Source organism: Triturus cristatus, chromosome 3_2 (genome assembly GCF_964204655.1).
Source record: "Triturus cristatus chromosome 3_2, aTriCri1.1, whole genome shotgun sequence".
In the NCBI taxonomy this organism is placed as follows: Eukaryota; Metazoa; Chordata; class Amphibia; order Caudata; family Salamandridae; genus Triturus; species Triturus cristatus.
This window is the reverse complement of record NC_140584.1, coordinates 876,621,083-876,909,440: the sequence shown is the minus strand read 5'-3', so window position 1 is coordinate 876,909,440 and position 288,358 is coordinate 876,621,083. Positions and strand designations below refer to the sequence as shown.

Below are 288,358 nucleotides of genomic sequence, written 5' to 3'. Positions count from 1 at the left end.
TTCAATCTTAGCAAAGAAAGATAGGCCCTATGTATGGTGAAGAGATGGTTTCTCTTTAACCAGGCAGGTTTTACTATACCAAAGAGAGTCTTAAATGAATCCTACCATAATTTCTCACACTGTTCATTTGGTATAAGTTCGCCCCACTGTTCATCTGCGAGCTTGAATTCACAATCCACGGCCTCCTCCATAGACCAATACCAAAAAGAGACCTCCCTTCTCCCCGGTGGCCTGGCTACTAACTGATGTTCCAGGGTGTTACCCCAGCCAATGGGATTCTTCAAGCTATGTTGTGTTTGGACACAGCTCTGTAGCTGAATGTACTTAAACTCTGAAAGGCCCTCACCCACTCTTTCCCTAAGTTGTTCCCATGGGATAAGTGTACCCTTGTATACCAGGTCTCCCCAAACCATCAGACCAGCTTCTCTAAGAGGTAAAGCGAGTTTGTCCCTCGAGCATTCCAGTGAATCCCAGAGTGGGGCTAGACTTGAGAAATAGTTAAGACCTACAAGGCGTTTTAATCTGGACCATGTTCTGACCATTGCCTGGAGGACTCTGAGTCTGACCTTCATAAAAAGTTTAGGTACGCCGAATTTAAACAGAAAGCCCTCCTCAGGTAGGCCTGCTCCCCTTAACATAGCCAAGAACATACCTCCATTCCCAGTATTTTCTGGCCTTTTTAACGGCATCCGAGAGTGTGATAACTGGAAGGCCCAGGCATAATATTGTAGGTCAGGGAAAGCAACACCACCTTTCTCTCTCCTACGCCTCAGCATCTTCCAGGCTATTCTGGTAGTTCTATATACCCAGACAAAAGAGTTTATGGCCTGCTGAAATTTATCAATAGCTGATTTCTCAAAATGTAGGTGGATTGGATTAAAGAGAAAGGTTATCTTAGGGAGAACCACCATTTTGACCAAATTCAGCCTCTCGAGAATAGTTAAAGGAAGATGTGACCAGGATTTCATCCGTCTCTGACATTCCCTTGACACTTGTGCTAAATTAACTTCTGAGATTTTACCTATGTCCTGGACAATTCTAATACCCAAATATCGCATACTGGGGCTAATCTGTAGCTGACTCCCCTCAAGATTCCACGTCATGACCTCAGTCTTGCTGGCGTTTACCTCATACACCGACACATGCCCAAATTACTCTGCCAGTCTGATCACCGCCGGGAAGGTGACAGCCAAGTTTGCGGAGAGAACCAAGATGTCATCTGCATACAGGGCCACCTTCCTCTCCCACTCTCCATATTTAAAGGGTGTAATATTAGGATCTTCTCTGAGCCTCTGAGCAAACGGCTGAATATAAAGATCGAAAAGGAGAGGCGAAAGGGGGCAGCCCAGCCTAGTTCCCCTAGTGATCTTGAAGGGTTTGGTCAGATTGCCATTGACCAACAGCCTGGCTGATGGATTTTGATATATGAGCCGAATGGTCTGACAAAACGTCTTGCTCAAGTTAAATTTCCCCAAGGCCTCCGACAGGTATACCCAATTGATCCTGTCGAAAGCCTCGGTAGCATCAAGTGTCAATACCACGAGAGGGAGTGAATAAGTGGTGGCAATATCTATCGCCCCGATAAAATCGTAGGTAAGATCTGATAAATGTCTGCCTTTAACAAACCCCTTCTGGTCGGTGTGAAGGACATCCCCATCCACTGACCCCAACCTAGTCGCAAGAATTATAGTGAAGATTTTATCATCTGTATTCAACAACGAAATTGGCCGATCTGACCCACTATTCGCTGGATTTTTACCCGGCTTCAAAATCAAAATGACTGTAGCATCATTCAAAGACTCTGGGGGCTTGAGGCCGTCTGATAAGATCTTATTGAATATTTGAGTCAGGACCGGAATTATTACCTCGCCCAAGGACCTATACAATTCAGATGGAAGCCCATCGGGCCCTGCGGCCTTTCCTCTCTGACAGTCAGTTATAGCCTTCCTTACTTTTTCCTGTGTGATGACCTGTTCTAGTTCTTCCTGCTGTTTAGGGCTCAAAGATGTCACTGTGGTCCTATCCAGCCAATCTTTAGCCTTGTGCCTGTCCACACCACAATCTTCTTGATATAGATCTTGAAAGAAGTTAAAGAAGGCCTCGACGATTTCTTCATAAAAGGAAAAGGTCGGTCCCCCGCTATCTACAGTAATTTCCCTGATCTGATTTCGAAGCCTGTCCGTTTTTGTCTTCCATGCCAGAAGTTTTCCTGCCCCTTCCCCGTACTCAAAATGTGCGATCTTATTTGCCTTCCAACTCCCACCTTGTTTGAAGAATACTCTCCAACTGCTCCTTTAATTTACAATGTTTACCCAGAGCTTCTTGCTGCCTTTCCAGCTCAACCTGACCATTAAGTCCCAACTCTACTACCTTCATTTCTGACTCTAGAGATGCAATCTCCCCTCTATACCTTTTGTTCCTGAAGCTCACTCGACTGGTAATCAGGCCCCTTAGAAATTCTTTGAGGGAGTCCCATATCACAGTGATCTTGGCTGAGCCTAAATTAACCATCAGAAAGTGTTCAATCTCCTGAGTTAAAAAGCCCATCTCTACGAAGACTAGAGGGAGGCGCTGGCGTCTCCCAGGGAGGTGCCGATTCCTATGCGACTATGCTTAAGGTGTTCCACAGGTTCTATTTTGATGCCAAGTAGTTGTTTAAGTTGGGTAGGAGGCCGGACCCACTCTGTCTACGACGCTGCAACCAGACTGGTACATTCATGCACATAATTTGGGACTGCCCCCACATCCAAAAATACTGGACGGATGTCACCCGGCAATTAACCAGGGCTTGTGGCAAACCTATTTAGCCTTCCCCCAAACTATGCCTCCTCAATATTTGGGAGGCAACTGATCTTACACAATCATGGGCGACCATGTGGTGGACCATAGCCAAATGCAATATTGCCCAGAAGTGGGGGGCTGATGTGCTTCCACGGGTAAGGGGCTGGGCAACAGACATGAACCATGCTATGGTGGCCGAAAAAACGGTATTTAAGGGACGAGGCTGCCCCAAAACGTGGGACCACAAATGGGGAAGGTGGAATAAGTATAGGGGAGATCTTTGCATTTCTCCCACGGTGGAACTGAGGAGGGAGAGGCGAATATTGTTGAATGCGCTGGATGGGACGGTGGGGTCCCCTTCATAGGGCAGTCAACACTAGTGCGATTCAGGACTTGTACCGAGAAACGGCTTTTGAGTGTTTGAGGACCAGGTAGAGATGTACTCACTGTAAGAACTATCATGGTGTCCGGTGATTGAAGTTTTATGTATCCATGACCCTGCATAGGTTGCGAAGCAATGTATTGATTTTGTCTTGCCTTGCCACTGATTTTTGTACAATGCCTTAACCGATGCTTTTTGTTATTAATAAAAATTGTTTACCAAAAAAAAAGCCCTTCTCTTTCTCCTCAAGAAGTAACGTTCAGTCAAACTACCAAACTCTAGGCTGCTCAGACTGTCCCCCATCAAGATGTAATAATATACCTGAATGGTTTCAAAGTTGTGACGTCAAATATTTTATATCATTGACCTTGCTCCTTAAAAGATGGCTAACCAGAATATAATCAATTATTGATTTGTGTAGATATTTGTTGTTACAGTATGAGACACCCAGCTGCTGACCTAATTTCTCTCTCTCCAAATGTCGCAGAGGACAGTCAGCGCCATTATGTACTGTAAATATATCCTAGATTTAGAAGGTACGGCTGCTCTACAACTTACAGATTAGAGTTGGATTTAGAAATCTATTATAATCCCTAGCCATAACAACCGGATCTGGAAAATCTAGAAGATGTGAAAAAATGGTCTTAAGAAAGGAGGGGTCATCTTGGTTTGGGCCATAATAGCCAATCAAAGTGAGCAAAGAGCCCAGTAAGATGACCTTCAGTATTACCCATCTACCACATGGGTCTTCTAAATGATGTAAGATATGGACATTTACTTGTTTTTTAAAGAGGATAAGAACCCCTCTGATGTTAGCAGTCTGGTTTGTGCAGATGAAGGAATTCACCCATTTATTATTTTTAACAATTTCATTGGTCTCTTCTTTAAAGAGATGTGTTTCCTGGAGGACAATTACCTGCGTGGGTGAGTCTTTTAAATATTGCAAGATCCTAGCTCTAGATCTCACACGCAGGGCATTGACATTCCAGGACAGTATATGAATTATTGTCAAGGTGGTCTAAATCTGAGATCCTTATACCACTCAGACCTAAGAAGCGACCAACACCAAGTCCATCGAAATCTGGAAACAACTATCTGGGCTAAATTTGAATCGAATGAGGAGTTTTTTCATATTTTTAACCCCCGTGCCCCCACACATCCTCCCCCCCCCCAAGAACTCTTCCCCCATTAATCTGTACAGATCTAGGCCAGGTGTTGCACCCCGGAACTACCTGTCTCTATCCTGTCCTGGTATACATAAATAAAGAGGGGAAAAAAAATGAAATTTGAACCTCCCTAAAGCAAAAATTAGTCTTATAAAAATAATGATAAAGATATAGGGCCCGATTCACAGAACTAACTTAAGACAAAATCCTAAACTTACTACCATTTTGGTATTCACAGAAGGCACTTACTCATTTTGGTATTCACAGAAGGCACTTACTCATTTCGGTATTCACAGAAGTTAGGAGTCCTAAGTTTAGGACTCCTAAATGCCTTCTGTGAATACCGAAAGTCTTAAAATTAGGATTTTTCTCAGTTTAGTAGTAGTATAGTTAGGACTCCTAACTTTAGGATTCCTAAATGCCTTCTGTGAATACCGAAAGTCTTAAAATTAGGATTTTTCTCAATTTAGTAGTCCTAAGTTTAGGACTCCTAACTTTAGGACTTCTAAATGCCTTCTGTGAATACCGAAAGTCTTAAAATTAGCATTTTTCTCAGTTTAGTAGTAGTATAGTTAGGACTCCTAACTTTAGGACTCCTAAATGCATTCTGTGAATACCGAAAGTCTTAAAATTAGGATTTTCCTCAATTTAGTAGTCCTAAATCTAAACTTAGGACTACTAAATTGAGAAAAATCCAAATTTTAAGACTTTCTGTATTCACAGAAGGCATTTAGGAGTCCTAAAGTTAGGAGTCCTAACTATACTACTACTAAACTGAGAAAAATCCTAATTTTAAGACTTTCGGTATTCACAGAAGGCATTTAGGAGTCCTAAAGTTAGGACTCCTAACTTCTGTGAATACCGAAATGAGTAAGTGCCTTCTGTGAATACCAAAATGAGTAAGTGCCTTCTGTGAATACCAAAATGGTAGTAAGTTTAGGATTTTGTCTTAAGTTAGTTCTGTGAATCGGGCCCATAGTGCTTTGGTCCTGCTCTATACTGCTATACTACTAATACTAATTTTATTTTAGGAACAAAGAAGAGGAAGATACAAAGATTCAATTATATAGGCCAGGCTTACCCTCTCCCATTCCCCAAGGAAGTGGCAAAGGATGTTGCTTTCTGACATTATCAAGCAACTCGTCTGCCTCCTGAGTTGTCCTTATGTTATGCATTTTATTATTATGCATAACTTTCAGGAAGGCAGGAAATTTCAGCTGAACAACAGCGCCGAGTTTCTTAAAGTCAACCATCATCCTGCCTAATTCCCACTGCCTTTCAAGGGTAACTCTAGAGCAGGGGTACTCACAAACTTTCTCTTGGGGGCCAAATTTACAGTGCGGTTTGTGGCCGAGGGCCGCACCTTGGGGGCGGGGTCATTGGGGGAGGGGGCGGGGCTAGAGCAACAAAAAAAAACTGCGACCATGAGGTGGAACATAGGTCCCTGCAGCGGACGCCTTCGTCCACTGAGCCACCGGACCCGGCATACACATATCTCTCCATCTCCCTCCCTCCCTCCTCCGTCTCCCTCCCTCCTCCGTCTCCCTCCCTCTTCTGTCTCCCTCCCTCCTCCGTCTCCCTCCCTCCTCCGTCTCCCTCCCTCTTCCGTCTCCCTCCCTCCTCCGTCTCCCCCCTCTCCCTCCATCTCCCTCCCTCTCCTTCCGTCTCCCTCTATCTCCCTCCCTCTCCGTCTCCCTCTGTCTCCCCCCTCTCTGTCTCCCCCCTCTCTGTCTCCCCCCTCTCTGTCTCCCCCCTCTCTGTCTCCCTCCCTCCCCGTCTCCCTCCCTCTCTCTCTCCCTCTCTCCCCTCTCTCTCTCTCCCTCTCCGTCTCCCTTCCTCTCCGTCTCCCTCCCTTCCTCCCCCTCTCCCCCTCTTCCCCTCTCTCCCTCCCTCTCCGTCTCCCTCCCTCTCCCCGTCTCCCTCCCTCTCAGTCTCCCTCCCTCTCAGTCTCCCTCCCTCTCAGTCTCCCTCCCTCTCTGTCTCCCTCCCTCTCTGTCTCCCTCCCTCTCTGTCTCCCTCCCTCTCCTTCCCTCTCTCTCTCCCTGTCTCCCTCCCTCTCTATCTCTCTCCCTCTCTCTCAATCAGTTTGTCTCCCTTTCTCTCTGTCTCCGTCCCTCTCTGTCTCCCTCCCTCTCCATCTGTTCTCCCTCATTCCCCCTCCCTCCCTCTATCTCCCTCCCTCTCCGTCTCCCTCTGTCTCCCCCTCTCTGTCTCCCCCCTCTCTGTCTCCCCCCTCTCTGTCTCCCCCCTCTCTGTCTCCCTCCCTCCCTGTCTCCCTCCCTCTCTCTCTCCCTCTCTCCCCTCTCTCTCTCTCCCTCTCCGTCTCCCTTCCTCTCCGTCTCCCTCCCTTCCTTCCCCTCTCCCCCTCTTCCCCTCTCTCCCTCCCTCTCCGTCTCCCTCCCTCTCCCCGTCTCCCTCCCTCTCAGTCTCCCTCCCTCTCAGTCTCCCTCCCTCTCAGTCTCCCTCCCTCTCTGTCTCCCTCCCTCTCTGTCTCCCTCCCTCTCTCCCTGTCTCCCTCCCTCTCTCTATCTCTCTCCCTCTCTCTCAATCAGTTTGTCTCCCTTTCTCTCTGTCTCCGTCCCTCTCTGTCTCCCTCCCTCTCCATCTGTTCTTCCTCATTCCCCCTCCCTCCCTCTGTCTCCCTCCCTCTCCCAACTTGTCTGTCTCTCTCACGCTGTCTCTCCCTCCCTGTCTCCTGCTCTGTCTTCCCTCTCTTCCTCCCGCTTTAAACTCATCTGCCGCTCTCACTAGCTGCTGCCCCCCCCCTGCCCGTCACCTCACCCGGCGCTTCCCTGGAACACAAACAGCCGCCGCACCCAAGTACTTCACAGCTCTTTTAAAGGCCAAGTCACTTGTTAATGAGGCTTTGTTGTATTTCACCTCTTCTTAGCGCCCCTGCATCTCCCCTCATTCAGAGTGGAGATGCAGGGGCGCTAAGAAGAGGTGAAATACAAAAAAGCCTCATTAACAAGTGACTTGGCTTTTAAAAGAATCGCCCGGCCCCCATAGCTCCGCGCTGCTGCAACCGGCGGTGCACAGGTATGCACAGGTACGATGTCTGCAAGGTCCGCGGGCCGCCAGGGAAGGCTTGCCGGGCCGCTGGCGGCCCGCGGGCCGTACTATGAGTACCCCTGCTCTAGAGAGATCAGACCGAATTTCAAAGAAGTCTCTGGCCCTCAATGACTTTGTCTTTAACGCCAAATTAAGGATCTTCTCCTTAAGTGAATAGGTAAGAAAATTGACAAGGATTTTTCTTGGTTTGGTTCTGTTAGGATTTTTGCGAAATGGGTCCCTATGAACTCTCTGAATGTCGTTTCTTAGGATAGCCCCTGACTCTTCGAGCTACAAAGATTCTTTAAGCAGTGTGACTAAAATTTAAGGTCAACCCCTTTGCTCCCTTCTGGAATATTTAAAAGGCGAAGATTATTCCTGCGAGAGTTATTCTCCAAAATCTCCATCCTGTCACGGAGGGCCAATTCCTCCCTTTTTAACAACTTAATATCAGCTTTGGCAGCCCCAAGGTTCTTTGTTAGATCTCCAACCATGCTCTCTAGATTCTCAGTCCTGGTGTTTAAAAGGTCCACCTTCCTCTCGAGTGACTCGCAAAAGTTTCTTATCTCCCCCTGATTAGCCGCAGACACCGTGAAGCCTTTCTTAATATCCTCTGACAATGTAGAGCATAGAGCTTCCATTGAGGCTATTTAGGACCCACTAGGTTCCTGACCCCATAGAGCTTTTTTCCACTTCCCTGCCATGTGGCCCACCAACTGCCTCGTAACTCTGAACGGCAGGGTCCGACACCTTGTCCAACACCACTACAGGCGCACTCTCGCCGGCGATACTCGACTGACCTGCCTGGGGAGGCAAACCATTTATGATTGCTTTATCCAATGCCACCTCACGCAAACTCTCACTAATAGTGCTTAACAGGCCTGCCTGGAGGGTACACCACTTACAGGCTCCATACTAGTAGTGGCCAAATTTATAACAGGTTGCCCCGAAGAACGGGTACTCTGCCCCTCACTTTTCCTTGTAATGTCTAAAACCTCAGGTAATACCCTAAAGTATGAGTGTAAGGAAGGGGTGACCCTGATTTTTGTGTCCAAGGGGTTGCTTATGGCCCTCCCAGGCTTAATAGTTCTGCTTTTAATCTGGTACGTTTGAAAAGCGGAGTTATTGGTGATTATGGCTGCATTTGGTGAGCTCCCCGGAGTTTGGTTGTTAGAATGCTCCTCAGCGAGCTGTTTATTAACATTTGCGCTCACCTTTACTTTTCCAAGTCTTGGGGTAGCCCCCCTCGCTTCTTACTCTTCTTGTTGGAACACCTTATCACATCAGCTGAAGCTCCTCTCACCTGTGTTGGCGGGCAAACCTGAGCCTCCTGCTCTCCTTGGGTGACTCCCAAGATCCCTGATTTACTTCCCTGGGATTGTCCAGAGGGGCTCTCCAGCAACGGCCTCCCCAGCACGAAGGCAGCGGTGGTGGAAGGAATGGCAGATCCGACAGTCAGCTCCTGCTCACCCCCGTCCCGCCTCGAAGGATCCAGGGAGCCGCAGGTACTGACGCTGCCACCCCTGACCCGGAGGAGCCCGCAAGCCGCTGCTCTATGGTCCCTCCTGAGCTCCAGGGTGACCTCGAAGCAACGCGGTGGGCAAGGCGAAAGAGAAGTCCCATGTGCGCCCGCACACATCCCCGAATAACGCTCCAGAAGACTATCTCCAGAGAAATTCAGCCAGCGAAGTATTTGGCGATATGTCAGCGACACCCCAGCGGTAAGGCGGGGAAAGTTATAAAAAGTAAAAGGACGGGAGACACGCCTTCCGGATGCAAACAGCTGCTCAACTGGCAGTCGCCATGTTCTCCCTTGTAATATTGTTTTTTAGTAGTGTGATGTGTGATGTGTTTGTAAGGAGAAAGGCTAGGGAGCATTTAAATATATATATTTTCTTTATTTAATACGTATTTTTAAATGTAAAATTATATTTTTTTAAATTTATATTTGTATTTTATAGGTGTTAACATTTTATTTTTTATGTTATACTTTACAGTTTTAATAACTTTTTAAAATAGATTTCTTAAGATTTATTATTTTCTGAACATCTTTTATAGTTTAATTTTTCATTGCAAAATGTACATGGATTATTAATAAAAAGCATTTTTTTATTTAACATTATGGTGCCGATTCCGATCCTGTAAAACCCGGGTGCGAATGGTCGTACGGAGCGTATTCTCCGTCCGACTCGTACCCGGGAAAACCACCTTACAAACCCGCAAGTACGATTCGTACAGAAATGCCATTTCCGTACGAGTCGTACAAAACACTGACCGGCTAAAAAATACCCACAATTCCGATCCGGGACATCGCGTACGTGACGTCCGGACGGAGTCAGGCAGCGTTTTACGAACCAGCAAGTACGATTCGTGCCTACGTCACTCCGCACGTAGCATTTTTTACGGGAGCCAAAAACTGCCGGGAAATTGAGGACGACGCGAAGGAGCACCTGTACGCGACGGACAGCCATGGACCCCATCCTACGTGTCATCCCGGCCCTCATAGCCTACGACCTGGTGCACAGGAACCGACGCAGACGCCGCAGAAGGTCAGAACAACACACAGGGGCAAAGGTGGGGGGCAGGGGCAGGAAACATAACCCCCACCGAAGTTAACAAGTAAACATGCCCTGTACATACCTTACCTCCAGCGTCTGGTCATTTCGGGGGGGTGGGGGCGTGTCCACCAAGGGCTGCGTCCCGCCACAACGGAAGTAGATGTGGACGCGTCCCATCACCACAACAATTGTGGTACGCACCGTACCCGTGCCTTAAGAGCGTGGGTACGGGTCGTACCACGCCTACCCCTACATCACCCCAACAATGGCGGTACGGCCCGTACCCACATTCTAAAGGCCTGGGTACGGGCCGTACCACCATTCTTGGGGTGACGTAGGGGTACGCGTGGTGTGACACGTACCCATGCTCTGAAGGCCTGGGTACGGGCCGTACCCCTACGGCACACCAATATTGGGGGTACGGCCCGTACCCAGGCCTTCAGAGCATGGGTACGGGTCGCACCAAGAATGGTGGTACGGCCCGTACCCAGGCCTTTAGAACGTGGGTACGGGCCGTACCGCCATTGTTGGGGTGAAGTAGGAGTACGCGTGGTACGGCCCGTACCCACGTTCTAAAGGCCTGGGTACGGGCCATACCACCATTCTTGGGGTGACGTAGGGGTACATGTGGTGCGACCCGTACCCATGCTCTGAAGGCCTGGGTACGGGCCATACCCCTACGGCACCCCAACATTGGGGGTACGGCCCGTACCCAGGCCTTTAGAACGTGGGTATGGGCCATACCACCATTGTTGGGGTGACGTAGGGGTACGCGTGGTATGGGCCGTACCTACGCTCTTAAGGCCTGGGTACAGGCCGTACCACCATTCTTGGGGTGACGTAGGGGTACACGTGGTACGACCCATACACACGTTCTCAGAGCATGGGTACGGAGCGCATCACGCGTACCCCTAGGGCACCAGCACATCATTGATACAAGGCGTACACACGCCACGAATGATGGGATAGGGCCTGGTGCAGCATCTGACCAGTATATTGGGGGGGTGTATGCCCAGGTGAGCAGTGTACTGCACCAAGGGTGCAGGCGGGTGGGTGGGTGTTGTGCTACGATCCACATCAGTGGACAGAGACATAGGGGCGGGTGCCTATCACTCCCAGCAGTGCTCAGACATATGAGGGGTGGGTGCAGAGGGCTCCCAGCAGTGCCCAGACATATGAGAAGTGGGTACCTATCATTCCCTGCAGTGCCCAGACATATGAGGGGTGGGTGCATATCACTCCCAGCAGTGCCCAGACATATGAGGGGTGGGTGCAGAGGACTCCCAGCAGTGCCCAGACATATGAGGGGTGGGTGCCTATCACTCCCAGCAGTGCCCAGACATATGAGGGGTGGGTGCCTATCACTCCCAGCAGTGCCCAGACATATGAGGGGTGGGTGCAAAGGACTCCCAGCAGTGCCCAGACATATGAGGGGTGGGTGCCTATTACTCCCAGCAGTGCCCAGACATATGAGGGGTGGGTGCCTATCACTCCCAGCAGTGCCCAGACATATGAGGGGTGGGTGCCTATCACTCCCAGCACTGCCCAGACATATGAGGGGTGGGTGCAGAGGACTCCCACAATTGCCCAGACATATGAGGGGTGGGTGCAGAGGACTCCCAGCAGTGGACAGAGACATGGGGGTGTGTACATCATCCTCCGATGACCAAAACTCCATGGGTGCATGAAGGCATCCACAATGTACGACTATGTTGAGAGTGCCATGACAACACATCACTGACAGCAGTGTCCCACTCCCATGAGGATGGATGTCCTTCTCCCACTGCATGACACACCACATGTGGGTGTGATGACAAATTACACATGCATACCCACCCCTGGCGGTGGCAGCACAATACACACACTGAGATCATGCAACAAGACTGTATACTCATGTTAAACCCTACTAAACTAAGAGAGCCTAAGGGAACACACACTGTCACGCACATTCCAGGACTGATAGGAATGTACAGGTGCTGTGGCAGCCAACAAGTTGTTGCCTCCCATGGAAGGAAAAGGGTGGAGTACCCACAGAGACAATGCCCACATTTGTCAGTCAGGTGCCCAAATACCCTGCAGAACAAGTAACACATGTGTGCTAGGCTGGGAGTACACACATGCATAGTGCGGAAAAGGGACCATGTCCACATGAAGCCATGGCAACATACTCCATACACAAGTACAGTGACTACCAAGGATGGCACAGACGATGCAGGCGGAGACATTGCTGAGCAGTCATGGCCAAAGTTAAAGGTATCCGTCACACACCAAGGAAATGTAGACACAGGTCAGCACAACAATTGGGAAACACCCTGCAGGGAAGATGTCAGGTGCCACAGAGGAAGGAACACTCCTTGGGACAATGTCACCATACAGTAAGAGCTTACATGACCAAAGATCATTTGCAGAGTCCTTGTGATGGCACGCAGATACCAGGGTCCACCCCATGAGCAGCACACTACAACATTTCCCAGACACCTAACACATTATCACCCCCCCAACTCATGGAGCAGCAGCACCAACAGCAATACCAGAAAAGCATTAGTGTGCAAATGAAAAACAAAATGCTTTATTCAGTATTAAAATAAAATTTGAATTGAAATGTACACTATATACAAGGCCCAGAGGCCAGTCCATATGCAAACTCCTGGGGGGGACACATTGGGACGCGTCTCCCCTAGCTTGCCAGCACAGTTCAGAGTTCCTTTTCATCCACGGGGGGCATCATGTGGGGGGGAAGGACCAGGCACCGCAGGGACAGGAGGGGCAAGGGTAGGTGTTGTGGGTGCACGGACGGACGACTCCACCACAGGGGGTGGGGCAGCGCCAAAGGTGGTGGTTAGGATGGTGCTGCACACGGTTGCAAGGTCTTCCAGCGTCTCCCCTGCACCCGAAGGAACCACAGGCCCCAAGGAGGGGTCAGAGGGATGGGTTGCAGCGCTACAGGGGGAGGGTGTGGACAGGGGGGGACTCAACTCCCCTGCCCGGGGACTTCCTCGACCGCTTGCGGGGTGGTGTCACACTGGGGCTGAGGGACAGACTGGCCATGAAGGACTCTTTGTCTGACTGTTGGGCAGGGGAGCTAAGGGGAGTGGTTTTGGAGGAAGTGGGTCATGAGGACTGCGGACTCCCACTGTGGCTGCGTGGCTGCCGTCTCGCCCCCGACCCAGTGGGTGTGCCTACTTGCCCCTGTGTGTGCGTGACAGGAGGTGTGCACTTGGCCTTCCCTGTTGGTGTGCTGCCTGTGTCTGGTGGGGTGCGTGCATGGGGATGTCTGGGTGTGCTTGGGACAGGCATGGGAGTGGGAAGTGTGGATGGTGCAGGGGTAGGGGGGGACAGAGCGCTGCAGGAGACCCACTGATGCCGTCAGTGACGAGTCCATGGACCTCAGCAACATCCGTTGGTCAGACATCGCTGCTGACATGCCCTCCATGTACGACACCATCTGTGTCAGCAGTCTGGTGTGGCCATGGAGGACATTAAACAGTGATGTCTGACCAACCTGCAACTGCCGCAGGATGTCCACAGACGCTGCATTGATGGCAGCAGGGGAGACAGGGGCAGGGGGTGCGGTGCCTGGCACGAAGGAGACATGTTGTCGCCTAGCACGGACAGAGGGGACCCGAGCAAGTGGGAGGGCGGTGATGGGAATGGAGGGGGCGGCGAGAGATGGAGTGCTGCTTTCAGCTGTGGGAGCAGCCTCCGCCCCCTCTGGGAGCTCAGCCTCAGACCCGTCAGCGTCATAGTCGGTGTTGGGACTGGACAGGTCCTCCGCCTGACTCCCCTCGCCCTCCGTGCCACTTGCTGCGCCAGACTCCCCAGCACTGGTGGCACCGGTGCTGGATCCCTCCTCGACGTCCATGCCGGTGTCTCCCTCGGTGTCCCCCGACGATGCTGTGGGCAAGGTGAAGAGACAGGAAATAATCAGACACCTGTATACATATGACACATGAGTCCAAACTACAAAGGTCACAGTGCATAGCATGAAAAGCATCATGAGTAACATCTACAATACTACGCACATATGTAGGCCCTGCACTACACAGTTGGTTGACCCACCATGCCACTTGGAAACAATGGAGAGCATTACACAACAGCAAATAACTTGATATCGAATTATACAGAGAAGCAAGTGTCTGTGGACAGTCGAGCACAGCATCTGGACCACACACCGTTGCCAAAAAAGGATGAGCATGAGCCATGTCTTTAAACTTAATACTCATGCTGCAAAGCACAAACATTAAACCCTGCACAACATGACTGGGTCAATACTTGTTGAGTGTCTGTTCAGACTGTCATCACACACAGGCCAGACCTGGAAAGACATAAGGTTTGGACATGTAGGCCTTGGCCGCACAAACCCCCCCCTACCGGAGACTATGTGATTGAGACAGAGGAAGGACTTACACCTCTTCATCTGGGATCACAAAAATGGGCTTCATGAAATCCAAAGTGCACTCTAACTACCCCTCGTGGGGCTGACCACACATATTATTGACAAACAACCATCATCAGATATTTGTACCGAGACACACAGGCACTGGCCACAGTGAGTATGCACAAGCCACATTGGGTCACCCTGCACAGTGGACACATGTAGCACACTTTACGTAAATACAAATGAGGCCAGGGTAAAATGCCACAGAGAATGTCCACAGTGTTGGATGACACACATGATTCCTAGGAAAAGGTGTCTCAGGGGTCTGTAGTGGCCACACTGCTCTATGGTCCTGGATAGATCTGACTGCAACAGGAACATCCCTCCCCGCACTATGCATATCTCCCCCTCATGCACATCATGTCTGAGGCCACAACATCGGTCATGCATGCTGCAAGTATGTTCATTTCAAGCCTCACACTCCTATGTTGAGACTCAGCATCAGTGCCAACAATCATGGACCCCAAAATGACTGAACTGGACAGGGCAGAGGCAAGGTCCCAACACATGTCACAGACCACCCCCACACATGATGCTGCAAGCTTTGGGCACTTGGATTAACTGGCAGCCTAGATTACCTTGTGCAAGAGTGACTACACACAGACCAGGGAAAACATGTCAAGGAGGGGAAGGGAGGAAGAAGAGCACCGGGTGACTTGGGGAACAGGATATGCACTGCACATATAAACCCTGGCAGTGTATCCAGGCGACTTCCAAAAGCTGGTGACACACAACAAACGCACATATACCTACCCCCTTGCTGCTGCTGCTTCTCCTGTAGCCGCCTATCTATGTCAGGGAAGACCACCGCCAGGACACGCTTCATTTGGTGGGTCAGGCGCCGGCACCCGCCGTGTTTGCGTGCAGGTGAGTCCCCCAGCAGGACCCGGGCGATCCTCCTGGTCCAGCACCGGATGTCCTGCCAGCGTTTCCTCACCTGGGCCAGGCGCCGACTGCGACCCTCCACCAACCTCACGGCCTTGACGGCCCGCTTTCATATCTCCCCCTTGGCGTAGGCGGCTACCTGTGAGGATGACAAAGTGAGACAACATCAATACACCTGCTCCATGTCACAGAGACACACATTAGAACAATTTGGCTTGTTTGAACAGGGCATAGTATGCAGCCAACTCATTGCACCTTTGTCATAGGGACATTATCCTCTGGGGAAGGCCAAAAGCACTACGTGGCATTGAAAGTACACAGGTGGCATGAGGGGTGCGACACAATCACTGATCATGGCTCATACTGTGCATCACAAGCAACACCAGGATTATGGACAGCACCTCAAAGCAGTCACATGCCTCAGGCCACTCACGCAACCTCAGCGGAGTACACAGACACACACAGGCCAATCATCTGCCATTGGCAACTGCGGGTAAAAACCTCACTCTGCACATGTGCCACTTGACTGGGGGGTGTCACAGGTGTGGGGCTAGCTCGCACGTCAGACACACAGCACGGCTCCCTGCTCACATCAGATGGGTAGGGCATATGCATCCTCCATGCAGCTGGGGTGCAACACTCCACATAGACACTCACCCACATGACAGGGGACTTACACACACACCAATGTCCAGGGCCGTACACATCATTTGGACACTCTCACCACAGGTACACTCAACTCACACACATCTGTGGGTACAGTCACCTGTCACACCGGGGGGACCACAGAATCACATCAGGACTATAGAAACAACATTCCCAAGAGGATTAGCCAGGCTGAATGTGGCATGCACCATGCAGTGATAATCACAGTAAGCACAATGCAAGTGAGGAGTGCAGATATGAACCACATCATGATCTGCATGGGAGACATAAGGCATTCCCCCCCCCGGGACCCACCATGAACAACATTGCATGTCTGTCACACTTGGACACAATGCCAGAAGTGACAGACACAAAAAAGGGGCACAGTTAAAGCTAGTGGAGTCAGCACTCACCTGCTCCCCTGGTCTCCCATACAGGCAGGGGTACTGTGGGAGGATGACGTCCAGCAACGCCTCATTCTCCTCTTGGGTGAAAGGCTGGGCCCTCTCCACAGACCTGGACATGGTGCCAGAGGAATCACAAGCAGCAGCAGTGGTGTGGAATGAAAGGTTGTGCAGGCAAGTGCTCTCTCATGGGTCCTGGCTGCCTTATATATGCCTTGCTGGGCTGTTTCATTTACAGGAGTACAGAGTGATTGGTCAATCTCATTTGCATCCTACGTTTCCTCCAATCCCTTTAAACCTACCCCAGTGAGGGCCTTTGCATGGTTCAAAATTTGAGCATGATGTCAAGTCAACAACCACTTTGCAACATAGTATATTGTCTCCAACCGACTTTTGCTGGCCACCTGATGAAAAATTTGGAACTGGAAACTCGGTCTCCATGACAACCAGCATGCATTTAGGCCCTTATACTTGTCCCTCATGTGTCCCCTATGTAATTTCACTATCCACACACAGGTACGGTGCGTTCCACACGTACCCCTAGGGCACCACTACTCCAGTGATACGGTCCGTACACGTGTGTGTAGGGTCTGTATCACTATGGTAGTGTTGCTGTAGGCGTACGCCATAGTGATACGGTCCATACACGCGTGTGTAGGGTCTGTAGCACTATGGTAGTGTTGCCGTAGGCGTATGCCATAGTGATACGGTCCGTACACGCGTGTGTAGGGCTCGTAGCACTATGGTAGTGTTGCCGTAGGCGTACGCCATAGTGATACAGTCCGTACACGCGTGTGTAGGGCTCGTAGCACTATGGCAGTGTTGCCGTAGGCGTACGCCATAGTGATACGGTCCGTACACACGTGTGTAGGGTCCGTATCACTATGGTAGTGTTGCCGTAGGCGTACGCCATAGTGATACGGTCTGTGCACGCGTGTGTAGAGTCCGTATCACTATGGTAGTGTCGCCGTAGGCGTACGCCATAGTGATACGGTCCGTACACGTGTGTGTAGGGCTCGTAGCACTATGGTAGTGTTGCCGTAGGCATACGCCATAGTGGTATGGTCCGTACATGCGTGTGTAGGGCTCAAAGCACTATGGCAGTGTTGCCGTAGGCGTACGCCATAGTGATACGGTCCGTAAACGCATGTGTAGGGTCCGTATCACTATGGTAGTGTTGCCGTAGGCGTACGCCATAGTGATACAGTCCGTACACACGTGTGTAGGGTCCGTAGCACTATGGTAGTGTTGCCGTAGGCGTACGCCATAGTGATACAGTCCGTACACGTGTGTGTAGGGCTCGTAGCACTATGGCAGTGTTGCCGTAGGCGTACGCCATAGTGATACGGTCCGTACACGCGTGTGTAGGGTCCGTATCACTTTGGTAGTGTTGCCGTAGGCGTACGCCATCGTGCTACGGGCCGTACACACGCGGGTACGGCCCGTAGCACTATGGCGTACGCCTACGGCAACACTGCCATAGTGCTACGGGCCCTACACACGCGGGTACGAGCCGTATCTCTATGGCGTACGCTTACGGCGACACTCCCATAGGGATAGGACCAGTGTGTACACGTACGTGTGTACGGTCCGTACACACACGCGTACTCCTACCCAAAACCCATATAGTGATACGACCGTACACACGCCCTCAGAGCGTGTGTACTGTGCGTTTCACAGCTCACACAAGGATGGACATCAAGTCATTGTCAGTGCAGTGCTTCATGTGTAGGGCCTAGGTATGTCAGGCAGTGAGCTGGCACGTGTCTCCTCATGTTTTAACCCAATAGTTGTGTGATTACCTGTGTACACATGTCATGTGTGATGGGGCACTATGTGGCGCACTTCCCCTTCACACCTTTTACATGTGTGCATGTAGTTCAAACTTGTCAAGCACTGCATCACTGGCATGGCACAGTCACCAACAACCGCAACTGTCCCCTGATGCCAGGTACACGGATGATGACACCTGACATCTCACTACCAGCGTGCCCCGATGTGACTATGTCATGTGTGTGTCATGTGTTTCCATGATCTTGCTGTTGGTGTTCCGTCAACGGCATCTGCTGTAGCTGCATCCAACATGTGTCTGTGTGTAGATGCCCATGTCACACTATTACGCACACCAGGACACATGTGGAATAACACGTAACGTGTGTCTGTATGCATCGAACAGGGACTTGCGAGCTTAGAACATATCAGCGTAGTCTCAATGTCTGTGTGATCATTTTTGACATGTACCCCTTCATGGCAAGGTGTGTGGTCTGTCCTTTTTCCATGACATGTGACCTGTGCATCTAGCTTGCCGGCAGCTGTCTGTTTGAGATAACATCCTTCAAATGCACATATGTGGATGTATGTCACTCCTGTAATGTGTCTGGCTGTTCACTCACACTGGCCCACAGCTACTTTCATGGCATGTCATGTAGACCTTGACAATCCACGTTTGTAGCTGGCTCTTGGTAGGAGTATCACCTGGCTGGCATACGTGTGCAGGATGTATTGCACAGACCAGACTCTGTATGTAGCATATGTGTATTAGCTGTTGAACATGTGCTCAGTTCATTGACATTGGTGTAGTAATGTACTCAATCTTCGTTATTCCTTCCAAATTTCTTCCAAATTTCTGCAGGGCACCGCCTCTCCCCCGACCAATGCCAGACTTGGCTGCCATGAGGGAACGTGACTGCATACGCCGCTACAGATTCAACCAACAGTTAATTGTGGACCTGACAAACAGGCGGGCCCCACACCTCCAACCGCGACACAGTTATCCGACTGTGCTGACCCCCAAGATGAAGGTGATGTCAGCCCTACATTTCTTTGCCACCGGTACGTTTCAATTGACCATAGCTGATGTGGGTGGCATGTCCCAGACCATGTTCAGCCGTGTCCTGCATGATGTTTTAGAAGCCATGTTGGACCACCTAGATGAATTCATCCATTTTCCAACTCCTGAGCAGTTGACAGGTATCAAGGGTGAGTTCTATGCCCTGGGAGGGATGCCCCATGTAATTGGGTCCATTGATGGGACACATGTGGCTTTGGTACCACCACAGGCACAGGAGGTAGCCTTTCGTAACCGTAAACATTACCACTCCATTAATGCCCTTGTGGTGTGTCTTGCTAACATGGTGATTTCCCATGCCTGTGCACGTTTTCCAGGGTCAGCACACGATGCCTACATCATGAGGCGTAGCAGGGTGCCAGAAATGATGCTGCAGCTGCACAACGAACGAGCATGTCTTGTTGGTGGGTAGACTCTGTTTGTCCAGTATTCAGCGGTATCTTAGTATGTGATGGCATCTCCTGATCCACTTCTTTACATGATGTTTCCATGTAGGGGACTCTGGCTATCCCAACATGCCATGGCTGGTGACGCCTCTCCGCAACCCAAGAACAGCTGCAGATCACAGTTACAACAATGCCCATGGGCAGACCAGGCGAGTGATTGAGAGGACGTTTGGCCTCCTGAAGAGCCGATTCCGTTGCCTCCGCAAGACCGGCGGGTCCCTCCCATATGCACCGGTGAAGGTCTGCAAAATCTTCCTCGTGTGCTGCATGCTGCACAACATGGCAGTGGAGAAAGCTGTGCCACTCATCCTGGATCCCGATGAGCAGGAACATCCACCCGTGGAGGATGAGGGCCTTGGTCACGAGGCAAGTGAGGAGGAGGAGGAGGAGGAGGAGGAGGAGGACATCCGGAGTCAGCTCATACGCAACTTCTTCTCATAATGGTGAGTCCCTGGGTCTGAGTGTGCACGCTTGGAGCCTTGTGTGGCATGTGTTGCAATGTGTGTGTCCAGCTGACTGTATGCAAAGTGACTTTGAGGTGTGTGCTGATGTGTCACTCGAGTGCTGATGTCATTCCACACATTTTAGCTGACACACTCAATTGACAACTAGCATGGTGTCAACCATATTCATGTAGAGTACTTTACCATGCATGCGAATGACTATGTGTTTCCTGACTTCTTGTGTGTCTCTCATCCCCAGGTATTTGCGCATGCTGTCTGCTCGTGGCATCGTTGTGCTCCTGCTATTCCTCATGAGTAATGCAACGTGTGCTGAATCAGCGTTACATGCACGGACATGGTGAGAAGTTTCCTTTGGGTAAGGATGGCAGCAAGGCTTTTTGGGTGTGGTAGTTGTTTGTAATGTGTGGGCACTGCTCCTGTGCAGGTATTGTTACTGGGGCACATAACATGTAGCATGACTCACATGAATTGATAGTCACACTTCGTGACAGTCATCTATTATGGGATTGTGGATTTTGATGAAGGCATCTATGTGTGTGCAACTTCCCTCGGAAACATACGGGAGGCTACGGGTGACATATTGCGGGACATCCCCATGAGAGGCTCAATGGGGGATTGCAGCCTCTCCGTGTGCAGCAGGGGATGTTTGGCTCACACCCTTCACTTGTGTGCCACTCCCATGGATTGACAGCATCTGTGGTGCGAAGGGGGTGTCCAGTGTAGGTCCCACATGTTAATCCAAAAGACCATGTGAGTCTGTTAATATTGATGCATTTCCATGGGTGTGAGCCTGAGTAATAAAGGTGTTCCTCAGCCTCCAAGGTGCCTCATCTCTGTCAATGCAGGTCTCTTGCCACTGTGCATGCGCCATCTCTGGCATGGTTGTCAAGGATTGTGCATATGAGTCTATGTGTAGATTAGCAACCTGCATGCTGTTCTACATGTATTTGATTCTCTATTCTGCATGACGTCCATGGCTGTGTATGTGTTTTGGTATGTTGGTCCCCACAACGGGCCGTCAACACCTTCTGGGGTGTGTTTCCTGTGCGCAGCTTGGCCTTCAGTTTCATGATCCGGTGTCAGTCATCTTTGGGATTGCGCATCCTTTGTCTCTGGGTGTGCCATTGAAAACCGGTCACTCCTTCCTTGACATACACCTGTTGCAGTAGTCCTTTCTGACATGCTAGTCTTTGTGTGGAAATTGTGGCATAGTTCCCAGGACATGCCGCCTGCTGTTGCAGCCACTGCAGCAAGGGCACACAAAGTTTCCTGATTTGGCAACACACACCCTTCCTCCATCAACCCATTCATTTGGCTGTCATCAGCTTGTCTGTGCCACAGTTGCGGCCACGCCGTCCCTAAGGCTGGACCGTCTGCACATGCAACGTGCACATTGCACGAGCCTCATGTCCTTGCATGACCCACATCACACTACAGTCTGATGTTGCAGCCACCCTCCAAGCAATGTCCATCGACACATCTGCCGCCAGCTCTCAGGCATACACTAAGCACACACACACCTTTGCATGATGAGTGTGCAACTCCGACTGCCTACACAGCGCTGCCACGCCTTCCAGGCCCTGTCACACTGACCAAGTCATGTCCCTCCTACTCCCCACCGGCTCTGTACCCTGGCAAGGACATGGGAGTGGGACTCAAGGCTTCTGCATGTAGTATGCTGTAGTTGTGAGGCACATGGCACAGGTATCATCTGTCAGCGTGTCAAACTACAATGTGTCCAGGACCCCCCTCTCCACCATCACATGCGCACACAACCTCATCATCAACTAGTATGCCATTGACAGCCAGGTGCTCCTCACCCTCACCTAGGGCGCAGACATTGCCAGTTCCAATATTCTAGATTGCATGAGATCCATTGATGAATGGCAGAACAGCAGCCACCTGAGGCTGGACTTGTACAGGACTGAGGTCAACATCTGAGGATTGTCCCCTTACAGCTGGGTCAACTGCTTGTGTCCCACCCGCAGAAGCCCCGCACAAGCACCCAGTGTCCATGCACACAAGATGGTGTGCATCATGGATTGCTTGCTCACATTTGCCATGGTAATCACCAGCCTCTGTGCCTCAGACTGCAACACCCTCTGCATTATGCACATGATCTCCAGATAGATCCACTCCAAGGAAAGACGGACCATCCCCCAGGTCCACGAAAACATCTGTGTCAAATACTGCCCTGTCCTCTACGGGGCAGCCACATCCAAACTCCCAGGACACTTGTCCACATCCAGGCTGCATCTGCACACCTCAGCTGCAGCATCTCGCGCCACAGCCACATTACCGTCCAGCAGAGATATCTGCAATGGATCACTGTGTGCTGCAGGATGACCTTCGGACTCCCCACCCACACTCAGGAGGCAGGCCACAACCCGACCCAACACCAACCTTGTACCACTGTCATCCGAGACCCCGTAGTGCCATCTCCGTGCATCCAACCTTGACCTGGCCACCATTCTTCCGATCCACCGTACTCCAGCATGCAGGACATAGTTCTCCCACCTGGGAACACATACCTGGGACTCCCTCCCCGGGAACCTCCGAATGAGGCATGACCTCTACGCCTTAATGGTACTCTTTCAAATAGGTCTGTCGGCACAGTATTGCGTGCACCCCCTCAGCAGCTTGAGGCCATCACAGGTGAGTATTGTGCTCCATGTCTGCATTGAATGATACCTTGTGACCCATGTGTGTCTTGTACCAGACTCCGATCCCAGGGTATGGATGTGTGGAGTTAGTTCAACACTCAGGCATAGTTTGACATTTACACACACATATGTTGGTGAATAATGCCAAATGACAGCAACATCTCATGACTAAATAAAGTATTTATTTTTGGTGGGGTAAGTCTTTTGGTGGATGAAGTAAGGTGCTCTACTGGGTGCATTGAATCCAAAGTTCACAGGGGGAGATGGCATCCTTGTCAGTTGGAGTCATCAGAGTCCAGACCACATTGTTGCTCATCATTGGTCAGACTTTGACCAGCAAGTCCATGTGGCAGAGAATGTCATTGGGTGAGGTGGTGCTGTTGCTCCAGAGGGCCAGGTGCCAGGCCAGGTGACCTGGGAGATGTGGATGGTCCGCTGACTCTCACGGTCTTTTCCGTGGATGACCCACCTTCCTCCGGGGACCCTCAGATGCAGGCCTTGACGATGTCTGTGATGCTCCGTCGGACAAATCCTCCTCCTCCTCCTCCCTCCCTGTGGCTGGTGCTGGTCTTCGCCTGGTGTCACAGGGAGGGTTGCTCATATTGTCGGCAATCCGACGGAGTGAATGGCTCATGTCCGTTTGCACCGCCAGGAGCTCAGCCAGTCTTGCCTCCATCCGTCCTTGGTGTTGTTGTTGACTGGCATGTTGCTCAGCCTGCAGGTTCTTCATCTCGTCGAGGGTCCCCTTCATCTCTGTGAGGCTCGACACTACCTGGCTGATGCCCCTGGTGTCACGCCGGTATGTGTCCAGGATGTGGCGTATGTGTGACATACCGGTTCCCTCAGCTGGCTGGTCAGGTTCGCGCATCCGCCTGCCTCCACTCCCACCACCCCTGCCCACACGAGCCTGGCCTGCCGTTGTGGGCACATCGGGTCTACGGGACCCCTGAGCGATGGCATTATCGGGGTTGTCTGCCTCCTCCTGGGTGCCCGGAGAACCTTGTCCCTCCTGGTCAGACTGGCTGTATTGTTCAGTGCGAGCAGGGCTCCTGGGTGTCTCCTGGGATGTGGCAGGAATGAGGGTGGTGGTTGGCACAGATGTACCTGACGCAGGTGCTGCAGGGGCTTGGGCACCAGAGGGGCCAGGTTGGTCGGGGTCATCCACGGAGTGGTGAGAGTTGTCGCTGCCGGTGGGATCATCTTCACGCTGAGCCTGGGACTGTGATTGTTCCCCCCCATTGTTGGGGGGAGGTCGATGACGTTGCCCTGTGTGTGAGAGAGAGACAATGCTAATGCTGTTTCATGCCACATCCATGTTTCATACATATTCAAGTTGTCACAGATCCTCCAGGTAGTTGGATGTGCCTAGCATTCCTCTCAATGTCCACTTGGGGATGGGTATGTTGCGGGGGACAGTTTGGTATGTTCTCCTGAGTGTTTGACCAGTAGAATTTTGTCTCGGATGCTTATTTGGCGATGGATTGGTCTTGTGTCACATGTCCATTGTGAGAGTGGGTAAATCCGTTGCCTGCCACGGGGGGTGTGCTTGTGTGAGGGGGGGGGTGACCGGGCCTGCTGTTGGGTGTAGTGTGATTTGTCATTGGGTCTCCCAGGTGATGTGTCTGTCCCCTCATGGTGCATACTGGCATGATAGTGAGTTTGAGTGCCTGTGCTAGATATCTGAGCTTGTGTAGTTGGTGTTTGAGTGTACAGTGGTCACAGAAGGGCCTTGTGTTGCATACAGCAGGGCCAAGTGTCAGCTACCTTGTCAGTACTTTGCCAGTCCCTGTGCATTGGGCATGGTGCATGGGTATGTACCTAGGTCATATGGGCTGAGGGCATTGGTGTCTGCTTCGGAGTTGCACAATGTGTTGTGTGAGCCCCACCCTCCCAGCATCTCGGACATCCAGTCTTGGGTTTGTGGTTGGTGTGGCCTGGGACATGGCACTGCCTGTATTTGTGAATGGGGCATGGAGACGTTAGTGGCATGAGCGTGATTTTAGAGTGTGGTTGTTGGCGGTGAGGGCTTGGGGGAAGTTGCGTGCATTTGGTGTATTTGTGGTGTGGATGACATTCCCCCCATGTTACGTGAGTTGTTTGTGTACTCACCAGGCTCTGCGACTCCTTCGACTCTGTGTACTCCCACCAGCAGTAGCATGGCCATCACCTTCTCCTCCCAGGGATGGTAATGTACGGGTCTGCGTAGCCCGCCTCCAGTGATGTTACTCTGGGCGTATTACTCGTTCATCTTCCTCTTGACTGCCCTGCGCAGATCTTACCACCTGGCTTGGCATTCATGCCTGGTCCTTCGGATGGGCGCAACAGCATTCACCTTGTCGACGATCCTCTGCCACAGGCTTGTTTTTTGGGCTATGTTGGTCTGTCTGACCAATGTTCCAAACAGCTGTGGCTCGACTCTGATGACTTTGTTGATGAGGAGGTCCAGCTCCGCCCTTGTGAACTTTGGATTCTTGTCTGTGGGCATGGTGTGGGGTGTGGGTGTGGATGGTTGTGGGTGTGTGGGTGTGAAGGTGTAGGTGTGTGTGTGAATGTGAAGAGGGGGTGTTTGTGAATGAGGTTGTGTGAAGGTGTGTAAGTGAAGGTGTAGTTAAGGTGTAAGTAAGGTGCAGTTGTTTGTTTGTGGGGTCTGGCAGCAGTGAGTCTGTTGCAAAGGCTCATGGGTTGTGTGTGTGGGCCCTTTTTATTGGTCCATTTGTGGGTGTGGCTGGGTTTGAATTTGTGGTGGGTGTGTTATAAGAGGTGGTTGGGATTTAGGGCCTCTGTTTGCCTGTTTGGATGTGCCAGGTCAGTCATAGAGATGTATTTTGTCATGTTGACGTGTTTTGTGGTGTTGTGCAAGTCGAATTGACCCTCCTTGTGCTGTTTTACAGTGTCCTGGTTCTGTACGAGTCTTTTTCGCGTAGGTAAGGTCAGTACATACGCGATGCTGGGTGAGGGTGCTGGGGTACGGTGTTGGGTTACGGTGCGTACAGGTACGGGGCTGGGGTACGAGCCTGGGGTGCGTCGCGTACAGGTGGGGGTTGTGCTACGGTGTTGGGGTATGGTGCATACAGGTGCGGGGCTGTGCTACGGTGTTGGGGTACGGTGCGTACAGGTACGGGGTTGGGCTATGGTGTTGGGGTACGGTGCATACAGGTACGGTGCTGGGCTGCGGTGTTGGGGTATGGTGCGTACAGGTACGGGGCTGGAGTACGAGCCTGGGGTGCGTCGCGTACAGGTGGGGGCTATGCTAAGTTATGAACAAATCCTGTGCACACGTGACAATTCGGTTAATTGGATCACGGAAAGAACAACAAAATTCAACAGAATGAAGAAATGTTGTTTTAATTCAAAAGATGAGTTTTCATCAGTACAAAAGGCGCCAGCCGACACGTGTTTCGTCAACAGTTAAAACACTGTGACTCTTCAGGGCTGTAAATATCGATGCGACGATGTGGTTTGAAATAAGTTGTTGCCGAAGTGCGGGAGCCTGTATGTGGCGCTGTTAACTGGAAAGGAATCGCTGCCGAAGTGCTAAGTTGTTGGGGTACGGTGTGTACAGGTGCGGGGCTGTGCTAGGGTGTTGGGGTATGGTGCGTACCGGTGCGGGGATGTGCTAGGGTGTTGGGGTACGCTGCGTACAGGTGCGGGGCTGGGCTACGGTGTTGGGGTACGGTGCGCACAGGTACGGGGCTGGGAGATGGGCCTGGGGTGCAGCACGTACAGGTGCGGGGCTGTGCTATGGCATTGGGGTACGGTGCGGAGGGGGGGTACGGTGCTGACATACGGGGGTACGGTGCTGACATGTGCGGGGTGTGGGGGGCTGTACGACTCGTATCCGGGCACAAGTTTACCCGTGTACATGTAGGCTACAGCGTTCGCTCCGTACGGGGCATTTTACATGCGGTTGTGTATTCGGACGGGTGGTACGTATCGTACTTGCGCGCTCGGACTTCTGTTTTACGATTTGCACGTAAAAATGTCCGGCTCCCTGTCGGACACTTTTCCCGACGCTATTCGGACGTAAAAATTTACGGCTCCCTCTCGGACCATTTTCCCGACGCAATTCGTATGTATTTTTCACATACGATTCGTACTTCACAGTTTGTACGGTACTTGTACGATTCGTACGTAAAAATATACGGATACGAGTCGTACGCAAATTTTTTTGCCCGGATCGGAATCGGCACCTATATATGAACATAACATTTTCACATTAATTTTATATATTATTTATTATTTTATAAAATTATTTTTTAACAAAATATTCTATATTAAAATTTTAGTTCTACAAATAAATTAAAATAGGGTGTATGTAATTAAAAAAGAATATTTCATAATTAGGGGCTCATTCCAATGTCGGGTGGACCACCACTGACAGGCTGTCAGTGGCAGTCTGCCCGACATCCAGTATATCGGTCTGACCGCTGGATTAAAATTCCGGCAGTCGGAGCGAGTTGGCAGGGGGGAAAGACCGTAGCCTCCGACATGATCAATGAGCCCGTCGGGTGGCGGTCAGATCCTAATCCCTACAATGGGGGTGGTGTCTGCAGAGGCACCACCGTAGGGATTAAGCTGTCCCTTTCCATCAGCTTTAACATGGACGTCCCAAGGCCATGGAAAGGCAGATGATAGGGGACTTTGGGGGCCCCAAGCAGGCCCCCGTGGGCCACTAGACTGTGGCCAGGAGGGCACATGTGGTGCCCCAAAACATCCATGCACCATGTTCCAAGAATTACATGGTGCCTGGCACACAGTGCATGGATGTTTAAAAACATGGCTTTTCCAAATGCAGCTTGTTCTGCGCCCCATTTCCTGGCTGCAGCACAAGCCCCAATTGGAAAAGGCATGTTTCTGACCGCCTTCACAGTGGTCGGATCAAAATTTGGCGGGTGAAGCCGCCAACTACATGTCGGTTGGTCTCCATCCCGCAACGATCCGACCGCCATCATAATGGGAGCCTAAGTTCTGAATGTAGATGATTAAGTGGTACCTTTACTTTACTATGGGTTGATTCCAGAGTTTAGTATCTATTGTAATGATTTTGTAGAGGTATGTTTTGTGTAAAACTCCCCAGGATAGTTTACATTGGGAGTGGGAATAGTAAATCTGACTCTTTTATTGTCCAACACCTTCTCCAAGATGGTTTTGTTTGGAGTGTGAATAATACATTTGACCCTTTTACTGTCTAACGCCTTACCCAAGATGCTTTATTTTGAAGTGGGAATAGTAAAATTCATTCCTTTATGGTCTAACACTTTCCCCAAAATAGTTTAGTTTGGAGTGGGAATAGTAAATCTGGCCCCTTAAGTGGCCAATGCATTCCCCAAGATGATGTAAGTTGGAGTGGGAATAGTAAATCTGACCCTTTTAGTGCTCAACACCTTCTTCAAGTTGGTTTCAATTGGAGTGGGAACTGAAACTTTTCCCATTCAAAGTCAAAGTCAAAGTCAAAGATAGCTTTATTCGATTTTAGAGTTAAAATCATAAAAGCACAATAAGAATAAATACAGTTAAAAATACAAGAATAAAAATCGAAATACCTACAACTTGAGTACATCATAAAGGGGATGACTAACATGAAAACAGGCACATTTCCCATTCAGAGTCTAACATTTTCCCCAGGATGGTTTAAGTTGGATTGGCAAACACTTTCCCCAAGATGGTTTCATTTGAAGTGGAAATAGTAAATCTGACCCCTCTAGTGACCATTACCTTCCCCAAGATGGTTTCATTTGGAGTGGAAATAGTAAATCTGGCCTCTTTAGCTGTAGCGGTTGGTGTCACAACAGAGTGGTGTGGCAGGCGGGGTGGGGGAATCAAAGACAACGACGAAAATACATTAAAAAAATAAACAAAAATAACTTTCCTGCAACCCACTGCATTGGCACTCTTCTGCTCCTCTCTGGCTCCACACAGGTTCTTAGACTCCCCTATGGCCAATCCTGATGCAGATCTGCATGAGAACAGCATCAGGATTGGCCTGAGCGGCCTTGATGTACGCTCCCAGAGAGACTGGGAGCCTGTGCCTCCTATCTCCAACCCAGCAAGGCAGCTTGCATTGGAGACAGCTCAGTTTGCTTGTCGGTTTGGCCGTCCTAAGATGGCCGAACAAACCCACATGTGCACTGACAACAGTGCAACAACTCCGTGACTGTCATCTCCATGGCCCCACCCACAAGACTCAGCCCTAAGAATTTGAAAGCTAAAGCAATAATAAACCTGTTTTATTATTGTTTTTTTTCTTCAAATTTTGAGGCTGCTGGCTGGGCGGTGACAATCTCCTCCACCACAGCGGAGGAAGTGCTGCTGGCTTTTAGCGTGCAAAACATTTCCCCCCGATGGTTTAAGTTATAGTGGGAGTAGTGAATCTCACCCTTTTAGGGCCTGCAAACTACCATGCAACCACTCTGCCGAAGGTCAACGCCGCCCGTCTGCCAGATTACAACTTTTTAGTAGTCTGGAAGGCAGGTGGTGTGGCGGTTCCAGGGCAGTGCCTCATTCAAAGGCGGTGGTGCCTTTGAAAAATGCCCTGCAATGGGAACTCTTCACAAGGTTCCTGCACGGCATGGACTTGAAAGTCCATGCCGTGCAGGAACTATTGTGCATGCACACGGGGGATATGTTATGCCCTCTAGGGCCCCCTTTGTTTCCTCATCGTCCAAGGTTTACATGAAGGAGGAACCTCCATGTAAACCCTGGAGGAGAGGAAACTTGTAATATGCTTGCAGGACCCCAGCGGTCCTGCCAAGCATATTGCGGCCTCCTGACTGCCACGCCACTTCTAGGGAACGGCGGCTCCCTGGCAGCTGCAGCGGTCCCAAGGCAGTCCAACCGCCCAACTTGTATGGGGTGGTCAGACCGCCAGTGTGGCTGTGGCTGGACTGCCACCACCGCACCACCACAAGTATGGCAGTCCTCGGACTACCAGACTTGTATTCAGGCCCTTAGTGTCCAACACCTTCCCCAAAATGGTTTAGTATGGATTGAAAATAGTAAATTTGACCCCTTTACTGTACAACACCTTTCACAAGATGGTTTAGTTTGGAATGGAACAGTAAATCTGACCCCGTTAGTGTCCAACAACTTCCCCAAGATAGAATAGTTTGGTGTGGGAATAGTAAATATAATTTCTTTTAGTATCCAGCACATTTACCATGATAGTTTAGTTTGGATTTGGTACAATAAATCTAACTACTTTAGTCTCAAATGCTTTTTATGCCAAATTTTAAGGATTTGTTTTTGTGGACTCCTGGTGGATCATGGACCTCAGTTACAAAACCGTAGGTGTAATTCTTCAATATATTTTTGGGGTGAGTAATGTTATTGTTGCATTACTTATTTATTTGAATTGGAGTTTTTAATGTATTGTGGTTGAATATGAGTTTGTTATAATATGTTTTGAGATATATTTTTAATGAGTTTTTATGTTACAGTATTCTATTTATCTGTCTTGTTCTATATTATTGTATTTACGTTTTTGCCATTAACCAATGAAGAAAGATATTATTTATAACATTTATGTAAAAGCAATAGTATTTTCTGGTAGGTGGTTAGTGTTGGGTTTCTATTGTTACTGAGATATAGAGTTTGGTTAAAGTATTGGTTTAGCTATAATTTCAAGGTAGGTAGAGTTGTATTTTGAATTGTAACATTTTATCGATTATTTTGGCCTGTTTAAATATTTACAATTTGATTTGGCTAAATGACTGTTCTTAGTTTGTGTTGTTGGTAGCTTTGTTGATTTTGCAAGATTTCTAGGTATTTGTTTTGGCAACAGTGGCTTTGACCTAATGTGGCTTGGAAGGCATTGTGCAATCCTTCCACTGCGTTGTTTGTTTTGGATTGTTGCGCCACGGCACTGTCGTATACGTTCCACCAAGGTATTTGAAACCTGGGTTGGCATCTGTGGCCAGAACGGTACAGTCTGCTAACCCATGTTTCTTCAAAGCAGTTCATAAGGGCACTTAGTTTGCGTTCAATTCTTTGGTAGCATGGGCATCCTATTAGTATGTTGTAATGGTAAGCTACTTCTGGTATGTAGGCTAGAGCTATTAATTTTTTTGATTTCAAAGGCAAACTTGCTGTTTGTTACATATTTTACACATAGTGCAGATTTTGGAGGTGTGTCAAATACATTGACTAAAATGATAATAGCAGGCTTGTATGGTTGCGTGTGTGTAGATTTTGAGAATTGTTTGTCTCAATGTCTGCTCAAAATCTAGAATTATTTTTTTAGGACAGTAGTTGTTAGTTTAAATTTTCATTTTGTTTAGTAGTTCTTAATATTTTGCCCTTTGCTTGTTAGGCAGTAGAGCTTACATTAGGGATATGTTACTATTATGATATTCTCCATATATGGAGTAAATCTGGATGGATAGCAGAGGGCACAATTTGAAGTTGCCATTGATCATCCACCATATATATTGAATAGCTTTTTTTTGTGTTGCATATATGGTCATTCTCCCGTCGTTATTTGTATTGTCATGCAGGAGAAAGGGTTCTTCACTGTATGTAATATTTAGGTGTTCTTGAATGCTTATGTCTTGGTATCTTCAAGGACAAGCAGGCGTTTCAGTTGTGGTTTTCTTGTGCATGTTAATCTTTTTAGATTAGGAATTGCTGGTAGGCGACCTGTAATGTGCTCAGATTGTTTTCTCCTTATGTCTGGAGTTGGTCCTTCAGTTTTGGGAGGATAAACTAATTCAGTACCCAGGCTGTCAGAGTTCTTTTGCATTACTGTTTTATCCTTCTTCTTGTATTGTACAACAAAATCTTCAACAAAGTCCTATATGCAAAAAAAAGTGGTAGAAAAGATGCATAGAAATGTTATACATTGCTTTGTCAACATTATAATGTTACTTTAGTAGCCAAGGTTTTTGGTGTTGGAAACCACCTCTGACCAAATGTAATTTTAGACTATTTGGACTGTGGTAGTTTTAGTTAGGTCCTCTTAGGAGAGGTTGTGTGTTGTTTTGCCAACTTTAATGTTGTAGATATTATACATTTTATGAGACTACGCCTCATAATTGCCTTATGAGAAAGTTTATGCTTTAAATAGACTATCTGAGCTGGAGGGTGCAAGCTAACGGTAAAAGCTGTAGGCCTAATTGATTCAAATTTCTCTCAGATGCAACTGGTTGGAATTGTTTATTATGAAAGGTTACTTAAGAGTTATTAACTTATTGTGCTTGACTGCCAGGGCTGGTGAGCCAATTCCTTAGTTTTCCATTTTCTCCTTTTAAAAGTCCCCTTTCACTTCTTTCCTCCCATTTTTGTTATTTTTTCTTAGAGCATCTGGCACCTTCCCAGACACTGCGACTAGGCTGATCTGCTATGTGCCACACCCCGTGTGGCCATTGCATCTAAACTGAGCATCCATCATGGAATAGTATTGTAAATGGCAAATAATCATTCAATCAGGATTTATATAGACCGGCTAGTCATCCGTGAGGGTATCCAGGTGCTGAGGTTCTGCTGCTTTAGGTGGTATCAGTTGAGTAGCTAGGTCTTGAGTGCCTTCCGTAATTCTAGGAGAGATGTGGAGTGTCCTCCACTGTTGCTTCAGCGGATGTGGGGTGTGTCCACGAGGGAGAGGGAGGCGGAGCTCTGGTATCTGAAGGGTTGGTGGAAGATCAGGGTGTGATTGATGTAGGCAGGTCCTTGGTTGTGCGGGGCTTTGTAGGTTTAATCAGCATCTTGAATTTACATCTTTTATGTATGGGGAGCCAGTGGAGTTTATTGAGGTGATGTTGGTCTGTTTGGAAAGATTAAGGATATTCTGGCCACTGAGCTCAGTATGATTTGCAGTCTCTTGAAGAGGTGAGTGGTGATTCCTATGTAAAGTGCGCTGCTGTAGTCCAGGCGGCTGGTGACTGGGGCTTGGGGGATGGTTCATCTGGTGTTAATGAGGAGCCTTTTAAAGATTTTTCTGAGCATGCAAAGAGTGAGGAAGCAAGCAGATAACACTGTGTTGATCTGGGTTTTCATGGTGAGTTTGCAGATCAAGGATAATGGCAAGGTTGCGGGCAGGGTCTGTCGGTGTAGGTGGGGGTAAAAGTTCTGAGGGCCACCAGGAGTCGTTCCACAGGGAGGTGTTGTTTCCTAAAACCAGTACTTCCGTTTTGTCTGTGTTGAGTATCAGGCAGTTGTTTTTCATCCAGTCAGTGATGCTCATCATGGACCTGCAGAAAATGGCACGTGTAGTGGTGGGGTCTTCTGACAGTGAGAGGATGAACTGGTGTCATCTGCGTAGGATATGATGTTTAATTCATGGGCTCTGACAATATTGGCCAAGGGGGTCATGTAGGCATTGAACAGCCTGGGGCTGAGGAAGAGGAACGAGCCTTGAGGAATGCCGCAGATTATGTTCTTGGATTCCGAGGTGAACAGTGGGAGGCAGACCCTGTGGGTTGTTCCAGTGAGGAAGGATACGGTCCACTTGAGGGCGTCTCCTTGGATTCTGATGCAATTAAGTCTTTTGATCAGGGTGTGGTGGGATAATAATAATAATAATCCACATTTGTAAAGTGCGAACAATCACCCATAAGGGTCTCTAGGCTCTAGGGGGCCGTCGGGAAGACTAAGCAAGCTATTGCCCAGAGTCACAGGGTGCTGGGCTGATCTGCTGCCGGGGATCGAACTGTGATCCCCAGATTCTGGCGTCAGTCGCCCTGGCCGCGGCACCACACCTCTTCCCGATACGGTGGTGAACACTGTCAAGAGGTCAAGGAGGATGAAAGCTGCCATTTTTATTCCCGGTTGAGAAGTGTTCTGATTTTGTTGGTGACAGTGATCATGGCGGTTTCGGTGCTGTGGTTGGTGCAGAATCCGGGTTGGGAGATGTTGAGGAGATGGTAGTTCTCAATGTGTTCTGTGAGTTGTCAGTTGATGGCTTTTTCAAGGACTTTAGTGGGGAAGAGGAGCAAAGAGATAGTAAGGTAGTTTTTGAGTTCGCTGGCGTTGGCAGATGGTTTCTTGACTTCTGCATGTTTTCATTCTTCGGGGAAAGTGGTCATGGTGATAGAGGCATTAAAGAGGGTAGTGAGCTTGATGCTGATCTTCTTGCTCCCAAGGTTGAAGATGTGGTGCAGCAGGAGTCCGTGGGGGCTCCTAAGTGGATGGAGTTATGATAGCTGTGGTTTTCTGTGTGGTAAGAAGGTTCCAGGTGGTTAGTAGGTGGTCGGGGCTTGCTTCTGTGGGAGCGCGGTGGCCAAAAATGGCAGAGGGGGTATGCTGTGGTTCGACGTTCTTGTAGATGGTGGAAATCTTGTTGTGAAAGAAGTTTGTCAGGGTGTCACAGAGTTTCTGGGAAGGGGTGATGATGTTTTTAATGGCTGAGGGGCAGGAGAACTCTCTGAAGATGCTGAAGAGTTGTTTGCTGTGGTTGAAGCTGGCTGAGATGTGGTCCTCCAGGGCGTTCTCTTTTGTCTCCTGTGGTGTTTGAGGACTGTCTTAAAGGTGGCTCTTCTGTGGAATCTTTGCTGGTGCACCATATTCTTTCTAGTCGCTTGCAGTGGCATTTCACAGTTCTCTGCTCCATGGTTTACCATCTGTCCTGTTTGGTTGGTCTGGCTGAGTGGAGGTGACACTGTCGGTGCAGTCAGTGATCCAGGTGGTGACGTTCTTGGCAGCCTATTTCAGGTTGGGTGCAGTGTCAAGGTGGAAAGGGTTAGGGGTGTCAGTTCACTGGCTCTCTGACTCTTTGCTCCAGCTGCAGTGGGGGGCTGGGTGGTCAGGCAGTGCCGGGGTGGTCTGGTGATGATGAAGTAGATGATGGCATGGTCTGCCAAGGTGTGCTCATTGAAATGATTGTACTTGACTCTTTCGCTGGCTGTGAAGATGGGGTCAACCATGTTTTCTGCTTTGTGAGTGGGGCTGGTGACTAGTTGGGTGACGCTGATGTTGTTCATGCTTTCTAGGAGGTTGTGGTTTTGTTTTAATTGAGGCGTCGAGATGGGAATTGAGATCTCCAAGAAAGATGTAGTCCTTGAAGTCTATGGCGAGCGGGGTGATAGATTCGGGGATGGCGTTGCAGAAGCTGAGCCGTGGTCCAGAGGGTCTGTAGGGGAGGGTGCCCCTGATGGCGAATTTGCCATCTTTGGAGTTTAAAGCTGTTAAAGTTATTGTTTTAACTCTCCAAAATAGCCAACACATTGCTTCTAAACATGGCAGTCAAGCTGGGTCTTTAATACAATGATTCATTATGTAAAATACCAATGCAAAATGGCCACCCACTGCTATGTGTGATTTTAGTATTGATTGCAAAAATATACCTACTGTAACAAATGAGCGCTAACAGTAATTCTGTAGGAGCGAGATGAGTTTTACTACACCTCCCACAAACTACCACAATTCAAATGCAATTCTGCACTTCAGACAGAGCCAGTTCCCCAGGTAAAGGGAATTGGATGTTGAAAAAAGAAAGAGAGAAGTCCTCTTGTCTTTCCGGCCATTTTCCACATAGGTGTCCCTTTTATGTCTACTGTTTTGTGTCCTAAATTATGGTGGGATGTTCATGTGTGTTCAACTAAAAAGAAAAGGTAAAAGGATATATAAGCTTCTTGGAACTAAATTGTGTTATCAATTCCCTGATTCGCTGGTTTTTCCATCACTCCCGCAGATCTAACCTGAAGATTTCTTCTTTCCCACTAGGTAGGTACAATCCTCAACTTCAGAACTCTCTTTATTTTCCAAATAGTGTATCTAAAACACAGAGGAAATGTTAAGCAACTATTTTTGGGATATTTAGACATTTCTGTCAATTTGTGACCTTATCAAACAAATGCCCCCTTTCAATTACCTGATTTCTGCTACACAAAAACTGTACCAGTGTTTTATATCCAGGAATTAATATTAATTCCTTAAATCTTCTTTAGACTCACTCTTCAATTGCTTGAGAGTCGAAATAAGGTCTGATGCCCGAGTATCGTAAAAATCAAAATCATTCTTATTTATAGTCTTTTAAGAAGCCCCATAACATAAATCTGCAAATGGAAAGAAAATCTGTAAAAAAACAATTTCTTCCCTCTGATTCAGTCATATTTTGTCATTTTAGGGAACCACAATGTCCAATTTCAAAATGGTTCTTCAAAGAACCCCAGGACGGTGACTACTAAAAGTCAGCTCTGGTTCACAATACCATTCATTTTAGTCAGACAACTGTTGGTGATTAATATTGTGTTTTCTCTTACAGGTCTCATGAATCAGGACTTCTGCATGCAGCAGTCGGGAGTTAGAATTTTCCCCCGAAGCAGGAATGGCGGGTTGCTGTTGTCCAGAAGTGGAAGAAAGGGTAGATAGACCATTGCACAACTAGGAACCAACGCATGGGTAAGAACGTTGGAGGTTCAGGTAAGGAAAGAAAAATAGCATGAGTCTTGATTTTGGAGTGAAGCAACTTTTAATTCTGTTGCGTCCCAAAAGATGGCTGCAGTTCTCGCAAGAGTCTGACATCAGAATGCCCCAGATACAGCCCAACGTATCATCGGGGTTTGGTCGTCCTAAGTCGTTGGGGCAAACCCTGACACCTACCTTGAGTAGAAGGCAGCATGTTTTCTTTATATTTATTTTGCATGTTTTCTGAGTTGGTGAGTGTGTTTTATTGTGGATGGGTAATTGGCCGAATTCAAGAATGAGTTAAGTGGTGAGTGAATGGATGCATGAGTTAAAAAACGAGTCACAAATTGCATGGGTGATCCTTTATCAAATGCCTAAAAAGTGACTGAAAAGGCGCTTTCAGTTATATTCCAGACCAGGCACTGCCAATACTTGATTTTTAGGTCGAGCCTGGGCAGCTCATGCACTGCTCTGTGAGGCATGCTGTATTCAGTTATGGACTTGCAGGTCTGCCCACTCTCCACCCATCTTTTCAATTGGCTGCTGTCACTGTCCTTTGTAAACGATGGCTTTGATTTGTTCATAGCCTTATTAGGCCCTCCTTAGTACCTTCCTGTCTTCTGTTGTAACCTCCCATCAGGACTTGACCTTTTATGTGTGTCCTTACTGTATAGTTTGCTTAATTAATTGAAACAGCACTGGTGGGACACCAGCTTCAGCAATGGCGGGCACATTTTTTTGTATTTGGTGATTCCTAGTGGACAGGTGTATAGGGAGCATGCATTGAAACCATAATTTAGCTTTAAAGCACATAAAAGGAAAATATGATTCTTGCTGATGCACAGAAAAAGACCTATTGGCTTTTAACCTTTCTGAAAATATATGTTTTGACACACAAGACTAAAAAATAAAAAACGATAAAAAATGGAGGTAGGGCTTTAAGTGGGCCGGGTCCTGCTGGTGCTTGGCACCAGCCATTCTAAAAAGCAGGTGCCGAAACGAGTTCCTAACATGCTCTCATTTTTACCCTCACCTTCGGTGGAAAAAGAAATAACACCCTTCACTGCCTTTAATGTAACTTTAACTTCAAAGAGACTGGTTATAGTTCTTTCACAGTCTCATCATTTTAGAACTGAAGCATTTGCAATATTATATACAACAAAGCCATAGTTATTGCTTTTTTTTTATCTTATGCAACTAACAGCCATTTACAAAGGCAATAGTCCTGGCTTGTTATAGATGTAATCTTTTTTTTTTTTTTTTTTTGTTTTTTTTGAAACCGTTTATTGCAGTTCGTAAAAGTTACAGGTATGGGCCTACAACCATCCGGCCGGCCGCTAGAATGACAAAAACATATTGCACACATACAGTAAAAGTCTCTAGGCAGTGCAGAGCAGTGAAACAGGAGTAATCAATGGTGCAGGCCACACAGCTCCAAGCCCACAGTACGGTTCCCTTTTCTTGAAACAAAACAACACCAAAAAACCACACCCGCAAGGCAACCCGCGATCCAAAATAACAGCACGTGCTCCATAAGTGGGGGATCCAAACCAGCAGCAGAACTCCGGAGAGGGGAATGGGAATAGATCAGGGACTGGGGGACCGCGCGCCCGCGGCTGAGGGAGGGGGGCCGTCTAGGGAGACGGAGCAGGCGAGGCAGCCGGTAGCAGTGGTGGCTCACAAATACCCCCGCGGTAGGCGTTCCAGGGGCCCCAGAGTTTCACCCACGCCCCAGGCTTACCTCTCGCCACATACACCACCTTTTCACGAAACATACACCAATCCATATGCTCTTTCCAGGCCGACACCGCAGGGGGCCTCTGGGATCCCCACAATTGAGCAATGTCGCGCTTGGCTATCATGTATCCCAGAGTCACCCACCGCGTCTGCGGGACCGAATAGTCATTCGGTTCCCATACATTCAGCAAGCATCTCCTCGCTTCAGGCAGCAGCGCAACACGCGTCACCACACGCAGGACCTCATGCACACCACGCCAGAATCGCTCCACCTTCGGGCACTCCCACAGTATATGCATGAAAGTCGCCAACGCACCACAGCCACGCTTACACATTCCGTCACCAGCAAAACCCATACGCAGAAGCCTTGGCCCCGTCACGTAAACCCGGTGAAGGATCTTGAGCTGGACGAAACGAAGGCGAGCCGGGATGGCCACCTCTTTCGGAGAGGCCACCGCGGAAATCCAATCCTCATCGTCCAGCTCCAGCCCGTCGGCAACCCAAGCCTCGCGGAGACTAGTCAGCAGGCACGATCTATCGTTGATCAGTTTTTTGTATATGAGGGAGATCGTGCTGTCCGGGACATGGCCATCTAGGACTCTGTCCTCCAGGGGGGAAGACTCCGGAATGGATGCGACATCCGGGAAGACGGAGCCCAGCGCATGGCGGACCTGTAGGTACCGAAAGTACTCACTGCCCTGCAGCTGGAACTCCGCCTGCAGCGTCTCAAAAGTTTTGAATCCCCCCCTCGTCCAGAGATCTCCCACCGTGCTGATTCCGATCGTGTCCCACTTCTCGAAGCCCTTCGACGTCCACAGGGAGCCCAACCTCTCAGACGCATACAGCGGTGACGCCCGGGTCAAACGGTCCTTCCACCCCATAGCTGCATTAGCCGCGTGCCAGACACGCACCATGACACGCGTCGGTCCCGTCAAACGGGAGTCGGGCGCGCCAGCGTAGAGCGCTCGATTGTAATCGCCACCGGGCAGGAGCATCTTATCCATCTCAAATGCCGGGTTCAAGGCGGGCCCGTAAAGGCCATGATTAATTGCAGCTAGTTGGGAGGCCCAGTAATACCGTTTAATGTCAGGGAGGGCGACCCCCCCATCGTACCACGGGAGCGTCAATTTAGCCAGAGCAATGCGCGGCCTCCCGTCCCAGAACAGGCGCCGCTGGAGGCCCTCCACCTCACGGAAATAGCGTGCCGGGACCAAGTCCATAGTATTCTGGAGGGCGTAGAGGAAGCGTGGCAGGGACATCATTTTAAACAAGGCCGCTCGGCCGAGCGGCGAGAGCGGCAGACGCCGCCAGCGCACCACGTCCTCCCTCAAACGCCGGAGGGGGGGGTAACAAATTCCGCTCATAGCGGGCCTCCGGGTCAAGAGTGATATAGATACCCAGGTACCGAAAACCTTGGGAGGCAATCTGGATCGGACAGTCCCGTGGTAGGGCCGGAGCCTCCCCGGAAAGCACATATACACAGGATTTCGCCCAGTTGATGACCAGGCCTGAGTTGCGACCGAATGAACGCAAAACATCAACCAGGACGATCAGTGATTTACGCGGGGAGGCGAGATACAGAAGGATATCGTCAGCATAGAGGGACACACGGTCCTCATGCTCGGGGGTCCAGCGGAGACCACGGATAGAAGGGTGCCACCGCAGCCACTCCGCCAGGGGCTCCAGGGCCAGGGCAAACAGGAGAGGCGACAGGGGGCAGCCCTGTCGCGTACCCCTCCCCAGCGCGAATGGGGCCGAGACTCGCCCATTCACTACCACCTGCGCCAATAGGCCCGAATATAGCAATTTGACCCAGCTAATGAAACCCGGGCCAAACCCGAATTTTGCCAGCATCGCCCAGATGTATGGCCATTCAAGCGTATCAAACGCCATGGTGGCGTCCAAGGACGCCAAGATGGCCGGCTCCCGCACAAATGGGACACGCGCGAGCACCCCGTGCAAGCGCCGCAGATTGAGCGCCGTGTTGCGGTGCGGTATAAAGCCAGATTGGTCTTGGTGGACCAAATCGCCCACCACGCCAACCAACCTGTTGGCCAACACCTTGGCGAGGATTTTGGGCTCCGCGTTCAAAAGCGAAATCGGCCTATAGGATGTGACCCGTTCACGGGGCCTCCCCTCCTTGTGGATCACCACAATTGTGGCTAGACGCTGGTCCGGCGGGAGGGAACCCCGCGAGTGGGCCGCCAGGAACATCGCGCGCAGGTGGGGCGCCAACACATCCGGGCGTAGCTTGTAGAGCTCGATGGGAATACCATTGGGGCCCATGGCCTTGCCGGATGCAACCGAGCGAATAGCCAAGGCAATTTCGTCCGAGGTGGGAGGGGCGTCCAGCGAATCCCTGTCCTCCACCGTTAGGGAGGGCAGTGCGATGTCCCGAAGCAGGGCATGGGAGTCTGCCTCCGAGCAGGGGGAAACCGGGGAGTAGACTTCGTGGAAATAATCCGCGAAGCAGGAGACAATGGCTTCCGGCTCAGTGACACACGCACCATCAACACTCTCAATCAAAGGCACCACACGGCTCGCTCTCTCCCTCTTATCCAACCACGCAATCAATTTGCCAGCCTTATCACCCACATCATACAATCGCCCCTGCTGCTCTCTACTGAGGCCCCTGGCCGCCTCCGTGACGAGGGCCCGATAGGCCGCCTGCTTTAGGTGTAGAACATGCAACTTGTCGTCCGTTACCCCGCTTCCCAGGTCACCCTCCAGTTCTGCAATCTCGGCCTCTACCCGGGTCACCTCCTCCCGCTCGCGCCGCCGGGCATGGGAGATAAAGGAGAGGGCCTCCCCTCTAAGGACTACCTTGAAAGCCTCCCACAGGGAGATGGCCGAAGAGACCGACCCCACATTCTCATCGAAATATCGCTGTAGGGATTTGATCAAATCAGCACGAATGGTGGGGTCGCGCAAATACCATGCATTGATTGGGGCCACCCTGCCATCCCCCCTCGGGAAGACATCGAGATGCAACAACAATGGGGAGTGGTCTGAGATACCCCGCGCCAGATGGCGCACCTCCCCCACCCTCCCTGCGTGGGCCGCCGGGACAAGGATGTAATCAAGCCGCGAGAGGCTACCATGGGCACCCGAGTGGAAGGTGTACTGTCGCAATGCAGGATGCTTTAATCGCCAGCAATCCACCAGGCCCAGCGTGTCCAGAAGGCCGGGCAGCCACGCCTGTGCCCGGGGGAGGTCCCTAGGGGGATGGCGATCCATAGACCCAGAGGCTACCGCATTAAAATCCCCTCCAACCACCAGCAGGCCACTCGGAAGGTCCAGAAGGAGGCGCCCCAGGTCCGCAAATGTGGTGGCTTGTAACCCAGGCGGGACGTACACTGATATAAAGATAAACACTCTACCCTCCATTCTTCCCACCAGAACCGTGTAGCGTCCCCTCTCATCATGGCGCACCTCATCAATCTCCAACGGGAGCGAGTTCTTGATCATAATACCCACCCCCCGCGAGCCCGAGGTGAAGCCAGAATGGGCCGCCAAACGATATCCCCGCCGGTTCATTGCATGAAAGGAGTTACCTATAAGGTGCGTCTCCTGCAGGAAGACAACATCTGGTGAAATACGTTTTAAGTACTGCAGGACCACACCACGCTTAATCCTATCCCCCAGGCCGTTAACATTCCATGACAACACAGCCAAATCCCTACCCCCCATCATACGTCGAAACAATCGGTCGTCCCCCATCGAGCATCCTAAAAACAACAACATAGTAGCGGGTTTGCCCTGCGGTGCTAACAAACAACACACCCCCCCCACCCCCCGGTCCCAACAAAACTCCCCCCTCCCTGCACCCCTGCATGAGCCCAGACAGCCCCCCCAAAGTGCAGTGTGCCTGTCGCCCCATAGCTGAAATACTAACTAGTCCCCCAGAGGAGGAGGGAAGCCCCCAACAGACCCCGCACAACCTCCATAGGAGGGGAAAATACGCAATCAATAAATGGTGAAGGAACAACGTCCAGAGCAAGGCCTATGCAGTCACCCCTCAACTCTGCTCCGGCGGGCCCTCCTCGCCAGCCGCGCCCCCCCCGCCCCCCCGGCCCCGATCTCCAGGCAGAGTGTCCAGCCAGTCCCCAGCCGCCTCGGGCCGGTCGAAGAAGTGCGTGCGACCATCCACCTCTACCCTCAGCTTAGCTGGAAAGAGCATTGAGTACTTGAGGTTCAGGTCCCTTAGGCGACGTTTAACACCAAGAAAGCTCTGCCGCTGCTTCTGGACCGCCGGGGTAAAGTCTGGGTAGAAATGTACCTCCATGTTGTCAAGCTTGACCGGTCCCTGTTGTCTGGAGGTCTGGAGGATAGCATCTCTGTCCCGGAAATTAAAAATCCGGGCAATGAGAGGCCGCGGCGGGGCACCAGTCTTAGGTCTGCCCCCGGGGACCCGGTGAGCACGCTCCACCGCAAAAAGCTTACTCAGCCCCCGGGGCTGGAGGTGGGTCAGGATCAACTCTTCCACGAAAAGATCCGCCGCCTCCGCCTCTCGTCCCTCCGGCACCCCCACAATACGGACATTATTCCTCCGGGCCCGACCCTCGGAGTCCTCCAGTCGCCGGTCCATCAGGGCGCTCGCCTGGCCAAGCCGGCGCACCTCCTTCTGGAGGGCCACCACGTCTGTCGTGAGGCTCGTTGTGGTGTGGGCCAGGGAGTCGACTCGGTCGTTTGTTTTGGACAAGTCTGCCCTCACAAGGCTCACATCCACCAGGACCGAGTCTATTTTTTGCGCTAAGGTGTCGAAACGCTGGTCCACCGAGGCCTTCATCTCTGCGATGGCGCCCATGACGTCCCGGAGGGTCAGATCCACCGGATGAGCGGATGCCTCCGTCGGGCCCACCGGGGATGCACGCGATGTCTCCGGAGAACCCTTCTGGAGCGTGTAGCGGTCCATACTGTTGGCCTGGTGCGCCGTGCCACGGCGGGTCGTCTTCACCTTCGCCCGGTCGCCATCTTGTTTGGTGGACATGCTGGCTCTTCCACCGTCGTGCCAAGCACCCCAAACGGGCCGCTATACCAAGTCACGGGTGCCAGGGGGGGGGCAGGGGCGACCACCGAACCGCGGGTCAACCCACCGCCGGCGGGTCAGCCGGGCTCCTGGACAAGGCCACACCACCACACCCCGCTCCGCAGTCCGACCCCGCTTGAGAGCTAGGAGGGCGCAAAAGCGAAAGTGAAAGTGCGGGGTACGCCAGTCGCCCAGCCCCGTTCGCCGCTGTTATTCACTTTGTCCCCGGATCGCCCCACTACTCCAATCCGGGGGGGCCGGCGAGGAGAAGGCCACAACCTTCGATCGATGCTCCCACCGGCGTCCGGGGTCCGATTCGAGCCCAAAAAACGGGTGGCGCTTCAGCTCCGGTTCCCCAACACAGTCCCCTCAACAAGGACAGGATATCGCCAGGATTAATTCAGGAGGTCGCGGAGGTCCCCGGGAGCCTCGCACCTACGCGGCCATCTTGGTTGCGCGCTAGGCTCCTCCCCTATAGATGTAATCTTACTGGTATTATATATCTTGATGCAATGACAGAAGCAGCAAAATACCAGTCGGGCGGCACACTATGCTAAGCGCAGATTTTTAGCGGAAGTGTTTTTAAACCACACTCATAATTACATCGGCCAAGCCTCTTTGAGTGACCCCCTAGTTTTTTCACCCTACTTAAAGCCCTGAATGGAGGGAAGCAGTTGCAAAGTAATTTATTGGCCCACTTACCCTGGCCCTAAAGTGCACGTCTTTTTAGGCAGATGCGCACATGTTGAGGCAAAATGCATCGCGCATTGTGCAAGAGAGCCAAGGACTTGAGTGAGCTGACCATGAGTTACCCCGTGCTGCCTGCTGAGGTGCTAGAAGCAAAATTTGATTTGACAGTTGAATAGATCAATGAAAAATAGGGCTGGTCCAAAGTCACTCTATATGCATGCACGTGTTTGTTAATGTATTCATTTTTTTTTAATTATACGAAGCTGGCTAGCTCTAGACTAGGCCGAAAAAGGTTAGGTATGAATCACCACACCTAAGAAATACAGCAAGGAACATCCTGGTTAAATTCCTTGAAGAGAAGCAGCACTGTACAACACACACGTCCATCAAAACGAAGGGCGTATAGCTCTGTTTCTTTAAAACTGCACGTTATTCAGAAGCTGTCAAGCACCAGTTGTCCCCAGAATGTGCCGCTTCAGCAGCCTTAGAATCTCCCCATCCCCCTCCAACCTCAACAGCGCCCCCTCCCACCCCAGTCTTTACTGGACCACGTGACGGAAGCGATTGGGCTGTATGTCTTTCAATAATACTTGTCCCAAATGCGCAATACAATCTCCCGTTCTGTGAAAGGAAAGTTGACGGGCCAGCTTGAAAATATATTTATGCCATCGATCTGGCTTCCTTCACCACCTTTCAATTCCAGGAAAAGCGCATTTGGAAAAAAATACGAATACAAATAATGTGTGTGTAGTGTAGGGGTCTTCCTGTTCTACATTTCCGCCCCATGCACACTTCACCGGGTAAAGGCTGAGATTCTGCTTCATAAAAAAATTATCCCGGGGATTCCTAGAAACGCTGCCATCCATCCTGGAGATGAGGAGGGCCCCTCTCTGGGGTTGACCAGGCGCTCCCGTGCTCTCGTGCTGCTCTGGGAGGGCTGGCCTGCAGAATAGAGAAGGGCGCGTGGGCAGTCTGCAGAGGTGCCGGCTCTCTCAGCGTCACAGCCCTTATTCGGAGGGGAGGGTTGGGGGGGGGGGGGGGGGGGGGGGAGGGGGGCTGGAGGGGGGAGACACTAGAACAGAAGAGAAAAGCACTTTGCGCCTCGCCTCGACAGGGTAATAAGGGGCATATCAACAAGGGCTTTATCTCTGCTTTTTTGGCTTTAAAAGCCAAAAAAGGAGATATAAAACTAGCGCCCTATCAACAACAGGGTGCTAACATGCAAATTTGCATGTTAGCACCCTTTTACTCTACGCTTCCCCTTGCATCTCTAATGAGATGCAAAGGGGGCGTTCCAGAGTAAAATAATAGGAGAAATGTCGCTAAGCGACATTTCTCCTATTATCAAGAATGTCGCTAACCCTGTTAGAGACAAAAAAAGCAGCGCTAACCGCGGTTAACGCTGCTTTTTTACGTCTGGTATTTTTCTGACTTAGCCATGATATCCTATGGAAGGAGGATATCATGACTAAGTTTGCCTGTCCCTATCAACAAGGTAACGTGAGATTATCGCTGGGTTTCCAGCGATAATCTCACGTTAGCCTGTTAGCGTGAGAATTTTTATCGCTATTGAGATAAGCGTTGCTAATAGCACGCTATCTCAGCGATAAAAATTCATGCTAGCCGGCGATAATTATCCTCACGCTAAGAGCGCTGAGCGATAATTATCGCCGGTTGTTGTTGATATGCCCCTAAGTGCGTTGTAAAAGCTCATACTATACCTTGTCATGAGACACGAGTGTCTCACACGTAGTTAGAAGGGGATGGGTCTCAGACATGTAATATGGACCCGGGTGAGCACACACAGTAAGTGAAACAAGGATTGGCAAAAACTAATAGGTCTCGCCTAGACAAGGACTGTTGGCTTTGACAATATGTTTTAGGCATGTTGTACACTAGCGTGGCTGCTGTTTAGCATGGCTAAAAGTTAGTGGGGTAGAGGAGGGTGGCATGGAGTGCAGTGTCGTAAAGTGGAGTAGACTAGAGTGGAGTGCTGAAGAGTAAGGTAGAGTAGAGTTGAGTGGCATGGTGTGGACTGGAGTGGCCTGGAGGCAGCAGAGTGTCGTAGAGTGGAAGGGCGTAGAGGTGGGTTGAATGTCAGAGTGGAGTAGATTGTTGTAGAGCAGAGCGGAGTAGATTGCCATAGAGTGGAGTGGCAGAGTGAAGTAGTGTAGGACACTGGAATTGCATAGAGTGGAGTAGAATGTTGCAGAGTGAAGTGGCATATAGTGGAGTGGCACAGAGGTGAGTAGGTGAGGGGAGTAGAGTGAGTAGTGTGTTGTAGAATAGAATGGGATAAAGTGGCATGGAGTAGCATAGAGGGAGTTGCGTAGAGCGTTGTTGTCATGACGCTACTGGTGGGATCGCGGATAAGGCAATGTTCCCCCCATTTCCGCTATGCTTTGCGTGAGGGGTATCCCAGAGAACACGGAAGCTCCCCGCATGAAAGACTACATTACCCAGAAGGCCCTCCAAGAGCCTCAAACGCATCCAGAGCAAGAGCACCACCCAATTGGACGGCTATAAAAGCCCAGCTCCTTCCGCGACACGGGGCTTGACAATCTACCACGTACATCCTGATCGTAACGAGCGCCGGGCGGATGATGTTTCCCTGCCGGAGGTCGGGCGTCTCGCTACTCATCGCTTTTCAACAAGCCTTTCAAACCTTTCCAGAGCGGTGTTCGCGTTTGCCGGAGAAGCGCCAGGCGGATGGTGTTTTCCACGCCGGAGGTCGGGCGTCTTCCTGCTACGGATCTCTCCTGCTGTTTTCAACATCGCGCCCTTATGGGACAGGATCCGGTACAGGTAGCGTTCCGTGCCTAAGCGGCACACTTTGACCTGCATTTTATTTGGGAACCTTTTTTTCAGGATTGGTAGCACTAGCGCTACATTCCCTTTCTGTTTCGCGATACGCCCACAAGTTCTCTCCTGCAGATAAAGGGAGGCGCGCCAAGACTAAAACTTCCGCACCTTCGTTGTGACTTTAACAACGAGTAGGAACGACAGGCAAGACCGTACTCCTGTCTGACAAGGACCCCGTCCCCAAGAGACACTGAGAGACAGTGTCACATGGCCTAGTCTACTTTAGTTTTTGCATCACTATTATTCTACTCACAGCATTGGAGACTATCACTGTCAATTCAACCATAAGTGGGGAAACACAAGGAAAGAGGGATACTGGGAAACACCGCTGGGAAACCCTGGGGGCTCCTTCCTTTATGTAATTCTTGTTGCTTTCTCTCACTACAGTGTCCCCGATGAGTGAGACCTAGATCAAGTGAACCTCCATTGCTATCCTTTTGCCACATACCAGAGGGGTCACCCTGTTGGGCCGTCTTCGTTTTCTCCCCCTTCCCTTTTTCCCCGGGGTGCCTTCGTACGGAGTGGTATGTATTTCCCTCTGTGAGAGGCGCGCTTCCGGGACGAAGGGAACGCTCTACGAACCATCGCCCTTGCTACCGTTCCTAACAGGTTAGTGGTTTCTTCCTAGTTGTACCGCTAAGTGGTGCCCTGACAGTTGTAGAGTGGAGAAGTGTCGTAGAGTGGCATAAAGTGGGGTGACATGGAGAGGAGTAGTGTTTAATGAATGGAGTAGAGTGTCAAAGAGCAGAGTACTATAGAGTGGAGTGATTTATCATGAAGTAGAGTGGCCTACAGTGAAGTGGCGTAAAGAACAGTTGTGCAGAGTAAAGTGGTGTAGAGTGCAATGGCATACAGTGCAGTGACACAGCCTAGGATGCAGTGAAGTGGTGCAGGGTAGAGTGAAGTGGTACAGGGTAGAGTGCAGAGGTATAGCATAGAGTGGTGTAGAGTGCAGTGGCATTGAGTAGAGTGGTGTAAAGTGCAGTGGCGTGGAGTGCGGTGGTGAAGGATAGATTTGAGTGGCATGGAGTGATGCAGAGTGTAGTGGCATAGAGTGTAATGGTGTAGAGTGCAGTAGAGTGGCATAGAGTTGAGTGCTGCAGAGAAGAGTTCAGGGGCGTAGAGTGTAGTGGCATAGAATGCAGTGGCATAGAGTGTCGCAGAGTAGAATGGTGTAGAGTGCAGTGGCGTTGAGTAGACTGTTTTACAGTATTGTGAAGTGGCGTAGAGTGTAATAGTGCAGAGTAGACTGGAGTGGTACAGAGAAGAGTGGAGTGGCATAGAGGAATGGCACTGAGTGCATTGACATACAGTACAGAGGCATAGAGTGCAGTGTTGCAGTGTAGAGTGGCATAGAGTGAAGTGGTGTAGAGTGGAGTGGTGCAGAGTAGAGTAGCATGGCCTAGACTGGAGTGGTGTAGAATGCAGTGGCGTAGAGTGCAGTTGCACAGAGTGGAGTGGCGGAGAGTTCAGTGGAGGAGAGAGCAGTGTTGCAGTGTAGAATGTTGTAGATTGCAGTGATATAGAGTAGAGTGCATTGGAGTAGAGTGGTGCAGAGTAAAGTCACATAGAATGCAATGCTGTAGAGAAGAATGGCATAGAGTGCATTGGCATGGAGTAGATTGTTGAAGAGTAGAGTATAGTGGAGTACAGTGCAGTGGTGCAAAGTAAATTGGCGTAGAGTGTATTGGTTTTGAAAAAAGTGGCATAGAAGGCAGCAGCATAGAGAGGAATGGCACAGAGTAGAATAGAGTGGCGTGGAGTACAGTGGCATAGAGCAGGCTGTTTCAGAGTAGAGTGCAGTGGCATAGACTGCAGTGGCCTAGAGTGAAGTGTTGTAGAGTGCGATGGTGCAGAGTAGATTAGGGTGACTTAGAGTGCATTGGTGTAGATTGTTACAGAGCAAAGTGCCATAGAGTAGAGTGCAATGGCATAGACTGCATTGATATAGAGTGGATTAGCATAGATTGCAGTGGCATAGAGTGGACCGATGCAGAGTAGAGTTCAGTGGCATAGAATGCAGTGGCGCAGAGAAGAGCGGAATGGAGTTATGTGGCGGAGAATACAGTGTTGCAGAGTAGAGTGGTGGAGAGTTCAGTAGCGGAGAGCTCAGTAGGGTGTAGTGGTGTAGAGTAGAGTGATAGAGGGCGTTGGTTTAGAGTGGTACAGAGTGAAGTGACATAGAATGTAATGGTGTAGAGTCAAGTGGCGTAGAGTGTAGTGGCATGGAGTAGAGTATAGTAGTGTACAGTGCAGTGGTGCAAAGTAGACTAGCATAGAGTGTACTGATTTTGAGAAAAGTTGCGTATACTGCTGCGGCATAGAGAGGAATGGTACAGAGTGGAATAGAGTGGTGTGGGGTGCAGTGGCATAGAGTAGATTGTTTTTGAGTAGAGTGGCGTAGAGTAGAGTGTAGTGGCATGGACTGCAGTGGCGTAGAGTGAAGTGTCGTAGAGTGCGGTGGTGCAGAGTAGATTAGATTGTCTTAGAGTGCAGTGGCATAGAGTAGATTGTTTCAGAGTAGAGTGCCGCAGAGTACAGTGAAGTGGCATAAACAAACAAGTTACTTACCTTCGGTAATGCTTTTTCTGGTGGATACAGTATCTTCCTCTGGATTCCTCACTTTTTGAATTGCCTCAATATGCAACATTCCACGGAAACTGAATTGCCTCAATATGCAACATTCCACAGAAACTTTTCTCCTCAGCTTTCCCATGTCACCGAGGACGTCACAATGGAACAGTTCCGCACGCGACTCTGCATGATGTCATCGAAGCCATAAGAAGACCTCGTTATCGTGCTAATGTAAGTTTCACCCATTTTGTTTTCTGTGCCTTTGAGGCAAAACGGGTGAACCAACAACCTTCTCACAAGTATACAAACCACAACCAAATCAGGAAACACCAAATCATAGATATTTCCCAAATTGAAGCAACCTCATGATTGAAACCAGAAATCACAACATTAATTCATTCATTTTCGGTATAAGCAGACAGGCAACGGGAAGGTGGGTGGGTCAGTGAAGAACCCACAGGCAGATACTGTATCCACAAGAAAAAGCATTACTGAAGGTAAATAACTTTTTCTTCGGATGGATACATCTGCCTGTGGATTCCCCACCTTTAGAAATGACTCCCCAAGCAGTCCTGCTCTCGGAGGAGGGTGTCTGCCTGCCTATACCAAAACAATCCTGCAACACAGAAGGAGCAAAATGGCCATCCCGCCTCACTTCCGAATCCAACCAATAGTTTTTTGCAAAAGTGTGGAGGGAGGCCCAAGTTACAGCTTTGCAGATGTCTACCACAGGGACACCTCTAGCCAAAGCAGACAAAGAAGACTTAGCTCTCGTAGAATGAGCATGAATACCTTCAGGAGGCTCCTCTTTGGCCAAGGCATTGCAGATCTTAATGCACAGGATTATCCACATGGACAGCATTCTTTTGTGGACAGCCTTGCCCTTCATCTTGCCCACATATCCTACGGAGAGTTGATCATCCAGCCTGAAGTCCCTGGTTCTGTCCAAGTAGAAGCTCACCGCCCTCTTGGAATCCAGGCAATGAAGTCTCTCCTCCTCATTAGAAGGGTGAGAGGGAGAGCAGAAAGTAGGTAGGGTGATGGACTGCCCCAGGTGGAAAGGGGTGACCACCTTAGGCAGGAAAGCAGCTCTGGTCCTAAGAACCATCTTATCTGCAAGGAAAGATGTAAAAGGAGGCTTGGAACTCAGAGCCTGCAATTCACTCACCCTCCTAGCGGATGTGATCGCGATTAAAAATATAGTTTTAAATGCTAGACACCTTAAAGGATAACTATGCAAAAGTTCAAAGGGCAAACCAAATTCAAATCCCACTGAGGCATAATAAAAGGAGAGGGAGGAAACCTATCAATGAGACCCTTAATGAACCTTATAGCTATAGGAGATTTAAACAACAAGGGTTGATCCGGCAAACAAATAAAAGCCAGCAAGGAAGATAAGTAACATTTAACAGTTGCCACTGTGCAACCCTGTTTCGCCAGGGCAAGAGAAAAACTCAGAACATCAGATAAATTGGCTTTTAAGGGATCAATTGATTTCTTTCCATAACATTTCACAAATTTAGCCCACCTACCAGCACAGACAGATTTGGTGGAGTGTCTTCTGGCCAATAAAATAATGTCCACCCATTCCAGTGGGAGAGAGAAAGAACTCGGGTTGCCCTGTTCAATCTCCAGGCATGAAGGTGCAGGCTCTGGAGGTGGGGGTGTAGAACCTACCCCTGCAATTGCGAGAGGAGGTTTGCCCTGAGAGAGAGACGGAGTGGAGGGTGCAAGGAGTGATGAAGAGGTCTGTGTACCACACCCTTCGCGACCAATCCGGGGCAATCAATATGACTTTGGCCCTGTCTTGGCGAATCTTCCTCAGAACTCGCGGAATCAAGGGTATGGCAGAAATGCGTAAAGAAGCTGTGATCCCCAATCCAACTGAAACACATCCCCAAACGCTCCCTGGGTCAGATACTGGAGACTGCAGAATGGCAGACAGTGCACGTTCTCGTGAGTGGCAAACAGGTCCAACTTAGGAAACCCCCACATCCTGAAAATGTGAAGAACCACCTCCGGATGAAGATTGCACTTGTGATTGGCTGTCTGCATGCACATTCAGCACTCCGGCCAAGTGTTTCTTTATCGCTCAAATCTGACAGTCCTGATCGCAAGACCAGAGTCACAGAGCCTCTTTGCAGAGAAGATCCGACCTACTCCTCCCTGTTTGTTACTGTACCAAATCGCTGTAGTGTTGTCTGTCCCGACTAAACGCGGAGGGAATGAAGGAAGGCCTTGAGCCAGACGTATCACCCGCAATTCCAAAAGATTGATGTGAAACAGTCTTTCCTCTGGAGACCAAAGGCCTTTGACCTCCAGATCCCCCAGATAAGCTCCCCACCCTAGAGTGAAGGCATATGGTATCACTGTGGTCACTGGAGAATGAGGGCTAAATGGCTTTCCTTGAGGCAGGTTGCCTGAAACACTCCACCATTGCAGATTCGCTGTAGTGTCTCTGGAGATTCTGACCACCTCCCTGAGATCTCCATTGTGTTGAAACCACTGCCTGCAGGGACACCACTGGAAGGGCCCCATATGCCAGCGTGCATGGTTGACCAACAGAATGCAGGAAGCAAACAGACCAAGCAGGCGCAAGACCTTCAGTACTGGAACAAACACTCCATTCTGAAAAAGTGGAATTGTTGCCTGGATGTCTTGAATCCTCTGTGGAGGCGGGAAGGCACGACTCACAGTACTGTCCAATGCTGCCCCTATGAACAGGTTGCGCTGAGAGGGCACCAGGTGAGAGTTGGGTACAATTATCGAAAAACCTAAGCTGAACAATAGCTGTGTATTTACCTGCAAATGATGGAGCACTATCTCTGGCAACTTCTCTATGAGCAGCCAGTCATCCAGATAGGGAACCACAGGAATCCCAGACCTTCTGAGATGTGCTGCCACCATCACCTTTGTGAAGCCCCAAGGTGTAGAAGAAAGGCCGTACAGAAGGACCGCAAACTGGTAATGTTGAGACCCCCACAGTAAACCAGAGATACTTCGGCAGGAACACGGTTCAACGTCGGCTGAGGTCGAACCGGCACTGCTTCGGATCCAGACGGAGCCGGAGAAGAACCATCCAATGGATCACGACCCCTGGAAACTGCAATGGTGTTAGCAACCTCGGCGCTGGTGGACACCAACTTTCTGGTGCCACAGGCATAAAGTGCATGAATGGCGTATGGAGCAAATGAAGGGGAAACCCTCCCAGAGAGTAAGCTAATGGACCCGTGGGGCTAGCAGGTGCACCAGTAGGTTTGCAGCCCATGCGAAAATACTAAACATAGTATTTAAAAAATACAACGGATCTGATCCTGGAGTCGGGAATGTAGGATATGCTGAATCCGGAAACAAAAGACTCTGAAGACATACATGGAGGCAACAAATTCGGCTACGGCTACGGAGTAGGTGTTCTCGGCGCTGGAGGTGGAGTAGCAGACCTCGGCTCTGGAGGCGGAGTACCATGCCTCAGAGTTGGAGGAGTAACAACCCTTGTTGCCAGAGACAGTGCCAGAGACACACCTGGTGAAGGAGTTGAAGAGATCTCATCCTTGCGATGATGCCTAGAACTTGGAGACACTGACTTCGGAGTTGCGTCCTTTGAAGAATGACACCGAGAACTATGGCACCGCTTCTTCTTGTTCTTCTTGGAGGACCTCGAAGTATGAGGCATCAGCGACTTTGATCAGGTTCAAGATCTCCTGTGACCCCTCTTCTGCCTTTTGGCTTCGGCCATGAACAACTTGACATCCCTTTCCTGCTGGGCTTTCGGATCCATCCACTTACATGAAGTGCATGTCCCAACATCATGATCCAAGGGCAGACACCACAAACAATCTTCCTCCGGGTCAGTGATGGACATCTGGTCTCCCTATTCCCTGCACAGCTTGAATCTCAACTTTCTAGGAGCACTAATCTTTAATGGCTACAAAGTTGCAGCAACAGTACCAATGAAAACTCCCAGAAATGGAGAGCCTGGGAACAAAACTGTTACACACCAACGGCGTGGAAAAAAGGGAACTGACATCAGCACGCCAATGAGGTCTTCTTATGGCTCCGATGACGTCAGGTGGAGTCGCGTTCAGAGCCGTTCCATTGTGATGTCCTCGTCGATGTGGGAGAGCTGAGCAGAAAAGTTTCAGTGGAACGCTACGCATTGGGGTCATTCAAAAAGCAAGGAATTTACAGGCAGATGTATTCATCAGAATGCTGTGGTATAGAGTGGATTGGCATAGAGTGCTGTGGTTAGAGTGCAGTGATGAAGAGTAGATTGCAGTAGCATGGAGTACAGTGGTGCAGAGAAGATCTCAAGATATGAAATTGATATTAGATATCGATCAATCTGCATCTTCTGTCCTCAACTTTCAATCAACCATGTGATTTATCAGTGAATGCATGAATTGTAATCATCTAAAATTGAACCCCGATAAAACAGAGCTGAGTCTAATGGGTGGGCCAGCCAACCCATGGAAACCAACTTCTGGCCACCCCAATTAGGAAACCCCCCACTCCCAGCATGCTCTATCAAAAGTCTGGGTATTATTATCAGCAGTGATCTGCTCCGTGCTCAGGGGCTCCCCCAGACGTTGTTCTTCCTCCATGCCACTATCACTCATTATATTAAGCTTCACTGGGCCCCTGACGGGACAGAACCCCCCACACATCAGTTAATCCATGCTATACACCTTATGGGAGAGAGCCACCATCTTACTCGCTGGCTGTATAAGGGCATTAGCGCACATTCTGGCACGTCATTAACCCCACTTAGAGCAAAATGGTCATTAGAACTGCTTGGAGAACTTACCGACAAAGAGTGGGGCTCGTCTCTGGAATTTTCCGAAGAAGGTCTCCCGCAATGCCAAATCTAAATATATTCAATACATGATATTACATAGAGCATACCTCACACCGCACCGCCTCAACAGTATATACCTCAATGCACAGCTCGCTTACCCCAGATGTCAGGAGATGGACGTGGATCTACTCCATATGTTATGGATGTGCCCGCACCTGCAAATATTCTGACACACAATCAGTTACACTATACAGAAGGTGACTGGCACGACTGGGTGGTCTTTACCGGAAAGGTGCATATTGGGATTACACAAACGTCCTAAGACTCAGATGACCCAATATAGATTCGCTGATTTGGCCATGCTCATAGCTAAACGAATAATTACAATGCGGTGGAAAACCGCTTCCCGTCCTACACCAATTATCTGGCAGACAGAAGTGATCCGATGGGGCACTGCCGAGAGTACAATAATTAGGCAAGAAGAATTCCAGGGTGTGCATAGGATCCCTATTTCTCTGGACTGGGATCAGATGTTAGAGGCATTTAAAGCTATAGAGTCATTAACTCCCCCGATGTCGCAGGCTGGACCTGTCTCCCTCCACTACTCCAGCTCCTCCTGCGTCTCCATAGGTAATCACCCAATGGTCATCATATACTCTTACATTTCTGCCTACATAGAAGTATGAATAGCTATCTTCTAATGCACAGGTAGCAAAATACAAACATATGTGACAAAGAATGATCGTACCAGATTTTCTTTAACTGTGAGATCACAAGCTACTAAAACGTTATTGTGTACATTAAACGACCAGTGAACCAGGGGGGAGGGGGGCTGTTTTGTTCTGATCCTTATTTTGTAATAGTTTAGTAGTTAAAAGATAAAGAGACAATTATGAGATCATCAATGATTACATTTATAGTTTGTATGCTTGTGCAGGATATGTACAACCTTTTTCTTTAGTATTTTAGTATTGGCTACTCACATTACAGACAACTTATCTATTTTATTATCTTATACATAAGCATTTATTTGCCCATCGGTACCAGTGAATTGTTATTCTGCCTAGAACATGACTCTGTCCACTTATGATTTACTGCTGATACACACACTGTTCTATGTACAATATTGATGGAAAAATCTTAATAAAATTAAGTTTTAAAGAAAACAAAAAATCAGCAGTGATCTGTCTGTGAAAGCCCAGATTGGGACAGTGGACTCCTCCTGTTTCTTCCAGCTGCGAAGAATCAGGAAGATTAATAGATTTCTGGCTACAGAAGCCCTAACCCAAGTCATCCTGGCGCTGGTAATCTCCTGCATTGACTATGCCAACTCACTTTATGCAGGTATTCCAGCATATCAACTAAAACGCCTGCAGTTGGTGCAAAACCAAGCTGCCAGATTAATCCACCACCAGCCTGAATGGCATCATGTCAAGCCACTATTGGAAAGTCTACACTGACTCCCACTTGACAAACACTGCGCATTTAAGGTGGGGTGTATCAACTTTAAAGCTCTATACGGCAACAGCCCAGCATTTGTACCCTCTCGGATTCAGCGCTTTGCTCCCTCTCGGGACCTTAGGTCCTCTCATCTGAACTTTCTGGTAACCTCGTCCTTTAAACGTGAGAAACACAGAGGACTAAGGTTTGCGGTCTTGGCTCCTCAATCCTGGAATTCTTTCCCTGTAGAGATGAGATCACTGACCTCTTACGCGCAGTTTAGGACACAGCTAAAGACCTGGCTGTTCCACAAGGCATACGACTAAACCCCTCTCAGCTGCTGCATTCTCTGGACTCTAGCCCCATGAAACCGCTTAGTGTACGGGTGCTTTACAATCGCATTTAGCATAACATAATAGAAGAGAGGGATATAGTTTGGTGGTGGAGAATACAGTGTTACAGAGTAGAGTGGTGTAGAGTGAAGTAAAGTTGCATTGAGTGCAGTGGTGCAGAGTAGAGTGGTTCATGGTAGAGTGCAGTGATCCAGTGTGGAATGGAGTGACGTGATGTGGAGTCCTGCACAGTAGACTGCATTGGTGTGGAGTGGAGCAGAGTAGACTGGAGTGTGGTAAAGTGAAGTAAGCATGGTGTGGTAGCATACTGCCATTGCAGACAACACATGTTCGATTGAAATGAACATTACTTTGGCACAGACATACAGGTTTACTGATAAAAGGATACAGTGCACAAACAAAAATGTGTGGAAATGTCATCACCTAGGGCCTGATGTCTGACCGTTTTTTGCGGTCGAAAAGGGGTTTTAGGCCAGTTTACGCAAGAAACGTGCGGCCAATGTACCAACTCGCAAAATAGGGTTAGCGACTTGCTATTAGGAAGGGGCATGCCCAGGGTGTCCCTTCCTAATAGAGAGTCCAGAACCCATGTATGAATGTTTTGCGACCGCAGAAGGGTGGTAAGGCACTCGCAAACTGGAAGGGGTCCCCAGGGGACCCCTTCCCTTTTGGAAATGAATGCGCAAATATTTTTTAAGAGAGGCAGTTGCCCTTAAAAAATGAAACTGAAAAGTTTAATTTTTATTTTTTAAATGCATCCCGTTTTCCTTTAAGGAAAACGGGCTACATTTTTTTCAAAAATTGCTTTATTGACAAAGCAGTCCCATACATGGTGGTCTGCTGACCCCAGCAGGCCACCATCCCTGGGAGTGCTAACCATTCCCAATGGGGTCACAAATTGCAACAGCCTCATTAATATTCATGAGGCATGCAATTTGCAACCCCATTGGGAATAGCAAACAGTGTCTTAGACACTGTTGTACATCGCATTTTGTGACTCGCAAATTGCGACCCGCAATTTGTCGCAATTTGTGAGTCGCAAAATGCTATGGTCGTAGATCTGTCCCCTAGTGTATTGATTAGCACACTCTTCAGAATTGCCAAAAAGTATGGTTCACTTGTGCTTTTCTAATTCTGATATATTCTGAAATATCTGCAGAGTTCATTTACAGACATGTAAATGTTGTGTGCTATGAAAAAAAGCATCCAGCGCCCATCATGATTGTCACATAAATTCTCTCACTTTGAAGTCAGAGAGAGAAAAGAAAACACAGAGCTCCCTGGAAGACAGAGCCTGACATTTGCCCTCTATCTTTGAATGCACAGCAAATGTGATACGATAAGAACAAGATTTAAAGGTCTTTTTACAGAAATGGAGCACTGGTGGAAGAATACAATAAATAGGATTTGAGCAACTGATGGGACAAACCTAAGCTGGACAGCCTAAAACAAATAGAGCCAGCAAATAGAAAGCCAGCAAACGTGAGTTACAAACCACAAAGTCAATGGTAAACAATGGGTGGAGTGCATTCCCAGGGAAGCTTTTCGAATGTCCCCAAGATGTCGTTAGCAAACCTGAAAGGAGTGAACGAAAAGTAGTGAGAAAGAAATGGGGTACATATGTAATAACAAGGTGAACTGCTAAATGCATGTAGTGGGATGGGGTAGGAGATTTAGTGAGAAGATGGTAGGGGACACACAGTAAGAAAGGGGTGGCTGACGTGGTATGAAAGGCTGAGGAAATGAGAAGGGTAGGGAACACGTGGTGAAAAGGTGGTGGAGGCATGCATAGGAAAAAGTGACTGAACACAAGTCTAGTGAAGGTGTAACAGACAGAAGTAGTAAGAGGTGGGAAAACATAGTGAGAACGAGGCGGGGAGCACATAATGAGGAAGGGGATACTGACATGGTGAGTGGGGCCAGAAGGAGAGGAGGATACTGGGTGCAGTGAAAAGCATGTGGTGAGAAGAGGGGAAACATTATGAAAAGGGATGATGACAAAGGTAGTGAAATGTGACAAGATAAGAACAAGATTTAAAGGTCTTTTTACAGAAATGGAGCACTGGTGGAAGAATACAATAAATAGGATTTGAGCAACTGATGGGACAAACCTAAGCTGGACAGCCTAAAACAAATAGAGCCAGCAAATAGAAAGCCAGCAAACGTGAGTTACAAACCACAAAGTCAATGGTAAACAATGGGTGGAGTGCATTCCCAGGGAAGCTTTTCGAATGTCCCCAAGATGTCGTTAGCAAACCTGAAAGGAGTGAACGAAAAGTAGTGAGAAAGAAATGGGGTACATATGTAATAACAAGGTGAACTGCTAAATGCATGTAGTGGGATGGGGTAGGAGATTTAGTGAGAAGATGGTAGGGGACACACAGTAAGAAAGGGGTGGCTGACGTGGTATGAAAGGCTGAGGAAATGAGAAGGGTAGGGAACACGTGGTGAAAAGGTGGTGGAGGCATGCATAGGAAAAAGTGACTGAACACAAGTCTAGTGAAGGTGTAACAGACAGAAGTAGTAAGAGGTGGGAAAACATAGTGAGAACGAGGCGGGGAGCACATAATGAGGAAGGGGATACTGACATGGTGAGTGGGGCCAGAAGGAGAGGAGGATACTGGGTGCAGTGAAAAGCATGTGGTGAGAAGAGGGGAAACATTATGAAAAGGGATGATGACAAAGGTAGTGAAATGTGACAAGATAAGAACAAGATTTAAAGGTCTTTTGACAGAAATGGAGCACTGGTGGAAGAATACAATAAATAGGATTTGGGCAACTGAAGGGACAAACCTAAGCTGGACAGCCTAAAACAAATAGAGCCAGCAAATAGAAAGCCAGCAAATTTGAGTTACAAACCACAAAGTCAATGGTAAACAATGGGTGGAGTGCATTCCCAGGTAAGCTTTTCGAATGTCCCCAAGATGTCGTTAGCAAACCTGAAAGGAGTGAACGAAAACTAGTGAGACAGAGATGGGGTACATATGTAATAACAAGGGGAACTGCTAAATGCATGTAGTGAGATGGGGTAGGAGATTTAGTGAGAAGATGGTAGGGGACACACAGTAAGAAAGGGGTGGCTGACGTGGTATGAAAGGGTGAGGAAATGAGAAGGGTAGGGAACACGTGGTGAAAAGGTGGTGGAGGCATGCATAGGAAAAAGTGACTGAACACAAGTCTAGTGAAGGTGTAACAGACAGAAGTAGTAAGAGGTGGGAAAACATAGTGAGAACGAGGCGGGGAGCACATAATGAGAAAGGGGATACTGACATGGTGAGAAGGAGTGGGGCCAGAAGGAGAGGATGATACGTGGGTGCAGTGAAAAGCATGTGGTGAGAAGGGGGGAAACATTATGAAAAGGGATGATGACAAAGGTAGTGAAAAAGTTCCGTGTGCACGTAGCAAAAAAGGACGATGACTTATGTTGTGGAAAACGTTAGTAAATTGTTAACAAACCAACAACATCCTCTTTGCTTCCTGATCACTGACTCAGCGGTTTCTTGGATGGATCACTTTGTGGCCTAAATTCTACATTCATAGCAAACTCAATAAAGCTCCAAGCATCTCCTGGAAATTAGACTCCTCACCGCAAGGAAAAACCTTAACAAAATTCAACAAAGAATCTTCATACAAGTACTTATTGGCATGTCTAACTGGTTTTAGGGATTTCTTGGGCATTAATGGGTTCCTTGTCTCTGAAAGTGTCAATTGGGGGCATATTAGCTTTCGTGTCCTGGGGCTTCTTACCATAGGTCACTTTGCACCAAATAACTTTTCAGGTCATAAGGCTGAGCAGTTCAAGGCTTACTCAGGGAGGTGCTTTGGGCTGAACACTCCGAACTCAGTAGAGATAATAACATTCAATAACATAAACACTCCATCCAATGCTTATACTTTAAAAAGAAAAAGTAATTTAATCTACATAGGGCTAAATACTACACTTGGAAATATAAATGAATATGGGGAAACAAAAAGCTATGTAATGGTGGCTCTAGCCAATAAACAGATCCCTCACTACTGGCTTTTACAAAGGATTCTATAATCAATAATCCCCTCCCCTAAAGGCTTTGACAACAGGCTGTCACAATCAATAAACAATTGCCTCAGGCGTTTAAAAAAAAGTTTTATCAATAAACCATTTCTTACCTGCAAACTGTGAGAGTTTTTCACAAGCAATAAGTGACTGATTAAATCAGTCACACACTACCTATGGGCTTTGACAACAGGGCTTACATGTAACAGCAGGAAAGTTATGAGTCTTGGCTTAGTTTCCAGATCTGATTTGATTTGACGGGAGCTGTAGAAACTTCCTACACTAGCTATCCTCTTGGCCACCAAAACCACAGTTCTCCTGTTCAGTTTAGACTCGGGGAACTGTAGGGTTACCTTCAGTGGAGCCTCAGTTGGCTCTGCTAACAGTAATCTCTTACCTAGCGGTCCATCCAGCACAGAACTGCTGGGTCATAGTGACGGTTATCTTATTTATTCATTTATAGAGCGTAGGATTCATCCCGAAGGATATCACGGCGCTATGTAGCGAGAACTCGTGGTAGGGCCACCAAGGGGTGTAGTGGAACTGTCAGGTATTAGGCCTTGGGGAACAAATGAGATTTAAGTTTCCTTCTAAATGCTGTATAGTCAGCCGTGAGGCTCACACTATTGAGGATCAGACTACCAGCACTCATTTTTTTGGCCTTCGTCTGCCATTCAAGAGCATTGAAAATTTAAAATAGCCCCCAGGTGGCTGGGTCTGAACTGGGGTGGCGAAATGAGCTATAAAACGATGATGGATTCAACTCAGATCTGTGACTCGGGTGTGTGTCTGAAAAGTTTCAGCGCTCTGTCCATCATCTTCTTGTGTTTGCTTTATTTGCTCTAAGCTGGCAGGGTATGCCAAGATGTGGGTCCCTTGCTCACTTTGCCACTGGATACAAGCTAGCCTGGCTGATGAGGGGTGTTACCCTGAAACCGGTCCCAGGATGCTTGTTTCCGGTCCAGGGAAGACCTGCTTTGGCAGTTGGGGCTGGACTGTTCCCATGAGGACCAGAGTCAAGACTGATTTGCATATGGCTGGGTCTGAACTGGGGTGGTGAAGTGAGCAAAAGAACAATGATGGATTAAACTCAGATCTGTGACTGGGTATGAGTGTCCTAAAAGTTTCAATGCTCCGTCCATCATCTCCTTGTGTTTGCTTTGTTCACCCTAAGTTGGCAGGGTATGCCCAGACGTGGGTCCCTTGCTCACTTTGCCACTGGATACAAGCTAGCCTGGCTGATGAGTGGATTCAACCCAGATCTGTGACTGGGGGTGAGTGTCTGAAAAGTTTCAGCGCTTCATCCATCATTTCCTTGTGTTTGCAGGGAAACAGCTCCCTGTTCATTGGGACCATTTAAAATTTGTTCAAATAAAATCAATTCTTGATTTGGAAGTTTTGTTTTCTCTGGATAAAAATGTTTGCCAAGTGGGGGCTTTAAACATGGCGCCCTCTCGACAAACCTTCAATAGTATGATCGGAGCAGCCGTGGTGGGAAGAGGGGCAGGGCACGTTGTGAAAGAGAGTGGAAGATACCTGGTGAGAAGGGGGGAGACAAACAGTGAGAAGGTGTGGAAGACACTCTGGGCCTGTTTCACAGAGGGCCTCATGGCAGAAGCCTTGCAGTCATGGGGGACACTCAGGGCAGAATCTCTGCAATTAGAATTCTCATTGCGGAGATTCCCCCCCGAGTGTGAGATTCCTGCACGACTGCGGGGCCTTCCCCATGAGTGCAGAGGCCCTTTTTGAGTCAGGCCCAGAGTGAGAAGTGCTGGGAAACACAAGGTGAGAAGGGGTGAGGATACTTAGTGAGGAAGGGTGGGAGACAAACAGTGAGAACGTGTGGAGAAATATATGGTAAGAGGTCGTGGGGTACACAGCAAAACTTTAAGTGGGGTGAGACCTGTCAGTCCTCAGCACCACTAGTTAACAAAAAACTGGCACTAAATTAAATCTCTGTTAGGCCTCTAACTTACTTTTAAGCACATTCAAAACACTGATATCTTTCTCGACAACGAGTGTAAGACGTGAGAATAATTAAAGTCAGTGATGAAGCTTTCATATATTTTGATTCATATTTAATTGTGTGTGTGCCTCTATTTCGTGAACAAAAATCTATTTCTTAGCTGTAGTTCTGTGTTCTTGTTTGAATACAACATGAGTCTTGTGTTCAACACAGGTACGATTGAGAGCCCTGGAGTTAGGACTGCCTGTTACAAAAATGACTGTGAACAAAATTGTGTTCTAGCTACATGGTCATTGAGTCTTTGACCTCTCTGCAGAACACCCAGAATGACGGTCAAAAATACTTGAATTAATTCTGTAGAGAAGTTTATGAAGGACGTGTGCGTCTGTTGACATACTGACATTTCAAGGAAAAGATAACGCAGTGTTGACAAGTGTGCATGTGAGATAGGAAGCTGGAGACAGACCAAAGGAAGTACATGCAGAAAGAGACAGTAGAAAGACAGTGCTGGAGAGGAAATACATGAAGTGAAATATAAAGATGGGGACTTCGGAAAGAGTGATGTGGTTAGAAAAAGGGTGTTCGTAACGTTGAGGAAGAGATTGCAGAGGAAAGTGATGTGAAGAGAGAAATAGAGTGACTGAATCACTCAAAACACTTCATCTTCCACAAAGTGTTATAATGTTTAATTTACAATTGTGTTGTATTGCACTGCAACATTTACATAGTGCTTACTACCTCTATAAATGGCGCTGAGGCGCTTGCCTATATGGGTAGCATGCTGCACTGTGTAGGGTGTATGGTTGGAAGGACGTTCTCTTTGTTTTGATCCTATGTGGGAATGTTTACATGTTGTGCGTGATGACAACTGAAGTACGGTTATCGTGTTATGAGGCGCAACGCTTAGCAGTATGAAGGATGAAGAAGTGTGAACAATAGGTGCAAAATGTATAGTTTTCAGTAAGCTGGCAGGATAGCGCTGCTCTGCAGGTCCCTTTATGGTAGTTTATATTTTCATAGTCCACTTAGCTGGTTACTGCACTGGGTTGTCCATTCTGAGATATCTTGTTTAAAATGTATGGCCTTGAGCAGAGGTAGATTGAAGGAAGACAGGGATCAGAGAGCTACTGGTATGGACTTTACTATCATCCCATATCTTATTGCCATTATAAGATGCCAAAATGGGTCATAGTCAGGAGTTAGTTGGTACCCGCAGGGGTGGACTAAATTATAATCCTCTGTTGGCAAGCGGTACATGGCAGATCGCTTCAGTTATTCATGCCTGCTCAGTTAGTGATGGGTGGTTTACTGCTGTGCACTGGGACAGTATTGGTGGTTATTGCTGTGGACTGGTACAGTACTGGGTGATTGACATGACTCACATCAGTTTTGTCTAATGTGAGTGTCAAACCCTCAAAGGAAATTGTTATTCAGTCTGTATGAACTACAATTGATCACTCAACCACCGAATGTTATAGAATTAGTACTAGTATGAGGCAGGAAGGTCATATATTGTATTGTATTCTAATTGCATTTATATAGTACTTACAACCGCTGAAGAGGTATTGTAGCACTTTACGCCGAGCAGCACGCTGCTCCAGAACACAGGATTAGTTTTATTAATATTTTTTTCAATCAAAACACCAAAGGTAAAAGGGACTTTACAGTTAGGTGAAAAGGCTGTTAAACATACAATTGTTACGTTTTTTTAAGTTTAAAAGCTTTATTTCAAATAAAGGCAGTACAGAGAACAAGAAACCAATGATACAAATTATTTCATTATAAGAGAAAAAACATATCAAATGAGGGGTTTATGTACAGAAAAAAAGAAAGCTATTTTACATTTTTAAGGGCATAAGGGAGAGGAAAGAAAGGGGGGAAAAGAGGGAAGGAAGGAAGGTATACATTCTAAAACTAATAAATTAAGAAATTGCATCTTACATCGGAATAAGAAAGATAAAAACTAATCAAGCTAATATATATAGTAATCAAAAAGAAACAGTAAAAGGCAAGGAATGAGGAAAATAAACGTTCAAGGAGGTTTGAAATTTTCAGCATTTAAATGAGCGTTATCAGTTAATACTAAATGATCTAAATAAGTGGTAAGGGGTAACCAAAAGAGATCTCTATTAAGCAAAGGTTTACAAGAGGAGGCAAAAGCAATATCAAGTCGATGCATATGACAGAGGCTATTCCACCAGTGTTGAATGGAGAGTTTTGTTAGTGTTTTCCAATTTAGAGTGATATGTTGGAAAGCCAACGCGAGCAGGAGGTCAAAAAGACCCTTTTTATCAGGGAGAAGGTCTATGGAATCAGAGAGACTTCCAGAGAAAAGTAGGGGGATACAATAGGGAATAGAAATATTAAATAGGCGAGACACATAGGACCAAACTTTCTCCCAAAAAGAGGAGACTGAAGGGCAGAGGAAAAGAAGGTGAAGAAGACCGGTATTAGGGGAACCCCAGGTCCAACAGTTTGTTGTAGTAGAGTGAGAGAATTTAGCAATAGAGGTGGGAGTGAGATAAAGCCTATGGTATAGAAAGAACATAGATTGAGTAAGAGAAGCAGAACGAGAGATTTTTAGAGAACAGGACCACAGTTTGTCCCAAATGGTAATAGACCATTCACATCCCAGGTCAGATTCCCATGCGAGTTCCAACTTGGTTTTCATACGCTCTGGATTAGGAGCTGAGAAATATTTATAAATAAGAGATGCTTTAGGAACTAAGAGAAGAAGTTTAAGAAGAGAATGAGAGGCAGGGGGAAGAGATGAGGATGGAAGAGAATAGAAAATATCAAGAATGACCGTCATTAGAACAGTAAATTTCTGTATGAAGGAGCGGGGACATTGAAAAGCGGTCTGAAACTGGGGAAATAAACACGGAGTTAGACCATCAAAAACGTCTTTGCCCAGGTTATACCTCTTGATCTCCAAGAGTTCCAAAAAATAGTTCTACCATTGATAGTAATGAGAGAGTTCTGCCAAACAGGGGTATCTAAAAAGGATTCTTTAGAGATAGGATTGGGATGTAGCAAAGGTTTCAGTAGAGAACAAGTGTGTTTAAACAAAGGGAGAGAAGTAAGAGGCGTTTTGGCAGAAAAGGCCAGGACTTCCTTAAAAGAGAACGTTAATGATAAGGCTCGCTCAATGGAGAGCCACAAGGGAGTGAAAGCAGAGAAGTCAGAAAGGAGCCATTTGGAGGCTTGTCGAAGACAAAAAGATTTATGATATAAGCGAAAATTAGGGAAATTTACACCACCATTATATTTGGTCCTACGAAGAGAAGAAAGAGAGATCCTTGATTTTTTATTTTGCCAAAGAAATTTAGATAGACGGGAATCAATTTGTTTAAAATAGCAGGCAGGAATGTGAACAGGGAGCATGGAAAGAGTATAAATCAAAATAGGAGTAATCATCATCTTGATTGAATCCAACCGACCCCACCATGAAAGAAAGAGAGGATTCCAAGAAGAAAGTAATTTGTCAATCCGAGACAGGATCACAGACATATTTAATTTAATAGAAGAGGCGATAGAATTGGAGAACCATATACCTAGATATTTGATTTTGGAACTATTCCATGCAAACCCAGTGGAAGAAAAGGAATGAGGAAGACAAAATTTAGTGAGGGGAAGAATTTCAGTTTTGTCAGAATTAATTCTATAACCAGAAACAAGGGAAAAAGAAGCAAATTCTTGTAATAAGGGAGGAATGGATTTGTCAGGATCGGAAATAAAGAGTAGGATGTCATCTGCGTAAGCAGAGAGTTTTAAATGTTGCTCACCGTACGAAAAACCAGAGATGGAAGCATTGTTGCGGATTGAGGAAAGGAAAGGTTCAAGAGCAAGAACAAAAAGAAGAGGGGATAGAGGACCTCCCTGACGGACCCCACGCTGGAGGTGAAAGTAAGACGAGATACGACCGTTAACTAATACTGAAGCTCAGGGGGCTGAGTATAACAAAGATATAAGAGAAATAAATTTGGGACCAAAGCCATGCCATTTCAAGGATGCAAAAAAAAATGACCAATCCACTCTATCAAATGCTTTTTCAGCATCAACAGATATGGCCGCTAAAGATGTGGAGAGAGAAGGGACTTTGTTTAAAACAGTAAGAAAAAGACGAGAATTATCAGAGGTCCACCTGCTTTTGACAAAACCACATTGCTCTTTACCAACTAAATGAGGTAAAAGAGGATCTAAACGTAAAGCAAGGGTCTTGGCAAAAAGTTTGTAATCAACATTAACCAGAGAAATCGGCCTATAATTTTTGCAAAACATAGGATCTCGTCCTTCTTTATGAATCAGGCAAATTGTGGCTTCTTGAAAAGTACCTTCTGTTTTACCAGAGAGAAAAAAGGAATGAAAAAGGTTTAAAAGCTTAGGAAGGAGTAAGTTAGAAAAATGTAGGTAAAATTCAACTGAAAAGCCATCAGGGCCAGATGTTTTCCCTTTCTTTAGAACAGACATAGCAGAGGAGAGTTCATTAAGGGTGAGGTCAACCTCAAGACCAGAAAGATTAAGATGAGACTTGGATAAGGATGGTAATTTATCAAGATAAGATTGAATGAGAGAACTAGAGGGAGGGGACTCCGGGGTGTAGAAATCTTCATAGAACAGTTTAAATTCATTAAGGATGTCTTGATCCTTATGAAGAAGAGTGCCATCCGCAGAATAATCAGAGTCAATCCTTGTACGATCTTTACGGGATTTAAGGTAATTTGCTAGAAGTTTTCCAACTTTATTACGACCACCATAATAGCGAGCGCTACTACGGAGAAGTATGGAAGACGCATTGTCAGTCGAAGTTTTGTTGAATGCCAATTTAGCTCGAATCAGGGCTGGAAGAACTGCGTTATCCGATGAGGAATAACATTTATGCTCTAAAGCTTTGATGTGGGCCAGGGTAGCTTTATGTTGCTGGAGAAAACGTTTCTTCTTTCTTGAGACAAAGTCTATAATGAAACCTCTTGCAGTAGCTTTAAAGGAGTTCCAAACTATGTAAGGGGTGGAAGTAGAAACGTTATTAATGTCAAAAAATTCATCAGCAAAGGTGGTGAAAGAAGAGGAGAAAAGAGGGTCAAGAAGAAGAGAGTTGTTGAAACGCCAACGGGAGGACCTGGGATGTGGTGGAAGTAGATCAAGGGCAGTTATGATTGGGGAATGGTCAGAAATAACGATAGGTTCAATAGAAGAGGATAATACGTTTTGAGATAAAGATTGAGAAAGAAAGATATAGTCTAAACGAGAGAGAGAATTGTGAGGGGGAGAGAAGAATGAGAAGTCAAGGGAATCAGGGTGAGTGAGCCTCCAAGAGTCAACAAGATGTGTTTGGGAGATAGTATCCAAAAATTGTGTTGTAATCTCTCTCCTTTTCCCCTGGTACTCTCCTCTGTGGTGTTCTTCTCTTTTCTTTCCCCAGTGGTAGCTTCCTCCCTCTCCTCCGCCCCTCCTCCCCCTTGGAACGTTCCGCCAGAGTTCACCATGGAATGTTGACAGGCTGTCAGTTGTGGAGAGTGGATGACAGAATAAAGACGCTTAAAACTACGTGCCTCAGCTTTGGTCTTTATTATAACACTGGCGACGATTTGGCGAAGGGGGCCATTCCTGTCATCTCCCCTTTCAGTGCTCTCTCCCTTCTGCATTTCGGCTGGATTAGTCCTCGGTTCAGTGCCTGTGAGGACGTTCTTCTGGACCATCTTGGATCCACGAGTTCTGCTGTGAGGTGCTACACATATGATACTCTCCTCCGTCCCAATTCTCCTTCATAGAACCATTGCCGAGTGTTTCTGTTGTCGGACCACCATGGGGTGAGTGGACTTCACGAGTGGAAACTGCAGATTGCCAGAATTCAGCGACCGTTCCTCGGTGAAGCCCGTGTGGAAATTGTGGGCCCCTTTCCTGTGAGGTGCGCTGCTGTGTCTCTTCCTCACGAGTCCGCGGGAAGTAGTGGCGCTTCTGCGCACATGGGTAGTGGTGCTCTGTAGTGGCTGTGGACGGTGTGCGTTCTTTGAGCCTGCGCAGTTACCTGGTTCCTGCTGCTCTTACCTTCTTCAGCGAGGCTCTTCATCGGCTGTCTTCTCTGCTGTTTCCGCCTTGAAGCTTCCTGGTTCTCCGGACGTAGACGTTGTCGACCCCGCCTCACGCCCACCAGCGGGCGGAGTTTCTTGGCAACCGTCCTGCCGGGTCCCTGTGCACCGTGGTATGAGGCAGCATTTGGCGGGTTTAAGGCAATCCGTACGAGGACGGTAGTGGACGCCGCTTGATGCCATCAGCGGGCGGAGCACTTCGTTGATTCCTCCGTCGGATACCTGTGCTCCTTCCTTGGCCAAGTAAAATTTTAATTAATCTGCTGAGTCAGGCACTACATCGAGCAAAGACTTTCACTGCCTGCATTTGGATGTTCGTGCAACTTTTACATTCACATTATTCGCGCCTCCTGTTGGGGGTAAGGTTTTGTGCTGCACTTTGTTCGCTTACACCAAAGCCAGCATTATCTTCTAGTGTTTTCGTGCTTCATGTGATAGCACCACGATAGTACCTGTTACCTGATCTATTGATGACCTTTTCTAGCTTAAATTGTGTTGTTACTTCACATACTTCACTTTGCCTGCATTGAACCCCTTAGTGGTTGTACATTCCCCTCAAACAACTTTGCCCTGTATTCTCTGTCCACCTCTGTCTATTACTGTGTGTGCACCTCTAATCGGTGACACGCACACCTTCACCTTTGGACCTTTGGTCACCTATTAGTTTATGTATAACCTCCACTCATCCCTGTCTCTCTTAATTCCCCGTTGCATTTCCTAACCTCTCCTTACTCTAGCTTATATTCACCTCCCAGAGGTGGTGCATATTTCTGTTCGCACTGCTTCTCAAGCTACATTTTCTTACATGCTTCTTTCATTTAGAGTGACCAACAGTGGAATATTACCATCACGTGATGAGCCTCTGAGGGCGTATTATGCTTACGGGGTACTCGTAAATAGCTAAGTTCCTACATGTTTCAATTGTCTAGTATAGACAAAGTCTTGGTCTTACTGAGTATCGCCTACAAGATATGCCTTCCTGCATGCTTCAGGTTAGAGTGTAATTAGAATATAGTAGGGTAACCTCTACAGTCCTTTCTGTGAATTGCTCTGATTGCACTTATCTTATTTGTTTTGTTACGCAGTGAGATTAGCTAATTTTACTTGTCCGCTCCCAGTCCTGTGTATGTTCCCTGATCTTCCAACCCTGGTATATCTAAGTATTGGTGCCACCTTCCGCCCAGTGGAAATTCCGGTTCAGCCTGCCTGGATAGCTTACTCCTCCCACTATGGCGGGACAAGCAATGAGCCAACCTCCTTCGTTCCTCAATGAAATCGGGGAGCCGGAAATTCACTGGAAGGAATGGATAAATTTATTCGCCTCATACCTCATTGCCATAGGTGGCGAAAGGTATTCACCAGTTCGCAAACAACATATATTGTTGCATAACCTAGGCGTACAAGGTAGGAAGATTTTTGACACGTTACCTGAACCAGAACTAGAGGAGAATGAGGATGACACGGATGAGTTTAAAGTCACACTGCTAAAGTTAGAATCACCTTTTGGTGACCGAGTAAACGTAGTTCTGGAGCGACACAAGTTCTTTAGCCGCATCCAAGGTAAGCAGGAATCAGTCATCAATTATATAGCAGCACTTAGAGGCCTGACACAACTATGTGACTTTGGTGAACTCACTGATTCACTCATCAGGGACCAACTTGTCAGGTGCACAAACAATAGTCGTATCCAAGAAAAGCTCCTGGCAAAAAACCCCACCTTAAAAGAAGCGATTAGTATAGCAGTCTCGGTGGAACACACTGCTAAGTGTATCAAAGAGATGAAGACTCCCAATGAATTGGTTGCCAATGTTCGCAATAGCAGTGATGCACAGACCAATTCCTTTGATAATGAGGTATGCAAAGTTAGACCTGGAGATGTCAAAGATAACCATTCTGTCAGTGAAAAGGGTAGGTTGAAATGCTATAGATGTGGCAGCAGCAATCACCTTGCAAATGATGTACGTTGTACTGCCCGTAATGTCACGTGTGTAAAATGTAACAAGAAGGGGCACCTGGGTAGAGTGTGCAACAACAGTGAAAACTATCGGGTAAAATTAGTACACAGTGAAGGGGACTTGGCCCCCAAGTATGTTTTCCAAGTAATAGCTAGTGACTGTCAAGCTTCCCCAAGTTCTCAAGAGCAATTCAGTGACCATAAGCCTATTGAACATCCTAAATGTACCATCTTTGTGAATAATAAGCCCATAGATGTGTTGGCCGACTCGTGTGCCCCGGTTACCTTATTCAATATTGATGTCATAAATGACATTTTTGATACCTCCTGTCTCAAAGTTCTGGAACCTGACATTTCAGCAGTAGGGTATGCCAATGAGAACATTCCTTTAGTAGGGATGATGAGTGTGTGTATTAAATTCAAAGGAAGATCCACATGGGGCAAAGTATACATGGTAAGCAAAGGGTCTAACCTGTTGGGTTGGCATCATCAAAGAGAGCTGGGAATTGTACTCGACCCGAACAGTAAAGATCAAGTTCTCGTAGCTGAGGAGGTGGATGAAACCTGAAAGGATGTATACAATTCTTCTGAGTTTTTCACTGGAATAGGCCAAAGAGTAAATAGCATTGCCTGCGACATATCTCCCACGGGAGTGTATATCATTTCTAAACAAAGTGCCAAAACCCCTGTAGAAGGGGGGGGGGGGGGTCAGAGTTGGTTCATGTTGTATCTGGAACGGATGGTGTTAAAAGTTTGCATGCAGAGAATTTTTGTAATCTGTCTGACAATTCCTCAGCAGTTCCAAAGACTCCATGGACTAAGTTGGCATTGGAAATAATCTGTCCCATGGGACAATCAGGAGTCCTAAAGAGATTTTTGATTGTTCTCATGGATTTCACATCTCACTGGATTAAATACAAGTGGGTCTCACGGGTATCGACAAAAGTCCTTATCGACTTTTTAAGAGACTCTTTTGCTTGCGAAGGTGTGCCAGCGTTCATAGTCACCAACAATGATATCAAATTCTCATCTGTTGAAATGATGACATTCCTTTGTGAGCTTGGCATCAAGCATGAGGAATCTACTGAAGATGGCCAAGGAGACAATGACCCCATTCGGATGTCAATGCTTTGGATCAAAAATATCACTCATCTTGCTTGTACCAACAATATGGATGTAGATAAGGTGTTAAGAGAAAGCATTTGGGCATATCACACCTCTTCTGATTTGAGAACGGGAGTTACCCCTTTTGCTTCCATCAGGGGAAGAGATCCGATTGCCAACTGTATAACCACCTGATTTGTCCTTCAAGTTATTTGTTTCTTAATATGTAACTGGGTGTTTTTCCTCTTCCTTGTACTTCTGGGCGCTCCCCGCCCCCCCCAGGCCTAGGGGTTTCCACTTCACTGTTATGTTTAGAATTGTTCTTCACAGGTTCCTCGTACCTTCTCTCCTCTTCCTTTCCCTTTCAGCTTTTCCCTTGTTTTTCCTTTCCCTCCGTAGGGAGATGTGTTGTAATCTCTCTCCTTTTCCCCTGGTACTCTCCTCTGTGGTGTTCTTCTCTTTTCTTTCCCCAGTGGTAGCTTCCTCCCTCTCCCACGCCCCTCCTCCCCCTTGGAACGTTCCGCCAGAGTTCACCATGGAATGTTGACAGGCTGTCAGTTGCGGAGAGTGGATGACAGAATAATGACGCTTAAAACTACGTGCCTCAGCTTTGGTCTTTATTATAACACAATTGTTTCTGAGATCTATGGGGTGTAAAGCGTGTTTGTGATTGGCGATCAAGAAAGGGGTCAACAACTTGGTTACAGTCACCTCCTAAAATGAAATTTTCATCTCTAAATTGAAAACATTTTTGTGTGATCATAGGCCAAAAGGAGCAATCAGGATGAGTGGGACCATAAACATTAAAAACAGTCAAAGAGATATTATTAATTAACAGCTTAGCTAACAGCCATCTACCTTCTGTATCATTTTCTTGCAATATAATTTTACAATTTAGTTTCTTATGACATAGAATTATTACACCATTTTTCTTATTAGAAGTGGGAGAGACTAAAACTGATCCGACCCAGCTTCTCTTCAATTTCAAAGCCTCAGTTTCTGTTAGATAGGTCTCTTGCAGAAAAACCAGGTCAGGGTTATAAGAGGCAAGATGTGATAGAATTCTTTGTCTCTTAATAGGGTTAATGAAACCTTTCACATTCCAAGAAATAACTCTGAATGTAAAACCATCAAAAATACATAAAAAAACACCAACAACAAAAACAAAACTTACAATATTAACAGAGATGCAATAAATACTGTAATCAAACTTACAATCCAAATACAAGTACACCATTAGAGAAAAGGAGGGAAGGGGAAGGAAAAAGGAAGAAGGGAAAGAAAGACCAAAAAAGGAGAGGATTGAAAAAAGAGACAATAAGAGAAGACAGTACATGACAATCACAAATGCAATGAAGGAATGTAGATTGAGAAAAATAGAGAGGATGATGACTGTGATACATACCTTTTTGGGGAAGACAAAAAAAAAACGTGCGGGGAGTGGCGACACGAGGAAGACGGCACAACTAACCGGAGAGGGAGCGTCACAGCGGGGAACATATTCGATAGACAGGAAACAGAGAGAAATGTGTTAGAGGATATGAACTTTTTTTTTTTTTATTTAAGTACCTATAGCAAATAGAAAAATATAAAAGAAGTACGGAAAACAATATAAGACAAATATAGTGCTACGATACAATTATTAACAATAACCTGAAAAGATAAAAAACAATAAGTAAAACCAAGCAAGAGTAAATTCAAAATAGAGGAGAAAAAAAAAGTCAAGGTCTGGCAGTTGAAGAAGAGAGAGGGCCAGAGACATCCATCAACGATGTGGAATGCGACTGGATGAATTTTCTCAGCTCTGCCGGATCCTCAAAAGTGGAGGTTTTATTTTGGTAAGTAACATTGAATAAACATGGGTGAAAAAGTCCATAACAAGCTCCAAGTGTGCGTAAGGGAGGTCAAAGATCCAAAAATTCTTTCCGCCTTTTAGCAGTCGCAGAGGAAACATCCTGAGATAAAAATAACTTAGCACCTGACCAGACAAGCTGTTTTTTGGGTTTAGCTGCATTTAAAACCAGTAGCAAGTCTGTAAATTTCAAAAACAGAAAAATAACACCTCGTGGCTTGGAAGGAGCAGCTGAAGAAGACAAACGAGGACCCAACCTGTGTGCTCTTTGTATATTCAGATTTGTAGATGCAGGTAGGTCCAGAAGCTTCATGAGAAAATTGTTGAAGAAGGGAACTTGATCATCACCGTCTAAATTTTCTGGAAGACCATATAAGCGTAGATTGTTGCACCTATTTCTGTTTTCCAAGTCCTCTGCAGATTTCTTTAGCCAAAGGACCTCCTTCTCAAGGACAATTAATTTTGTAGAAACAGTTTGAAGTTCATCAGCTTGCTGTTCCACTGTGGAAATATGAGAGTCCATAGAAGCCCACTTAGTGTCCATAGCTTGTAAGCGTGAATTAGTCTCCTCGATAAAGGGGCGCAAAGCGCGAATTTCCTCAAAGATAGTGTCAAGCGAAATCGGAGAAGCAGGCTTTGGTGGAGAAGGAGGGTCCTGTTTGAGGCGTTTATTAGCGGCAGATGAAATTTGCGTTTTAATTGGTGCTGGTGACGAAGTTGACTTTGAAGGATTGGATTGCGCCATAGTGATAGTTTTTCTAAATACAGGAGCAAAGGGAAAATATACTGACACTGGAGACTGAGGTGTGGATCTCTTCTGTGTAAGTAATAGTTTCTTGCTCCTGCCCATAGGGTAGAGAAGGAAAAACTATGTGCGAGAAAAAAAAAATAACACCAGTGAAGAAGTAGAATGACTCACAGTGCGTGAGGTAAGCTTCACAAGTGGATGCACAAACAGTTCAAAAATACATCTGTATTGTTATTAAAGTTAAAAATATGACTGGTCAGGCATAGAATTGCAGAAAAAATAAGAAATATCATAAAAAAATCAGGAAAGCAGCATAGTAATTGAGGTGTAATGCCAGGAAATCCTCACAGGGAAAAACAAAATGGCGGCCGCAGAGGAGATAGAACAATAAAGAGAGGTTTTACCTCAAAATACAAAGAAGTCACCCATGTCAGGCATATGAGGGTGATCAGGAGCAGTTCCGATGCCTAAAACTCTCAGTTTCGATGTGTAGAGAGAGTTTTTTGCCGCGAATTTTACTGCGACATTTCCACCGCGACACGGAGCTCCGGAGCTAGGCGGCCATCTTGTTTGGCGCCACGCGCGCTCTCCTAAACATACCATTTTAAACTAACAAAACCACTTAAATTCACCAGTTATAGTAATCTCAAGTAACAATTACTCGTGCTCTAAAGTAACTATAACTCATGCCGCTGCTACTCACAGTGTTGTCATCAATGAAGTCGTATCAGATGCTGCAATAATTTTATCAATTATGTCATAGAAGATGTCATAAGTGATGCAATATGTGAGGTAATTAACAGATCATTGGGAGGGCGCATGGTATATTTACCTAAGCATACAAATTGTAGTTACTTGAGATAACTATTAATGGTGGACTTCAGTGGATTTTTTTAGTTTAAAACGATATGTTTTGACTGATATTTTCACCTTGTTATAACACCCCTTCAACCTTTAGGTTTTTTCAGTGAATTTCCATGTGGTTTTTAACGAATAGTAAAATATTATCCTACTTAACTGTAACATCACTTTAACGTTTGTGTTTTTATCAATGATTTGTAGTTTTTTTTGTAACCGAAAGTAATATTTTATTACCATATGTAAAGACAACCTCCCTGCCGCGAACGGCCTTTGGATGTGCGTAGCAGGAGGTTGGCTGTAGGGTTTGGCCTGTGGCCAGGCCCTGTATCCAACCACCCGTGGGCAGCCACCCCATTCCCTGCATGACCCCTGTGCTGCAGGGGGTTGGCCGCCGGGGACTTGCCTATGGTCAGGCCCTGCATCCAACCCCAAGCTAGCAGACACCCCTCCCCATGCACAGCCTTTGGCCCTGTGGCAAAATCCTACCTTCCGTGGCGCACAACCCCTGATCCCCTGCAGGAAGTGAAATCCACTCAACCAACCATCCCCCTAGACATAAAGCTAAACTTTCTCCAAAAATCACCATTAATTTTAATCAAATGTATACTTCAATCATACAAACAAATCAATGTGTATTATTATTGATTACTTAAAAACATGTTTAATAAAGTTTTATTAAAACACGTGTCTGTGGCTCTTTCTTTTAAAAATACAGACATTTTTTTTTTTTTAATGTGTCTAAATGTTCTTTTTACCATTGTTTAGCCCCAAAAATGCAATCAGAAAAGTAAGCACGAGAGGCAGGGCCAGACTGGGCACCGAAACCGGCCCTGGTAAACTGCTCGGCCGGCCCCCCCTGGGGAAGAGGGAGATGTGTAGCTGAGCTGTTTGCTAGGGCCGGTTTTTGCCGATTTTGTTACGTGGGGGCGATATTGCCTGCCCCGGTAACAAATACTGCCCCCCCGGGGGTCAAAACCGGCCCCCACCCTGGCAGCACACCGGGGAAACGCCCATTGTCCGCTACGGCCAGTCCGGCCCTGACGAGAGGTCCTAATATCTTTTATATACATCTTTAGGCCACATAAAAATGCAGCTATAGAACATGCCCCTAGAGGGTGCTGCATTCCTAGCTATAGAGAAAAACCTCCAGTCTGGGAAATCCTTTAAACATATAGAAAGTTCTCCAGAGGTCATGGTTTAAATGATCCAGGAGACTTGCGGTTTATTTTTCTTATGTTGCTAGGGGCTGCAGAACTCCCTTCAGCCCTTCACAACATTAAAAACAAGCATTGGCATAGCCAATAGGTCTCACCTTTGGGACCTTATAAGTGCTTAGCCATGCAACAGTTGCATAATTAAATACTTATAAGGTCCCAAAAGTGAGACCTTTTGGCTATGCCAAGTGGCCGTGCGGCCGCGAAAGTTAAAGTGATCGCGATCACGATCAAACATCAAAGCGGAAAGTGAAAGTAATCAAGGTAAAGCGCGACGCGTGCGCCCGCGCACATGCGCTGTAGCTCTAGGCTGGCCTGGTAGCACTTTTTGGAGCCCTCTCAATAAGTCTCGCCAGACCAGCGCATACGCTGGGTCAGGCGAGACCTAACAATGTTGGCAGTGCCCCTTGAAGGGACATCATCAAAAATGTTAAATAGGTAAATTGCCCTCCAGGGGCATCATGGGGCACTCCTTGAAGGAGCAATGAATAATAATTGAGCAGCTGTGACCGCTCATTTATTATTCACTTTTTTCTTATTTTTTTTTCTTTTTGTGAGTGTTCCATCCCACCCAGGACACCCATTGCTTTTGTTTCCTATAAGGGGCTGCGCCGGCACTGTGCAAGTGGCCCTATTTCTCAGGCCCACACAGGAGCCAGCATTTTTCAGGCTTCCCCAGTGCCCACAACCGGCACCCCAGATAATTACTTTTGTTGGGAGCTGTAATGGGAGTCCTGGGCCCCCATCGGCTCCTGCTCCACCCAGGACACGCCTCAGCTGCTCCCTCAATGGCGACTGCAGGGTAAGGCCCACGTCCCAGCAGCCCCGCTGGCTCCCCACTTGCACCCATCATGGGTACAGCGAAAGCCGGCGTTGCTACCGGACCATGGGAGCAGTTTTTTTCCTTTGATCCCTTGGGCTGGGAGCAATTTAATGTATTTCCCCTGCCCGAGAGCAAGGGCAGGGAAAAGATATAGATCTTCAACCGGGTGGAAGCATCTTTGTTCTCCCAACCGGTGGGAGTACATTGCACTTTTCCTTCCTACGCTCTTGGGCAGCGGGCAGCTGAGAACACTGTGTCCTGGGGATTTGGTTGGGGACCCAGGGCCACCCTACCTAAGCTAACCCAGGGGTTGGGGTCTGTAGGGCCATTGAATGGCTCTGGGAGGAGGGATGCACAACCCTTTCCCCATCAAATTATTTATGGCCTTAGAGGATGGATACCGCGCCTCTTAGAGGCTTGGGGAGGTGGGATGCATGGCCCGCCTCGACATCTCATTATTTCCAGCCTTGGGGGATGGGGCCCCCTGGGCCTTTTTAGGCTCAGGCAGGGGGTCCATGCACCCCCCTCGCCTTTATGTTTTTTATGTGACCCTGGCAATGGGATCCCCGGGCCTTTTTAGGGTCAGGAGGAGTGACCCTCCCCTTTAATAAGATGTGGGCCCAGGGAGATGGGAACCTCGGGCTATGGAGGCTTGGTGCAGGGGCCACAGGCCCCCCTAATCCTTATTTTAACCCCAAGAGGATGGGGTCCCCCGGGCCACTTGGAGGCCTGGGGAGGGGGCTACGTGCACCCTTACCCTTATTTGTCAATGTGCTGCCCCCAGGACCTGGGTCACCGCGGGGATAATTTTTAAAACCCATGGGAGTCCGTGCTTTTTTTATTTTATTTTTATTTTACCATGGATTTGTGTATCCTCTGTGTGTTCAAGTCCAAAATGTATTTTTAAAACGTGTTTTGGCAAGAGGCCTTGGGGGTCAGTGTATCCCTGCCCTGCCCCTTATGTCTTTTTTTAACTTTTTGCTTCCCGAGTCCTAAGATGGCTGCCACCACATTGTTGTTGATATAATGGCAACCAATAAAATCTCTCCTAGAGATCTGTCGGCCCCGAGGATGATCTGCCATGTGAAATATACAAAAGAATTGAGCATTAACTGCTAAAAAACGACACCACAGATTTACACCAAATCACAAAAAGGACTCTTTCTGGACGAAGCTCTAGCCTTCTACCACATTTGGAGTAAATCTGTTCAGCTGTTTGGGCTCTAATTGTGTCTAAAGTTCCTACAGAAAAATGAATAGGGAAAACATGGATGGGACCCCCACTTTTTCTCAGCCCCACTTGATGGATCACCTTGCCCCACTTGATGGATCACCTCGATACTTTTCATGGGCAAGCTAACCAAAAAGTCACACTTTTTTTAAAGGTTTTTGTGGATATTAGTGAAATGGTGCTATAGTTATTAGCAACACAAAGAAGGCGTTGCCTGTGAAAAGACAATTCTAACTATAATTACCCAGTGGCAAAAGCAAATGGGCTGGATAGATAGGATAGATAGATAGATAGATAGATAGATAGATAGATAGATAGATAGATAGATAGATAGATAGATAGATAGATAGATAGATAGATAGATAGACAGACAGACAGACAGACAGACAGACAGACAGACAGACAGACAGACAAACAGACAAACAGACAAACAGATAGATAGATAGATAGATAGATAGATAGATAGATAGATAGATAGATAGATAGATAGATAGATAGATAGATAGATAGATAGATAGATAGATAGATAGATAGATAGATAGATAGATAGATAGATAGATAGATAGATAGATAGATAGATAGATAGATAGATAGATAGATAGATAGATAGATAGATAGATATTGTTTTGGTTGGTTATTGGGATTAGTCTTGCACTCCTAAGAAACAATTCCATGCATTTACTCCAGCTTCTATGTGGTGGATTTAATTAATAGGAGTTAGGTGTGATCTTTAATAGGAGAGAGAATATGTGACTGCTTGCATTGGTTGATGCATAAATATATGATCTGCAGGTGATTAGGTATTGTTAGGTTGCAGGGGTATGACTTTAAAAGGAGAAGTTGCGGTATTTGAAATGAGGTGTGGGCAAATTGCAGAGATACAATATGGATTAAGGCAAACATGCATGTGATTTAGAGCAGGCGTTCCTCGAGAGAGAGAGAGGGGGCATGCAGTAGATGGAATGGAATTAGTGAGTCAATCGAAAGAAAAAGGAGAGACAAGAATTGGAAGCTTTACATCAAATTCGGTTTTCATGCTGGGACTTTAGGAATATTGTGGAGCTTTTATGATACAGCATGCAAACCTGTAGAAAGAAATAACATTATTTCCATGTGTTGCACTATCATTGTAGGCCATGACAACACAACTGTGCATTCACCCACACCACCATCTCCCGTTGGTAAAAAGAATTAAAATAAATATATTTTCATTTTGCCAAATCCCAAGTAGAAGAAAACATGAAACAGGAATGTTGGATTTCAAATGTTTGTGCTAGAGATGCGCCTCCACTTTACCCCTGATGATCAGGACAGAATGAAGGAGGACAGAGTCTGTTTTAGTGAATTTGTGTAAAATAATGATTATGAGGGCTGGTAACACTAGAGCTGTGTCTAGTCTGGACCACCCACAACATAGGCACAAACAAGTGCGAGAGTTTGCATTTGGTTGTCACTCAGTCTTCCTGTAGCACTAATCAAGACATGTTCATTGACTCTTTAGAATAAGCAACAACTCTCTGGTGGCCATGGTATGAAACAGTTGCAGCTTCTTAAAAGTAACCTCCACCTGTCCTCGATACACCACACACACACATACATACATGCATGCATGCATGCATACATACATACATACATACATACATACATACATACGGCTGCCTACCTCACCTAGGGCCAGATGCCCAAAAGAATTCGAACAAAGAATGGTAGTTGCAGAGAGACTCACAAGTGTGACTACTCATCAGACTCAGAAAGCGCTTAGGTGCCATTCAAACAGCAGGAGAGCACTATACGAATGCTGAGAGCACAACACTGTTGCTGCAGAGTGTTGCGAAAACACCTCCGAAATAATTGCAAAAACGCACCAACCAAACAATCAAATATTTCTAGAATCTCATATTTTCAGAATTTTCTATTCTAATTATTTGCAATAATGTGGCTGTTGCTTATTTCTGATATTGACTAAGTATCCGTTCTAATAAACACAAGCAAAGCCAACAGCTCTGGCTTGTTTTAAAATAACATAATGTTGCGGCATATCAGTTGTTCCCAACAATGCGTTTTTGGCTCATGCTCATGTTCTTGGCTAAAAAACAATCATCATTGGCAAAGGCAATGGGTGTGACTTGTTTGTGATGTGTGTATTTGTAGTTATGTGACATGTTTGGATGCACTAACAGAAAACACACAGCGACACCCAATAATGGTCAGCTGGCAGGCTCTGCTAAGCAGAGGATTCTAATTTGCATGTTTAGACCGCGCCCTCAATCCCATTGGCCACACCTCTTGTGGAAGATTGCGAGTTATACTTAATTGACCACACGCCTTTTAGGGACCCCCACGCCCACCTTATTCACCCCACTTAAAGCACACATAGAGAGTAGTGGGGGCCGGTGGTGAGAACGCTTCGAGAGGCACGTGTGAAAAGAAGAGGTGAGTAGGGGTGGCCAAGTTCACCCAGCCTATGACACAAGCAGAGCAGTGCGAACCTAGCATTTGGAGTTGATTTCGCCCCGCTACGCCTCTTTCACTCACGCGCCGAACAAACAGTGGTGGCCAGTGTGTTTGCAGCTCTCGGGCACGTGGTGGTGAGGAGACTTCGGCTCCTGTGAGTGTATTGCTAGCGGAACTCTCCGCGTCGCTCGTGGTCTTTTAACTCTTGAGGGAGCTCGGATTCACCCGGGCTTCCCCCGGTTGCGCACGGCGCCTCCACCTCGCCTCCCTCCCTGTGCGTCCTGAAGGCTCAGCGTCGGCGCTCAGCTCTTTCTCTTTTTTCTCCCACCCTTGCCCGGCCCGGGATGGAAGTCTAACAGCTCCTTACTAACGCGCTGCTCTCACTCAGGGACCCCGACCCACTCCATCGCAGACCCGGCCATGGCCATCAACACAGATGCACAGTTCGACAAGACCCTGGGCGAGTGCGCCAACGCGCAGCCAGCGGACTCGCAGGAGACGGAGAAACTGCTGACCAGCTCGGCGGGCAAGGAGGAGAACGGCATGAAGAAGTCCTTCTCGGTCACCATGTCCAGCGAGAGGTCCATGGACATGGAGCAGAACGGCAACGGCGTGCCCTACAAGTCGGTCTCCGCCGGGCAGCTGGAGTCTGCGCCCCTGTCGCCCTCGCGGGTCAGCCTGGCCAGGGCGTCCTCCACGGCCACCACCAACGCCCAGGAGCAGGGCCGGCCCACGGATTACCTCATACTCGCCATATTCTCCTGCTTCTGCCCAGTGTGGCCGGTCAATATTGTGGCGCTGGTCTTTTCCATTATGGTGAGTACTGAGCACAAAACCTTTGAGTTCCTTTTAAGAATGTAATTCACGCATTAATTTAACTCCCATTTTTCAGAATGGTGCTCTTTTTTCCGGGAAACTTTTAATTAAAGATGTGAGCCGTTTATTCTGAACACGGCACAGTTACGTATTGTATCTCACACTGAAACTCTCGTGATGGTGCGGGTACGGTTTTCCAAAGAGAAACAGAGTCACTGCACCGTCATTTCATCTAGATGTAAATATGAAGTTTTGGGGGTGGCGGTGTCTTTTGGAAACGCATCTTGTGCTGGCCTCAGAATGGAGCGAAGCTGAGAGTAATGGGTGGAGGGAGAGAGAACGAGGTAGGGGAGAGAGAGCGAAAAGAATGTGGGCGGGGAATAGGAAGAAGGGGGAAGGGAGAGAGCAGGAAGGGATAGATCGGTAAATGAGCGAGCGTGGAGAGAGAGAGAAATAAATAAACAGAATGAGTGAGTTCAAGAGAGAGGGAAGGGATGAGAAGGGATGAGAAGGGAGGAAGAGAAAGGAAGTTGAAAGAGACAGGAGCAAGAAACAAAGGAAAGGGGGAAGGAGAGAGAAAAAGAGGGAGTCATAAGAAAAGAGAAAGTGAGATATATTAGAGAAAAAGAGAAGCGCGCAATGAAGAGGGAAGGTGACAGACGAGAGTGAAAGGGAGTAGGGGATGGGGAGAAAGGGAAGGGGGCAGAGAGGGAGAGTCACGAAGCTATTCGCCTTGCTGGCTACCCAATTAGCCATCTTTTCGCGCGCTGCTGCTGCATTGCCAATTTGCCTGTTAAATGTTCTTAATTTAGAATGTCCGATGTTCTACAGCGCTGCCGCTGTGGGGGCCGTTAGCCAGAGCACTTACTACAAGGCGCTCTGTGCGCCCAGTTCTATGTCTTTGTACTCTCACTATTGTGAGGAGTGCGCTTTTCAGTCCTTCGTACAGAAATTCAGGGTAAGTACCCCAGTTCTGGGTTGGGCTGGGCCACTGTGCAGCGGAGGCTTTGGTACCAAACTGTACTGAATGCACAGTCAGCCCTTTTTCGGCGGAATGATGCAGGTGTCTGCTTCCGGACGCTCTACTCGCTGGACCTCCATGGGTACTTCGTGCTTTTAACAGACCCTGAGGGACTGCGGGACGTGCTTGGGATCCCTGATGCGAAGTGCAAGCCTTCCCACGAGAAGGCGTGTCGTCCATGGCAGGAGCCCTCTCAGTGTGGTACCTCCTGGAAGAGGGAAGCCCACAGGACCTGTTTTCAGGCCCCACCCACAGCCCCTCCACCTCTGAAGCTGTCCAGACCGAACAGCACACACATGATTTACTGCTGCGGATAAATCCTACTCCCAATACCTTTCCAGACCGTGACATTTTGGAATATTTTACGAGTTTGTCTTCAGAACAGCTTGTAGACGCGATGGCATTTTACCCCGCATGTTAGAAAACTTGTTATGTAAAATGAACATTAGGGCGGTGGTAGGGTTTACAAGTCTCTCGGGAGAGGGTCTGAGTCGCTAGCTGACCTCTGCGCCATTTCCTATATTGAAACATTCCACAGTCGCCTATAGCAGGTTCCAGGCACATTCAGCCATGCCTGCAGTAGAGCAGCCTCGAGGAAGCTGTCCACGGTGCTGAACCCAGGACCGCTCCTCTGCAGGTGAGGCGCGGGACTCTCCTTAGTAAATACAGATCTCTGACACTGGTTTAAGCCTGAATTTTCAACAGTACTGCACACTGACAGAAACAAAAGCTTCGTGAATTGTCCCTGGGTGAATCAAAAGCAGGAGAGAGCCGTAGAAACAAAACAGACAGGGATTCAAGGAAAGAGAGTTGGTTATAAAACCAACAATTTATTATAGTAATAATAGTTTATTTTTCTATAGCGCACCATACCGTTTCTAAGAGCTGCATATAAAATATGCTAATATAAAAATACCTCTTAAAACTGCACGCGAAATCTCAATTGTCCGTGGGGCTGGGAATCGGCCCACGATATAGTAAACGAGCCGCCGACATAAGGGGGCGCTGTGTTTCCTATTTGCCCTCTCTTGTTATGCGTATATTAATCCAGGAGTGCCCTCCAATGCCCTGACAAACAGGATAGAATGATTTTCTGCGTTTCTACAGCGTTCTATAACCCTGGGTCTCGCGGCACACTAGACAAGCTATCCTTAGCTCACAGCTCTGCTTACACCCATGAGACACAAATCTCAATGTTTCCTGCTACTCTATATATGTTCTGAATATACGTTTTTTTCTCCATTGGGGTGCGTTTCTCTACGTTTACTGTTACTGAAATGTCACAGAAGTAGCTGAATTGTAACTTTAAGGCTTTCCATCAAACTATCGAGCAATTGAAAGATAAAACGTCGGCGGCCCTTGTACCATAGTGACTCCCTGGCGTGTCTCTGGAGAGGTCAAGGTACACATCGTTGATAGTGTTACAGACTCAATGTAGGAATATTGCCCAGGAAATCAGAACATTTCCTGAAAATTCGCCGAGAGCAGCCAACTCACTTTAGCGCAAGGAGTGAACTTGCCTTCAAGCCATGTTTGTCATGGTGACCCACGCTTGTGGGTGAGGGTCTTGCATCTTTATAACAAATAATCTCAGGGGTGAGCAGTCGACTGTTGCTGAGGCAGCTGAACACCGCCTCTCGATGATTCACCATGTGACTTGTCACACCTTTCGTATCTCTAGGTGCTAGTTGGGAGGCTGCTCGACGAGCCTTTTACTCTCGTCCCCTCATAGTTCATATGAGCGAAGGTGGGACCACCTGGACAGGTTGTCACTAAGTAAACGGCCACTGCCTCTTCCTGGTGGGTTGGATGTAGATGTGTAAGGTACACGAGGACGGAGAAGGGTGGGGAGGAACCTTGCCCTCCCCCTGAGCACAGGGCGGCCGGCTCAGACCGCATGGGCGGGAGATCGATCGGTGTCTGCAGTTATTCGCAGAGTGGAGCGGTGGCATAGATGAATGGACCCATTAAATGCTTGCTGCAGCTTTTCGGAAGTCTCTGCACTGAGTAATTATGGTAAAATCTAGACCAGGGGTGTTGTCCTGGACCTGGCCAGCACCGCAGAGGAAGAGAGCTGTGTGTAGGAGTTGATTTTCCCTCTGTCCTTCGTTGCCACCAGGGTGGTGGTGTGGAAGAGATCACAAGAAAAAACAAAGTGGGTGGACGAAGGCACAAAGCTGGTAAGGCGTCTCATGGTTTGAGTGCCTGGTTTAAGGATCTATATGGAGGCCACACGTTTGGACCGTCTAAGGGGGATTCGGCCTTCTAAACTTCTGAAATTTATGCAATACATACCAGTCAGATGGGTAATTATGGCTATTAGTTAGGTCACCGTAATCCATCCAGTCTGAGGTAGGCCAATGTTACACTGAATAGCGCCTTGTAAGGCAGAAGCTATGATGAAGAAGTCCATGATAAAGCATTTGTGGCACGGGGTGAATCCACGATTAGGCATTTGTGGCACAGGGGGTGTGTTTTTGTAAGAGGGTTGCATAGATATAGCGATGATAATAGAAGATGGTCAGCAGTGCACTCCTTGGGGCCATAGCTTGTCCTACTGTACTACCCACCTCAGAGCTTGGCTATGAACTGAATGTTGATTTGTAGGGTGCACTAATCATCTGGGAGGGTATCCAGGCACTTGAGCCGGTGAGTGGGCGTGAGTTATTTGAAGAGCCAGGTCTTCAGCCTCTTGAAGGAACGCAAGAAGTGAGGAGGAGGCCATGTTGTGTTGAGGGAGGTTGCTCCATGTTTTGGTTGCACTGCAGGAGAACGATCGACCTCTTGCTCTACTTTTGTGAATGGGAGGGTGCGAGGGAGCGTGATGCAGAGCATAGGTGTCTGGCAGGCTAGTTGGGAAGCTTGCAAACATAAAAAAAATAAGGGACAGCAGTGGTGGTCCTTCAAGGTGACATTAAACCATTCCAGCTGCTGCTCATGGCTACTCAAGGCAGCAAGTGGATTGCCATTGCTCTGCATCAGTCTCCTGACCCCTGACAGAGCCCCGTCACCCACTAACCCTCAGTCTGTACTGTCTCCTGCCCTAACATCTCCTCACTCCCCAACAAAGTCCCTTGGCTGAGCTGCTGCCATGATCCGCAGCAAATGCTTAACAAGCCTCCTGCAGGGTCCCATGCCCAGCTCACTGGTACATCAGCACCTTCTACATGGTACAGAGCAGATGGGTTTCCTCAGTCCAGTCACAGCATGTCCCATCCTTCATAGGGGCATTCTTGAAATGATCTCTGCTGGGAGCCAACGGCCAGGTTAACATCACCGAAGGAGAGGTCTCTTAAAATCTCCTTTACACACTTAAGATGATTTATAAGCAAAAAGAGCATTGTACATGTTAACCATAGATGCATGTGCTGTAACAAAAGAGTTCTGCAATACGGAGTGGAGCACACTTTCTTTGTTCGATTTGGTGTGGCAAATGCAGAAAAATTTTGCAAAATGTATATGCACTAGTCATTCACAATGGTCGTCGGTTATCTGGAAATGTGCATGTATGAACATTGGGAGGAAGGGTGTTTGGACAAAATATTGATTTAGAAGTATTGGGAACTCATAAATGTTGGGGAAAAATATTGTGTTGCAAAAATATTTTGGTTTAGAATATCCATGTCAAGAATATCTTTTTTTGGTAAGTATAGTCCTTTTAAAGAATATCATTGCTTTTAGCATCGCTTTCAATAATACAGTTGTAAAAAATATAATGTAAACATTATTTTGATGGGTTTTTGTTGATATATTCATTCTGCTTGTAAGTATTGTTAGTATGAATATTGTTAATTTTTTTAAAATGTAGTTTGCAATTTTAAGTGATTTAGTTTTTTTTCTTTAATGTTATCAGTGATTTTTAGTGTTGTAGCGGGGTTTTGGGTTTGTAGGGGAACAGGGTGGGAAGTTATTTAAATTAGAAATATGTTTAATTTATTGTTAATTTATTTTCTATTGTTAATACATTTGAATTGATAATTAATTATGCATTTTAAGTGTTATATTTTGAATGAACATTTTTAATTTAGTTTTATTAAATACATTTTAGTAGCCAAAACTAATGGAAGGTAGTGGTGGAAATAGGGGTCGCACATCAATAGTAGGAACAATTATAAGTGGGCAATAAACTACTTATATAATCAAATAACATGAAAGAGTAGTGTTGGTGCCACTTAGGGTAACAGAAACACCCCACTTCCTTGGGTGTGGAGACATATGTGACAAAGAGTTACTTGTGCTTTAACTTGCAAAACCTGGATATACCCCGGCACTCATAACATTTTATACTTAATTATTGATATTGTTGAATCAAAAATAGAAAAATTAAGGATACTCTAAACACAGGAAACTCAGGAAATTTGTTTTGTAAGGATATTCACTGATTTATTTCATTAATTTACCCTGGTTGGTATCAAAGTTCCACAGGTATGTAACAAAGTATACAAGTATACAAGGACTGAATACTTCAATCAAAGTGATACATTCAAAGTTTAAACAGTACAGTGACGGAATAGTATTCCAGTCCTTGATGAAGAAAACACGAAACAGCCAACAGGTGTTTCATCACATCCGTGACTTTTTCAAGGCTCAAAAAAAGTAAGAGTCTCAAGAGTAAGTATTAAATATCGGGAGGACATGATGACACGTTTGCACCGTGAGGAAGAGGTCATTAAAAAAAGAAAGGCTTTTAAGTTCCAACGCGACAAGTTGGACTATGAACACGGTCAAGTCTTCACCTTTTCTAAAAAATATGATAAAGTTAAAGTATCAAAAAAGGTGGATCGCCTTCCCCAAATATCCTCCGATGCTAACAATAGTGTACCAGAAGCCATGTCAGCCTCAGATCTTAGCTCGGCAATTGACAGCGAATCAGATAATGAACAACTGAGGGTTCAGCACTTGGGGTTTCAAAAATTCTCCCTGGCCCAGGAAGTCCAGTGCCTGTGCCAGGACAGAAGGCAAACACTGCGTCCCCGTGCTCCAGGTGCAAACACCAGCAACAACGCAACAAGAAGCGATGGGAGAGACGACAATGTGGCAATAAACGCAAAGCAAACTAACAGAAAACCAAAGAAACAATGGAAATGCAAATAACTTTGTCAGGTTACAACAGTGACTCACAAACTGTTATTAATTTGACTAATGTGTCTTTAACAGAAAGTGAACTACACATACTTTATCTTGGATTATCCTTCTGTCCTAAAAGTGATTTTAATTATGCACAAACTCGTATCGACATGTACAAATTCGTGCGCAAACTTAAATTGTGAAAGTTTCATCTGCTGCAAGGGCCACCAAAGGTCAGACAAATAGAAGCACCAATTGATGAGAATACCAGTCCATCAATACTAACAGCTGGCGATGTGGGATTACTGCGAGATCTCCAACAATTGCAGCATGAAGATGACAGTGCTGAGCCATCTGTTAGTCAAGATCTATCCTTATATGGTGGTGCAACAGTGACCCATTTCAAGCCCAAATCAACGTTTAGTCCGGTCATGTTACTAGACAATATTACGTTTTCAATGATAAAATAACTCAAGAATTGAAATCGTTATATAGAAAATAAGTGAGTATCAAAAAACAATATACACAAGATAACGTATATTATCAGTTGATCAAAAAGTTGCAAGCAGATGACAGTATAATCATCCGCCAATCAGATAAAGGTGGAAACGTGGTGTTGTGGCCACGGGACATGTACATGGATGAGGCAATGAAACAATTGAACGACAGAGACCGTTACAGGCGCAGCACAATGCAAGCTGTTAAGGCATCTTGGAATACCTTCTACACCAGTCTCCTGGCTTGGAAAAGCGCAGGGTTGCTAACAACTGAAGAATTTAGGTTTCTTAAAAATGACCACCCTGTGATGCCAGTGGTGTATTTTATCCCAAAAATACACAAGGACAAGGGTAAACCACAGGGAAGGCCAATTATATCAGCCTGTAACGGTTTAATGGAGAATGCATGCAAATATGTTGATTTCTATTTACAGGAACATGTGAAGGGACTTCCTTCCTTCATTCAGGATTCAGGAGACCTATTGAGAAAACTATCTGACATTGATTGGAATCCTGATTATTTGCTTATCTCATTAGATGTCTCGTCTCTCTATACGAGTATTTATCACAGGGACGGTTTGAAGGCAATAGAGCATTTTTTAAACACAAGACCTATTTGCTTTTTCCAACACAACAACATGCTACTGGCTATGATTACTATGTGCCTTGAAAATATTTTTTGCCTTTTCCAGAACCAGGTGTTCCAGCAGGTCAGGGGCGTGGCGATGGGGGCTTGTTTCTCCCCCAGTTACGCCTGTCTGCACATGGGAGTGTGGGAGGAACAAGTCCTCATGTCTACCTTTTGTGAAATAATGTCTACACATGTAATAAGGTGGTACAGGTACATCGATGATTTGCTGATAATTTGGAGAGAAACAGAGGAATGTGCGCTCCATTTTATTCAGCAAATCAATGAAAACTATTTAAATTTGAATTTTACAGGTCAGGTTAGCAATGAGTCCATTTGCTTTTTCGATGTTGAAATCACAGTCAAAGACAACCAGTTGCATACTAGGTTGTACAGAAAACCTACGGCTGGAAATACTCTGCTACATGCTGCCGGTCACCATCCTGCGCACCTGATCCGTAGCATCCCTTATGGAGAGATGCTGCGGATTAGGAAGATTCGCAGTTCTGACCTTGACTGTTCGATTGCACAAAATGAGTGCCGTGAAAGGTTTCTGAGTAGGGGTTATTCTCCAGAAGTAATCACTAAAGCCATTGTCAAAGCAAATCAGAAGGGTAGATTGCAGGCTTTGGCAACTAAATCCAATGCTGATCAGAATCTGCTATCTGAGTCAACACAACCGTCTAGACTGATTCTTACTTACAGTAATCAGCACAAAACAATACACAGGATTGTTAATAAGAATTGGGCATTGGTAAAAAATGATCCGGTTCTGGGCACTAACTTGACCAAATCACCCAACATTACGTTTAGGAAAGCACGCTCTATAAGCAATTCTTTAGTAAAAAGCAGTCCTGAAGTGAGAACTTGTGTTTCTTGGCTAGACACCAGCAAAGGGTTTATAAAATGTGCCACGTGCAAAGCCTGCAAACATGGAGTTAGTAAATCAGAGTACTCCACACCTTCTAAGACTAAGCTCACTCGTGTTGACAAAAAACAGACATGTAAAATTGAATATGCAGTTTATGTGCTGGAGTGTCCCTGTGGCCTACGGTATGTGGGTAGTACCAAGCTGCAGGTTCACAAGAGTATACACCAGCACATTAGGGCAATCAATAATGGTGACATTTCGTACCCTGTCGCTAGACATTTTGAGGGGTTTCACGCGAAGAAATCACAACAGCTTAAGTACTTTGTTGTGTTTTCGGTCCCCCCTCTGAGAAGAGGTGGTGACCGTGAAGCACTCTTAAGAAGGCTTGAGACCAAATATATATTGGAGATGGACTGTAAATCGCCACAGGGTCTGAATTCTAGTGAGGATTTTTACCTGCGTAATATATATATTATATATATGTTACAAAATTGATATTTCTTTTGTATGTTTTGGACGATATTACAGTCCAGGATATTTTTTACTCAATATTTTTGTACTTACAATTATAAGCATACAAACACAATATTGTGGTAAACGATAGTTTTGACACAATAGTTTTGTCAACGATATTGTTTACCACGATATTGTGTCATTCATTGATTCGTGGAAATAAAGGTTTAGATTTAAGACATCCTCTTCGGCTCCGGTCCATTTTCGAGAGGGGATAGGCGGCTGTACAAAAACCCTCTACCTCTATTCAATAGAATAATATCTCCCAATGCGAATTCACTAATATTTTGCAGCTGAGTATCTGCATGGAGGGGCATGGCGCCCAGTAAAACTCTGATATATGTATGTTTTTGTATGTTTACGTGCGTGTTGTACACAGTGGCAACTTGCAATGGACTGAATGAGGTGTTGCAGCACACTGTTGTGTGAGTTGATGCTTTCTATTCAAGGGCCTAGACTTTTACAAACAGTCTGAAACATGAGTGAAAATGTGTCTGGGTTTGAAGACGTTAGTCGCGGATAGAGTCAAGCCACTGTAACACTTTACAAGAAATACCTTTCTTTTTTGAGTGCTTAAAATGCTCTCCCGCTGACAGGCAGCACTTGCTTTCTCGGTGCATGTTTAGTTCAGTGGCAAAGTCTGGAAAGGACTCCAGGACAAGATGTCAGATGATGCCCAACAAATAGCTGTGGAATGACATTGTGAAAAACCTCACCGGACACAGCTGTGAGCTGGGACTATGAGTAGAGGTGAAGGATTGAGTGAGGGGCCTGGAAGGGTGTGCCCTGCTGACATTTTTACAGCACACCAAGGATCGTGTTTGAGAACAGCTGAGTCGCTTTACAATATTCTCACCCACACCCTGAGCTCACCAAGAAGCTTTCCATTGTTCGGGGTTTCCCTCTATGCATTGTGGAACCCACATACATTTATGATGGCGAACAGTACCACAGTGCTCAAACTGCAGTAATGAGTCTGTGCAGTCCGCATGTATGAGGGGAGGCCCCAGGCATACAACCCCACCCCAATGTCACTGTTTCTACTTATACATATACAATGATATTTCGTGGGGGTATGGATTCTTAGGAAGCCCCTATCGCGACACTTCCAAGACACTGACTCTGAACAACCCACTGATTGTGCTAATGGAAGCATCCACAAAGTGCAATTTGTCGTGTTGTACACTCAGCGTCCTTGGACATTTTTCAAATAATGAATTATAATACAGCCATTTAGTTTATGAATAATACTTCCTAAAGTATCATTAAAAAACACCACCCATAGAAGCATTTTAATTTTATTGAATATGTATTACATAGCTTTAATAGTTATGGGTAGAATTCAAATAACTTTTCATTGCTTAACAAAAGTTTCAAAATGAAATGTAATTTTATTTTTATTTAACTTGAGCTTTCATTCTATTTTAAAATAATTATATATGCTTTTTCAACATTAAACTACACACACACACACACACACTCCCCCCCTCTCATAGTGGCGGTTGCCACTAGGTAGTTATAGTTGGGGCAGCTGTCCCATAGGAAAATAGGTTTTTGCCTTGGTAATAACTTTGGCCTCGTTTGACGAATCTCCACGAAACTTTCAAAAAAGTTGCTTCTTTTTGACTAGTTTGTGCATGGACAATTTCGGGATGATCGTCAAGCGGGGACTGAGAAAAAAAGGGAGATTCCAAAATGCAAAATCCCCTGGCATTTCCATTAGACTTCTTTTTAGGGCTAGAGCAAAAACTGCTGATTTGAATTACACTACATTTGGAGGAAAGCTAGATCTTGGTTCGCAGATTGTGCTTTTTGTGATTTGGTGTAAATTTGTCAAGCAGTTTTTTTAGAAATGAAGGGTAAAAAGTATTTGTACATCTGGATGATAGGGTCTGCAAGACTTTAGAGACTCTTGCGGGAGCACCAATTTAAAAATGGAGTGTTCTGATTCCCTCAAAAAATATAAGGGGGCTAGGTAGGGATACTCTGCCCCCCCCAAGCCCCATGAGGGACCCCCTGGGGCCAGCCCCTTCCCCCTAAAAATAATTCAGCAAATTTTGCCACAATACCGTGGGAATGGAAATGAAAATGGTGGCCGGGCCGCATTGTTCAATTGAAACGCCCTGGGGGGCACATCCATGGAGCCATATTCAATAAAGGGAGGGAGGCTGTGCAGCCCCTCCCCTCGAGAAATTAAAGGTAAGGCTGCAGTTTTTACTAATTTTTACAGATAAAAACAGACAGTAAACAATCTGTTTCCTGTCTGATTTTATTCTTTAAGGTGGAAAAATACAGAAAATTGTGCTTTTTGTGAGAGACACTCCATACTGCCTTTCATGAATTCCAGGCAAAGCTGAGTAGATAGACAGCATGGGGAGCTAAAAACAGAAAGAGATTGCCTTAAATACAGGTATATGTTAACATATATTTGTAGCATAATGCTAATATGCACTTGAGGGTGTAGTGTTTTGTTATAAGTGGTTGTTTAACTTTCTATAAAACGACAGACGCACACGCAGGCGTGCACATCTAAGAATTAAATAGATGTGAAAATATACCATTTTACGACTCCATTTATCCTCAAAACACAAAATTAACATGGATAAATACCAATAAGATGGCCAAAAAAGAAATATGGATAAATACAGACAGAAATGTTAAAGAACTAAATACCATGAAACCAGGAGCCCTAATTATTGGCCCCGGGGAGCTCACCCTCGGGACTGAAATCATGAAAATAGGGGAGAGGGGCCACATTGCCCCCCTCCCTGAGCCATTAAAGGCCCATAAAGCCCACCCACAGGGACAAAATGTGCATAAATGGGAAGGAGGGCCATGCAGCCCCCTCCCTTGCCTCCAGAGGCCCTGGGGACCCCATCCCGCAGGGCTGATTTCAATAATAGAAGGGAAGGGGGACCGCATCCCCCATCCAAGCCAGCATAGGCTACGGGAAACCCACCCCCTGGGGCCAAAACGCTCCAAAAAAGTGAGGAGGCTGAGCGGCCCCCCTCCCAGAACCTTCAAAAGGCCCTAGGCACCCCACCCCCAGGGCTACTAAGTGCATTCAAGAGGAGGGGAGCCAAGTGGTCCCCTCCCTGAGCCATCTTTGGTCCCTGGAACCTGAACACCCCCTAGGGCTAGCTCACTAGCTGGGTCCGGGGAGTCCACCCCGGGACACAGCAGTTTTCCTGCCTGGACCGGCGTGGGCATGAATACCTGTGTTTATTAATCTGCCGTCACGCTGGAGCGCACACAAAGTCTGCTCCCAGTGGGCTGGAGCTTTAAAAATGCACCCACCAGCTGGGAGCAGACTTTTGATTTGTTTCTCTGACTGCAGTGATGTGGGCAGGGAAACAGATCAAGAGATTTCTCCCACCTTGAGTGAGCAGCAGAAATTGCTGCTCCCTGTGGGTCGGAGCAATGCGGCGCCTGCAACATGCGGGGAGCCGGCTGGAGCCACGGGGACCTGGGGCTCCCTTTGCGGTCCCAAGCAAGGTTCATTATGGGTGCCCTGGCTCGGCACCATGGCACCCACCTTTAAAAATGCAGGACTCAGGGGATGGGGTCCCAAAGTCTGAAAACAGCGAGGAGGGGGGCAGAGTGGGCCCTCTTCCCTTAAAAATACCAGCCTTGAGGGATGGAGTCACCTGGGCCTTTTAAAGGCTTAGGGAGGGGGGTGGCTATACATATAGTAGTAAAATATTACTTTCCATTAAAAAAACCTAGAAATTTACGGGGAAAAAACTAATGTTTCATTAACGTTATAGTTAGGTGTGAGAAAAAGATTTTTTTTTTTTTAAATCTTAGAAATTCACTGAAAAAAACAAATGTTAAAGAAACCTTTATGTTAGGTGACTATTTCAGTGACAACATTAATGATTTCAACTTAAAAAACACAGAAATTCACCAGTTATAGGTAGCAGAGATGACTATAACTTTGCACCGCCATGCACTGCTTAGGACCGCACATATTACATCACTCATGACATGCTTTGCTAACTTTAACTGGTGAATTGTTATGATATATATATATATATATATATATATATATATATCAACGGAAAGCAGGCTGTCTTGGTACTTCCTCTCGGCGAACACAAGACAACACGAGTCCCAAATCCTTTTAGACACGATTACTTTATTCCTCGAGCTGCAAAATCTGACGCGATTCGGGCAGGTGCCCTTGCTCACAGATTGCTGGTTTATATATATATATCCACCACCACGCTTACTAAGGTCTAGTAAGCACGAGCCACACCGATCCAAGGTAGCACAATTCAATTTTTTTTCCCGGTAAAAAACAGACGCGTTTCAAGCACACAAGCTCTTGATCACATGACCACAGTTTGGAGTAAACATTTTTATATAGAATAAAGCGTCGCACATGACGCTCAACATAAAGAAAAGACTATGTATTTTAACCATCGGTTGTCAACAAAACTATACATTTTACATATTATACTTTGTCCCAAGTAATCGTCAGGCAAGTAAAAAAATATATAATCACAATAAATTACCTTTTGTGCATGTTTGAATGTCGATAGCAAGAAAAAAGGAAATTAACTCATGATGACAATTTTCAAGTATCGCCCCGAGGATTATTAAGTATATAATGGGCAAGTGGTCACAAATACCATTCACAAATACCATTCATCAGACGGATAAACAACTATGTTCCAAAATTATATATTTAAACAGTGTCCGTTTTTCTATAACAGGCTATGGTGGCAATTTAATGATAATGCGGTGTATGTTCGTGGTGGGTCTTAGATCAATGTGAGTGACGGTATGGTATTCCTATAGTAGCGTACCTTTGATAAATCAGAGAGCAATATATTATTATTGTCCCCTCTCCATTCACACAATTATCTATTCCAAAGAATTAAGAGTGAAGTACCCATGTAAAGTGTTGATGGAATCAAAGTAAAAAACTGAAAGTATTTCCTACTGAGGAGACTGTAGTAAATGAGGAAATTAGGAAACTTCATAACAAATAAGTCTCCCAAGATGGCCACCAGAGACAAAAGAGCCCAAATGTAGCACAAATATCACCCAGATGTAGCCCAATTATAGCCCAATTACAGAATGTCCCAGAGTGTTCTAAAGAACAACTAGAGCGCTACCAGTCTTACTTATGAAAAAAGTATGGCACACCTGAAGCCATCTTGATTGGAATAAAGTGGTAAGACTTAAAACATTTAATATGCAAAGGAACAAAATGAGGGTGTTCATTTTGCCATAGAATTTATGATTAGTGCTGCAGAAAGAAAAATTAGGGCACATTTTGACTTCTCAAATCCTCTTCTATTTCATTAAAAAATTCTGACATGCAGACTGAAACATGCACTTTTAATACCAGCAGCAGACTTCCGTGGTGAGCAGTAGCTTTACTACAGTGATCTAATGAGCAACTAGAGTGCTAACATTCAGAATTTATGGCAAATGTGTGACATATCTGAATACCTTCTTGATGGAATCAAAGTAAAAAACTGAAAGCATTTCCTACTGAGGAGACTGCAGTAAATGAGGAAATTAGGAAACTTCATAACAAATAAATCTCCCAAGATGGCCACCAGAGACAAAAGAGCCCAAATGCAGCACAAATATCACCCAGATGTAGCCTACATGTAACCCGATGACAGAAGTGTGCAAAACGGTCCCCAAATTTGTATATAGGCCCCAGGGGATGGGGTCCCCGGGGAGAATAGAAATTGGTGATAGGTGCTAATTTTTTGTTTACGGGCAAATTAGGAGTCGCGCACCCAGCGTGGTGGTCAGCGCGGCCCTCTGGTGTGCACGCACTGGGTGCGCGACTCCTAACGCGTCGAACATGTACATAACGTCACACGCAAGCGTCACGTAAAGTAATACGTATGTGTCGCGTATGCGCCTAGAGTCGCGTACCGGTCGCATAGCAATCACGCAGGAAAATACGCACCCATCGCACATCCTACGCGGATCCTACACAACAATCCTAAAATAGTGGCTAGGTTCCGCGCATCGATCGAGATATTTTTTTTGAAAAAACAATAAAGAAAATAATATAAATATATTTAAAAAAATATATAAAACTAAAAAAAATTAGAGTTTCAATATTTGAAAAAAAACATTTTTTTCCATTTATATAAAAAATATATAGGTGCCGATTCCGATCCGTTAAAAATAATTTGTATACGACCTGTATCCGTATTTTTTTACGTACGAGTCGTACAAGTACCGTACAAACTGCCAAGTACGATTCGTACGTGAAAAATATCTACGAATAGCATCGGGAAAAGTCTACGAGAGTGCGTCAGAAAGTTTTTACGTCCAAATCTCGTCGGGAAAAGTGTACAACACGTCCCCGGACAGTTTTACGTATGATTCGTAAAACTGAAGTCCGAGCGCACAAGTACGATCCGTACCGTCCGTCCGAATATACAACCGCATGTCAAACGTCCCGTACGGAGCGAACTGTGTACCACCCCTACCCCGGCCACACCTGGGCGAGGGGTACGAGTCGCACGCCCCCCCCAGCTCCCCACCCCTCCCACGTACATCCGCACCGTACCCGCAGCCCCCCATGTACGCACCGTGCCCCAGCACCCATACGTGTACGCGCCATACCCCACCTCCGTACCACAGCCTCGTACCTGTACATACTTTACCCCCACCCCCCCAGTCTGTATGGTGCGTACCCCCACCCCCGTATGTATGGTGCGTACCCCCACCCTGCATGTACGGTGCGTACCCCCACCCCCGTATGTACGGTGCGTACCCCCACCCCCGCATGTATGGTGCGTACCCCCACCCCCGTATGTATGGTGCGTACCCCCGTATGTACGGTGCGTACCCCCCGCATGTACGGTGCGTACACCCACCCCCGCATGTACGGTGCGTACCCCAACCCCTGTATGTACGGTGCGTACCCCCACCCCCGCATGTACGGTGCGTACCCCCACCCCCGTATGTACGGTGCATAGCCCCCGTATGTACGGTGCGTACCCCCCACATGTACGGTGCGTACCCCCACCCCCGTATGTACGGTGCGTAACCCCCTGGGCGTAGGGCTGTGGGTACGCACCGTACATACGGGGGTGGGGGTACGCACTGTACATACGGGGGTGGGGGTATGCACCGTACATGCGGGGGTGGGGGTACGCACCGTACATACAGGGGTGGGGGTACGCACTGTACATACGGGTGTGGGGGTATGCACCGTACATACTGGGTGGGGGTACGCACCGTACATGCGGGGGTGGGGGTACGCACCGTACATACGGGGGTGGGGGTACCCACCGTACATGCAGGGGTGGGGGTACGCACCGTACATACAGGGGTGGGGGTATGCACCTTACATACGGGGGTGGGGGTACGCACCGTCCATACGGGGGTTACGCACCGTACATGCGGGGCTGGGGTGGGGGTACGGTGCGGACGTGTAGGGATGGGGGCACGGTGCGTACCGGGCCCCCTTTTCGTCGTGCATCGCAGCGTACTTAGCTGTTCCGGCACTTTTTGGGTCCCGTAAAAATATTGCTGTGCGAAGTGCTGTGGGTACGAATCGTACTTGCTGATCCGTAAAACGCTGCCTGACTCCGTGCGAATGTCGCGTACGCGGTGTCCTGGATCGGAATTGTGGGTATATTTTAGCCAGTTGGTGTTTTTTACGATTCGTACGGGTTTTACAGGATCGGAATCAGCACCATAATGTAATTTAAAAAATAAAATATGTAAAAATTAATAGTTAAAAAAATGTAGAAAATCAGTATAAAAAAAATAAATATAACTATTACATTTAAAAATTGTAATTTAAGAAATCTTTGAAATTCACTGAAAAACCATAGGTTTCAGACATATTATAGTTAGCAAGTAGCATTTAAAAACCTTTGAAATTCACTGAAAAGAACATAGGTTTCTGACATGTTATAGTTAGGAATTAGCATTTCAAAAACCTTTGAAATTCACTGAAAAAACCATAGGTTTCAGACATGTTATAGTTAGGAATTAGCATTTAAAAAACCTTAGAAATTCCATTGAAATTCCTCCGTTATAAAACTATAACTTGCGCGCCTGCAATCCACTGCTGATGATGTCACATATTAAATCATTCATGACATGCTCAGTGACATCACTGATAACATCTCAAATGACATCACTGATGACATAATCTAGTAGATGTAATATGTGATGTCATCAGCAGTGGATTGCGGGCGCGCGAGTTATAGTTAGTAGAACTAACTATAACAGAGGAATTTCAATGGTTTTGTACGAGTGAAATGTCCAGCTAACTATAACACCCCTGAAACCTATGTTTTTTTCAGTGAATTTCTAAGGTTTTTTAAATGCTAATTCCTAACTATAACGTGTCTGAAACCTATGATTTTTTCAGTGAATATATATATATATATATATATATAATATGTTTTTTTTAGTGAATATGTATATATATATATATATATATATATTCACTAAAAAAACATATTACATCACTCATGACATGGTCAGTGACATCACTCATGACATCACTCATGACATCTCAAATGACATCACTGATGACATCACTGATGACATCATCCAGTGAATGTGTGTTTTTCAGAAAATGAAATATGTTTTATATATGCATATCTCAATCTCAATGGAAGAATAAATGGGCAAATAAGTGTGTAAATGGATGATTTTTTTTGTAAAATTGATTGTATAACGGACTGTCTGAGTGTCTGTATGGTTCGGTGAGGGGTATTACTTAACGCATTGATGCATGAATGAGTGACTCACTGTTTGTATGTGTTTTGAAGAGAGCATGTGTGCAGGACTGTATGGGTAGATGAGTGTGTGTATAGGTGTGTTGGTAAGTGAATGGCTGTCTCAATAGTGTCTTTATGAGTAACTACATATGTTTTAAACTAGTATATGTGAGTATTGGTGTATATAAGTGAGTATATGTGAGAGTGAGAGATTGGAAGAGTTCCTGTATAAATAAGTATGTGTTTCTATAAGTGATTGTTTAAGAGAGTAAGTATGTGTATGTTTCTGTAGAAGTAAGTGTAGTGGTGTGTGTATAACGGTATATGCAAGTAAATGGATGTTTGATTCTTTATTAGCATGAGTGACTATGTGTGTGAGTAACTCTATGAATGAGTGGTGGTGTGTAACAGGATGTATAGGTGTATGAGTACATATGATGAGTGAGTACATGTGTGAGTGACTATATAAGACTGTTGGTGAATGAGTGAATGTGTATGTAGATCTTGGAATTACTGCATAGGTTGTTGTAACTGGTATTGGTATGTCAATTTTTTTGAAAATTTGTGTTTCTATTTTTGAATGTGTGTATCAAATGTTATATTAGGGTGAGAGGAGGTCTGATACTCTATCACAAGAATGATGTCATCAGTGATATCATCAGTGATGTCATTTGAGATGTCATCAGTGATGTCATGAGTGATGTCACTGACCATGTCATGAGTGATGTAATATGTGACATCATCAGCAGGCACGCGAGTTATAGTTAGCTGAACTAACTATAACGGGGGAATTTCACGGGTTTTGTAAGAGTGAAAAGTCCAGCTAACTATAACACCCCTGAAACCTATGGGTTTTTCAGTGAATTTCTAAGGTTTTTTAAATGCTAGTTTCTAACTATGCCTACAGAGGTAGGAAATGTGAAGAAAGAAGAAAAAAAACACAGAAAGAAGAAAAAAAATTGCAGAAAGAAGCAACAGAAGTCCTCAAAGACGAAGAAAAGTGCAGGAAGACGTGCAGAAAGAACAAACAGAGGAGCAGAAAGAGGCCTTTGTTGCAAAATAATCCTGTACCCTCAACTTTTTCAGATGGGTACTGGTGGTAACTGACTCTGACTAACCAGTCCTAGAGCCAGTGCTAAGCTAAAAGACACTTAGAATACAGTTAAAACACCTACATACACTAGGGAACACTATGCGTTGGGGTACCCCTGTTATTAGCATGACCTCCTCTGTAAGCCCCTAGTATATAATAGGGCAGAGGGATTAAAACTACCGCTTAAAACGCGCCACAGGTCGCGTTTGCACACTGGTGAAGGGAGGGGGGGAGCTGAGCTGACATGTGCAAACACGCCCTGTGGCCGTTTTAATTTGGAGGATAAAGTCCACTTGAATCCTGAGTGTCCCTTGGGTACAACTAGCCCATCAGGTATCTCTAGTTAGCACCACAGAGCTGTGTAGCAGAAAAAATGGGCACGGCCTGGACCACCTCTCTGCAACGCAGAGCAGTAGCGCTTACTGGAAGCACCTGGTGGACGAGTTGGCTCCCATGGGCCCTCAGTATTGAATGAGAAATATTTCCCCAACTTAAAACGTGTCATAGGGCGTGTTTGCACACGTCACCTCAGGCCCCTCCCTTCGCCACTGTGGAAACGCGCACTGTGGCGTGTTTTAAGTTGGGAAATTAACTCCACTTGAATACTGAGGGTCCCTGGGGTGCAACTAGCCCACCAGCTACCTCCAGTAAGCGCCACAGAGCTGCATTGCAGAGAGGTGTAAAAAAGGGCGTGGCCTCAGAACACCTCTCTGCAACGTAGCCCCCTGGCGCATACTAGAGGTTCCTGGTGGGCTAGTTGGCTCCCAGGGACCCCCAGTATTCAAGCGGAATTCTTTCCCCATCTGCAAACGTGCCAGGGGGCGCGTTTGCAGAGTGCTCAAAGGAGGGGCGTGGCCTCCGGGGCGATGCCGGTCCTTTTTAAAAAAAAAAATTTATGAAGGGGGCTGTGTGGCCCCCCTTCTTTCCCCAATATTCTTGGCCCTGGGGACCCCATCCCCCAGGGCCTGCCCCCAAATGTATTTCTTTTTTTTAAAAATTTGGGAAGGGGGGCATGTGGCCCCACTCCCGAGGCCTTAATCGGCCCCGGGGACCCCATCCCCCGGGGCATGGCCTTTTTCAAACAAAAATATTGTTTTGGAGGGGGGCTGCATTGCCCCCCTCCTCAGGCCACTTAAGGCCCCGGGGACCCTATCCCCCGGGGCCGGCGTTTTTTTTATTTTTTTATTTATTTATTTATTTATTTATATTTTGGGGAGGGGGGCCGCGTGGCCCCCCTCCCGGGCCACTTGTAGCCCCGGGGACCCCATGCCCCGGGGCTGGCCCTCTCGGTTGGGGACCGTGGGGGGGTCACCAATGCCCCCACGGCCCCTGCAGGCTCCCCGCGTCCCTCGGGAGCCGGCATTGCTTTTCCACATGGGGAGCTGCTAAGATGTACCTCCCCGTGTGGAAAAGCAACTTGGTTTGAATTTTGAAAGAGAGAGGTTTCCCTGCTCTCTCTTTCAAAATTCAAACCAAGTTTGCTATGGCAGGGTGGGAGCCGCGGGGCTCCCGCCCTGCCATAGCAAACTACAGTGTCCCCCGGGACACTGCAGGAGCCAGCCCTGAGGGGTGGCGGTCCCCAGGGCCACGGCAAGGCTCCTGGGGCGTGTGGGGGGGCTTGACCCCCCCACACAGGGTATTTTAAAAAAAAATAAAGCCCCGGGTGGTGGCGGTCCCCAGGGCTGCGGGGAGGGCTGTGAGCCCCCGCCATGCATTTCTTAAAGCCCCGGGGGTGGCGGTCCCTGGGGCTGGGGGTCTGAGAGCCCCCCCACCTAATTTAAAGAAGCCCCGGGGTGGCGATCCCCAGGGCTGGGGGAGCTTGAGAGCCCCCCACACATAATTAAAAAAAGCCCCGGGTTGGCGGTCCCCGGGGCTGGGGGGCCCCTCTGGGCCCCCCTTTACATAATATATATTGCTCCCGGGATTTACCTCCCCCCCCCGGGGCTAATTACCAAAGATGCGCGTTTTTTTTGTCAGCATGATCAGCGCACCCTGAGCGCATCCTGCCGTTTAAAAAAAAAGATTTTTTTTTTTTGGGCCTTGGGGGTCCTTGTGGGACACCCTGAGCAGGTCTAGGGGGTCAGGGTGTTTCTACTCTGCCCCCTTTTTGCGTTTTGCGCGTTTTTCCTTCTGTTTTCTTGTGCCTCGGTTCACAAGATGGCTGCCAACACTTCCTGGTTTGGAGTGTTGACCGCCAAGGAGCATGCAGCTCGGCAGGGTCCGTGGATCCAGCGCGGCCATAGATATATATGTGATTTTGATTTTGATTTTCTCAGGAACTACTGAACGGATTTACAACATTTAAGCAAAGGGCACGACTCTGAACCAAGGTCTACCTTTCTGATAAATTTGGTGTAATTCCGTTCAGCATTTCGGGCTGTAGCTGCGACTAAAGGTCCCTATGGAAAATTGCATGGGGAAAACATGTTTTGGGACCCCCTTTTTTTCTCATCCCCTGCTTGACGAATCACCCCGAGACTTTCAGGATAGGAGCGGACGGGAGCGGGCCACGAGTTTTGAAAATTTCGCGAAGATTCGTCAACCGGCGCCAAAGTTATTCCAAATAGGATGTATGACGTTACAACGCACACTTTTACAACGCATGCACTTACAACGCATTTTTTACAACGCATAATCCATTACAACGCATGACATTACAACGCATGACACTACAACGCATTTTTAAAAAATACCTTTACAACGCATTACCATTACAACGCATACTACCTTTACAACGCATACCATTACAACGCATAATATTAAATTACATTTAAGGTAAGTATTAGATAGTATAGGGGTAAAAATTACTATTCTAACTCCAGGGGGTGCAACAGTAGGGTAAGTGTTGGATAGTATAGGGGTAAAAATTACTATTCTAACTCCAGGGGGTGCATCAGTAGGGTAAGTGTTGGATAGTATAGGGGTAAAAATTACTATTCTAACTCCAGGGGGTGCATCAGTAGGGTAAGTGTTGGATAGTATAGGGGTAAAAATTACTATTCTAACTCCAGGGGGTGCAACAGTAGGGTAAGTGTTGGATGGTATAGGGGTAAAAATTACTATTCTAACTCCAGGGGGTGCATCAGTAGGGTAAGTGTTGGATAGTATAGGGGTAAAAATTACTATTCTAACTCCAGGGGGTGCATCAGTAGGGTAAGTGTTGGATAGTATAGGGGTAAAAATTACTATTCTAACTCCAGGGGGTGCATCAGTAGGGTAAGTGTTGGATAGTATAGGGGTAAAAATTACTATTCTAACTCCAGGGGGTGCATCAGTAGGGTAAGTGTTGGATAGTATAGGGGTAAAAATTACTATTCTAACTCCAGGGGGTGCATCAGTAGGGTAAGTGTTGGATAGTATAGGGGTAAAAATTACTATTCTAACTCCAGGGGGTGCATCAGTAGGGTAAGTGTTGGATAGTATAGGGGTAAAAATTACTATTCTAACTCCAGGGGGTGCAACAGTAGGGTAAGTGTTGGATGGTATAGGGGTAAAAATTACTATTCTAACTCCAGGGGGTGCATCAGTAGGGTAAGTGTTGGATAGTATAGGGGTAAAAATTACTATTCTAACTCCAGGGGGTGCATCAGTAGGGTAAGTGTTGGATAGTATAGGGGTAAAAATTACTATTCTAACTCCAGGGGGTGCATCAGTAGGGTAAGTGTTGGATAGTATAGGGGTAAAAATTACTATTCTAACTCCAGGGGGTGCATCAGTAGGGTAAGTGTTGGATAGTATAGGGGTAAAAATTACTATTCTAACTCCAGGGGGTGCATCAGTAGGGTAAGTGTTGGATAGTATAGTGTAATATTATGCGTTGTAATGGTATGCGTTGTAATGGTAGTATGCGTTGTAATGGAATGCGTTGTAAAGGTAGTTTTTAAAAATGCGTTGTAGTGTCATGCGTTGTAATGTCATGCGTTGTAATGGATTATGCGTTGTAAAAAATGCGTTGTAATGGTAGTGCGTTGTAAAAGTTGCGTTGTAAAGGTTGTTCCCCTTCCAAATAGAATGTTGCGGATTTCCTATGGATAATAGGTCCTAACTATAACTACCTACTGGCGACCGCCAGTAGGTAATATATAAATATATATATTACCTACTGGCGGTCGCCAGTAGGTAGTTATAGTTAGGACCTCGTTTCTTTTCAAAAAGCGTTTTTTCTTTTGCCAGTATCCTTGGCGCCAGTTGACGAATGTTTGCGAAATTTTCAAAACGAATGGGGCACTTTGGTCAGCTCCTGTCTTGAAAGTTTAAGGGTGATTCGTCAAGCGGGGGCCAAGAATAAAGGGGGTCCCAAAACGCGTTGTCCCCATGTTAATTTCCATAGGAACTTTAGACAAAGCTACAGCCCGAACTGCTGAACGGAATTATACCAAATTTGGCAAAAAGGTAGGTCTTGGTTCAGAAAGAGCCCTTTATTTTAAATGGTGTAAATCAATTTAGTAGTACCTGAGAAATTAGAAAAAGAAAGGTTTCGATATCTGAGCACCAAGGAGGGTTCGCGCAACCTCCCGGGCACGAGCTTCACTGATTGGCTGCCAACGCTCCAAACCAGGAAGTGTTGGCAGCCATCTTGTGACTCGGTAACCGAGTGACAAGAAAAGAGGAAATAAAAAGGTGAAAAACAAGAAAAGGGGGCAGAGTACAAACACCCTGACCCCCTAGGCCTGCTCAGGGGGTCCCACAAGGACCCCCAGGGCCAAAAAAAGATTTTTTTTAATTAAAAAGAAATTGTCCGAATTTGCGCTGGAGTCGCAAATCCAGCCGAGAAAATTTTTAAAAACGAAGCTCGGGCTATCGCGCTTCGTTGTATTTATTTAAGCCCCTGGGTGGGCCAGGTCCCGGGCGCATGACTAATTAGCCCCGGGGACCGCCACTGCCCTGTGGCATTAAGCAATAAGGGTGGGGGGCCTCGTGGCCCCCCCATGCACCTGGGACCACCACGTCCCTGGGGCTTTCTTCAAATTAGAGAGGGGGGCCTCATGGGCCCCCCAAGCCCCGGGGGGCTTTGAAATTAATTAGTGTGGGGGGGCTCAAGCCCCCCCCACACTGCCACAGGGACCACTACCTCCCCGGGCCATTGATTAGAATAATATGGGGGTCCGTTACGGACCCCCAGCCCCAGGGAACACCACCTCCCCGCGCTATGTAAATGAAGGGAGTTGGGCCGTGCGGCCCGCCTCCTGGAGCCCTTGATGCAATGTCCCGTGGTGCCCACCCCAGGACAGTGCTGTTTGCTATGGCAGGGCGGGAGCACACCTCCCACGCTGCCATAGCAAACTCTGCTTTGGTTTTTGGAAGCGAGAGCAGGTAGCCTGCTCTCGCTTCCAACAACCAAAGCAGATTGCTTTTGCACAAAGGGAGCTGCATGTCAGCACCTCCCCTTGTGCAAAAGCAATGTCGGCTCCCGCAGGAGGGGGGGAGCCGGCAGGACCATGGGGGAATTGGGGGCTCCCCCCATGGTCCACATCACAGAGGCCAGGCCCCGGGGGATGGGGTCCCCGGGGCTAGAAGTGGCCCCCCTCCCCCGCAATAAAATAAATACAAAAAAAAAGGAAAGGCAATATTTGGCCAGAGGAGGGGGGCCACGCGGCCCCTCTCCCAAGTATTAAATACATTTTTTTTAAAAGACTGGCCATGCCCCAGGGGATGGGGTCCCCGGGGCCAAAGTTGGCCTCGGGAGGGGCGCCACGCGACCCCATCCCAATTTGAAATTATTTTTTTTAGAAAAAAGGGTCAGGCCACGCCCCCTTTCTCCACCACTCTGCAAACACGCCTCCTGGCGCGTTGTTAGTTGGGGAATCAATTCCCTTTGAATACTGATGGTCCCTGGGGGCCAACTAGCCCACCAGGTACCTGCAGTATGCGCCACAGAGCTGCGTTGCCGAGAGGTGGTGCGAGGCCACGCCCCTTTTCACACCACTCTGCAAACGCGCCTCTTGGCGCACTGCTGGTGGGGCGATGAGGTCCTCTTGTATCCTGAGGACCTCAGGACACACGTGGATTTCATCCCCCGAGCAGCAGTGTGCCAAGTGGCACGTTTGCAGAGTGGTATAAAAAAGGGGGTGTGGCCTCGGACCACCTCTCTGCAATCCAGCTGTGTGGCACTTACTGGAGGTACCTGGTGGGCTAGATGGCCCCCCAGGGACCCTCAGTATTCAAGGGGATATAATTCCCCAACTAACAACGCGCCAGGGGGTGTGTTTGCAGAGTGGTGGAAAAAGCGGGCATGGTCTTTGTCTACCTCTCAGCCATCACACTGTGTGGGGCTTACTGGAGGTAAGAGGTAGGATAGTTGGCCCCTAAAGGACCCCCAGCAGCAAAGGTGACTTGAGTCCCCATCCAAGAGCGCGCTAGGGAGCTCGTTTGGAGAGTGGTGGGCAAAGAGGGTGTGGCCTGCTCTTCAAACTTAGCAATGCTGCTGTGTGGGACTTACTGGCGTTAATAGGAGGGGTAGTTGGCCCCCAAGGATGTCCTTGGGGGCAAGGATGTCCTTGGGGGCCAACTACCCCTCTTGTTACTTCCAGTATGTCCCGCATAGTGGGATTGCTAAGACGTCTTCGGAGGCCATGCCCCCCTTTCTCCACCATTCTGCAAATGCGCCTCCTGCCAGACTACAGGATGGGGGACGAAGTCCAATTTACTCCTGAGGGACTTTGGGGGCCAAGAAGCCCTACTGGTACCTGCTGTAAGCCCTACTCACCGGAATTCCTGAGCGCTGGTCGAAGACCCAGCACCCTTTCTCCACCACTCTGCAAATGCGACTACTAGTTAAAGAAGTGTTTGCAATGTAATCGGTTTCGCATTTGAGAGAATTAGAGCTATTAACGTTGTAACTTCAAACCTTTTTTACTCATGTTTTTTGGAGTGGAGTGGATGTACGTTGTGTGTTGTGAAATTATGTGGTCTGTTGTGCAGTGAAATTATGTGGATAGAAAGTATGTGGTATTTAAAGTATAGGAATTATGTAGAGTGGGATTATGTATCATGGAGAGTAATTATGTGGTATGGTAGTTTGTGTTGTGGAGTGGTAACCCCAGGTTTAGTCTTCCTCATTTCCATAGAAGCTCAACTATGAATTCAGTGAGACAAAAAAAGATGGAATCACTGAGGACCACTTGTGGACCCAGTCAGAGGTATGAGCAGGGCCACTGGAATTATGTGACTGTTTGGCTGCACCGACTTTCGCACAGTTATACATTTTCTGTATTAGCCACATAATTAATCATCTGCACCTAATCTGCAGATTTGAACAAAAAAAGCCTGTTTCTAGCTGAAACGGGTCAAAAATGCAGCAACAAGTGTTACAGCCTGGTGGCAAGTCTTTTGCAAACCTAGAATGGTCACCTGTTACTTATTGCTAAATGTGGGTGTTAAATTGGTACTAATGGTGTGCAAGCCACTCTTGCTTCCCTCTGCACCTCTCTTGCCTCTTTCTGCATTCTGTTGCTTCTTTATGCATGTGTATTTCTTTTTCAGCACTTCTCTTGACCTCATTCTGAAAATTTCTTGGACTTTCTGCACCCCTCTTCCCTCTTTCTGCACGTCTGTTGCCTCTTTCAGCAACTCATTTGCTTCTTTCTGCATCCATGTTGTCTCTTTCTGCACTCGTCTTCCATCTTTCTGTACCTTTCCTGCCTGATTTTGCATCTCACTTGCCTCTTTGTGCACTTTTCTTGCTTCTTTCTACACCTCTGTTGCTTCTTTCAGCAATTCTCTTGCCTCTTTATGCACTTCTCTTGCCTGTTTCTGCACCTCTCTTGCCTCTTTCTGCACCTCACGTTCTCCTTTCTACACATCTCTTGCCTCTTTGTGCACCCCTGTTGCTTCATTCTGCACTTTCCATGCTTCTTTCTGCACCTATCCTGCTTCTTTCTGCACCCATGTTGTCTCTTTATGTACCTCTTTTGCCTCTTTCTGCACTTATCTTGCCTTTTTCTGCAGTTCTCTTGCCTCTTTCTGCACCTCTGTTGCTTCTTTCTGCACTTCTCTTGCCTCTTTCTGCACCCCTGTTGCTTCATTCCGCACTTTGTATGCTTCTTTCTGCATCTGCCTTGCTTCTTTCTGCAACCCTGTTGTCTCTTTCTGCACTCATCTTCCCTCTTTCTGTACCTTTCTTGCCTGTTTCTGCATCTCATTTGACTCTTTCTGCACTTTTCTTGCTTCTTTCTACACCTCTGTTGCTTGTTTCTGCACCTGTCTTCCCTCTTTGTGCAACTCTCTAGCCCCTTTCTACATCTCTCTTCCCTCTTTCTGCACCACTCATGCCTCTTTTTGTACCTCTGTTGCTTCTTTCTTCACTTCTCTTGACTCTTTCTGCACCCTTCGTGCCTCTTTCAGCACCTCTGTTGCTTCTTTTGGCATTTCTCTTCCTTCTTTCTGCACTCTTCGTCCCTCCTGCTGCACCTCTGTTGCTTTTTTCTACAGATCTCTTGCCTCTTTCTGCGCCCCACTTGCCTCTTTCAGCACCTCTGTTGCTTTTTTCTGCAGATCTCTTGCCTCTTTCTACACCCCTCTTTTCTCTTTCTGTACCTCTCTTGCTTCTTTCTGCACCCGCTTCCTCTTTCTGCACCTTTCATGCTTGTTTCTGCATCTCTCTTGCCTCTTTCTGTACATCTCTTGCCTCTTTCTGCACTTTTCTTGCCTCTTCCTGCAACCCTTTTGCCTCTTTCTGCTCCTCTGTTGCCTTTTTCTGCTCTTCCATTGCCTCTTTCTGCACTTCTCTTGCTTCTTTCTGCACCTCAATTGTCTCTTTCAGCACGTCTGTTGCTTTTATTTGCAGATCTCTTGCCCCTTCCTGCACCTCACTTGCCTCTTTCAGCACCTCTGTTGCCTCTTTCCGCACCCCTCTTTTCGCTTTCTGCAACTCTCTTGCCTCTATCTGCACCCCTGTTCCCTCTTCTCTTTCTGCACCTTTCCTGCCTGTGTCTGTACCTCTCTTGCCTTTCTGTACCTTTTGTGCCTCTTTCTGTACTTCTCTTGCTCTTTCTGCACCCTTTGCACCTCTTTCAGCACCTCTGTTACTTCTTTCTGCACATCTCTTCCTAGTTTCTGCACCCCTCCTGCCTCTTTCTGTACCTCTGTTGCCTCTTTGTGCACCCCTCCTACCTTTTTCTGTACCCTTCTTGCCTCTTTCTCCACCCCTCTTCCCTCTTTCTGCACCTCTGGTGTTTCTTTCTGCACTGCTCTTGCTTCTTTCTGCACCTTACCTGCCACTTTCTGCACTTCTCTTGCTTCTTTCTACTTTGCAACAAGGCCTCTTTCTGCTCTGTTGGTTCTTTATGCACATCCTTTGCTTCTTTCTGCACCTTTCTTCTTCTTTCTGGACTTCTGTTGCCTCTTTCCGGATTTCTCTTGCTTCTTTCTTAACCTTTCTTCCTCTTTCTGCACATGTCCTACCTCTGTAGGAATAGTTAGAAACTAGCATTTAAAAAACCTTTGAAACTCACTGAAAAAATCACAGGTTTCAGGGACGTTATAGCTAGAAATTAGCATTTAAAAAACCTTTGAAATTCACTGAAAAAAACCATAGGATTCAGGGATGTTATAGTTAGAAATTAGAATTTAAAAAACCTTAGAAATTCACTGAAAAAAACACAGGTTTTAGGGACGTTATAGTTAGTTGCACATTTCACTCGTACAAAACTAGAGAAATTTGTCTGTTATAGTTACTTCAGCTAACTATAACTCGCGCCCCCGCAAGTTTTTACAAATTTACCACCCTGTCATCCCTGTAATCTACTTCATCCCTAAGGTACACAAGGATTCTCAAAAGCCCCCTGGTAGGCCTATCATTTCTGCACGAAAAAACCTAATGGAAAATACATTCAGGTATGTGGACTCTTCCCTCTTTTATCCACGACAATGGTGATTTTCTAAGGAAAATCGAGGAGGTTGTATGGCAAAATGACTTTAGGTTAATGACGTTGGATGTCACATCCCTTTATACTTGCATACACCATCAGGACGGCATAAAGGCGATCGACCATTACCTTGGTAGTAGGCCCATACAATTCCACAATCACAATAAGATGTTGATATCAATGATCTCTACTTGTCTTAATAACAACTTTTCTTGTTCATGAATCAAGTGATCCAACAGGTCAGAGGTGTTGCGATGGGGGCCTGCTTTTCCCCAAAGCTATGCCTGTTTGCATATGGGGCTGTGGGAGGAGCAGGTTCTACGTGGCCAACTTGCTATGGGCTTTGCTGATCACGTGGTTCATTGGTATAGATATATCAATGATGTATTTCTGATCTGGGAGGGCTCTGAGCAGCAGGCTCTTGATTTTATAATCATGATCAATACCAACACCCTCAACCTACATTTTACAGGCCACATTAGCAATGACAAAATTTGTTATCTAGATGTGGAGGTTTTCATCTGCAATAACAAACTTGAGACCAGACTTTTTAGGAAGCCCACTGCAGGTAACACTGTGCTGCATGCTGCTAGCCATCATCCGGGACATCTAATACGCAGCATTCCCTTTGGTGAAATGCTGCGTATCCGGCGCATCTGCAGCACTCAAGATGAATGCAAGTCAGCCCAGAGTGCAAGCAGAGACAGGTTTTTGGTCAGTGGTTATACTGCTGGTATGGTTGACAAAGCCATCAGTAAGGCCAATAGGATCTCTAGAATTTGAGGTAACTCTCTAGAATTTGAGGTAACTGATTCAGTTGGTCAGGACAGTACACCTATAAGATTAATAGTGACATACAACAGGCAGTACCAAGCCCTGCGTAAGATTTTTAAAAACAATTGGAGCTTGGTGCGCAATGACCCAGTCATTGGCGATTTGATGTCAGTTACTCCCGACATCACGTTTAGAAAAGCCAGGTCCATGAGCGACATCTTAGTTAAAAGCAGACCTGAAATGGTGGTTGCTAAGTCTTGGCTCGATTCCAGAAGGGGATTCATCAAGTGTGCCGTCTGCAAGGATTGCAGACAAGGTATAATGTAAAACATCTTATAGAGTCCCTTTCCATGATGCCCCAGTCTCTATTTCCAAGCTGCTCACATGCAAGACCGAGTTTGCGGTCTATGTGCTAGAGTGCCCTTGTGGCCTGCAATATGTTGGTAGCACCAAGTTGCAGGTCCACAAGAGGATACTTTAGCACATTAGAGTGATACGTGGCAGTGACGCTTCCTATCCTGTGGTGCGCCACTTCAAGGAGTCTCATGATAACAATCCTGATCTATTGAGATCCTGTGTAATTGACTCTGTCCTGCCACTCAGAAGAGGGGGCAATCGTGAAGCTCTTCTTCGTGCACTGGAAACAAGATATATTTTAGAACTAGACACCAAGACACCTTATGGTCCAAATGCTAATGAAGATTTCTTAACATGCCTATAATGAAGCCAGTTTGCAATTTTTTCACACAAGTTACATGGATTTCTCATTGGTTCAGCCTCCGCTTGTATATATAATATATTTTTATCTGTTTTCTATATTGTTTCTTAGGGTACACTTTTTTAGCACTTTATTGCACTAGTACTTTAGTATTTTAACATAGAGGTCCAGTATGGTGCCCACTTGGGCATGATTGCTGCTGTTCGTTTTCTCCACCAGCACTTTTGTCTTCTTTAGGCTATTTATTCGTTTCTTGACAATTTTTTAAATAGAAACTTTTTTTTTTAAATGTAAAGTATTTATGTATATTTTAAATTGCCATATGTTTATTATACATGTTTTAATCAATTGATGCAATATTCATCATATTTTCAATATTAACTAGATTGGTTTTATTGAGAATTTTTTAGCTTAGCCATGTGCAATAACCATTGATTTTTTTTCCTTGCTTTTTATGATGAGACATCACCCACTTTGGTTTTATTGTATTTCAATCATGTTTTAAGCAAGTTTCGATTTTCAGGTATTTTTACGAATTTTAAAATTCCCTGAATTTATTGTTTGTAAACGCACTTAATATTCATGATGCAATGTTTATAATTTATAGCGTTTAATTTATGTCAACAGTGCTGATATTTTCTAAATCAGGCATTTGCCTATTACATACAAATGTTTCCTCTATGTTTACTGTTATGTTCTTTATGCAAATTACTTTTTTACGCATGCAGCACTTTAAATTTTGCCCACTCCTCCACAAGCGTCTTGTGATCAAGGCCTCCAGAAGGCCGAAACGCGTAATGGCGGACACGAAGGACATTAAAATAATAAATTAAAACTTCGCACCGAGTACAGGGTCTGTTTTCATCTGTTTTGCTGAGGATTTCAGTGGCGAAGGCTATTGCATATATAAATATATATATATATATATATAATTCCACAACGATTACCACCTTTTCCAGGTCAGTCCAGCCACACTTTCCCACTTATTTTGAAAAAACAACAGCATGCCCACCTGTCTAGTGCTAGGAGACTTTTATTGTTTTTCTTGCATCTTAGCACCATCTCCCAATGAAAAGCCTATGCGATTCGGCTTGCGCCTTCTACCGGGCTATCCCCTCTAACCCATAACCAATGTTTAAAAAGTAACAACGGACTCATGTGTCCACATCCCATACTTCCTGTTGGCAACATCTAGAGTGTTAAAAGAGAGATTTTCGTCAATGGGTGTCAGCCACATTGGAATAGTCGTTTCAAAGGGCTGTCTTAAAGCATTCTCATGGGTTCACAGCGCAAAATCAATTAAAATTTACAATTTGTACCCCAAATTAAGAAAAATAGTGTGTGGAGGGGCAGGAAAAATTAAAAATATGGAAAATATACACCAATAAATGGATTACCATGACTGGAAACATAAATATTCCTACATATAATTCAACCAATTGGCATTATGAATTCTAGAATAATAATGTTGTAAATAAACATGATTCAATGGGTTCCATGTAAACATATTAATCTGCAGGTCATAAATATAACAACATAATTCCTATATAAATATCATAGAAAACAATAAATCTTGATCCTGCAGGAGTCAAAGTCCAAAATGTAAAGTGGTAATGCTTCTATCATATTTCACAAAACCCATAAGTGCACTAATATAGCCAACCTATATATAAAGTGCTCATGCTGCATATTGCACAAATCTCTAAGCGGCATATTATCAAGGACGGCATTAAAATTCTCGCCGGTTTAGCGGCAGAAAACTGATAATATCCCCTGGAGAATTCCAATAAAAGCCCATGTTCACACACGAACATGGACTTCTATTGGAATTCTCAAGGGCATATTATCAAGCCCATTATCGCCGCTTTAGCAGCAGTTTTCTGCCGCTAAACCGGCAATAATTATTAACGCCATCCTTGATAATATGCCCCTAAAGTGCACTAACATACATCAAATATCTCCATAGGTCAAATAGCTCACATCGTACAACATCCTCCTCTTCCTGCTAGAACGAATGTAAAGTATGAGTGCATCTGTAAACAACCAACGTATCATAATAAGCCGCCCCAAGGAAGATCTAAATAAATAATCTGTAGAGATTAAATGTTAAATGATTAAATGTTAAATTAAAATATTACTTTCCATTAAAAAAAAACTATAAATTTACGAGTAAAAACAAAGGTTTAATTAACATTATAGTTAAGTGTGATAAAAAGTTCTGTTTTCGTTTTAAAAACAAAAAAACCTAAGAAATTCACTGAAAAAAACAAAGGCTAAAGAAACTTTATAGTTATGTGACTATTTCAGTGACAACATTAATGTTTTCAACTTAAATAAAACACAGAAATTCACCAGTTATGGCTAGCAGAGATAACTATAACTTCGCCACGCCATGCACTGCTTATGACCTCACATATTACATCACTCATGAAATGCTCTGCTAACTCTAACTGGTGAATTTTTGTGTTTTTATATATATATATATATATATACACATATACATATATATATTACCTACTGGCGGTCGCCAGTAGGTAGTTATAGTTAGGACCCTCTTACCATAGGAAAACCGCAACATTCTATTTTGAATAACTTTGGCGCCGGTCGACGAATCCTCGCGAAATTTTCAAAATAGGTGGGGCGCTGCGCTCCGCTCCTACCCTGAAAGTCTCGGGGGGATTCGTAAAGCGGGGGCTGAGATAAAAGGGGGGTCCCAAAACGCGTTTTTCCCATGCATTTTTCCATAGGACCTTTAGACACAGCTACAGCCCGAACGGCTGAACAGAGTTCCTTGAAATTTGGCAGAGAGGTAGTCTACAGGTCAAGGAAGTGCCTTTTGTAGGTTTGGTGTAAATCTGTTCAGTAGATTCTGAGAAAATAGCCTTTAAATCAATATATATATCTGAGCCAGCTTACGGTGCGCTTACGGTGCGCTTACCGTACGCGTACGGTGACGTGCGCGAGCGCGATTCTGATTGGCTGTTAGATCTAAGTAAACATTCGAATCGGTCGAAACCAGGAAGCGGCGGACGCCATTTTCTCTCTCGCACTCTGAGTGGGGCAGCAAAAATAAAGCCAAAAAATGTCTAAAGGGGCAGTATATTGAGATCATAACCACCCAGCATTGATATAGGCGTCCCCCAACACCCCCCAAGCGCAAATTTTTTTTTTTTTTTTTTTCGAAAAATCGCCGATTACGCTTACCGTACGCGTACGGTAAAAATTTTAAAAAAAACCAAATTATCCACACTCTCCCCACCCCATGTGCAAATGGTGCCCGAAGGGCACCATTTGTGCATGGCATATGTCACCTGTGAAATTAATAAAGAATACATTTCACAACGATGCGCATAATATGTCCCCCATGTGCGCACGGTGCGCGAAGCGCATCGTGCGTACATGGCCCATCCCGCATAACGTGGGCACGCGGTGCGCGCAGCGCACCGCGTGACCACCGTGCGTGCACGGCACTAACTGCGTAAAGTGGGCGCGCGGTGCGTGAAGTGCACCGTGCGCGCACGGAACGAACTGCGTTAACTGGGCGCGCACGCCACGAATGGCGTAAAGTAACTTAGCATTTAAAAAAACGTACAAATTCACTGAAAAAACCATAGGTTTCACACACGTTATAGTTAGGAATTAGCATTTAAAAAACCTTGCAAATTCACTGAAAAAAACATAGTTTTCACACAAGTTATAGTTAGCTGTACATTTCACTCGTAAAAAACCAATGAAATTCCCCCGTTATAGTTAGTGCAGGCAACTATAACTCACGCGACCGCAATCCTCTGCTGATGACATATGTGTCTTTATGAAAAAAAAATATTTGTAATATATGTATAGCTCAAATTTAATGGAAGAAGACATGGGCAAATAAGTGTCTAAATACAGTATTAGCATCAGCAGAGGATTGCGGTCGCGTGAGTTATAGTTGCCTGCACTAACTATAACGGGGGAATTTCATTGGTTTTTTACGAGTGAAATGTACAGCTAACTATAACTTGTGTGAAACCTATGGTTTTTTCAGTGAATATATATATGCATATATATATCAAGCTCAGGGTACAATGAAAACACCAGCACTCTCGGGTCTGTTGTCCTCAATCTTTACTGGGACAAAAACACGACAAAACGTGTTTCGGCTACAGCCTTTCTCAATTGTGGTCGGCACGGGCATGAGGCAAATGTAAATACCATAAAGACAACATCAACATAGGACTTACTCCAGTCCCACAAAGGCAGCCATTACTAAACATGCATTTTCATAGTTTTAGTTATATATATTTTGTTGTATTCCGTTTGTCTCCCTGAATGGGAATTCCTCAAAATAATATTAACAATATTTGCGCTACATGTTAACATCACGCCCTGAATGGGCAGTCCTCCCACAGAAATAACACCCTACCAAGGTTTCTGTTTCCCAATGTCTGGACTTTCAAAGTTACATCATTAGCGCTGTTAATAAATATAATACCCTAAATGGGTAACAGTTACACAGAATTACTTACATCGTGACTGAATTTCCACCTTCCAGTTACTGTGCTACAAAACAACCAATGTGTCTTTTTTAATCGATGTTGTTCTTAAAATGCAGATTCCCTGAGCCTATTCTTATTGTCTCGAATCATTAATACATCTACAGGTGAACAGTCATTTCTTGCCCGCTGTTCAAGCCAAATGGCATCCTCGTTTGATTGTCAATAATGTGGCTCAACTCTAATCTTTGGAGTTGCAGCTCTGTCCCCCCTCTCACATTTGATGGTACATGGTCCATACAGAAAAATGTCAACAGATCCCTGTTACTCTGATGGAATGCCTCAAAGTGCTGTGCCACCGGATAGGTTACATCTCTGTTATTGATGGCTCTCTGATGTTCTAAAATACGCACTTTGGTAGGGTGTATGGTACTTCCTATGTAGCGCAAAACACATGGGCAAATCAAGCAATACACCGTATAGCATGTGTTACAATTCATTAGTTTGTTTATTTTTCTTGGTTGGTCTAAACCAGGCACAGTATAGTTAAAAACCGTCTTGCTATTCTTACATGCCCTACATTTAAGACATGGAAAGAAACCAGCAACTCTGCCAAAAGCTAGCGGTCTGTTTTGTAAACTGTCACGCAGTGTTCTCGCTCTCCTAATAAGCGGGGCTCTTGGTAGATCTTTCCCTATTATAGGGTCTGATTTTAAAATGTGCCAGTTCTTCCTGAATACATTTCTGATGTCCGAAGCTGCGCTGGAATATATGTACTACTGTTATGTTAGTGAGGGCTGTAGTAACTTTTGAAGTGTAGTTTTTGAATAAGAATGAGCTAACTCCTTTGTAGGTATGCGATTGTAGTAGCCCGACCCTCCTGAAACCCCTCCTTAGTTTTCCATAAACCCTTCCCATTTTGTTATTAGTATTTCCCATTTTCTAGCAACCTTCCCCTGCCCTTTAGGCAGTTACTACTAAAATGTAGGTTTACAAGTGGAGAGATCTCTGACACCATGGTGGAGATCTCCGCACAGTTAAGGAAGAGAGAAGAAGCCAGAGTCTCCGCCCGTACGTTAATGGATAGCATTTTGAAGTGCGTGTGTAGTACTACTGTATACTACTTTTTTAAATTATTTTTTATTTATTGGTTCCGATAAATTGCATAGTAAATACACCAACAAGCATCCCACTTGCAATAGTCGGTAACACAGTATACACATGACTACAGAAATTATCCTTCTTATTCCAGGAAATATTTTCCAAACCCACCCATCCATGTCCCACAAATTAGTAAAGAGAAAACAGAACCATACAACCCAACTCAGGCAGGCATGTAAGAATTGCATTACATTTTAGGCGTAATTCAAAGACAGCGCAGCAGTTGAGTGTCTCTGTTAGTGCACTCGTCGGAGTATTGTAAGCTGGTTTATATCAAGTCCAGGTTTTACAGGAGGTAAGCAGTTAACAGGGCCCAAAATTCTTTAGGTCTAGACGCTTCTGGAAGCTCTTCAGCATATACCTCAAGTTGCTCTCTGCAGTATACAAGGTCCTGAAGCCATTTCCCCAGCGAAGGTACTGTTTGTGCACACCAGTGCATTGCAACTGCCCGTTTAGCAAATAATGTTGACAGAGCAACAAATCATCTATTACATGGTTTGATTGACTTCAGTAGTCCTAACAAACAGAGTTCTGGTTTACATGCAATCCTATCTTGTACAATATCAGCAAGTGTTTTTTACCACATTCTGCCAAAATTTAAAGATACCATCACATCCCCATGCCAGGTGAATAAAATCCGCATTGTCCTTCTCACATCTAGGACACATTGCATCCCCCTCCAATCCAAACTTGAACAATTGGGCTGGCGTATAGTACACTTGATGCAGAAATTTGAAATGTATAATGCGGAGGTTACAGTTGGCTGTAAGCCGCCCAGTCAATGAACAGCAAGACTCCCAGTTTTCACGTGTCATAGGTACCTCTAGCACATTGTTCCTTTTGTCAAATTTGTCAGCCAATAATTTTCCCGTTGGGAGGCCCTGTACACCCTGCTTTCCTTCCCAGTTAGAATCACCTGTAGCGCCCCCAATGCACGAGGCTCCTGTGGGAAATCAGAGTTCAAGGAGCGCACTGCAAGACAAAGTCTAGTGTAGGTGAAACCATGCATTGCCTTATATGTTTGCTCCACCTGGAATTCCAGTAGAGAGAGGAAAACCCCATTCTTGTACATGTCTCCCAGAGTGGTAATGCCAGCATCTCGCAAAATACCCAATGTCCCACTCTCCTGCGCCACAGATCTGTCATGGTGCGCAGCACTAGGCATAATTTTTGCATACATACATTCCTCTCCTGCACGGGCAGCAGGTGTGCGCCACCCCCAGGCGGTGCAGTTAACTGGAGTAGCCTTCACCTTTGTAGAGTATCCTAGCCGTCAGCGGCACAGGGTGCGCAGCATCTGTCTCTACCGCTTGGTGTGGCAAAACTTTCTGAGAAAAAGACCAATGATACCCAAATTGCACCTGTGCACAGAGGTAATATAACAATATATCAGTTGCCTCGAAACCACCACGCTCAAACAGCAGTGTTAGAGTGTGCCAACTGAATCTAGGCTGTTTGCCAGCCCACAGGAAGGATAACAAGCAAGACTGCAGCGTCTTGAATAGAGTGGCATTCAATTGTATTGGGATATTCCCAAATAAATATAACAATTTAGGTAAAATACTCCTTTTGCCCACCGCCACTCTATCTGCCAAAGATAGCGGTAGCCGGGTCCAGCATGCTATTTGATCCATGATTTTGTTGATAGCATGGCCATAGTTCATGCTCTCCAAGTCCCTATGAATCCATATCCCAAGATATTTCACAGGATCAGCTGACCAAGCAAGTGGATATCCAAGATCCATCTCCTGTGTGCAGTCCGTCAAAGGGAACACCGTGGATTTTTCCCAGTTTATCCCTAGCCCCGAATACCGTACAAACTGCACATATTCCCGCAATATGGACTCCAGATATCTGTCCGGTTCACACACATACAACATCATGCCGTCCGCATAAAGCAAGACCACCAGCGTCCTTTATTGGAACCTCAAGGCCCTCCCCGCAGCTTACAGGCCAGAGGCTCTAGTGCCAGAGAAAATAACATAGGAGAAAGCGGGCAGCCCTGACGGGTTCCCCTGCATATCGTAAAAGCATCCGAGACCCATCCATTTACCCGCAGCCTAGCGACCGGGTTTATATACAGCAGACGCATCCATTTGAGGAAAATGGTGGCATACCCATCCTTTGCAGAACTACAAACATGTACCTCCAGTGTAGGGAATCAAAGGCCTTCGCCGCCTGTAACAGCACAGCTACTGCTGGCAGCGTGGGCTCCAGATAATGTAACACAGCGAAAATAGTGGGCAGATTATGTGTGGTTGATCTGTTAGGGACAAATCCTGACTGGTCAGGTAAAATCAGATTGGGAATCAGAGGCTGAAGTCGGGTGGCAATAACTTTCACTACATTTTTTATGTCAATATTTATAAGGGAAAGTGGTCTATAAAATTCACATTTATTTGCAGCTTTGTCAGGCTTTAAATGTGTGACGATCAGGGCTTCCCTGAGAGAGGGGGGCAAAACGCCTGTTTCATAGGCTTCAGCAAATATCTTAAGTAGTTGTGGAGCTAAAGCGTCATATTATGTCTTAAAGAACTCGCTAGGCAGGCCGTCAAGCCCAACCACCTTGCATGTCGAGAGTGCCATGATAGCTTCCTTGACATCCTCAATATCGAAAGGCTGAGTCAAGTATTCGCGCTGGCCTTGCAAAAGCCTGCCCAGAGCAATATTCTCCAAATACCCATTGATCTCATCGTCACTGGCACCTTGCTTAGCTCCATAAAGTTTGGTATAGAAGCCTTCAAACACACCACTTATATCTGCAGTGGAGTGACATGCACTGGACTCTTCATCCAGCAGCTCATCTATATACTCCTGCCCCTTAGGCAATGACAACTTGTGGGCTAGTGAACGTCCCGGCCTTCCCCCTTCTATGTAGTATCGCGCTTTGCATCTCCTAGACTTATGCAGATTCTCCTGATCAGCTGTACTGTTATACTCAGATACCAGATCTCTGATTCATGCCAGAGTTGCAGCAAAGGTTTTTTTTCATATTGACGCTCTAATAAGCTGATCTTGGGAGCTAGATCACTTAACCTGTTCCTGATATCCCTTAATGCCCCAGCCTGAGCCCCAATGCATTCCCCCCATATCGTTACTTTAAAAGGCTCCCAGAACGTGCTTGCACTTTCAACTGAACCCTCATTCTCTAGGAAGAAGTTTGTAATAGCCACACCTATTTTAATGCAAAATACTTTATCAGTGAGGGATGACTGCTGTAGCCGCCGTTGAAAAGGGGGGCGTGCACAGGTCGGCACCTCAAGCTCCAGCAGAACTGGAGAGTGATCAGATAGTGTCTTAGCGAGGTGCCGAACAGACACCGCCCACAAGCCCACCTCCCTGGATACCAGCCAGTAGTCCAACCTGGACCACAAACTGTGTACCGTGGACACAAATGTACCCTCTTTACCTGTCGGATTCCTGACTCTCCACACATCAATAATATCTTCACCTTTCATCAGCTCTGATATCCCTTGCCCAGCATGTTTTCCATGCCCCACCACCTCAGTTGAACGCTCTAGACTAGGGTCCAGGCATACATTAAAATCTCCACCCCAGATTACTATAGATGGAGGGAAAAGGGAAATGTGCCTCCAAACATAATTGAAAAAGCCTGGGTCATCAACATTTGGCCCGTACGTGTTCACAAACAGAACCATATGTTCACATAGTTTTCCCTGCACAAGCAGCTCTCTAACCTGCTCATCTATGTCAGACTTAATCAGCGAGAATGGCACCACGCTTAACCAAAAGCATAACCCCACGAGAATAGAAGGAAAACGATGCTGTCACACGAACACCAGCCCATTTAGCTCCCACTCTGACTTCTGTTTGTTTAGTGAGATGTGTCTCCTGGAGCAACACGATTTGCTCATCCTGCCTATCAGGAAGGTCAACACACTCCTGATCTTCCTGGGGTTGTTTAACCCTCTAACATTCCAGGTGATTAATTTTATTGTACCACCCGTACCCATAGGACACTATGCACATGCAAGTTTACATTACTCAGGCTGCCAACCTCAAAACAGACCTTCAGACAGTGCACTGCAATGGCGTTCAACCACACCTGCTGGTTTCCTAGCCCCCATCCCAGCCCCCCACCCACTTCAGCACCCCCAAGTCACTAAAGACAACCCAATAGAACAACTCCCCCCACCCCAACCCACCACTTTCCCAGAGAAGTCGACGGCGTATACCCATTGGGGGCACAAGAGTGCAGAACAGCCTCCCATCTAGGCAGGGAAGTGGCCAACTCGTATATAGTCAGACGTGATCTGTCTATCATTGCGCATCATGTCCATATCACATCCAATTCAACCTTACCAAGGCCAACTATTCAGCACATTTTCTGGGGATCGATACTGACGCCCCACTTAAAGTCGCCCCAATCAGGGCCCTCGTGGCACATCCATGGATGCCCCCCCCCCAATCACATGAACTATACAAACATATTGTACCAATTAACCACTGGCTCGAAACTTACAGTGTTCAAAGATAAATGCATCATTACTGTTCATCATCATCCGGGTCCACAGCGGAGTCACAACGATGCTTTTTCAACAGTTTCACATGCTCCATAGCTGCTTTTGGAGTGGTAAAGATCTTGGTCGCACCCTCCGCGCCGATCCTCAGACGTACAGGGTATGACATAGCATAGGGTATGCCCTCTGCCTGAAGTGCCTTCTTTGTCGGTGTGAATTTTCTAGCCACCTGGACAGCCACAGTGAAGGCCGGAAAAAACTCAAGCGTATTCCCTTGATGGAGCCACGCTCCCGGGCCAGGTGCAGAACCGTGTCCTGGTCTCTGTAGTTCAGCACCTTTGCAATTATAGGGCGTGGCAGAGCTCCAGGAACGGGGTGCGCTGCCAGCGAGCGGTGCGCTCTTTCAACTATGAGCATCAGGGAGAGGTTATCCACACCAAAGATTTCTCGCAGCATCCCTTCTATGTAGACCCCCAGTTTCCCTACATTGGTCAACTCAGGCAGCCCAGTAATCCTCAGGTTACTTCTTCTTGACCTCGCCTCCAGGTCCTTGTTTTTTGCTTGGATAACTGCGAGAACTTTCTCCATGTTTAGTGCTTTGTCTGCCACATTTTGAAAGCTGTCCTCCACTGTGGACACTCGATGCTCCCCCTCTCCCAGCCTGGCGCCCTGCCTGTCGAGTTTCGCCACCATGGTGTCCATGCAGATATTAAGCACATCTATTTTTCTGTCAATCGATTGCAGGCTGTGTTGCATCACCACTAAAGTCTGTGTAAGTGTTGGGGTGGTTTCTGACAGGGTCACTGCCTCAGAATCCAAGGCTTGTTTTTGTTTTGTTTTGCCTGTCTTCTGCATTCCAAGACTGAGGGGAGACTGTGTCCTTCTCCGGCTTCCCCATTGTACACAGTTCTCCAATGCACTGGCACACGTACCTGCTCTTCAACTGTGCCACTTTTCCAGAGCACCGTACTTTGCTGTACACTATGCGTGTGTTGCGCGATTCCTGACACTAGTGCACCACTACTCTGAAAGCACTGTCCCTTGGCGTGAGTTTACTGCTGTGTTATGCCACCCCACACAGTCCAGTTATATCCAGCTCACAGCAACCAGCTGCACGTTTCAGGTGCAAAATTCCTGTGTGCTTTCCTTTTTGTACACCACTTTTGTAAGGCTGCCTTTCTTATTATTGTATCAGAGTTCAGGATCTCATTCAGGGCCTTAGCAGCAACCCCGTGCAGGCCCCAGTGATCCAATTAGGTCCTAATCACGTTGCTCTTTAGCGACACTTTATGCCCCCCACTGAATCACCACTGGTCACAGGAATACGATGCCTCAGAATTTACTCACCGAGGGGGAATCTCCGACACACCCCGCCACCACGGGGGAGCAGCGGAGGACAAGCGCGGTCTGCCATGCAGGGTCCCGCCACACTACAGCCGCACCCTTGGGTTATGCAGCGTGCGATCCAGTCCACAGCGCTAACAGGCCTAGCCACGGGGACTCGTGGCTTGCGATCCCCACAACGCCGCCAGCGGAGGCACCGGCAGCCCAGTAAGTGCAGCTCCGCCGGAGCCCGGTGCAGCGGGCAAGGCCCTCCAGCAGTCTTTAGCATTCCGGCTGGTGCAATCCCGACCCCGCCGGTTAGCCCTCCACAACCCAGGCTAAAGCGGGCTTGGCATGCGTTAACACCATCACTCCTCCGTCGGTGCAGAGATCCTCCGGTAACCAATTTTCGCCGCACAGTAGGAGCGCTACAACCAAATCGAACAGCGGGCGCCAGTGCAGCCCTCAGCAGTAAGCCCGGCCCGCCATGTTTCTTACAAAGCCGCTCTTTCCATGCTCACTTCACTTGCCTGCGTTGCCAGTTGGCGATCCCAAGACCCATACGGGTGTTCCCCAGGGTGCTACAGTGCCGGTGCCTTTCAGATGCTTATTTCTGACACGTCAGATTTCAGGATATTAGTCAGATAGTGGAGTGGCCGGCGGAGCTGCACTAAAATGCAACCATCTTGCTGTGCACCCTCTAGCATATTATGTGTTTGATTCTAGTCAGTAAGTTATCTCCCTTCTCCACTGCGGCTAATAGACTAGCAACTAAAATGGAATTCCCATATCACGTTTTGGTGAGTTTCAGTACTAAGGTCGTGTTTGGTGACGTCTGCTTGGATTTTGAGACCTATTGTGACATCATTCACTAGATCGCCCCGTGAAGGTCTATGCGGGAAAAGGTGAGCTCTGTAAGCATCTGTCTGGGTATATCTGACTTTCTATCAGGCGCAGGCATCAGGATCTTTGTGTAGATTTGACACATGAAGAAGCTGATGGGTGCATAAGTGTGCTGCAAACAGAAGCATAACAATAGAGCTGGGGCCACATTACAAAAACATTCCACTGGTGCCAAACCAAAAGGGCAAATCCGTTTGAACCTCTTTTGTTACTTTTGTAATATGGATTGAAGCGGGTGTCAAAATATGGAGTAAACTGATTTCAAATGATGTTTATTGATTACATAATGAAAACGTGCACAAACACATTCTTTCTATATGTCTTAAAATATGGGCTTTGACAAGATAATTTTTTCTATATATTTATTATATTTTTTAGATAATAGAAGTAGCAAGATAGCAGGGATAAAGGTTTTTTTGTTACAATCTCCGCAAGCTCCAGACGATACAGAACACCGCCGCCAGTCATGTCCTCTGTATCCCTCGACACAAGCACATCAGTCAACACCTACGCAAGCTCCACCGGCTCCGTGTCGAGAAAAGGATCATCTTCAAGAAACTCACCCACGCCCACATATGCCTACACAACACCGGACCCCACACCGGACCCCAATATCTCAATGACAGAGTCACCCTCCACGTACCCAAAGAAACCTCCGCTCCTCAAACCTCATCCGCGCCGAAACCCCACGCATCCAAAGAGCCAGAGCAGGTGGAAGATCCTTCTCCAACATCGCGGCCAAGTCCTGGAACAAGCTCCCCACCAACATCAGATGCGCCCCATCCCTGAACTCCTTCAGGAAGGCTCTGAAGATCTGGCTTTTAGACTGAACGGAACTGCTCTCACCCACCCACCCCCCCTTAAGCACCTTGAGACCCTTATGGGTGAATAGCGTGCTTACAATTCCCCTGATTGATTGATTGATTGTAATATGCATTTTGGCATGTACCAACCCTATTTTGCAAGTCAGTAAACTATTTCCGACTCACAAGAGAGGGTTTGCGAGTCGCTATTTGGAAGGGGAGGGTTAAGGGCGTCCCTTCCTAATAGCGAGTCGCACTGGTATGTTAAAATATTTTGCGACCGGGAATGTGGTCAGATACATTTGCAGTTACCACCAACTTCAAGTTGGTGATAACTCACTCGCTAATGGGAAGGGGTCCCCTAGGGACACCTTCCCCTTTGTGAATGTGTGCAAAAACTTTTTTTAAGAGCAGGCAGTGGTCCCACGGACCACTGCCTGCTCTTAAAAATTTGAAGAAAACTTTTCATTTTTCTTTTGTAACGCATCCCGTTTTCCTTTAAGAAAAACTGGCTGCTTTATGACAAAAAAAGATTGCTTTATTTAAATGCAATCACAGATATGGTGGTACGCTGACCTCAGCAGGCCACCATCCGTGTGATTTTAGTGATTCCTAATGGATCGCAAATTGCGACCTACCTCATTAATATTCATGAGGTAGGGCATTTGCAACCTACTGGGAATCGTAGAAGGTGTTCAACACACTTTCGTACATACCGTTTTGTGATTTACTGATTGCGAATTGCAACGATTCACAGTTTGGGAATTGCAAAACGGTTTCTTAGTACATCTGGCCCATAGAGATGTATTCCAGAAACTTTGCACTGGTGGAAACAAATGGAAATATGTTCACTATTTTGCTGCTTGTGCAAACAGTTTTTGCCCTAATCCAAACCACAGAAAGAACTATGTGTGCACTAGGGCAAAAATGAGAACATAGCTGGTGGAATCATTGCTAAACACAGAACACACCTGTTTTCTTATAAATAATTGTGCATTGTGGAGAACTCGGCAATGAAACGTTAGGCCTTGATCAAATCTTGAAGACAAACTAATTTCACAAAGTTTATACTACTTTTGTAATAAGAAATGGAGCGAGCAAAAAAAAATTGCCTTAAATATTGTTCCATTTTTAGATTTTGAAAAGTAGAAATAATTTTCCCTACTTGCGTAAAAGTAACTAAGATGACGTGAAACATGTTGCACCATGTTTGCCCTGGTGCAAATACCGTTTTCTCCATTTCATATTACGCAAGCAGTACCAACGGTGCCACCAGGTTTTCCCTATTTTATTTGCATCAGTGCAAATGTTTCTGTTAAACGGCCTAGAAGCTCAAACTCTCCACGGGTGGTGGACATTTAGTGCCTTCCTGGGTGGCCTGTTAGGGCCCTCTGTAATAGCATTTTTATTTTTTTATCTTTGAAGTCTTAGCACGGACCACGTTATTGACGAGAACAGAGAGCCCTTTACATCGAAAGCTGCATTTATACATAGACATATATGTAGTCAACAGTGATGCGGGTAACAGTTAAAACCGTAATCAGAGAAGAGTAGAAATAAATGCAGAACTAATAAATATATACGTTGACAGCTTAACTACCAATATCGTGTTCTCGATATTTTCTAACGTTTTGCCTGAAGTGGGGAGCACCATCACAGGCCCGAAGGTGCTTAGTGGATCTCTGTCAACTGAGGTTTCTTTTAACAAGGGCTTGACCTGAGCTTTTTCCATCGTGGGGGCAAAGGGTACCTCTTCATTTCCATGGGGCACGCTCCATGCACATTAGTGAACACCTCCTTTAAAATGTGCTGGCAGCCCGGCACTGGAACATCACTGTGTTTAGGAATAAAGCACTCGAGTTTGGTACTAGCACACTCATGTTCCGTACTATAGAACTCATGTTTGGTGCTATAGTACTCATGTTTGGTATTATAGCACTCATGCTTGGTACAATAGAACTCCAGTTTGGTTCTATAGAACTCATGTTGGTACTGAAGAACTCATGTTTGGTACTATAGCACTTATGTTTGATACTATAGAACTCATGGTTGATACTATAGAACTCATGTTTGGTACTATAGCACTCATGTTTGGTACTATGGAACTCAAGTTTGGTACTATAGGACTCATGTTTGGTACCATAGAACTCATGTTTGGTCCTATAGCACTCATGTTTGGTACTATAGCACTCATGTTTGCTACCATAGAACTCATGTTTGGTAGTATAGAACTCATGTTTGGCAATATAGCACTCTTGCTTTCTACTACAGCTGGCGTGTTCAGAATTATAGCATGCATGTTTGGTAATATAGTACTCATGTTTGGTAATACAACAGTCATGTTTGCTAATACAGCACTCATGCACTTTAAGAGAGACTTGTCAGACATCAGTCGGTGAAGTGTCTTAGAATACCAGGGTAATCATCTGATGGCCATCTTAATGTTAAACATAAAAGGAGGGGAGGGGCAGCATTTTTGCTGCAAGGCACCAAGATCGCAGGAGCCCCCAAGCCTAATGAACGACAAAGACAGCAGCTCCATGTTTCTCCACAGAGCCCTAGTCCTGCAGGAAAAACGTGCACCAACCGAGAGTTCCTTGCAGTATCTTTCGAAGGGATGTTCTCTCAGATCCTCACACTCTGAGACTGATGGCAGTAATTGTTAATATCCGATGATACAGAGAGGGTACAGAGAGCTCTACTGACCTCCTCATGTAAAGTTCAACAACACCCTATCAGGGAAACTCTTTCCTCCTCAGCCAAAGTGTGTAAGAGCTCTGTCTAGACATGCCCGACGTCCCTGTAAATAAGGACTGCATTTGTGTCATGACGGATGGATACCTGCCAGCAGTTCAGCCGGCTCAGCTCCATCGACCACTCCAAGTTTCTCCTTGCTCGGCGGGGAAATCCACACATCTTCCCACCCAGGCAGATTCCCTGAAAAGGGCCACATGAAACCTAAAAGGAGCATGGACAGATTTCTCTCCGAGGAGCATCCTGGGAGGAGTGTAACCCTTATTCTTCTTAAAAGAGATACCCACACTCAGGATGGCTGGACTTTGGCTCTGGGATACACAAATGGCCTGACTAGAGCAGGAGAAAGCCCATGAAGATAGTGAGAATAATTGACTGGTGCCACGTGTAATGGACTTATGGTCCATCTGCCATGAAACGAGAATGTAAGCCGGAGTTCCATTCCAGTAATTCACAGGGCCACACCAGACTCCATTTGTGTGGACTGTTGGAGCCTTCTGAACCAGAGCTATGTGTTGCTTGCCTCATTCCCACTGGGACCAATCCTGAAGCTCTGCCTGTGGCCCCTGTGCTTCCTTCTAACTAGCAGTACTCATCACAAGGACCCTCAAACAGCCCATGGAGTCCACTGGAGCTGTGCCAGAACATCTTAAAGCCCCCTGAGAGCGACTTCAACAAAAAGAGCAGGCGAGCAGACCCAGGCGCTGTGATTCTGCATTGAGAATAGGCTAAAAGGCACTATTGACTGCATGTTTCCTTCATAAGTAAGGTTCGAGCGTGTTCAGATCAAGGGACGGATTTGCTAATATATCATGCAGTGTAACAACCAGTGTTGACGCACACTTGATGCAAATTAATGCAAAGCAGTGCATAGTGCTACTTCATGTTAATTCTGGGCAACTTTCCAGACCAATTAGCATTCGGAGGCGGAAAGTAAATAACAAATCAACATTTTGCAGCAGATAGTGATAGAGATCAGGGTGTGTATAATATTCCCACTACCACAGATAGAGTAATCTCACAGTTACACGCACATACATTCATCATACGCTAGGGCCCATTTCACTAATCATACGCTCAAATACTCTACCAGCAATAAACCTGTGGAAAGAAAACTCCTAGTCACCCTGCATCAATATCGAGGTCGATAAGATCTGGTTATTGAGACTGTCCATAAACATAATCTACACAACCTATACGGCAATAATCAGAATATAATACACAATAATTGACAAGAAATAATATCCAACACCATGTTCAAATTATATTGCTTTATCTAAAATTAGTCAAATGAAAATCAAGCAGAATAAATCATTTTTTCTCATAGTTACCTATTCTAGCTAAATGTCAGAACGGGTCAGGACAAGTCTCTCGGTAAAGTCTCTCAAGACGAAGTCCCTTCAGCATCAATCCTCAGCAACGCAGATTCGATACGCGGCAAAGGCAAATGGCAAGTGGCAAGACCCTCTCTAGGCTAACAATTCTTATACTGAATCAAACAAAAGAAAGATACATAGAAAAGTTGTAATGTCCGCTGGACCGCTGAGCAGAGCGAGAAGGAAAGGATGTAACATTGCTACATTCGAAAAATCTCCGCTCAGGAAAAATCACAAAATAAAGACTACGGAACAGGAACCAAGAATCACAAATGTATCTTGTTAGTTCTACTTCTCCTCGGCAATGAGACCAATGCTCAGAGTCTTTCTCTAAGGCTCCTTTGCTTTCCCAAGGCTGCCAAGGACGTTCCATTTCAATCGAAGATTACCCAGGCTGCTGATGTCCTCACGGAAAATTTCACAAGGCAAGCAAGGACTGTGGTCAGCTGACTTCAGGACCATATTCAGCAGGGCTCTCTCCCATCACAGTTTTCTACTTTCAAATCGAGGCCAGGCTTACAAAATCGGCCATCTTTGACTAGGCCACCATAGGCCACAATAGACCATCTTAATTAAAGGAAACAAAAACAACGTTACCACAGCATAGTGATTAAACAGTGTTAACCCCACTAATACCCTTATGTGTATGCATCTATCTAGCACTTGCAACATAGAAAAGCATTAATTCGGAAAGCGTTTTGTGCTAAAAAATAAACAGCACATAGCAACGTTTAAACATGAAAACACGCACGTTATTGTTAAACAGCACATTTATGCGCACCCACGTGTAACTCTCTCTTATTAGGACAAACGGATTGATTAATATAAACACACTCGCACAAGACAAATAATTAATTATTAGTAATTAGAAAATTAATATGACAAATAGACATGCCAGAGCTTCAAAAACCAACGAATTTTCAAACAGAAAACTCTGCTCCAGCAATCCCCCCTTTGGTGATTTTATCACCAAATAAACCCAAAAAAAAAATTAGTGAAAATTTAGTCCCATTTTAGGAGAAATTGGAAATGTCTTTTTCCCCTTACACAACATTACACACCAGTCACTCTTTCATCATCCCTTTTTGTCTCTAAGTAAACACTCTCCCTCAATTCTTCTAATTCAATTTCTTGAGGTTCTCTTTTCAACCTCTTGTTTTTCTTCTCTTTATTCAATTTCTTCCTCCCTCCCCTGTTTTTACAACACACACACACTAATCTTATTATCAATAAAGCAACAATTATACAAGTTAAAGGAAACAATATTCTACCTATAATAGTACTACCTATTTTTGCAATAAAATCCTTAACAGCTATCATTTTATTAGCTATTTTAGTCCATAAATTCTCAGCTTCAAGTGGTACTAATTCTTCATGCAATTCAGTAATATTTTTGATATAGACCTTCAGGTCTTTGCTTTCGTCTGGAATGTAAGTGCAACAATGTTGAACTTTCAGCATTCCACAGACTCCACCCTCCTTGGCCAATAGAATATCAAGGGCAAGTCGATTTTGCATAGACATGGCACGTACGGCACTTAATTCCATATTCACCAAAAGAAACCCTCCAGCGGTATTTGTCGATAAGTGATCAACCACTGTGGACAGTTTCCGAATTCCATAAGCATTCAAAGAAATTCCCACTGCTGGAATCAAAACTCCAAAAATGTCACCCACTATTTCAGACCAAGTTTCTCTTTTAAAACGCATTAGTAAATTAATATGTTCTACATCTGTTATTTTATCTATATGAAAAATCTTTGGAAAAACCAGGCCCACATAACACGTGCCATACCAATGGTCAGGCAACTTGTAATAAGCCTTGTTCCCACAAACATAATATACTCCTGGAAAAATTGTATCTTCTCCACCTCTGAAGCCCCAACCTGTTGCAATGAAGTATGTATCATGGCACTCACTAGTCCCAACAAAATATGTATCATATTGGGATTTCCTTCTTATAATGCAAAGTTTACCCTTCTGTGGTGCATCTAAAGCTAAAGTTGGACCAGCCCCATTTTTCAACTCTTTTCCCATCTCAATGTCCCAAATTGTCTCACTCATTTTATATTTTCCTGCTTTCTCCTGCATGTTCAATCTCCTTTCCTCTACCATATCCAGGAAAGCTTTCTCCTCTCCTTTCAGACTGCAAGTTAAATTATTCTTAAAAATGTAATCAAATGTTAATCCTTTTTCTTCAATAAAAATTTCACCAAAAGTGTTAGCTTCTTTAGCTGGATTCAGCTCTTTGTTCATTGGCAAGTGCCCAAAAATACTATCTCTGTTAGACATCTTATAATCTACTTTCCCTAACAAATAAAAAACACTACTTAAAATACTACAAGAAATACCATATGTAGCTGGTAAATGATGATAAGTAACACCCTCTGAAACGGATGCAGGTAATTGCATACAAACGTAGCAATCCCTCACTTCCATTGTTTTCACATATTCATATAACAATTTTGAAAAAACATTACTAGAAAAGTTATTAATTGACCTATCTTTGTGTATGTAAGTATTACTAATTCTAATTGGAACTACTTTTTGCGAATTCTTCTCTACATTAGTCACATTCTCTGTATGCATCTCAAACTCTACTTTAAAAGTAACTAATAAAACTAAAACACCCCATAGAAGCATTAATAATCCAGTACAGCAGCAGCACATTCTACACCACCTTTTAAAGAAGGCACATCTATTTCGATTATCCTCTATGTTAGCCATTTTACTACTTTAGTTTAGCCTCTACTACTCCACTACTGTTGGAACTCTTAAATTTTTCAGCAATTCTTCAGCTTTCAGTTTTTCCAAATAATCCTTTCGTTCACTTAATCCAAGTGAATTCTTCCTTTATTCAGTTTGGATACTTGTCATTCTTCACTTCAATTTCTTCAACATCAAATTGTATTAGATCTCCAACATCAAAATCCTCAGTATCTGACTCTTCTCCAATGTCAGTCAAGAGTACTTTCAGAATTTCACCAGTATCTTCCTCAACCACTTCTCTCAAGATCTCTTCCGGATTATCTCGAGTCACTGTTTCTTCTTTTCCTCCTTCAGACAGTGCCACATAAGACCATTCCGGTGATCTGTACTTTTGGTTGGGTCTTCTTACTCTTTTTATTTCTACTGGTTCCTTTTGACTCCTTTGATTCTTCTCCTTCGGCTTTTGAACTTTGACTCGATACTTCATTCACTTGTTCAGCTTTTGATGTACTTGCTCTTATTATTCTGTATCTCAGCCTCTTAACTCTGTTGTTAGGCCAACGATCTCCTTTTATCACCTTTTTCGGCTTTATTTCTTTATTACTTCTTTCTCCAATCCAAGTTCTCTTTCTCAGAACTCGACCCTCTGTTTGTTCATTCTCATCATCCAATTCTGCTTCAAGTGCCTCTTGTTTCCGTTTTCTTGCAGCTTTCTTCTTTTCCACAGATTTTTTCACCACTGTTTGAGATTTCCCTACTTCTGTCCCTCCTCGAGTCTCCGACACGCAATCTTCTTGCTGTCTACTTGTCTCTTCACCTAGCTCATCAAGAATGTTCCCTACACCTCCTCGGGGGTCTTCCGCAATCTGTCCCTCTCTATCTTCTTCTGACCCTACTTCTTCAAGTATAATCTCAAGTGGTTCTTCAATCTCCTCCTCTTCTGATTCAGGAGTAGTCTCTGTGAAATTTCTCTTTTCTTTTCTTTTTCCTTCACTGCTTTTTGAAACTTCAGGCTCTCTTACAGAATCTGATCTCTTCTCTGATACTCGCAGTGGTTCATTCGAAGCTTTTCCTACTTCTTTCCCCACTGATTCTGTATCTTCATCATCACTGGAATCTGACTCTTCAAAATACTCTTTACCAGTCCCTTCTTTTGGGTTTGGAACTCTCAGAGTATGACTTGCATGTACCCAGTGTCTCACTCCAGCACACTTTACTGCAGTCGTCGTAGTCAGAATAACTTGTCTCGGCCTTCCCCACCTTGGAACCAAGCAATTTCTTCTTCTGTGTACTTTAATCCTCACCCAGTCTCCTGGACTCAGATCATGGGCTTGCTTCTTCTCAAGTGTGGTAGCTTCTTCTCCAACCTGGTGAAACACAGAATGAACTGCGTCAGCCAGGCCTTTACAGTAATCCAAAATCATGTCATCAGTTATTGTCACCAACTTATTGACAGGCACGAATGCATGGCGCATTGCACGTCCCATGATTATTTCATGAGGACTCAAGCCAGTAGTTCTATCTGGAGTAGATCTAATAGTCATCAGCACTAGAGGTAAAACATCTGGCCATTTCATGCCAGTGGCTAAGCACATTTTTCCAATCCTGTTCTTGATTGTGCCATTAATCTGCTCAACCACACCAGAAGCCTCTGGTCGGTATGCACAATGTAGCTTCTGCTGTATTTTCAATGCTTCACAAATCAAACCCATGAGTTCATTTTGAAAGTGTCCACCTCTATCAGACTCAACTGTTACTGGAAACCCGTACCTAGGAATCAACTCCCTTAACAGTAACTTTGCCACTGTTATTCCATCATTTCTTCTAGTCGGGTAAGCTTGCACCCACCTTGAAAACAAACAGACTACCACTAGAACATACCTCAGTCTGTTTACTTGGGGCATTTCAATAAAATCAATCTGCATTCTTGTAAAAGGACCTCCTTCTCTGCCTATTGTTCCCAGACTCACCACTGTCTTTTTCCCAGTGTTAAATTGCTGACAAACCAAACACCTTTGACAGATGCTGTCTGCAATTGTCCTGAACTTTGCATTATACCAGGTCTGTTTAAATGACCTAACCATCGCATCCCTCCCCAAATGTCCCTGGCCATGATACATTCTTGCCATTGACGACAAAATGGAGTTATGCATTACTGGTCTGCCATCTCTGTAAACCCAAACATGGTCTGTTTCTCTTGGAGCACATCCTGCCTTAATCCAATCTTTTTTCTCTTCCTCTCCTGCCTCATCTTGCAACTGTTTCACTTCATCCCAGGTCTCTAGGACATTAGTAAACATCACAGAGAGAAAAGACATTTCCCCCTCTCGGTCCCGATTAATGGACTGATTTGTCTTAGCACAGTATTGCGCAACATCATTGGCGTAACGGTTTCCAACCGTGATAAAATCTTCTCCCGGTCCATGGGCAGCACATTTTACAACTGCTAACTCTTTAGGCAGCTGTATCGCCTCAAGCAATTTACCAATCATTTCAGCATTCTTTATTGGAGTTCCACTCAATGTCAAGAAACCTCTTTGTAGCCAAAGCTGGCCAAAGTCATGCACCACTCCAAATCCATACTGACTATCAGTCAACACAGTTGTCCTCAAATCTTTCCCAATTTCGCAAGCTTTTGTCAATGCTATCAATTCAGTAACTTGCGCAGACTTCACTCCTTTCAATGGTGATGCTTCCATGACCTCTGAAACTTTGCACACCGCATATGCTGCACATAGCACACCATCATCATTTCTCAGGCATGATCCATCCACAAACAACACATGATCACTCTCATGCAAGGGAAGATCCCTTATGTCTGGTCTCGGTTTTGTACAGTACTCAAGCACATCCAAACAATCATGATCATCTTCCATTTTTACACCCACGTTTTCAATATCCGGCAAGAGTGTCGCTGGATTCACATTCACACATCTCTCAAGAGTCACATTTGATGCTCCCAGAATCACTTTTTCATATTTAGTCAACCGACTATGTGACATGTACTGGGTTCTGCTTCTTGTCAAAAGAATTGCCACATTGTGAGGTACGAATACCCTTACAGGATATCCCATTATGATTCCCTCACTTTGTTCCAGACTCCTGCATGTTGCAGCCACGGATTTCAGACAACCTGGTAAACCCACAGCTACAGGGTCAAGTGTCGATGAGAAGTACGCAATAGGCCTTCTCAGTAACCCATGTTTCTGAATTAACACTGAAAGTGCACATCCATTTCTCTCACTGCAGTACAGCTCAAACTCCTTTTCGTAGTCAGGCATACCCAAAGCTGGAGCCTCACACATTTTATTTTTGAGCTCTTCAAATGCTGCCATTTGTTCTGCATCTAGATCCAATGGATCTGTCATCTCACTTTTTGTCAGTTTAATCAGTGGCTTTGCTATCAAGGAAAAATTAATTATCCACTGACGACAATAACCCACCATACCCAGGAACATTCTTACTTCTCTCTGGGTTTTTGGAGCTTTCATTTCTCTGATTATTCTGATCCTGTCATCCGTCACTTTTCTCAGACCCTTTTCAATATTGTGTCCAAGATAATGCACCTCTTTCTTGCAAAATTGCAATTTGGCTGGAGATACCTTTAACCCTCCATCTGCCAGATGATTCAGTAAAGCTATGGTATCTACTTCACAAGCTTCACGTGTCTTTGATGCCACAAGTAGGTCATCAATGTATTGCACTAGTACTGAGCTCTCAGGCATGATCAAACTCTCTAACGATTTCTTCAATAACTGATTGAATATCGAAGGACTCTCCGTATACCCCTGTGGGATTCGACACCATGCTAAGATACGCTGGCCAAACCTAAATGCAAACATTGGCTGGCTATCATGATGTAATGGAATTGAAAAGAACGCATGACACAAATCAATTACTGTATACCACTCAGCATCATGTGGAATTTAAAACAGGATCACTGATGGATTTGGCACAATAGGACAACATGCCACCACAATTTGATTAACTTTTCTCAAATCCTGTACGATCCTAAATTTCCCATTAGGCTTTTTTAGTCCCATTATCGGTGAATTACACGGACTACTCAGTAGTTCTCTCAGGACTCCCTGCTGAATCATTTTCTCAATTATAGGAGTTATCCCTTCAATTATTTCTGGTGTCATTTTGTATTGAGGAATGTTAGGATATGTAATTCCCTCTTTTATTGCAATTTTCACTGGATCTACATTATTCATCAATCCCACATCCTCTCCAGTAAAATCCCAAACTGCCCTTTTCACTGTGTCTCTCAGCTCTCGAGGCAAATCCTCCGGATTAAACACAGCAAATGCACCAATTAACTCACTCTCTCTATTCTCTAGAGTCACTCGGTACAAAACATCCTCATCTGGTGTCTCAAAGGCTATCCCATCCGGTGTACAAAAAATTGTGCAGTTCATCTTGCACAACAAGTCCCTACCTAACAGGTTCACTGGACTCGTGTCACAGACAATGAATCTGTGCATGTCTGAAAATTTCCCTATCTGTACTCTTACTGGTTCAGTAAGACGTGTTCTGATTTGCGTATTGGCTACACCAACTACTTGGATTGCTTCATCCGAGAGAGGAAGATTTCTAACATCTGTTGACCTGACAGTTGATCTTGTCGCACCTGTGTCTACCAAAAAAGTAACACTCTCCTCATTTATTTTCCCATCCACAAATGGTCCTGCCTGGTCTATTTCTAGAGTTGCACCAAGTATGCACTCTTCTTCCTCTCCTCGGCACCGTCAATAATCACCCTCAGATTCACTCCCTTCACTCTTTAACAAGTACTGTTGTACCTTGTTTGAACGTCTTGGTTTGTTTACCTGTTCATCATTGTAGAATCCTGAATCCTGATTATACTTTTGTAACCCTTTATTCTGCGGCAAGGGCGGTTTTGGCTCTTGACTCTGCTGTCTCACAACTTTCTGTTGTTGCTGCTGTTGATTATTTCCTTCATTCTGCACCTGTTGATTTAAGGATTTATTCTCATTACTCACTAATGGTGGATTAGGACACTCCGATCTCCAATGCCCCAATTGGCCACAGTTGTGACAAGGAAACTTTTTTTTCGCTTCCTCAAGACTTCCTTTTCCTTTCCCTGCATATCTGGGTCTATTCCCTGCATTATTTCCTGGATTATTCGCCTGTTCCACTAACTGTGCTTCCTGTCTTTCTGCAACTTTCACTTGTGCCCACATTGCTTTCTCTTTCAGCTTTATTTGTTTCGCTTCAATTTCATCACTGAAGTATTTCGCATGTCTCAGAATCTCATCTACTTTCTTACTCTGCCAATCCACTGTATGCTCACGAATTCTCTCACCAATTTCAGGTCTAAGGCCATATACAAATCTGTATACAAAATGACTCAAATCCTTGTCACCCAGGTGTTCATCTCCACTGAATTGTTTAAAAGCCAGTATCAGCCTCTCGTAAAAAGCATGAACTGATTCTTTCGCTTCCTGTTGTGTTTGATCTATCTTTACCCAGTCTGTCTCTTTTGCAGGAACTTTACTCTTCAGGTATACCATCACCTGATCATACTTTCTCATTACCTCTGGATCTGGTGCCCCTGTTCTTGGGTCTCTTGGATATTCCTCAGTAGGCCAACTCACAACTATTTTACACTCAGTCCACAAGTCTGCTGGAACAATTATATCAAACAGACTATTCAGGTCAACCCACAGCACTTTTGACAATTTCACAAACCTATCTACCTGCCTATACCACTCGACGGGCTTTTCTCTCAATCGAGGGAAATCATTCGTGAATGATAAAATATCCTGTCTGGTCCATGGAACATGTACATATCCTCCTCCAGGTATTTCTCTCATAGGATAATTATCCACTGGTTTCTCCTTTTCTCTCACTGGAAATGCTGAATAAGTTGTTCTATCTTCAGCCTCATCTCTTTTCTTATACCACCTATCTTTCCACTTTTCTACATCACCCCATCTTCGCAATAATGCTACCATTTCCTTAATCTGTCCTGTTCTACCAGTAGCATTCAAATTCTCAATATCTTTCTCTGTAAAATCCATCCTGTAGGTTTTTTGTAAAGCTTTCACTTTATCAATGTCAACTCCCTGCTCATTCGCTATTGCTCTTAGCCTGTCATGTGTATTTCTTGCTCTCCAGGTAATGTTCTTGCACATGAACATTAGTTCACCATCATGATGACTCTTCAGAATTTCTGTTGGAACTGTTCCTGTAACAAGCTCTTCTAATTCTACACGTAACCTAGCCACATCAATTACTTGTGAATCTTTATCCTTTTTCTGTAGAACTTTCATCCAATCATTCAAATCTTCAACTGTTATTTCAGCAGTTTTTCTCACTGGAACCACTCTCTTTTGCGGTTCTAAAATTGGCATCCCTGAACAACTAGCTTCACTAGCATCTAATATTTCACTACATGTGTCATGTCTTGATTGTCTCAGGTCATTTCTTTCTGCTCTTTTGCCTGAATCTCCTGAAGGACCAACTAAATTTGTCAAATTATTCCCAACATATGGAATCACCAGTCCATTTTCACCTGTCCTCTGTTTGTCAAACACAGGCATAACCGGACCTATAGTTACAGGCACCGTAACAGCTTCTAGATTCTTCGTTAACTCCCTAATCTTCTCAGTCAACTCTGTTGTAGTTCTGGCTAATTGTCTGGCATTCTCATCAAGGTAGTGATCACTTCTTACCTCAGGTGTCTCATTTTCTGTCTCACTGACACAAACTGTATCTCTTATCGGAGAAACAACTGGTGTACTCTTATCCGGTTCTGGTCTATATGGAGGTGGTCTCTTGTAAATCATGTCATTCAAGACCTCATCCTCATACTCATTAACTCCATATTTTCTCATTTCTGACTCAGGAACCCTTTCTGCTCCTCCTTCAACTGTTCTCATCGGATATAATCCCTCTGACATACTAACATCTCGCTACCTTTTCATTCGATCATGATGAGTCTCACGATCATGTCTCCTCCCAAACATGTACCTGTAGTACCCTCCAGATCTCTGTTTTTCTCGCTCATGTACTTCCTCTTCCCATTCCACTAAAGCCTCGAACTGTGTAGGTCTTGGTTTCGGGTCTAGACATAACATCTTTTCCCGTAAATTTCTCAACACGGCCAGATTAAATGAACCATGTTCTGGAAATGCTAGAACACCATCTTCTTTAGTATACCTAACCCAATTCTCCAACCATATACAGGTATGAAACCCATGTCTTGCAGCCATGAAGGATGCAGGTGTTTTCGGTGGAGGTAACAACTCACCCTCTCTCGTTTTAACATCTTTATCCTTGTTAAACCACTTCTTAATTTTACCAAAAAATGTTTTCTTCTTTTTCTCTTCTTGGTAATACATTTTAGCGTTTACCAAAAACTCTCTACTCTTTCCGTATTATAAATATACAATATGAATTTTCAACCAATAGCAGCGCGACTCACACTAACGCACCAATCCTGGAGCGTCTACGTCACTAAATAGCTCTTCCAATCCTTGCGCGGCTCACACTAACGCACCAATCCTAGCGCGAACACTATTCTGATCCACTATCCAATCAGAGCGCGGTCTTTCTGACGTCAACAGTCGCTGCAGTCGCTTGTCTCCTGTCTTCTGTCACTCGTCTACCCCTCCTTTACAAAATCTTTTCAGTAGACTTCGTGTCAAAATTTCTACAAAATCTATTAGTTACAACATAAAAACATCTCCATTGTCTGTTTCGCTAACCACAGAATAGTAAAAGAGAATCTATTTCACAAGAAATCTCTCATTGACACAGTAGCACTTCCCTCTACTCTGCCCTTCTAACATACATTCATTAACTGTTTCCTCTAGGACTTGTCCAAAGAGTCTTACAATCAACTAAATATACGAACATTCACGCACATTCATACAAGAAAATATAGTACATACATACAGAATCCTGCTTCCCGAGAACAGACAATCTGCTCCACTACAGAATTATAACATACATCAACTAAACAGCTTTCCTCTGTTCAGTTTCTCAAATAAGCTCAGAGAATACATATTACTTCTCCCGCGATAAGCTTTAACGGTAATCCTTACGGATCCCTGGGACTTAAGACCAGAGTTTCACAGATAACCTTCACTATCATACACACTCCTTATATACCAGAAATATCTAATAGTAACATACGACGATGTCACTGATTCCGAACCCAGACAATGTGACGCGCAACTTCAATTGTCACACGTTATTCCTTACAATTCCGTCTTTCCCGAGAGCAGCATATACTTCCCTCTGCCCTACTACGGAACTGCTACCAGCTCCCAAGTTCCAGAAGCACTACATATAACTCAACATTACGACTCCAACATATAGTATTAGTACATATACCAACATCAACCAATAATCAATAATCGATAAGCTAATGTACATGCAATCTTATCAGATCAAGACAATCATCAATAACCATCCTCTGCTACCAGGAAATTGATAGAGATCAGGGTGTGTATAATATTCCCACTACCACAGATAGAGTAATCTCACAGTTACAAGCACATACATTCATCATACGCTAGGGCACATTTCACTAATCATACGCTCAAATACTCTACCAGCAATAAACCTGTGGAAAGAAAACTCCTAGTCACCCTGCATCAATATCGGGGTCGATAAGATCTGGTTATTGAGACTGTCCATAAACATAATCTACACAACCTATACGGCAATATTCAGAATATAATACACAATAATTGACAAGAAATAATATCCAACACCATGTTCAAATTATATTGCTTTATCTAAAATTAGTCAAATGAAAATCAAGCAGAATAAATTATTTTTTCTCATAGTTACCTATTCTAGCTAAATGTCAGAACGGGTCAGGACAAGTCTCTCGGTAAAGTCTCTCAAGACGAAGTCCCTTCAGCATCAATCCTCAGCAACGCAGATTCGATACGCGGCAAAGGCAAATGGCAAGTGGCAAGACCCTCTCTAGGCTAACAATTCTTATACTGAATCAAACAAAAGAAAGATACATAGAAAAGTTGTAATGTCCGCTGGACCGCTGAGCAGAGCGAGAAGGAAAGGATGTAACATTGCTACATTCGAAAAATCTCCGCTCAGGAAAAATCACAAAATAAAGACTACGGAACAGGAACCAAGAATCACAAATGTATCTTGTTAGTTCTACTTCTCCTCGGCAATGAGACCAATGCTCTGAGTCTTTCTCTAAGGCTCCTTTGTTTTCCCAAGGCTGCCAAGGACGTTCCATTTCACTCGAAGATTACCCAGGCTGCTGATGTCCTCACGGAAAATTTCACAAGGCAAGCAAGGACTGTGGTCAGCTGACTTCAGGACCATATTCAGCAGGGCTCTCTCCCATCACAGTTTTCTACTTTCAAATCGAGGCCAGGCTTACAAAATCGGCCAAAATCTTTGACTAGGCCACCATAGGCCACAATAGACCATCTTAATTAAAGGAAACAAAAACAACGTTACCACAGCATAGTGATTAAACAGTGTTAACCCCACTAATACCCTTATGTGCATGCATCTATCTAGCACTTGCAACATAGAAAAGCATTAATTCGGAAAGCGTTTTGTGCTCAAAAATAAACAGCACATAGCAACGTTTAAACATGAAAACACGCACGTTATTGTTAAACAGCACATTTATGCGCACCCACGTGTAACTCTCTCTTATTAGGACAAACGGATTGATTAATATAAACACACTCGCACAAGACAAATAATTAATTATTAGTAATTAGAAAATTAATATGACAAATAGACATGCCAGAGCTTCAAAAACCAACGAATTTTCAAACAGAAAACTCTGCTCCAGCAATAGCTCTTCCTTTCACACTTCCCATCACCCAGTCACTTTAATTTATCTTGAGCTCCACTTCCCTTCTTGTCTTAGCACCAGAAGAGGATAATCAAGTGACACGAAAGGACATCCCCTTTGGGCCTCAGCACCAGAAGATGATACTTAATCCACACTAGAGGTCCACTTTGAGCCTGAGCACGCACCAGAAGAGGGACTGAAGACACATGAGACCTTGTCACTGCCGAGTTGGGCAGATATATAAGCGCATGAGCACATACTGCAAGGGCTATTATGTTTACTTTAGCCCAATGCGACTGGGACTTTTTGTCAACAGATTGTTTCTAATACCAACAAATTCGGATATATCTGTTCACAAAGTTCAGAAAAACCCTACCCCAGGCAGTTAGAGAACAGTGTCTTTCTGCAAATTAACTCATTGACTCTAGACCATCTCTTCCAAAAATACAGTGTTTCGAAATATTGGTGCCAAGTATCCCTTTTGGTAGGCTGACCCGTCATCTCAGTTGCAGAAGGGGCCTACAGTTATTAAATTGTGACTGGTAGATCTCAAGCTATCTGTCCAAGTAACTGTTAGCAACCATGACACTACATGGGAGGCACCAGGAGATCAGGGGTTACCCTTACAATTCAGACTGCCATCCACCAGGAACTAGGATAACTGCACCATTATCCATATTTTATTAACTTGATTTGCCTTGATTCAGTCTTTGGCTTATTTATCAAAATTTCCAGAGAAAAAATTAAGAAATTGTAAAGAGGTTCAGTAGGAGTTCCCAGGAAGATCTTTTGACTATTTAACCTGTGCCTTGTACCACAGTCCCATTAGTACACCTCAGTAGAACTCAATGATCTGGAGAGCTACAGAGGTATCCATGGTACTCAAATTGCAAAACAATACCTTGAAACGGACAATGATTCGCAGATAAGGAACCCTTCCTAAAACGTATGTTTTGCAATATCTATCGGCACTTTAGGGTACGAGAATTCATTGTGATTCTTTTTTCGCGTTCTAAAATTTTTGTTTACTGAAGTGTTATTTCTTTCCGAGAAATAACAGTCACTAAACATTGTATCATTGCGTGTGTAATAGTCGTGTTATGATGTATCTGAGTCCGCCTTCACCCCATTTTCCATGAGATCCTTGACTAGCATACCCCCTACAGTTAAAGTGGGCCTGAAGGCCCAACTTCCATCTCAGGCCCAGTACACAGCTACTCATCAGTAGTGAGTAGTGCAGGGTGGCCTCTATAACTTCAGATCTGGATGTCATGCACTGGGTGCTCATTGAACAGAAAGTAGCTTACACAGGGCAGTTTCGTTCTCAAAAGCGTCCAGTGCCTTAGTCCAAGGTATCTTTAAGCATTGAGCACCACAAGCCTAACTAGGGGAGCACTTCGACCAGGAGACAAAGGACTTCTTGCACAGCCCAAAGGAAACCCTTGAAGCAGAAGACAAATACCACAAGCCAGAGAAGCCTCCAGTAGACACCTTGCCCCCTGAACTGGGCTACAGAACAACTGTCTTGTTTAGAAAATCATTAATAATTCAATGCTCTGTAACAGGCCTCCTCAGTGTAAGTGAATATAAAATCACAGGTCAACACTAATTGAATGTAAGATCATGCCTTCCACCAGGTCATGTCCATACCCTCTTACGGCTAACTCAAGCCCTCTAGAAATACTCCTGTCAATGTGCTGACTCGAGTAGTGCAAGTCCAACAATACATGCATGTTAATTTGTTTGTCCAAGTGCAGCCTCTTTGATATTCCTGCCTCATCTGCATGTATCGCTATTAGATATATTTAAATACATGCATAAATTACACCAGGTTTAGGGTTAGAAGTAAAAGTTCATAGGGAAAAGAAGACCAGTATTGTATTTCTTATATCTTGTTACGATCTGTTTATGAAGCACAACATCCACTTATTCCAAGGTACCAAGGCACTATTTGGAGTTAAAAAGCCTGGTGGTCGATGAGCTCACAAGGGTGGTGATCCTATGTAGCATGAGGTCTTGTGATTCTCACCCTCAATTCCTGCTTGTGTGTTCATAGCCCAAGTTTAATTGTTCTCTCTAATCTTAAATAAGTATGTCCATATTAATGTAGCATGTATTTTGTTTTGTTTTGATGGTTCTTAGATGGTAGTTTACTATCATTCAAATCAAATTTCAAAGCTTTATTCGACGGCATGTCATAAAAGCAAGTAAACTTCCTAACACATACTATAAATACTACAAGATAAAATCCATTATTTTTTAAAAAAACTCATTAAACCGTAATGCTGTCGATTACAAGGATTAAAAAGAGATTTCAACAACAATGGATTAAAACAATTCAGAGAAAAAATATAATTTTAAGAATTGATCATACGTTATTCAATGTCAAGAATTCATTGGCTAACTTCTGGAGGCTTTAAAGTGCGGGAGCGTATAATCCAAGCCCACCCTAGAAATTTTGCGACAGCAATTGCCATACAAGGTGTGCAGTCTGATTCAAGTATTCTTAAGGCCTCTTTATACCTTCGTGTCCCCAGATTTATACACACTGGTTTTAGCCACTTACGACGAGGGCTAGTGTACAGGGGACATACGAACAGCAGATGGGCTATATCCTCAGACAGATCTTTACAACAGTGACACTTGTTGTCCTGGGTAGATGACCATTTATGGGTGAACGCTTTTACAGGAAGAGTCCCAATTCTGAACTGGAAATACAGTTTTCTATCAGGTACCCTTTCTATTATATCCCAGTAAGCCTCACAAAATGGTATGGGTTTAATGTCAATAAAACGATCCGTTAGCTTAACATTTGGGCCAGAACTATGGGCAGACAACAAAATCATATCCCAGTACATTTTTTTAAGGATTGACTTTGATGGAAAAGTTGAACCATTTGGATCGTCCCATAGGTGGTCTAATTCCAACTTTATTAACAAACCCCTAATTTCCTTAAGCCAGAGAATGGAATGGAAACGATCTGCCCTGATGATGTCCTTCAGGGCAGTGGCATAGTGGGCTAATTCGGGAGTTGTCATAATCCGCCGCCAATACAGTAGGGGTCGTAACCGTGTTAAATCCTCTATTTTTTTCCTGCCCAGGTCATAAGCCAACGGAACGGTTGGAGTACTTTGGGGAACCCCGGCTAAACAGCGTAAAAACTTGTTCTCTGCCAATCTTAATTGGTTCAAGTTGGTAAAACCCCAAAGTTCTGAACCGTACAAAGAGGCACTTATGACTTTCATGTTATAGATTTCTAGGGCAGGAGTAATAGGTTTAGTTAAAGAGGATTTATGCTTAGAAGCGATAGCACCCGCCAGCTGGTGAAATTTTAAGACAGCCACATCAATATGACTTTTCCAGCTCATATTGCTCTGGAGAGATATTCCTAGGTACGTAAATGCCTCAACCTGTTCTAATGGGATACCATTAAAATTGATTACACCTCTGAATGTTTTCCGCTGGTTCAGGGACATGAACTTGGTTTTGGAGGTGTTTATCTCAAGTCCACGCGTTTGACAGAAGTCTCCAAACGTGTTTATTGCCTTCTGGAGCCCACTCGGTGTCCGGGAAACTATCAGCGTGTCGTCCGCAAACATGAGGACTGGCACGCGGACCCCTGCCAGTACCGGGGCATCCGTGGGGGAACAGTTAAGGTGATCTACTATACCGTTGATGTATAAAGAAAACAACGTGGGTGCCAGAACACACCCCTGTCGGACACCACGCTCGACAGGGAATGAGTCGGTCACCTCACCCTGGGCCCCCCACCTAATTCTTGTGTAGTTGCTCTCATGCAAGCGGACAAGTAGCGTTAATAGTTCCGGAGCCATCCCTGCTTCAGACAAAACCCTCCAAAGTTGGATCGCGGGACTAGATCGAAGGCTGATTTCAGGTCTATAAAGACCGCATAAAGAGTCCCATTGGTCAAGGTCACGTTCCTCCAATAAAGTGCTAAAAAATAAAAGACCTGATCAATAGAGCTGGTACAGGGTCGGAAACCAGCTTGATACGGGGACAAAATATCATTTTCTTCTACCCAAGATTGCAGTTTATTTTGTACTAGTCGACCTATAAGTTTTTGGGCTGAGTCTATAAGACTGATAGGTCTATAGTTGCTAGGTAGAGATTTGTCACCCTTTTTAAAAAACGGAATTATTTCCGCACCTTTCCATGAAGTAGGGATAGGTGCACCCATAGCCACAGAATTAGCTAACCATTGAAAATACTGGCACCAAGATAATCTATCACTTAAAAACACATCGGCTGGGATGCCATCCATTCCTGGGGCTCTACCCCCGGTCACACAGTCTAGTGCTAGGTTGCCATCTTTGATCGAAAATAGCTGCTTTTGATAGAAAATAGTGGGGGGAGATGAACACTCTCCTTCAGATGGATTACAGGCATATTGCGGTTTGAAAAAATCAACCCACTGGTGTTTCGCAACATTATTTTGGGGCGGTTGGGCAGTCCCTCCTCTATCCCACTTGACTATGGCCCAAAATTGCTTTTGATCTTTAGCTGCACAAGCAAATTTCAGATCACGCCACTGCTCCTCGTCCCACTGTTTCTTAGCCACTTTCTGCGTGTACCTGTATGTCTTTCTGGCCTTTCTCACACCTGAAATATTTCTAGATCTAAGTTCAACACTAAGGTTCTGCCGGGCAACTTTACAAGCTTTATTGTACCATCCCGCCTCAGATGTTTTTATTTTGTTGGCCTTATCTGCTTTTGTGATCTTCATAAAGAACCCTTGAAGTTTAATGAAGAAGTGGGTATGAGCCTCAAGCATAACTTGGGGAAAGTTTAGGTTGGTAGATTGAATGTTTAAGTTAGCCACTTCATCAATCACCACTTTTTTAAGGACCTCCAGCATCTCTGGGTTCTCAATAAATCTGCCCCATTTAACGTGGCGCATGTTATTCGATGCTACAATGTCCAGGGTGGTTTTCAACCCCCTAGTTTAGGTTCCCTAAAGCCATTAGGAGCTTGGAATTTCATGCAGAGAGGGTTGTGATCACTCTCCACCCTAGGTATTATGATCATATCAATCAGCCTATGCCATTCTCTAATATCCACCAGGAAATAATCTATGCGACTAGAAAACCTACCATTGTCAAATGTTTTTACTCCGTGGCGGTCAGATGGGGAACGCCCATTGGCTGCTCTAAGCCCTCTCTCTAAACATAAAGCTTTGAGTTGAATAGCTACTGCTGACCATCTTTTAACTACGGGAAGTTCCAACTGAGGGACGCCCCATTTACTATCCTCCTCCACAGCAAGAAATTGGTCCTCAGGTCCAAGTGGCTCAAATGTGGTATTAACATCGCCTCCCACTATAGTAGACAGCTGAGTTGGGAGTGCTGCAAGCTGGAGGTCGAGTGCGGTAATTACATCAGATATATGTCCCCCGACCATCCCTCTAGCATAAATGTTAAAAATTGCCACTCCATGGTCAGAAGCCCATGTGATGATTACTGACAAAATGTCATTTGATAAGGAGCTCTGTTGCTTGATTTTACAGGATAGTGATTGGCGGATCCAGATTATCAAACCCCCTGATGGCCGACCTTTAGTTTTTTTAATGGCGGGTGTATGAAAATTGAGAAACCCCAAACGCTGTACTGGGAACAATGACCAGGATTCCTGGAAAAGGATGATGTCAAACTGGTCAATAAAGCTACACCATTCGGGGGACTTTAACTTATTGCCAATTCCAGCAAGGTTCCAGGAAAGAAATGTCAACCCTGCCTCAACTGTTGGAAAACGGGAGGGGTCTTGTATTGGGATTAAACTTTGGATCTCACCCTCCATCTCAGTCTCATGCTCAGCATCAGTGCCTGAGCTACCAGGAGGCTCTATTAATAATACCTTGGATCCTAGACTATCACGTTTATCTAGTGCGCTAGAGCATATCTGTTGGGGTGAATCGAGTTTCTCGGACTGTCTTTCTAGGTGGTTGGGTACTCCCCTTAATTCAGGTCGGGGGATAAGATCAACGTTCGATAAAATTAGTCTCTGCACTGTAGGAGCACACAGTCTATCAAACTTGGCTTGGTTCTTTTTCTCCAGTCTACCACCCCTTTCAAGTCAGTCACATTCGTTCAAATCAGACAAGACCCCAAACCTGATTACCAAGCTAATACTCCAATAGCTGTTTAAATCACTCCTACCCCAGTTGCTGGAGACGGGAATCCGCTTTGGTCTTGATCTAATCGGATTCACTTCACTGCCTCCCTTACAATAGAAATATTCTAGTGTTAGTGGAATGATAGCAGTACATCTTCGTTGTGGGGGAAATATATTAGCCAGGACGTTGGGGAGTACATCTGAATTTGAAAAATTAAGAACTATGCAGTCTCCTGCAAATTTTTTCGGGTTGTCCCCTAACCATGCTACTCTTCGTGCCATGATAATTTTCCCTGCTAGTTGTTGTTCACCCCAAGGAGACATCTTCATATTATTTAACATCCCATGCAACGATTTACTAATCAAAGAGGATGTAGATTCCACTTTGCCGGGCGACAGGATGGGTACATTGGCTAAAACCAATACAAGGGGGGAAGCCTCAACGATGCATTGGAATGGGTCTGTCTCTTGGTGCGATGCAGTGGGTCTTGGTGGAGGATTATGGATAGGGGTAGGATTCACTGTCACTTATTCTTCAGCCCCTATCCCACACCTAAGGTGCGCCACATTTGGTGCGGGTCTACTTGGCACCGGGATTGAAGTACTACCCACCTCCTCCACTGTCTTGTTTAGAAGAACGCTTAGTCTTGTTACCTCTGCCATGAGTTGATCAATTTTAGCCACCAATGGTTTTATGATACAATTAATCTTTGAGTCGATCATGATAGCAATTTTTATAATTTGCTCATCCTCATTCTCTTTATCATCGTGTGTCCCAATTTCCTCATTTTTGTCCAGGCTTTTGGAAACAGAGGTTGTCTTTTTTCTACCAGAACGTGACCCACCACCTTTACACTGGGTTTTTCTACATGCTCTGACTGCGCTAGTCACAGGTGGAGGGGTGGGAGGCGGGGATTTCTCTACTCCAAAGTCTGGAAGAGCGTCTGTTTCAAGGTTAATTTGTAGGTTGGTGACGGAAGACGCACTTTGTTCGAAAGTATCACTAGCGAGAACCTCTACGTCCGCAACAACACTGCTATTGACCTGCAATGAGGAGTCAAGCGAGGGCTCCGACAAAGATCTCAACGTAGGGGAAATAGAAGGACAACTCAAACTTAGTGAAGCCCTTCTCTCATTGTTAATCTTACTAACAACCTGCACCAAATAATTGTCCATGGTGTTTGACACAGAGGAGACCTTTGGTTTAGACATACCGCATACAATTATTTAGCAATGCCACGCTATAAATCTACGCTGAATAAGCCAACCCGTAAGTAGCAGATGATGTTTAGGCAGCTGAGATTGTCCACATATGTGTAGCGACAATACGACGCTATGTAGGTTAAGCAAATTACACTCGAGTTCCAACAGTACCTTAATGTGCGTTGCCTTGTCTATAACGAAACCTCGTGAGAGATATAAGGGGGGTGGCCCGTCCCGTCCTCCGACGTCCTCGGACGGCCACAGACGGCCCGCCCTTTGCCCGGGCTTAGCCCGGCGTGTCCCGCGCACGTCTCACGGACTGGGCGGAGCTTTAAGCGCCTCCTGGCACGTGTTCTTGTCGCGTCGTGGCCCAGGGGTCGTTGGGAGTTGTAGTAGTGCGGGGCCGGCGGAGCCAAGCCCGGCCGGTCCCTCGTTACTGTGGTGAAGTTCAAACCAGCAAAGGCCGTTCACGGGAGCAGCAGGCAGCAGGCAAGAGGTGACACAGGACAGCCACGGCTACAGGTAGGCACCCAAAAGGAGTTAAAGGGAGCCACAAAATCAAGCAAGCAGATAAACCGCACGCATGCACTCACGATCTTAAAGAAAGAAAGAAAAAAATCATCCGCAGCACTGAGAATTAAAACTAATTATTTTGCCGGCAAACAAACACTCACCAAACAAATGAACTATCATTCTCATTGTCTTTCGCTGTCTCCCTGACTGCTAACTTCCATCTGTGGGTTATCACTGTGTAAGTCTTTATAGGAGGTTGGACTTGTGGTAAAATGTCAGCCTGTCGAAGTTTGTCCTGGGTATGTGGTGTGCTTGTCAGTGACTTCACATTTTTGTAGTACACAACCACACCCACACAGATGTTGTGCAATGATGAACATGGATGCAAATATCTTTCCTCCTACTATGGCATTCAAAGATCCCATGCAGGGTCCAAGTAGGCTGGCCAGTGATGCTGATTTCCCACTGGTCCACAAGTGGCAACAAGACGGCGAGTGTGCCATGTAAGCATGGTTGGGCTTTTCCCACTAGAAGTAGCCAGGCTGTTGACCCTTGTGACCTTGTTGCTCCAGTGAGACCCCATTTCTCACTACCCAGCAAGACTTTTTCTCTGTGAGGCTGTAGACATGCTGGAGGCATGTTAGGGACTTACTGCAGGATGAAAGGTTTAGAAATCAGAATTTGAATAGTGTCTGAGAGTTGTCCGTAAATTAGCAGTTTTGTCGTTGGACCTTCATACAGCAGTTGTATCCAGGCCAGGAAAGGATGGGTAGGCCCATCCGGGACAGGATTGCAAATATGTATGGCCACTCAAGAAAATCAAAAGCCTTTGTAGCATCCAGGATCACTGCAGTCGCTTTGGCTGCAGGGTCTATCTGGTGTGTTGCTGCAAAAAAGCTCCACACTTTGTGGGCGATAGACGTTCCTGGAATTATTCCAGCTACGTCAAGCAATAACAGCAGTGGCTTGAAAGGTAGGAGTCGAGTTGCAATTACCTTGGCTAGGATCTTGGTATTGAAATTAATGAGTGACAGTGAGCTATATGAATTGCAACTGTCTGTGGGTTTGGAGTGTTTCAGAATGGTTATTATGATAGCCTCTCCCATCGTGGGCGGCAGAGGCCCTAGTGTCATTGCCTCTTTAAATACGGCCAGCAGTTCAATATATGTCTTATAGAAGTCAGGTTGGAAGCCATCTGAGCTGGGGGATTTCCATTTTGTAGGCTTTGTATACCATCCCTGACCACTAGTGTCCTGGGCCGTGCCAGGAATTCTTTCTGTGTATTTCCCAACCAAGCGATGGCAGTGTTCTCCATGTGTTTGTGCATGTCAGCTTCAGTGGTACAGCAGCAAGAGCCATATAACTTTATTATTTCATTAGAAATCTCCTCCACATCGTGCAGGACCACACCTGCTTTCATGGCAACAGCAGCGATTGCATTTGCCACCTATGCTTTCTTAATCACAGAAGCTAGAATCTTCCCTGGTCTCTCTCCTTCCCCATATGCTCTGGCAATGGTGTATTTGTCCAAAAACGTGGTTTGGCTCTTGGCAGTGTCATAGTATTCTGGTATCTCTTGCCTTATGAGCTCTCTAGTGTGGTCATAATTGCTCTCCCTAATGAGCTTAGATTCAAGTTGTTTAATTTCCCTCTCCAGTCTATGGAGATAGTCCTGCAGCATTTTTATAATCCCATGCTGCTTGACCATACAGTGTCCGTGTGTCACCACCTTGAATGCCGTCCGCAGGGTGGCCTGGTTCTCTACTGACTCCTGAATTGCCTCAAAGTAATGTGCTATGTCGGCTCTTATTTCTTCTCTAAATATGTCATCTAAGAAGGCTCTGGAGGGTAGTTGCCACAGAGCCCGAGCTGCTCGCGTTTCTGTGATTCCAATCTTTAGCAGCACCGGAGAGTTGTTAGACTGCATGCGTGCCAGTTGGGTGACCTAGTGAATCCACGTGCTAACTTACCATTTGATATGTCAGTAATTTAGCTGAGACAACATGTTATTGGTGCCGAGTAGCATGTTCCTTGCTGGTGTGCTGGGTGTCTAATTCTCATAATGTCCACCAAGTCATTATCCTCCATTATACTGCGTAGTGCTCTCTGGGTGCGTATATGCCTTTCGTCCCTGGGTGTGAGCTGTCATAATGTGGGTTCAGCCGTGCATTGAAATTCCATTGGGGCCATATGCATTGATCATTGTAATGTGTTTCCCATATAGTAGGTGCTGCACTATAACATTACAGCCATTCCCATCTGCACAGAAGTGTAGCATTTCAAATGTGACACCACGTCTGTCATTTACCTTTTGTCCCACCCACCGAGTGTCTAGCTATGTACCTTACTGACTTAGCGGAACCGTCTCTTACAGAAATGTGGCATCTGCCTTCTAGTGTTGCAAATATTCTACCACCTTGTGTTTCTTTCTAGGATTGATGAGGCTGCATACATTCCATGTGATGAACGTCAGTCTCCATTTACCTTTCTGAGTCTGGGTCATGGGCTAGAGGTGTTTGAGGTGTTTATGGTGTTGTGTCTTCTCTGGTTATCTGCAGACATGTCATTATGGGCAGTCACCACTGGGCATTGTTTATGCTGAATGTGATGTGATCTGTGTGGACCATTCCACTCTCCCTACTCGCCTCCCACATCAGCATCCAAACTTGCCGGTGAATCTAAATATCCATCCCTTCCTTGAAAACCAACATACCCTCAACTGAAACATAAGTGGCATAGAATAGATGGCAAAGTTATACAAAAATAAAGGAGGAAAGAATCAAATAGTCCGGAGTTTACCAACTGAGGGGGTTTGGTCCTCTTATAAAGGTTACTGCAGTTGTTGTCCTACCAGGGCCACATGTTATCGCACGTGGGCCCCCAGTCGAGGCCACAGCGTCTATCAACCAGAGTTCACCAGTGTCTTATGACATGACAGTAGCAAATTGTTCACTCTATGTCTTCATCCATTTCTCATCATCAAGTCTCTCCTTTGGCCGATTTTCTTCCAGCTTTCTCTGCTTGTATTAGCTTCAGGAAGTCAGAGACCTGTTGCGGGTTGGTAAAGATCATTGTTTTTTGGTGCTGCATAATCTTTAGCTGTGCATGATAGAGCATAGCATAGGGCACGTTCTGCTGTACCAATTTCTTTTTTTCGCCGCAAATGCCCTGCACTGCACGCCACATGCACAGTAGGTGTGAAGTCAGGGTAAAGAGATATTTTGCTTCCTTCATGTTGGAGATCCCTTTCTCCCTCATGAGTTGGAGCGCTCAGTTCAGATCTCAAAATTTCCGCAATCTGGCTATATTGGGTTTTGGTGGTCGCTCTGTGGTGGTCGCACAGCCAGGGTCTAGTGAGCCCAGTCAACCACAAACAGTGGCGAAGCGTGTTCAGCATCAGGCAGTGTGGTCAGTTGTTTCTCCATGTATGTTTCTATCTTGCTAATATTGGTTGTCTGCGCCAACCCCAGGATGTACAAATAATTTCTCCATGATCTGGCTTCCAGATCCTCATTTTTAATTTTTAATGAGTGCAAGGACCTTTTCCATGTTGATAATGTTTTATTTTTCTCTGTGCTGGTTGTCAACTGTGCTTATTGTTTGTCTTATCTCACGATTATTTTGTCAATTCAATAATTCTTTGGTGTTATGCTTGGTGTCGTAGTGCTCTGTGTACACTGCCTGTGCTCTCTCTAAGTTCTTGCGCACTACTGCCAGAGACCAGTGGCTTTGCACCGTGAGACGTTTCCAGGCCACATTGTCCTTCGTGAACGGTTCCCTTCCTCGCAGTATTCTGAATGGACTGTATCCTGTGGTGGTAGGTGTAATCCGATAAGCCCATATCAGTCTTTTCAACTCTTTCTCCCAGTTCATGCCCTGGCTGATCGCCGCCTGGACCGACCCCATGATCACCCGGTTAAATCTCTCCGCTAATCCATTTCCTGCCGGGTGATATATCGGCGTATGTCGCGCCGTAATGCCATTCCTCTCCATCTAGGCCTCCCATTTAGATGACGTAAATTGCGGGCCATTGTCACTCAAGATACCTTTGGGTATTCCCTCTCTAGTAAAGATGTTTGTTAGGAAGGCCAGAATTGTTTCTGTTTCCGTGTTTTCCGTCACGTCGATCTCCGACCACTTGGAGTACCGGTCTATGACTACCGTGATGTATTTCTGAGTGCCGTGTACATCTTGTATGGGTCCCAGAATGTCTATGGAAATCTCCTCCCATGGATTTTCCGGAACATCGTAGCTGCCTAGGGGCGGGCGTAATAACCTCTGTGTCTTGTCCGCATTGCAACACTGCTCACATGCCCTTACATGCCTTTCTATCATCACGTCCATCCCGGGCCACCAGTAGTCTTCCTCTGCCGTCCATTTGGTTTTTACGATGCCCAAGTGTCCTTCGTGTGTGAGGGCCACAATGTAATTCCTCAGGGCGTAGGGAGGAATGACCTTTGTTCCCCTCAGCAAGAACCAGGGTTTGTCCCCTAGCGACAGTTCTTCTCGGATCTCCCAATACTGTTTCAATTCTTCCTCCAATAATCTCTTGTCCGGCCACCCATTCATCACATATGTTTTTACCGCGCTTAGTTTCACGTCTTTGTCATATTCAGTTTCCCATTCCTGGGCGCTTATGGCTCTTTCCGGGTCCCCTGTGAGAGCAACTGCGTACTCCTCCCATCCTCCTTCTCCTTGGTCGTCCGCTCTCTCCTTGGATGCAGCCCTACTCAAAAAGTCCGCTACCTTATTCTTGTGTCCAGGCAGGTACTCCACGGTATACACATAATCTAGGAGTCTCAGGGTCATTTTAGCAATCCGTGGAGTGGCATGTTCATGCCCGCTTGACGTGAGGACCTTCACCAAGGGTTTGTGGTCCATGCGCAGAACGAACTTTCCTCCCCAAAGGAACTGCCGGAATCGCTCCATTGCCCACACTGCTGCTAGCATCTCTTTTTCAATGACACTGAATTTTTGTTCGTTGGGGGCCAATGCTCTGGAAGCGAAGCTGATCGTGGTGATAACTCCCACTGTGGACTGTTGCGTGAGTACTGCCCCCAAACCTCGATCACTAGCATCAGTGGTGAGTATGGTCTGCGCCTCGGGGTCGAATCCGTGTATGGGTACTGCGTCACTGATGTTGCGTTTCATGTCCTCGAACTCCTGTTGTTCCCTTTCCGTCCAGTGGAACGTCGCTTTGTCCTTCAGAAGTAAGCGCATGTGATGGGTCTTGGATGCAAAGTGTGGAACAAATTTACTATAAAACTCTGCCATCCCCAGGAAGGTGCTGATGTCTTCCCTGTTCCTGGGTGTGGGAGCCTCTCTGATGGCTGTGACGTTGGATGCTTTGGGCTCGATCCCCTGTTGGCTTATTTCGTGCCCCAAATACGTGACTCTGCTCACTCCAAACTTACATTTGTGCCATTGGGCGTTGAGGCCATTATGCCTCAGTGTGGTGAGCACCTCCTTTAACTTCATGTTATGGTCCTCCCTGGATGTTCCCATCACCAATATATCGTCCTGGAAATATTGGATGCCTTCTTTCTTGTGGAACAGCCGGTGCATCAGTTTTTGGAATACGGCGGCCGCGGAGGCTAGCCCAAAGGGCATTCTCAGGAATTTGTAGCATCCGAATGGCGTGATAAATGACGTCAGGTGGTTGCAGGAGCGATGCAGGGCAATCTGGTGATACGCCGAAGCGAGGTCGATAGTGGAGAACCATTTTGCTCCTTGTGTTTTTGCCAGCCTTTCGTTGATTCTGGGGAGTGGGAACTTATCCACCACGATGTTTTTGTTTAGTTCCCTCAAATCGATGCACAGCCTCACCTTGCAATTTGGCTTCTGCGCCACCACCAAGGGCGCCAGCCATTCCGCATTGTCTATAGCCTCTATCACGCCGTTATCCTCCAGTCTCTGCAATTCTTCTTGCACAGCTGTCCTGGTCCTGAATGGTATGTTACGTGCTTTGTGAGACACCGGTTGTGCCCCTTCTCTCAATTGGATTTTATGCGTGAACTTTGCCATGTGTCCGATGGACTCTCTGAAGACCTCGGGAAACTCTTCCTTCCATCGCTGTGCTGCGTACCCCGGACCCTCTTCCATCATGAGGACTTGCGTGTGCCCTCCTGGGTTCAACTTCATTCCCAGGGCTCCTTGATCCTTCCAGCCCAGTACCGACGGCCTCTTTTCGGCCACATACAATTTCCCATCGCACCTTCTCCCCCTGAACTCGAAGAGGAAGGGGCAAAACCCCACCATGGGAATAGGCTCCCCCGTGAATGTCACCAGGTGGATGTCGGTGGGCTGTAGATGGTAATCCGTTCTTGGGACGAACTCCTTCTCCCATACCTTCCTCTGGATTATCGTGTAGGGTGATCCCGACTCAGCCACCATGGTCACTTGTACCCCTCCGATCGTCATCTCGCATTTCGGCTTCTTGTCGGTGGCACATTCTATGCCCAGGACCTGCTCTGCTACTATTAGGATTCCATCGTCATTTTCCTCCTCCTCGTCTTCATGCTCCTTGTGCCCTTCTTGTGCCACGTACTTCACCTTGCCTCTAGTGGACTTCCTCCTGCACACTTTCTCATAGTGTCCTAACAGTCCACAGTACGAGCATTTGGCGCTGAATGTGGGGCATCCCTTGTCGTTGGCGTCATGAGTGTTGCTGCCGCATCTGTAGCAGGTGGTCCTGCTCCAATTCTGTTGTCCTTGTGGTCTTGGGGTTCTAGTAGTGTACTTTTTGTAGGTCCGTGCTCCTTGTTGTCCAGGAGGTTGTTTATTGTCGCCAGTCTTCCTGTCCGCCACCTTGCACACTGCTTGCCCTTGGCTGCTCTCTTGCTTGGCTGCTTCTGCACACCTCTTGGACAACTCCGCCTTTTTTACTAATGCCACATCTTCCTGCAGAGGTGCATCGCCGTTGACCCACAGCTTCTCTTGTATTGAGGAAATTACCGTGTGCATGATGATTTGATCCCTTATCAATTCTTCTTGCAAGACTCCAAATTTGCACGTTAAGGCTAACTTTTGTAGGGCCGCCACATATTCATCTACCGATTCCCCTTTTTCTTTCTTCCTGTGGTAGAAGTTGTACCTGTCTATAGCCGTGCACACTACCAGACGATAGTGTGCGTCCAGGTCTTCTAGCGCCTGCTTAAACACGTCATCATCCGTTGCTGCTCTTTCCTCCTTTACCAGGTTTTGGTATACTCTTTGTCCCGCCGGGCCCAAATTGTGGAGTAGAATTTTCTTCCGCCTGGTACTCGAGAACTCCGTTTCCCCCTCCTCTTCTAGCGCCGAGAGGTAATTCAAGAAGTACTGTTTCCAGTCTTCCCACGGCATCTCGGGTTCTCCCCCTTTTGCCAAGTACGGCACCGGCTTCGTCAACGAGAACGTCTGAGCACTCATTGCCTCTCTGTCAGCAGCGCGTTTCTGTGTATTGGCAGGGTCGTTCTGGCGTTCTACACCTCGGGCGTCCCTTCTATGCTCCTCTTCCTCCTGGCTGGAATCCCCACTCTCCGCGTGGCTGTCGCTTGGCTGCGCCAGGGTCAGGGTGTCCCTCTTGGGGTCGACTGGCCGGTGGACCTGTTCCCCCCCACGTGGGCGGTGTGGAACTATGCCCTGGGACTGCTGTAGGCGGGCGGTTGAACACTGGCGTGGTGACTTGGGATCCCGGAGCAAGTGGGGCTGGGCGCCAGCTATATGGCACACTCACCGCTGCTCTGCTGCGCTCCCGTGCGTTGTCCCTGTGATGGCAATGCTGGACTGCTGAGCTCCCACGTGGGTTTCAAAAGGGTTGCTGGTGGACCCTGCACCACCTCGTCGCCATTATAATGTTAGTGCTATTCTGTGGTAATGCAGTGCACCAAGGAAGCTCCCACATCCAGATCAGGGCCAAATTCTTTATTAATAACATTTCTCACAGGAGCGCCGGAGCGGTGCTCTATCACAATCGGAATCTGGGCGCCAATGCCGATATTATGGCCGCCACCGGACTTCCGCTTACGTCACGCGCCTAGTGTGCGAACGACTAGACCGCTACACCACACCACCCCACTCTCTGCCCCGTCTAGCAGGTACTCAGAGCTTCCATCGGCTGCAGGTTCACTCTGCAGCCCCGTCCTCGCTGAGCCTATTCTCAAGGCTTGAGATGCTGCCAGCCCGAGGGCACATCAGCATTTCAGAGATGCAGCTGCCATTTTGTTTGATGCCAGCATGGCTATTCACGGGACTTCGGAGCTGAAAACGGACTGTTCCACTGCTCCGCAATGTTTTATTACTGCCTTGTCGCCATTCAGCTGTAGTTTCTCCTAGACTCCACTGCTGGCCCCGCGCTCATGCTGTTGTTCACACGCTATTGTTGTCCCCCGGTCGGAGAAGCTGCTCGTTCACGTGGCCATGTTGATCGTCGGCCAAGCCATGCCCTGACAATGCCCATAATTTTGTATAAATTCTCCATATATGGCAGTGCCAGGTAACAGGAACATTGACTGACAATTTGCTTCAAGATGAATTAGTTTGTGTGAGCTAGATATTGATCAATAAAACCAGCATATCCTTTTTACATTCTCTCTGATATAAACTAGAGCACACATTGATTCTGGAAAAAAGTTAATAAAAGCCCGATCAGGCTACTCATACTGAATTATTTGTTTGAATACCTAATGGAGTTTATAATAAAAGTTGTGCCTGTATTATTTATGTTTTTAAGTATTATGGAAAAGAGGGATTTCGTTTTAGAATTATATTCTTAATTTAGAATGTGAATTAATTTATGTTTAATATTTTGTAATATTATATGCTGTCACTAAGTGAGACATGCAATTTTTCATAAATAATTATATTTCGATATCCTTATTAATATCTTTTTTTTAATTTGGGTTGCAGTTGTCTTGTAACTTCTGCTGTAACTTATTGCTGTAGGTGCTCTCTGTAAGCGACCCCATTCACATCCTTACTTCCAAAGTTGTCCAGGGTGACAGGGTATGTCTGGGGTTCCAGCCTCACTAACAGCAGTGGGGGAGTAACTAAACTGCCCACTATCTGCTGCAAAGGGCAGCAAATGTTAGAAAACAGCAACCACCAACAGCATGCCTGATTTGGGTGTTCATTATTAAAGAGCGGTGTCTGGGTAGCCACCGGGACGTAAGCTTCAAGTTCAACAAAATTCTAAGAGGAGGTGCCTTGCAGGCTGGGGTTACTTTACTTGACATGTTAATTGGCACGAACAAATCGGAGAGATGCACAGACAAATTAGTGTGCCCCTGCGCTTTACCAAGATTTGCAACGCCTTACCACAAGAACGGCCCCCAATTACATGTAATTAAACATTCAAATGAAAGACCCCATTACCACTGTCCCAGCATGAACGGCTGTTTCCTTGGATACCAATATACCTATAATTCATCTAAACTATTCCAACTAAATTTAGGAGGTTGGTGCTGCTCTCTCTAACCAAGTCATAACCACTAGTTGTGTGACAATAATGATGAAAGATACACCTGTTTTCGATCATTCTGATATTTCTGGTCTTTAACACTCACATGAGTCACAGAAAGGGGACTAGAGGAGGTGTAAAGACAAGTGAGGGTTTACTCCCCTGACTCAAATACCCAAACACAATTTGAACCCTCCAGTCTATATAATGTAAGCCTAGCTTAAGAAAACACACCTACCTAGAAGGCATCCTTTTATGGGACGGTTTCCCTCACCCACCAGAGGTGGCATGTTTCAACATTGTGGAACCTCCTTGTATTATGATTAAGTCTCCCTGTTTTCCATTTTTACAGATAAATACAGACAGAAAACATTTATTTTCTTGTCTGTATTCATTTTTAAATGTGGATAAAAACAGAAAATGGGTTGCTTTTTGAGTAATTCTAAATACTGTCTGCCATGACTGCCAGGCCAATGGCTGTGTGGATTCATAGGTAAGGGGGTTAAAAAAGAAAGGAATTTTGGTAAAGAGGCTTAAACAGCAGTAGATATGCACAAGGTTGATACTGAAATTTGCATATCTTCTTCTAAGCACAATGATTAATCTTCTGTGGGTGTTTACAACATTGAAACCTGGTAGGCATTCAAGCATGAGAGCATATTTAACGGTTAAATAAATGTGGAAATATACTAATTTCAGCTTAATTTTTCCAAAAACCCAAAATAAATATGGATAAATGCAGAGAAAATTAGCAAAAAATAGATATGGATAAATACAGACCGAAATGTCAAAAAATAAAAAAACCATAAAACCGGGAGCCCTAATTATGATGCCTAGTTGTGATACAGGCTACATCTCCCTCACTGAGAGGAAGGCGCTCAGCGATGATTTTAACACTCATAGCCCGATGCAGGATCAATCTTACAGTACAATACTTTGGACCTGATCTAGATCTTGGTGGACAAGTAACTCCCTCACATCCATTATGGATGTTCAGTCAGCTGAAATTTAAATACCATAGGAAATAGTAGTATTTATATTTCGGCGGACGATATATCTGTCACCGTTGTGATGGAGTAACCCGTCCACCAAGATCTAAAGTTTTATCTCCATACTTTGTGCTCAGGATCACTTGGTATGTTAAGTTAAGCATTTTACTCTAAATCTGCAGCTCTATCTTTTCATTCACGATCTTTGACTGTTTTATTTTTTTGAGTTTCTGGATACTCTGAAATCATTTCAAATCTGCAGCACCACCTACATGTAATCACATTTCTTGTCAAGAGATGCTCCTATACTATTGTTATTTATTTTATTGCCGATTTTCATGAACTCTATATGAGACTTTCTTCATCAAGTTGATGTGTAGATTTCAGTCTGACATCTCAGAAGGGTTGCATGCTTCTCTGCGGGTGACGGCTGATGCATTCCCTTGTCCACATACTGAACACTCCAGTAAGATACGTTTTTCTCACTGCAGTCTCAATTTGGGGAGGATGTAGATTTTTAAAAGATTTTGAATTATATGTAAGTTTTATAGCAATACCAGATACGTTTATGTCTGTGAAAATCTTAATTTCCTTGCCATGTTTGAAGTAGTAAGCTCCTCTTTGTCTGTGGAAAGTAAGTTTTCCCTGATAAAAGAAACTACATGAATCTGGAAAAAGAGGGTCTTAAATTTGGTCAAACCTAGGAACGTCCTAGGACCTATTTTTATTCTTTCTGTGCGTTTGCTCCAGGAAAGTCAGTCCATTGTCCCACTCTTACTAAAACAGACCTGCCACACCCACATGAGCAGGGTTGACCTAACCAAACTAATTTCACATACTTACAAGGAACAATCCTAGGCAGTTCTAAGTGGTTTTCTCTACTTCATTTTTTACACATTTTAAAGTTTTTCTGGATCAGTCATCTTTTGTACCTTACTTTTACCTTGGCGGTTTCCTGCAAAATTACCCCTGTGGATCTGTCTCTTCTGCTCTCCACAACATATTTAGGTCTTGATTTAGAGTTGAGTGGTAACAGGGCATCAGTAAAAAATTAGCAGTGTCAAGCTCACCAACCACTTGCAACCCTTCCTCACTACAGACTACATAGGAGGTCAGATTTCCTGACAGCAGATCACCACTGGCTCTGCCTTCAGTATACACATTGTTGTAGAGGCCACCCTAATCTGGATGGCCCCTGGAACACTGTCTTCACCAGCTTTTTCCTGTCCAGGAGACCCATACACACCATGGCAGCATGGGTCCAGAAACATTTTCAAATGCCTGCCTCATGCGATGAGAACACTCACAACACATCAAGGGTGTTCGTTATTTTCCAGAGAAAATCCACTTCTTTGGCGGTCTATTTTCTGAAACTGATCCACTGTAAATCCACAGCATGGCACACCAGCCCTTCATGAAGGTGGGAGCTACGTTTGGAAAAAAAGGGCGACCTGGTAAAAATCTCTCTATTTGGTGGTTAAGTAGTGACCTGCATGGCAGAGTCAGTGACTCCCTCTCCCACGCCATTCGGCAGCTAGCCTGCCAAACTCTAGATGTCCCAGCAAGTATGTTATGATCACTTTCAATTCTTATGATGACTTCATATCTTCAAACTTTCCCACACCACATGTACGGTATAACAAGTCGATTCATTTTCCTGCTTGTCCATGAAGATCCCCTGTTCTTTTTCTTTGTCTGCTAGTGAAGACCGTGAAGCGGTGTTTCAGGATGGGCGCCATCCAAGGTTGCATGAGTGTCACATAGCTTTTTAGTTTCGTCCCCAGTCTTCCATCTTCGCATTCAAATCTCCACACCATATTATACTGTTCTTTTCTTTGTAGTGTTTTCTAGAAGTGATAACAATCTTTCTGAAAACTTAAATGGCAACTTGAACTGGTAGAGGTTAAGGGTAGAAAATGCATTCCATTATCTATTTTCCTCTGTTTTACTTCTAATATTCTTTTCAGGGACGCTGCTTCTCTTGGTGGATATTTACTTGAGCTTGCATCTGGCTTATCAATCTTCTGTTTATATGCATTTCATCCATTGTTCATGGCTGAAGTCAGCCTTGCTCATTTTACTCTCTACTTTTCATACCAGACCTTCTCTCTGGCATCTCTCTTACTTCTGGCCACATTTGCTGGTTGGTTAACCTAATGGTTTGGGCTTCAATTGTATTCCACTGACTGCCTTTGTTGTGGCGTGCATGTGTTTTCTTGATGGTTCTGTTTGATGTCTATGCAAATTCTTGCACTTGGTGATAAACTATCAGGGATGATTTTCCACATTCAATTACACCACAGCACGTCTCTGCTTGCAGTCTTTGAGTCTCTTATATCTGACCATTTTCTGATCCCTCCCCACCCTGCATGTTATTCCAGGTGCTGTGATTAGCCAATAGCAGTGTTTATTCTTCAGTGAGTCTTGTGCTTTATTAGTGTGATTTCTTCATATATATTTTTTAATATTACATTCTTCTGATGAAAAGCGTAATTTTAAAATGCATATCAAATATGATTTTCCTTTACGATTTTATCTGACCGATTTCAGCTGTAATTTTTATTTTTCAGTGAGGGTCTTCCCTAGAACATATTCCAGTGCAGCGGACACAGGTCCTGGAGTGTGGAACTCTGCTTATTTATAGAGGGCTCCTGTCCCTTTCACTTCTTATGACACCTCTTGTGATCCCTGAGGGAAGGACAGGAGGCGATAAATAGAGAGGGAGACCAGTATCAATCCAACGAGGATGAGACCTCCTCCTGCCGGATTATCAATCCAACGAGGATGAGATCTCCTTCTGCCCCAGGCTTCCATTTTATGCAGCTCTCTGTAGGCTGGGGATGGCTCGGCATTAATTTGTCAGGAAGAAAAGATGCATCAAGAAATCCTGTGTGCGAAAGAGATGTGCCTACCCGTTTCCTGGTTACCATAAGAAGCAGAGCTACTTGTGCAGTGTTTTGTGTCACAGATGTTCTCACTATGCATGTGCCACACTCACCAGGGACCATGCACATACGAAGCATTGGTACAACCATGCGCTTGCACAAATGCTACGCATCACTGCATTGTTTCTGCGCTACCTAGAGCATTTACCAGTTCTTCAGACACTAGTCACCAGAGCACACCTGTGAATCATGACCCTCCCCAATCTAGTGCAAATGTTGCAGGGAGTCCATGACCTTATCATCAATCAATCAGGGATTTATAGAGCACACTACTCACCGTGAGGGTCTCAAGGTGTGGGGGGGGGTTCAGGCAGCTCCGTGGTCGTCCGAAGAGCCAGATCTTGAGATCTTATCATGCATAAAGACCTCTTATTGTTGTGCTCGAGAGACCCCAGACCAATAAGTAACACCACCAGGCTACTGGAGACTGCCATGTTAACTGAATATGGGGCCCTCATCCAATGGTGTTCCAGGGAAATCATCCAACCTCGTACATAATTAGAAAGCACCCTAAAGTCTGCAGCAGGGTACCACTAGAGTCAGTCCAGGACCTCAAAGCATCATCCAACCTCGTACATAATTAGAACCACACCATAAGACTACAGAAGAGGACCACTAGAGTCAGTCCAGGACCTCAAAGCATCATCCAAACTCATACATAATTAGAACCACCCCATAAGACTACAGAATAGGACCGCTAGAGTCAGTCCAAAAGCATCATCCAACCTCGTACATAATTAGAACCACCCCATAAGATTACAGAAGAGGACCGCTAGAGTCAGTCCAGGAAGATGTGTCAAACTCTTTAGGAATGCCCGGGATGAGGAAGAGGAACATGAAGCCAACAGACTCTACTGCGGACTACAGAATTGCAACGTTCAATGTATTACAACAATGTCTTTCTCTTATGCCTAAGATATCTCACAATCAGGCTAAAGTGTGTAGAGGGGAGAAATCAGCACTTTTCAACGACAGGAGTTTGTGCCGGGATTTTAATGTAGAATTGTTCCGTAATTACCACGTAGTGCATTCACGCACCTCACACTTTTCCTCTGACAGATTTCACTGCACAGGGAAATACGGATTTCAGATGTCATGCCTTATCTCCCCTACAAAACTCAGATAAGGAGGCATTTACATCACAAGATGAATAGCAGAACATGGGGTAATGGTAGTTAACATAGGTAGTAAATAACACTCGGTATTCTGAACGAATCATACCGAGATCCTTTGTTTGCCCAAGAACTTGTCATTAGCTTCCCGCCTCTAAAGGGATCCACTTCAAAGTCCCAAAGCAAAGCGCTTTCCACAGAGAAGTTTGAGACTATGAAAGCCAAACTCTCCTGATGCTACCACAGTCACTCAGTAGGAAGTGATCCGATTGCTTATGTTGCAAATAAAGCACTAAGCATCTTATTACCTTGCTGCAGTGATTTAGTGAAGACCAGGACCCTCATTTAGAAAGCTAACGTGATAGCATAAAAAGTGGCGTTGGTATTAACATACATTCCACTTTTACAGTCGGTTTAGAATAATGCATTAATATGACATCGTAAATAGAATAACATCACATCGAAGCCTAGGAATATTGTAACAAGTTACCACCAGCACAAAGAAGCTGGTAATACTATGGCGGTGCTTAATTTGTATAAGAAAAACTGCTGATGCCCTGCTCAGAAGCCCACGGCAAGTATGGTGTGTCATGTCCTCCAGGAAAGGACATTGTTATATAAGTAGGTCAGCGATCTAGCTGATCCAGACAGAAGTGAGATGCCAGGAACTTCCTGGGTGGAGACAGGAAGTACTAGTTTTTCCCTCTCAGTGTTGCCAGGTTGGGCTAGATCACGCACAATTGGGCTATATTTTTCTGGTTGTGTGGTAAAATTTTGGTTTGTGCTAGTTGCCAGATTATAAATATATATACAACGCTCCAGCAAAGTAGTAAGTTAAAGCGCTTTATTAGACAAATATTTACTTGGCATACTGCTGCAACATTAATTCCAATGCATTCACCGCCTGTTTGATGCTGTCCCTGCCCCTCCTTCCCTAAAGTAGCAATATTGGGATAGTTTGAGCTACTTTTTAGTTGGCTTTGGGCTATAGAAAGCTTAAAAAATCTGACAACACTGTTCCTTCTCAGTACATTGAGGGAAGCAGAGAGAATAGGACGTGTGGAGAGTAGCTCCACATCAGTAGGCCATGTATAAAGCTGAGAAATTAATAAAGATGAGTTAATAGCCTGATGCCAGGTGCTGTCTTTTATGCAGAGTGTTATGCTTGCCAGTGCTGTGAAGAGAAACCAATCCAGAACAGGACAACTGGCGACGAGGGTGGGATCGAAGATCACGCCTGCAGATAACAGAGTCAAGTAATATAAGAAAGTACCAGTGCTGAGGAAGCACACATTACCTGCAGCTAGCATGCAGCATTAAAGAAAAGCAGGAATTCTCTAAACTACAAGCCATGCATGCTGCAGCTGAGTGGTGGCCATTTTGAAGTCAGGCAAGTTGAGAGACAGTCCATTGAAGTCTATGGGGTGGCCATTTTAAAGTCAGGCACCCTGAGACAAATCCACTAAAATCAATGAGGCGGCCATATTGAAATCAGGCAATCCAAGCCTAACTCACTGAAGCCTACTGAGACAGCCATACTAAGGGCAGACACCAAGCCAGGTTGGCTTTTGAAAGGAATACACATAGCTGGGGGCATCAAAGCTGGAACAGCTTTACAAAGAAAATGTGATACTGCCAGAAAGAATACAGTGATCACCTTTGAGTGAGCTTTTCCAAAATCAAAGAAAAACAACTATACGCAAGACCTCTACCGAAGAGTATCAACAAATAATACATAAAGTATAGTGAGCAGTCCTGTGGCATTATCATACTAGCATATTCCACCATCATGTCGGTGGGAAAAGAAACACAAAAATCTAACCCCTGCATTGAAGTGCCACCCCCAGTGAGACAGACGGGCACCCAAGGTTTGGGTCCCAAATGGAACCGGTGGCTGGAGTCACTGGATGAATTTCTTGCAACAACCGGTGAACGAAGAGACGAAAAACGACTGCTACCACTACTTCAGCTGGTGGGGCATGAAGGCCTAATCAGAAAGGACACAGAGACATATGAAGAACTCAAAGAGACACTATGTGCCCATTTCAACACAAAGAAAGAGGTGGATCAAGAACGCCTCATCTTCAACGCAGCACGGCAGGAACCAGGTGAATCATTAACAAATTTCATTATAGGGTTACACAGTCTGGTACAATACTGCAATTTCAATACATTCACAAATGAGGAAGCAATTCCACTCAGGTTAATTGAGGGCTGTTCAATACCAGACACGAAGCACAAGATCCTTCAAAAGCAGCTCTCGCTAAAGGAAATCATTAGGAGGGCCGAAGCTGGAGAGCGGGCGAAAAGCAAGAGAATTGCACCTCAATGCAAGAAAGGAAGACAAGAAAAATGAGATGTTTCTCATGTCAGTGAGTAAAGCCCAAGAAACCAATAGAGCCAGAAAGAGTGAGGGCAAAGACAGACCAGAGGCAAGATATCACGATAGACAAAGTGAAATGAAATACTCAGATTCAACAATACAAAAGGCAGTGGAGGATGGCAAACAAAAGACCGGGACATTCCGGGATTGTGACAGCCAAACTGAAATAACTTCAAGGAGTCATTCATCAAACTTTCATGAATATTCTGAAGAAGCATCAAGCAGTGGGACAGATCACACTAATGGAACAGACGACACCATGCCCAACAAGTTTGAAGGAAAAAACAAACTACAGAGGATTGGGCAATTCACACCAACTCTAGAAACCGGTATACAAACACACCGGAGCCACCCACTGTTCATCGAACTTCTTAGACTTTTCTGAAGAAGCATCAAGCAGTGGGATATATCACACACATGGCACAGACGACAGTGCGCCCAACAAGCGAGAAGAAGAATCACACCACAGAAGACTGGGCAATTCACTCAGACACCGGAAACGGGTATGCAAACGCACTCAAAACACCCATGACAATAAGGAGAAAACTGAGAGGAGACAATTAACATCACATGAGAGGAGCAGAGACAAAATGCACTGGGGCCAAACAAAAGACATAAACACTCGGCTATCAAATTATCCCTCCGTTGAAAGAGTACATAAGATACTTCGAGAAATGTACCCAAAGAAACGTCCCAAAGACAGCTCCGACTCAAGGAGCAGTTCATCACAGTCTATCAGCTCAAGAGATTCACCAGTGAGAACACACCCAAAAGGACTTCCTCAAAGAAATCAGCAGAAGATTCATCTGATTCAGAAAGCATGTCTGCACAATGACTCAGGTCAACAGAGTCAAGATAAAAAAAACGCCAATGCCGTCAATCACCCAAATGCACATTGGAATCAGAGAACGTTCTCCCCGTTCAGAGCAAAACATCACATGCCGATGACTCAGAACAAGCACTTACCCCACAACGCAACATGTCATGTCAGTTATATTCACATCAAGACATGAATAATATACCTTCACCTCTGATGGGGACAGCTCGGCTGACTCAAAGAGCTTGCAGAATAAGAACAAATGTATGGGACATTACCCAAATATGTTGGGAAAAGGCTGTCTCATCACTGTAAAAAAGGCAGAAATATTTTGACAGAGACATGTCAATCTCAAGGAAAGGGGGATGAGAAAGGAACATGCATATGCAAAGACTTCAACATTCCCAAACGCAACTGGGAGTGGGTGAGGCAAACAGAACAAGTAAAGGGGTCCCAGAGCCGACCCTTGTTCTCGTGAAGCATCGAAACAACAAACACCTTTCTCAACAGAAACTCCACTCAACATCCACAGAGCTAACAAACCAATCAAGGAGCCCAAAGGATGCTCACCTCACCAACGAACACTCCCCGCAACAAACATCACCCGCAACATCTTCAGAAACAACATTCGCAGAGCAAAGAAACCAACTACTGGTACACCACGAATACCAAGGCTTGTAGTCTTAAATCTACCTCATGCCTCTTTAATCGACGACCAGACACTCCCTGCCCCTTTATCTCACTCTTGCAGGTTCCTGCTTTGTCTCTTTGCGACAGTTCTGCCATCTTATTCTTCCTCCGTGTCTCCGATCTCTAAGTTTATCCCTCTCACGTACTCGGTAAATATCTGATGCGGAAAAATATGTGCCGATCCCCAAAATTAAATGCCAGTGGCCCCCACCATCTCAAATTAAGCACTTCACCATGCACATAAATGTGTACAAAATTGCACTTACATTTTACAAGTTAGTCCTCTTCTAAGTAAGTGGTAAAACTGCACCTTCCCGACTGTACTAACTTAATTATTGCATCTGTGTATTAGACCTTGATTTACTGCAGCTTTCTTTATGAGTCCTCATTGTCTAATGTCTGTGGATAGCTTCGGGACATGTCAGACCAGATGTCAAGGTGCTCACAAGAAGGAATGAATATTGCTGAGGACTCTTTATGTGGTAAGAGCAATGAGCCAGGGAACAGGCACAATTCATGTGTTCAACGCCCTAAACAACTGACATATACTCTATTTGAATAATCAACCCCACATCAATGTGTACCCTTATACTACTGATTGATCAAAACTCTGATGAACTGAGTCTCCTTACTACTGAATGATCAGAATCCTGTTTACCATGCACTTCTAACATTTACGGATTAGTATGCTGGAACCCTGTGACCTCATGCAGCTGAGTGATTGGTTATTCTGGTCAGCTGCACCAGACATTGTTGAATGATCGGTACCCTGCTGAACTGCGTAACAAAGAGATTGTTGATCAGCACCAGCAAGATATGGAATTTTCGACAACACGCTGCACTGTGCCAACTCAATATTGAGTGATCATGCTGATCTGTGACTCCTGCCTATCAACATTAAGAATTTTAGGGTTATATCTCTATTCAAGATTTCTATTGCGGGCCTCTCTCCTTCATCCAGTATCATCCTGTCTCTCATCTCCCCTTCTTCTCTAAGTGGTACAAATATCTGGCTTATAGACAGCTAACTCGTTACTCTCCATCCCACAACTGGTTTAAGGTCCTCCAGTCAGAATCCTGCCAATTTCATTTCCCTGCCTGCCCATACACAGGCAACCAACTTAATCACTGCTGCCCGTTACCACTTCTCCTCCATCTACAGCCTCCTCATCCTCTCAGTAGCATTCAACACAACTACTCACCTAGCTATTCATGACCCCCAAGGCCTCAGTACCATAGCACTGGACTGATTCTCTTCCTTCTCCCTCTCTAACCTCTAATTTTCAGTCCCCTGGTTCTTTTTACATTTCTTACTCCTGCCCAACTAATCGGTGTACCTCAAGGCTCCATCTTGGACCATCTCCTTTTCTTCCTCTGCATATTCTCTTTGGAGAAATTACGTCTTTCAGTGGATTCTCTCAGCACATATACAATAACACACAAATTCCTTTGTTCTGTTACTCCCCATCTCCAAACCCAAATTAAATTTTTGTCAGCCTCACATATTCGTCCACCCACTCTTTCATCTTTAGCTCAGCCAAGACTGAAATCATTTATCCTGCATCATACTCCCACTATTATACTCACAGTCTACATCTCTAGCCTCCCACACATTCTAACTCACACATTTTCTGCCAGGAACCTCTGTGTACACTTTAACTCCAGCATTAAGTTGACATCTTTCATCGTCTTCACTGGCCAAATTCCATCTATAAAATATCTAGATAGTTTGTCCACATCTCCCCTTCCATACTGTTAAATCCTTAAAAGCTCCAGGAGGATGAACAAACTTGGCAAACAAACTCCTAATTTAGATATCACAACGTTCCCTATATTCCCTGGACAAATTAATTACCTTTGCGACCTGGACATTATTTAGCCTCATGAGATACTCGCTGCCACCCACTAATGCCACTCAGCCACTGGTTGTCAAATGAGCACATGGCCGTTTTTAGATATGTTACCTTGGTCTTCTCAAGAGTGCCTGGCTTCCTACTTCCCAACCTCTCCAAGGCACTTTGCAGGTATGTCTCATCAAGCAGTTGGCTTACCTTAATTTTCCTTTCTTCCACAAACCACCTGGCAGCCCACCCAAGGGGCATATTATCAAGACAGGCGATAAAATTATCACCGCTTTAGCGGCGATAATGGTCTTGATAATATGCTCTATGGAATTCCAATTGAAGCTCAGGTTAGATGTCCTTCATATCTAACATGGGCTTCAATTGGAATTCCATAGAGCATATTATCAAGCCCATTATCGCCGTTTTAGCGTCAGTTTTCTGCCGCTAAAGCGGCGATAATTTTATCGCCTGTCTTTATAATATGCTCCCCAGTCCAAGCCATCCACAACACCTGTCGTCATCTCAGCACAAAAGACAGTAACCGAGGCCCTGCTGGTGTCATGACTTGACCACTGCAATGTGCTGTACTTAGGGGTTTCCAAAGACAGATTGGCAATGCTTCAAAGAGTAAAAAATGCAGAAGCCCGAATGCTATTAAGAATTCCAAAATGGATTACCATTAGCCGCAGTCTGGCTGAACTTCACTAGCTCTCTATTAAGCACAGAGTCTCCTTCAAAGCTCTTTGTCTTACGCACAGGATACTGAATCGGAGAGCGTCCTAGTTACTTTTTCCCCTTCATCAAAGCTTATACCCCTTCCAGAGTACTTAGATCTGATGAAGCAGCTCTGCCAATGATTCCTAGAATGCGTCGCTCGCGACTGGGGGATAGCTCCTTTAGTCTCCGTGCGGCCAAGCTGTGGAACTCAGTGCCACTCAACTTGAGACTTGAACCTTCTGAGGCAAGTTTCCGAAAAAACCTGAAAACTTGGCTCTTTAGGCAGAGGTAGTAGAAGCACAGGGCCTAACTGTTTCTGACTCTACTTGTGACCTTGATGTGAGGCTACTGCTTAGCATGGGGACACTCCGTGGGAGTAACCAGGCGCTCTATAAATTCTAAATAAATAAAATAAATAAATCTTCTACTGGTATGACCTTCCTAGTGACGGTCAGTCTAAATCCTGCTTTCATGAATTTGCATGTAAACCCTCCCTAAAAATCCACTTCCTCAATCTCAAGTATCTACTCAGTTGGCCCTTGCCCATGGGGGATTTCACCTTGCTCCCCGATTCCCTCACCCGCACTGCAGCCATTCCACTGTAATAAAGCAAATATGTAATCTGCAGCATTGTATGTGCTGTAGTATCAATGAGATCCTCACTTATCATCTTTACCACCAGCCTACCTTATTCCTTAAGCTAACAGCTTCAGGAGAATTCTGAAAGCAAACTATCCAGCACTGAGGCACAGCAACCTAGTCATGCACCACACCCAGGAGTCACGCACACTACCCAGTATCCTCCAGATGACACACATGGGGAACACCCCACGGAAATAAGACACACTATAATGCAATACACAATTCAAATGTCAAGTCTCTCAAAAACCGCAGCAACCAAGAGGCTGTGCAAATGACAAGTGCCGCACTGTACAGTTATCAAAGGAAATAACCAACCACTCAGTACCAGTGAATGGACCGAGCAGTACAAGCATTCTTAACCTCACATTCCACCTCCTTACCGCCACCCCGGCCTGTGCTCTTACAAGGAGTCTGAGCTGCACTGTGCAGTCTGGGGACTGCAACCGATCTCTGCTTCAGGGCAGTGAGACCTCGCCCATTGATTGTCTGGACTTAGTAATTGCCTGGACTGAATACATAAGATTTGGCAGTAGAAGTTCATCTGAGATGTTTTCCTCACTCTGCCTGGGAGAACAAAATACTGCAGGAGAAATCTGGTCTTGCTAGGAGGTATGCATTTGAGATCAGCACATGCAAATGACGCCACCTACTTGCAGTTCATAGTGCTCGGACTAAAACCCTATAATGCACTTCAGTCTCAAGGGGGCTGACACATGATTTAATACTTCCCTTTCAGGAGCAGGAATCAGCTTGAGTGCTTTATTCCCTATCAAATATTCATCAATATGCCACTGTGTAATGGATTTCTAGTGTTGGGAGCCGCTCGGCCCCCGCATAGTGAGATTAGACGTCACAATTTTTACTCCAGCATTAACTTGCATAGCAGAGATGGAAGTAGCAGCTCAGACACCGCTAACTGTGACGCAGACCCACACCCTCCGTAGACACAAGCAGTACAGGAGGGATTTCAGATTAAGTGGGATTGTCCATCGCATTGCATATTCAAATCAATAACATAAAATCAATTATAGGGCGATAAAACCCATGGATATCCAGGTGCCAGCACAACTGGACCACTGAACTGCTAGGGAATCGAAAAGAGAAGGGGTTTCAGACTGCTCATAAAATGGTCTGCCTTATTAATGAGCTCGAGGGGACGGTGTACACGATTTTGCTCACATAATTAAACCCCTCTAAGCACATTTCTTAAAATGTGTGACTGAAGATCCAAGAGACAGGAGCAGAATATAGAACTTGATCCTTGTCTTAGAATCAGACAAACCTTCTTAATTGACAGTCTTAAAAATTATAGTGAGGGTGAGGAACTTAACTCATTTGATAAAACTATTTTCTGATTTACATATTAACCTGAACTAATTTGCAATTGAAACGATAATTCTGTAATGTACAGAACTGTGCTTTCCTGGCCTATGCCAACTAGACCTCACCTTCATTTTGTATTAGTATGGCTGCGTCATAATATTCACTTTGTGTTTATATTCTCTTTAACACCACATGCAGCAAATTGTACACTGATGTTGCGTTGTACATTCTGTTCTGGAAGAGCTATGGAGAAAGCCTTTAGATACTAGTCAAGGCCAAGGGAGTAGCCAGAAAATTAAAATACCCTCCACTTTGAGAAAATGTTCTGATGGTGCCAAGAAAGTGATCCAATCCTCCCTAAAAAGAGCTCTCTTCCATCCAAGCATCTACCTATTCACCCTGTCGCCCTTCCATCCACCTGCAGAAATGTAATATTTCATATTTGCATTCTCTCGTCCATTCATTCTTTCATGTATCACAATTTCATGCATCCTCTGGCAATTCCATCCATCCATTCATTCGCACATCCATTATCTGAATGCCAATCCCTATATAGGGCTCACCATGCAACACCATGTGAATGAAATCGACTTTTTAGATCCTCATTTTTAGGTCTCGCCTGACCCAGCGCATGCGCTGGTCTGGCGAGACTTATTGAGAGGGCTCCAAAAAGTGCTACCAGGCCAGCCTAGAGCTACAGTGCATGTGCGCGGGCGCGCGCGCTGCATTTTACCGCAATTACTTTCACTTTTGCGGCCTCAAGGCCGCTTTGATGTTGATCATGATCGCAATCGCGATCACTTTCACTTTCGCGGCCGCAAGGCCGCTTGGCATAGCCAATAGGTCTCGATTTTGGGACCTTATAAGTATTTAGTTACGCAACTGTTGCATGGCTAAACACTTATAAGGTCCCAAAGGCGAGACCTATTGGCTATGCCAATGCTTGTTTATGTAGAAGAGGGCAGGATCCATAGCACCATGTTTCACAAAAGCACAGCATATAATAGTGTTTTGCACGCCTCCAGTGCACAAGCTAAATCGGTCATCAGGATCATACCATATGGCGAAATGGTTTGCACAAGGCGTAACTGTAGTGAGGACAAACATATTGGACATAAAGAAACGTTTCCTCTGTCGAGGATATGACCATAAAACACTCCTGGAGGCAGAAAAGAGGGCACACACTCTAGCTAGTGAGGAGACATTACAAACAAACATCTCTGGCAAAAAGACAAGGAATAGGGCAGACCCTTCAAATAGGAAGGTGGCATGTATCACCGATTGCTGGACCGCCGTTGTGGCAGTCGGGAAAACGCAGTCAAGCCAGCGGCATTCGGACCCCTGCATTATGATTTCACCACCAGACTGGCAGTGTTGCGGCAGCGGTGCCACGGCATCAGCATGCTTCGGCTCATAGAGAGCCTGCAGCACATTGAGGCACCCCCCGCACGTCAGTGCACTGTGTACCATGCACCATGTCTTGCCTGGCACACAGTGCACACACGACAGTGCAAGCAGAGGGCGTGCACACACCCCATGGGCAAAATCGTCCTGTGGCCTTCCCTGCCTTTCCGCTCACCTTTTCCTGGTAGGTCCTCACCATGAAAAGGTCCACAGAAATCCAGGTAGTGATCAGTACGACTATGCTGGCATTGATCACTGCTTTCACCAACGCCACCGTCGCAGGATCCAACATCCTGCTGCTGGCAGCGATCTTGCAGCGGTCTGACCATCGTGGTCATGATCAGGCGATTGGACGGCTGAGGAGGCGGTGGGTGGACTGCCGCCGCGGGTACAGCTGTCTTGTAATCAGGCGCTGAGACTATTTTTCAGATTCTGCTCATTGTTACATCTATTTAAAATCCTAAGAACCTTCGTTGCAATTGAGTTTTGAGCCTTATTGTTGATTTATTGAGACTAACTATATTTTCGACTTCTAAATTGCAGTTTAAAATTTTAATAAACATTCATAGTCTAATTTACTGATCTCTGGGCTTTTTTGAATCAGTCCTTATTAATTGACTGTTTTTGAAATACTGATGTAATCTTATATTTAGGGACACATTGCCTCATCTGTTCTGGAGGGCAACACTGTCCTCCAGTAGGCACTACATTTCTATCATGCAGATTATCTGAGAAAAATTGCCAGCAAGTTCAATAAACAGAAGCCAGTGAAGCCTGTGTAATGCAGGGGGTCACGGAATCACATTGAGCCACACCAGCTACCAACAGGGTGGCAAAGGTTTTACTCTATCTAATCAGTGTGAATAGAATACTCTTAACTGTTTGTTCCTCCTCTTTTTACCATGTCTTTACTCTTCTCCCCAACTCTGCAGCAAGGTACTATTTAGTGAATATATTGTTTCTCATGAACTACAACTGCGTAGTTTTCCAGAGCCTTAGCTCTGTCAGCATCATACTGTAATGCTCACACCCTAGAGCCCTCGCTAACTTAAAAAATAACTGTTTTAAAAGTTAAAAAAGTATTTTTCTACGCACAAGGATTTAACCATCCACAGAGTAATAATCTAGTAAATATCATGAGGTATGTTAAAAAGCAGAACACGCGGGCTGTCACATTTTAGCACATTTAGGAGATATAGGGGCATATTCACAAGGATCTATCGCCGAGTTAACAGCACTTTATCGCAGCCAAAGTTGTGATAAACTTATCGCCCCAATCACAAGCTAGTGTAAACAGCCAACAGCACCCGTGATAGTAGCCGCAAAAAATATCGCCACAGATGACCCCCGCAATGATCGCTAATGAGATGCAAAGTAGGCGTTTCCAAGTGAAAAGCCGCGACAAGACCACACCTCAACATTCTTAACGACCAGCCAGATCGGGGATAAGAACACAAAACAGGAGATAAGGCGCGTTAGCACCCGGAAACTAACACCTGCTCAGACCTGGCGCAAAGCCGGACGACAGCATGCACCACAAAAGGGAGCCCAGCCAACAGCCACATCGGAAGCGCAACAGATGCCATGGAGCCACTGGTCATGCGGCCCGGATACCCAAGAGTGCCACACACCCACCTCCACCCCCTAGGACCCTAACCCCCACCCAGAAACCCCCCACCGGAACACCACAGTGGCAGTGCAGACAAAGACAGTGGACCCCCAGAAAACGCACCAGCCTCACAGACCCAACACCTGACAATGTCATTGCCCACTACAGGCTCAAAAGGACAACCATCGTACGCATCCTGACCAACAACGCCCAACAGGCCGACGGCACCAACACAGCGGACAACCAACATCCCACCCCACACAAAGATGCTGGCTGTGCTGCACCTTTTGGCCCCTGGTACCCCCCAGCCAACACCCGCCAGAGTCGGAGGAGTCACACAGCCAGCCACATCCAAGTCCCTCACACCTGTCCTGGACATCACCATTAGCCCGGTACCCCAGTCCCTATACGTCTAACACAATGCACAGGATCCGCTGGAGACCAAGCAAGGACCATTCATCATAGCTGAATGCACGCATGTGTTGGGGGCAATCCACAGCACACATGTCCTACCTTTCCCACCTGGTGACACAGCACACAATCACCGCAACAGAAAGCACACACCTCACATCAATGTGCAGGCAACAACTGAACACCGTGGAACCTCCACCAATGTCGCCTCCAAATACCCAGCCAGTGTGCATGATACCTCCATCCTCCGACAGTCCATCAGCAACCAGCGTTCCCAGGATGGCACAAAGGGAAATGCACAGCCCCTTGGCAAGTCCCAAATGAACGCCCCACTCACCTCAACTCCACAACCATGCAACTCACAACTTCGGCAATGCACACGTCACAAAATCACAACCAACATGCAAAACAACATGCGCCCATACCAGACACGACAGAACAACTCACAATGGTAACCTGGGCAAGCCGTGAACATGAGCCAACAACGGCATGGCACCCCAGCCACACAATAGCCAAATGTGGGGAGAGGTGGCAACCAGGCATGTGTGAAGGATGCAGGAGAACCATGATTGGGAAAGTACACAATGCCAAGAGTGGCGGAGATGTGCTGGGCAGACCGCAGTATGCAGAACACACCCATAAAAATGGTGACATACACCTCTGGTGTATGGAGTGTAGTGGACAGTGGACCCAACCATGTCACCCCGGAAATGTTGCCAGTTCGCGGAAATGTTGACAGTTACGCCCCCCCCCGTAAATGTGAGCGGAGTGGGATGGCACGGCGTGTGCCAGACCAGCGTAGGGGTGTGAATAAAAAGCATGTAGCCCTGGGCGTGGTCCTCTTCCGGAAAGTCCAACGTCTCTGCCAGGGCAGCGCCTCTGACCATGCCTTGAGGCTGACGCCGTCCTCGTGAGCAGAGTTGCCTGCGATCCTGTGCGCCTGCTGTACCCCGGCCTGCTGGACCCTGAACCCGTCAGGCCCGCCCCTGCACAGCCAGGCCACACTGATCTGCTTCCGACACCGGCGTGTGTCAAGGAGGGCCCACCACATGCCTGCGCAAGCTCCAAACCTGAGGCCCGTGACCTTGGCAGCCTTCTCAGACCTTCACGGCCTCCGCGACACATGCCTGCTTTAGTTCTTTCTCGTTGACGTACTCTACTGCCGCCTCCGGCCTACATCACGGTCAAGTAGGTCACACATTTGGAACTGAGTCTTGATTACACGATGGCAGAGTACATATGTTCAATGCAGATTTTATATCAGTGTACTCCCTTCAATGTGGTACCACCAACTCTGTGCATGGCATCTTACGACACATGTCTGTTGTCTCCTGCTGGCTACTGCCTTCGGCTGACACCACGGACAAGTAGGTCACACATTTGGAACTGAGTCTTGATTATACATTGTCCGTGTAAGCACAAGTAGGAAGATTCTACTTCACTGTACTCCCTTTGGTCAGGTGGCAGCATCCATGTGCATACCATCCCAACGACATGTGGCTGTGGGCCCTTGCTGACCGCTGCCCCCGGCCTACACTGCAGTCGAATAGGTCGCAGACCCTTTCGAATTCAGCCTTTATTTATTTATGGCAGACTTGATGTCATTGTACATGCCTCATCGCAGACTGCATCCCCTTTCAGCCCTGGTGCCACTATGTCCATTCCCCGAGACCCATGGACACTTTCTGGTTGGACTTCGGTGGCGACTGAGTCCATGGACTTGGGGTTGTCGTCGCCATCATGGCGGTGAATCTGACTATGTGGCAAAAACGAGGCTGTGGCATTCCACCCCTCCATTTACTGCTTTCGGACAGCTTCCACCCTCTGCATCATGCCCTGGAGGACACCTTCCACTGTCCCCTGCAACCCTCTCAACATACACCTCGGACATTGATGAGGACCCGATCAGGTCGCATGGCCCATCTGACTGCACGGCAAATCACCGTCCCCTGGCTGGGTGCCTGTGCCGTCCGCAGTGCATCCGGGGCCACTAACTCTGTGCTGGTCATGTCCGGGACCCCTTCTTTTGAGATATTGGATGTCCTCTGAAGCGATGGCCTTGGGGTCATCAACGCCATGTGTCTGTGGCCCTGCGCTGTCTGCAGCCTCTGGCCTCAACTGCGGCCCACCAGGGCTCACACACCAAATCGAGTCCTGACCGGCCTGGACGTCGCATCACCGCAGGGGGCACACACCACCACCGCCAGGACCGACTCCAACCGCAAAATGCCTGTGTCGAAATGGTCGTACTGGCAGACTGATGGAGTTGCCTCCACATGTCGTGGATGCCCTCTTCTGCCTGATCCCCTGCTCAGCACTCCAGGGGCCACTGACACCACGCAATCCTCTGCTGATGTCAGATATTACATCACTGTATTTAGACACTTATTTACCCATGTCTTCTTCCATTAATCTTTAGCTATACATATATTACAAATATTTATTTTTCATAAAGACACATATGTCATCAGTGATGTAATATCTGACGTCATCAGCAGAGGATTGCGGTCGCGTGAGTTATAGTTGCCTGCAGTAACTATAACGGGGGAATTTCATTGTTTTTTGTCGAGTGAAATGTCCAGCTAACTATAACATGTGTGAAACCTATGGTTTTTTAAGTGAATTTGCAAGGTTTTTTAAATGCTAATTCGTAACTATAACGTGTGTGAAACCTATGGTTTTTTCAGTGAATTTGTACGGTTTTTTAAATGCTAAGTTATGAATTTATTAATTTTTTTTTTTTTATGTTTTACACCGTGCGCGCACTGTGAATTATTATTATTTTTTTCTAAATCGCGAGGTGCGCGCACCCTGCGCGCACGGTGCGCTTCCCGCACCGTGCGCGCGCTGTGGGCGCGCGGTGCGCTTCGCGCACCGAGCACCCACGGTTCGCAGTTCGTGCCGTGCGCGCAGGGTGCGCGCACCTCGCGATTTTTAAAAAATAAAAAAGATTGTTTTTTTCTCCCTTGGGAGTCCTTCTGTGACCCCTGACCTAGGCTAGGGGGTCAGGAACTGTCCACTCTGCCCCCTTTTCACGTTCTCCACCTTTTTTTTTCACCCCCTCAGACTGCGAGAGACAAAATGGCGGCCGACACTTCCTGGTTTCGACCGATTCGAATGTTTACCGACATCTAACAACCAATCAGAATTGCGCTCGCGCACGGCAAGGTGCGCGCACTGTGCGCGCACTGTGCGCGCACGGTGCGCGCGTATAGATATTGATATGCTTTTAAATGCTATTTTCTCAGGAAATACTGAACAGATTTACACCAGACCTGCAAAAGGCACTTCCTTGACCTTATGGCTACCTCTCTGCCAAATTTCACGTAATTCTGTTCAGCCGTTCGGGCTATAGTTGTGTCTAAAGGTCCTATGGAAAATAACATGGGGAAAACGTGTTTTGGGACCCCCCTTTTTTTTCGGCCCCCGCTTGACGAATCACCCCGAGACTTTCAGGGTAGGAGCTGAGCGGAGCGCCCCATTAGTTTTGAAAATTTCGTGAGGATTCGTCTACCGGCGCCAAAGTTATTCAAAATAGAATTTTGAGATTTCCTATGGAAACTAGGTTGTAACTATAACTATCTACTAGCGACCGCCAGTAGATAATATATATATATATTTTTTTTAAAATATTTTTTAAAGTATTTTTATAGGTATTTCAAGGTATTTTAACACCTTTTATCTATTTATTAGCAATTTGCACAATCCTACGACTCTGACCTGAACACATTTCACAAATGTCATTCAGTCTATTATGTTCAGTCGTAGACTAACCTTTCTTTAATTTGTACAGACTATATAACAGCATTGATACACATATCATATTCCCTTTAATCTAGGACCTTACCAGTGTCTCCCTGAGTAGAGCACATTTGATCTAACTCCAGTATCGGTGCATTGAGGCTTGGATATTGTCCTAACAGAACATACTCAAACCTGTTTGACTAAAACACACGAGAATACGGTGATAGTACAATCTATCTTTCTACCTATCCACTGGTCGTTCTGCTTTCATCATAAACGTATGGTTATTAAAACAACGATCTAACAAATATTAAGTATCCCTGAATCGATGTAACCAAAGAATCCAAATGTAATGAATTATTGTATTTTTGCACAGCACACACTCCTAGGCTGTTTTTGCACACATTTTGCACTCAACACTTTAAGCACTTTTTTCAATTAACAATTGTTGTTTTTATTGTTATTGATTTTAATCTGATCGTGACGCACTAACCAGACGACAATACAGGGATGATGTTTCACAACAGCATACAAAGTATAAAAACATGTGACAATATCTCTCAATAATCTGATGAGATTGTTATGGAGTCATTTAGGTTGATATTTTATGTAACCTTACCTGTTTTGTCAATTACAAATGCGGTGTTTGTTGTTTATGTCTATGACGAGATTAGCGTAGTATGCTGATCACGTGGTCACGATCTTATTGGCACTGTCACTTTAAAAAGGTGTTCTCTCTCTCAGTCCACTGTCATGTGATCAAGGCTCAGGCGAGCCGAAACGCGTAATGGCGACAGAGAAATAAAGACTATTTGCACTACAAGTTGGGTCCGTGCCTTTATCTTCAGGAGAACCGTCAGCGGGGAAAAGCTACGGAGGAATAAGCGTGATATATATATATATATATATATATATATATATATATATATATATCACAAGCATTCCTCCGCCAACTGGAAAAACGGTTCTCCTGAGAGATGGACACGGACCCAAGAAGTAAGAGCAAAAAATCTTTTATTCCTCTGTCGTTGACATTACGCGTTTCGGCTCGCCTGAGCCTTGATCACATGACAGTGGCTACTGAGAAAAGTACCTTATTTAAAGTGACAGTGCTGATGCATTTTGTACCACGTGATATGAATGACCTAATAACTTTGAATAGACAACATTTTTTTTAAAATACATACGTAATTTCTGTGTCTACATTAATTACGTAAATGAAGTTTCTCAGTGCCATACAATTGCAGACATGTTTTAAACATGTTATTATTTAAAAGACAGTGAATTAAATAACTCAATATTTACAACTCGATAGGGACGCTGACCGCCATTATTCGTGTTGAAATGTAAGAGTAAAATTTCCCTTGTAGTTTTTAATTCCCTTGTAAAAAAAGAATTAAATATCAGTAAAATAGCACTTGATCTGTTCTATCTCTGGATCAATCCACATTCTCCGGTCCAAAAATTATTTTGTAAAAAATGTCTCAATACTGTGGCTGATTCCAATCCATGCTTAAAAACAATTTACCTTGGTATCACTGTCAAAAGTGCAATGTGCCAGTGTGCAAATAATGCTCGGTGCAAAATTTATAAAAAATCGTTTAGATGTGTGAGAGCCTAGTGTATTTGTGAAACAGTACTTGATGATTTGATTTCATCTTATTCTTTTTTAAGCTTTTTTTAAATCCCTTTATTCCTTTTCATTTCCTTATATTTTTGTCGATCTGATTGTATGGTGGACTTCCAAGTCCACAACGATTTTAAGGTTTGGGGTCCTACATAGGCCTGGGCGAAAACTTTGTTCCGTTCGCGGAAATTGCGATAATTTGACATTTTCGCGTTCCGCGGAGAGCGCGAAAATGTCAAAATTTCCAGTTTCCGCAGCTTGGCAATAATTTGTTTCTTGCTCGCGCTGTAAATTAATACATTCTCGCGCGCGCGCGATCGCCTTACCTGAATCCCTGCGTTCGCCGACAAGTTTTCTTGATCCGGTCGCGTTCTCCATGAGATGTATTATTTTTAGCCATTTGCGCTGTTTCGCGACAGTTCGCGCCCGCAGTGACGTCATGCGTCGCGCGATCACGTCTTTCTTCTCGCGATCATGCACCGCGAGACAACTCAAAACAAGATGGCCGCGCCCGCAAGCAACCACATGGGTAAGTTGGCGACCCGCAACCATGCAGAAAATCTCGCGAACATGCCGGAAAAAAACTTCCACATCTTCGCGATATTTCCGCTTGTTTGCGATAATTTTAAACATTTTCGCGATAATTTGCGAAAGTTAATTTCGCAAATTCCGCCCACCCCATGTCCTACAACTATCATAACCATGTATTTTACGCTTTCAGTGCCACCAATTATATGTTTTATAGGTGTTGTTACGTTTTTATATTTTAGCAAGAAGGTGTTTCACCATTCAAGACTCATTTGCTCCAAACCCATGAACCACTTGTCCCCTTCCTGTTTGGTGGGTCCCGCGACAGAATCCCTGGTTACCCGCCAATTGGATACATTTGAATGTTTGCTACTTTGAAGCAAATGTCTATTGGTACAAATGCAATGTGCAAACGTGCGCAATAAAACAGAGAAAAGGTAATATGCCCTATAAGTATCTGCCCATCCAATAAATATGGTATATATAAAATATGGATGGGTGCACATTCTCAATTTTCAAATTTAAATACAGTAAAGATAGTTATCTGTCGTAAAAACTCATTGTAAAATCACAATAAATATCAGAAATAAATATTATGTTTTTAGAAGAAAAGGGTTCATTGATAAAAAAAATATATATATAGCAAACAACAACAACAGACTAAAACTGAAAACTATAACCACAGAAAATTTAGAAGATAATCATTCAAAAATGCCAAAGTCAACAAACAAAATGTAAAAAGTAAGTAACTTATTAAAAGAAAAACAATACATTCTATATTTAGAAAGATAAATAAAAATAAAATAAAGCCGTAAAAAATGCATAAATAATTTTCAAACATTAAACACTAACAAATGCCATCTTTTTCAACAGAATAAATTCAGGCAGCTGGACCATAACCTTCCAGCAAAATCAAAAACTTTAACCTCAACGAAAACCTCAACAAACATCTTTGTAAAGTACAACTACATCAAAACCATAAGTAAAACTGAAAAATAAATACAATGTTTAAATAATAATGCCAATTAAAAATGATATTATTGAAATGAAACAATTAATATATGTCTAAACCCCCCAAATATAATGTCAGAAAAAGCCATATATACGTATAAGGAAAGGAAAACTATTACTCACAAGGGATATACTTACAGTCAAGTAAGTACAAGCAGTGAGAAAACAGACTAGAAGAAGTGGGAAAACTCACTGGAAATGTGCAAAGTGTTATTCTAATAGTAGTGTATAAAACAGGAGTTACCCATAAACTCAGAGGGACTTTGTATCTACAACAATGTTTGCAAAGGCATAGTTTTGAAAAAACGATTTTATCATTCATACAATACTTCACACAAATGTATTGCATATATGAATAAATCACAAAGAAGAGACTGCCAATATTAATACAAAACAGTTATATTTAATCCTCTTATTCCCAAATGTAGCAGCATCAAATACTGGTTAGAAGAAAAGTGCTCAATGTGCAAAGTGAACACACAGTGCTCATGAAAAGTGATGCACATAAAAGAAAGCAGAGACAACAAGTAATGTTAGTCCAGTATTGTGCACACATACAAATATGGATCAAACTTCATGTATATGTCATTGCACAATGAATATCTTTTTCAGCAGGGATTCTGTGGGTAGCTATTTGACTCTTCGCAAAATATAAGGTCATCATCAGGACAAAGGAGTCCAAAGAGTCCTGTTGCTGACAGTAGGCGTTCCAGATGATACATTAGGGTAAGGAAGGTCGATTCAAATTAACTGTAGAGCGTCCGTAAACAAGCCAGTGTGAAGAATCGTCGCTATGAATAAATTCCGCTGACAGAGAAAAGTGACATAGACCGAAGCACGAAAGCATGTCTCAAAATGATACCCAGCTCTGACTTGTTTACGGACACTCTCTACAAATAATTTGAATGGAAACCAGAGTGATATGTAATAACATAATACATGAAATGAGAGAGGAATGCTCCACTGGGCAAATCGATCCTATCAGCTGTTCTCAAGTTCCTAAGGTTGGCGAAATCACAAAATAGCATCAAAAAAAGAAAGTGACAATAATGTTGAACAAATGTACAAAAGTGTTGTTAATATTTATTAAAAAGTACAGAATAAAAATTGAAAATATGTTGAAAAGTACTTCATTACTTCAAGTTATTAAGTGCTTATTAATATGGAAAAACTAAAGATATATTTGTAAAAATGTTTTTTAAACAATGATAAAACATATCATCTGTTTAGTACGGCACGTTAAAAATGAAAACATTGGAAGCCCCTTTCTGGCCTTGCTGGACTGTGGCGCTTGAGACGCCCGCACCCCTGAAAACACCCTTCCCTGCCTCCCCCGTTCCCACCTATGTCCTAGCTTCTCCCTCCGTAGCACCGCTGGAGATATGTTTCCTATGCTGCTTCTCACATGTTAGGCCTGATGGCCTCTTTGTTCTTTCACCTAGATTTTTCTGGACAGAGTCAAGTAGCTTCAGCCCCTCCCTCGGGGTTCCTCTCCTGTAAAGGACGATGATTGTTGGGCGTAGTCCCCCGCTTTCTACACACAGTATACAATGGATGGGTTTTCTTTACCTAGTCCTGCCGAACATGCAAATATACCCTTTTGCTCTCTTCCTTATTATACTCCCTTGCCACCTGCTCACCGCTACTTGTTAGCTTTTTGTTCATATACTGGCACATGCATCAACAATGAAAAATAAGGATTCGCTAATAAGGAATAGCAAAAGGCTATGCATGTAGGAATCGCTTAAAAAATAGCGATTTCTAAACATTCCTTAATTGCGACTCGCAAATTGCGACTCGCAATTAAGGAATACCTCCCCATTCATTCCTATGGGCCTAAAGGCCCATAGGAATGAATGGAAAGACCTTCTCAATTTGCGATTCTCAATTAGAGAATCGCAAATTGCTCATGCAATTTCAAGGGTGTCAGGGTGTCAAAAGGACACCGTGTTGCCCCCCTGAAATCTGCATATGAGTACATCTTGCACACACACATGCCCCAAGGGCATGTGTGTGTGTAAAATGGAACTTTGAAAAATGCACTTTAGTGCATTTTTCAACGTTTTTGCAAATTACCATGAAGTTCAACTTCATGGTAATTTTCTCCCCCTATTAGCGAAATTGCTAATTTTTTTACTTTAGTGCATTGCATTTAAGGAATCTCAATTTGAGATCCTTAAATGCAATCGCAATTTAAGTAATCGCAATTTAGAGATTACTTAAATTGCGATTTTTGCATTTGGGATGATGCATCCCAAATGCAAAAAATACCGGTCGCAAAGGGGCAGATTCTGAGAATCTGCCCGTTTGCAACCGGTTTTTGCTTTGATGCATGTGGGCCATAGTGATTACTCTGCCTGCTATGTAAGACTCAGCTTCGATACGAGATGTCTGATATGTTATTGATAACTCTGTAATGTTTGATAAAATTTAATAAACAGATTTGAAGTAAAAATCGAAATGAAAAGTTCAAAATTTGATGAGACATGTAAACATATAAGATGTAAATAAATGCACCTGGTGGCGGAAACGGCCGGACGAGGCGCTCTCTACAAGAGAGAGATTACCCTGAGCCTCACGCCAGGGTTTATTGACAGTGGATCCCCTCTGAACTTGTCAGTGGACCATTGTAAAATGTTGTATCTTCATCTTACTTGTTAAACTTTTGGAGGAGAAGCACTTTTACTTAGGTCCTGACGAATGCTACATACACCTCATTTGAGGGAACAATAAAGTTATACGTTTACCCCGCAGCCAAGTTTAACCATCACATCATCAATTGTACGCTCAGCTCACCACCACCAAGCTCATATTTGGGCGCTTACCTTATCTCTTGAAAACATCCGTTAGTGGAGGGGTTGTAGCCCAAACTGTGACTAAGGGCATCATTAGGATGGCAGGCGTACTTTTTCCGCCCGCCATCCTGACATAAAAAGGGACCGCCCCCAATTAGTGCGGTGGTCCTGTGGGGGTGATTAGGATGCGGCCGCCACACTGGCGGGTGCATCCTGAATTTTTAACATTGCGGCGGGCAGTGCTTTCTGCATCACCCGCCGCAATGCCAAAAATGCATTTTGTGCATATGCATGCACAACGTGGCAAGCACCACGCGGTGCCTGCAATGTTGTGCATGCACATGCAGGGGGGTACCATATGTACCACCCATGTGCTGCACCCACCCCCCAACATCTTCAAGCCTTTTCGTGGCGAAAGGCTGCCTCCCGCCTGCATCTTAATATGGATGGCAGTGTCTAGCAGACACCGCCACCATAGTAAACCCTTTTCCGCCCAGTCGACTCGTGGACCGGGAGGAAAAGCGGTGGACAGTCTTCCCGTCCGCCGTGGTACCCCCGCCATATTAATATGGCGGGGGGAAATGGGTGGCGACTGGGGAAGGATGTAGGGCGGATCGCGGGAGGTAGCGATCCGCCCTACATCCTAATGGACCCCTTCGTCTCATGGTATGAGGAGGTTCTCAATGATGCAGCACGCCACCTCTAGTGGATGAGGCAAACTGTCCTTAAAATGCCTGTGTGATGATATGCAAGTGATTTATTCAAGGACTGCTGCCCAACACATTTCAGAAAAACCTTTGTTTCCCATGAGCAAGGGGAGTGTTCCCCGAAACACGTTGGGCATGCTGGCTGCAGTCCTTGAATTAATCACCTGCATATCACCACACTGGCTTGTATGGTTTTGTATTCTTCAGTGGTCTGAAACACTTGTTGTGTGCAACACGATTTACAGGCTATTTCGGGATTTGTTGAAGCAAGTTGCAGATATATATGTATATAAATTTGTGTGTATACATAACATACATTCATAATAAAACAATAAAAATAAATAAAATTGAATAGGAAAAATTATAACAATTAATGTAGACAATACATAAAAAAATAAAAATTGAAAAATCCAAGAAACACATTTACAAAAAAAAACATTCAAATACAATTAGAAACAAACAGTAAATAATATAAATTATTAAAAAAATAAACAATAAATGCAATAAAATCTATTCAACCAATATTACGACAATCATTAAAGACTATATTAAATGTACTATTCCCACACTAGTTTAATGCACCAGTGGAGAAAGTGTTGGACTTTGTAGAGGTTAGATGTACTATTCTTCCTCCAACCACCAAAATAATGGGGAATGTGTTGTACTTAGGAGGAGGTAGATTTACTATTCCTACTCCAGTTAGTGCACCAGTAGAGAAAGCATTGGACTTCGGAAAGGTGAAATATACTATTCCCACTCCAGTCTCAGCAACAGTGGAGAAAGTGTTGGATTTTGGAAGGTTCAAATTTACTATTCCTACTCCAGTCTACACAACAATAGGGAAAGTGTTGGACTTTGGAGGGGTTAAATGTACTGTTCCCATTCCAGACATCACAACAGTAGGGAAAGCATTGGATTTTGGAGGGGTAAAATGTAATTTTCCCACTCCATTCTGTGCAACAGCAGGGTGTTAGATGTCGGAGGGGTGAAATGTACTATAAACACTCAAAACAGCACAATAGTAGGGAAAGTGTTGGATTTTGGAGGGATAACATTTAGGGGTGGGTGGTTAACTTCGGTCCGCAGGTGGAGTTCACGGAGTTTTGCGACTCGGAGCTCCACTGAGAACACGGAGTTCAGCAAAAAAATCAGATTCCGCCTCGTGGCTGAGTTTGCCCTAACTGCCCACCCCTACGAAGGTCTATTATGTTTTTGTTGCCCCTAAAATGTCTGCAATTAGAGATTTCGAGCTTCCGCCCCAATGACAGTACTGCACACAGCACGGTATCCCCTCTGTACGTGATGTGTGAGGCCAATATTTCTAAGAACACTTCTGGGGACCTGCATCTGTCGCCTCCTTTTGTGTTCTCAGTTAATGACGGGTTAATCGAGGGGCGGTGCAAGCGGCATGCCCTCATTGATGCACGCTATTGCTGTGCGCAATCAGTGTGTGCCTTTTCATTACTGGAATTTAGTGACCTAGAACCTTGCTTTCTGAATGGCCCCTTGGGAACGGGCATGCAATATGGTATGTTAAAGGTTATTATTGTCTTTCTCTGTAGTTTTGTGTTTCATATCATCCCAGAAAAGGCAGTAAACAGGTTTTAAATAATGTATACTCAGTTCTATTGTTAGGGTAATCACAGGAAAGACATGTCTACTGAGTATTCCTAATAAGTCAGAGAAATAGACAACTGAGACAGAATTCTCCTTTCTTCCTCCAAAATATACAAAGCAGCACTCTGTCGTTAACACGAATGTCAGCTTTAAATCTTTTAAGTTTATATTAACTACATTGGCAAAAAACTGTAGGGCTTTCAAATATGATGCAAACAAAGATTTTTTCCCAATTCATGTTGTTTATTTGTAAAACCAAGTGTCGGGCCTGCTGAATGTTGAGCTCCAGTCATCCCTTTTTCGTAGTTAGCATGACAATGGCAAGAATTAACATCGTAAGTAAGTAAGAACTACATTATCACTTTTTGGTCTTTCGCCAGAAGAAATTGCGAAGACAGTAGTAGAAACTACGTGTCTGTTACCTTTACATTTTCCTGGGCATACAGTGGACTTGCTGAGACGCATAGCAATACAGCAAATGCAAAAGGCAAGCGTGTTGTTGTGTCGTGATAAATGTTTATCGCATCGTGTATGTCACCATTTCATGATGGTCTTACACCCACAGCTTGGTCTGCCATGCAAAAAATGCTCCTTTTTGAAGTTTGTGGTTGTTCTTTATGAAGCACCCTGAAAACAATTACAGTACTTGAAACACACAGGTAAATGTTGACAGTGTTGTTTTACCTTGCTTTAGGAATTTCTTGATTATCACAAACTCAGTTGGTCCAGACTGTCTCTCCTGCAGTACTGTGTGTAAAACAACAGCTGCACGCATTGCCGTGTAAGCGGTGAAGACGTTGTCATATAGAGAAGGTGGGCAAAAAGTACATTCCTGTTAATAATGACCCATTTAAAGCCCCTTTCCATGATGTCAAGTTACAGAAACTAGTAGGGCTCCCCGCACCTCCATTGGACTTTTCAAGGCAAAGAAACAGCTGAATGTTATTTATGTATTGCTTTTCTAGTACTGAGTAGGGCGGAACGGAACTCCACGGAATTGCATAGAGTTTTTATGCAACTCCGCGAATTGCGCGTATTGCAACTCCATGAACTCTGCCCACCCCTAATAAAGTTTACTATTCCCACTCCAGTCTGTGCAACAATAGGGAAAGCAATGGATTTCGGAAGGGTGACATTTTCTATTCTCACTACAGTCAGGGCAACAGTAAGGAAAGTGTTGGACTTTGGAGAGTTAAAATTCACTATTCCCACTCCAGTCTCAGCAAAAGTAGTGAAACGGTTGGATTTTGGAAGGTTGAAATGTAATATTTGCACTCCAGTCAGCGCCACAGTAGCGTAAGTGTTCGGCTTTGGAGGGGCAAGATTTACTATTGCCACTCCAGTCTCTGCAACAGTAGAGAAAGCATTGGATTTTGGAGGGGTGATATTTATTATTCCCACTCCAAACAGCACAACAGTAAAGAAAGTGCTTAACTGTGAAGGAGTTCATTTTACTATTCCTACTGTAGTTTAAGCTAGAGTAGGGAAAATACTTCAATTCAAGCACATTACATATATGAGTAACCTCATTAATGTAGAAAAAAGTATAAACGTTCAATAAATTATCAATTAATAAACAATTGTTATTCAATTATTAACTCCCCACCCTGTACCCTTACAAACATAGCAGTCCAGGCTTAAAATATAACTAAAAGAATAACTATTCCATAACTTACATATTTAAAATCAATTAAATAATGAACAATTAATAATTAATTGTGAATTATGGCTGAATTAACTTCCCACCTAAGACGCCTACAAACCCAGCATCCCAGAACTAAAATGTAACTCAAATAAATAGGCATAGCACAATTTACATAATTGATAATCAATTAAAACATGAATGGGGCGCTAGGTGGCGCGCTGGCAAGATGGACGCCAGAGCGTGAAGCTCCTGCCATCTGGTGCCATCATCCTACGATTTATCCTGCCTGCAGTGCGAGCGGACATCGCTGATGCCGCCAGCCATGGGCCGTAGACCTCCCGCAGCCTCACAGAAGAATTCAGAGCCGGCGATAGCCCGCAGCCCCAGCTGAGGCGTGCTGAGTCTGGAGCTGGCAGGAGGAGCGGAGCGGGCTGTAGACCTCAGCCGGCCGCTGGGGCTACTCTAGCCCGTGGCTCGCCACGAGGCAACTGGGCCGCACGGGCCGTGCTTCACGCAGAAGAGGTGGGACGTCGGCCAGCCGCTCGGGCGCTGAAGCCGATGTAAGCAGAGGTGAGCAGCAGCAGACCCGGTGACTGGCTGATGCAGCGGGGATTCAGCCTGCCGGGCTGGTGAAGCGACAAAGACGGCGCACGCATGGGGGTGACTGCAGCCTGCTGGTGACCTGGTGGAACCCGCGCTGACAGGGCGCCGCTACGGAGTGAGTCAGTGGTGCCGTTCCCGGAGTCCTGTGCAAGATCCCGGCTTTGAGGACTTCGCTATGTGACCTGACTGACCGTCCACTGGAGCTGCCCGGGTGAGTCATGCGGACCCGACCTCAGCACGCTAACGAGGTCGAGGGGCGCGGCGGGGAGGCCTGGGAGCGAGGTGGGCCTCTCCGAAGGCTGTAGCAGAGTGGTGGACCCGGCGGCGGCTGATGTGGATGATCGGGGAGTGATGGGTCGCCCCGCTCCTGGTGGACACGACAGGCCCGGGACTTGCAGGACCTGTAGCCGGTGACCCGGCCGTTAAACATAGTCCGTGAGGTGCTGCTCTGACTCCGCAACGAGGAAAGGGACTAGACCCGGTGTGAGCCCCCGCGACGCTGGTATATTGTGGAGGGACTTATGCCCTAGTGTACCCTATGTACGCAGGGGGCGTCCAGGCTGGCGACAACAGTGTGGAGGGCTCTGCCTTAGCTGAAAAATTGGGGTCCTGTCCGGGTTGCACCACTGTACATACCCAACCGGTGACAGCGGAAGGGTGTCCCGTTTGCCAGTGGCCCAGGAGCAGCGGATGACAGCAGCGGAGGTGGCATAGCGTCAGGTCTGGTCGGCGAAGGGCACAGACGCTATGGTGGAGGAGCGATGCCAGATAGGGGGCACTAACATATTGTGAGGACAGTGTGAAGCGGACTCGGCGGCCCCCGGAGCCTAGGGATACCGGGCAGCGGGCATCGGATAGACGGTGACTGTGCCGTTCCCGGGAGGATCTTTGCCCCCCTCCCTCCTTTCCTTCCCCCGCGCCAATGAGGAGGACGTGGTGTTCCCTCTCTCACACTCCGGTGAGGCAGGAGTGGGAGTCTGGACTGTCCGTCAGGGGCCAGGGTTGCCGGAGAATGCCTTCAGCACAGCAAATGGCCATGGGCCGGCTGCGGAATAAGCCGTCCGTGGGCCGGTCACAGGCAGAGAGGCTGAGCCCCACATCAGGGCGTCATGATGGAGATATGGAGCTTCCGACGACAGCACTTGAGGCAAAAATGGACACAGTATTGGCGGCGGTGGAACGGTTGGGAACTACATTAGACTAGGACCTCCCTGGAGTCACGGATTGACAAAGTCACGGTGGACTTCACCCTCCTCCACGCAGACCATCGTAAGTTGGCGGACTCTGTAACCCAGCAGCGCCAAGCGCTCCAGGATGTCCAACCTGTGGTGCGTAATCACACTGTGGCCCTGCAGGATCTGATCGACCGTGTCCATGCCTTGGAGGACCGTGCCGAGGACGCGGAAGGGCGCTCTCGGCGCAATAATGTTCGAGTAGTGGGCCTGCCGGAGGGTGAGGAGGGACGGAACCCGGAACAGTTTGTTGAGGGGTGGCTCCGCGACATCCTCCCCCCCGGGGATGCTCTCTCAGCAGTTCGTGGTGGAGCGGGCGCACAGGGTCCTGGCGCGGAGGCCTCAGCCCGGGGCACAGCCGCGCCCATTTCTCTTCAGACACCTCAACTATCGAGATAGGGACGTGGTGCTTCGTTAGGCCAGGAAGCTGGACACCATCACAATGGGAGGTGGACAGGTGATGTTTTTCCCGGATTACACGGCTACAATCCAAAAGCGGAGGAGCAACTACCAGGCAGTGAAACGCCAGTTGCGCGACCTGGAGATCTCATATTCCCTGCTGTTCCCGTCGCGCCTCAGGGTGATCACGAAGGAGGGGACCCGATTCTTCGATGCCCCATCTGATGTCTGGGTCTGGTTGGAGGAAGCAGGGCTGAGCGGAGGTCGGCGACCCCCGGATTCGGGAGTTGGTGGACGCCAGGAGAGTAGACCGAGGCAGCGGCGACGGAGGGAGGCCCGCAGGGCAACTGGGTCGAGCCCCGCTGTGGCACCCAGTCTTGAAAGGATGCGGCTGGAGCGTCAGGGAGCCCTGGAAGTGGTGGCAACCCTGGGGTCCACAGGCAGCCACGGTGCAGCGGTTGCCCACGAGCATAGTGAACCTGAGACTAGTAGATCGTCTTCCCCATCCACCATGCTTTCGGAAGATCAAGTTCTACCACTGGTGACACCCCAGACTGCCGACCACATTGTGTGAGCCCAGTGCATTGAGATGGCGGCATCCACCGAAGTGCGGGCCGACATGACTGGGACAGAATGTCATGATGACTGTTGGGGGGGTCTTTTCCTATTCCCCTGTATGAAGTGGTGCAGTGCCGAATACTGGCATGCACAAGTCTGCTGGCTCATGTTAGGTGGATGGGGTGACGGAGAGTCCCTGCTCAGGGGGGGTTCAAGCGCTGTGGGGGGTCAGCAGCGGGCAGTGTAGGTGGGCGCTGTAGGACTACTCGCACATGCTTAGCATCATTTGCATTATAGGAGGCACACATGGCGCACGTAGGAGTATCGTAGGGAAAGTGCAGTTTGCGTTAGCTGTAGCCACACCGCACACCCGTTAGCCATTACCTGGCTTAGTATAACTCATTAAGCGCTTAGCTTACAGTTTGGACGAATGCCCATTTGGGGGTTTGCCCTGGAAGTTACATTGTTATCGCTTTTCATTACATGTACTCAGCAGTACGCAAGTGTTCCTTTGTTGGGGTTTTGGTTGCAGCACACCGGCATGACACTCAGAGTCTATGTTCCCCCCTCCGACCGACCCGATCCTGGCCCCGTGGCCACTGTAGACCTCAACCGCTCTAGATGGCTACCACTGACGTAATCACATGGAATATACGGGGCATGCACACGCCTGCGCATCAATACTCCATTTTTACTTATCTGCAGCGGCATAGGGTGGCCATAGCCCTTCTTCAAGAGACTCACATGACGCAGCCTGAGCTCGATCGGCTGCGTGCTCGCTGGAGGGGCCAGCTCTTCGGGACCACATACTCCGCGCATGCCCATGGCACACTGATCTGGGTGAGGGCGGGCACTCCGTTTACATGCACAGAGGTAGTAGTTGACACGGCAGGGCGATACACATTGGCTCGTGGGAGACTCAAAGGTCAACACATATTACTAGGTTCCATATATGCCCCGAATGTCGAGCAGCCGTTGTTTTTGGCCCACTTGTCCACGGTGCTGGCACCATATGCGGGTCTTCCCTGGCTACTGGGTGGGGACTTTAACTCTGTCGTTGATACGCGCCTAGATAGGTCCTTTCCGCCCCTCCGCAGCACGCAGGCGGTCTCGAATGCGCGGACCCTCACCGACAGGTTGTCGCGTTGGGCCTTATATGATCTGTGGCGCACCCTGCATCCCGACGATCGCATCTACTCGTATTATTCGGTGGTACATGACCTTCAAGTTTGTATCGACAGGGAGGTGGGCTCCCACTATTTGACTCCACTGGTGGACCAGGCAGAATATCTGGGTCGGACTCATTACGACCACAACCCTCTTAGGCTGCATCTCGCGTGGGACCCCGGTCGGCCCCCCGTCCCCACGTGGCGACTCCAGCCGGCGGCATTGGAGGATGATGAATTTCGCGCCTCCTTAGGCACAGCGATCGAGCAATTCTTTGACCTAAATGAGGGGACGGCGAGCAGCGAGCTAGCGGAGTGGGATGCTCATAAATCCACTATCAGGGGACACTGTCTGGGCGCGACGTGGAATATTCATAAGCGGCTCGCACTGTCGCTTGCCAGCCTGGAATCGCACCTTCTCTCGAGCGAGCGTCATGGCGAAGGTGGGGGTCGTGACTCGGTCCGACTGGCGCGGCTTCGGACACGCCACGCTGAGTTGCTAGAGCACTTGCGCTGTCATAATTATGCGGCTCATTCAGCTCGAGTCCACGCCACGTCCGACAGGGTGGGCGGTTACTGGCCTGGCGGCTCAGACGGGAAGCGGCTCACTCGCCAATAGACGCTATTCGTAGGTCAGACAGGTCACTCGTGCACACACAGTGGGAGATCCATCAGGTAATGACGGAACATTACGCGGCCCTATATCATTCGACGGGGCGCCGGCAGGCGCAGGACCTGGATAGGTTTCTGGAGGCTGCCTGTCTACCCACAGTCCCAGAGGAACATCAGGAATTGCTCGAGTGCCCCCTCACCAAGGAGGAGATTGGAGATGCGGTGGCCTCTCTGGCTTCTGGGAGGGCGACGGGCCGGATGGGCTCCCAGCAGAGTACTACAAGGCCTATCGGGAGTCACTTGTGCCCAGGTTGCACGCTCTCTATATCGCGGCCCTTGAGGAGTGCATCTTGCCCGCCTCAATGCAAGAAGCCTACTTGGTGTCTCTACTCAAGCCTGGACGGGATCCCACCAATCTGGGGTCATATCGCCCCCTTGCTCTACTTAATGCTAATTACAAAATCTTGGCCAAGGTGCTGGTGGCTGACACCAATGGTGTCGGTGCTGGTGCATGGGGACCAAAACGGTTTCGTGCCCAAGCGTAGCACCTCTCTCAATCTGCGGTGGTTTTTCCGGGTGGCCAATGACAGTGTGCAGCAATGGCCTAGAGCGGGCTGCCTGGTCCTAGATCTTGAAAAGGCCTTCGATTGCCTAGAGTGGGGGTATTTAGTAGCGGCGCTGTCGCACAACGGGCTGGGCCTCAGGTTTCTACAGATGGCGGCCCTTCTGTACAAGGACCCCACGGTGAGGGTGAGAACTGGGCCATATATTTCCGATGCCATCCCGATCTGTCGTGGCACAAGGCAGGGGTGCCTGCTCTCAACCCTCCTGTTCGCGCTGGCGATAGAGCCCCTTGCCGCCACGCTCCGCAAGGTGCTGGCTGATGGAATCCCCCTGGGGGATGCGACGCACCAGGTATCGCTTTATGCAGATGACCTACTGGTCTTCGTCAGGGACGTGGCACACATCCCGGTCGAACTGAAGCGCATTCTGCTCGACTTTGCCGCTCTTTCAGGCCTCCGGGTGAATGCTGCTAAGTCCTGCCTCTACGCGTTCCGAGCCGACACACAGGATCCGACCTACCATCTCGGGGCGTGCTGGTCAAATGGCAGCCGGACACCTTCCGTTATCTGGGTATCCAGATATATCGGCAACCGGCAGACCTCGTGGAGGGCAATTTGGGCAGAGCCGTGACAGCGGTCAGCACTTAGATGCGGTTTTGGGGCACCCTCTCCCTGGCGGTCACGGGGCGAATTGCTTTAGCCAAAATGGTGATTTTAACTTGGCTCCTGTACTACTTCGCTAACTTGCCCATCTATATCCCGGCCTCTTTCTTTGCAGCCCTTGCACGGTCCCTTTGAGACTTTATATGGGGTAATGCCCGTCACAGAGTCGCGCTGCCCAAGCTGTACCTCCCCACTGACCAGGGAGGCCTTTCGATGCCGTGTTTTGAGCATTATTACCTAGCTGCGCAGCTATAGTGGATAGCCCGGTGGTTAGCGGAAAGAGTGCGGGATGATACCGCGACTGCGGCACCCCCCCTCTCCCTAGCCGATCTCCTCAAACTATTCCATCCGGCCAAGAAAGTGTCGAGACCTGTGCCCCTCCTTGTGGTGGTGGCCTACAAATGCTACCGCCGAGCTCTCTACCTCACTCGGGCCCGGACTCCTTATGCCCCGGCCATGCCGATTGAGGGCTCCCCTAACGGCCAGGGGTTGCTTAGTGCCTCGGAACTGGCGGACTGGACCGCGGCAGATATACAAACGTTGGGGGACCTTTACCGGGAAGGTGTTCTCCTCCCGTTTGCCTCTCTCGCGGAGAAGACAGGGCTATCACCTGGCCACTTCCTTCGCCACCGGTCTCTGGTGGCGACACTAGTGAGCCGATGGGGAGATCTCCCGGAGGAACCAGAGCAGCATCTTATGATGCAATACCTTCATGTGATGGGACGAGGGAGGCATTTGGTTCGATGGTTTGCGGCCTCCCTGCGTACGCATGCAGTGATTAGCCTGGCCCTGCTGCACCGTAAATGGGAGGTGGATCTGGCCCGACCCATGACCGATAAAGAATGGAACAGAGTGCTGCAGGGCCCGATGAAGATTCCCCGGTACATGCGCTTCCGCCAAATACAATTTTTTATTCTGCATAGAGCGTACCTCACACCTGAATCCATCAACAGATACTTCCATCGTGAGGCCTCGGGTTGCCCCCGCTGTGCGGAGCTGTATGTCGGACTGGTTCATATGTTATGGAGCTGTCCCGCGCTGTGCTCGTACTGGTGGGGGGTGCAAGAGGCACTCCATACATGCACAGACCACAACATCCCGTTCGAATGGCCTGTCTACCTGCTGCATCTCTTCCACAGAACTCCCTCCACGAAGGTCACCTCTCGGTTTATTGACCTGGGGTTGGTGGTGGCGAAGCGGCTGCTCACTAAACGCTGGAAAGCAGCTGACCCACATCATGCGCGAGCGTGGCGGGGCTCATTCCTAGTGTGGGCCAGGGCGGAGGGCACGGCTATTTCAAGGGAAGACACACTAGGCCTCAGGAAGACGCCCATAGCGAATCAGTGGGTGGCACTATTGCAGGCCATGGTGCGACTAGACGGGGAGCATGAGGGGATCTGTCACGAGCACGGTGTGGGCGCACCCCTAGAGTGGCCAGACACTAGCCAAACCAGGAGTGAGGTATGCAGTACTGCAGCGCGGGCCTAGATGTCCAGGTGGGGCGCAAAGTAAATATGACAATGCCAATAAAGCAGTTTGTATAAGGGGCATCGAGATGGGGGGACGGATCAGGGGACAGAATTAGGCGATGCTAGACCGCAAGCCGGGTGTTGCTGGGGTTGTTGTTTCGATTGGGTATCTGACGTTCTACCCCATTATGTCTTGGTTTGCTAACTGTTTATGGAAAGACGCATGTGGAAAGTGGGCGGATTGTTAACAGGTTTCCATGGGGGGAGGATCTCTCAGCGGCAAGAAATTGAGAGGGACTTCATGGGCCCCCCGCAGTTGAGGTGCCTCTAATGCTGATATGAGACCCGGAAATATGCCCACCTTCTACCACTTTAATGTACACCTGCCTGGGTAAATACCGATGATATCACTATTGATGTAAGTTGCTCTGGCTTCAATGTGTGCTGTAAACCTTGTAAAATGCCAATAAACAGATTTTATAATAATAATCAATTAAAACATGAATAAACAATTAATATTAAATGGTAATGAATCACTTGATTACATTTCCCACTATACCCTTAAAAACCCAGCATTCCGCAACAAAATTGTAACTCAAATAAATAAGTGTAGCACAATTTAAATAATTGATAATCAATTAAATAATTAACAATGAATGTTTAAATGGTAATTAATTATTACTTAGTTAATCTCCCACCCTAAACCCCGTACAAACCCAGCAGCCAACACCTAAAACATAACAAAAATATATAATTATTACACAATCTACATAATTAGGACTCAATGAAATAATTATTAATAACATAATAATTGTTAATTACTTCCTACCCTATGTCCCTACTAACCTAGAAACATGCACCTAAAACCTAATGAAAATAAATCCGTATTACATAATTAATACCAATCACATAACAGGAATTAAAATGTATGACTTAATTAATAATTTGTTTTTGCTTAATTGGCTTCCCATCCTAAGTACTACTAACAATTACATTACAAATTCTAAATCGCTTAGAATTGCAAACTATATTAAAGAAAATGAATAACAATTACACAGAGAATAGTAACACAAAATTATTATAGGAATTAAAACTCATTAAAATAATTCAGAAACAATATTTCTACAAATATTGAAAACTTTATTCTCAAAAATGCTGCTACTTATTTAAACAAGCATTTGCAATGCAATAGGTCTCGCATTTGTTTGCAGTTGGAGCTACTGGCATTGTAAATGGCAGTGTTTTTTATCAATGTTTTTGTTTGCAGTGGAGTGATTATTTAAAAATTACACACTATACCATATTATAAGCTATTCTAGCAACTGTACAGTAAAGCTATGGCTATTTTAACGTAAAGGAGTGTGAATGGATGAATACAAATACAAAAAACAGGATCTAAAAATTTACGATGGAATGTATAGCAGAGGACAGGGACTACCGATCACAACAAATGTACTTGAAGTAATTGGGGCATCATATGCAATAAAAAATCGGTAGTATGGGGTGTCAGCGACGCTTGTGCAAATGTTGTTCAGCTGGTGAAGTGGTCAGCTCTGTTTGCAGATGCAAAGTGGTGAAAGGTGAAGTATTCAGCTCTGTTTGCAGGCACAAAGGGATGAATGGTGAAGTGGTCACTCTCTTCAGCGGTGAACATGCTCTTTACTGTTGCTCATGGGCATCAAGAGACTCTGCCAGATCTAAGGCATTCCAGAGACCTTATATGATGGCTGGGGTTTGTAAATGAACCTACATTAAACACCACTAAGAGATGAAGCGATTTCTGCAACATCACATGATTTTTCTCCAAAATGTGTTTTTTCAGTTTTACTTTTTGGATTCCTGGGATGCTCTGGCATAAGATTCCCGGTTCCACCATGATTCATTTGGTACAGTAAATAAACACAATAACCAAAAATACTCTCAAACTGCAGTTTAACGTAGACGTGGTTTTCTGTGTAACAGACAAATGCCTGACCATGGTCCCAGCAGGGGCACGTGCCATCTAATCTAGAGACACTTCTCTCACAGGAGTTGTGCCAACTCACCTGCAGCCAAAGCTATGGGTCACGGGAAAATGGGATGGAGAGTAAGGGGGGTACAGGGAGAGAGAGAAAGGGGACACAGGGAGAGAGAAATGGGGGCATGGAGAGAAATGGCGGACCGAGAGAGAACGGGGGAAGAGAGGCTGGAAGGGTGAAAACGAAAGGGAGAGAGGGCACTAGTGAGGGGGGTACCAGAAGGGGAAGGAGGTGGACAGGTGATATACATTTTAAAAAGCAGGTCTTTGGCAGTAGGTGATGACTGCTGGCAAGGACCAACACCCGGAAAGGAGGTTTGACATCCGAGCCCCCACTATTATAATGTGAAACTATCATGCAACTACAATATCACAAAAAGGTGCTAGTTTTCCAAAGAAACATGACCCGCCTGATGTACACACTACAAGATTCTTATAAGTCCCAAGAACATAAAGACAAATTCATCTGCCACATTGGAAAAAAATTATACTTTTCAAATAGCCCTCCGTATTAAATTTGCTCCATTTCCACGCTCGGTTAACAGATATAACTACTACCCAATCAATGGTATTCAGTTGATCCACCTCGGAAGAATGAAGGCTGAGGCAGACTTGCCGGGAGTGTAACCTCTGCCCCTTACAAGTGTACGTCTCACTGAGCCCTTCTGCCGGTATTGTGTTGGACAGCTGGTTACAATTCGATCAGTTGAGCCCCTTATGTGTAGCCTTTAAACAGAAACACAGCAAAGCCCGCTTTTGTATTCGCCAGATAACTAGGAAAACCAGCTATACACGAGGCGCGAGCAGCAACCGGAGTCACAGAGGTAGAGAGACCAGCCTTGGCTACGCCGGTTATGATTAACTTAATATCCACGTACCTACCAAACATGAATGTGTCCTTCTATAATGGATGTGGTATACATGTAAAGTGCTCCAATACCTACGGATTGAGTTTTCGCTAAACAAAAAAAATAAATACAAAAACCTAACAGATCTGTTCCAGGTCAGGCAGCGGAGTCATAGTTCGCCCGACCCTTGTGAAGACAGAGCAGCCGTCCCTGAAAATCAGCAGGGCAAGGGCGAGGATGTGGTCCGTCGGCTAAACTGCCGACTTTGGTGCTGGAAACCAGAGTTTGAGCCCCGAGGTCGCATCAACATCCTGTGATTCTGGGCAAATCACTTAATCTCCCCGTGCCTGAATGTGTAATGTAAATACGGTGCTCGTGTAAAGCGCTCCAATAAACTTCGGGTCGAGTTCGTGCTATATATATATATACACAAAAAAAACAAGTGCAAAGGCAAGTAACGGTACAAGGACATGTCGCCAGCTAGTCACATGCACTCATAACCACACCTACAGGCGACACAACAGCACAGTGAACCCATCCGCCCAACACCGGACATTTTGCAACTTGCTTTTATATGGTGTACGCATAATTATACATTTGCCACACTTGCCTCATACCATCATCTCCTGCATATTTTTCCTTTTCTCGCATAATTTAGCCAACCCTGCCTGTTATACTATAATAAAGTAAACGAACTAAACAGTTCACAGAACTTACCCCAGTAAAACAAGCGTCTTCAAATAGGTCGTGTCTCCAATGAATGTCGCTGATTCGCCTTCTTTGAAAATGTTCAGTGCTGCACGTTTAAATAGAGCATTGGATGCACGAAAGATATCACTAATAGCACTAAGTAAACAAAGTAATTGCTAAAAATGTCCTAAAACATGCCGCCCTAATTATCACCTGCCATGCAGCTTTTATGACTAATGAAGGCGTGGCGGTGGCGCCAGTAATACGCCTGCTCCCGATCACAACACAGAAAGTGAGAATTATCACAGCATGAGACCCCACAGTAATCATTAGCACAGCATGTCGACAGGCGCCCCAGGCTGCTGGAGCACTCAACTATAATTAATGCGCAGCACGTCTTCCGGAGACGAGCACTCAACTGGAATTAACGTGCACAAGCTGTTCCACTGTGAAGCGCGTTCACAGACCAGAATCGGCTCGTGCCCAGACCAGAATCGGCTCAGCACGTCTTCCGGAGACGAGCACTCAACTGGAATTAACGCGCACAAGCTGTTCCACTGTGAAGCGCGTTCACAGACCAGAATCGGCTCGTGCCCAGACCAGAATCGGCTCGTGCCCAGGTCTGTCTCCCTTGGGAGTAAACACGGCAACAATGGTCTCGTTGGCGGCAGCGCTTCGCGCTGCAACGCCAGCGAGACCTAAAAATGATATTACAACAATACTTTTGCATCGTGACATTTTTGTGTCTCCCAATATTTACAACTCAAATGTTGTCCAAGCACTCAGATACTGGCAACAGGCGTGCCATGCTTTTGCCATCTTGCTCCAAAATCCCTACAATTTAGTTACTCACAAACAGAGGTAGTTCAAAGGCTCCTTGTCCGATCCTTGACTCTTTCTTGAGGCACCTTGACTGAGCTTAATGCATAAACCTAGTAGAGGAGTTGAGGAATGCGGAACAAGCAAACATAATGTGTTACATTTAAGAGGCAATATATTTTTGATAAAGTCTGAAATAGAAACAGCAGAAATGTATCAACTCAATTTACTACTAAGATGGGTGAAAATGGTTGATAACAATATAACTAGAGACCTAACGGCTTAAGAGTGTTAGAGCTTGATTACGAGTTTGGCGGGCTTCCTACGAGCTACCACGCCAGCACCCAGCAGGAAGATCACTAAACTCCTAGTAAAAACACCTGCTGGATTACAAACTGAATCCTGGTGGGCAGTGCATGATGCTACGGTCCCATGGCAGTGCCTTTCTAAGGCTTAAATGAGAGCCTTAGAAAGGCACTGCCGTGGGAGCACCGCAGCACATTCCTACACAGGAAGAAATACATCATCTCATTTCTTTCTTCCCATGCAGAAATACAGGGTGGCACACCATGTGCCCCCTGCATGCACCCCCATTCACAGAGATGAGTGGATTTGTCACCGCCACCCTTTTTGCCCTGAATAGGAGGGCGGTGAGGAAACTTGCAATATGCCTGGCAGTGTCGCAACGGCATATTACTTCCTCGGACAGCTGCACCAGATTGCGGATCCCTGGCGGTAGCAGTGGTCCAGTGGCAGTCCACCCACCAAAGTCATACTACGGCATGTGGCCGCCACCGCAAATACAGCAGTCCAATGGCCCGACATAGTCGTAATCAGGCTCTCAGTTCACAGAAACCAAGGGCCTGATTATACATTGGCGAAGAGGGTACTCTTTTGCAGTGGCAGCGGGGTTCCCTCCCCATCAATGTAGTGGTCGGCTCACCAAATTTAATTATGAACGGACCATAAGTTTGGTCATGGCGGACACTATTCAGTCTCCACCGTGGCCAAACTTCTCCGACAGCCCTGGAGAGTAAGATCCATCGGAGTAAGGCATACACGTCCGCCCAATTAATTTAGCTGGGCAGACATGTAGTCATTTTATACTATTCCTTACCGCCAGGTAAAACCTTGCGATAAGGAACAGTAAAACAACTGTAGAAGTTACATGGTTATTAAATTTCATGAAATTCTATTGTTGGAGTAAATTTCTGGATAAAACTCTAAATACAGAGTAGAGTCCATTGGCGGAATTTCTTCCTCAACAATATACCACTGTTTGTGGGTCATATCTCATGAACTGTATGACTAGAGAACTCTAGTTTTCACCAGAAATAATAGGTTTAGCTACTCTCAATACCTATGAGTAGGATTAATAGGCAGGTCGCCATTCTAAATGCTAAGTAATTCTCACTTCATTCGATGACTGAAGTTACCATCCAAATCAGGAATTACAATTGATGTGAGAATCCTACACTATTACTATTTGACACCCACAATTGTCAGTAGGTGGAAGCTGGTGAAATTCTCTGTTAGAAAAACAGGCTGGAAATAAGGTTGTGCTGCAGTAATACCATGCATAAACAGTGATTCTTGTGGTAATCCCCTATTTCTAAGTGGCTGGTCAGTGTCCCATTCAGAATACTGGGGTAATGACAGATCCCTGAATTACTGATACCTGTGGTGTTGGATTTGCAAAAGTGGAATATCAGTTGGGGTTGCTGTGAGACCTTACCAAGTAACAATGTCACTATTCTGTATCAGGTCCAGTTAGGTTACTATAATTTAAACCCTTGCTCAGTCCTGGGTAACTGTGGGATAGAGCAGTCAGGCTTAATTCAAAGAAACAAGTGCAAACAATTTGCCAGTACCAACACAGTTAAAGTTGAAAGTACAACATAATTAAAATCCTACTTCAATTTTTGGAAATAGTATGAATTTTAATGAGCAAATAGACACCAAAACAACAAAATTGGATCCGGGGAACCGGAGATATGATTTTTAGGAGTTTTAGAATTTCCAAGCAGCAAAAAGTGCAAAGAGCCAACCACAGGTATCTAGTCACACTAGATTGAGACACAATCAAAAGTTAAGGCCATCAGCAATGGAGGGTAGATTTGCTACAGGGGCCAGGTTCATCCCAGTGAAAAGTTTACCTTCGGCATTTGGACATGATTTATATCTTGGTGGTAAGCATGCTCTGTCACAATGGCAAATGAGTAATATTACCACCAAGATAATGGTCTGCCCATTTGCTTTAGATGTGGGTGGACCATAGGTTTAATCACAGTAGACTACTTAATCTCCGCCGTGATTAAACATCTCCAATAGCCCTGTGGAGTAAGGGCCATCGGAGGCAGACCTGTAATTCCACCCACCTGATTTAGATGGGCAGAATTAGTGATCAGTTTTCACCGGCTATTACCGCCAGGAAAACCCTGGAGGTAAGGGCAGTGTAAACTCCTAAATGCTCCACTCGCCATGCGAGAGAACTCCTATGACGAGAGGAGCACTGTCTTTCTTATTTTCAAAAAGGAAATCCTGTTTTTGAAAAGAAAGCTGTTTGATGCAGGGATCCATCATGTTGACAGACCCCTGCATTAAACAGCAAAATGCATTGCCAGGAACCACAGAAATGCAGTAATTTATCCTGTCACCTTGGTGAAGAAATGGGCATTCCACCAGGATTCAATTCGACCTCTTAGTCTTTTTTCTGAAGGAATTTTCTTGTTGGTGGGGCAGGCTGTTGGCTGGATCCAATACAGGACTCAACACAGTTGGTCCTTGTAAAATCCTTCCTGATGGGACAAATATCTGAAAGTTGTGCTGCTTTCAGTGGGACAGACAAGCAAATTGAATCTGACCAGCAATGCAAGGACAGCGGCTCCAGCACTAGCCTCTTTGGAGTGGGGATGACTCCCTTAACAAGAAAAAGGTTGTCAGGGGCTACCCTGACCACTTTGACATAATTTCCTAGTACACTGGCACTAAACAATCCCACAGTGCAACTCTCTGCCCAAATCTAGGTTGTCAGAGCCTTATTTTCCCTGGGTCTGAGCTCTGGGTACACCCATGAGGTGAATCTTGGGAAATGAGGAACCCGCACCCTACAAAACCAGTTCTGGATAGGTTCCCACCCCTCCACTGGGATTTGTTCCAATCCAGCTATTTAGGTAATGGTAGGGGCAGGTCTAGTCTAGGTGTGTGTTACATCTGCCTGTGACATGGACTGCCTCTTTGAAGCTTGTACAGTTGGTGGGCACATATGCCAGGCCATCCTGTCATGAGAAGGTCACACCTACTCCTTTGCCAGGCTCTTTTGTTCCCTTTCCTGAGAGTAATTCACGCTGCCCAGCAGGCTAAAAGGTGGCCGTTGGGGATTATTTTAGAAGGGGCTACTAGAGGCACTGGGCAGGAAAATTCCAACATTCTAAAAGTGGCATTTTCCAAACTGTACTTTAAAATCTGACAGCAATAGATTGGATTTTGAAAATCATATTAATTTGAGTCCTTGAATCATGGGTCTAGCTATTCCCAAATTGAAGAGCCAGCCTTGCCACAGTGAGAAATGACTTTGGAGAGTTTTTTACTGCTGGGATATGTAAAACATGTCCTGTTTTTTAAATACCATGCACTATGGGCATTTAGGGCCTACCTTAGTCCTGACCTGCAAGTAGTGAAAAGGAAGTTTTAGGCCTGTCAAAATTATTATTTTGACAGGTCGAATTGGCAGTTTCTACAACTGCCATGCTAGGCTGCAGTGGCAGGCCCAGAGCCCCAGAGTCATGTTTTCACTTTATCACAGCAGTGGTGGCACAATCAGTGATGCAGTCCAACAGTGACATTTAACTTATAGGATTTATAGGTATGACAAGAATGTCAATCAGGTATTAGCCAATTACACATATACTTTAGGGGTCAGAGAAGATACATGGGTTGATAAACATCAGCGTTCCAATGTTCAGAGTCATTAAATCTGCAAAAAGGGTCTTGCCCCACAGTGGTAGTTATAGGGCAGTATTCCTGCCCCCCCCTCCTCAAGAATGAGGGTGAAGGTGTTTAAAAAATAATATGTCTAATTAGACATTGACCTTCATTTATTGCAATAATAGAAATTGCATTGTATTTTGAAAGCGACCTTCACATGACCTTTTATTAGTAGCATTTGGTTGCACAATCACAGCATTGAAGAATCCAAGCTGAGGGGAGTCCTAGCTCAGCCCTGAAATCCTAGTGTTCATCTAGCGGAAATAGTAGGAAGAACAGGCAAGTTCACTGTTGGTGCAGCTAGAGGATCCTACAAACCATAGGGTCTGTAAACAAAGCCAGTCTGCGTCTAAAGCAAAGGACTGAAATAGCAGAGGGGCGACAAGTCAGCAGATTCCATTAGAACTGCAGAGCTCTCAGGGAGGGAACAGGGGGGTAATCAATCTCTCACCTCTGAAGGAATCAATAGTAATCACATTACTGGAGGTTAATAGTGCACTTTTACTCACTACACACAATATACAGCGGACACACACCCTCTTCTAGCATGGGATATATCACAACTGAAACAAGCCCGGGTGTGCATGGGCTATGTTCAAACAGCATGTCTCTTGAGCAGTGTGTTCTTACTCATTGAATTATCATCTCGTTTTTAATGTTTTTAGAACAAATGCAACAAACACCAACTAAGCCATACAGGCAAGGGTCAGGAAGCTACAGCAGTATTCTCCCTGAAATGATTGAAGATTTTGAGAGCGAAAGCTTTCAGACAAAAACAGCAATCCTATATATAAAAAAAGGAGTGTAGTGGAAGATGGGAAGGATGAGGGAAGTGAGAGAAAAAGGTGTGGAAGAAACTAAAATAAAATAAAAGGATGGAAAGGGAAAGTTAAGGCAAAGAATAAGCCCTGCAATGTCCCACACGTCCTAATTAACCGAATCAGTAACAAGTCATCCCTCTTAGGTTTTGTTGTAGGTAAATAGGCCCTATTAATTGTTGTTACAAATGATAAACTTGTACTCTTAATGTATACTGAAAATGTAACAAAATGTCACACATTACAATACTGTTCATCAATAAGCAACAAAGCACACCTATCTAAATTTGACAGCCTGATAGGTATATAAATGTATTTATTTTGAGGCATTCCCTAGAACAGGCATAACACTCTGGTGTTGAATTCCCTTCATCCTCCTCAGACCACACAAGTGAAACCACCTGTATCACTGAGGCGCAGTCTCAATCCTCTGCACTACTGGCCATCTACCATGGTACTGCCTCCTTAAATCAGACTGCCGATAGGGGTCACATGATGTGAGACCAAGGGCTGCACAAGTCCTATGCTCATAAACTGTGATCCTATGCCCGAAACCTAGTGTGAATGTCCTTGTAGAATAAGGATTGTGGCCTGTTTCATCAGTGCTGTCCTAAAAAATAAATGATGGAGGGTAGTTCTGTCCTTTAACAGCATTAACTGCTGCATGCCGCAATCTCAGACGCACCTTGTGAAATTTAACAACCCCCAACTGCCCCCAGACTAAGGACCGACTGGATGGATGGATTCTCACGCAGTTGCATTATGAATCGACCACACTATCCTCACTCCAGTCCAAATGTTGCGATGGCCTCTTGAAAAGGGGAAGCGTAAGTCGCGGCTTGCCTCAAATAGCCCCTGGCCATCACTGCATTGAGAGTAGAAGTGACGCATCAGTTACATCCTGCCCTCAGCCCCCCTGTCTTGGACCAAACAGTTGCAAGAGCAGGGGCGGGACCAGAATCCGCATGGGTCCCCGGGGGCACTTGGGTCCCTGGGCCTAGAGATGCGCACCCCTATCGGGGTGCATTCTGTTAAAAAGAATGAAGGGAAAAGTGATGCACTGTGTTGGTGAGAGAAAGGGGGAAATTGTAGAAGGGGGGAATGAGGTAAATGAATGCAAATTGAGATGAAAAGAAACAAAAGAACAAAAGGGGATATTAGAGCTGGAGGATCATTTAGAGTTGGTCATAAGGTGGAAACGTTTTTTCTAAGGGCTGATTACGAGTGCCCCATATAATCCCACACCCTGGGAAAGCCCCTGTGTGTACAGGGATTTTAATTACACGTGTTGTGAAGTTTACCATTCCACGTAAACTACATTAAGTACATTAAGGCAGGCAAAAGATGCTGAAATATACTGAGAGGAAAATGATCAGAAAAAGCAGGAAATGCAAATTTGCATGCATAAACCTAGACAAATCGGTAATATCACATTAAAATAAAGCACTACCACTTCTCTGCAACAGAAAACACACCATTAGCACGAGCAAAAACTCAAATTTCACACAATTAAAAGGTGAAAGACAATTGTAAACATTACATGGTTTCTGCAAATTATTCCTCGTTAATCTTCAAACTTGTAATATTACCTTGTATTAGCGAATTGTGCTACTACAGTAAAAAAAAGTGAAATGTTTTAAATTGCCCGTTATGAAGATAAAGCATAGATGGATAAGACTAAAGTTGTGAGGCGAGAGGGTAAGGAAGGGACAATGCAGGGTTGTATGGAAAAAGAAGTTGGGGGAGAGTGGTATCAAGAATTACAGAGAACAGTAGCAGGAGGGAAAGAGTAGGAAGAAAGGTAAAGAGGCCAGTGTAAAGGGAGACAGCGAAGACTGTTAACGGCGTCAGGGCACCTTGTATTCGTGAAGGAGAGCCTGGGTAATGCCAGTTGTTCCTTAGGATTTCATCAACGACTTTCATTTTTTATCAATGTGCCAGTCACTTCTGTGACTGATTTAGGCTTCATTTAAATCTACCTTCAATCTCTACCAGCAGTGGTTAGTATGGGCAATATGGTTGAGCTCTCGAAGTTATTTCATAGCTATAGAGCGATGTCAAGTCATGTAAATATTATTGGATGCGTTTGTTAAATTGTTTTTTGTGCACATTTATAACAAGAATTTGAATAAATGTATTTAAAAAATCTACTTTCAAAGCGTGTCAGTAGCTCTCGTATACAAATATATAAATATAAATCGGAGCGTTTACACAAAACGTATATGTTTCTTTCAGATTCCCTATTATTCCCATTCGCACTGCGGATGCACATGAGGCAAACTATGATAGCCCAGCAGACGAGAGTGGCAAGGGTGAGAGAACAGAGAGGAGGAGGAGGGACATAAGAAATGGCCTGTCTGAGGCATGGATGCTTGATCACCAGCGCTGCTCAGTCAATGCCAGAAGCCCAGCCCACGGGAGCCTCTTAATGAGATATGTAAATCACCCATGTGCCTGCCAGAGAAACAGACTGATGCCCCAGGGAGCATTTACAGCCTGACGCTGCTTCCCTCATCAGAGGAAAGCAGCCGCAGGCTTCCTCTGGCCAGGCAGTCAATGAGACCCATGTAGAGAGTCAGGGACCGCTGCTCGAGTGTGAAGCAGGCAGGTGATTGAGACGTCAGCCTTATTGCTTCTGACAGATGTTGCCTGTGAAGTCTTATCTAGGGATAGAATTGCTTGCCTGTCAAGGGAAATGTTATTCGGTCCTACTCCTCAGCATGGCAGAACCACACTACTAAGTGGTGGTCCCTAGCCAGGAGATAAAACCCAGCTACAGGAGTGGGGGCCGGAAGTCACCCCTTCTTGGCCCCAACCCAACATACCTAGCATATAACATATTCCTTATCGGGTACAGTCCCAGAAGCCAGATTCCTTACCTGCAGGGAAGCAGAAGGAAGGGTGATCACATATAAAAACCTGTTGATCTAGAAAATCCCCTCTTCATTTAAAAAATAGATCCCACTAATTTAATATATATGGAACCAGCAGCGCATATCATTAGAAGGCACCAGGCCTCTCATGGGATGAGAGTGAACTCTGTCCCACAAGCAAGCAAACCAAAAATTGACACTTTGACTCAGAAAGACTAAGGGCCTGATTCCGATGCGGCTAGGAAGGCCTCCGAACGGCATTTGCTCTGTCCAAATCGGATTGGAACCGTGTCTTTCCGACCGACTTAGTACGATGCGAGTTAGGCGTTAGGAATATCCCATTCCGAACCTCTGGGCATTTGGAATGACCGAGCCGTACGGGGCAGAATTGTGCATCTCTACAGGCTGCGTTTCCGAACGACTGAGTATGATGCTGGATTTGGACAGCCTTTCCGAATCGTGCTGTCTGACTCGAATCTGCAGTCTGAATCAGACTTTGGGGGCCCGTAGTGGGCCCCCCTGCACCCTGAGACATCCCAATCTGACCCATGGGCCCCCCCTAACCAGCCATGCACAGTGTGGCGTCCCCCCAGGGGGTGACCGCCACAGGGTACCCAATTTTCCCAAGCCACCCCTTTCTTCAATGGGAGCCTATGCATTCGGTCGAAACAAAGGCTTCTATTGAAGTCAATGGGAGTCCTACCAAATCATATCTGGAAGCATCCTGGTGCATCCTACGCGGTCGGTTAGACTCTCCTGATCTGATTCAGTCGGAAACCATTCCCAAACTCATTCGGTCTGGAAGCTTTCCAAACCGCATCAGAATTGTGCCCTAAGAGCCTGAAGTAGAGTTTGTCAGACAGGGCACTCCGTCGCAAACGTGAGGGAATACCCTATCCCCCAAACCCTCGGTCCACTTGCCTCATTTAGAGAAGGGTGGACCCACCGGCTCAGTTGAGGGAAAACTTCCTTCAATAGGCTATCAGAGTATGGCTCGTCAGAGGAAGTTACATCACTCGCTCTATTTAGGGTAAATGACGTAATGTCTGTTTTTCTGTGCGTCACCACCAGGAAATGCCGGGAGCTCAGAGACAGAAAAAAAATAATGTCCCACACACTGGGACAAAACTCCAAGGGTGTGGGGGTAATTAGTCTTTTTTTAAATGTTTCCGAAACAAGCTCCTTTGTTAGTTTGTTTCTGAAACAAAAACTTGGTGAACAGCTGTCAAAAACGATTGCGGTCATCCACCAAACATTTAGTGTCTTGCAGGGAAGCATTAGGTTAGTGGTTCTCTTCCGTATAGGTACAGAGATGACCACTGGGCCGGTGGTTATCTCTAGATTTGACAGATGGTAGTCTGTCAAGATGACGAACTGGGCCAGATTTAATATTTTTACATGCAACTTACTTGCTGCGCTGCGTGAAAGGGGGATGGCAGGAATGCACCATATCTATCAAGATATGGCGCATTCCTGGCCTCTGGCCGCGCTGGCACGCATTTTGCAGCCTAGTGCCAGCACAGGTTCCCTTACGCCATGAAGAAAGTGGGCCGGGTTACAGGCAGGATTGTTTTTGTGCAGGAAGGCACACCTTCCAACACAAAAGCAATCCTTAGAGTCATTTTCCTCTTTCTAAGTGTGCTGAAGGATGCAGCAGACTTAGAAAGAGGAAACAACAAAGAGAAATAAAGATATTTCTCCTTGTAGCGCCTCTGGTGGAAAGGCAGACAATTCAGATGCATTCCCAGGTTTACCAGTGTTGGTAAATCTGGAAATGCTTCAGAATACATGGGTGGATGCCTGGGAACACCCACGATCCACCCATATAACACCCCCACCACGCAGAGTAACACAAGGGAGCGACTTGCTCTGTGTTGTGTTACTCCAGAATTACCAAGCCATGCAGGGCCACGAAAGGTGGCCTTGCGTGGGTTAGTAAATCTCATTCTAGGTTTTGCATCACCATGCATCCCTTTACGTGGTGCAAAGGCAGTGCAAAACCTTAATAAATCTGGACCTTAATGTTCTCTGCTACCCTGATGGGCAGAGTACTGTCTGTCAAACCCTAAATCAGACCCTTACTCCCAAAATTAGGTCATCCCACCCAAAATAATTACTGGCGGTTCTGTAAGTAAATTGTAAGCTTCTGAAAAAGTGAAGTCACCTGGATGTATGGTGTAGATGACCCGGAAATGAACTTTCTCTTGGAAAAGAATTTGTAAAATTAAAAACAGCCTTTAATATAGGTTTCGGTGCTCAATAACGTGGATGTGAATTACGCAATTGCATAGAGTTCACTACAAAGAACCGCAGGAACACGAGGCAATACTTAGAAGAAAAGAGACCATGTGTGGAGAGCGAGAGGGAAAACGAGCAGTGTAGAAGAAGCCTCAGGTTTAGCACAGAAGAAGGTATGCCCAAGCTTTAGTGCTGGAGAGGCGATGACCCACTCATTTGTAGAGGAAATAACTACACTTTTACAATGATTTGTAAGTGAATTTCTGAGTTGTTGTTTTTTATAAACTAAGATTTAGGTGTTAAGGCCAAAAAATAACCCTAACTTCACTTAAACCTTTGTAATTTTAGTGGAGTGTTTGTTTTTAAATCAGATAACTGTCACAACTCCATACTTTGAAGGATGAGACAGTGCCCTATTTCATGACATACATACCCCATTGAAAGGGAATAAAAGTGAAGGCTGGAATGATGACGTATTCCCTGTCAGTTCCCATGGTTGGGGTGACGGCGAGTTTAGGTGGGTATGAGAACCAGTTCCACTTCCCACAGTGTCAAGCGGCCTGTCCGGACTCCCATCCGCCATTGGCTGGGGCCCTCTTCATTACCACAGACATTCAAACATTTGCTCTGACTCCCACCTGGACGTTCACATGGCAGAGGAACATTTAGCAGCCTCACAGGCATGAGAAAGAGTGTGGGCATGGACTGGGGAGAATGCGGACACAGCCAACATGGTGGGGTTAAACCATACACGCGACTTCCTATGCGCAAGTGGCTTAGCCGGCTTTAAAGGGGGAGAAGTCTAGCCCTTAATATCTCCTGGCGATCACCAAAAAGGAAGTTCAGAAGAGTGTCTAGGACAAGGGGTAGAAGAGTATGGACCAAAACCAGTTTGAGGCATGGACATGAGGGCCAAGTCCAACCAGGGACTCTCCCTATTTAAAAGAGAGCATGTGGGTCAGTCGGATCCTGATTAGTCTCTCTGTGATTACTGTAGGCTTAAGCTAAATTTTCATTATGCCACTGTAAACTTGCGTAATATCCAGCATTTCACATTCCGCTTGTTATGCAAAATGACCGAAATGAGGCCATTGCACCAGGTTGTATAATTAGGCTGTTCTGGGAAAAATCCTAATGCAGGAGAACGAAAACAATACAAACAGAACGCGAGTGGCTGCTGTTTGAGTACTGTGCGATGTAATGCTTTTTTTTTAATAACAAAATGAATCCTCGCATCCAAAATGGACATATGGATACAAATTTTGCACTGAAATGTAGAATAAAATGCAGGAGTTTGCCTCTTGCATAATTTCGTGTAATTTCCCCAACATTTTACATCATTACGCAAAATGGAATTGTGAATTTTAACAGACCACTCACTAGTTTACAGGCAAGAGGGAACATGGGAGTGTATGGCAGGAGTCAGGATGAGAAAGAGGAGTCGGTGGAGCAGAGATCCTGGCAAGACATACCCTGATTATTCCTTCCACGCTTTCAGGGAAACTAGAGCCCACCACAAGAGTAAAGAGTAAAAGAGACGGAGAGTCGCTGCTATCAGTGGATTCAATTGAGATTCGATATTTCAAGTAATGATTTGAAATAGTCAAAGGCTGTGGATCATGGTCTAATAAAGGCTTTAACACTTAATGGGTTCAATGCCTAAAAGAATTCACAGAAACACTATGACTCTAGGATTAAGAGACTGGGAAAGGTACAGAGAAATAATCACAAGTGCATTTTGTATGTAATTAACAAGGTACCGCAATACCACAGCCAACAGTTCTCTGCAGGCAACCTTCAGCCATGCGGGGCAGCAACCCGCTGCAGACGGCTGCCTCCCCGTATATGGCTCAAAGCCATGAACCATATGGATTGACCCAGTGCAGCTGCAGTGCACCAAATTCGTTTTATTTAGGAATTCTGAGGCCCCAGGCAATTCAGTGGAACAGAGGTCAGGTCCACCACAGGATTTTCAAATATATATATTTTTTTTTAATACCGATTATAATGCTGGGATCCTTTTGGGGGGGCCTAGATGGGCCTCGTGATCAAGGTATGCTCATCGTACCCCTTTATGTCCATGTTGTTCTTATTTTTACCCAACAAGTTGCTCAGTGCATCAGGTAGGGTAACAGTGTCTCAACAAGTAACATTTTTTTCTGTGACATGTCAGCCAATTAGAACGCTGCAGATTTACACATTCGCAGCCAAATTAGAGAATCCACAATGGATGAGGGAGGAAAGGTTTCATCGTCCAATAGTGTGTTTTGATTTTCTCTTTTTTATTGGGTTTGTGAATCCACTGAGAATCAATGCATTAACAGTCCAATTATCTCTAAAATGTAAGCTTTTTTTGCCCGGACTATGAAACTTTTAAAACTCTAATTTCTCTTAAACTATTCAGCAGATTCAACCAAACAAAGACACTTCCTTGATTAAAGTTCTCCGCACATGCCAAGTTTGGGGTCATTCCATTTCGTGTCATTCACTCTGTTTCCTGCCTGAAGGAGCACATTCTCACATTCTGGCTGAAGAGGGGTGCAACCCCGAAACTGGTCCTAGGATGCTTGTTTCCAGTCCAGGGAGGACCTGGCCTGGCAGTTGGGGCTGGACTGTTCCCATTGAGCCCAGGGTCAAGACTGATTTGCATATGGCTTGGTCCAAACTGGAATGGCATGGTGAGCAAAAAAACGATGGATTTAGGCCCAGATCTCTGTAATGGGGTGAATGTATGACGTTGTTCTGCATTCTGTCCATCAATAGTTCTTTTTGCATTTGTCACCCCGAGTGGGACGGGTATGCTCAGACGTGAGTCTCGTGCTCTCCATGCCACTGGAATCAAGCTATCCTGGCTGAAGAGGGGTGAAACCCTGAAACCGGTCATAGAATTCTTGTTTCCAGTCCAGGGAGGACCTGGCCTGGCAGTTCGGGCTGGACTGTTCCCATTGGGCACAGGGTCAAGACTGATTTGCATATGGCTGGGTCCAAACTGGAATGGCATGGTGAGCAAAAAAACGAAGGATTTAGGCCCAGATCTCTGTACTGGGGTGAATGTATGACTATGTTCTGCATTCTGTCCATGAATAGTTCTTTTTAGGTCTCGCTAGCGTAGGCGGCGCGCATGCACAGTCTCGCTGGCGAGATTTAATGATATGGGGTATTTTCTGTAAAGGGCATTAAGCCCCGGCCCTCTTTCCCATTGGCCGGCGTCACCGTTTATGCTAAACGGCGGCCAGCCATTGGGAAAGAGGTGTTTGTGAAGTTTTTTGCTCGGCTTTTTCTGCTGTCCCACTTGGACGGCCTAGCCTGCTTTCCTTCTGAAGTAAAATATTTCTTATCTTTATGGGGCCTAAGACATGGCCCCATAAAGATAAGAAATCTTTTAGCAGGCGATGCCACGGCAGAAAAAGGCAAACAAAAACATCATGGCGAGCGCTTGTTGACTTGGGCCGCCTGCTCTCTACAAGGTCTCTAGCTCTATGGGTGTTTGTAACTATACGGGGGTGTCATGACCCTGACGAGCACCGTACCCCCAGCCCCCGAGCAGTGGCAGTATGATAAAGTAGGGTGACTGACTCCCACCGGAGCAGACACATGTGGAAAGCTCAACCAGCCGGACTTGTATTTACCAACTTTGGAGGGAGGTGAGCGCCGAGTGCGGGGCCTGCTCCAGCGGGGGCTCCTCTAACCCGAGGGTGGGGCTGGCTCAGTTACCTGCACATACAGGGTTGTCTCAGGTGGGGGCAGGTCCCGGAGGATGTGGCTGGCTCAGTTACCTGCACCTCCCTGAAGGGCAGGCTCTACTCAGGTGGGGGCAGGACTTACCCGAGGGCGGGTTTGCTTGGGTACCTTCACCTCCCTAGGGGGATGGGGGCAGCAGTAACGTGAAGGCGGGGCTGGCTCAGGTACCCGCACTTCCCTGAGGGTAGAGGGGCAGCTGGGTCTTGCCCGAGGGCAGGGGTTACATTGGTACCTGCACTTACCCCAGGGCGGGGCTTGAGACAGTAAGGGCTGCATCCACCTTTGGTTAGAGTCAGCTCCGGGACCTTCCACGGCGGCGGGGCCTGCTCCAGTGCCGCCGCATCACCTCCTCACCAGACCTGTTTCCGGGGTCGGCCTGGTCGGTTCCGCAGGTCTCGGAGAGCAGAGGCCGGCCCGTCAAAAGGCCTGGTTCCAGCAAAATGTTACTATTTATGCAGCTCATTGAGCTCAGTGGTTTCCTCGAGGCGCTACAGACACTACCCGACTCCCCACAAGGCAGATTTGACAGATGCGGATCTGAGGGAATCCGACATATACTTGTCATTTAGGGTGAATACACGTGTCCAGCCCTGGGGGAGGGGAGGCAATCCGGGAGGGAAATCCAAAATAGGAGAAGGGGGCAAGAACTCTCGTGCCAGCCTACAAAATATACAGACACCCGACTAAAGAACAGTGTATTCACATTTGTATTTTTAAAGAGGCAAAGACAAAATATTGTATGCCCCTGTTGTGCCCTTTCTTTTTCAAACTGCAACGTGGAACTTACTTTTACGGTAGTGTCTACTGAGGGAGGCAGAAGTGCATTTTGGGAGATGTAGTCCTGTGTGTGCTTCTATGGAGCGAATACAAACAACCCTATCTCGCCTATGCTTGTCGCTCTTTGCTGGCTCCCCATAGAAGCCAGGGGGATGTATAGGAGAAATGCATGTATCACCCACCAGGCCTTGCATACCTCCGCTCCTCGCTACCTGGTGAACACTGAAGCCTCGGGAGGCAGCGGACGAAATGCTGAGCTATGTTGTTAGCGCCTTGAACCTTTGCAAAGGGACTACTCATGGCGCAATCTTTCTCAGGCAGTGCGAGCAGAATAGGGAGCCCCACTCCGCCCCCCTTAAAACTACAAACCCCCCGCCTCACTGGCGTAACGAAAATTGAGGGGGCCTCCCAGAAAGGAACGTGAAGGGGCCCCCTCCGAGCTCAATCAAGAGCTCTCCGGCATGAGTGCGGTGCTGAGGGGGCCCCCTGGAGCTTGTCCCCCCCGCACCGCTGGGGCCGCGGGGGCCTGTGTTACGCCCCTGCCTCGCCTCACTGCTAATCTCCAATACAGAGATGAAAGGCTTTCTCCATAAAGACATTTTCATTTTTTACCAGCTGTCCCCTTAGCCAACCTCCCTCTGGTAATGTAACCCCCCCCCCACTGTGCGGCCTGTGTTTCACCTAACCTTGCTGCCACTACCTGTACCCAGTACCCCCTACAACCTCTAACAATCTGCATCAGTGCCTTTGTAGCGATTGAAATGAGTAACGATCCCAGTTTCAACCCTCCACTTTGTGCCTTATGTAATGACCGTAACCAGCAACTGATTGTAACTTTGTACCCAAACCTGTTTTTATTGAAAACGCGCTCTAACACCTCCGGGTAATGCCCGTACTACAAACAAATGCAGAATAAATACATTAATTTATCAAGTGAAGGTTAGTGCTATGAGTTATCTGTACTGATTGAAGCACAGTGTCGCGAACTAGCTACACAGAGGCGCAGGACATTATTGGGTATCTGCACGCATTAATGTACATCAGTGACATGGCACCAGTTAGAGTAAGATTCACCTGTTATAACCGGGACTTCGAAGCCTCCCTTCAGTCCTAAGAGGCGACCCGCCATCCATCTACTTACTTCTGATCCGGGCTTCTTGAGTTCCATGATTGTGATCTCGTCGCTTTTACCACATAATTGCGGAATGCCACATTTACCACATAACCCACCACCTGCTGTGTAATGTGCAGGTTTCAGCAAAGAAACGTTTCTACTTGAAAGAAATCTGAACCTGTTAAGCACTGCGCATTGCCCTTCAGCGCCTGGATACCCTCACGGGTGAGTAGCGGTGCTGTACAAATTCATATAACACAACAAATGCAGCTCAGGACAGGTTACAAAAGGTTATGGGCCCTTTCGCTTGTTGGTCGCTGTTTTTAGGCATTAAAGATGAGTGAATTCTCAGCTAATGTTAGTGTGACAGTCTGGGCAAGGGTCTTCAGTTATAATGTGTAAGGGAAAATGGAAACCTTAAAATGCAGATCGAACAAGGAAAAAATAATGATTTCTGCTCTGTCATGAAACTTTCCACCTTTCACTTTTCTTTCAGTGTTCTCAAAGTAACATTAATTAGGATGCAGTAAAGGTTTTGCAGAATCGGAAATATTCTGCGCCTGTTTTTAAGGTCGGGGATCCTTTATCGTAAAGTGTCTTGTAATGAGACCTACAGATAATATATGTGTTGTAATCAACAAAGATCAATTGTGCCAAAAAGGACTGCGCTTCTGAAATACTTCAATTGTGAACTCGAAGTTAATCTAAAACTGAAAGCAATTTGTAAAACCCCCTGGGAACCCCAGAATAGAAAAGACACCCCATTTATTACCGGGACGCGTATATTGTTTCCTGCTGATGCAAGGTTGTATGTTTTATTCTGGATGTCATCCAGGACAGTGCTGAAGGGAGGGTGTCATGTGCGTCCATAGCAGACTCGGCCAGACCTGCAGTGATTGACACTTTGCACAGGATCCGCTGACTGTCCATAGGTTTTACGAAGTCTATGTATTCTCGAAGGGCGTGGGACCCCTTTCGTAGCGATGTGTATTTAGAAGGGTAAAGTAGTGCGATGATGTCACAGAATGTGCTGCATAATGTACTTGTAATAGCAGCTTCTGAATGACGTGCTCTCTCTTGAAGCATAATGAAGTCAGTCCTAGTGCCTAGGTGTTCTTGCGTTATAACCTCAGTGTAGGGGGTCTTTCAGGACCACTACACATACACTGCTTACTGTATGATGGAAATGTTCCACCATGCACCTGTTAACCTGTTAACTTGTACTGGGGTGAATGTATGAGATTGTTCTGCATTCAGTCCATCAATAGGTCTTTTTGCCCAGGCCCGTCAGGCATTGCAGCGCCGGCCTGACGAGGAGCGCCCTATGATGAAGCATGACACCCTAACGGGTGTGTGAGGGCATTATGATCTGAAATTCAGATCTCCCGACTACTAGCCACGAAGGTCCACTTTTAGGGACCCCTTATCTGGCTAAAGAGGAACTAACCCTTTCTTGTGATTAATGATACTGTCCTAGGGAGGAGCTTGGGTTTAGGACCTCGTTGAAGCACTCTGCTCTTCATTCGCCCCTTTTGATTTTTGCAGGGTGTATCACAGCCATGTAGAATATATGTATGTGCAGAATGAAATTTGTGGGAAAGGGCCATAATTTGAACGTGAAGACTTGCATGGTTTATAACTCACAACCAGCAGCAATGGTAACAGAATATTACATTCTGCATATCTGCATATATGATTTATGCTGTGGCATTTTATCATGTGTATTTGTTTAAAAATAAAAAATAAAGATATTTATCTAAAACCAGGACAGAACGGGTTACATTTGTGAATTGAGTTAAAATCACATTGAAGACACGTTGTAACTATCAGAACAGTTGCTTCCTCATGTGAAGTAATTGTTATATGCAATCTGTGAGGCATTATTCAGTGTTTTTTTCTCAAGCCAGTTTTGCTCCTCTGTGGTAATAAACCGGAAATTTACATTTGCACTGTAGTAATAAATGTGTCAATGTGTGTTATTAGTACAATTACTCAAAAGAATTTATTGTGTCATTTATTTTCACTGCTATGGCACACACACACACAGGAATATTTAAATTATCTCTGAAAAAACACAAAGATTAAAGTGACATTATAGTTAGCTATTGCGCCCCCTTTATGCACTGCGTATGACCAAGTAACAGTTGACTAAACTATAACTGCAGGGGTGTAGCTTCAGGTGGGGTGTTTGGGATGTTACACACTCCTTAAAAAATGTATTCAATTGTAAATAGTTGAGACAAGTGCTTTTTGTCGGGTATGGTGAAGTGTCTGTCGGGTTTTACCTGGGATTTTTGCATGACCACACTGACAAAAACACGCACACACTTGCTCTAGTCTCTATTTTGAAAGCCTTAAAACATTTTGTTTGATGTGCCCCATGCAAAATGTCCTCCTCTGTCTTTCTATTACCATTTAAGCCCCCCTCATGGATGCTTCTCATATATTGTGTTTTAACAAGATATCTCATCGTGAATGGTGGGAAATACGAAGCTCACCCCCTCCCAATCTTATTGACCAAGCTACGGTCCCTGTATTACTGGCATATTTTATTGGTTGTTGGGTTTTCTTACCATTATGTCTTGTCTCATTTCTACACCTGAACATAGTGTCACTTGAACCAGTGAATTTCATTGAAAAAAATCATATTCTAAATTAGCCCAGACCCCAGCTCTGCACGACCATCAAACCCCGCAGCACGTAAAGTTTTTCTACAAAAATTGAGCTGTTAAGTGGCTGAGAAGATGGATATCAATCAATCAATCAATCATGTAACTTGTAAAGCGCACTATATACCCGGGTGGGTTTCAAGGCGCTGGGGGGGGGGGGGAGGGGGGGGAGATGTTACTGGTCGAAGAGCCAGGTCTTGAGTTGTCTCCTGAAGGTCAGCAGGTCTTCGGTTTGACGTAGGTGGAGGGGGAGGGTGTTCCAGATCTTGGCGGCGCGATGGGAGAAGGATCTTCCTCCGGAAGTAGTTCTCCGGATGCGTGGGACCGTGGCCAGGGCGTGGTCAGCGGAGCGGAGTTTCCTGTTGGGTACGTAGAAGGAGAGTCGGCTGTTGAGATAGGCTGGGCCGGTTTTGTGGAGTGATTTGTGTGCGTGGATCATGAGCTTGAAGGAGATTCTTTTGTCGATGGGGAGCCAGGGCAGGTTCCTCAGGTGGGGGGTGATGTGGTCGTGGCGTGGGACGCCGAGGATCAGGCGTGCAGAGGTATTCTAGATTCTCTGTAGTCTGCTGATGAGTTTGGACGAGGTTCCGGCGTAGAGGGCGTTTCCGTAGTCGAGCCTGCTGCTGACCAGGGCTTGGGTGACAGTTTTCCTCGTGTTTGTCGGGATCCATCTGAAGATCTTGCGGAGCATGCGGAGGGTGTTGAAACAGGTGGAGGAGACTGCGTTGACTTGTTGGGTCATGGAGAGTTTTGAGTCGAGGATGACTCCCAGGTTGCGTGCGTGGTCGGTGGGGGCCGGGGGGGACCCCAGTGACGTGGGCCACCAAGAGTCATCCCATGCGGAGGGGTTGGACCCGAGGATGAGGATTTCTGTCTTGTCTGTGTTCAGTTTGAGGCAGCTGTTCTCCATCCAGTCAGCGACAGCCTTCATTCCCTGGTGGAGGTTGGATTTGGCGGTGAGGGGGTCCTTGGTGAGGGAGAGGATCAGCTGAGTGTCGTCGGCGTAGGAGATTATGTTGAGGTCGTGTTGTCGGGCGATGCATGCTAGTGGTGCCATGTAGACGTTGAAAAGCGTCGGGCTGAGGGAGGATCCTTGTGGGACGCCGCAGATGATCTTGAAGTCCTCGGAGCGGAACGGGGGGAGGCGGACTCTCTGAGTTCTGCCGGAGAGGAAGGAGGTGGTCCAGTCCAGGGCTTTGTTTCGGATCCCTGCGTCGTGGAGGCGCGTGCGTAGTGTGCGGTGACAGACGGTGTCGAAAGCGGCGGAGAGGTCTAGGAGGATGAGGGCCGCCGTCTCGCCGTTGTCTAGCAGGATCCTGATGTCGTCTGTGGCGGCGATGAGGGCGGTCTCGGTGCTGTGGTTGCTGCGGAATCCTGATTGTGATGGGTCTAGGATGTTGTTGTCGTCGAGGTGTCGCATGAGCTGGGTGTTTACTATCTTCTCGATGACCTTAGCTGGGAACGGGAGCAAGGAGATGGGCCGGAAGGTTTTGAGGTCGCTCGGGTCTGCTTTGGGTTTCTTCAGAAGGGCGTTGATCTCTGCGTGCTTCCAGTTCTAAGGGAAAGTGGCGGTCTCGAAGGAGAGGTTGATGATTTTGTGCAGGTGGGGTGCGATGGAGTTGCTGGCTTTGTTGAAGATGTGGTGTGGGAGGGGGTCTGAAGGGGAACCGGAGTGGATAGATCCCATGGTCTTGATTGTGTCCTCGATGCTCACGTTAGCCCAGGTAGTCAGGGTTTCGTGGGTGGTGGGGTGCGGTGGGTTAGGTGCGGTGTGGTCGGCAGGGGTCATCGGGGGTCTGAAGCTGTCGTGGATGTCGGTGATTTTTCGGTGAAAGAAGGTGGCGAGTGAGTCGCACAGGGCTTATGATGGTGGGATGTCGTTGGCGTTGGAGCTGGGGTTGGAGAGTTCCTTCACGATGGTGAAGAGCTCCTTGCTGTTGTGCGCGTTGTGTTCAAGGTGGTCTGTGAAGGAGGTCCTTTTGGTGGTCCTGATGAGGTGGTGGTGGTTGCGGATGGCGTCTTTGTAGGCAGTGTGCCTGTCTGGCGTCTTGTCCCTGTTCCGTGTGTTTTCCAGTTTCCGGCAGGTGCGTTTGGAGTCGAGGAGTTCCGGGGTGAACCAGCTGACTCTTCTGCTGGTGCCTCTGTTGGTGGGGTTTTTCAGCGGCGCGATGGTGTTGGCGCAGTCGTTCATCCAGCATTCGAGGGAGAGTGCACCATCATCCGGGTTGGTGGGGTTCGTCGGAGGGTTGAGTGCGAGGCTTGTCTGGAGTTGTTCTTCAGTGATTTTGCCCCAGCCGCGGCGGGGGGTCTGTAGGGTGCGGTGGGGTGTAAGTGGTTTTCGGAGGGAGAAATGGATGCAGTGGTGGTCGGTCCAGGTGAGTTCGGAGACGTGGCTGAAGGTGACGTGGGGGCTTGAGGAGAAGATTGCGTCAAGTGTGTGGCCGGCGGTGTGGGTCGGCGTTGTGACGAGCTGTTTGAGTCCGAGGTTGGCGAGATTGACGATCAGGGTGGAGGAGTTGCTGTCGTTGTTGTTTTCCAGGTGATAGTTCAGGTCTCCGAGGAGGATGTAGTTGGTGGAGGTCAGTGCGTGTGAGCTGATGAGGTCGGCGATGGAGTCGCAGAATTGAGCCCGGGGTCCTGGTGGTCTGTAGACGAGGGGGCCTCTTAGGGTGGTCTTGGGGTCCGTGTGGATCTGGAAGTGCATGTGTTCGGCAGTGCTGAGGGTGTCGTTGGTGTTTATAGGGTAAGAAAATAGGCATAAAAAGGATATGCTGGGGGGCGTGGCCTGAGGCATCAAGATGGCGGTAGCACTCTAAGAGTGCTCCGAACCCCTCCATCATCCGCCTCGCAACCCGTCGTCTGCGGCTACCATCCACATTTCTTACCTGCACATCGGTAACCCCCGGAGAGAGAGCGCTGCAACGGCGCGGTCGGATTGCCGATTCCGGGCTCCCAGCGCCCCTTCTGAGTTCTGGTTTGACGAGGCCCTCGGGCAGCAACATGGCGGCCTCCATCGCAGCCTGCTGGTGACTGCGGCGCCCTTCCCCGGGAGTCCCCGGCCGGAGCTGCACCTCCTGTTGAGCGGGGAATCCACACAACATGTTGCTGAGCCTGGGGGAGCGGCCCTAGACGTCTTCTCTCCTGTGCCAATGAGCATAACGGGCGTGCCATATGCCCTGGGTTTGTGATCGGGCTTGTGGGGGACCAGCTGGAGTGTAGGCGGCAGAGCCCCAAGGGCCCGCATTCCGAGGTGGTGTGCTGCGACCCTGGAGGCCACACCAACACATCGATTTCAGAAGCTGAGGACAGCCCGGAGCGCCGGGAAGAAGTACCATCTGGTGAGTGGAGACGGGTTTGGGGATCGGCTGCTACATCGGGCAGCGGGGCGGGAGGCCGTCAGTCAGGCTTCTTGCCCCCCCTACCCTCTTCTCTGTCCCGGTACCATGATGTGCAGGGGCCCGTCCGGAAGGCTGCAAAGGAGACATTCCTGGTGTCTGGGACCCGGCCACCCCAGGAGCGGCGAGCTCGACCAGTGAGGTGGTGCGGGTGCCATTCAGCTACACATTTCGGGCGTCAAGGGGCCCCCCTCTCCTGGCTAAATTGCACCGCCCTTCTTTCGCCCACGATCTGAGCCTCCCCCGACATCTGCGCTGGGAGCTGTCGACTATCGATTTCAGCCATGACGAAATTGAATAAAACAGACACCATATGTCCACTGGTGAAAACCTATCCTTAGCACTTGGAGAAATGTGTAAATAGGAATAGGTCTATATAAAAAATTGTACCTTTGGAATGATATGAATTTAAATTGTATATAAATGATGAAATATAATTGTTGATTTTTCAGTATCAAATAATGGGAAAATTAGAAAAAATATTTATATCTCCAGATAAAAAATTAATAAATAATAAAAAAGTTTTGCACACAGTAATTGCATTTGTTACATAATTGGTTGCAGTTATGCTAATGGTCCACTTAATATTCAGTTTCCTAAATGTTTTTCACACAATTGTTACTTTCTCCCTGATTTAGAAATTTGGTATTTTCATCTCAGGGGTACCCCCTTTTTTGCTCAAAATACTGGGAGCGCCTGGGGCCAGGTTGCCCAAGACTACTGAGCGGCCGACCCTGTCTGGTCCTATCCGGGTCACCTAGGCGGGGAAAAGCCTAATCACCAAGACCCCGCTCTGGCCCTCGTGGACACGGGCGCCCCTTCTCTCTCCTTCGGCCGCCATTTCAGGTGGCGGCGTGGGCTTAGCCGTTGCCTCCCCGGTGCCTCCCCGTGTCCTAGAGCTGCTTCTCCTGGGTGCTCTCATCGGGCTGCCTGGCCTGTCCTACCAGGGAGGTCTTCTCGACGGGGGAGGATTCTCTGCACCCGAGACATCCAGCAGGTGTGACTGTGGCGGTAGGTCACCACAGATCATCGGCAGTGGTGCCCGGGGTGGGGCGTTGGCCGCTCAGGCGGAGAGTGGAATCAGCTGGTGTGGTTGAGCAGTGGGGGATCTGGGGAGTGGACCCCCACCACCCTGAAGCCTCTTGAGGCCTCACCCCCATGCAGTACTGGCCTTCTGACTTTTGTGTTCAAGACGGCCCTGCGGTGCTTCCACCCAGCGTCGGGGAACATTAATTCAAACAACATCAATGCTGCACCACATATCCAATTATAATTGCAAAAATCAAAACTTCAGTGTCGTGTCCTTGACACGACAAGCTCCCCGTCTACGACTAGACTTGCGCAAGCGAAACAATTAACAAATTGGTACGAGTCTCTGGGCCTCTGCGATGCATGGCAGACCCGGCACACCCACACCAAACAATTCACTCACACTTCTGCAGCTCACCATAAGCTGGCGCGCATAGATGCGATTTTTGTCCCCTCGACTGACTGTGTCACCATTCAGGATGTCCGTATCCTTCCCAGGGGTATCTCTGACCATTCTCCGGTGCTTCTTAGCACTGGCCCTCCCTTATCGGCACGCCCGACGTGGAGAATGAACGCCTGGTTCCTTCAAGACAAAGAATTTTAAAAAAGTGGTGGGGATCAAACTTAAGCAGTACTTTCTGACCAATGAGGGGTCAGTGTCCTCCCCGGGTACCCTGTGGGAGGCGGGCAAGGTCACCATCCGGGGCTTCGCCAAGGGCCAACTCAAGTGGCAGCGGCAGGCGCAACTGCAGCAAGTCACCTCGCTGGAGGCGCAGGCGTTGCGCCTCGAGCAATCCCTTCTGACTGCCGATGACACTTCCCGAGAACGACAACTCGCTCTTCTTCGGGTGGAGATATGGCAGCTTTCAAGCTCCTCTGGAGGTCCTCTGCAGTAAGAGTATATGGATGGGGAGACATGAATGGCACGATTCTCCACAGACTAGCCACTTATCCTAGGGTAAACCGCATTATCCCAGAAATAGTGGACCTGGACGGGTCGGCGCACCGATCCCCGGTGGCGATGGCTCGCATCTTTGCTTCCTACTATCGTCGGTTCTACACGGAAAGGGCTCTGGTACTGTCACTCTCAGTCTTACTAGAAATGGGAGGCGCTCACTTTCCTCAGCTGGGTTCGGCCGCCCAGGCGGATTTAGACCTATCACCTGCGAAGAGATTAATGAAGCAATAACCCTCACTTCGTCGGGCAAGACCCCCGGCCCCGACGGCCTCCCTCAGGAATACTATGCCCTGTATCGTGAGATTCTCGTCCCACGCCTCGCTGAGCTGTTCGATGAAGCTTTAGAGAAGTGCTCCTTCCCGCCTGAGATGGATATGGCCACCATCGTGGTTCTCCCCAAATCCCAACCACCATCTTGTTGTTGCGCGGACTACCTTCCCATCCCTCTTATCAATACCAAGGTCAAACTCTATGCCACAATTCTCGCCCAACAGTTAAAGCCCTACCTGTCCCTACTGGTTCACCCAGACCAATGCGCATTCATACCCACACGTGGCACTCGGCACTGTCTCCGTAGGCTGCACCTGGCCCTGGCCCACCGTCACTTGCTCACCCCCTACTTGGCGTTCCTCCTCGTAGATTTTGAGAAGGCCTCTGATTCGGTGGATTGGAGGTATCGCCACCATGCGGCTGAAGAAATCAATTCAGCGCCTGCCCCCGGCCTGAAGATCCGCTGCGGGACGAGTTTAACGCACCAGTCTCCGAAGTCCGAGACCACCGCCCTGACTCTGACACAGGGCCTGCTGTGCTCCTGAAAATATCAAAAATATCAACGCATCAACTGTCTGCGGCTGCAGAAATCAACACAGCGCCTGGATTTTCTAGCACACCGCACCTGTGCGACAAATCTACGTCAACGCTGGGGCTGCAGTAAGAAATAGACACCACACATTAAGAAACCGACACAGTAAGGAACTGACGCATCACCTCCTCCGCATGGAAGCATTGGAACTGATGAATCACCTCCCCTGGAGCAAGGAACCGACGCATCACCCTCCCTGTGCGTAAGGAACCGATGCATCACCTTCCCTGCACCTGTTTTGGTTGTGAGTTTTGACGCATCCAAGGTCCTTTGCTCAAAAAGTGACGCATCCTAGCTTTTTATAGATATAACTGTTTTTACCTTTTAATAGTCATATTTTGAAATCTGTATGTTGGATATCCGTTGTTTTGGTCTTGTTTGGATTAGATAAAGATACTTTATTTTTCTAAATTGGTGTGGTGTCCATTTGTGGAGTCTTCACTGTGTTACTGTAGGTTATATACAAATGCTTTACACATTTCCTCTGTAGTTTAGTCTGACTGATCCGTGCCAAGCTACCAGAGGGTGAGCACAGGCCAAGCTAGGTGTGTACTTTACTCATCCTGACTAGAAGGATGGGTCCCTACTTGGACATGGTGTATCCCAGTGTCAACTAAAGACCCCCATTTCTAACAGAGGGGGTTAAAGAATTAGGTATATCTAGACGGCTGTTCCCACGTTAGTCCCACTGTACCATAAATAAACAAGCATTGGCATAGCCAATAGGTCTCACCTTTGGGACCTTATAAGTGTTTAGCCATGCAACAGTTGATGTTGTTGCACCAAGGATATTGTGCTGCATAACTAAATACTTATAAGGTCCCAATCACAAGACCTATTGGCTATGCCAATGGTTGTTATTTAAAGGTGGGTATGTAGGTGAGAGATGGCAGTGTCTACGTGGGACAAACAGACTAAGTTTCCTTAGTGCCACTCATAGAATGCAGCGGAGAGGATGTACATGCCGAATGGGTAGTGGATTACTGGCTGTTGCACAAGTACATACAAATGCCTGTTTAAGAATATAATTAAGAGACAAATTAACGTTTACATAAAAGCACATTGCCAAAACATTAGACCATTTCATTTAAAAAATACAAATTTGTGTCTTGTTTTAGCCCTGTTTAAATCCGCAGCAGATAGGTAACAATTTACTGTACTGCACAGGTTAAAAGTAGGGATTGCTGATCAATTAAAAAGATGTGCCTAATAGTTTAAAGCTGCATGCCTTGGGATATGTTATATATAATGATGAGTGCGTTAAGGGAAAATCCAACTTCTTTAAATGTAACAGCATTGTATTTTTCAACCGCACGTTAACGTTTTAAGCGCATTTGGTAAACCACTGTACAAACACGAATGTGTGCGGCATTTGCAACTGTTTAAACAAAAGATGCACGTGGTGGTGATATATGGTGGCAGTGACAGCACCCCCCCTCCCCCCCCCCCCACAGCAGTCCGCTCTATTTCAGCGGACAAGATTATGTGAGAGGAGTGGAAAGACAGCTATGGAAAGAAAACAATAAACCAATATTTTTAAGCAGCTTTCCATATGCGAGCAGCCCAGACTCGACGTAAACATGACCCAGGCAGTAGGATTTCTGATATAACTGTGTTGATTTCTTCAATACTAGAGAACATTGAAGAGAAGCATTTTGTATGAAAAATCAGCATTGCTTTAATGCTGTGGTAAACGCACATTGTGCGCTCCATGTGTATTTTTTTTTTAATGATGCTAGGGGACCCGTATATTTAATAAAGACATTCATTGTAGTAACAAAAAAAAAAGTTTAGGAATTTAGGAAGGGGCCAGCAACGCCACGCTTAGGGAACGGGGGCGCGACTTTAAGGCTCAGTCCATGTACAGCGTTTACCTTGCAGGAGCGAGCGCGATAAATGCAAACAGATGGCGCCGCTGCTCGCTCCCGCAAGGTAAAAGCCATAAATGCACGAGTGCTCATTGGAAACAGTGCAGAACATGCACGAGTTTCCAAAAAAGTCCAGAGTGATTCTAAGAGGTCACTCCAAAGCAGCACTTGCGCACTGCGTAGGCGGGACCTAAAAAATAGGGCACTCTGATTGGCCGAGGAAGCCTTTTCAAATTATCATCCATTTCTGTACTGCGAGACTGGTACCGGTCCAGTAGTACCGAGCATTCTGATTGGCTGGCTGCAACCCAGAGAAAAATGTTGTGGCCACCATTACAAGACTCGTTCCCTGTGTCCTGAATTTGTTTTAAGAAAGAAGCATAAGAGGGCAATGTAGAGACACCCCGACCCCCGGCACTTTTGGGGGCACCCATAATATAGCAATTCTAAAAAACAAATAGTGCCACGGGTTCCACGGTACTCCCACTGGGCCCAGAGTGAACCTCCTTGAAGTACTGTGGTGCACCCATGGAAGCTGTCACACAAACTTCACCTCCATGGTACCGCAATAGCATGCAAGCTTCCCCTGGGGAGCTTGAATGGTACCACGGTATTATAGAAGTGACGCCTGAGCAGCTGGTGCACGGGAATACTGTGGTAGCCAAAAAAAATATCTAAACAAACATAATAAACTAAATGTGGTTTGAGTGTCCGTGGGGGTGGCGGCCCCATGCTTATGGGGTGTAGCCATCTGTAGGAGGATGACCTCAGGGCCTGGTCAGAATTTGGTTGGAATCTGGATGAATTTGGGTGAGGGGTGCCCTGTTGCCAACCACTGCTGGTCATGGTCAAAGGAGATTTGGAGCATGGTGTTGGCTGCTCCTGAAGTTTTGGGAGCAGAGCCTGACTAGAGGCGAGGCCGTTCATTTAGCCTCCAGCTGCTTACAGCCAATGGTCATGCGCAGAAGGCGGTTGGATGGTTAGATGTAGTGGGGTTGGGTGCAGTGCCTGGCCAGAGGCAAGGCCCTGCAGCAAACCCCTTGCTGTGCCAAGCCAGAGGCCTTGCACAGCATGGCGTTGGCCATCCAAGGGGCTTGGACTCACATGAAAGGTTGACCACCTATGGAGGGTTGGCCATCTGTAGGGGGTTGACATCGGTGCTTAACAGTCACCCCCTGCTGCACATGGCCAAATTTGGGAGGGGAGTGCCTTGTGACCAACACCCACTGCACAGTGTGGTGTTGGCTGCTCTTGTGGTTTTGGGAGCAGAACCTGACTAGAGGCCAGGCTCCCTGGTCAGCCCCCTGCTACATACAGCTGACCGCAGTGCACAGCAGATGGTTGGTTGGCTGTGGTGGGGTTGGGTGCAGGACCCAGCCAAAGACCAGGCCCTGCAGCCAACGCCTTGCTGCACATGACCAAAGGGCATGCACAAAAGGGGATTGGACGGCCATGGTGAGGTTCAGAACAGGCCCTGTTCAGAGCCTGTATTTAGTGGGAAGCTGGCTGCCTGCCGCAGGGTTGGGCGCATGGTCTGACCTGGCCCTGCGGCCAACCACCTGCTCCACACAGTGAAACGCATGCACAGCAGGGGAGTTACATGAATATAATTGTAAAAAAAAAAGAAAAAGAAATTCACTGAGAAAATCCAAGGTTAAAGGGAGGTTATAGTTAGGTGCTGAAATAAGTAAACATCTAACGTTTAAAAAACAAAAAGACACTGAAATTAACCTGGTATAGCTTACTGAGCTAACTATAACTTGCACTCCTGCCTTGCAGTGCATATGGCCTCACATATTGCATCACTCTTGAAATATTAATGGACATATTTGATTATATTAAATAACATCATTGATGACATCTTTCAGTCATTGCAGCAATGTTCTATAGGGTGTCTCAATTTGGAGTAATTCAACGCAATACACCTGTGGCCGAATTTCTGTTCACCTTAACAGAAATAATCTCTTAAAGACTTCACATGACTGGACATTTTAAGTCAAGAGGTTGTCAGGTTTGCATTTGCCACTGAAAAGACACCTTCTGCCAAGCCATGTGAAGAGCCCTACGTAGCTTGCTAAAATACACTACACACTTTCTTGAGATGAGCACAAAGGCATGCTAGAGCCTCTGAGCCATGCTTATAACTCCAGTCTGAGTTAAACCTCCTTAGAGAGACTCATCACTACTTTCTACATTAGTCCACAGTCTGCGATGCCTAAGAATCTTTAACAATGTTCTGGTAATAAATATCCACACCTCATAAATATCCTTGTTACATTGAATTTGTCTACAGCAATGTAGCACAACTATTTAACGTGGGCAGGTGCCCAGCCATCCACTGGTGGATAATCACAGTAGTCTCCAGTGTTTACATTATTTCCGTGTTATGGATTCACACACGTACACTCAGTAATTCTATGTTGTATATGGTATGCAGTTATCAGTGAAGGCATCAATGTTGCCACTTGAGATAGCATTAGTGATGTCATTTAACATATCACGAGTGATGTAATATGTGAGGTGAGCAATGTTTGTTTTTTAAACGCTAGTTTTTATGTTATTTCATCACCGAACTATGTCACATTAACCTTAGTTTTTCTTAACCAAATTTGTGTTTTTTAACACAATTTGTCAGTGAATTTCTTATTTTATTAAACATAAACTAAGATGTTATTACCGTACCTAAGTATAATATCACTTTAACCGTTGGTTTCGTTTCAGCCAGCCCCTCCTGTGTGCACTGCTCCTGCAGCCGGCCAACCCCCTGTTGCACACAGCCTTTGTCTGAAAGATAATGTGATGTTACTGGCACATCCCCACCTCCCATTCTCAATGACCTCTCAGTTTCACTGCTGGGGTGAGCATGATATTCCCTGGAGTGAGGATTTAGCAGTACAGCAAAAAGTGGATTTGCAGTGATTATCAGTTAGAAAGGCATCAGGTGTTTCATTTGGACATTCAATTTGAAGATGCCTTCCACTGTATTAGGAAACATTGTTCATTGGGTCATGCTGAGCCTTTCGTATTTTTATTGAAATAGCAGATTATATCCTACAGAAAATCAAAAAGCTCCTATGCTTTACAATCAGTTTAAGGATACTTTATGAATGCTGAACTGCTTGTAATTTCTGCTTAAACCCTGAGCTCCTGATGAGTAGTTTAGAGTAATTTAACTACTTCCAGTTCTGAGCTTTTCTTGTGAAAACCAAGAATTACAAATGGAATAGATGCTTTCTGAACCAAAATTCCACTTGTTTCCAAATTTACTGTGCACTCCCGCACTACGTATAATTTAGATCCATGATGTGCAATTAGGAGTTCATACATGGATGAGAATTTAAGTGGCCCTTTTGGAATAAACGGCTTAAATTAGGTTAATTACAACACATCCTTGCTTTACCCTGCCAATCCTTCTTAAAAAGCTAAGAAACGCCGTCGTAACACGTTGTAGACAATTTAAGGTTCAAACATTTTTTTTCTTCTGTTTTATCGATCTTTTTCTTCAACTAACAACTACGTGGATGTGGCAAAGGTTGAAGACATGAGGGCACGTTTTAGTTAATTCTATTTTTTTTTTTAAAGCGCTGTGTAGTCACAAGCACCCACTTGGTACTACTGATCATTGTTGAAGGCGGTTCTTGGAAAGTGAAGTACGAATATGGAGAGGGCCAGAGATCCAGGGTGCACCGCAAGTGCTAAGTTAAGACCGTCTCTGCCACTGTTTTGGGCTGGCTGGGGAAGTTTTAAAATCACTTTAAACAATGCTCAATTGTTGTTTGTAATGGAAACTTTAAAAGCGTGCTCATTTTGGCTGGAAATGTAGCAACACGTGTTAACATATCTCACGTAAATAACCGAACACAATAACATACACAAAGTCACCTACAAAACAAATAAAACATAAAAGGGCACAACAAAACAGTTAAAACAGAACACAACATAGCAACATTGCAATAACGTTACACAAAAACATAGCAACGCAAAAAACTAAAGAACATGCCATCAACATGACAAAATGCCACATAACAATAATGCATCGAAATTCTTGTCACATATAACCACCCCCAGAATCATGTTTTCATAATACATAATAAGTAAAAGGTGTTTGGAGCAAGCATTGCCTTAACCTAATACCAAGGTCACAATATAGCGCCAGTCAAAAATGTTTTGTGATCCGGCCCTTAATGTGCATTTTGAAATCCTCAAGAGACTGCACATGGCTAGTATTGAAAAGCTAGCAGTGATGCTGCTCTGGGGTTTCAATGAGCTGACAGAGGTCAGCGTCTTACAAATGGGATATAGTGATCGGTTGAACGAAACTGTTCTTACAGATGGTGGGAACTCATTCTAAAAGGAACAAAGGGCTCAGGTAAATGACCACTTTATATGCTGCATCAATACAGGGAGTCTGTGGGGAGCTCCACGGCTGCTCCCAGGTTCCAAAAGGTCACAGGATGGTCCATGTTCAACTCAATGAATTGGTTTAACTGCTCTCTGCTTGGACATGCAATGAATGCATTTCTGATGTCTATTGTGGCTATTCCCATTTTGTATCTGTTGTCTCAGGGTTGCTTCAGTTCTTCTAGGGTTGAACGTATTATAACAGGAGGGCGGACTTGCAAAAGCGCTAAAAAGACGCCCAGGGTAACGCATCTTGTCACAGCGCACGCTGGTGAAAGAATGGTATTGTGATCCTGGGTGCAAATTAATGTATTGTTAGAATATAAGGCCCTGCCTCCCACAGGGCAAGGCATTACTGCTCTTGTCTGAGGGATGCTTTGGGGAGGGGTGCCCCTTCACTAAACCTATAGCGACTGACGGTGTGTGCCTCTGGGAGCCGGTACACAAAGCTGTAGGCAGCTGCACTTGTGTCTTCCACCCCAACAGCACATGGCTTGGCTGTGAGGTGCCTGTAGGATCCTGCTGGACACATTTTAGTGTTTGCTAAAGAACTAGTTTACCAGCTACTCCCAGAGGGCTGGCTTTTACTCCCACCTCACACCCATCCACTACAGGTGGCACAAGTGATGTAGGCCTGCCCGTTAACAAACCCGAGCGCACATGCTCATGGCCGGTTCCATGTACAGTACACGTGTCCATGTCATCATTTATAAGCATGTGGGCCTAGTGGACACGACATTACAGTGCCGTACCACTGTTGAAACCCCCCTCATGGCCCTTCACTCATTCACCACCTACCAATGTGCCAGGCCCCCCCACCCCCAGTTCTTATCTGCTCATGGGGTTTTCTGCCCTACTTTCTCTCAGTCACGAGGGTTCCTGTTGCCTCTGCACCTGGTCTGCTCATCCATAGCTCTCAGTTAGCTGGAAATACTGGCTTCTTCCGCCCTGGTCATGCTGATCCCTAGTATCCTTGACTGAGTTCTACCCTGTCTTGCCTCAGACTCTGCGGCACTGTGAATGTCTCTCGAGCCTGGGCCCACAGCACACCTGTCCCCGCAAAGCCGAGGAGATTTGGTTACAGTTCGGAGGGGTGGGGGGTGCTACACCCAAGGATGCACTGGCACTGAGCTCAGATTTGGGCATTTTTCTCAGGATCCAGCTCAACTAACTGCCCTGTTCTGTTCTGCAACCACAGAGAAATCCTACTCACTTGTCTCTTCATTGAAAGCACTGCTGGCCACTATTCCGTAGCTCAACCCATTTCTACTTCTGTACAGTCATGCCATACCCCTGCTTCCTCCTCACAGCCCTACCCACACTCACCTCTACTAACCTAAAGCCCTGCTGCTCGCCACGTCCTTCTCCCTAGTGGCACTGCTCCATGCTCTAATACCCATTTCAGCCCTTCTCTGCTGCCTTCAGCTCCCTCAGAGCCCCGCTCCTCATCTCCTTCTCATAACCCAAGCATGTCAGGTGCTTTTGTGCTGCTAAAAGGTTTATGGGACTCCTCTTTGGTTTCTGATTTATGGAGAAGCTCATAAGTAAGTAAACGTGCACTGGAGAAAGGGAGACAACAGTACTCAGCGTCACCTAGAGGAGTTGCTTGTCAGCTGCCTCACAAAGGAGTAGGTTAGGTCTTCTTTCTCTTATGTAAGTATGTGTTGTAGCAGGAGTTCCAGGCTCCTAAAAGTGCAGGGCCCATGGAAAGTAGCCCCAGCTGCATTCCCCATGTGACGGCCCTGCACATATGAGCTCCACTACTACTCTTTCCCACATCCATGCTGCCTCCCATTAGCCTCTCTCTTACAGCCATGGTCCTCTCCCATCCCGGCTCACCCCCTTTCTCCATTTCACACGTCTCTGCTGCTTTCTCCAGCCTCTCCCTATTACTTCTCTTTAGTGGCACAGCTCTGGTTTTGTTCTTATTTGCCAACCTGTGAGATAACAGATGAATCATATCAACCATATCAAACATTCGCAAAAGTAAATTGCACCTTTAATTAAAACTCATGCTTTCAATGTTTTAGGGTTTCTATTAGGTAACACAAAACTCAGGTGTTCCTCTGATCACAGCTAACTTGTATGTCAATCCAGGGCAGATTCAGTCTCTTGAGTGTTTGGCCCTCCTCCCACAGTTAAGTATCGAGAATGTAAGGATATATGAGGCGGAGATTGTAACATGGCACTGAATTGTGAGTATGACAGATCCTTTCTTGCACTGCAAGTCACGCAGAGTGAATCCATGTCGCAAAGGTTTCGCTGTTTGATACGCTCATGGCAATTGATTGACATTTGCTAGGGAAAACTCCCAAGGGAAAGGGAATACTATTACTGCTCGTTGTGTGATTTGCAGAGAAGCTTCGATATTTCCTAGGAATGGGAGAGATTGAGAGATTAGGGGTACATGTGGAGTTCCTGGCTTGGAGTGAGTCTGCCCATAACCCTTTGAGGCCGACACTGTAGTGGGGAAAGGCCCTTCAAATGGTGCCGCAATGGAGTTTGCAAACTGAAGCACTTCACGATGCGACTTTTTGTGCAACAGTGACAGAAGCAATAGATTAGTGCTTTGAAAAAAATTGGTTTTCACATCCAGTGTAACGGTTAAATGGGATGCTTTTAATGTAGTAATAAGGTATGTATTAAGACCACATGAGGTCTAGGGGCAACTCTGGACAGAGAGATAAAGCAGTTGGAGACAAGAATATGTGATCTGGAGTGCAGGCTGGTCAGTGATCCACATTGTACAAGAGAACTCACTAATGCACAAATGAAATGTTCTGTCCTGGTTGAAAGTCTGAAAGGTGTTAACTTTAAGGACTATTTGGCCAGGCTAGGGAGAGAGATCGCTGAGGTTGGTTGCCTAGTTGCTACGATCAGATATGAATAGAAAATCAATATGTGCAAATACGCTCCAAAACGTGTGAGATACTGAGATCACAGAATGGGATAAACTTGATCTTCACACCATATGATTCTAGCACACATCCCCTCACTTGTCAGCACAGTTAAAATAATTAGGTGTTTGGACTCTGCCCCTCTTAAGATTCCCTCTTCTGATCAGGCTGCCCCTTCGCACCAACCGATGTCCTCTGATGCGATATGGGAGGCTTGGTTTCAGTTGGCCAAGGGAAAACACCTGGGTTAGATGAGCTACCACCGAAATGTCATGCCTCATTTCAAGTGAATCTTGTTCAGAGGCAGTTGCAGATACACACTGAGGGTTTTGAGATAGGTTCTTTACCCTCATCAACCAGGGAGTCCCTTAATGTAGTCTTATTGAAAGCTGACATAGGCTTCTTGGATGTGCAATCTTACAGGCCGCTTTCTCTGTTGATTACATAGAATAAGATCCTGAGGAAAATCTGGCAAATAGGTTACTGCGGGTGGTGTGCACCAGAGTGCTTCAGAACCAGAATGTATTTATCCTTGGTCGCAACACCCACTTAAATCTTCATACCCTTTTCTGTGTTATGGATTCAGTATCGCAGGTAGATCACCTGCTTGGGTGGCCTCACTTGGTATAGAAAAGGCATTCAGCAATGTAATGTGAGCATATTTATTTGCGGTCCTCGAGAAGATGGGTATTCGCTGGAATATGCTGAAATTGATCCATCTCTTATATACATTGACATTGATCATGGTCTGCACAAGTTGATCTATTTTTTCAGCAATGGCCCATCTTTAGGGTTACTAGGCAGGGGTGCCCTTTGTCCCTGGTACTTTTTATGCTCACAGTCAAACTCATTGTGACTCAGTTGCCCACCAGAACCAAGGAATGGGTTTATAGCTCTTTGCGGTGGTGGAGAAACATATAATTTTGCTATATGAAGGTGATGTGATAGTGTGTTATTTCTGAGGAACCCTGCAGATAGCCTGTCAGCAGGGATGCAAGTTCCAACAGACTTTGCACAAGTTCCATGCTTGAAAAATAATTGGGCTAAATCATGTCTATTTCCTCTACAAGACAATGCCCCCCTGCCAAAGTACCCTATCTGTGGATGGTCCACAGTTGTTGTGATAACGAGCCTTTTTTCACAGGTAACTTAGACAGTGCCCTGCCTTCGGTGAAGCAGTCAATTTGGTCCTGGACCAAACCACCCTGTCACCAAGGGGTGGAGTTGCTATCGCTAAGATGTTGATGTTACCTCGTCTGCTGTATTATTTTGCGAACCTCTCACTGAGGATGACAGGAGGGCTTTTTAGGGAACTGAATTCGCTCCTCCCTAGAATATTTTGGGGACAGGATAGAAGAAGTCTGGTGCTGAAGAAGGCTATACATCCACTGGATGTAGGTGATACAGGTTCCCCCAATGATGAAGATTACCTCTCAGCACTGTTGCAGTGACCTATGAGATGGCTGGGAGAGGCTGTAAGAGCATAGGGTACAGAGATGAAGAGGAGTCTGGACAGTCCATCTGTTCAGGAAATCCTGACAGGCAGCCTGAAACTAACAAATGCTCACCCCTGAGCTCTGCATGCAGTGTGATGTTGCTAGAACGAACATAAAAAGTGAGTTGGATTAAAGGTGGCACACTCCCCGAGATACCCTTGTGGGGCCTCCCTAGATTCAAAGACATCACTCGAACTTATACTGTTTCATTGTGGTCAGAGATGGGGACTGAGACAGTGGGGGACTTATATAATGATTGAGTGATCCACAACTTGGAATCACTGAGTGAGGAATATGGTTCGGATGTAGGCCAAATGTTTACATTTGGAGATCTCAAAAGAGCGGCATGACTGACATGAAGGGAGGAGCCACCAAAGAATGATGCACGATGCGGGCAGGCAAGCTGTAACAGCTTTGTACTCTCTACTGGCACTGGCGTTTTACTCCGACATAACAGAAGTTAAGAGAAAATGGGAATCTAATTTCCAAAGGGATCTGCCAAATAAGGAATATTCGTACATGCTTTGAATGCATAACAATTATAAACAGAAATCAGAGACCCAAATGTACGCAAATTGATACAAACCTACCTGGGACCCCCGGATGTTTGTTCAAGGCGCAGGAGCCCATAAGCAGACTTTTACCATACAGTCTGGGACCCGTGGGTTGATTGCTAAGTTTTGGGCGCTGGCTTTCTCTTTTTATGGATCTTACGGTTGGATTTTTGGTGGTGGCTCCGACTTCTGTATGTTGGGTAATCTGCAAGCAGAGTTGTATCAAAAAAACAATTTCTTACCACAGTTTTTGCATTTTCTAAGCCATTTTTCTTATTTTTTGTGGTTCAAATCTAGCTTCAGTTTGTGGTAGAAACAGGTTTGAAACCCACGTGTGATCCCAGACAACTATACATTCCTGAAAAGTAAACACATTTCTGACTTCAACAAGGGGTTATTTGCATAGATCCCTCAAAGTTTTTTCCGAAGGAAAAAATCTTTCAAATATAATGAAATAATGAAAATAAGTAGAAATAAATAGCCATTGGTGACAATGTTTTCATCTATAATGTTTTGTTTGGATGGCTGATTTAAAAAGCAACACACCATTATGTCCATCAGACCCTTCTGCTTGCAAGGGCATGTAGGGTTTATAGGTTTTCCAAAAACATGCAAAACCCAACAGTAGTTACTTGTATACGACTGAATTTGGGGTTCAAATGGCATTTTGTAGTGTTCCTTCTTGCACACTGTCTTATATTTGAAAGGCAAAAATGCAGAGGAATCCATGTGGTGATAACAAATGACCTTCTAGTCTGTTTCCCCACATATCTCTCGATCTAAACAGTGCCCCACTTGTGTAGCTGGGTTTAGCACCCCCGAGACAAAGCACCTAAAAACACTCCCTAGAGACAGCACATTTCCCACAGCAAAATAGCCGCTTATGTTACCAATTTGGGTAGCTGCAGAACTTGGATACTTGCTCAGCCACCACTCAGAGAAACCTACAAAACCCAGGTATATCTGAAAAGTAGACACACAGACAAGTCCAAGGGGGTCTGGTTTGCGTGGATGCCTGTACTTTTTCTTACCCACAATGCTCTTCAAACCTCAAACTTTGGCAAACAACATCCATCTTTGTCATATTTGTGAAAGAAATTCCGGAATCTGCTGGGATCCACAAACATCCTACCACCCAATGTTCCCACACATTTGCCCCAACACACAACATGGACAGATCAAAATTCTCCACTCAAAACCAACCCTTTTTTTCCAATGTGGGTAGGTATGAATTTTGGGCATGGGCTCTGCTGCCACCCACGGAAACCTACCAAACCCAGCAATTTCTGAAAACTCGACGTGCAGAGGAGTCCAGGGTGGTGTGAATCCCATGATGTTTTCTTACACCTAACGTCTTGCTAACCTAAAACCAAGGTTAAAAGCCCACATTTTCCTTACTTTTCTGTGAGAGAAAGTCCCAGAAGCTGCAGGGATCCACAGAATTCCTACCAACTTGCCCTCCAACACTTCTTTCGGAACAAATGCTACTCCTCTAGTGTAGGTGGGCCTAGTGCCCGCAACGGGAAAGGATCAAACAAGGGACAATGTGAGTCCTTCTCAAAGGATTGTCCCTTGTTTAATCCATCCCTGTAGAGAGTATTAGTCTCAGACATACAAGTGGCATAGCATTTTTATCGAGAGAAGTGTGGAAATGTTGGGTGTTAGGAAATTTGTGGATTGCCACAGATTCCAACTTTTTCTCGCAGAAATGGGAGGAAAATGAGTTTGTTTGGATAAGAATCCACCCAAGGCACACCATCCTGTCCTTCCCTGGGTGTCTAGTTTTCAAATCTTTCTGGGTTCAATAGGATTTCCTTGGTGGTAACTGAGCACAGACCCAAATAGTGCAGCCACTCAGCATTGCAGATAAGAGGAAATGTAAATGTACACCCACTCTGCCAGTCCATACGTCATAACTACGCCCTAAAGAGTTCAAATTTCTTCTTGCTTGCCATGGGAATGCTCTTTACCCTAGATGGGCAGAAAGACTGTTGGGGCATTAGCGGAGGAGAATAAGCCCAACACCAGGGCAGACTGGCCATTACCCATATTTTTTCAAACAATAAAATGTATCCCTGGGGCCCAGAGGGCTTTTTTTACCCACTCTAAGGGCAGATTTGTGGTACACTCCCAATGGAGGTTAGGGAGGCAGAAAGACTGTTGGGCTCGTTCTGGGGTGGAGGCAGGCCGATGCCTGGGCAGGCAGTCCCCCCTCCCCTTCTTTTTTAGAACTGTTTCCCTGGTGTCTAGTGGGCAGTTTTACCCATCGAGGGGCAGAATAGGGGCAAACCTCAATCAGGGACAAAAAGATTCCATTGACCTCCTGGGGTGAGGGCATGGCCCAATGGCAATGTGGGCAGACACTATTTATTGGCACCATTTCGAAATCCCTGGTTTCTAATGGGCACCCCGGGGGCAAATTAGGGCAACCCCTTAATCAACCCCCACAAGGGCAGAAAGACTATTACCCTCTTTGGGTTTGTCCCAAAGCCAGGGTGGGATGCCCCCACAACCTTTTAATGCCGAACTGCAAAATCCCATGTGTATAGTGTGCTTTCTACCTCATGGATTTTCAGATTACAGGTGAACCCTCAAATTTCCTATCTGCCCCTCGCCAAAAAGAATCTCTTGCCCCTTCCCCATTTTCTGGCCCCATTTCAAAATTCCTGGTTCTAGTGGGGTTTACTAGCCCTTGGCATCAAATTTGAGGCAACACCTAATCTGTCCAGGGGGAGCAGAAATACCCTGTTGGCACTTTTGGGGTGGGGTCATTGCCCTATTTCAGAGTGGGCTGCCTCCGCGCCTTCCCAAAATTTGGCTTTAAATTTCCCAGGTGCCTAGTCGCCCCTTCCCCCGCAGTAGGGATGGGAGGGCAGAGTGGAGAAAAACTTCCATTTCTGCCTCATAAGGAAGGCAGAATGATTGCCTTGCCCCCTGTGAGGGTACACTGGCCCTTGCCCAAGGGGCCTCTCGCCCCGTCAGAAAACAAAATCCCTAATGCCTACTGGGCTTTCCGTCACCCTGAGTGGGACAGACTGAGGGCAAACACCAATCCCCCCCACCCCGCCAGAGGTACACAAAGACATTATGCTCCTTCTTTTGTGGTGGGGGCATGGCTCAATGCCAGTGTGGGGAGACTCGCTCATTTTGTTTATAATCTCTTGTACCTAGTGGGTATTCCACACCCCGAGGGGAAAGGTATGGGGGTAAGCTCCCAATCTGCCTACCCCCTGGATAACAATGCACACAACAGCAAAGAGCTCTTCAGCATTGTAAAGGAACTCTCCAACCCCAGCGCCAACGCCAACGACATACCGCCCTCACAAGAACTGTGCAACTCACTGGCCATCTTCTTCCACCGCAAGATCGCTGACATCCATGACAGCCTCAACACCATGACCACCCCGACTACGCCAGACCCCACCTCCCCTGTGGACACCACCAGCGCCAACCGCCTGACCTCCTGGTCCAACGTCAACGATGACGAGACACGCAAGGTCATGAACTCCATCCACTCAGGATCTCCGTCAGACCCGTGCCCACACCACGTATTCAACAAAGCAGACGCTGCCATCGCACCCCAACTACGGAAGGTCATCAACATGTCCTTCGAAACAGCGACTTTCCAGAAAAGCACGGAAAGAAGCCCAAGGCGGACCCCAAGGACCTCAAGAACTTCCGGCCCATCTCCCTGCTACCGTTCCCGGCCAAGGTCATCGAGAAAATCGTCAACATACAACTGGCCCGCCACCTGGAAGACAACAACATCTTGGACCCGTCCCAGTCCGGGTTCAGACGAAACCACAGCACCTAGACAGCCCTCATCGCCGCCACAGACGACATCAGGGGCCACTAGACAACGGCGAAACATCAGTCCTTATCCTCCTGGACCTGTCAGCCGCCTTCAACATGGTCTGCCATCGCACTCTAAAGACACGCCTCCTAGAAGCCGGAATCCAAGAGAAGGCCCTTGACTGGACCACGTCCTTCCTCTCCGGCAGAACCCAGAGCGTCCGCCTCCCACCCTTCCGATCCGAGGCCACCGACATCATCTGCGGCATCCCCCAGGGCTCATCCCTCAGCCCAACGCTGTTCAACATCTACATGGCCCCCCTCGCACAAGTGCCCCGCCAACACGACCTCAACATCATCTCCTACGCCGATGCACCCAGCTCATCCTCTCCCTCACCAAAGACCCGCACACCGCCAAAACCAACCTCCACGAGGGAATGAAGGCCGTCACCAACTGGATGCAGAACAGCCGCCTGAAGCTAAACTCGGACAAGACGGAGGTACTCATCCTCGGACCCACCCCCTCAGCCTGGGACGACTCGTGGTGGCCGGCCACACTGGGAGCAGCACCGACACCCACGCACCATGCACGCAACCTAGGATTCATCCTCGACTCCTCCCTCTCCATGTCTAAACAGGTCAACGCCATCTCCTCCTCCTGCTACAATACCCTCCGCATGCTCCGCAGGATCTACAAGTGGATCCCGACCGAAACAAGAAGAACGGTGACACAGGCCCTCGTTAGCAGCAGACTGGACTACAGCAACGCACTCTACGCAGGAATCCCAGCCAAACACCTACGATGACTACAACGCATCTAAAACGCCTCCGCCCAACTGATCGCCAACGTCCCCCGCCGCAGCCACATCACCCCCCACCTGAGAAACCTACACTGGCTCCCCGTCGACAAGAGGATCACCTTCAAGCTCCTCACCTACGCACACAAAGCACTCCACAACGCCGGACCAGCCTACCTGAACAGCAGACTCAACTTCTAAACCCGACCCGCCAGCTACGCTCCGCCAGCCTCGCCCTCGCCGATGTCCCCCACATCCAACGAACAACCTCCGGCAGCAGATCCTTCTCCTCCCTCGCTGCCAAGACCTGGAACACCCTCCCTACCCACCTACGACAGACCCAAGACCAGCTTGCCTTCAGAAGACTCCTCAAGACCTGGCTCTTCGAGCAGTAGCGGCTCCCCCTCCCCTCAGCACCTTGAGACCCTCACGGGTGAGTAGCGCGCTATACAAGTACTCTGATTGATTGATTGATTGATTGCCTCCAAGGGGGGAAGTAGAAAGACTAGCTGCCCTTGATTGGGGGGCACTGGCCCTTGCTCCAGGGACTACCCTTTCGGCAGTGGGGTCATGCCCGTGCCAGGGTTGGCCACCCCAACTTCTCCTGATTAGAAACTCTAGCATCTAATGGGCTTTACACCCCCTACTTCATGAGGCACACCCTTAAATTTCCCCCAAGGAGGCGGGGGTCGAAAGAATGTTTAGTACGTGGGTGGGAGGGAGCACTAGTCCTTGCCCAGGAGGCCATTTCACCCCCTCACAAAAATAAATTGTAAACTAGCGGAGTGAATCCCTGCGTTTGGATGGCCATCTGAGGACAACCTCCAAGCAGGGATCCACTAGGGAGAAAAGCCTTTGGAAAGAGAATATTCTGCCCTTTTTAACAATGCCCCTCCCTCAAAATCGGTGCTCAGCAGCCCGAAATGGGGCCCCAAGTATTGCTGCAAGTGAAAGTAAAATGAACAGATCAGCTTATTTCACTTTCACTTTTACACCTTTTCACTCAGTATGCCATGTGCGTAATCATCATTCAAAAAGAAAAAAAAAGCCTTGGACTGCTATGGAAGATGGTTCACAGCAACCAAAGGAGAGCAAGGAGAGAATTACGTAAAAACAGGGGCGTAACAAAGGCCCCAGCAGCCCCCGCAGTGCGGGATGGGCCCCGAGATCCAGTGGGCCCCCTCAATGCAGAACCCTGGCCTAAGAGATCTCGAGTAAGTCAGGAAGGAGGCCCCTCAAGTTTCCTTACGCCACTGGCTGCTGCCTGCCCCTGATGTAGCTTCAGTTCGGGACTAATATTAATGGGCTTTTCGTGGGGCCAGAGGAATTTGGGAGTACTGCTCTTACTAATACAAATCCTACAGCTATGCGGGAAATATTGTAACACACAAAAGAGGAACTTATAGTAATAACGAGAAATGTGAAAAATTGTGCTATTTCATTGGAAAATGTCATGAAATTAAATCATTACTTTTGTGAAACTGCACTTTAAAAAAAAAAAAGTGGTTTGCAGGTATCACACAGATTTCTTTTTTCATACGAGAGCGCACTTTGCATAAAAAGTCTTTAAAGATATCGGCATGAGATTGGTGTAATAAGAACGTGTCCACCGGTGAGGCATTTCCTGCACAAATGAGCCTCCTGTGTGTAAAAAAGTACAAAATATTTTGACAACTTTTGAGAAATCTTACACAAAACACAATTTGGAAATAGTTTAATTATGGCTGCCAAATTCATACATTCACCCAGGCGTCATAGTACATATACCAGACAACTCTCAGTTGCTGCAACCAGAGTGAAATTAGTAAAGGGACATGCTCCTGATGGGCACTCTCCAAGTCGGTTCAAGGTTCTCCAAACAGAACCGGCCTATGAGTCTACACGGTAGAGGTGGGAGAGCCACAAAATGCTTGAGCCTGGCTCTGGAAAAGCTTGAGATCCTCTTGGAACCTCACACCCAAGGCGAGCCAAGCTTACATGTGGCTTCTGCCAGCCATCCATGCTGTAAACTAATCCACCAAGAATTAAGAAAAATCAGTAACATTTGATGTGAAACATGAGAGGGAAAAAATATCCATTTAGAGGTTAAATGTCACAATGTAAATCAGAAAGCTCAGGATTTGTCATGGCTCCCTTATTGACCAAACTGTGTGTTCTTAGGCAAATATTTTATGTAATCACTATGCTTCCTTTTTGCGTTTGAGCATTTTAAAATATGCGATTTTGGGATATATGCTTACAACCACCTTCTGTCTGATTTAAATAGACTATAAGGTTGCTCCGTGTGAAAATCCAGGAAACATACAAGGTGCACATGACAACTGACTTGCCTTTTAATTCACTAATGGCATTGTTGTCATGGTGAGTGGTGGGAGGGGTATGAATGATTTTAATTTCATGTTTAAAAACGGTTATTTTTAATAAGTTTTTTAATGCAGTGATATGATCTGATGTACTAAATTAAAAAGCTTCTGCAATGCACGGTGTTACATTGTATTTGTTGCACAGTTCACATGTCAAACATTTTCAGGGATCGGCTCATGCATGGGCTCTTAGAGCCGAGCAAGACCCTCGGCTTGAATCTGGCTCGCCTCTTCTTGGTAATTTGTTGGCTTACCCACCTCCACCACACAGCACCCAGCAAGTCATGATCTGTTTAATTGTTTCCTAGAATTCTGCTCCTTCTGTCTTCAGTTAGTGAGTCAGAAGTCCTAAAGTGGCTACTCGGTATCAACCGGAAAAGATCTCCCCTCAGTCCCCAGGTCTCCCACTCTCAACTAGAATGATGGATGTTTCAGAGGCGTAAGGCTGTCTGTCAGCGAGGTCCAACATAGCTAATTCGCAGGGGCAGCCAGCACAGCTCGTGGGTGGGGAGGGGGGATGCAGGCCGATTTAAAAATAAAAAAATTGAAAAACTTACTTTGCCGTCGCCGGGTCCCGCGTCTCCTCTCCTGCCTGCCTGTGTCCAGCTCCAGGTCGGAACATCAAGCAGGCAGCAAGGCTCCCACCCCTAAGCCAATCACAATGCAGCATTGTGATTGGTCTGAGCGCCGTAACACGTCACTCAGCCAGGGGCTGTAGGGGTGAGCATGTTCTGTATGCAGGCTGTAATACAGGCTGCATGGAGAAAAAGGAGTGTTCATGACTGTTTTGGGCGGCCAGACAGGGCCAACCAAACAGTCATTTCGCTCAGGAATGTTCGACCACTCCTCCCCTGCAGCTCCGCCCCACCTCCTCACGCACTGGGGGAAAAAACATGATAATAACATTCCGTTAGTGTCATTTTTATTTTTTCCTTTCTTTGCTGCTCCTGGCAGTGGGGCGACGCTCCTCCGCCGTAGCGGAGGACCCGCCACTGCTCCTTCGTGTGATTTAAAAAAAGACTCTCCAACCCCCTCACTGCACTCACTGTCCCCACACGGGACCAAAGTGAAGTAACTACCCATACTTAATTACCATCGGTGGTTCCCAGCAGTAGAGTTACAAAAGCCCTTGCAGCCCCCGCGGTGCGGAGGGTTCCCTGGCCTCCCTCAGAAAAAGTGATAGGTGGTGGACCGGGGAGGGAGGGCCCCCTCAATGTATTTTGCAGGGGGGCCCCCTCAAGTTTCGTTACGCCACTGCGTAAACACCCTGTCACTATCTCAGATAATTGACTGATTTTAGCAGGTGGTGGCAGAAAGTGGGGTGCAGTGAACCCACTGGTATTGGCTGATAGTCTGATGGGTCCTTTGGCCAAGTCAGACCAATCATGAACAAGAGTCTATTCAGGCACTATGAAATACCACTACTGATGATTGCTCATCAGTGTGCAGGAGTGGGTGAGCTGTAACTAGCCCCTAGCGTTAATCCCTGCTGACAGTTGACCTAAAAAAGTATTGGTAGAAGTGTACTAGAGCAAGACACCACAGAGACATAGTCCTTCATCTTAGGAAGAGAGACCTGCTATTCCCTAATGGTCAGATATGGAAGGAGCCCAGAAAGAAAAAAACACACAAAAAGATGCAGAGATCATAAATGGTGCAAACTTACCATACCAGAGCAGAGAAAACACCCGCCACTCTGGCTAGGTAAAGTGTGACGTTGTCGCTGGTGCTTAATTACTCGCCTGTTCCTATTGTCCTGGAAGATCAGTTATTCGCATTCTTCATATCATATTCCAGAAGTGAGGCCCTTCATTAACCTGTGGTCCAGACATTTATTACCTCCCAAGCCACCAATGGCACATCTGCAACAGTAACCAAGGCCATCCTTGCAGTAAGTATAGGCTATGGAATTTGTGCCATGTGAAAGCAACTTCCTAGTACATGTGGAAACCTATAGGGAGTCTGTTCATGGGGTATCCTGGCATCTTGCAACACAGTAAAGAAGTCCCATGGAGGGCAAGCAAGCTTTGCTGGTAGAATCTCATCATTTGTGCTCCTGAGAACCAGCAGTGGCTTGGAGAAGTCATATCGTACTAAGTCCGAGTGGGAGGCACAGTCATTCCCGAGTCCTCTGTCCTCTGTCAGGTAGAGAGTATGTAATTGGCCCCTGAGTAAATCAAAATAAAATACTTATACTTTCACTATCCTGGAGGTTCGGCTAATTGACCCAGTCCATACTATTGGATATGCCTCCTGAAAAAAGCTATGATATAGTCCTTTTCACAACAGAATTGTAATATGGCAGAAGGATGGTTCTCTTCTCTTTACCTGCTGAAGAATGACTCCCATTGTAAAACACCATGTTGATGTAGGTTTTATTTCATAAGGATATGTGATGTTGGTGGGTTTAGAGCAAGTCTTCCATTCTTTCTGAATCCATTGGGTGAGCTTCTTTTCGAAGCAGTTGGCCACCAAAATCCCATGGGATGTAAGGCATGCAAAACGAAAATGACTTAGGATCAGCAGGATGGCAGCTAAGAGATGTGACTACTCTTCATCTAAACACTGCTGTTGATTTTCAAGCAAATACACAATTTCAAAATATGAATTAAAAGTAGATATAATAAAAATCTAAAGTCAAAAGTTCCACTGATTATGTCATACTGAGTTGGCTAAATACTGTAGATTTAAGCCACTTAGGGTTTTCATCCATGTGTCACTTTTAATAGTAGACTCTCTAGCCTGCTACAGAAACCATCGCATTTTTAGCAAGTTATCTTTTTATGACAGAAGTGGGGGAACTTTCCTTCAACTCTTGATTACTATATCTGAATTTTGTACCAGTATCAAAACCTTTGCACATATATTTACAGGTGACTTTCCATAGTTTCCATTATGCTAACTGTAGTATAGCAAAAATGAGTTTCCATTTCAGGGCAGGACACACATAACTGGAATTGGGTCATGCCGCATACTCTACTCTAGAGGTTAAATGCCCTATGTCCACAGTGAATAAAGTAAAATAATGAGGTGGGTCACAGCAAAAAGATTTCCTTACAATCTTGTTGAATCAAATAAGTTGGAGCTGATAATAAGGGCCACTATGTTGCTGTGTGAGACTGCATCAATGCCAGCACCAACAGAGGCAAAGAAATCTTCAGCATTGTGAAAGATTTCACCTCACTAACGGCCTCTCCTTCTTGATCACCCCTCGAAGACCTCTGCAACAATCTTTCAATCCTTCCGCAACAAAATAACTGCCATTTACAGCAACTTCTACCCGCAACCAGACCCAACAGACCTCGCCAATGCCTCCCAATCTTTTCCAAACAATCAATGTTAAACACATGACCCGTCATCACCCCAGAGAAAAACACAGCCACCATGAAGTCAATATACACAGGGGCCCCACTGGACCCCTGTGCCTCACCACTCCAACTCCAGAGGACTGCAACCCATCAGAACTATGGTCAAAACCACTCTGAATGCCCTCACCTCTTTCTCAACCTTCTCAGGTACTTAGAAACATGCAACTCTCCTCCCATTGCTGAAGAAACCCTCTGTTGGCCCTTCAAGGATCACCAACTACCAACCGATCTCCCTGCTACCATTTCCAGCCAAGGTCTTAAAGAAAATCATCAATAGACACCTCATGGCATACCTCAATAACTCCACAACACCACTCAGTCTGGTTTTAGACCCAACCACAACACAGAAACTGCCCTCATCGCCAGCACGGATGGCATGTGCATGCTGCTGGAAGGAGAAAACAAAGCAGCCCTCATCCTCCTGGACCTCTCTGCCAAGTTTGACACGGTATCCCACCCCTTCCTCATCTAATGCCTACACAACATCGGAATCCAAGGACACAAAACAATTAATTTGCTCCTTCCTCACTTGAAGGACCCAGTCAGTCAGCTTGGCACAGAACACGTTGGATGCTCACAACCTTATCTGCGGAGTTCCGTCAGGATCCTCACTCAGCCCGATCCTCTTCAACACATAAATAATCCCTCTAGCCAGCATCATTTGCTATCAACACATTAACCGACGACACGGAACTCATTGTCGCCCTCATGTACAAGACGCTCAGCAACTGGATACAATTCAATGACTGAAATCTCCCACTGGATGAAAACTAACTGTCTGAAGCTAAACAACAAGTGGGGGTTCTATCTGGTGGTCAACAGAGCTAGGACCAACACCCACCCCCACCACCCATGCCAAGAACCTCTGGCTCATTATTGATGGTAAACTCGACATGACCGCCCAAGTCAATGTCCCCCCCACCTCATGCTTCCATACTCTGAAGATGGTGAGGAAGATTTTAAATGGCTCCCAATCAGCACCAGGTAAACCGTCACACACACACTCATCACAAGCAAACTGGACTATGGGAGAACCCTCTATGCCCAAATCAACAAAAAACATACAGAAAACTACAGACCATACAGAACGTGGCTGCCAGATTCACTCTCAAGCCTTGTCCTACAATTCTCCTAAACGAGGAACAACCTGCCACTATCCATAAGAGCCTCTTCCTCACTTCTTGAGTTATGCAAGAAACTGAGGGGCATATTATCAAGAAACTGGGTTAAAATCATCGCCGCTTTAGCGGCAGAAAACTGTCGTTAAAGCGGCGATAATGGGCTTGATAATATGCCCTTGAGAATTCCCATAGAAGCCGACGTTCTGGTGTCAACATGGGCTTCTATGGGAATTCTCTGCGGCATATTATCAAACCCATTATCGCCGCTTTAGCAGCAGTTTTCTGCCGCTAAAGCTGCGATAATTTTAACGCCGTGCTTGATAATATGCCCCTAAAGACCTGGCTTTCTGAGTAGTCATACTAGGCCATAGGTTTTGACTAGACTCACACCTGCTCAGCACCAGGATACCCTCCCAGGTGACAAATCTGCATACCACAACATAACATAACACACTGTGTGTTATGAGCAGATTAAGAACAAACCTCTTGGCTTTGCCAGTGCTTGTTATCATCGTCACCATTGCAATCCCTGGGAAATCCGTTTTCAGCAAGTCAAGAAAGCTGTGACATATCAGGACCAGTGCCACTGATGATTGGCTGATCATCATGTGTCAATCGTTAAAGAAATTAAAGCAATTCTGAATATACACCAACATTATGTGGAGGCACACCTAAAATGTGCGCACTGTTGTATAACTCAACATATGCAGTTAAAAACACGAGTAATAGAAGCACAGAGCCGTTTCCTGCACCTTTCAGGATCTATTGGTGGGCTAGGGGAATAACACAGGCAAATCTCTACAGACCATACATTGCTGGTGTCCTCTTCATCCCTGTCCCTATAAGCAATAAGTCCTGCCCATTTTCAAACACAAACTTGAGTGGAAGGAAGAAGGACAAGAGTGGAGTGAAGAAGGTAAGGCGAGGAGGAAGAATGACTTCCTTGTTTCTTTGTTGCAGTCTGGATTACGAAACGGAATCATTAGAGCACTTGAAAATCTGCTGAGCAGACGGGAAAAGAGCCAGCCTCATTACCTCACGTCTCCCATCAGATAAACCACCTCATTAGTTCCTGCAGGTCAGAAACAAAGTGTGCCTCTTGCATGGATATATTGTTTGCTGTTGCACCAAACAAAAGGAATGGAACATAAATATTTTAAAATATATATTTCAGTGTTGATCCACAAAAGAATTGATAAAAGTTTAACAATCCCAAGCGCTTCACCGACTTCTGGTATTCTGCCATGAAGCCAGGTATAAGATCCAGAAGCTAATTGGATGGCCAGGTATTGTGTTTCCTGGAGCTGGGAAGTTTGCGATTGTGCATTACCCATACTAATTTGCTTAACCTCATTCTTTTTTCCGGTTGAACGGCTCTCTAATTGTTGGTGAATACTTAATTTCTTTGCTTTTGGTAAGGGGGTGGGGAAGGCCTGGGTGTGGGAGCAGGGATCTGGAGGGTTGTTCCCTATTATTATATTGCATTGTTGTTGTGGGTTTGCACTTGCTGCTGGCGGCTTCTCCCTCATGTTTCATCTACCGCTACGGATTTGTTTGGCACTTTGGCCCCTCCTTTCTGTTTTGGTGGGGCGTATGTGGGGTGTTGTTTGGACAGGATGGTTGTATGTCAGCCCTTGGGAGGTGGTGGGTAGAACGTTGAGTTGGAATTTCATTGTTTGTTGTGTGTGTTTTAGTTCACCATCGACTATGTTCCCAGACGTATGCTGTTGTGTGATTAGCAGAGTGGGTTCAGCTGGGCCCAATGCACTTGTTGTGTTGGTTGACCTTTTGCAGAGCCGGTGTGATTTTGTGGATTGTTGTTGTGTCTGTTACTCACAGTCCCGCACAAAATTCCTATCGCTCTGGACTACACGATTTCAAGGTGCGTCTTGATCGACTTTATACCTGTCGGTCTCTGGATGATCAGGCGATGGGGCTGGAATATCTGGCTGAAACGTACTCCGACCATACTGATATGTTGGGTTAATATTGTTGGTACCCAACTAGGCCCACAGATCCTACTTTGCGTCTTAATCTGGCACTGTTGGAAGATCAGGATTTCTGTGGAATGTTGGCAGATCACATTAGCCAGTATTTGGCAGATAATGCTTGGTCAGCCTCTTTGATTGGTGTGGAATGCGAAGCAATGAAGGAGGTGCCTTCGGGGTACTGTATTTCTAGGAAGGTAGGCGTTTGTACCCACCTCCTTGCTACGATCCGTCAGCAGGAGGGGGTGCTGGAGGGCTGGTGGCTGAGCTGGAAAAGACTTCAGAGGATTGGTGTAAGCTGCTTGAGGTGCAATAGAAGCAGTTTGTGTTGGTTTAACGCCTTTGAAGCCTTGATTATAAGGCCTATATGGCCAGGACACAAGCAGAATGCAATAACTCATGCAGAATGTTGGCCTTGGCTCGCTCGCAAGGGCCGAGAGGGCTGTTCCGAGCTTCAACTTCAGGATTCTTTGGGGCGGGTTGTGTCCCCATAGGAGGAGGTTAATGCTGTAGTTCTGTGGCATTATCATGAGTAATACACTTGTGGGTCCATGTGCGTGGTGGCCGACTTATTAGAATATCTCCTGGATTCCTCTTTGCAGGTTCTTGATCCTATGGTAGCAGACCAGCTGTGTGGAGACATTACTGAGCAGGAGGTGCTGAGAGCAATTAAAGAAATGGCAAGGGGTAAGATGCCCGGTTTAGATTGGTTCCAGATTGAATTTTATGCAGCTTTTGCATCTGTTCTGGTGTCTAATTTGATGAAACTCTTTAATGATTCTATGCAGTGTGGAGGGCTTCTGACCTTGCTACAATAGGCTGCAGTTGTGTCACTCCCAAAGAAAGACAAGGACCCGCTCCTGCTTGACTCTTATCACCCCCTATCGATATTAAATTTCGATTGTAAAACCTTGAGTATAATATTGGTGACTCGGATGCTTCCCCACATGTGTACCCTCATACATTCAGATCAGATTGATTTCATTTGGAAGCATAGCACCATGCCCAATATTCGGTTGTTATTCCTGGCACTGAATCGTAGGGAATACCTCCGTTCTGAGGCTTTAGTAATTTCCTTAGATTTTAGGAAAGCATTTGACTAGCTCCACTGGGGTTGTCTGTATCTTATCATGCTTTATATGGGCTTGGGCTTACCTTTTGTTAAGTGGATGTGGCTGCTGTATACTGGTCCTCTGGCCAGGATTCGTACTGGTATGTTGATCACTGACGCATTTGTGGTTGAGCGTGGAACTCGGCAGGGTTGTCCACTCTCTCCCTTACTATTTGCTCTGGCTACGGAGCCCTTAGATTGCACTGTTTATCAGGGTCGTCATTATCAGGGTTTGCGCATTGCTGCTGATTGTACGTTCTTGTCTCTATATGCCAACTACACGCTGCTGTACCTTCAGGGCAGGATGCTGACCTTTTGGGTGCTATCACTGCACTGTCTAAATTCAGGGTTTGCTCGGTACTTTTGGTTAACTGGGACAAGTTGTGACCCTTTGCCTCCGAGACGATGCAGAGCGACGGCCTCTTTCCTCGTCGCCGCTGCAATGGGAGTAAGATACGATGTGATGATTTGGAGTGGTAGTGTAAAGTACTCCTGAATTATCTGTTTGCAGTCCTTCTGTTGGAAATTCCACAAAGATTTTTCCAGTAGTGGATATTTTGTTGACCTCTGGTCAGGAAACTGCTCTCTCCCCCAGTAGCTCCACCGTTGTGCCGCCGCCGCTCATAGGGATCAGGTAGGATTCAAGCCTGCCCCTACCGCCTTCTGCCTCGTGGTGCCCGTTTTTCTTCCTGTGTCATCCTTCTTGTTTCATTGTAGGCAAGTAGGTATTGGTTTGCTAATAGTGCTCCCCCGCGGCCCCTGCCACTCACGCTCCCTCCTCCCAACTGAGCTTTCCCTCCCTCCTCCCCTATTGAATAGCGGCCGCTATGCGGCAGTGCCACTGGTGCGCCAAAGGTGCGTCTATGGCTAGCCTGTCTGCGCCGGTCCGCAACCAGCGCCAGGGACCCTGGATCTCCAACCATCCACCGCTACGACCCATCTACACTACTCGCTCTCAACCCCGGGAGGAGCAACAACTGCCAGCTGTCCACGCCTAGCACCACCCATGGACAGTTCTCCTGCTGTCACTGCCGCCAAACCTTCAACACCATCCGCACCCCCACAACCACCACCCCCGCACTGAACGCCAACCTCCAAAACCCTGAGGTGCATTCTCCTTAATGTGCGCTCCCTGCACAGATATGCCGTAGAGATCTGAGACCTCCTCAACACCCTCTCACCAGACGTCGCCTTCTTTACAGAAACATGGACCAATGCCTCCTCTGCCTCCGACATCGCCACCACCATCCCTGACGGATACAAGATTCAGAGGAAGGACCGCCCCAGCCGGACCAGGAGGAGGACTAGCCATCACACACAAGAGCTCCCTCCGACTCTCCACCTCCACCTCGAGTGACTCCTTCTCCTTCTCCTTCTCCACCACCAAACACCTCCACTTCCAGATCCGGACCACCCCCAGAACCATACTTTGTGGCACTCTCGCCTACAGCACCCCCTGACCTCGGGCCCCATTCGCCACTACCATCGCCGACCTCATCGCACCCCACACCATCGCCTCCATGGACAACATACTCATCGGAGACCTGAACTTCAAACTTGACAACCCCAGCGACCCCAACTCCACCACCCTCCTGGACAACCTCTCCAACATTAGCCTGAAAAAGCTCATCACCACACCCATCCACAAGGGAGGACACACCCTCGACGCCATCTTCGCAGGAGGTAAAATCATCCAATTTAGCCACACCACGCAACCCCCATGGACAGACCACCACTGCATATACTTCTACATCTAAATACCCACGCAGCCCAACCCTGCACTGTGCCCTCCACGAAGGAATTGGAGCAAAATCACCGAGGAGCAGCTAATTTCCACCCTCAACCGCGACGCCCTGACCACCTCGACAGACGCCAACCTCGCAGCCAAAGAACTCCACAGCTGGATCTCCAACTGCGCATACGAATTCGCACCTCTACGAAACTCCAACAGACAGCACCCCAGGAAGGCCACCTGGTTCACCACCAACCTCAAAGAAGCCAGACGCAACTGCAGACGGCTTGAGAAGAACTGGAGAAACAGCAAAACACCAGAAGACCACTCCAACAACAAGAACGCAATGACGGATTACCACCAACTCACCAGATCCACCAAAAGGACATTCATCCAAAACAAGATCAACACCAACGCTAGCAACTCCAAAGAACTCTTCAGCGTCATCCAGGAATTCACCAACCCCCCAGCGAAACCATGGACATCACCTCCTCCAAGACCTCTGTAACAAACTCATATCCTACTTTCACTTGAAAATCAAGGGACTCTACGACCACTTCAACGACCAGACACCTGATGCCAAAACCACCTCCTTCTCCAGCAACCCCAGCCAGCCCACCATCTCCTCCTGGACCCCAGTCACCACCGAAAACACCATTTCGACCATGAAAGGCATACACGCAGGAGCCCCCACTGACCCCTGCCCGCCACACATCTTCCACAGAGCCGCCGCCACCATCACTCCAGAGCTTCAACGCACCATCAATGCCACCTTCAAGACCGGCACCTTCCCCAATGACTGGAAACGCGCAGAAGTCAGACCCCTGCTCAAGAAGCCCTCAGCAGACCCCACAGACCTCAAGAACTACAGACCCATCTCCCTCCTCCCCTTCGCAGCCAAAGTCACCGAGAAGACCGTCAATGTCCAGCTAACAAAATGAATCGAAGAAAACTCTATCCTTGACCCCTCCCAATCCAGATTCCGCAGCAACCACAGCACTGAGACCGCTCTACTTGCCACCACAGAAGACATCTGCACCCTCCTCGACCAAGGACACATCGGGGCCATCATCCTGATAGACCTCTCCGCAGCGTTTGACACAGTCTCCCACCACACATTCACTGCCAGACTCCACGACGAACCCACGGAAATCAACTGCTGAGTACCCCAAGTATCGTCGCTCAGCCCCATGGTCTTCAACATCTACATGGCCCCTCTCGCTGCCATCGTCAGACAGCATAGACTCAGCATAGCATCCTACGTCAATGACACCCAGCTCCTCCTCTCCCTCACCAAGGACCCCACCACCACAAGACTCAATTTTCAAGAAGGAATGTAGGACGTTGCATCCTGGATGAGCAACAGCTGCTTGAAGCTCAACTTGGAGAAGACAGAGGTCCTCGTCCTCGGCCCCTCCCCCTCTGCATGGGACAACACATGGTGGCCTACCGCCATCTGCAGCCCTCCCAACCCCAACGACCATGCCCGTAACCTCGGCATTGTACTCAACTCCTCCCTCTCCATGACCCGAAAAGGTCAACACCGTTGCCTCCAGCTGCTTCAACACCCTCCGCATCCTCCGAAAGACCTTCAAATGGATCCCCCCGAATCAAGAAAGACCATCACCCACGCACTCATAACCAGCAGACTGGACTATGGAAACGCCCTCTGCGACGGGATCCACAAATCTCTGCTCCGAAAACTCCAGGCCATACAGAGCACCGCAGCCAGACTCATTCTTGGCATCGCTCGACACAAACACATCACCCAACACCTGCGGAACCTCCACTGGCTCCCCATTGAGAAGAGAGTCACTTTCAAGATACTCACCCACTCCTACAAATGCCTCCACAACACCGCACCCCAATACCTAAACGAGAGAATCTCCTTCCACGTACCCAAGAGGAACCTCTGATCTGCCAACCTCGCCCTCGCTGAAACCCCACACATCCGCAGAGCCAGATCAGCTGGAAGAGCATGCTCCTACATCGCAGCCAAGACCTGGAATGCGCTCCCGATCGACATCAGACGCGCCCCCTCTCTGAACATCTTCAGGAAGTCCCTGAAGACCTGGCTTTTCGACTGAACGGAGTTGCTCACCCCTCCCCCTCCCCCCAGCGCCTTGAGACCCTCACGGGTGAGTAGCGCTGGGGGATGATTTTTTAAGGTTCATTATTGCCGTTCCCCGGAGTTCTTCCATTTTTAATTGTCATAATGAGCTGGGAATCACCCATATTTCCGACTTGATTAAAATCCAACCAGTCTTACTTTGGCATAGGATTTGGACCTCTCCTAGTTTAGGTTTGAACCGTGAGATCATATTGGACTCCATGGGATTAGATCAGGCCAAAAAAATCCCTTGGTTAAACTATATAAGTAATTTATCTCACGACTTATGCAGACCTGATTTTTATTCTAACCCAGACACTATGTGCACTTTATCGAGAAAGGAACTTAAATCCTTATGTTTACAGCACTTTGAGTCCCTTAGATTAATGGTGGAGATAAGTAAATACTCTGTGGTCCAGCATCAACTGAGCCTGTCTAGTTATTCCATCCAGCTCTATTTAGTATGCTGTCTACAAGAATTTGACGGATATATATTGACTAGGCTCAGATTTGATTGCTTCCATCGTCTTGTCTCTTTTCCTTCTGTAAATGACTGGTCCAGGAAACTCTGCCCATGTCCTTGTGACAACACTGCTTCTCAATCTACAATGCATGTTGTTTTATTCTGTAAATTTTATGTTAAAGAAAGAGCTAGATGGATTAAGCCTATTTTAAAGCAGGGAGGCTGGTAGCAATGTCGTCCAGCATTTCTCTTTTTAAAATTATTGGACAATGTGTACTGTATTGGAGCTATGACAGGGCTTTTGAAGAGTATAATGAGGAAAAGAAAAAGTTTAACCTGTTAATCCCTATGTTGTAAAATTATGTACTTTTGGAACAGCTATATTTTATCAAGATATTTTAATGCAATTTTTAAATGACCTGATTTTATTGAATATGTGCTTTTATGATTTTATTATCTTTTAAAATCGAATAAAGCATTTATTGATTGATTGATTGATTGAGTAGCGCGCTCACCAAACCCCTGATTGATTGATCTTGTTTTATTGGGGTGCCTCCCCTCGTCTAGTGGCTCTCAGGAGGATGCGTTTGCCTGTGACAGAGGGGGGCTCAGTGACTCCCAATTTTGAACTCTATTATTTTGCAGGATAGGTGCAATGGGTGGTGCATTGGCATGCCTTCCTTTGAGAGGGCATGGTGACTGCAGTGTGCGGCTAGCCCTCTAAGTATTGTCTACTAGGCTCGTTATTACAGCCAAGGCCTGACCTCTAGGGTGCGGTTCTCGAATGTCTGGATTAGGACTGCACGTTATGTGTGGGCCTGTTCGTTGAAGTGGATGTGTGTTCCGACCCCGTCAAACAGCGATTTGATTCTTTTGTTGGTTGGGCGGTGGAGTCGCCCCGGTGGCTGGCCAGGTCCCCAGGACTGGTCGAATGTGGGGCTTGATGTTTTGGGTGATTTGATCGTGGGGGACAATTCTGCCCTTTATCAGGTCTTCGGGAAACTTATGACATTCCGGTGGGCCACTTTCTGCTCCATAGCGCTATTGTTCATAAAATTCATGAGTGGTTGGGTGCTGGCGTTGTGGAACCTCAAGAACATGAGATTCAGCGCCTTCTTTTTCTTATAATAGGTCGCACTAAAGCACTTACATTGCTTTACAGAGCATTGTTGGCTGGGGCGCAGCGTTGGCTGATGTCTCTGCCGGCCCATTGGGAGGCGGACTTTGGGACGCCTCGCTCTGATTACTTCTGGAGGAGGGCTTTGGAATCTAGTTTCCAGGTGTCCAGGAATGCTCGCTTCAAGCTTATTCAATTTTCCTATCTTCATTGGTCCTACCTGACCCCCATCCTATTCACGCGCATTATGTATCTACCTCTTCAGAGTGCCCCTGCTGTTTGATTGCAGAGGCTGACTTTTATCACATGGTTTTGTCATGTACATCATTATTTCCTTATTGGTCCATGGTTTTGCAGGTGGTGCAGAGCCACAGACAGTGAATTCCCAGTTAGCCCCGCATTGTATTTGTTGGGCCTTCATGACAGTTCGGCGGATAGAAAGGTCACTGATAGGTTCCTGGATCTGGGTTTAATCCTGTCCCACCGTCACTTGACTATGAGTTGGATATCCCCCTGTGGCCCTGACGTCTATCCATGGGGGTTGGAGCTGTTGCATTGGTCAGATTGTGAGCGGGAAGCAGTCAGTCATGAGAAAGCTAGGGGAGTTTGTACAATACCAATATTACCTGATTGGGATGCCATTCTACTGGCATGTCTGTGGGAGACCGTGGATGTTGGGTGATTTTAACTGGGTGTCGCCTTGTACTCTATCCAACAGGAGTGATACACATTTTCACCCCTCACCACTACTACTGGTAACAAAACACCGAAAGATCTAGGAGACAAATATTAGAAGCAGGCAAAGGTGGATGGGATAAGGAGAAAAACAAAGACACCAGATATCGCTCTCTGTTTGATAACTCTGCGAGGCATGGACACCTGCAGATTGATCAAGATATCTATAGGCACATGAGAACATTTTTCAGTAATTGCCTATAAACATCCTGCATCTTCTACCCAGTACTTAATTTGAGCCGGTGGTTTGTGGTGCTCGGCACCAGCACTTAAATGTCAATCAATCAAATCCAGCTTTATTCAGTTAAAAAAGGTACAGCCATAAAAGCATCCTGAAAATAATAATAAACATCTTCACAATTCATCGCAGTCTATACATTAAAACACATGAAAGGTTAAAAATTCTACTATACATGAATATACACAAAGGACGTGATACAATAAAAGCAAACACGGGTGATAGTTTGTACATAAAGTGCCACGTGCATAATATATAGTACAGCAACAAAACTGCAACCCTGCACATTATTAATCAACATGTGTCCTATCTTCTTCGTAAACGAGGGCCTTGAGATGTGAGTTATATTTTCTTCTTCTAATTGCCATCTGGATGTAAACTGCCACCGCATTACAAATTCTATCATTTTCTGAATTGCAAATAAAATCAAATTTTATAGGTGAACAATCTTTCCTTTAAAAATAATGGACGTAAAGTGCTCTTCCTAATTTATCTGTAAAAATTACAAAATAAGATAAAGTGTAAAGTTGTCTGATCAGATTTTCCATCGCAGGGGCACTGTGGGAGATTTTGTTTCCATTCACCCATGGTTGGGAAGGCTATTAAAAAATGGACGATCCCCATTCTTAATCTAGTAAAATAAAATCTATATTTTATATTCGAGACCTGGAGTAAATAGCATTGTGTCCCTGATCTAATGGACCTATCAGAGTATGACCTGGTCAGCTGCTTACAGTTTGCCTCAACTTCCCTTAGTCATTCTCTTGATTCTATAAGTCCGGTTTTTAGTTCCTTTTTACTATAGTTAAGTATTTGCGAAGAGTTGTTAAAATCAATGTTCTCAGTGCATCCTTTTAAAAGGTAACTAATATACATCAACCAGGGGATTTTTTTTACCATGCTAAAGGGTGAGGCAATCCTCAATGATTTCCTGGGTAAATTTGGTTCCCTCCTTACACAATAGCCCATACCAAAGTGAGACCTGCTACACTGATAAAATCATTAATATAACAGGCAGCAAGCTCTTTGTGAACGTTATGTATAGGAGTAGAGTTGGGAACAGCTAACAATCTTCTTAAGAAGATGTTTTCTTGAGTCTGGAGGGTAGCATGGTTAGCCGCTCCCCAAAGCGCAGCGCCATAGCAAGTTCCAGTAATGCACTTACTCTTATAAAGGGTCAAAATTTCCCTAATTGGTTTATTCCCCATTTTTGGGAGAATCTAAAAATTGCCTCTGTAATCAGTGTAAATTTTAATTTACAATAATCATTGATGATTGAGGAGTGGGAGGAAATTTGTCCATATTTTTGTTTTTGGTTATTATCGATTTTTTGGTTGTGTTCCACAACTATACTACCAATTGTGGCCTTCGAATTGTTTGCACTGGAAACCTTCTCGGGTAGTAATGAATTAGTTTTACAATCTGTGCTACATCACTCTTAATCTTTATAATTTCAGATATTAATTTCCTTTCGATTGTGTCGATTTTCTCATGTAATTTCTAAAATAAGGATTCCAGATGTTGAGATAGTCGGGACTTGGTACTGCCCCTGGGCCCTTACTCAGTTTCTTGGGCTGTGGCTATTTAAAAGGCTCATTTATTGTAGTTTTCGATGGTTGTTTCGATGGTCGTTTGCTTTTTTTTTACAGGGGGAGTTATCAAGTCAGTACTATCTGTTAGGACTGATATTTCCAATGGTATGGTTGATATACGGGGTGATTTACTAGTATTTTGCCTTGGTAACGTTGTGCCCTTTGGCGGGGAGTTTATATTTAATTCCGACTCCAAAGCCGCTACGTCCGATCTAGTTTCTTCCATAAGTGCAGTTAAGGATGTTGTTGTAGCTGCTAGGCGATCCTCTACATTAACAATCTCATTGTTGATTAGTCCCATTGCAGTGCTTAAATAATTAGTTATTGGGGCACTTAGTTTAGCATTTTTGTTTCTACTGCCTGTCAAGGCGGCTGCAAGTTTGTGTGTTCCTATGATTTAGAGGAGAAAAGAAAGCCACTAAAAAAAATGATTAAACGGTTGTACTATTGTGCGATGAATATATTCCCTCTTACTGTGGCTCAGAAATTCATGTCTAGGACCCTGGAGGGGTGGCCCAGCCCAGCCTCGGCCAGCCGCGGATGGGTGCAGACGGGCCCGCCCTTGGCCCGGGCCAAAGAGCACTGGTCGAATTTTAAGCGCCTCCTGGCACGCGAAACTGACGGTTGCGGCGTGCAAGACGCTTTGGAAGTTGGGGCTTGTAGTCCTGGCTCCCCACGGTCGTAAAACGGTAGAAGAAGATAGCAAACGGGCTCCCAGTGACTTAAATGTCAGCATTGGCACTTATGACAGCTGCCATATGGTGGTGCTGTGTGTGTAATTTACAGATGAGCCGCACAACAATTGTTTATAAATTCAATATACTTTAAAAACAACTAATACCAACCACTCAAGCCATTCTTATATCTTTGGGGGCCTCGAACGGTCTGAATTGTCACACTTTAGCAGTGTAATGGTTAGTAGTTATGTATGAACTGTCATTGGCAGCGTTGGCAGTGGCAATGGGTGGTACAAGCTGTGGTGGCCTCCTGATGAGGACACTGGCACTTATTTTTTCACAAATTAAGCACTGCTTCTATCTAAGGTGAAGAGACATCTGTGGAACCAACTCTCAGTGTCCTTAGTAGGAAGCGGACTTTCCTGAAACTGAAATACAAGAAGATATCAATAACTATGAAAACGCTGATTAAATTAACTGCCAGTTTGCAAGAGAACTATTGCTAAATTAATTTGTATGGACTTTTGATATTGATTGGCTTAGGTTCTGAGTTTGTGTTAGGCGTAAGGCTTAAGGCGAAAACCTCTTCGTATTACGGATATGATCTTAGTAAACTATTCACGAAGATAACGTTCCTCCAACACAAGCCGCAGATTTACAAAGTAATGATCTTATCTGCAACAACATAGTAACTCAATTGCCTAGGCAGTGAAACACCAGGGAAGCTCCACCTAGCAATCCAAGATGGCTGCTGCCATTTCTAACACTAGAGGACTACAGTGACTCCTGGGAACTGTAATTCCTGTTTCGAGAGCGTCGCTTATTGAAGCGTCCACACATGCGAAACCTTTCACCAGGTGCAAGACATCACACTACTAGCCTCTCCTCCCTCGAAACAGAAAGGCTGCTGCATCAGATATATATAGTCACATTTTTTTTTTAATTGTATGTTTAATAACGGCAAAGCAATTATCACATTACAAATATAGCACTGTATTATAGTTAATAAGCGTCAGTTTAGAATTCAGCAAGCAGTGTCACAATTTTCTTGTTTTACAAAAAAACAGGTACGCGTGATAACATTCTCATTGCCAGCAGTCTGAATCATAACGTGTTCTCCCTTGGAATAGAATCTTAAGCATTGACTCTTGGGGCAATATACGGGCTTCCCCTATATAAGTTAAATTTTCCCCCAGATCTTTTCTCATTTACAGGGACATCCTCTACTTTCATATACTGTTCTTTCGGTTACCATGCAATAATCTAAATCCCTTTTCCATCCTCCGAGGTACGGGGCATTTGTCTCCCCCACCCATAGTTGAGCTATGTTATGTTTGGCTATCAGCATGCCGAATGTGACCCATGTTTGTTCAGCCTGGGTCAGATCTGTGGACACCCAAACATTAAGAAGACACCATTTAGCAGAGAGGGACATGGGAACTCCCGTGACTTCGCTCATGCACAATACCACTGCTTCCCCAAAGGACTGGATCGCTGGGTATCCTCAAAGGATATGAAAAAAACGTCCCTATTTGCTTACCGTTCCAGAGACACTCTGTGTCAGATTGTTTACCCATTTTTACCAATGTAGTGCGGGAAATATAGACCCTGTGCAGTATCTTTAGTTGCACTAAGCAACAACGTAGTTGGATGGAAACCTCTTGTGCTGATGCCAAGGCCTCAGGCTAGCCATCCTCCTGCAGCTCATCTAGATCTACTCCCAACGTTCTTGTAACTGGGTTAAAGTAACAGGAGAGCTATTTATGTGTTTTTAATACACTAGTGAGATAGCCCTAGTAGTGAGGTGTTCCTCAAACAATCTGTTTTCAAGGGAGGGCCGACTCGGGTAAGACTTCTCCAGGGGCAGTGCAGCTTGGAGAGCATGTCTGATTTGTAAATAGCAGAAGGTTTCCGAGGGTGGATAGTTTATGGGATTTTTGTAGGTCTGCAAATGGAATTATTCCCTCAGTAGTGCATAAGTCCCACACTGTGGATATTCCTATCAGGTCCCATTTATCAAACCCCTGCCTTTTGGCCATGGTGCCCAGTAATTCAGAGCCCCACAGGGGTGTAACACTTGTGAGTTACTTTTCCCATCCTAGCTTTCGTAGGGTTGTGTGCCAGAGATTAACCTTTAGCGCTGTCGGTCCCTCCAGATGGAGTCATCAGGGATCGGTGTAAAGTGCACTGCGGTAGCCACCCAGCTGTAGGACCAAGCGGTCCATATGACAAGCTGGCTCCTCCTCTGGCTGTTCGACCCACTGATTAATAGTCGTCAATTGTGCCGCTCTGTAATAGGACTGTAGATCTGGTAGCGCTAGCCCACCGTCATACCATCCCCTCGCGAGTTTCACCAGATCAATATGTGGGGAGCCCCCATTCCACAACAGGGTCCTCCTCTCGCTATCTATTGCCTTGAAATATGTGTCAGGCACCAGATAGGGGGAGTTTGTTATACAGATAGGAAACAGGACAATGCCAGCATTTAAAAAAGTGCCGCTGTCCCCAATAGGGACAGTGGGAGAGACCTCCAGTGACAGACGTCGCTCTTTAGATGGGTCAATAGGCCTAGTAGGTATTGAGTAGCGAATATGTTCGAGTCGGTTTTGATATGTATGCCCAGATATCGGAAACCCTCTTCAACAAGGCGGGCATCGCACTCCACTGGGAAGCGAGGTGCCGGTCCATATAAAAAAAATAATATTGTAATATTGATTATACTATAACCACAATATTGCCCAAAAATTAAAAAGATACTCATCAGGCTTGAAATGGATTACCTCTGGGAGGCCGCGTACAGAAATATATCAACGGCATAAAGTGATAGCCTGTCCTCCCATTCCGGGGTCCACCTTAGGCCTCGGATCAGTGGGTCACCTCTAATCCACGCCGCCAGAGGATCAAGAATCAATGCAAGTATAAAGGGGGATAGTGGGCAGACCTGGCTGGTCCTTTGGTGCAGGGAAAAAGTTCCAGACTCTCTACCGTTCACCACCACTCTCACCAGCGGCTGTGTATATAGCAGTCGTAGCCAGGAAAGAAATCTGGGATCTAAGACCATGTGTTGAAGGACGGCAAAGAGGTACGGCCACTCCAATGTAACAAAGGACATGCAGGCATCGAGGGAGAGGATTGCTGCATCCTCCTTGATTGTGTGTGCACATCCTAGAACTCCATGGAGTCAGCGCAAATCAAGCGATGCGTGTCGACCGGGTAATGAATCCTGATTGGTCTGGTTGGACCAGCTTCATCATTAATGGGGTTAGACGCAGAGCTAGTAGCTTAGCAAGGATCTTTGCCTCTGTGTTGAGTAAAGAAATAGGTCTATAAGAGGCACAATGTTCCGGTGGCTTGACCTCCTTGTGTATTATGACCACAGAAGCGAGTCTCTGTTCCTCAGGGTGCAGGCCCACCTCCCTGCTTTCTTCAAACATTTTTAGGAGGTAGGACCCCACGTCGAATGCTGTAACCTTATATAGTTCTATGGGCATACCATTATGCCCTGTCGCCTTTCCTCATTGTAGTGCTCGGATAGCCTGCTTTTCTTCCTCCTCTGTGTGGTCATTGTCTAATATTGCTACTTCATCTGACGAGAGGGTAGGGAGCAGTCTGACAGTCAATAACGCCAGGGCGTCCTGCTCCAAGCCAGCTACACTGGCGGAGTAGAGCCTGGTATAGTAGGTTGCAAATGTATCGGCAATTTCTTTTGGGTCACTCAGATTTCGTCCATCTGCTGATTCCAACGCTGCTACTCATCTTTTCGGACGATCCCACCTTTCCAGCCAGGCAAGTAGTTTACTTTTCCTATCTCCCAGTTTGTATACCCGATGCTGCGTAGCCCAATATATTTTGTTCTAGCCGCTCCTGTCACTATATCTTTATCTTCCCGCGGTTTCAAACGCAGGCTGTGCTGTGTATCTATATATGTTGTGTTCCCCAGTTGAGATTCTAACTCCAGGATTTGCCGCTCCAGTGTCTCTATCTTGGCATACCTCTCCTGTTTGTGTCCCAACATCAATGAAAGAGCATGGCCTCTGATTATGGTCTTGTAGACCTCCCAAAGCGTTAATGAGGAGGTAACTAAAATTGAGTTTTATCTTAAAATAATGGATTGTTTGTTTTATTAATTCCTCCCGCGCTGTTGGAAGTCTCAGGTACCATGGATTTATAAAGATTGTGTCCCTTTCCAGTGGAGTTCCCAGCGGTATTTTGCCCAGTTTGAGGGATGATCCGATATATCCCTCGCCAGGTGTCTCACCTCTCGAAACTTCAGTAGGGAGGAGGCCGACAAGATAAGAAAGTCAATACTTGACATACTGCTGTGGGCCCCTGAGTGGAATGTAGAGTGTTATGTAGAAGGGTTAAGAGCTTTCCAGACAGCTATCATTCCTAATGCTTCCAAAAATCTGCCACTGGAGTCTTCGACTTGGATGTTTGCCTGTATGGGTACCGGTCCGAGGTGTCCCATAGTGCCACATTGAAGTTGCCTCCCATCATGAACTCGCTCTCTGGTAATTGAACCATGAGTGTACCGAGGTCTAGGAGGGTGGTGCTGTGTAAGGTAGGTGGTACCTAAACCAAAATAATACTGATCTTCTCCCCTTCCCACGCGCCCATCAGAGCTGCATATCTACGGAAAACAATGAAACAGCGAGCCTATTTAGCAGCCGCATCTCCCTCGTAATGTCCCAAATAGAGTCTAAAAAACAGTAGTTTTAAGCCACGTAGTGTGCACTTCCACTTGTTCCCGCTGTTTCCAGAGAGAGATCCAAAGATCAAGATATGTCCATCAACAAATGTGGAGTGCACCACAGATATAGGTTTCCACAGTGAATGAGTCCATTCCATCCATATTGTTCATCATGTATTCTTTATAATTTCACAAAAGTAGTATAAAAACAGCCAACGCATTTCATCCATTGCCTGTGGACTTCATCAGGGCTGTAAAAGAATACAAAAACATATAGTGTATAATACAACATACATATAAAAAAACAATACAACATGTATATAGACCACAGTTCAAATTAAGAAACCATATAACATAACACAAAGTGTCAAGACACTATAAAAACAAGGACATTTTAAAAATTGCATGATGGAGGGAAGAGTATTCCATTGAGTTCAGTTGAATTGAAGTAAGAAGTTAAGGTATGGAAGAGTTCACATTTACTGTGGAAACCTATATCTGTGGTGCACTCCACATTTGTGGATAGAGCTGCATATCTATCCAAACGATGTCTATGGAGAGAGGGAAACACTTCCTAAGGAGGATTCTTGTGCCCCGGGAGCTAGAAGTATATCCCTTGTGTGCCACCATTTTGTAGCCCCAGCGATCCAGTGCCCTACAGGCATTAGTTAACTGGTGTTTCTCTGCAGTAAGATGACGTTTGGAGAGTGTCGTTTGATGTATTATAGCACTATCCCCCTCTTGATTTTATCCCCCAGCCCGTTTACATTCCAAGACAGGAGACGAAGCTCTGGTATAGTCGCCTCCTTACGTGTGGCCATTTGTCTATGTAAGGTGGTTTTCCCGCCTTCATCATCGGATCTCATCCAAGCTGTGTTTTTATATTTTTGGCAGGTTCTTCAATTATATATTGCTTAGTGTGACATAGCTCCCCTCAGTCTCCTGTCCTAATGGGGATATTCCAAACGAAATTGAGGTGTTGGGAGACCTTCCCTCCCCACCCTGATGACACTTTCCCACTGTACCTATCTGTAGTTTATGAACACAAAAAACCCAGACAAGAAGAAAAAAAGGCACCCCACTACGCTTACCTGCATTACGGTTCTAAAACTGCCCACCCCCCAACTTTGCAGAGTGCCTGTATAAACTCTGGTGAACGTAGGCCTTCCTCCTTGCCCACCGCCCATCCCCATACCTGCATTAACACGTAGCACCTTCGAGTTTGGCCATATGGGTTTCTTCAGAAGATTATTGCAGCCCACCACACCGCTTGGGTAAAACTTGGTGGACTCAGGTTCTTGCACCAAAATCAGTCACCCTCAGTCTTAGGATACAGGCAGCATCACATCGCTGAGGGGTTCAGTTCTCCTGTATCTCAGGCCTCCTGTCGTTGTTCTGTTTCGCCACGTCAGGCTAGGGACTGTTACTCGGTTCAGTTGGTAGTCAGTCTTTGGCCCTGTTGTCGCTCTCCGCGGCGTGCCCCCTGTCTGGCACCCTCGACTGGTCTCCACCCTTCAAGCCTTTCCCATGCCTCTTCTAGAGAGGTAAAGAACCAGGCCTTGCCTTCTGATTCTATACATAGTCTTGCCAGGAAGGGCATTTAATATTTCACCCCCTTCTCCCTTAGGGCCTTTTTCACGTCGAGGAAGTTTCTTCTTTGGACTTTCAGCGTAAAGTCCGGGAAGAGGCTAACATGAGCATTATCATATAGTACTGGTGGGGCAGTATGGGCCGTTTGGAGACTTGAGTCACGATCCCAGAAATTAAAAAGTCGTGCAAGTAGGGGTTCTCACATCTTCTCTGGGTGCTTACTCCAGTAGAAGGCAGCCCACAACCATACAGGACAGGAGTTTAAATTGAGGGCTAATGTTATATTGCCTTAGAGTATGGAGCCTTGCTGTGACAAACCAGGGGGGCTAGGCAGGCCCCTTAGCTCGGACCTCCCCACGTCCTCCAGGGCAGCCCACGCTCACCTAGATCCTGGACACCGGAGACCTTCCACGAACTACATCTGTGTGTCTTGTTTTCGTCTGTCAGATGCCTTCTGACAGTGGTGAGTTTTTGGATACCGAGGCGATAGCCTCATTACTCCACATTCATTTTGAGTTTTTTAGTCGCTGTTTAGGTTGTCTTATTGATGTGTGACGCTTTGTCACAGTTGAGGTTGGATCACAAGGTCAGAGCTGTGATAGGCCGCGGGTTGCGGTCAATTTGGTTTGCAGAAGTGTCAGCAAGTTTTATCGCAGAGTCTTGTTTTCATCTGCCAAATGTCTTCTGGCGGTGATGAGCTTTTGATGGCTGCCGCGGCAGTTGCCTTCTGACAGTGATGAGTTTTGGGTACCTACCGGGGCGGTTTGCCCTCAGGCAGTGATGAGTTTTTGGCTGCTGTGTTACTATTGTTTCAGTTTCACAAGGTTAGCGCTTCGATGGGCCGCGGGTAGCGGTCAAATGGGTTTGTAGAAATGTCTGCAAGTTTCCTGATCAGTGGGTTTTCTTTTTGATCCAATCCTTTGTAGAATGTCCTGTTGAGTTTGCGGAGATGGTCGTCCAACATCTCAACGCCTAGGTCTCTGTGGAGGTCTGCTGTTCTTGTGAAGATAGGAGCACCTGCTGCAATCCGTAAGGCCCTGCTCTGTAGTCTCTGTAGGTCTTTCCGATGCTGCGGGCTGCAGCCACTCCAAACTGGTGAAGCGTACGTCAGAGTTGGTCGAATTATTGCGGTGATTGGTCGCGCCTTGCTCTGCAAGGGCATCGACTTGGTCTTCAGGAGTGGGTATAAAGCATACAGTTTTGTTGCTGCTTACTGGCAGGTCTTCTCTATGTGGTTTCTCCATGTGAGTTTAGAGTCCAGAGTCACCCCAAGGTAGGAGTTGCTGTTTTCCCATTTGATCTCATCCCCATTGAGGAGGATCTGTGGGTATTTCCCGTTCAGCTTCCTTGTGAATAATGTTGCTGTGCTCTGTTCAGGGCGTCTTTTGGAGAGGCAGGGCACAGGGAGGGCTCGCAGGTCTTGCGCCGCCGCAGGCGTCTCGCCTCAGTCCTCCTCATAATAATAATCCACATTTGTAAATAATAATAATCCACATTTGTAAGCGCGAACAATCACCCGTAAGGGTCTCTAGGCACTGGGGACCCTTGGGAATATTAAGCAAGCTATTGCCCAGAGTCACATGGTGCTGGGCTAATCTGCCGCCGGCGCCGGGGATCGAACCGTGATCCCCAGATTCCGGAGTCAGTCGCCCTGGCCGCGGCGCCACACGTCTTCCCTAAGGGCCCTCGACAGTCGGCCAGATAGATACTGATCACTCGTGGGCCAGAGTTGCGCCCTTGCTGCGGGCCCGCTCCGCGGTCAGTTCTCTCACGGTCGGGTGGCAGAGTGCTCTGGCCCCAGGATAACCGGTCCTTCCAGGGGCCCGCGTCATCCAGGAGGTGCAGTCTATGCTACCGTGGAGCCAACTGGACTGCTTTTGTTCTGTTGGGGCCACAGAGTCGCTGCTACAGAGGCAGCTGAGGCCGTGGATCACGGCCGGGCTGCGGGCCTTCCCTCTGCATTGTTTTTCCTGGGCCCCGGAATGGTGTTTCAACCTCGGGAGTCCTCGCCGTCACCTCTTCACAGCCTCAGCCCAATAGTTAAGTCGATGGCGCTCGGATCAGAGCCGGATATTAGGGGAATTAGGCAATGGTTCTAGGAGGAGCCGCTTCAGTAAGTGGTCATCTCCTACGGCAGTTGGCCACGCCCCATATAGTCACCTTATATATGTCATTCACCTTAATCCATGAACACACATTTGAGCTAATCTGCAGTACTTGCACTCGAGTAAGATTCTCTGTGACAGGATGTGCCTTTTTTTTCGAATTACCCTGTTACTTAATGTTGTGAACTCATACAGCGCGTTATACATGCTCAAGTGTGTCTATGCACTGCAGGGACTAAAGACCCCAACTTCAAAGTCGCTTACATTTGAAAAATGGGTATCCCCTGCCCTCTTTTGCTGCCGTAAAGAAAGCAGGTGTTGCAAAACCGGACAGTGATATACTGCTGGAAAATAAAACTTCTGTAAATGGCAACTTGTTCATCACAGGCACAGAAACTGCATGGATATTCTAGAGCATTCACCAGGTGAGCATTGTCTACCTTTGATAAGCCTACCACCTTGTCCTGCAGCGTGGTTACTTGTGCCTTATATCTAAACGAATTGCACACTCTACACTCACATCTGTGTGCATCCTACAGCTAGCACAGGTTTGAATAATAACTCAAACTTTCATCATTCTGCGGTTTCTTACAGAAGTGCAAAATGTACTAGTAGCATGTTTAACAATTTGATATTATTTTATTTACATGTCTTATTGAGTGTAGTTTGCAAAAATCTATTTATGTAACCGGGCATGATCAGCTTTAGTGATACTGTCTTATGCACATCCTCTAGTTTGAAGCTTTATTTAAAAAGTCTAGCTTCTCTAGTATAAATAAAAGTCGACTAATTATAGATTGTTTCTACTGGAACCGATTTTGGTATATGTGTTTATGAACAGTGTGTAAATATATGCTTTATTAACCCTTGCACCAGGCAGGATGTAGCACTGCAGAGTTTTATTTTACAGGCTATCACATATTAAACATCTTAACGTTAACGCTTTACTGTACTTTGTACTGCTTCTTCCACTTTGTCCGGCAACCTGAAGCCTAAATTTATAACTGACAAAGCGACCCTGCCTGCACCAGAATGTAAAAGTTCTTTTTTGGCGGCTCTCCAGACACTAAGTGGTGTGAGAGTTGTGCTTTTGATTGTGATCAAGAAAGATAAAAGGCTGAGCCTCACTTAAAGAGTCCCCTTCACATTGCACTAACAGCCTCTGCAGCCCCACCCTTTCCCCAACCATTTACCAGAGACCAGTGCTTCAGGACCTTTAGTCAGCAGTCCTTTCCTAACAGAGGGAGAACCATCACGTCCTCCTCACCTCAGTGGTAGGATCTCTACCCTTTAAACACACTTCCACTGTCTGGGGAAGCTGTCCTTGCCCTCCATCTTGATCCATGCCACAACCAGAGGCATCCAAAGGGATCCCTCTTTGCTTTTATAATTAATACTGTGAGACAAACTTCAGGATGAGCATCACAAGACATCTACTCCAGTGTTAGCAGAATCTCCTTCTCAATATTTGCATTGTTTACCCATATATTTTCTCACATTGATATGATCTTGAGGTTACTGTTTCCTTCAAACCAGTCTGAAACTCATGATATTTTCCAGTATATACATGCAACCATTACTTCGTGCTTGTAACCCCTGAGTTAATCAACTGACCTTGCTGGAGGAGTGGTCTAATGGTAGTATAGTAGTGGACAGACTGTTCATCGGATTCTAGAGCCTAATATATCAGTATTTTTGTATTCAATGGATGCTGTTTCTTTCCACAGTCTTGCATCCTCTAAGTACATGCTATCTCAAAATGCATCTTCTATATTTCTAAATCCTGCATGAACAACGGAACTTTAATTAAAACTTCTGATCGCTGAATCCCTTTTTCTTTCAAATGGCTCTCTCCTTCCCCTCTGTCCCTTGCATTCCTCCTCTCTCTTAGTAAAACCTCGTTGAGTCTTAATGTTTATTAATGTATTCCTACAAACTGCCCTGAACTAATTTCAAAGATCACAACCTTACCTTTTTAGAAATTCATACCTCTGCAATCTAACAATATCTATTCTCCTCTAGCTCGCCTATTAACCCCACCAAAGGTCTGCATGAACCCACATACGCCCTCCCCTTTCTCACAAATGATCATACCAAACTCCTAATAATATAATCTACCAAAAAGAAACTGGAATTAATGCATGGAATGGTTTGCTTGACTGCACAAGACTAATTCCAAGAACTAATAACACTGGACTAGGCTCTACCCTTGAGTTCCAGAGAAACGTGCTGCCTGGCACAAAGCATTTTCATGCCTCATCAGGGGTAGCAAGCAATATATATATATATATATATATATATATATATATATATATATATATATATATATATATATATATATATATATATATATATATAATTACAATACAACTCATAATGTTGCACGAGGATAAATGAGAAAATTTGTGGTTTGAGACTTAAGCCCTCATTTTGAGGAATGTATTAGTGAAACATTTGTCAATCATTAGTAGCTGTCCTGTGCAGCCTCTTCTCAGTTCTGGTCGTTCATTTCGAGGTGGAAGAAACACGTTTTTGTGAGAAAATGGCATCACAAGAACAACCCTTTTTAAGGCTGCCTGTCCAATGTATTTTGTGTCTGCATCCATTTTGTCTGGGTACACCATGTCTGTGTCAAACACAACAGTCTTGTAGGAGAAAAAGTCCTGAAATGCCCAACATGTTCTGGGTGTCAACCTTCAGTGTTGGGCACCTTAGTTATGTCATTTCTGAAATAATTCCACCGATTTGGGGGGATTGTTTTAGGAAAGGACACAAGTGATGGCAGGTCCACCCTGCCGCCTTAGCAAAAAAAAAAAAACAGCACGCATTGATCTTATTGTTGCAAAACTGCTTAGGACATTGAGCATTTAGGGGAAAATGACCACATAAGGTCACAGCTAGGATGGCTGAGGCACTAAATACCCTCTCATCTCCCTTATCATGCTGGCCCACCAAACGTAAAATGATGGCCTTAATCTTGAATCAAAGTCAAGACTCTCACACTTCTCAGGAAAATGCACTTAGCCAGAGGATTATGCAAATAAATTCCGAAATGTAATACACTTTTGATTGGGCATTATAAAAGGGACATTTCCCTAGGAGCATTTTCATCTTGAAATGCAGGCTGTCATCCAGGCTTTAATAGAGGAGAGGGGAGACTCTACATGACATATTTATGGATTTCCTGAAAATAGCAGTACACATCTGCATGTCACTTGCTTGCAAGTGAAAACCAAACTTAAAGTTAGGACAGAGAGAAGCTGCTTGACACAAATGTTGTAGAAGGGTTAGTTTAAAGGGTACCCTAGGCAACTCTACAGAGCAAACAACGTCGCTTAGACATGATTTTCCTGAACTCTCCCGGTTTTACCATCAATGTCAACACTTTAATAAAGTGGGGAAGAAATGATAAGAGAAAGAGAATGAGGTGGGAAACTTTAGGACATTGGATATAAATTACGTTCTTCAAGGTGAAGTAATTTAGAAGCAGTCGGATATAATATTCTTTGTTTCGATAAATGCGAGGCTTATGCTGCATGTAGTGCTATATCAGGCCAACCTCACTTCTCTTTCTTTTCGACAGTCAAGGAACAGCCTCCAGCAGGGAGACGCAGATGGTGCCCGCAGGCTGGGAAGGATGGCCAGGTTACTCAGCGTGGTCTCTATTGTTCTGGGGCTGCTCATCATTGTGCTGTACTGCGTGCTTAACTTCACAGGTAAGCTGGGATGGAAGCACAGGGTGCATTAAGCCCAGTGTTGAACAAAGAGGTTTGCCTACAGTGAATTTCCACCTCATTCGAGTTACAAGTTCCGGATAATTAGAATACATTCTAAAATAAAACAAGATTCGGATATTATAGAACAGAGTTGGCTCTCACCATTCTTGAGTAGAGAAACATTCCAGCCATTACCTAAAGGAGCCCTGACTGAGAAATTAGACAAGGAAGGTTCGTGAAGACGCCTGGGGCTCCCTCCAGCAACAAACACAAATGCAAGTCCTTCGCTTTTCAGGCCAGGTTGCACTGAGTGTACTTGGGAAGCTGCATTGACAACCACTTGGGAAGATGGGTGGGAGATTGTCTGGTCAATGACGTTTCAGTCTTAGGGCAATGGCTACTGGTTTATGCATCTAGAGGAAACCTAGCATGGTTGTTGTAAGAGAGACGAAGAGGGGATAAAATATGGTAATTTATATAGGTCTTTTCTTATTCAGTTGACAACCCTTTGGGGGCTGTGAGTGGGACAGGAGTCAGGTGGAGTGGATGCTACAAAGTTGGACATAACTGAAGGCCCAAGACTTAAACATTATTGTCCTACCTTTCAACGATGTTTCAGTCTAACTAACCTGCCTTTTAACTGCTGCCCTCCCACCCCTACCTGACCAGCTAGAGCCCAAATCCAAATACAGACCAAAGACCATAACCCACTTGTAAGAAATTGGAAGAATTTTTGTTGCCTGAATCTTAAACACTTGTGCTAGTGATCAAATGTTCTAAAAGAACTCTCCAGTAGTGTAGCCATACCTGATAACAAACAATCAATACATGTAAACCATACTAATGGTCTGTGGTCAGTAGCCACAAAACATCATCTAAATGTGTCAAACCATGCACGTCACTAACAAACCAAAACTAACTACTGCCTCTTTGCATTTCAGTTTTACACTAACAGACGGTCGGTTCCCTTGGACAAAAGGGCATTCCACGATGATATCTACCTTCCTTCACGATTTTTAAAATTTATTGCAAGAGACCCCTGTCTTTTTAAACAACCACCAAAGGAACAGGGACGCCCATCTGGGCTGAGATCTACTCCACAAGGGATACGTCGGATCGCATGCAGTATCTCGCAACCTGTTGGAGATTGGTTTTCTCACTCAGTAAAAATGGGATTCTTCTCACTCAGTCTATGATTGGTGAACAGGAGGAAATTTTATGAGATGGACAACATGTAAACCTAAAAAATGGGACGAACGCTGTTGGTACAAATGTAAGATAAAGATTGAAAAACGTCAGACTGCCACGAGAACGGAAATGGAAGAAAAAGAATAACGAATCAAGGCCTGGTGGTGATTCTGAAAGAGAAAAATTCGATGCATTTTTTTTATATTTCTGAGCCAAAAAATGTGATGAGTTTTATTTCAGTTTGTGCAGCTTATAGCTGTTTTTTTGTCGAAAGAGAGGAAGGAAAGAACCCCCAAAATGCAAAGAAAGGCTGAAAATATAAACAATGGCTTTGGTTCCCTTGCTCTTTACAATGCCGCTTTCTTCAGCTATATACTTTAAAATGTGGACTGTTTTTTGTATTTTTATGGAAAAACTGACCATCTGCATGCTGTTCTGAATGTGGTTCTTGTTAGCTGTTTTGATGAATTCTCTGTTCGTTTTTTGACAGGTGAATGATGGAGTCGAAGTAGATGGGGTAGCAAGTCAAGCCAAGGAGGATCATAGAAGACACAGGGAATAGGGAATGAGAAGAAAATGTATGTGGGGGAACAGGAGCTGAGAGGAGTCGGGTAGTGGGAAGTCTTGCACGGAAAGGAAACTGAGTAGCAGGAGCCAGGAGCTATGATTCTAGGGAACGGGCATGACTCAATACGGATTAAAAGAGGAGGCAGAATGTGCCATGTTGTAGATATGACAGTTTTTGATGCATCACAGATTCTCCATGGTGGCAATGCATTTGTAGAGACAGAACGGGCATGTGCCATCATCCTACCCAATGAAATAACAAAAAGCAGTGGGGTGCTTTCAACTGCATCCAATGTATTCTGGGAAATGCACCCCAATCTCCCCATGCTGAGAACGTCAAGTAGTGTCTGCCCACTAGGATCCCGCTTTTTTGTATTGCTGCTAGGATAAACTAGGTCAGCACATATAAAGTGGCTTATTTTCATGGATACGGAGCGTCAACAATAGGGAGATAAGTTTTTGAGCACTTACAAATGGACGCAAAGCAAAAGAAACGTGAAGCAACTACAAAGAGCAATGTGGAAATTGTTAGGAGCCACACAGATAACATTTGACAAAGCCTTGAAGACCCCACATTGGAAGTCCCCATAGATACACCATAATGAGATTGTGTTCCTTGCCATTCATTCCACCCCCAACCCGTCTACAGCAACCCTGTATTTCAATGCAGAAGTACATTACCTCCTGCTCCTACATTAGTTGGTCCCCAAGCCCAAAACTACTTGAGTTCTAAAGTCCCTCATGACCTAAGATGTAGCCTGTAGACAGAGATATCCTTCACAACCACGAGAGGAAAAATGGGGGACTCTTTGCAATAGGGCCTGGTCATTGCTGCCGTTTAAATGGAGGTTCCACTGTTGATGCTTTAGAAGGACTTTCGAGGCCTGTGTGGATCATTGTTTTGGGAAGGCTACACCCACATTTCTGGGCGGAGCAATAAAGAAATATCAAGGCAGCACATGATCACAATGAAGCACTATCCTGTGGCTGCAGAGGGCACAGTACGTACGCAGGCAGCCCAGAAGCACCTTAGCCAATTTACTCAGCGTCATACAGTTCTGTGACCCAGAGGTTGTTGGTTAAATGCAACAACAAGTCACAATACATTGACGGGATGAGGCAGTTCTGGAAAAACAAATAACTGTGACTACTGAGTTTCACCTGGTTCCGGCTTCTTTTGAGCGAAACATGTTGTATTTACGTGCATGGTAACTAGCCCAGGAAGAACAGGCTGCCTAAGTCCTATATTCACCAGATCGGTAAGGCGTGATATGGCAGAATGTGTGGGTTCTCTATTCACTATATCTGTATGATAAGCCTGGAGAAATAGGCATCAGCAGCCTAGATTCGTCCTCTCGGGTATGGCACAGACAGGCTGACAGAGCCCTGCATATCCTGTACAAGTATGTCACCATGCCCACAAGTTAGACAACCTAATATACATACACATAAGATATGCTTCAAAGTGCTAATGTGGGGCCAACTGCACTCAGCACTAACACAATCTCCTACAGAACACAAAAGAGAATTCTGCACCAACACAGGACATGTATTCTATCACAATTGGGTGTCAAATTGCTCCCAACAAGGCTTCCCACTAAACAAAGGAACATACAAACATCCAACTTATTACTCAGAATAATTCACAAACCCAACAGCGCTCAGGTATACCACTCGTATGGAAATGCGACCACAACCGAATTCAACTCACAATCAGCAGTCACTTTCATACATGAGTACAAGTTGAAGCAGGGCGTAAACATCCACCACACACAATCCAGAAAAAACAGCAGATGCATAACAGGAAGGACTCGACAGCATCACCCAATACTTCCAGTTAAGTCCCAAACATACACATCCTTTAGGTACCGTGCAAGCAAAATAACCCTGTTTTCTTATATGTGTCTACTAAGGACCTCGGGGTCCACCCAACAACCTTTGAATACATATGTCAACAACAAAACATCAAATATCCTCACACTTTGTCTTCTTTATGACAGTTCATCAACAACAAACCCCAGTAAGTAGTTAATCCTCGAACCGGGGCATGAAACTATCAAGCCCGATTGGTGCCACAACGACATACCAATGGCAAAGGAGACGCCATACACATACATAACATATCACATAGCATTCCTTACCTACCATAATTTAACATAACGGAAATGGGATAGACCCATTACAATTATTTGTAATCCTATCGAGTAGTGCCAATGCCATCCTGCTAAAAATGGTGCAGTCCTCCTGAGAGGGGTTAGTACAGTCCCATTAAACATACTGCACAGCATTTAATTATTGCTTAGTGCTGTTGAGAAAAAATGGACTGGTCCTACTGAAAGTATTGCAGTACCACTGAGAAGTACTGTATTGCTCCACTAAATATATTACACTATCCCTGGAGTCGTTGGTGCTGCATCACTGCATATACTTCAATGTCACTGAGAAATTAAGTGCCGGACTGAATATACCTCGTTGCATCTGACAAGTTTTGGAAATGGCCCCCTTAAACATAGTGAAATATGCTAAGGAGGTTTGATGACATCATGTGATGTGAAACATATTGCAGCACTTCTAAAATATACCTAATGTAGTATTGAACATATTCCTAAAAGTGTTGATGCTCTCTCTCTATCTTAGAAACAGAATTTTCGATGTTCTCAGCCAATCATCAAATGCACATTTAATAAAAACAGATGCAGGTCAACATTACTCATAAGGGATGCATTCTGCACAAATTAACTTTGGTACCAGCTCGACTCTCCCAAGACAAGCGACCCACAGTGAAGTCCAAATTAATCTAGGCCAGAGCATTACTGAAATGAGAGATTCTATATACTGAGGGATGAAGAAACAGATAGGGAAGGACGTGAGTATGTGTGTGTGGGGTGGAGGTAGCAGGCAGAAAGATGGTTCAAGCGGTGGAGAGAAATAAAGAGACAGACTTGGGGATGAGAGGGAAGAGGAATGAGGAAAAAAAAATAATGGGATGAATCATAAACGTGGGTGGAAGGAAAAAGAAAGGATACAGAGGAAACCGGGTGAGAAAGAAACAGGAACGGTAGTAGACATCACAGGGTTTGTTGAGTGTAAGCTGTGTGCTGTGTAGTTATGTGGCTGCACTGTCAAATATGTTGTAATAGTTTTGGTGAAATATGAGGCACTTTGCAACATGCGGGCACTCATAAATAATAATGTCGGGGGCAATAGCGCCGGGACACCCCTCCGGGGGTAGCTGTGCGCTTTATAAGCTACATAAAAAAAATAAAAAAAATAAATGTCACGTGCTAACAAAAAGTATTCGATTTAAAACATATCGCAAGAAGATTGTGCCGTTCTTGTGGGCATGAAATAGTCACACGCCCCTTTAAGCCATTGATTACGGAGAACGAGGAATAAGACAATGCGTGTAACCCACACTCACGAGCATATTAATGGAAATATTTCTGATCTAATAATAATACACGATGATGGCGCAAAGGTACTAATAGGCGAATATTAACACATTTATCACCACAGAACAGAGTTTCAATTACAAGTTATATTACCATAAAATTGTAAAATAAACGTTAGAAATCATTACTTTCTGCATTGCAGACTCCATGTTGCAGTCATTTAGAGAGGAAAATAACTAGACATACTGGTCCATCCCTTTTTCTTAGATTTGACCCTACTGCACCGATGAAAACCCCTTGCACTTAGATTTGTGTTCAGTACTTTTTTTAATAATTGCTCGACACGACAGATAGCATGGCAACTGTGCTGTGGCAGTCGTTGTTTATGCCTGGGCAGCTCAGCGATGCTGTGAGTCGCAAGGAGTACTTAATCAGCTCATACTTCTAAATGGTGCATTTACTGGGTGATAAACAAAAAAACAAGCGTTGACACGCCAATAGGTCTGCATTTGGCGGTCAACCTTTTGGCTTTGTCAATGCTTACTTTATTTAAACATGATTTTGTTAAACATCTTTGTTGTGGAAGCGGTCAGGCCCTCACCAATGTAAAACAAAGCATTGGCAAAAAGCTAAAATATTTTTTGATCTCTCAAACCACACGTCAATAGAAGTCACTGGCACTGAGGGATGCTACTTTTTGGAGATGTTCACCTTCTGAAGTTCACACAGCAAAGTTAGCCAATGGCTGAAGTGGGCTGACTCATTGCTCCACGCTGTAGTGGACAGAATAAAATGTGGATGACACAACAATAGACCAATAGATGAAGAGAGCTGTCTGAAAGGCCCTACATACACATTTATGATATACATATAATTTTAGTAGGATGGAAAAACTTGGCTAATGCCACACCTAATAACAATGATTCACAAATATTTGGTTCTCTCGTGAGCTGCCACTGTCATGGTATTATTGCTACTGTTACATAATGTATACAGGACAATGTCCACTAAGCACATATGTTTTCTATCTCATCAGAATGCAATAATAGCACCATGCCTTCTGGTCGTGAATTTACATTTATTGTATGCGGCATGCAAAACACCCCTGTACTCACTTTGAATTCTAGCAGAAGTGCCAGCCTTGTCATTGTGAATCAGTTGCACTGCTCTCGATGACACAACTTTGAACCCAGAAATGTACGTTTCCTCAATACTTAATAGAAAAGTCCGCTATTTACTTATTACCATAAAAGATTCGTGTCCCTCTTCTCTTTCTGATGACTCACAAACCTGCCAGTAGAGTCTCTCGAGCAAATTATACTCGCAGATTGTTCAGCAGATAGGACCTTTGGACTGTTTAATGCAACAATTGTTAATAACCGAACCCCTGCCCACATATTTCTACTGTATACAAGCAATAATGGGTTAAAACTTCTGAGGGCAGCTCCTTAGAGTCATTTATTCCGAATATGGAAGAGTTTGCTACATATTCCATGGAGCAGTGACTATGCAACTAACTCAAGGTGTAGGGATCAGCGCCCAAACGTAAATGTATTTATATATGTTGGTCAATTGCGCAAATGGGTAAAGGGGGATTAAAAACAGAAACTGATTCAAAGGATCAAAAACAGGACTCTATGAGTATGCAAGCACACTATATTATGAAGTTATACAGTTCTATTGTGATGGCAAAGAGCCCTGTCGCAATGCAGTTGAACCATATTGTGAGGCCGTATAACCATAATATGAAGTTACTGTACCCCATCAAATTAAGTTACATTGTGAAGTTATAGTATGAGTTATAATGTGAAGTCATAGAGCATCTTCAAGAAGCGATTGAACCCAACTATGGAGTCACAGAACCTTATGAAGCCAAAGTGACCATCAAAGTCTCATTGAATCATGATCTTCCTGTAATACCAATACGTAATACACCAATGAAATACCAGAGGCTGATATTAAATAGCTTATGTTATAGATGTTTGGTTATCACGTTTTCAGAAGGGAAATTATCCATTTACTAATATTGTCCTGTGAAAGGGGCACTGCCTTTCAATACTGCAGTTTCTGGAAACCTGCGAGACAATCGGCTTCAACACTGCTTTCGCTCTTCCCACCCTTAACATTTCCATCTGACACACTGCTACTAAGCAGGAGTGCACAGGGGATTGTAAAAAATGCCACTTGGGTTAATTTGCTCCAGCTCCATACTCGCCAAAGAGATCCCTATGTTTCCTTGTATATCTGGCTACAGTATTTGTAGCCTATGTGTTGCTAATGGGAGACAGCCTTACCACAACACAGAATTGCCTAAGAGTTTGAACAAGACGGAATCCTTCTACACTAAAGGGTCAACAGTTAGGATTGGAACATGTTATAATAATGAGGAATCTTTTTCCAGAGAGACATATTTGTCCCTGTGCAGGTCCTTCCCCAACTCTACTGCATGTCACTGTGTCATCGGGTTCTGTAGCCTAACCCTAATGCATCAAGTGGATTATTTTTAGTAACAGATCTCGCAACTACAATAGCATGAACATGTCAGGAAATTCTGAATCCTTCCACTTCTTATATGCCACAAATGTGTCAATTTATGGCACAGTTAAGTGATAAATCTGTACATGGGGGATTTTTATGTTTAGTTTTGTACTTCAAGGCATGAAAGAAATAAACACGCATGGTCTAAAATGTGATGCTCTGTGGTGTTTTATTTGAAGAGTGAATGGATAATGATCAGAGTAGGAAATGGGCAGGAATGGAGTTACTATAATGCCTCTTTGACTGAGACTCACTTTCCCCCAAAGAGCTACATATGAATGAGTGTGTGTCGGGAGTGCTGACACAAATTTAGGCCCTGATTACAATTTTGGGCAGACACAGTATCGGTCTGAAACCGCCCAACCATAGGTCAGAGGTTCCGACCTCTGTATTAGGATGCGACTGCCCATAGGGCGGTGGGAAACATCCATTCCACAATGAAAGCTCGTGTGGCGGGCGGAAAAGGCCTGCAGCACAAGCTTCCATTGTAAAATGGATATTTTTTAAACATCCCTGCACCGTGTGGCATGGTGCAGGGATGCCACACGGTGCACATAGGTGCCACCCAGGCCCAAAAGTGGAGGGCCAGAGGATAAGGGGGCTCTGCTAGGGGCACCCAAAAACACTTTGACAGCCTTTCCATGATGGAAAGGCCAACATGAAAGGGCTGTCAGAAACTGTTATCATAATCCAGACGGCACAATGTTAGATGTCGGGCGGACCGCAACTGACGGTCGGTCGGTTGCAGTCCGCCCGACATCATAATCGGACCCATAATGTGAAAAAAATCGCCACCAAAATATCATGTTTTAAAAACATATAATGGTAAGTACAAAAATGTCAGAAATAAAATATCAATTATCACTAATATCATCTAACACACACAAAAATATAGTTAAAAAAATATAGATACACTTTAAGTGGTAAATCCTAAATATTTTAATATATAACATTAATATAATGTACATTAAATAACTTCCATTAATATTTAACACTATATATATACCTATATAAACATATGCACACACCTATATATACATTCACTGAAAAAAACATAGGTTTCAGGGACGTTATAGTTAGTTGGACATTTCACTCGTACGAAACAAGAGAAATTCAGCCGTTATAGTTAGTTGAGCTAACTATAACCCGCGCCCTCGCAATGCACTGCTGATAACGTCACATATTACATCATCCATGACATGGTCAGTGACATCACTGATGACATCACTGATGACATCTCAAATTACATCACTGATGACATCATTCAGTGACTGTGTGTTTCCTTAAAGTTTAAATATGTTTTATTACCTACTGGTGGTCGCCGTACGCGTACGGCAAAAAATAAAATAAATAAAAACAAAGTCCATATTTTCCCTCCCGCCGTGTGCAAATTGTGCCCGCAGGGCACCTTTTGTGCATGGCATATCAATTAAGTGAACATTTAATAGATAACCTTTCACAACGAAGCGCATAATATGTCCTCCGTGTGCGGACGGTGCGCGAAGGGCATCGTGCGTACATGGCCCATCCAGCGTAACGTGGGCACGCAGTGCGCGTAGCGCACCGCGTGCCCACCGTGCGTGCACGGCACTAACTGCGTTAAGTGGGCGCGCGGTGCGCGAAGCGCACCGTGCGCGCACGGAACGAACTGCGTGAAGTGGGCGCGCACGGCACGAACGGCGTAAAGTAACTTAGCATTTAAAAAAACGTACAAATTCACTGAAAAAACCATAGGTTTCACACACGTTATAGTTAGGAATTAGCATTTAAAAACCTTGCAAATTCACTGAAAAAACCATAGGTTTCACACAAGTTATAGTTAGCTGTACATTTCACTCGTAAAAAACCAATGAAATTCCACGTTATAGTTAGTGCAGGCAACTATAACTCACGCGACCGCAATCCTCTGCTGATGCTAATACTGTATTTAGACACTTATTTGCCCATGTCTTCTTCCATTAAATTTTAGCTATACATATATTACAAATATTTTTTTTTCATAAAGACACATATGTCATTAGCAGAGGATTGCGGTCGCGTGAGTTATAGTTGCCTGCACTAACTATAACGTGGAATTTCATTCGTTTTTTACGAGTGAAATGTACAGCTAACTATAACTTGTGTGAAACCTATGGTTTTTTCAGTGAATATATATATATATGCGCCAAGGTGTATTGAAGTATGAATGGGTGTATGAGTGTCTGAACAGATGATTTAGTAGGTGCGTGACTGACTCTATAAGTGAGTGATTAAACGTGTTTTACTGAATGCATGGGTTAGTGGGTAAACTGTGTAAATGTCTGTATCAGTCTGTCAGTTGGTGTGCAAACGGCTGCATAGGTTGGTGGGTAGCTACATGAGTGTCTATATGGGTTATTGATTGGTTGTCTGAGTATCTGTACGGGTGCCTGCGTGTCTGTGTGGGTGGGTGAGGGGTGAGTGACTCTGTGCAAAGATGTGTGAGTGGGTAATTCACTGGGTGTATGGGTTCAAGAGTGCATCTGTGAAGGGCTGTATGTGTAGGTGAGTGTGTGTATGGGTGTGTTGGTGAGTGAATGGATGTCTCAGTGGTACATGTGTGAGTAACTACATATGTGAAAGGCAGTATATGTGAGTGTTAGAGTATATAAATCACTATATGTGAGAGTGGGTGATTGTGAGAGTGGCTGTATGGATGAGTGTGTGCTTGTATCAGTGACTGTATAAGAGAGTAAGTATGTGTTAGTATCTGTATGAATAAGTAAGGTGGTGTGTGTATAACTGTATAGGTGAGTAAATGGGAGTGTGAATGATTCTTTGCATGATTGACTAGGTGTGTGAGAAACTCCATGGATAAGTGGTGATGTGTGAGTGTCTGAATAGGTGTATGAGTGCAAATGATAGTGCTGTATTGATAAGTGACTGCATGTATAAGTGACTGTATGGGTAAATGAGTGGACGTGTGTGTACACCTAAGAATCAGTGAGTGGGTATGTAGTAATTGGTATTGGTGTGTCTATGGTTTTGAAAATGGTAGTCTGTATTTTAGAGTGGGTGTATCAAAGATTATATTAGGATGTGAGGAGGTGCATCAGATTATCAAGTGGACGATGTCATCAGTGATCTCATCAGTGATGTCATTTGAGAGGTCATCAGTGATGTCATCAGTGATGTCACTGACCATGTCATGAATGATGTAGTATGTGATGTTATCAGCAGTGCATTGCGGGGGCGTGAGTTATAGTTAGCTGTACTAACTATAACGGCCGAATTTCCCTGGTTTTGTACAAGTGAAATCTCCAACTAACTAGAACGTCCCTGAAACCTATATTTTTTTCAGTGAATTTCTATGTTTTTTTAAACGCTAATTTCTAACTATAATGTCCCTGAAACCTATGTTTTTTTCAGTGAATTTCTATGGTTTTTTAAATGCCATTTTCTAACTATAACGTCCCTGAAACCTATGGTTTTTACAGTGAATTTCAAACGTTTTTTAAATGCTAATTTCTACCTATAACGTCCCTGAAACTTATGGTTTTTTCAGTGAATTTCAAAGGTTTTTTAAATGCTAATTTCTAACTATGCCTAGAGAGGTAGGACATGTGAAGAAAGAGGAAAAAAGGGGCAGAAAGAAGCAAGAGAAATGCAGAAAGAGGCAACAGAAGTCCAGAAAGACAAAGAAAAGTGCAGAAAGAAGCAAGAGATATACAGAAAGAACCAACAGAGGTGCAGAAAGAGGCCTTGTTGCAAAGTCATCCTGTGCTCCCACTATGGGTTGGGGTACCTTTGTGATTGGCATGACCTCCCCTGCAAGGTCCTAGTACATAATAGGGTATGGAGATTAAAATTACCTCTAACTCAGATGTGCAGAAAGAGGCAAAAGAGGTGCATAAACAGGCAGGAAAGGTGCAGAAACAGGGAACAGGGGTGCAGAAAGAGGCCACTGAGGTGCAGAAAGCCAGAGCAGTGCAGAAAGAACCAACAGAGGTGCAAAAAGAGGCAAGAGGGGTGCAGAAAAAGGTAGGGGGTGCAGAAAGTGGCAAGAGAGGTACAGAAAGAGGCAGGAGGTGTGCAGAAAGAAGGAAGAGAAGTGCAGAAAGGCAAGAGAAGTGCAGGAAGAAGCAACAGAGGTGCAGAAGGAGGCACGAGGGGTGCAGAAAGAAGGAAGTGGAGTGCAGAAAGAAGCAACAGAGGTACTGAGAGATGCAAGAGAGGTGCAGAAATAAGCAAGAGAAGTGCAGGGAGGGGCAAGAGAATTGCTGAAAGAAGCAACACAGGTTTAGAAAGAAGCAAGAGAAGTGCAGAAAGAGGCAAGTGAGGTCCAGAAAGAAGCAAGAGCAGTGCAGAAAGAACACAAATAGGTGCAAAAAAGAGGCAAGAGGGGTGCAGAAAGAGGTAGGTGAGGTTCACAAAGAGGCAAGAGAGGTAGAGAAAATGGCAAGAGAACAGCAGTTAGAGGCAAGAGGGATGCAAAAAAGGGAAGAAGGGTGCAGAAAGAAGCAAGGGAGGTGCAGAAAGAAGCAAGAGAAGTGCAGAAAAAAGCAAGAGAGGTGCAGAAAGAGGGAGGCGAGTGCAGAAAGAGACAACAGGGGTGCAGAAAGAGACAATAGGGGTGCAGAAAGAAGCAAGAGAGGTACAGAAAGAGCCAATAGAAGTGCAGAAAGAGGCAAGTGACATGCAGGAGGCAAGAGAACTGAAGAAAGAGGAAAGAGAGTTGCAGAAACAGGCAAAACGGGTGCAGAAAGAGGGAACAGGTGTGCAGACAGAGGCAAGAGAGGTGCATAAAGAGGGAAGAGGAGTACAGAAAGAGGCAAGAGGGATTCAGAAAGAGGCAAGAGAATTGCTGATAGAAGCAACAGGGTTGTAGAAAGAAGCAAGAGAGGTGCAGAAAGAAGCAAGAGCAGTGCACAAAGAACCAACAAAGGTGTTGAAAGAGACACAAAGGATGCAGAAAGAGCAAGAGAAGTGCAGAAAATGGCAACAGAGGTACAGAAAGGGGCAAGAGATGTGCAGAAACCAGCAAGAAACGGTGCAGAAACAGGGAACAGGGGTGCAGAAAGAGGCAAGAGTGGTGCAGAAAGAGGGAAGAGAGGTGTAGAAAGAGGCAAGAGAGTTGTACAAATAGGGAAGAGGGATGCAGAAAGAGGCAGGAGGGGTGCAGAAAGAATTAACAGAGGTGCCGAAAGAGGCAAAAGAGGTGCAGAAAGAAGCAAGTGAAGTGCAGAAAGAGGCAACAGAGCTACAGAAAGATGCAAGAGAGGTGCAGAAACAAGCAAGAGAAGTACAGAAAGAGCTAAGAGAATTGCTACAAGAAGCAAGAGAGGTTTAGAAAGAAGCAAGAGAGGTGTAGAGAGAGGCAAGGGAGGTGCAGAAAGAAGCAACCGATGTGCAAAAAGAGGCACGAGGGGTGCACAAAGAGGTAGGAGAGGTGCACAAAGAGTCAAAAGAGGTACAGAAAATGGGAAGAGAACAGCAGAAAGAAGGAAGAAGGATGCAAAAAATGGAAAAAGGGTGCAGAAAGAAGCAAGAGAGGTGCAGAAAGAAGCAATCGAAGTGCAGAAAGAAGCAAGAGAGGTACAGAAAGAGACAACAGGGGTGCAGAAAGAGACAACAGGGGTGCAGAATGAGACAGCAGGGTACAGGAAGAGACAACAGGTGTGCAGAAAGAAGCAAGAGAGGTGCAGAAAGAGGAAATAGAAGTGCAGAAAGAGGCAAGTGATGTGCAGAAGGAGGCAAGAGAACTTCAGAAAGAGGCAAGAGAGTTGCAGAAACAGGCAAAAGGGGTGAAGAAAGATGCATGAGTAGTGCAGAAAGAACTAACAGAGGGGCAGAAGGAGGCACGAGGGGTGCAGAAAAAAGAAAGAAGTGCAGAAAGAAGCAAAAGAGGTGATGAAAGAGGCACGAAGGGTGCAGAAAGAGGGAAGGAGGGTGCATAAAGAGGCAAGAGAAGTGCAGAAAAAAGCAACAGAGGTGCAAAAAGAGGCGCAAATGTTGCAGAAAGAGGCAGAGAAGTGCAGAAAGCGGCAACAGAGGTACAGAAAAAGGCAAGAGAGGTGCAAAAACAGGCAGGAAAGGTGCAGAAAGAGGGAACAGGGGTGCAGGTAGAGGCAAGAGAGGTGCAGAAAGAGAAAAGAGGGGTGCAGAAAGAGGCAAGAGATCTGCAGAAAAAAGCAACAGAGGTGCTGGAAGAGGCAAGTGAGGTGCAGAAAGGGGCACGATATCTGCAAAAAAAAGCAACAAAGGTTCTGAATAGGGCAAGTGAGGTGCAGAAAGAAGCAAGAGAGGTGCAGAAAGAAGGAAGAGAATTGCAGTAAGAAGTAACAGAGGTGCAGAAAGAGGCAAAAACGGTGCAGAAAGACATAGGGGTACAGAAAAAGACAAGAGAGGTGCAGAAAGAGGGAAGAAGGGTGCAGAAAGAGGCAAGAGGGGTACAGAAAGAAGCAAATGAGGGGCAGAAAGAGGCAACAGAGGTGCAGAAAGAGGGAAGAGAGGTGCAGAAAGTAGAAGAGATTTGCAGAAAGAGGCAAGAGAAGTGCAGAAAAAGAAAGAAATGTACAGAAAGAATCAACAGAAATGCAGAAAGAGACAAGAGAGGCACAGAAGGAAGCAAGAATGGCTTGCACACCATTAGTACCAATTTAACACCCACATTTAGCAATAAGTAACAGGTCACCATTCTAGGTTTGCAAAGGGCCTTCCACCACGCTGTAACAGTTGTTGCTGCATTTTTGTTTACGTTTGAGCCGTTTGAGCTAGAAACATTTGTTCAAATCTGCAGATTAGGGGGCAGATGATGAATTATGTGGCTAATGCAGAAAATGTATAATTGTGCAAAAGTCGGTGCAGCCAAACAGTCGCATAATTCCAGTGGCCTTGCTCATACCTCTGACTAGTTCCACAAGTGCTCCTCAGTGATTCCTTCTTTTTTCTCTCACTGAGTTCATAGTTGAGCTTCTATGGAAATGAGGAAGACTAAACCTGAGGTTACCACTTCACAACACAGACTACCATACCACATAATTACTCTCCATAAAACATAATCCCACTCTACATAATTCCTATACACTACATACCACATACTTTCTATCCACATAATTTCACTGCACAACATACCACATAATTCCACTACACACAACGTGCATCCACTCCACTCCAAAAAATATTAGTAAAAAACGTTTACATTTACAACGCCAATACCTCTAACTCTCGCAAATGCGAAACCTATTACATTGCAAACACTTCTTTAACTAGTAGCCGCGTTTGCAGAATGGTGGAGAAAGGATGCTGGGCCTCCGACCAGCGCTCAGGAATTCCGCTGCGTAGCATTTACAGGAGGTACCAGACGGGCTTCTTGGCCCCCAAAGTCCCTCAGGAGTAAATTGGACTTCATTCCCCCATCCCGTAGTCTGCTAGGAGGCGTGTTTGCAGAGTGGTGGAGAAAGAGGGGCATGGCCTCCGAAGACGTTTTAGCAATCCAATTGTGTGGGACTTACTGGAGATAACAAGCCGCTAAACACAAAACCAACTAAGTTGCCTCCAAATGACGAAGCCACTCCTCGGCGTGGTAATCTGTATATTCAGGTAAGTAGCAGCCAAGTAATACTCACAAGTTCAGCCATACTCGTTTCGAGGAGACAGGAAACTGAATTGAGAACATTAGATTTATTTAAATAGAGAGTCCCGCCCCAGTGGGCTGAATGGCATGCTTGTCTTTGTAGTCCATATATAGCTGCCAATAAACTCAAAGTTCATTAACCAAGTGGCTCCGTACCTGCCTCGCTGTTAAAAAATTGAAAACCCAGTAGGGTATGTACTTTACTGCCTGGCTTGCCTCATGGGCGGGACTCTCTATTTAAATAAATCTAATGTTCTCAATTCCGTTTCCTGTCTCCTTGCCGCCAGTGAACAAGAGCTAGTGTGAGCTCGAAACGCGTATGGCTGAACTTGTGCGTATTACTTGGCTGCTGCTTACCTGAATATACGGATTACCACGCCGAGGAGTAGCTTTCTCATTTGGAGGCAACTTCGTTGGATATATATATATGCAACTGGTGAGGAGCATTAAATTATCATTTCTGCACCAATTTTGGGTCCGTGTCCGTCTCTGGAGGTAATCCTGGAACGCACGGAAGAGTGTGATATATATATATATATGTATATATATCTATATATATCTATCTACATCTATATTCACTTAAAAAACCATAGGTTTCACAAATGTTATAGTTAGCTGGACATTTCACTCGTAAAAAACCAATGAAATTCCCCCGTTATAGTTAGTGCAGGCAACTATAACTCACGCGACCGCAATTCTCTGCTGATGACGTCAGATATTACATCACTGATGACATATGTGTCTTTATGAAAAATAAATATTTGTAATATATGTATAGCTAAAAATTAATGGAAGAAGACATGGGTAAATAAGTGTCTAAATACAGTGATGTAATATCTGACGTCATCAGCAGAGGATTGCGGTCGCGTGAGTTATAGTTGCCTGCACTAACTATAACGGGGGAATTTCATTGGTTTTTTACGAGTGAAATGTCCAGCTAACTATAACATGTGTGAAACCTATGGTTTTTTAAGTGAATTTGCAAGGTTTTTTAAATGCTAATTTGTAACTATAACGTGTGTGAAACCTATGGTTTTTTCAGTGAATATATAAACATATAAATATAATCTGCATATCTATATAAATATAAATTCATGCAAACATATACATATATGCATACATATGCATGGTATGTACATGAAAGTTTGAAAAACTCTAATACAAGCAAAGCTAAAAAGCCACCTAATTACAAACAGAATTGCTTTAACTTAAACGAGGGCGAGACCTATTGCATTTTCAATGCTTGTTTACTTTGATTCCATCAAGAAGGCATTCAGATGTGTCCCACATTTTCCATAAATTCTGAATGGTAGCACTCTAGTTGCTCATTAGATCACTGTAGTAAAGCTACTGCTCACCAGGGAAGTCTGCTGCTGGTATTGAAAGTGCATGTTTCAGTCTGCATGTCAGAACTTTTTAATGAAATAGAAGAGGATTTGATAAGTCACTCAAAATGTGCCCTAATTTTTCTTTTTTCCTCACTAATCATAATTTCTATGGCAAAATGAACCTCCTCATTGTGTTCCTTTTAAATTAAACTACTCACTCTCTACTACTCACTCGCTACTACTTTCTACTACTCACTCTCTACTACTCACTTTCTACTACTCTCTACTACTCTACTACTCTCTACTACTCACTCTCTACTACTCACTCTCTACTACTCTCTACTACTCTCTACCACTCACTCTACTGCTCTACTACTCACTCTCTACTACTCTCTCTCTCTTCTACTCCCTCTCTACTACTCTCTCTACTACTCACTCTCTACTACTCACTCTCTACTACTCTCTACTACTCTCTACTACTCTCTACTACTCACTCTCAACTACTCACTCTACTACTCTCTCTACTACTCACTCTACTACTCACTTTACTACTCTCTACCACTTACTCTCTACTACTCTCTCTCTCTACTACTCACCCTCTACTACTCACTCTACTAATCTCTCTACTACTCTCTACTACTCTCTCTGCTACTCACTTTCTACTACTCACTCTCTACTACTCACTCTCTACTACTCACTCTCTACTACTCTACTACTCTCTCTCTACTACTCACCCTCTACTACTCTCTCTCTACTACACACTCTCTACTACTTGCTCTCTACTACTCACTCTACTCACTCTCTACTACTCCCTACTACTCACTCTACTACTCACTCTCTACTACTCTCTACTACTCACTCTCTACTTCTCCACTACTCTCTACTAATCACTCTCTACTACTCACTCTGTACTACTCTCTACTACTCTCTCTACTACTCTCTACTACTCACTCTCTCTACTACTCACTCTCTACTACTCACTCTCTACTACTCACTCTCTACTACTCTCTACT

At 45.9% G+C, this 288,358-nt stretch overlaps 1 protein-coding gene across 1 annotated transcript; it reads left to right on the top strand.

Annotated features, from left to right (window-relative positions):
- The first annotated feature begins 79,852 nt into the window (after positions 1–79,852).
- LOC146858367 (trafficking regulator of GLUT4 1-like) lies at positions 79,853–278,576 on the top strand. Its single transcript, XM_085649247.1, has 3 exons — positions 79,853–80,694; positions 270,606–270,738; positions 271,680–278,576. Exons 1-3 carry the CDS (start codon positions 80,299–80,301, stop codon positions 271,688–271,690), a joined length of 540 nt encoding a protein of 179 aa, XP_085505373.1. The 5' UTR covers positions 79,853–80,298; the 3' UTR covers positions 271,691–278,576.
- The last annotated feature ends 9,782 nt before the right edge of the window (positions 278,577–288,358 follow it).

Excerpts from the sequence above, each read along its gene's own strand:
- LOC146858367 (XM_085649247.1), top strand. The coding sequence starts at position 80,299 with ATGGCCATCAACACAGATGCACAGTTCGACAAGACCCTGGGCGAGTGC. Across the intron at positions 80,695-270,605 it reads CGCTGGTCTTTTCCATTATG|TCAAGGAACAGCCTCCAGCA; the intron begins GTGAGTACTGAG and ends TCTTTTCGACAG.